At 40.8% G+C, this 288,358-nt stretch overlaps 2 protein-coding genes across 2 annotated transcripts; both read left to right on the top strand.

Annotated features, from left to right (window-relative positions):
• The first annotated feature begins 36,124 nt into the window (after positions 1 to 36,124).
• On the top strand, positions 36,125 to 75,033 carry IPO5 (importin 5). Its single transcript, XM_063425480.1, has 26 exons — positions 36,125 to 36,283; positions 50,088 to 50,168; positions 51,994 to 52,186; positions 53,280 to 53,382; positions 53,669 to 53,765; positions 53,988 to 54,092; positions 54,293 to 54,415; positions 54,493 to 54,613; positions 58,446 to 58,533; positions 61,134 to 61,240; positions 61,647 to 61,771; positions 61,993 to 62,082; positions 62,402 to 62,575; positions 63,976 to 64,194; positions 64,351 to 64,434; positions 64,833 to 64,965; positions 66,354 to 66,475; positions 67,250 to 67,346; positions 67,757 to 67,929; positions 68,633 to 68,744; positions 68,968 to 69,023; positions 69,499 to 69,621; positions 72,355 to 72,574; positions 72,871 to 73,099; positions 73,487 to 73,628; positions 73,988 to 75,033. Exons 1-26 carry the CDS (start codon positions 36,203 to 36,205, stop codon positions 74,072 to 74,074), a joined length of 3,285 nt encoding a protein of 1,094 aa, XP_063281550.1. The 5' UTR covers positions 36,125 to 36,202; the 3' UTR covers positions 74,075 to 75,033.
• Positions 75,034 to 83,992: 8,959 nt separating this feature from the next.
• On the top strand, positions 83,993 to 278,694 carry FARP1 (FERM, ARH/RhoGEF and pleckstrin domain protein 1). The gene is made up of 27 exons (XM_063425621.1): positions 83,993 to 84,323; positions 115,773 to 115,972; positions 208,718 to 208,822; positions 209,484 to 209,526; positions 209,621 to 209,699; positions 217,269 to 217,366; positions 218,040 to 218,154; positions 218,459 to 218,606; positions 228,113 to 228,208; positions 228,645 to 228,808; positions 238,260 to 238,328; positions 239,803 to 239,866; positions 240,025 to 240,259; positions 252,134 to 252,324; positions 253,591 to 253,680; positions 257,160 to 257,293; positions 262,494 to 262,575; positions 267,024 to 267,261; positions 268,109 to 268,239; positions 269,147 to 269,215; positions 269,862 to 269,951; positions 270,494 to 270,576; positions 273,661 to 273,773; positions 274,159 to 274,322; positions 275,186 to 275,293; positions 276,355 to 276,506; positions 278,469 to 278,694. Exons 2-27 carry the CDS (start codon positions 115,802 to 115,804, stop codon positions 278,548 to 278,550), a joined length of 3,114 nt encoding a protein of 1,037 aa, XP_063281691.1. The 5' UTR covers positions 83,993 to 84,323; positions 115,773 to 115,801; the 3' UTR covers positions 278,551 to 278,694.
• The last annotated feature ends 9,664 nt before the right edge of the window (positions 278,695 to 288,358 follow it).

Genomic DNA, 288,358 nt, shown 5'->3' with positions numbered 1-288,358 from the left:
TAAGAATAATGCAAGACAAGGACCAGTAAAGCCACCAGGAGTCCAGTTTATGGGGGGACTCCCCATGTCCGATCTACAAATAGACTTTACAGTAATGCCTAAATCGGGTGGACATCGTTACCTGTTGGTAATTGTGTGCACCTATTCAGGCTGGGTAGAAGCATGTCCTACTCGTACAGAGAAAGCAGGAGAAGTTGTAAGATTCCTGCTACGAGAAATAATACCCCGATATGGACTACCCTGTTCTATAGGATCGGACAATGGTCCAGCTTTTGTTCATCAGTGCCTACAACAACTGACTCATATGCTTGGTATAAAGTGGAGGCTTCATACTGCATATAGACCCCAGAGTTCTGGTAAGGTAGAGAGAATGAATAGAACTATAAAGAACCAGTTGGCTAAAATGTGTCAGGAAACCCAACTTAAGTGGAACGTTCTCTTACCCATGGCTTTATTGCGAATCCGCAGTACCCCTACCAGAAGGATGGGCCTCTCTCCTTTTGAAATCATGTATGGGCGACCACCTCCCGTACTTGGTAACTTAAGGGGGGACTTGAGTCAGTTGGGAGAAGGAATTACCCGGCAGCAGGTTGTAGAGTTGGGTAAGACTATGGAGGAGGTACAGAAATGGGTACAAGATAGATTACCTGTGAATATTTATCCCCCTGTTCATAGTTATCATCCAGGAGACCAAGTGTGGATTAAAGAGTGGAATAATGTACCGTTAGGGCCCAAGTGGAGAGGTCCTTATGTTGTTCTTTTGTCTACCCCTACAGCGATAAAAGTAGCCGAAGTAACTCCGTGGATACATCACTCCAGGGTTAAACCAGCAGCAGTCGATTCTTGGCAAATTACAGCAGATCCAGAGAATCCCTGCAAGATCCGGTTGAAACGCACTACTCAGTCGGAGTAACGAGGAATTATTGTGGATTACAAATTTTATTGTTACAGGTGTGAGTGAGAAGGCCATAATAAAGCCTGTCCGCTTACCAACACATAGTGTATAAGCCAGGAAAGTCTCGAAGGGACACCTGTGAAGACGAGCAGAACTCCATTCCCTGCAGCCCTCACATCCTGGAAGCTGAGGTTCCATCGCACGGACGAAGACTGAGGATGACGGCGAAAGATGTGCTTTTGATTGTGTTTATTTATATGTGTTTTTATATTCAGGAAGGTAGAGGTACCGACACTCCTAGCTGTGAGGTATGCATTAAGACTACGAGAACAGGTAACCATATTTCCCAAACCCTAATTTGGCATTCACAATACGAATGTAAAGGAGAGGTATCAAGATGTAGATACCTAAATATAGACTATAGTGTGTGCCATTTAGGAGTAGGAGAACCTAAGTGCTTCAGTCCAGAGTATCAACCTCGTACAATTTGGTTGACTCTCAGGAATGGAGATCCTCAGGGGACCCTAATTAATAAGACGGTGTTAGAATCCGTACATTCTTCGGGTGTTCTGCTATTTGATGCATGTAAGGCGATATCAAGTGGTAGAAAACCGTGGAATGTATGTGGGGATCTTAGATGGGAGAGGACGTATGGGTCTAATGATAAATATATTTGTCCCAGTAGTAAAAATAAATATGTGAGTCCTAGATGCCCAAATAAAGACTATAACTTTTGTCCATATTGGTCTTGTGTGGGGTGGGCGACTTGGGGACAGACAGTAGATAAAGACATGATAGTGACTAAGTTGCCGACTAGCCCTTATTGTAAGTCTATGGAATGCAACCCAGTCCATATACTTATTAATAACCCCGACAAGTTCCTAGATAAGTATGGAAATTTATTTGGGTTTCAGATATACGGGACGGGTTTAGATCCTGGGACATTATTGTTTATAGGAATAGAGACTGATACGGTATCCTCCCAGACTCATCAAGTATACCATTCCTTTTATGAAGAGATGAGTATAGATAATAAGATCCCCCATAACGCTAAAAACCTGTTCATTGACCTAGCTGAAAGTATTGCCGGTAGTCTTAATGTTACCAACTGCTATGTGTGTGGAGGTACTAACATGGGAGACCAATGGCCTTGGGAAGCAAAGGAGGTAATGTCCGGTTCTGAGGCAGTTGACCAACTAATATCTACACAAGCCGATTATCATTTGAGTGTTAGAGGTAAATCTGAGTGGAGATTAAAGACCTCCATCATAGGTTATGTTTGCATAGCAAGGAAAGGAATAATGTATAATACTTCTGTAGGAGAATTAACTTGTCTAGGGCAAAAAGCTTATGATGATGATACTAAAAATACAACTTGGTGGTCGGCTTCAAATGTCTCAGAACCATCTAACCCGTTTGCTAGATATGCCAGTTTAAAGGATGTGTGGTTTGATTTATCCATCACATCTACCTGGAGAGCCCCAGCAAATTTGTACTGGATCTGTGGTAAGAAAGCCTATTCGGAGTTGCCACAGGACTGGGAAGGGGCATGTGTGTTGGGTATGCTCAAACCATCCTTCTTCTTGTTACCGATTGAAACAGGTGAGACTTTAGGTGTTAAAGTGTATGATGTGAATCATAGGAAGAAAAGGGGACCCTTAGAGATAGGCACCTGGGAAGATAATGAATGGCCTCCCCAGCGTATCATAGATTATTATGGGCCAGCCACGTGGGCGGAAGATGGTACCTTTGGTTATAGAACCCCAATTTATATGCTCAACCGTATTATAAGATTACAGGCGGTGGTTGAGATTATTACTAATGAGACCTCACAAGCACTCAATCTTCTAGCGAGGCATAATACCAGGATGAGGACAGCAGTGTACCAAAATAGATTAGCCTTGGATTACCTTTTGGCAGTAGAGGGAGGTGTATGTGGGAAGTTTAACCTGAGCAATTGCTGTCTTCAAATAGATGACGAAGGGCAAGCAATAGCTGAGCTTACTAGCCATATGGTTAAACTAGTGCATGTGCCTACTCAGGTATGGAAAGGGTACGATCCAAGTGGTTGGTTTGGTAGCTGGTATGAGTGGTTTGGAGGGCTTAAGGCAGTGGTAGGTGGAGTCCTACTGATTTTACTGTTGTGTCTACTCCTACCGTGTCTTATACCCTTAGTAGTTAGGTCTGTGCAAAGCCTGATAGGAAGTATAGCAGAGAGGAAGGCTGCTGCACAGATAATGGCGATATATAAGTATAAGGCTCTAGATCAAGGAGAACCAATGCAGGAAGATGAGTGTTAAAAGATTCACATCATAAGATAAGTCTGGTCTGGTTCATGGTAACCTGAGGTATATGCAAACCAAGGTTAAGTGATGCCTCAAGTAATTGTGAAATATCAGAGGCATCAAAGGGGGGAATGTGATGTAATTCCAGTAAAATACAAGTTTAGCAGGCTAAGATTGCCACAAGGCATATGTATGTATATGTGTTTGTAGTATCAGTTAGTTAATTACACGTAGCTAAGATACTGTTATCACTGTACTGACCAGGTGCAGGAATGTAAGAACTGGAATTACGCGTCCCTCTCCTTTGTATCAGATGAGCCACGTGGTTAGACCGGATGGATGAGTTTAGACTCTATTTATTAAATAGGTTAAGGGTATGTGTGGGTGTAGTTAATTGTGGGAGGAGCTACAGTGCTATATAAGGAATGTACTCTATGTATTCAGTACTCAGACTTTGCTGTATTTTGGTGACGCTAGTCCCTCTGAGTCCCGATCGGTGATCCAATAAAGAATCTCTTCCTTCCTGAAGAAACCTGTGTCCATCTCTCTGTGCTTGGCTTCCGTCAGTTTCTCCGGTATCAATGGGAACCAGTGGCAAGATTGTCTGGGGCCTGATATTTCCCCTGATAAACAAAGGGTACCACTTGTATATAGATAATTTTTATACAAGTGTCCCTTTGTTCAAGCTACTGTATTGTTTTGATACAGTAGCTTGTGGTACAATCAAAAAGAACTGCGCAGGTTTCCCAGGACAACTTGCACGCACCTGGCTACGAAGGGGGGAGACCTCAGCTCTGCGCCAAAAGGAGCTGTTGGCAGTAAGGTACAGATACAAGAAGGATGTGTACCTGCTTACCACCATCCACACTGAGAGGACTGTGTAGATCTCTCTATGTGGCAGAGCTGAGAGCACAAGGAAGCCAGTGTGCATCAAGGCCTATAACCGGCATATGGGTGGGGTTCATCTGGCAGATCAGCTGCTGCAGCCCTACCTAATTATACGGAAGACAAGGGCCTGTTACAAAAAGGTTGCAATTTACTTAATGCAGATTGCAACCCACAACACTTTGTTGTTCAAAAAAGCAAACCCCGGAATGAAACTTACTTTTTTACAGTTTCAGCTACAGATCATTTTGCACCAGAATTAAGAGACTATTTACCAGGACAAGACTGCCGCAAGGCTTCAAATAAATCCCCCAACCTTTCTGGAGAAGTACTCAGTCAAGATCTGTGAGATTTCACACCTGAGTCAGGTCACTGTATGCTACTGCAGTATGGGGATGACCTCCCTATTCCTGCCACCCTTTAAGACAAATGCCTGCAAGCTACTAACCAACTGTTACGACTCTTATGGAAAACAGGATACAAGTTGTCCAGAAGAAAAGCCGAAATATGCTGCACAGCAGTCAAGTACTTAGGATTCCATATCTCAGAGGGAAGCCGCAATCTTGGTCCAGAACACAAAGAAGCCGTGTGCCGCATCCACATACCCACCAGTCACCGGATAATGCTTGAATTTTTGGGTGCCGCCAGATTCTGTCGCAGGTGGATACCTAATCTCCCTATCAATGCAACGGCCCGGAACATGACCAATTTCTATGGGAGCAAAAACGACAGACGGTTTTCAGAAACCTAAAAGAGGTCTCAGTCCAAGCCACAGTACTTGGACTTCCTGATCACCAAAGAGTGTTTTACCTGTATGTCCAGAAGAGGAGATCTGCTGTTGATGTTCTCACTCAGTACTTGGTCTCATGGCAGCGGCCTGTTGCCTACCTGTCCAAACAACAGGTTCCAGTGGACCAAGGCCTATCCCCTTGTCTGAGAACAGTGTCTGTGGCTTCTTTCTTCATTACAGAAGCTGATAAATTGACCCTAGGACAAGAACTCTATGTTCGGGTTCCATATGCCGTCCAACCACAAAGTACCAAGCCATGCTATGTGAGAACCCAAGGAACCACTGTGAAGCTGTCAACTTACTGAACCTAGGCACTTTACTCCCAAAACCTGACCAGGGCCTTGCAACATCTACACTGACAAGTATGCATTCCTTACAACGCATGCCCTGTACTAGGAATGGTGCCAACTATACTCTGGAGAAAAAGACATCAAGCATTCATCTGAAATGTTGGCACTACTCAAAGTGATCTGGGCTCTTGCCCAAGTTAGCATCATCCTTTGCCGAGTCCACCAGAAGCCCACCGAGCCCATGTGATTTTTAGAAACAGGCTGGCTGACGGCACTGCAAAACATGTAGCTATGAAAGACTCTGTATCTCAGTCAACCCTTGTCCTGCTGTTCCTGGTGCCCATCTCTAACTGGTTACCCCTATATAGCCTAGCTGAACAAAATGGCTGGAAAACAGAACCAGGCCATTCCTTGAATAACAAGTGGTATCAATTAGAAGATGGGAATATAGTCATATCCACGTCATTGGCTGCAAACATTGCCGGTCTACAGTAACACAAGCAGTGGCCACAGGATGCATGGAATGTGCCAAAAATAGCCCCGACAAGGACCAAGCCAACTACCAGGGAATGAAACTGTTGGAGCATTACCTATACCTGATTTGCTCATTGACTTTACTGTTATGTGAGAATTTGGTGAATTCCGCTATATACATGTCCTCGTATGCGCTTACTCTGGCTGGGTAGAAGCCTGGCCCACCAGAATAGAAAAGAAGAAACAAAAGGAAAAAAGTGGTCCATTTCCTGCTTACTGAAATAATGCCAAGATGTGGAACCCCGATAACGGTTGGATCCGACAACGGCTTAGCGTTTGTACACAAGCGCCTGCAGGAATTAGCCACCAGCCTCAGTCTTAAATGGGAAGTGCACATTGCCTATAGACCTTAAAGCTCAGGAAAAGTTAAGTGAATGAACCGAATACTGAAGCTACATCTGGCTAAAATTTGCCAAGAAACCAACCTGAAGTGGGATGCCTTGCTCCTTATTGCCTTGTTCCAGATCAGGAGCGCCCCCACAAAACTCATCGGCCTCTCTCCCCTACAAAATCATGTATGATTGACAACCACTGATTGTCCTAAGCCTTAAAGGGGATATCCACCAAATAGGAGGAGAGATCACACGTCAAGTAGTACACCGTGAAAGTTGCCAAGATCACCTGGTGGATCCACCATTCCAGAGTCAAGCCAGCTTCTGCTCCCTGGGAAGTATTGCCTGTCAACCCTGATAACCCTCTGAAACTCCATTTTAAGAAAATAAAGATACCTGTTGGAGAAAATATCAACAAGTAGGTGTTTGGATGGCCATAATAATGTCTGACCACCTGCCATCGATGGAAAGCCAAGGACCCCACAAGGAGACCTCGTGAAGCTAAAAAGAATCAGATGTACTCCTTACCCTGCAGCCCTCACATCCGGATGAGGTGCCAACGCACGGTCAAAGCTTTTTCAGGATCATCTGCTCATCTTGAGTTTGTGGGGATATTAATATTGAATAAATGATCTGAGTCCACCTGTACTGAGGTAGCATGGGACAGGGCTTATACGATAAACAATAAGTAAATGTGCCCTAAGAATAGGGATTGCATAAATGGTGGGTATAACTATTGCTCCTACTGGAGTCATGTGAGTTGGGCAACCTATAGATCAGATACCCTACCTGCAGACAATAATGGCCACATCTAGTTGTGGTCCTGGCCCTTGTAACCCCTTGAACCTGACACTGTTTAATCCCCTGGTATTCCTGTAGAAATGGGACACCTTCCATGGTTTGCAGATATATGGCCCGGGAACTATACTATATGTGAATATTGAAATTGAAGTCTTAAATAATGAGACCCACCAGGTTTTTCAATCTTTTTATGAAGAGATAGGATAGTACCCCGTCCCAAATCTGAAGGGTTGTTAAAGAACCCCCTAATTGAGAATGGGTGGATGAGTGGAACTGGTCCAGAATTTGAGACTTTTTGTATGTACTCTCACGTGTCTGGAGCTTATAATTCTTCTGAAAGGACTACCTCCTGGTGATCCGCAACCAATGCAATTGAACCATCCCCTAGTCCCCTTTGGTAATTACCCACATCTAAAAGATGTATGGACCGATTTGTCTGCTAGGTCCACCTGGATAGCACCCAATAATATGTATTGGATTTGTGGCCTTAAGGCCTACTCTGAACTCCCCAGAGATTGGAAACCTTCTTTTTCTTGCTTCCTCTAAGGGAGGGAGAGATACTTGGATTCTTGGTGTATGAATAGCTCTCAAGGCATCAAAGGACACTGACAATAGGCCAATGGAAGGATAATAAGTGGCCCCCTGAACGAATAATTGATTATTATGATCTTGCTAAATGGGCTGAGGATGGGACTTATGATGTTGAATCGAATAATCAGGTTACAAGCTGTAGTTGAAATTATGGCAAGACAGGAGGCTTCATATTTGCTTTAACCTTCTTTACTGAACCTCCCAGCAGCAAAGAAATAGTTAAACATATAGAGAAAAAAAATCAACCAATCAGGACACATATTAGAACATAACAGTCTGTCAGGCTCCTCCCAAATCCTCTTTCTTTGCTGCTTGCCTCCCAGGTGAGTCTATTCCAATTATAGCTCTCTAATATATATATTATTGACCTGCCTTATTTTATTTTTCCATCTATTTTTTAACTCCTTTAATTAACTTTCCCTGTCTGTTTTATTCCCATGAGGTAATGTGTGTATTTATTTTATCTGTGCCCTTTATCACATAGACCTTTCCCAGGTGAGCCCACTGTTCAGTCCCTTCCCTTGCTTTTATTTATCTCTGACTGTTTTTTTAGTAAGTAAAACCTTAATAACCTTTTCCTTGGCAAAATTATCTTCAGACCGCGCCACTGCGGTGGCTGCGGTCCATTTTAATCACGCCCGCGATCTATTCCTGTACCACCCGTTTTTCGCGTCATTTGATTGACACACAGTTTTCCTGCCTTCCTCCTTCTTGCCGGCGGCCATCTTCTGTTCGGCAGTTAGATTTCCCGTTCGCACGCTTTTCGGTGAACAGCTCTCTGGTACTGGATTGCAGCTCTATTAGACTGCCCCCTGCTGGTACATTTTGTTATTACATCTTAATATTACACAGAACACTTGCTTATCTTAGCCCATTTGTGTTTTTATTTTCAGATTGCCCTCAAACTATACCAAACAGCTCTATGCCCATTAGAGGGTGACCCCCTCTTGCCTCTTTTATTTGAGGGTGATCCCCTTGTGCCTCTTTATTGAGGGTGACCCCCTCGTGCCTTAACTCTCAGGGTGAACCCCTTATATATTGTATTGATTTGTACAGGTTACCCCTGTCATTATTATATTGACAGTTTAATTGTCATAATTGTGGATGAAACCCACTGAGTCCCTTAAAGGTGACTACGTATTATCTGGGTGAACCCCAATAAGACAGCCCCTGCTTTTACTTTGTTTTGTGAAAAGTTTGTTAATATATATAATACAAAAAAATAAAAATAAAAAAATTTACAAGGTTGAGGCTACAGGCCTCAACCAGCAGACTCATGGAATTCGGGCAATACCCGTTTCTACCACAAGCAGTTCTTTCCCTCTAGACGTTCCATCAGAGGATGTGGATATGCTTCCCTACGGGGCCGCACTGCTTCAGGTAATCAACTTTCCTTATTCTCAAGTTCCTATTGCAGGTCGGTTAACCCTTTTTTTCCCAACAGTGGTCTCTATTAACTCAGGATCCATGGATCCTTCAAACTGTATCTGGTTTCCATATAGATTTTGCAAAACGACCCTCTACAGGAGTCTCCCCCTCCACACATGTCTCAAGAGGACAATGCGATTTTAGAGGCCGCGCTAAACGACCTTGTAGCTCCACCACTGGGAAGCAGTTTCATATTAAGTCGGAGATTGGCTGCCGTTCGGACTTTGTGATGTATTTGCTCCAATGTCCGTGCGGCAGCCAGTATGTTGGACGCACGAAGAATTGTTTGAAAGTGAGGTACCTTGAACGCATTAATAATATCAAGAAAAAAACTTGATACCCATTCGGTCCCTCTCCACTGTAATAGTTGCCCACAATTCTTTTTAAAACGACTACGCTGCATAGGGATGGAACAAATTCGATCACATTGGAGAGGGAGAATAGGGAAAAACTTTTGGCTCAAAGAGAGTCATATTGGATTCACAGATTGGGTACCCTCACTCCGACGGGGTTAAATGTAGATATGGATATTGTTTGTTTTTTGGATTAATTAAGTTAAAGAGAGATATAACACTCTCTCTTCCTATTTGGATAATCACTTTTGAGATTAAATTACATCGAGTCATTTGACTAGGCAAGAGTAATAGATTATGCTGGACACAATATGGATGTGAAATTAAGGATATGTCACTTTAATATTATTTTTGTATATTCACATTTATGTTATAAATTTATTAAATATTGGTTTAACATATTATAAGAAACCACAAAAATTATTTAGGAAAATTATTAATGTCATGAGAGATAAAAATCTGTGCTATATAGATTTGTAATTATATTGAGTGCACTCTTGGATAGGAAGTTGTTGCATTCAATTTTAATTTTTGTTGATTTATTAATATTGCTAGATGCAGAGAATATATTAATGATTTCATCATTATTACTGGTACTCTGTGGGCAATATTTAACAGCCCTCTCGTTTAGATTCTCGAGTATCATCAATGTGTGTAAATAAAAGCGGATTCCCTTATTATTACGATGGAACGCACGGGCATGTTTTTTCTCGAGTGTGGAACGCATACGGGTCACGTTGATGTAGAATTATTAAAAACCTTTATTGATCCTGTATTGAATTTTTGTACTCCATTTTAACTACATTACATGACAGTTTTTCCTAACAGCATTTAGAATATTGAATAGAGAATGTATTTTCTAGAAGGACATGACTAACACCGGAATTATCAAGTTCCTGTAATGTGAAAACAAAGTATACTATAGCTAGGCCATGTGAAAACTGCTCTAATGAAATGTTCTTTCATAAAAAAGACCCTGAACCTGACCCCGAGTCTGACATCACTAACTACCCAGAATGACGCCCAAGCCCCCCTTCCCACCGAGTAAGCCTCGTGCTGGGTAAGATGGCGCTTGAGCCATCCGTCCACACCCGTGTCCAGAATGACGCCACCTCCCGGTGGGAGGACACCTAGTCAGCCACTTAGTTCTTGAGCCAATTAATAATATTGATGGGTGGACAGTGACATAACCACTTAACACCTAATCCAATTAATGATGTTTATTTGTTGTTATCTTGATATTCAATGATGATGTAATTTTGCTCTTATAAGGGTCTGCGAGCCCGCTTTTAAACAGATGCCATTAAATTTTCTCGAAGTGCTTTTAACCTGAACTCCATGTGTCAGTGTGAATTTACTTCTGCGTATACGCAATTTAATCATCTCAGATTTGGACAGGAACAGATAGACATTTGAACATATTTGTTTATTTTCAAAATAATCTACATCAATTTGGCACCCATACGTGGGGCATTGGGCTATGGCCTCTGGCCGGTAAGCCGTCCTAAGGAAGACGCTGCTGGACGGAGGAATCCTGGGGGAAGGAAAGGAGACTGATCACCTCCCAGTACACGGTAGAGACTACTGCAGAGCCTAGCCGGTATGTTCCAGCCCCTTTGATTGACCCGTCCCAGTGTCTGTGACTGCTACCGGGAGGACATCAAAGACAGGTAATATCTTGCCCGGTGCCTTATTGTTACCCATCTGTTTACCTGCATTTAGTCTATCTGTTGCCTGGGTGTGTTTGCATTGGTCTGTCTCTAGCTTAAGTGCCCGGGTGGAGTGTTTGTCTGTGTGCCCCTTTGGGATAAAGGGGGGTGGACCTGTGGTGTTTGCCTGGGGGTCCTCTGTTGCCTGTTTACCCCTTTTAGGAGCCACGTGGCTGTGGCTGTAGGGAAAAAGGGGGGTGGACCTGTGGAAGTTTTCCTGGGGGTCTTCTTTGCCTGTTTACCTCTTTTAGGTGCTGGGTAGCTGCAGCAGTAAGGAAAAAGAGGTGGGGGGAGTCTGTGGAAGGGTGTAGACTCACTGCTTCCTGGGGGTTCCCCATGGTGTCACTTTGATAGCCTAGCTAGCCACATTGTGCACATAGCTCTGCTTGCAGAGAGGTGGTACCCTCCAGCTTCGAGCGCTGAGGCTGGTGGCATTCCAATTTTATTTGTGGTGCGTGGATTCGGGCAGGCATTGCTGTCTCCATCACCACGGGGTAGTGAGACTTACGGGTGGGTCCGTAGGGGCGCTACGAGGGTGAGGATAGTGGTGGTCACACTTAATGGACCGCTGTAACGGGGGAGGCATACGGATCTCGGGCCGGTGTTAGCTGTTATCCGTGGCCGCTGGTAGTGAGACTTGAGGAAATCATTCTCCGAGCGGGGACACTACGAGGTTGAGGGAGGTGGCTTTGGTCACATGAGTAAAGGAAAGGGATTACTGTTGAATTTATTTGAACTGTGATGCATGCACTGTATTTCAATTAAATTGTTGTTTTAATTGGGAGTCATTCAAACTCCTGTGTCTGTCTCTACTTTCACTTTACTTTTACTTTTTACTCTACTTCCTGTGTTATTTACACTTTCCACTCCTATTTCTCTTGTGAGAGAAGTGATTGGTCACACACTTCTCACCTCGCTCCAATCCGTGGCTACCTCGGGTAGGCGGAATTAGTGACTAGTCTACGTTTTGGGAAGACGCACTTGGGGGGACCCACCCTTCCAAGTGGCAGTCGAGCATTGTAGACACTCTGTTTCATTTTCCTTCCTCTATATCTGGGACGCCTTTTATAGGGGGAATGGGACAGGAATTAGGAAAGCCCAGTAAGGGCTGGTTAGCGTGTGATCTAGTTGAAGACAGAGAGGGAGAAGAGATGGTTAAGGGAATTGAAAAGATTGCTAAAGTGTGTAAAATTGCTGTGCCTTCATGTGGTAGATTACAGCCAGAAAGCTGGCGTAGATTACTGACAGAGAAGAAAGGCAAGCTTGCAGATAATGATTTACTACGTACTGCAGAAGCCTGGTACAAAGTAGCAAGAGCTATTCAACAGGAAGGTTGGGTTGAGGAAGAAATAGATCACAAAGGTGTAAAATTGTATGTGTATCATAATAATTATGTTGCTGGGGCATTCCCTCAGCCAGTGCCCCAAAATGGCGCCCAGGGGATGTTTATCCCCAAGGTTCAGTCAGCAATGAGTGACAGCCAGCTGACCATGTTCCCCACTCCCAATCCTCCCATAACCCATCCCGTCATTGCCCCTGTTTGTCCGGTCCTGAATTCTGATGGATCTTTATTCTCCCCCCCATCATCCCTAACATTCCCATCATCCTCATCCATCCCTACACTACCTTCTCTGTCTAAACCAAACATTTCATCCGCCATTCCTTCTCTACGCTCTCTCTCCGTCAATAACCCTACCCTCCCACTTGCAACCACCCATTTCCCTAACCTCTCCTCACCCGCTACTGTCAATCCTACTACACCCACTCCGGCTCCTCCTACTACACCCGCCTCTACTAATCTCTCTCTGTCCTCTCTCCTGCCTATTCCTCCCACAGCCCAAGTTCCCACCCCTTCAGCTTCATTCCCATACCCCGGATATTCCTCCTCCTTTCCTAATCCCTGCCCAACTAACCCGCCCTCCCCAGGTTCCACTTCAGCCCCTGCCCAGATGACCTGGCCATACCCCTTCCCTTACCACATGGCCCTGCCCTATTAAAACCAAGCCTACTTCCTTTCCCAAGCCACTCCCCAGACCCCGTTCACGCCCAATCCGGTACAGTCTACCCCGGATGTGCCCACATCCAACATGGCTGCCACTACCTCCCTTAACCCTAACGCAGCTTCCTTTCACGCCTCCAATATGGCGGCCCCCAGTTATCCAGCACCCCTAATGCCGGTACTTCCCGGTGACTACTCACCCCAAGCTCATAATCCACTGGCCACCCCAGCATCCGGGATTCCCGCATTCCCTCCGGTTCTGACACCTCAAGCGGCCCCACTACCCAGAGGGGTCCAGGTCACAGACGAGGATGAATATGAGGAGACCGGCTCTAATGGATACCAGGGATCACAGGATGCCACGGGGCCTCCGCCTCGCCGTTCCCTCGATGATCCTTTCGGACATACGGGCCGGGGGGATCAGGCCCCTCCTAAATATGTTGCTTTTAATCCTACTCAGGCTAGTGCTCTGATGAAATCACTCCCTGACCCAGAAAAGCAACCTATGCCTTTTTACCGAGGAATAGTTAAAATTCAAAAGACTTATTCCGCCGCATGGCGTGATTTACTGAGCATTTGTGCAATCAAAGCCGGAGATGCATACTGGCCCAGCATTGCCCGCCACCTCAGCACAGATTTGCTTATAAGTGACATTGATTACCCCTCCGGAGTAGCATTCTGCAACCAGCTAAAGCAATGGGCTAAGGACAAACTTGCAGATCAGGCTGCTGGCCTTACTGATATTGTACAGGAAAAGGGAGAATCAGTGGAAAAGTTTCATGCAAGACTGTTTCAACTGTTTACAGATTTGGGATTTGATCTCACAGACAAGATCCATTCTCAAATGCTGTCTGGTTCATTTATCCAAGGTGTCAAAGACTCCATACGCAAGGGAATCATTGCTGCACGCCCTGAATATAAAGTAGTTCCTCTGGATACCTTACTCCTAGTTGCTAGGGGTCTGGAATCTGCCCAGACTCCTAGAAGACCCAATTCAGCTCCTCTCATGGTGTCCCGCCCCGGACCTGTCCCAAAAGGCACCAAACCCGAGGATGGATTTTGCTTTAATTGCAAAGCTAAAGGACACTTCAAAAATGATTGCCCAGAACCCAAGAAGGTGTTCAAGCCTGCTCCTGGCCCCAAGGCCTCAAAGACAGTTCCAATTGTAGAGGAACCAGATGATTAGGAAATTGGCAAGCCTGTGTCATTAACCCCTGTCATGGCAGTGTCTGCAGGGGATAAGGGGGGGCCACTTGCCACTGTGACTCAACCCATTGAAGGACAACCTACTACATTTCTTGTTGACACAGGTGCAGCCCGAAGTGTTCTACGAGAACAAGATCTGCCAGACCCATCATTTCTGTCAAATATTGATGTCTCTTGTGTAGGAGTGGATGGCCTTCCAAGACACAGTCCTTTAACAACTCCATTACGAGTTGGCAACTACCCTAGCTTGCTTGCTCGTTTTGTGGTATCCTCCACATGCCCCATTAACCTGTTAGGCGCTGATGTCCTCTCACGCCTGCAGGCATCTATCATCTTCACTCCAGATGGACAGGTAGAGCTATCTACCCCTCTATCTGTGTCAGACACCTCAGCCTTGTGCTCCTTGCCTCTGATGCTCCATTTAGAAAATCCCCATGAGGATGCAAAGGAACTGAGGTCCAATTTCCCGGATTCACTGAAGACACAAGTACCTGCAAAACTGTGGTCCTCAGGCCCAGAGGACATAGGTCACCTAAAAGTTCCACCTGTGGTGGTAAAGCTCATTCCAGGAGCAAAGCTACCAAGGAAACCACAATACCCTTTAAAACCAGCTCAAGCTGCAGCTATCTCAATTCAAATTAAAGCACTCTTGGAGAAGGGTGCTCTTGTCAAGTGTGAATCAAAATGCAACACCCCATTGTTTCCTGTGAAGAAAAAGACTCCAAAAGTGAACCAGAGAAGTATAGAATGGTCCAGGATCTCCGTGCAGTGAATGAAGCAACAGTCCTGGACACCCCTATTGTACCAAACCCACACACTCTGCTCTCTGGGGTCCCACCTTCTGCAAAATACTTCACAGTCATTGATCTGGCCAATGCCTTCTTCAGTGTACCCCTGGATCCAATTTGCCAATACCTGTTTGCCTTCACACATGAAAAGCAACAGTATACATGGACTATCATGCCCCAAGGGGCACAAAACTCTCCAAGCCAATTTGCAAAGGCCATGTGCTCTATCCTTGATCCATGGCAATCAGACCATCCAAAAGTTGTCCTACTCCAGTATGTGGATGATTTGCTACTCTGTGGAGATGACATACCAACAACAGAAGAATGTTCAATTAATCTCCTTTGCTATTTAGCAGACCAAGGATGCAAAGCTTCACTTCTCAAGCTTCAATTCTGTCAACCCACTGTCATCTTCCTTGGCCATTGTCTATCCCAGGGTACTAGACATCTCACTCGTGACCGAGTTAGAGCAGTACTGGAAATTCCACCTCCAAGGACTTCAAAATCTCTACATGCCTTCTTAGGCCTCATTTCCTATTGCCGAGCATGGATCCCAGAAGCCTATCTGCTCATGCAACCAATCTATGGTGCACTCAAGTCAGACCCATTTTGCCTGACTAATGAAGCACAAGACAACTTCTGTACACTAAAACGTGCCATTGCATCTGCTCCTGCTCTAGGCCTACCAGACTATACCAAACCCTTCAAGTTGTTTGTCTCTGAAAGACAAGGCCACGCTACAGGAGTCCTTACTCAAACAAATGAATCAAGAGGCCGTCAAAGGCCTATTGGATTTTTCTCCTGCCAGCTGGATATTGTGGCCAGAGGGACCACCTCTTGCCTACGGGCCGTTTTTGCAGCAAGAGAACTTATTGAAAGAACTGCAGACCTGGTCCATGGCCACCCTCTAGTTGTCTTGGCCCCTCATGACATTTCTGCCATCATCAACGAAGTACAACTCAAGCATGTGTCTCCTGCAAGACACCTACGTCTTCAATGTCATCTCCTGTTACCTGACAACATTACCATACAAAGATGTCAAGTTCTCAATCCGTCCACTCTTCTCCCACTACCTGAGGGAGGTATCCACTATGGGTTTATCATGGATGAAACCTACATCTACCTTCTTACTGGTACCATCAAGAAAATGCATCCTGATTTATCCTTTCATGATGGACAAACACCTCTCTGCGAGGGAGCAGGATATGTCTTCTGTACTATGTGGTACAAGTCAAACATCACTCCTGAACCTTGCTATGAAGATGAGCTCTATCATCTGGTGGAGGTGAAACTCACTGCACAAGACTTCTACTGTGACTCTGAAGGCAACAGCATGGTCCTGATTCTTCTACCTTCAGAACTCAAATACTTGTATCGTCATTGGGACATTGCCGTCCCACATGTCCCTGTCACCAAGCTGAAAACAAGATCATGGAATGATCTTGGACCCATGGCAAAATTATGGGCCCCCATGAATGAATCACAGCTACAGGAAAATGGCATTGTCAGATACCCAACAAGTGACCATCTTGAAGCATGGCCACGCCACTTCCTGGAAAATGAATTTCAAGATCTGGTCATAGTGAATGACTATGACCCAGAGACACCTCATGACTGTTTTGAACAGATGAAAATGGAGACAATACACCTACCAACTGTACATGAGGATCCATTAGCAGATCCTGATCTCACTCTGTTTGTGGACGGTTCAAGATATGCTGATGAAGAAGGAAAATACCGCACAGGATATGCCGTAACCACAACAGATGAAGTTATCAAGTCATCATCTTTACCACCAACAATGTCTGCACAAGAAGCTGAATTACAAGCCCTGACTTCAGCATGCAAGATCTCCGAAGGAAAACGTGCCAACATCTACACAGATTCAAGATACGCTCTGGGTGTGGCACATGACTTCGGACTAATTTGGAAAACAAGAGGATTTCTTACCACTGCCGGTACGCCAGTCAAACACAGTTCTGCAATCAAGGAACTAATGGATGCCCTCCTACTCCCGGAAGAAGTGGCCATTTTAAAAGTAAAGGCACATGGGAAATTGGATACAGATGAAGCAAAGGGCAACCACTTAGCTGATCAGGCTGCTAAGCAAGCAGCAAGAAAATTGCAGGAAGTGGATGAAGAAGTGTCCGGACACGAAGAAACTCCTATTTTTACCTTGCAGACTCTTCCTACTGACCTAAGAATTCTACGGGAACAGCAAGCTACAACTGCCCCTGAAGAAATACAGAAATGGAAGAAGAAAGGAGCAGTCCTAAAGGATGGAGTATATTACAACAACTTTAGATTCTGCCTTCCTAAAAATCTTTATCCAGCAGTTGTCCAATGGGCACATGGACCTGCACATCTGTCAAAAGACTTAATGGCTGCCCTCATACAGAAGTATTATGAGGCACCTGGAATCACAACATTGATCAACAGCTTCTGTAGGGCCTGTGTCATTTGCGCAAAATGCAACCCAGGAAAACCAATCAAAGTGCCCTTGAAACACCTGGCTAAGCCTATCTACCCATTCCAGAGAATTCAGATTGACCACATACAAATGCCCAAGAGTGGGCCTCATGAATATGCGCTAGTAATAGTGGACATGTTTTCAGGCTGGCCTGAAGCCTACCCAGTAACCAATATCACTGCAAAAACAACAGCAAGACGTCTGCTTACAGATATTGTATGTAGATTTGGACTTCCAGAAGTTATTGAAAGTGACCAGGGCCCAGCCTTTACAGCAACAGTGACTAAAGAAATTTGGACTGCTCTGGAAGTGACCCTAGCTTTTCACACCCCTTACCACCCACAAAGTAGCGGTAAAGTGGAACGCATGAATGGCACCCTAAAAGCCAGAATGTTAAAAATGTCACAAGAAACAAAGATGCCTTGGCCAGAAAGCTTGTCAATAGCTTTATTCAGCGTTAGGCACACACCTAGAGGGAAGCACTCACTATCCCCATATGAGATTCTATTTGGGACTGCACCCAGACTAGGTTGTTACTACCCTCAACAGTTACAGCTTCAAACTGATGTTTTAGTAGATTATGTAACTGAACTTGCAAGTGCCTTGAACAAAATACATGCCCAAGTTTTCTCTTCAATTCGAGATCCCGAATCTGATACGGGCACCCACAACCTGCTTCCCGGAGATTGGGTTCTGGTCAAGAAATTTGTGCGGAAACATACCCTGGAACCAAGATTTGACGGACCATTCCAAGTTCTCCTGATCACTTCAACCTCCGTCAAGTTGGCCGGCAGGCCACATTGGATCCACGCTTCCCATTGCAAGAAGACTCCTGCCCCAGAGGAAGCAGATACCGCACAACCATGTACCTCTGGTACATCATCTCCTTAATTAGCCTAATTAAGGCTCAACAAGTAGACATTACTAAAGATGCCAGTGGGTATACCTTCTGGTACAATTCCTCATGTACCCGTGTGGCTACATACACTTTTGATTACTGTGACATTGTAGACTGCCCATTTCCTACGTCACAAATTCAAACTATCTATAGAGATAGCCCACATGTAAAGGACCCCTATGTTTGTGTAGTTGACAAACAATGGGGGCATAACTGTAACCATTGGGGGGCTGCAGGGTGGAATGCTGGGCCTGCCTGGGGTTACAAACCTAAAAGTGCCTTATCTAAGGTAGATGACCATGGTAGATCCCTCCTCCAAAGAATGACCCTAAGGAAGCCTGGAGGAGGTACACCCATGAAATTAATCCGTAGAGCATCCCAGCCCAACGGATGCAGATCAGTATGTAATGGGAATGTATTGGAAGAAAGGTTCCTATAACAAATTGGGGCACTTCTACCTAAAAGATATGTGCCACTCTCCAGAGTGGCAAGGGGCCACCCACATGGTCCCAAATCCATTAAAACCACACATCCAGTCCTTTAAAGACATGATGGCCATCGCTAACCCCACCTTTGAAGATACCATGGCCGCTGAAACAGGTTTTAATGATGTTAATTTATGGTTAGAATGGATGAAATATAATGCCAACAAACATAACAGAACCGCATGCTATGTGTGTGGTGGTGCCCGGCCTCACCTTGGCACCGTACCTTTGACTTTGCCAGTAGATATAGAAGAATGTGTTTTGAGTCTTTATAGGTCCACTATAACTTTAATAGGTCCCTCTGCGAAGCATGGACAGTAGAATACCCTCTCCTAACCAAGGATGTCAAACCCCCAGATGGTGTTACGGTTTACAAAGGAAACTACACCTGTTATGCCAATTATGATGGAATTGGTAAGTTCTTGGGTATTTTCTCCAAAGGGTATTGTGCCACCTACAGAACTGTCCCTATGTACCTGTTACAATTCCATACTAGGTCATTAGGGGATATTTACTGGTTGTGTGGGGATTTACAGTTAAGATCCAGGATGGACAAGGAATGGTGGGGGGAGTGTACTCTGGCTGAAGCCATCATGCCTATACATATTATCTCTGACACACACCCTGACATACATGAGTCCATACACACACCAGCCAAGGTTAAGCGTGAAGCCCAAGTAAGAGGCAGTTTTGACCCCCACATTTACATTTATGCCTTTACGGTGCTTAGGGGTCTGCCTAATAAATGTAAAGCAAGAGATGAAGTTGCTGCGGGGTTTGAATCACTTTTTACCATAGTTACTGCAAACAAGAATTTAAATTGGATTAATTACATTTATTACAACCAACAACGCTTTGTTAACTACACCAGAGATGCCCTCCAAGGTTTAGCCGAACAGCTGCAGGCTACATCTCAAATGTCCTTCCAGAATAGAATGGCCTTCGACATGATTCTAGCTGAAAAAGGGGGTGTATGTAAAATATTGCCCGACACCATGACCTGTTGTACGTACATTCCAGAAAACACAGGTCCTAATGGTAAAGTCACCTTGGCCATAGAAAAATTAAATAAGCTCTCTGAAGAGTTAAAAAGGAATTCTGGGATAAAAGATCCCTGGGAAAGATGGTTTGGTTGGATGACAGGATGGCAAAAAGCTTTAATGCATATTGGTATGGCAATACTAATTTCTCTTTTTATTTTCGCTCTTCTCGTTTGTTGTGTCCTCCCTTGTCTGAGAAAATTCTTACAGAAGACTGTAGACCAAGCGGCACCAACTTTTGCATATCTGACAGTTGATGACCAAGATTTCCAAGATTTCAACTCACCCAGTATACCGCTGCAAACTATCCCTTTTACTGATAAAGTGCAAGAGTTCTAGGTAGGGAACCAGCTTAGGGACAGCGTCCGTCTCTATGGAACTGACTGCCGTGCGGAGATGTGGTGGACAAGCCACCGCGGGTTACCAGCGGAGTGAAGAGATTTCCTGACCGTATTGACGGATGTGCTGCAGCCTGTTAGGGAAAGGAAGGGACAGAGTTGCACTTTGCAATAACATCTAGCTAGCGGTCACTGGGTTTCTGTGCCTTTGGGCTAACACATCTTCTGATATTAACAAATAAAGTTTATCTTTTTTAGAATCTAACATTTCATAGGGGGGACTGATGTAGAATTATTAAAAACCTTTTATTGATTCTGTATTGAATTTTTGTACTAACTCCATTTTAACTACATTACATGACAGTTTTTCCTAACAGCATTTAGAATGTTGAATAGAGAATGTATTTTCTAGAAGTGTTATGGTATTTTTTAGCAATAAACAAAGATGTTTAAATGTCTATCTGTTCCTGTCCAAATTAGAGAAAATTAAATTGCGTATATACGCTGAAGTAATTCAGACTGACACACGGAGTTCAGGTTAAAATAACTTCGAGGAAATTTATTGGCAAGTGGGTCAAGAGCGGGCTCGCAGGCCCTTTTAAGAGGCATTTTGCGTCATCATTGATTATCAAGATATCAGTAAATAAACATCATTAATTGGATTAATTGTTAAGTGTCTGGGTTAGTGTCCACCTATCAATATAATTAATTGGCTCAAAAACTAAGTGGTTAGCTAAGTGTCCACCCACCGATAGGTGGTATTGTTCTGGACACGGGTGGGGACAGAGGGCTCAAGCGCCATCTTCCCTAGCATGAGGTTTACTCGGTGGAAAGGGGGGCTTGAGCGTCATTTTACACAGTCAGTGATGTCAGGTCTTGTGGTCAGGTGCAAGGTTCTCTTATGAATAGAACATTTCATTAGTACAGTGTTCTCATGGCATTGGCTATACTTTGTTGCAAGTTATAGGGAAATTCAGCAGTTCCTGAGTTAGTCATGTCTTTATAGAAAATACAGTCTCTGTTCATTGTATTAAATGTGCTGGGAAATTCTGTCATGTAGTAGTTTTAAAATGGAGAAGTCAGGTTATGTAGACAAAATGGAGGGTTTGTCACAGTGTGAGGTTAAAATGGAGTTAGTACAATAATTCAATACAAGTTCAATAAAGATTTTTAATAATTCTACATCAGTCCCCCCTATGAAATGTTAGATTCTAAGAGATAAAACTTTATTTGTTAATACCAGAAGACGTGTTAGCCCAAAGGCACAGAAACCCCGTGGCCGCTAGCTAGGTGTTAATGCAAAGTGCAATTCTGTCCCTGATTCTGACCCTAATAGGCTAACTCATCGTCAGTATGGCTCTCGAACACTTTACTCCCATGGGTGGCCCATGGTGGCTTGCCCACCACTTCTCCACACGGGGCCTTTACCATTCACTGACAGATGCTGTCCCTAAGCTGGTCCCTTCCTAGAATTCTCGCACTTTATCAACAAAAGGGATAGTTTGCAGCGGTAAACAGGGTGAGTTGAGATCTTGGAAATCTTGGTCATCAACTTCGAGATGTGTGAAAGTGGGTGCCGCTTGGTCAACAGTCTTCATGAGGGATATTCTCAGACAAGGGAGGATACAACAAAAGAGAAGAGCAAAGATAAAAAGAAAAATTAGTATTGCTATACCAATATGCATTAAAGCCTTTTGCCATCCTGTCATCCAACCAAACCATCTTTCCCAGGGATCTTTTATCCCAGAATTCCTTTTTAACTCTTCAGAGAGTTCATTTAATTTTTCTATGGCTAATGTAACTTTACCATTAGGGCCTGTGTTTTCTGGGATGTAGGTACAGCATGTCATGGTGTCGGGCAAAATTTTACATACTCCTCCCTTTTCGGCTAGAATCATATCTAAGGCCATTCTATTTTGAAAGGCCATTTGGGATGTGGCCTGCAACTGTTCGGCTAATCCCTGGAGGGCATCTCTGGTGTAATTTACAAAGCGCTGTTGGTTATAATAAATGTAATTTATCCAATTTAAATTCTTGTTTGCGGTAACTATGGTAAAAAGTGATTCAAATCCTGCAGCAACTTCATCTCTTGCTTTAAATTCATTGGGCACCCCCCTAGGCACCCCAATGGCATCAATATAAACATGAGGATCAAAACTTCCTTTCACTGGGGCTTCGCGCTTAACCTTAGTGTGACTGGACTCATGGGTGTTGAGGTGTGTGTCAGAGATAATGTGTATGGGCATAATGGCTTTAGCCAAAGTACACTCCCCCCACCATTCTTTGTCCATTCTGGATCTTAGCTGTAAATCCCCACACAACCAGTAAATATCCCCCAATGATCTAGTATGAAACTGCAACAAGTTCATGGAGACATTTCTGTAGGTAGCACAATACCCCTTAGAGAAGTTACCCAAGAATCTACCAATTCCATCATAATTAGCATAACAAGTGTAATTACCTTTATATACTGTAATACCATCTGGGGGTTTGACATCCTTAGTTAGAAGAGGATACTCTACTGTCCATGCTTTACATATGGACCTGTTGAAATCATAGTGATAGGCAAAAAGACTCAAAACACATTCTTCTATATCTACTGGCAGGATTAAAGGCACAGTGCCCAGATGAGGCCGGGCACCGCCACACACATAGCATGCGGTCTTGTTATGCTTATTAGCATTATATTTCATCCATTCTAACCATAGGTTAACATCATTAAAACCTGTTTCAGCGGCCATGGTATCTTCAAAGGTGGGGTTAGCAATGGCCATCATGTCTTGAAAGGTCTGGATGTGTGGTTTTAATGGGTTAGGGACCATATGGGTGGCCCCTTGCCACTCAGAAGAGTTGCACATATCTTTGAGGTAGAAATGCCCTAACTTGTGGTAGGAACCCTTTTTCCAATACATTCCCATTACATATTGGTCTGCATCTGTTGGACTTGGATGCTCAATATTAAGGATTAATTTCATTGGTGTCCCCCCCCCAGGCTTTCTTAAAGTCATTCTCTGGAGAAGGGATCTACCATGATTATCTACTTTAGATAAGGCACTTTTTGGTTTATAACCCCAGGCAGGCCCGGCATTCCATCCCGCCGCCCCCCAATGGTCACAATTGTGCCCCCATTGTTTGTCAACTACACAAACATATGGGTCTTTTGCATGAGGGATATCTCTATAGATATTCTGAATTTGTGATGTAGGGAATGGGCATTCTACGATGTCACATTAATCAAAAGTATAAGTAGCCACGTGGGTACATGATGAATTATACCAGAAAGTGTACCCACTAACATCCTTGGTGGTGGCTACTTGCTGGGCCTTAATTGAACTAATTAAGGAGATGATGTACCAGAGGTACATGGTTGTGCGGTATCTGCTTCCTCTGGGGCAGGAGACTTCTTGCAGTGGGAAGCGTGGATCCAATGTGGCCTGCCGGCCAATTTGACGGAGGTTGCGGTAATCAGGAGAACTTGGAATGGACCGTCAAATCTTGGTTCCAGGGTATTTTTCCGCACAAATTTCTTGACCAGAACCCAATCTCCGGGAAGCAGGTTGTGGGTACCTGTATCCAAATCGGGATCTGGAATTGAAGAGAAAACTTGGGCATGTATTTTGTTTAAGGCACTTGCAAGTTCAGTTACATAGTCTACTAAAACATCTGATTGAAGCTGTAACTGTTGCGGATAATAACAACCTAGTCTGGGTGCTGTCCCAAATAGGATCTCATATGGGGATAATGAGTGCTTCCCTCTAGGTGTGTGCCTAACGCTGAATAAAGCTATTGACAGGCTTTCTGGCCAGGGCATCTTTGTTTCTTGTGACATTTTTAACATTCTGGCTTTTAAAGTGCCGTTCATGCGCTCTACTTTTCTACTACTTTGTGGGTGGTAAGGGGTGTGAAAGGCTAGGGTCACCCCCAGAGCAGTCCAAATTTCTTTAGTCACTGTTGCTGTAAAGGCTGGGCCCTGGTCACTTTCAATAACTTCTGGAAGTCCAAATTTACATACAATATCTGTAAGTAGGCGTCTTGCGGTTGTTTTTGCAGTGATATTGGCCACTGGGTAGGCTTCTGGCCAGCCTGAGAACATGTCCACTATTACTAGTGCATATTCATGAGGCCCACTCTTGGGCATTTGGATATGGTCAATTTGAATTCTCTGGAATGGGTACATGGGTTTTGCCAGGTGTTTTGAAGGCACCTTGATTGGTTTTCCTGGGTTGCATTTTGCACAAATGACACAGGCCCTACTGAAGCTGTTGATCAAAGTTGTGATTCCAGGTGCTTCATAATACTTTTGTATGAGGGCGGCCATTAAGTCTTTTGACAGGTGTGCAGGCCCATGTGCCCATTGGACAACTGCTGGATATAAATTCTTGGGAAGGCAGAATTTAAAGTTGTTGTAATATATTCCGTCCTTTAGGACAGCTCCTTTCTTCTTCCATTTCTGGATTTCTTCAGGGGTAATTGCAGCTTGCTGTTCTCGCAAAATTCTTAAATCAGTAGGAAGGGTTTGTAGAGCAAAAATAGGAACTTCTTCTTCTTGTCCGGACACTTCTTCATCCACTTCCTGCAAATCTCTGGCTGCTTGCTTAGCAGCCTGGTCAGCCAAGTGGTTGCCCTTTGCTTCATCTGAATCCAACTTCCCATGTGCCTTGACTTTCAAAACGGCCACTTCTTCAGGGAGTAGGAGGGCATCCATTAGTTCCTTGATTGCAGAGCTGTGTTTGACTGGTGTACCGGCGGTGGTAAGAAATCCTCTTGTCTTCCAAATGAGGCCGAAGTCATGTGCCACACCCAGAGCATATCTTGAATCTGTATAGATGTTGGCACGTTTTCCTTCGGAAATTTTGCATGCTGAAGTCAGGGCTTGTAATTCAGCTTCTTGCGCAGACATTGCTGGCGGTAAAGATGATGATTTGATAACTTCATCTGTTGTGGTTACGGCATATCCTGTATGGTATTTTCCTTCTTCATCAGCATACCTTGAACCGTCCACAAACAGGGTAAAATCCGGATTTGGTAATGGATTCTCATGCACAGTTGGTAAGTGCACTGTTTCCATTTTCATCTGTTCAAAACAGTCATGAGGTGTTTCTGGGTCATAATCATTCACTATGACCAGGTCTTGAAATTCTTTTTCCAGGAAATGGCGTGGCCATGCTTCAAGAAGATCGGTTGTTGGGTATTTGACAATACCATTTTCCTGTAGCTGTGATTCATCCATGGTGGCCCATAATTTTGCCATGGGCCCAAGATCATTCCATGATTTTGTTTTCAACTTGGTAACGGGAATATGTGGAATAGCAGTATCCCAATGACGGTACAGGTAATTGAGTTCTGGGGGTATTTGGATCAGGACCATGCTATTGCCTTCAGAGTCACAGTAGAAGTCTTGAGCAGTGAGCTTTACCTCCATCCAGTGATAAAGCTCATCTTCATAGCAAGGTTCAGGAGTAATGTTTGGCTTGTACCACATGGTACAGAAGGCATAATCCGGGCCTTCACAGAGAGGTGTCTTTTCTTCATAAAATGTTAAATCTGGATGCATTCTCTTGATACACCCACAGAGAAGGTAGATGTAGGTTTCATCCGTGATAAACCCATAGTAGATACCCCCCTCAGGGAGTGGAAGAAGAGTGGACGGATTAAGAACTTGACATCTTTGTATGGAAATGTTGTCAGGCAGAAGAAGATGACATTGTAGACGCAGGTGTCTGGCAGGAGACACGTGCTTGAGCTGGACTTGGTTGATAATGGCAGAGATGTCATGAGGGGCCAAAACAACCAAAGGGTGGCCAAGGACCAGGTCTGCAGTTCTTTCAATGAGTTCTCTTGCAGCAAAAACAGCCCTAAGGCAGGAAGGGGTCCCTCTGGCCACAATGTCCAGTTGACATGAGAAATATCCAATAGGCCTCTGGCGGCCTCTTAAGTCATTAGTTTGGGTAAGAACTCCTGTAGCATGGCCTTGTCTTTAACAGACAAATAATTTGAAAGGTTTGGTATAGTCTGGTAGGCCCAAGGCAGGAGCAGAAGCAATGGCATGTTTAAGAGATTTGAAATTATCCAGAGCTTCATTGGTCAGGCAGAATGGGTCTGACTTGAGTGCATCATAGAGAGTGTCACGTTTAACATTTGTTATGAAGGAACACAACTGCAGATTTCTTAGAGCTTGAATATTTATTAGAACAATTAGAAGATATTGTGACTTAAGTCCAGAATTACAGGCACTGTAGCTTTAAATAATAAACGGTTGCTTAAGTCCAGAATTACAGGCACTGTAGCTTTAAATAATAAACGGTTGCTTAAGTCCAGAATTACAGGCACTGTAGCTTTAAATAATAAACGGTTGCTTAAGTCCAGAATTACAGGCACTGTAGCTTTAAATAATAAACGGTTGCTTAAGTCCAGAATTACAGGCACTGTAGCTTTAAATAATAAACGGTTGCTTAAGTCCAGAATTACAGGCACTGTAGCTTTAAATAATAAACGGTTGCAATTAGCAGGTTCTGAATCATTTAGAGTCTGTTAGTTGAGTTAACAAGTAAGGTGATAAGCAATTACAATAGTTTGTTCCATTAGCAATTATCTGAAGCAAGACAGGTGCAGCTAAACTCGAATAGTGGATAGGTTGAAGATAGCTGTAGCTGGGTTGTTTGATAATAAGACTTTGGTAACAGGCAATAAAGGCTTTAGATATGTAACTCTTATCACAGAGGTTTAATGTTACTTAGCTTCCGGTAAATAGAAAACAGGTACCCAAGTTCTCCTCAGAGGCGGTTATATCCAATGATATGTGTGTAGAGAGTTCAGGCTTTAGTCGAGGATGAGGAGAGGTGAAGGGGACGCGAGTAGTCTTCCAGTCCGGTCCGGTAACAGATGGCTTTCACAGAGAAGTTTGTAGCCGGTTCGTGAGTGCGGTACGTAGTTCAATAATCCAGCGTCTATCAGCTGGTGCGGTCGCATTAAGTAAGGAGACCGTGTCATAAGGGGGTGTGGCTAAGCTCCGTGGAACCCGGAAGTAAGAGGATACAAGAATTAAGGCATGACAGAGAGGTTGCATAAGCAGAGAGGCTTCTGGGATCCATGCTCTGCAGTAGGAAATGAGGCCTAAGAAGGCATGAAGAGATTTTGAAGTCCTTGGAGGTGGGATATCCAGTACTGCTCTTACCCGGTCCCGAGTAAGGTGTCTGGTACCTTGAGATAGGCAATGTCCAAGGAAAATTACTGAAGGTTGACAGAACTGCAGCTTGAGAAGTGAAGCTTTGCATCCTTGTTCTGCTAAATAGCAAAGGAGACTAATTGAACAGTCTTCAGTTGTGGGTATATCATCTCCACAGAGCAGCAAATCATCCACATACTGGAGCAATACAACTTCTGGGTGTTCAGCTTGCCATGGGTCAAGGATGGTGCACATGGCTCTTGCAAATTGACTTGGAGAATTTTGTGCCCCTTTGGGCATGACAGTCCAGGTATACTGTTGCATTTCATGGGTGTATTGACAGGTTGGGTCCAGTGGAACACTGAAAAAGGCATTAGCCAGGTCAATGACTGTGAAATACTTTGCAGATGGTGGGACTCCAGAGAGCAGAGTGTGAGGGTTTGGTACAAGAGGGGTGTCCAGGACAGTTGCTTCATTGACAGCACGGAGATCCTGGACCATCCTGTACTTTTCTGGCTCACCTTTTGGAGTTTTCTTCTTCACAGGAAATAATGGAGTATTACATTCTGATTTACATTTCACTAGAGCACCTATGTCCTCTGGGCCTGAGGACCATAATTTAGCAGGCACCTTTGTTTTTAACACATCTGGAAAGTTGGACCTCTGTTCTGCTGCTTCCCCACATGGTTCTTCTAAATGCAGCATCAGAGGTAGGGAGCATAAGGCTGAGGTGTCTGAATCAGATAGAGGTGTAGACATTTCTACTTGTCCATCTGGAGTGAAGGTGATAGATGCCTGCAGGCGTGAGAGGACATCAGCGCCTAACAGGTTAATTGGGCATGTGGAGGATACCACAAAACGAGCAAGCAGGCTAGTGCCAACTCGTAGTGGAGTTGTTAAAGGACTGTGTCTTGGCTGGCCATCCACTCCAACACAAGAGACATCAATATTTGACAGAAAAGATGGGTCTGGCAGGTCTTGTTCTCGTAGAACACTTCGGGCTGCACCTGTGTCAACAAGAAATGTGGTGGGTTGGCCTTCAATGGGTAAAGTCACTGTAGCAAGTGGCCCCCCCTTGTCCCCTGTAGACACTGCCATGACAGGGGTTAATGACACAGGCTTGCCAATTTCCTAATCATCTGGTTCCTCAACTATTGGAACTGTTTTAGTGGCTTTGGGAGCCGGGGCAGGCTTAGGCAGCCTCTTGGGTTCTTTCTTGAGTTCAGGGCAATCACTTCTAAAGTGTCACTTGGCCCCGCAATTAAAGCAATGTCCATCCTCAGGTTTGGTGCCTTTTGGGACAGGAGTGGAGCGGGACACCATGAGGGGAGCTGAGGTGGGTCTCCTGGGGGTCTGGGCAGATTCCAGACCCCTAGCAACTAAGAGTAAAGTATCCAGAGGAACAACCTTATATTCAGGGCGTGCAGCAATGATTCCCTTACGTATGGAGTCTCTAACACCTTGGACAAACGCACCTGACAGCATTTGTGAGTGAATCTTGTCAGTAAGATCAAACCCCAAATCTGTAAACATTTGATACAGTCTTGCATGAAACCTTTCCACTGATTCTCCTTTATCTTGTATAACATCAGTGAGGCCAGCAGCCTGATCTGCAAGTTTGTCCTTAGCCCAGTCTTTCAATTGGTTGCAAAAAGTTACTCCGGAGGGGTAATCAACATCACTTACAAGCAGATCTGTACTGAGGTGGCGGGCCATGCTGGGCCAATATGCATCCCCGGCTTTAATAGCACAAATGCTTAGTAAATCACGCCATGCTGCGGAATATGTCTTTTGAATTTGAACTATCCCTCGGTAAAAAGGCATAGGCTGCTTTTCTGGGTCAGGGAGTGACTTCATTAAAGCACTAGCTTGAGTGGGGTTAAAGGCAACATATTTAGGAGGGGCCCGTTCTCCCCGACCCTTGTGTCCAAAAGGATCATCGATGGAACGGTGGGCTGAGGCTCCCGCAGCCTCCAATGAGTCCTGGGATACCCTGTCATCCTCTTCCTCCTCTATTTCTACGATCTGGGCCCTTCTACGTGAGGGGGCCGCTTGAGGTGACAGAACCGGGGGATGGGAGGGAGTCCCAGATGCGGGGGTGGCTAGTGGGTCATAGTCTTGGGATAAGTAGTCACCGGGAAGTACCGGCATCAGGGGTGTTGAATGACTGGGGGCCGCCATATTGGAGGCGTGAAAGGAAGCTGCATTGGGGTTAAGGGAAGAAGTGTCGGCCATGTTGGTTGTGGGCACATCCGGGGCAGACTGTGCCGGACTGGGCATGACCGGAACCTGGGGAGTGGCTTGGGGAAGGGGGTATGGATAATTTGGATAGGGCAGGGCCATGGGATATGGGAAAGGGTATGGCCAGGCTGGGGAGGGCAGTTGGGTGGGGATTTGGGAAGGAGGTGGGATATTGGGTCGTGGTAGGGGCGGGTAAGGGAGAGGGCGGAGAGGGATTAGTAGAGGTGGGTGTAGAAGGAGGAGCCGGAGCGGGTGTAGTAGGATTGGTAGCAGCAAGGGAGGAGGGGTTAATTAGTTGGGTGGATGCAGATGGGAGGGTAGGATTATCAACGGAGAGAGAGTGTAGAGAAGAAATGGCAGATGAAATATTAGGATTAGGTACAGAAGGTAGTGTGGGGATGGATGAGGATGATGGGAATGTTAGGGACGGGGAAGGGGAAAAGAAAGATCCATCAGAATTCAGGACTGGGCAGACAGGGGAGGTGACGGGATGGGCATCGGGAGGATTGGGAGTGGGGAACATAGTCAGCTGGCTATCACCTATTGCTGACTGAACCTTGGGGATAGACATCACCTGGGCGCCATTTTGGGGCGCTGGCTGAGGGAATACCCCAGCAACACAGTTATTATGATACACAAACAATTTCACACCTTTGTGATTTATTTCTTCCTCAACCCAACCTTCCTGCTGAATAGCCTTCGCTACTCTGTACCACGCTTCAGCAGTCTTTAATAAATCGTTATCTGTGAGCTTGCCTTTCTTCTCTGTCAGTAATCTACGCCAGCTTTCTGGCTGCAATCTACCACATGGAGGCACAGCAATTTTACACACTTTAGCAATTCTTTCAACACCTTTAACCATCTCCTCTCCCTCTCTGTCTTCAACTAAATCACATGCAAGCCAGCCCTTACCGGGCTTACTCAATTCCTGTCCCATATTCCCCTTTCCCCTACACCAGCGTCCCAGATATAGGGAAAGAAAGGAAAAATGAACCAGAACGTCTACAATGCTCGACTGCCACTCAAGAAGGGTGGGTCCCCCTCAAGTGCGTCTTCCCAAAACGTAGACTAGTCACTGAATCCGCCTACCCGGGGTGGTAGACACGGATTGGAGCGAGGTGAGAAGTGTGTGACCAATCACTTCTCTATCAAGAGAAATAGGAGTGGATAGAGTAATAATACAGGAAGTGTAGGAAAGGTAAAAAGTAAGGAGAAATTTAAAGACAGACACAGGAGTTTGAATGACTCCTAATTAAACAAACAATACAACAATACAATTGAAATACAGTGCATGCATCACAGTTCAAATAAAATCAACAGTATTCCTTTCCTTTACTCGTGTGACCAAAGTAAGTCACCTCCCTCAACCTCGTAGTGTCCCCGCTCGGGGAATGACTTCCTCAAGTCTCACTACCAGCGGCCACAGGAAACAGCAATCCTCTCCGACCCGAATCCTGTCTAGCCTCCCTCGTTACAGCAGTCCACTAAGTGTGGCCACCTCTATCCTCACTCCCGTAGCGCCCCTATGAACCCACTCATAAGTCTCACTACTACGTGGTGCTGGAGACAAGCAATGTCTGCTTGAATCCGCCCGCCACAAATAAAAAAAAATTGGAATTCCACCAGCCTCAGCGCTCGAAGCTGTGGGTTACCACCTCTCTGCAAGCAGAGTTACGTGCACAATGAGGCTAGCTAGGCTATCAAAGTGACACAAGAAGGATCACAGAAAACTATGAGTCTACACAATTTCCACAGTTCCAACACTCCTCTTTTTCCATACAGCCACAGCCACGAGGCTCCTAAAAGAGGTAAACAGGCAAAGAAGACCACCAGGAAAACTTCCACAGGTCCACCCCCCTTTTTCCCTACAGCCACAGCCACGTGGCTCCTAAAAGGAGTAAACAGGCAACAGGACTCCAGGCAAATCCCCCGGGTCCACCTCCCCCCTTTATCCCAAAAGGGGGCAACAGACAAACACAGGACCCCTAGGCAAACTTCCACAGGTCCACCTCCCTTTTATCCCAAAAAGGGGAAACAAATAAACACTCAACCCGGGCACTCACGCTAGGACATGCCAATACAAACACACTCAGGCAACAGATAGACTAAATGCAGGTAAACAAATGAGTAACGAGACACCGGGCAAGATATTACCTGTCTTTGATGTCCTCCCGGGAAGCAGTCACAGACACGTGGACGGGTCAATCAAAGGGGCCGGAACATACCGGTGGCTCTGCAGAAGTCTCTACCGTGTACCTGGAGGTGATCAATCTCCTTTCCTTCCCCCCGGATTCCTCCGTCCAACAGCGTCTTCCTTAGGACGGCTCACCGGCCAGACATAGCCCGGTGCCCCACGTTGGGCGCCAAAGTTGTTATGGTATTTTTTTTAGCAATAAACAAAGATGTTTAAATGTCTATCTGTTCCTGTCCAAATTAGAGAAAATTAAATTGCGTATATACGCTGAAGTAATTCAGACTGACACACGGAGTTCAGGTTAAAATAACTTCGAGGAAATTTATTGGCAAGTGGGTCTAGAGCGGGCTCGCAGGCCCTTTTAAGAGGCATTTTGCGTCATCATTGATTATCAAGATATCAGTAAATAAACATCATTAATTGGATTAATTGTTAAGTGTCTGGGTTAGTGTCCACCTATCAATATAATTAATTGGCTCAAAAACTAAGTGGTTAGCTAAGTGTCCACCCACCGATAGGTGGTATTGTTCTGGACACGGGTGGGGACAGAGGGCTCAAGCGCCATCTTCCCTAGCATGAGGTTTACTCGGTGGAAAGGGGGGCTTGAGCGTCATTTTACACAGTCAGTGATGTCAGGTCTTGTGGTCAGGTGCAAGGTTCTCTTATGAATAGAACATTTCATTAGTACAGTGTTCTCATGGCCTTGGCTATACTTTGTTGCAAGTTATAGGGAAATTCAGCAGTTCCTGAGTTAGTCATGTCTTTATAGAAAATACAGTCTCTGTTCATTGTATTAAATGTGCTGGGAAATTCTTTCATTTAGTAGTTTTAAAATGGAGAAGTCAGGTTATGTAGACAAAATGGAGGGTTTGTCACAGTGTGAGGTTAAAATGGAGTTAGTACAATAATTCAATACAAGTTCAATAAAGATTTTTAATAATTCTACATCAGAAGGACATGACTAACACCGGAATTATCAAGTTCCTGTAATGTGAAACAAAGTATACTATAGCTAGGCCATGTGAAAACTGCTCTAATGAAATGTTCTTTCATAAAAAAGACCCTGAACCTGACCCCGAGTCTGACATCACTAACTACCCAGAATGACGCCCAAGCCCCCCTTCCCACCGAGTAAGCCTCGTGCTGGGTAAGATGGCGCTTGAGCCACCCGTCCACACCCGTGTCCAAAATGACGCCACCTCCCGGTGGGAGGACACATAGTCAGCCACTTAGTACTTGAGCCAATTAATAATATTGATGGGTGGACATTGACATAACCACTTAACACCTAATCCAATTAATGATGTTTATTTGTTGTTATCTTGATATTCAATGATGATGTAATTTTGCTCTTATAAGGGTCTGCGAGCCCGCTTTTAACCAGATGCCATTACATTTTCTCGAAGTGCTTTTAACCTGAACTCCATGTGTCAGTGTGAATTTACTTCTGCGTATACGCAATTTAATCATCTCAGATTTGGACAGGAACAGATAGACATTTGAACATATTTGTTTATTTTCAAAATAATCTACATCAACGTGATAAGAACGTAACGCGTGACGTATGCGGAAATGGTAGAAAATCATACGGGAGGGATCTGAAATCTCCGGCTAAGAAGCTACACCTGGAGAAAGATGCCGGGTAACAAATGGAAACTCAGAAGAGAGAAGACACCCACTATTCCACCAATGACTTGAAGGGATTAGCCCTATATAAGATTTTATGTGTTAGCGTTTTTTAGGATGCCTTGTCAGCCATTGTACATGTCATTGCTGTTTTTTACTAAAGAGGTCCCTGAGGAAGTCCTTTTGCACAAGGACGAAACGCGTAGGACCGGTGACCTGTTTATATTTATATTTGTTTTTATTTATTTTGTACACCTCCTGATTTTATGAGTGAATAAATTGCCTTGGAAGTATTCATTTGGTCGGAGTCTTTTGGATCATCTTGCTGACCCTGATACCACATTGGCTACCACTCTGAGGAGGGACACTGAACAGTACCCCTCATCTACATCGTGGGGAGGCACCTTTAAAACGCTTTACCAATTTGGAACTTGTGAGTGCATATATACCAGTACATTATTTTGAGTACCAAACAATATTTGCACTATGTTTTATCCTCTATTTTAAGTACACCAGCAGAATCCCTAAAACATCCTATCACTTATCAGCTGGGAAATAACCTTGGGAAGCTGTGTACCTATAAGTTACGTTTTTTAATCACTTTGTTTCACGGGTGATTTTTTGTTTTAAAGCAAATATTCGCCTCCTGTCTTTAATAAAATTTTGATTATTCAGTCACTAAAGCTAGAATAATCCCGAATTGTGACCAAGGAAGATTTTGGACAAACAGAATACCAGAATGTGGACTGCTATCTATCAGAACCACCTAGCCTTAGACTATTTGTTAGCCACAGAAGTGGGTGTATGCAGAAAGTTTAACTTGTAGAATTGTTGCCTTAAGATTGATGATGAAAGGAAGGCCATAAGTGACAATGTTGGTAAAATAAAGGCCCACGTTCCAGTACAGACATGGAACGGACTAAAACCTAAGTGGTTGGTTCACAGAATGGTTTGATTCGTTTGGGGGTTTAAAAACTCTAGTGGGATAGTTTCTACTCCGGATGGCACTTTGTATGCTACTCTCATGTTTGATTACGTTGCTGCTCTGTTCCCTCCACAGTATAATTGACGCTACAATAGAAAAGAAAACAGCAGCTCATGTTCTTGCCCTTCGGAGGTATACACCCCTTAATCAAGAAGATCCTGTGTAACCTCATTTGCCTAGAACCCAAGACTAGATTGGTATGGTATTTCCGGTTATGATGCATATCGGCAACCTGTATCCAGGTGTTGAAGCATCAAAAGGGGGAAATGTGGTAGAAGCTACAGGATGTTTAAAGGGAAACTCCAGTGCCAGGAAAACAATCCGTTTTCCTGGCACTGGAGGGTCCCTCTCCCTCCCACCCACCAATCCCCAGTTACTGAAGGGGTGAAAACCCCTTCAGTCACTTACCTGAGGCAGCGGTGATGTCCCTCGTTGCTGCCTCCTCTCCACGCCTCTCCTCCCTGTGATTCCGTCGGCCGGTGGGCGAGACTGATCCCACCCACCGGCCAAGGAGACCTAATGCGCGCGCATTAGCACTCCCCATAGGAAAGCATTAAAAAAGATTTTCAATGCTTTCCTATGGGGAAATGAGCGACGCTGGAGGTCCTCACACAGCGTGAGGACGTCCAGCGACGCTCTAGCAAGGAAAATCCTTGCGACAAATCAGAAAGTGACCTCTAGTGGCTGTCTAGTAGACAGCCACTAGAGGTGGAGTTAACCCTGCAATGTAATTATTGCAGTTTATAAAAAAAACTGCAAAAATTACACTAGCAGGGTTAGGAGTAGTGGGAGTTGGCACCCAGACCACTCCAATGGGCAGAAGTGGTCTGGGTGCCTGGAGTGTCCCTTTAAGTAAAGTTCAGTACTCACATGGTTAAGACTACTGTGCAACTACCTTGGATCAGGGCGCATGTGTGGAATGTCAGGAACGCCCACCATTAGATAACATATGTAGGAGATACGTTTTAGTTTAATAATGTAATGTAACTACAGTAATGTCTGTATTCTCTGTATACGGATGATATACGTCATTTGTGGTATATATTCTTTGTTCTCTTGTAAACTTGTGTATTCCAAGACTATCGTCTTACTGAGAGGGACATTTGCAGCTGCAAATAAATCAATGTTTGCTTCCTGGAATCCGTGTCCATTCTTTTATGTGCTTCTTAGCCTTGAGTTCCTATGACAACAGGTCCCCTTTAAAGTAAACCAGTTGTAGGCAATGTTCTGGGTGGTATAACGGTGTCATTTCCTAATAATGGACAGTTTCCCTTTAAGACCAAACCTAGGATTGGCACCAGCATGGAATGTAGAATGAATCACGAGCGATGAGTCCCAGGATCACATGACTTCACTCGGGGCCCAACTGCCAGTCACTTCCTATTTCGCGCGCTTTCCAGGCTGCCATGCTGTACTGCCTAGAAACAAGCTCCGCCCATCATCTCCGTCACGAGCTGATCGCCCTGTTCTATACGCCAGAGACCAAAACCCCTTTTCAGTCAGTCTCCGTTACTAAAGGACGAAGGCGTTAATGTCCGTTATAGCCCTAGCGAGTGATTGATATTGTCTGTCCCATAGCAATGTGTTGGCCCCGCGCACTCAAACAGTGACAGTAGCGGCCTTAGAAACGCATGCCAACCAGCGAGGCGCTCCTCACATTCCGTCATCGGCCGCGGTCGGTCACTCTCTAAGGTTTCCTCCGAAGCTCGGGCCAATGAACGCCTGGCGAGCGTGTGGCGCGCGGGCAGCGTGAGGTCAGCGCGCGCGTCAGTCAGAAGCCCTCCCCTCTGGCCCCGCCCCCTCCAGCCAGCTCTCCGGCCCGCGCTCAGTCTCGCGCCCTCTCTCTCTCTCTGTCTGTTTGTGGAGCGGCGGCCATGGCGGCGGAGCAGCAGCAGTTCTACCTGCTCCTGGGCAACCTGCTCAGCCCGGACAATGGCAGCAGGAAGCAGGCCGAGGTGAGCGAGCCGGGGTGCGGCAGGGTATGGTGGCCGGGTCCCCCCTGGCTGAGGCGGGAGTATGTGTGTGACTGAGCGCGGCCCACGTGTGAGCCCGGAGCGGCCGGCACCTCCCCGACCGGCACGGTGCGCCCTCACTGCACAGCTTCATCAGCATTAAACATCGCACAACTTTATTATCCCTCACACACCGCGCGCCGCCCGGCCGGTCCCCAGCTCACTCCCTGTCCGACACAGCGCAGCATGCAGCTTGGCAAAGCGTCATGGGAGCTGTAGTTCTGATATTTGGTCCCCTCTGTCAGCCTCATGGCACCAATTGGTTTCAGCAGCAAATATCCATCAGAGAGACACTAATATTACACCCACCGAGTACACCATCCTGTTACTATACTAGAATATATCCACCGAGTGCACCATCCTGTTACCATATGATCACCCTGTTACCATATTATAGTATATTCACAGAGTACATAATCAACCTTCTTCCTTATTAGAGTATCCACAGAGTACACGATCACCCTGTTACTATATGTTCTCAATGGCTTTACAGTCTTGAGTTCAGACTCAGTACATGTCTCTGAACTAATGTTCTAATATTCTTAAGTCAGGGATAGGCAACATTCGGCACTCCAGTTGTTGTGGACTACATCCCCCATAATGCTCTTACATCCATATTGCTGGTAAAGCATCATGGGAGGTGTAGTCCAAAACAGCTAGAGTGCCGAAGGTTGCCCATGCCTGCTCTAAGTATTCCTGTACACATGTGCTTTCACTAGCTACAAGCTCCAGTAACCAGGGGACCGACAGAATGCTCCTTCCTGGACTGCTGTCATAACACCTCCCATCCATTGCATGGCATTAGTCATGTCATTTTCTGCTTAGACTGACCGGGATTAACTTCACTTTTACTTTATTATACATTTCTACTACCTACTTTCTTAAAGAACTTTATTCAAATCTTATAGGTTTTCTCCCTACTCATCTGGTGATATCTTTGTGAGCCATTTCCTGCCTCATGCCAAAATATCTGTTGAACATGCATTCACAGTGAATGGATGTCAGTGACTCATGCTTTTAGTGAAGTTTGCAGTGATTTACCTGAATGATATGAAGCATATTGTTTCTTTTTTTATAAAGTGCCAAATGCAGTACATGTTTTAATTTTTATAAGTCAATGTGGATCGTGGCAGCAAGTTATCATGCTTTAGACATTCCGTATTCTCAGCGAAAAACGTTTCACAGTAAATCCTTATAAAGTGACTTAATCCGTTTCCAGCCGGACATATTGTGTAGTTTGGAAGGGAATCTCTTTTGAATGGCCCTAAATTCCTGTCTCTGCACAATCTCACTGACTGATTCTTTCATGACTATCTCCTCAAACAGCACAGTTCAGCAAATTCTTTTATGTAACAATTGAGCACAATCCCCCTTTAAATCTAGTCTGTACAATTTAGTGACCTCATCGTTGCACTGCGCTATATATACATACATGCACACACACACAATCTTAAATAACTTGATGCATTAGGTTCATAATAATCCACTAAACAACATATTTAAAACTTGTTAACAAGGAATATTTTATTTTTCAATGTTTTATTTATTCCTACTAATAGCATACACATGTGAAATAACACATTCCCCAATAGAAAGTGATGTTGAATTATTTTTTATCCAATTAAAACAATGCATGTATAAACCAGAACACATTGTGAATTTTTGACGGACTTGACGTGAGAAATTATTATTTGAGAGAGATACTTGACACTATATTTTTTCCCTTAGGTGAGTTCAGCCCAGAAATTTTGCTGTGGTTGGCTAAGAAAATGTATAGCAGCCAATTATTTATACAAAATTAGTTTTAATATATTTAATATTTATTTTGTGTTTTTATGGAATCAATCTACCATTGAGCAGTGGTGTATTTTAGATTTGTGCTACCCTAGGCATAACCGAACTCGGGCACCCCCTAATTTGAATTTGCCCCACCCCTTCTCATTGAGGCCACACCTCTTCCTGTTAAAGACTAACACTCACAATTACTCAGACACCCGCATTGACTGACACACACAGATATACTCACTCACGGACATACACACATTGACCAGACTAAAACACACTTTGATGGATACTGACATACTCACTGACAGGCACACACTCAGATACACTGACATGACACAATCTTACCCACACAATCACTCAGCCACTCACTCACAGACAGTGTGTGTGTGTGTGTAACAGACACACATCAATTTAGACACTCAGGCACAGACAGACATACGTTTTCCCCAACACTAACAAATTGTTGTTTTTTTTTTTTTACATTTAATATTAATCCACCCAGACTTTTTACCTAGGGTCCAGTGGGGCTGCTGGGCTGGCTGTTGACCCGGTGTTGGGGCTGCTGGGCAGAAGGCATGCATGCATGCAGGCGGGTGGGTGCACTGACAAACAGACACAAACATTCATGAACAGACACCCTGACAGATATACACACATTCACATACATACACACACACACACATTCAGTGATAGGCAAAGGTGGCTAGCTGGCCAGCTTTAGGGGCCCCATAAAACAAGGCTGAAAAGGCATTTGCCTGGGCATCTGGGGACAGTGTTTTTTGCCCCCTAGAAAGTGCCGTCCAAGGCAAATGCATTGTCAGCCTTGCGGTAAATACATCACTGCCATTGAGCATCTCTAGTTTGTCAGAGATGCTTTGTCAAACTCATTATTTTTACCTTTTGGTCACCATTAAAAAAAAAAAAAAAAAAAAAAAACACTATAAAACTGAGGGGGAAAATTGGTGTTTACTTTAAGATTATGCCCTACCGCCCTAACTAAAAAGTTTATAATAATAATTTTAAAAAAATCACCTGTGATAATGTACAGATCAGTCTCCTTCTGGCAACCTGTCTGCCACTTCTGAGATTATCACTCCAAATTCTATGATCCAGTTAAATGCTGCTCCTAGAGAAGCATATGGGTTTGCACATCAATAGTCATGATGAGCCATTTGTATACTTATGATACAGAACTATTGAAATCTAGATCTTTACCGCATTTAGCAATGACAAACAGCCACTAGGGACAACTCCTCATTGAAAGCCTTCATATTTAACAGCTGCTAGAGCTATGCTTATTGTCAAATGCACCGGTAAACATGGCCACAAAAAAAAGAACCGAGTCAATTAGAATTCTTGACAATTCACACTTTGAATTTATCACCATTTTCTTTCAGATGTCCTATTTTGTTTTGGTGACAGCTCTACAATACTTACATTTTACTTTGTTTCTACATTGAAGGTTAAATGTTGAACTCATCTTGAAATAGATAACTTTTGCTAATGATGCTCCTTTCTAATTATGGTAGAACTATGTGTAAGACAAACAGTTTAAAGGGATTCTGTGATAGTGCATTGTAGGGAAAGCAGAGCTGTTCTAGTTTTTGCCCATGCTAGGAAATTGCTGATGCCTCAGCTAATCCCGACTTTCCGATTGCTTTTAATGAAATATACCTCTCACTGCTAGAGTTACATAATTTACTCCGTATAAATCTGAAAATATGATTTTTACCGCTAATAGCAGCTGCCGTGGATTTTCTGCAATGAGCATAGGTTGCTATAGTGTTTGGTTCCCTTTTTAAATCAGTTTGCAAGACTATTGGGTAAATAGCTCAGTTAACTAACCTTGCTAAGATACTGAATTGACCCTTCTTTGGTTGTAACTATTTTCCCTGTTGAATGTTTTCAGTCACTGGTAGTGTTGAGTAGTATGATAAATCTGAGTCAAATTAAATACCATAACCACAACCAGCTCATTGTCATGGTTATTGTGCAATGAGCTTTTGGGTGCCATCTTCTGCAGTGCTGCTTCCTTTAAATCTGGCCTCTCTCCAGCCCATGGGATATTGGGGGGGTTTCACAGTGAGGGGCTTTATTGTAGTGCAGGGTTGGATATAATTTTATGTAATAGAAATGCAAATATGATCCATGCAAATTTGAGTGCCCCGGAGAGACTGCAAAAAGTTTGCCAGAAAAAGTTACCAAAAGACTTGCTGCACCAAACATTACAGTAGTCTGTATTAATTATGGTGCTTCACGTGCTCTTCTAAATGTTCGTGTTCCTCTGCCTCAGTCTCTAGATTAATAGTCCCCAGTGTATATAACCTCACATTTGTTTTGTGTGCTTCCATACTGTTAGGCAGTGTACAGCTGGAACTTTGTTTTATTGCCTTGATTGGGCAGTAATACATATTAGGGATCGACCGATATTGATTTATTTTTTAGAGCAGATACCGATAATCTGTGAACTTTCAGGCCGATAACCTGTACATTTACCATTTTGAAAAAATGTTCTAAAGGTAAATGCACAAAATATACATGCCACATGTAGTGGATGCAGTGTGTTTAGACATGGGAGCTGTGTGTGTTTGTGAAGTGGATGCAGTGTGTATTTGTGTAGTGTATATATAGTGAAGGCAGTGAGTGTTTGTGTAGTGTGTATATATAGTGAATGCAGTGAGTGTTTGGGTAGTGTGTATATATAGTGAATGCAGTGAGTGTTTGGGTAGTGTGTATATATAGTGAATGCAGTGAGTGTTTGGGTAGTGTGTATATATAGTGAATGCAGTGAGTGTTTGGGTAGTGTGTATATATAGTGAATGCAGTGAGTGTTTGGGTAGTGTGTATATATAGTGAATGCAGTGAGTGTTTGGGTAGTGTGTATATATAGTGAATGCAGTGAGTGTTTGGGTAGTGTGTATATATAGTGAATGCAGTGAGTGTTTGGGTAGTGTGTGTGTATATATAGTGAATGCAGTGAGTGTTTGGGTAGTGTGTGTATATATAGTGAATGCAGTGAGTGTTTGGGTAGTGTGTGTATATATAGTGAATGCAGTGAGTGTTTGGGTAGTGTGTGTATATATAGTGAATGCAGTGAGTGTTTGGGTAGTGTGTATATATAGTGAATGCAGTGAGTGTTTGGGTAGTGTGTATATATAGTGAATGCAGTGAGTGTTTGTGTAGTGTGTGTATATATAGTGAATGCAGTGAGTGTTTGGGTAGTGTGCATATATAGTGAATGCAGTGAGTGTTTGGGTAGTGTGCATATATAGTGAATGCAGTGAGTGTTTGGGTAGTGTGTGTATATATAGTGAATGCAGTGAGTGTTTGGGTAGTGTGTGTATATATAGTGAATGCAGTGAGTGTTTGGGTAGTGTGTATATATAGTGAATGCAGTGAGTGTTTGGGTAGTGTGTATATATAGTGAATGCAGTGAGTGTGTATATATAGTGAATGCAGTGAGTGTGTGTATATATAGTGAATGCAGTGAGTGTGTGTATATATAGTGAATGCAGTGAGTGTGTGTGTATATATAGTGAATGCAGTGAGTGTGTGTATATATAGTGAATGCAGTGAGTGTGTGTATATATAGTGAATGCAGTGAGTGTGTGTATATATCGTGAATGCAGTGAGTGTGTGTGTGTGTATATATCGTGAATGCAGTGAGTGAGTGTGTGTGTATATATATAGTGAATGCAGTGAGTGTGTGTGTGTATATATAGTGAATGCAGTGAGTGTGTGTGTGTAAATATAGTGAATGCAGTGTGTGTGTGTGTGTGTGTAAATATAGTGAATGCAGTGAGTGTGTGTGTGTGTGTGTAAATATAGTGAATGCAGTGAGTGTGTGTGTGTATATATAGTGAATGCAGTGAGTGTGTGTGTGTGTATATATAGTGAATGCAGTGAGTGTGTGTGTGTGTATATAGTGAATGCAGTGAGTGTGTGTGTGTATATAGTGAATGCAGTGAGTGTGTGTGTGTGTATATAGTGAATGCAGTGAGTGTGTGTGTGTGTATATAGTGAATGCAGTGAGTGTGTGTGTATATAGTGAATGCAGTGTGTGTGTATATATAGTGAATGCAGTGTGTGTGTGTATATATAGTGAATGCAGTGAGTGTGTGTGTATATATAGTGAATGCAGTGAGTGTGTGTGTGTATATATAGTGAATGCAGTGAGTGTGTGTGTGTGTATATAGTGAATGCAGTGAGTGTGTGTGTGTGTATATAGTGAATGCAGTGAGTGTGTGTGTGTGTGTGTATAGTGAATGCAGTGAGTGTGTGTGTATATAGTGAATGCAGTGTGTGTGTATATATAGTGAATGCAGTGTGTGTGTGTATATATAGTGAATGCAGTGAGTGTGTGTGTGTATATATAGTGAATGCAGTGAGTGTGTGTGTGTATATATAGTGAATGCAGTGAGTGTGTGTGTGTAAATATAGTGAATGCAGTGAGTGTGTGTGTGTATATATAGTGAATGCAGTGAGTGTGTGTGTGTATATATAGTGAATGCAGTGAGTGTGTGTGTGTGTGTATATATAGTGAATGCAGTGAGTGTGTGTGTGTATATATAGTGAATGCAGTGAGTGTGTGTGTGTGTATATAGTGAATGCAGTGAGTGTGTGTGTGTGTGTATATAGTGAATGCAGTGAGTGTGTGTGTATATAGTGAATGCAGTGTGTGTGTATATATAGTGAATGCAGTGTGTGTGTGTATATATAGTGAATGCAGTGAGTGTGTGTGTATATATATATATATAGTGAATGCAGTGTGTGTGTATATAGTGAATGCAGTGTGTGTGTGTGTGTATATAGTGAATGCAGTGAGTGTGTGTGTGTATATATAGTGAATGCAGTGAGTGTTTGTGTAGTGTGCGTAAAGTGAATGTAGTGTGCGTAAAGTGAATGTAGTGTGCGTAAAGTGAATGCAGTGAGTGTTTGTGTAGTGTGTGTATATAATGCAGAGTGTGTGTGTTTCTGTAGGTCATTTGTGTAAAATGGGGGGGAGGCGAGGCTTCGAGGCATGTTTTTTTTTTTTAAATAAATTATTTTATTTGTTTTAATCCCCCCTCCCTGCTTGTTGCCTGGCCAGGGAGGGGGGATATGAAGAGGCGGCCCAGCAAGTGCTTACTTACCTCCCAGCCGCTCCCCTGTGTACATTTTGCGCGCTGCGCGGAGCGTTGCCATGGTAACCCATGGCAGCGCTCTGACAGCCGCGGGACTAGATTTACACAGAGGAGCTGCTGGGAAGGTAAGTAACAGCTTGCTGCTGGCTCCCCCAGGATCGCCGGGCTTGTAATGGGCCCTTCGGTCCTGTTATGTATTATCGGCAATATCGGTATCTCTATTGGCCAATACCGATATTGCCGAAAATACCGAATATCGGCCAGACCAAAAATCGGTCGATCTCTAATAGATATATCTGTCAAAATAAGATGTTAATCTGTCATTTCACTATGTTTGAGAAGGAGGAAGTTGTGTGGCTTCCTTGTGGTCTGACAAAGTCATGTAACTAGTGTGCAGCTTGCTGAGTGTGAATCTATGCTGTTAAAGGATCACTATAGTGTCAGGAAAATAAATCGGTTTTCCCGACGCTATAGTGCCCTCAGGGTCACCCTCCCACTGGGCTGAAGGGGTTAAGCCCCTTCAGCCACTTACCTTAATCCAGCGCTGGTGACCTCTCCTCCACCGCGTCAGCTCCCGAGTGGAGCGGAATGCGCATGCATGGCAAGTGCCGCACGCATTTAAACAGTCCATAGGAAAGCATTTCTCAGTGCTTTCCTATGGACGTTCTGCATGCTGGATGCGAATTTCTCATCCAGCGTCGCAGATGCGCCTCTAGCAGCTGTCAGCCAGCCACTAGAGGCTGGATTAACCCTGCTATGTTTACATGTGAAGGGTTAAAACCTGAGGGACCTGGCACCCAGACCACTTAATTGAGCTGAAGTGGTCTGGGTGACTATAGTGTCCCTTTAAAGATGCAATCTCAAGAAGTATAATTATGAACTTTTGGGGAAAAGAGTAACCTAATAATGGCTTTGTGGTTCAGGAATTTTGAACCAATTGTGAGTTTTCAAGAGTTTTTTTTTTAAATTTCTTGCAGGTGTTAAAGGAACACTTCAAACACCATAACCACTACAGCGCAGTGTGTGGAGTGGTTTGTAGCTGTAGTATGGCATCCACTATATTAAATGCTTGATACATAAAATGCTTCCTGTGTTTCAAGTGTGCCCTCTCGAATAAGAATTTATTTAATATTTTATTCTTCAAGAGCAAATGTTTTAATTAGAAGAAGAGAAGAAAAGAAGCTTATGAAAATGTATAATCTTTCTTCATATATAGAAGGTTTTTTTGGAAAGGTTTTATAGATGGCGCAGTTAATGGTGTTAAAATAAATAAAAGATTTAAATTGTCCATGACGTGTCTTATTACAAACATTTGTCTGAGGTGCATCTCATGTCAGATGTAGTTAGAAAGTGTGATGCTTGATTTTGCAAAGTGGCTAGCTGTGTGGTTAGTACGTGATTAAAAGGCCAGTAAGACAGGAGAAAGAAGAAAAAGGAGAGATGAAAAGTTCATTCACAAATAAACTTTTTATAGGAACTGTACTTCTCACGAAAGTTTTCATAGTAATCAGTCAGTTTCTATAAGCCCTGTTGGGATGGTAATTTTTGTAAATAGGTGAACAACATTAGACAAATACAGGAGCTTTGTTATAAAAATGAATGCGTCAATTTCTTAAACATAATACATTTGGTAAAACTAGAACTATAGGAAGTTGAATAAATAAAAATAAATATTAAAGATTATGCCACTGAGCGTGACTTCCTCTTGCATACCTGCACTTTGTCTTTTATATTTCTTAAAGGGAAACTCTAGTGCCAGGAAAACAATCTGTTTTCCTGGCACTGCAGGTCCCCTCTCCCTCCCACCCCCCAATCTCCGGTTGCTGAAGCGATTAAAACCCCTTCAGTAACTTACCAGAGGCAGCGACGATGTCCCACGTCGCTGCTCCTAGTGATTTGCGTCGGCCGGTGGGCGAGACTGATCCCGCCCACTAGCCGGGGAGACCTAATGCGCATTTCCTATGGGGAAATGAGCGACGCTGGAGGTCCTCACACAGTAGACAGCCACAAGAGGTGGAGTTAACCCTGCAAGGTAATTATTGCCGTTTATAAAAAAAAACTGCAATAATTACAGTTGCAGGGTTAAGGGTAGTGGGAGTTGACACCCAGACCACTCCAATGGGCAGAAGTGGTCTGTGTGCCTGGAGTGTCCCTTTAATAAAAAGATTTTACACCAGAAACAATACACTTGAGTGACAATGAAAGGGGGTATAGATCCTTATCCCGACGTTTCAGCAATTTCTGCTGACTTTCTCAATGGACACGCTGGTAAACTATTTGCCATATAATTAGTACATTTTTCTATAACATCAAAACCGAGAATATGAATGGGTAACAGCTGAGAAGACTCATAAACTTCCTCTTTGGTTAGTCCCCACTTAAGTCTCCCAAAATGTTTTTGCTCACTTGTGCCATCACAAAGCGAACCTAGATCATTTGCATGTCAGACTGATTGCACCCATAAGGGCGGTCCAGAAACAAAATGCTGGCAAGTTTTCTCTGCATAAGAGATATAGCAACCTCAGACAATCATTTGACCGTCTTAGGACATTGTCAGCAAGGTGTAGCTGACACCACCTTAGGCACAGTGTCCATTTCAAGATTACCCTTTTAGCTTGGGTAGAGCTTGAGCAAATGCATTGCAACAAAAACTGAGAACGGGCAAAAGCTTAGAGACACTCAGTAGCTTACTTCAATTAATCCCTGCTCAGGTCTCGAAATTGTTTTTGCTCACTTGTGCCATTACAGAGAGAATCTATACCATTTCCTTATTAGACTGATACCACAGATTTTTTTCTATAGTTTTATTTTTGGGAATTTGAGTTGATTTTGATAGCAGTTTGCTTTGTACAGGTTTTTATTAAACTGTGTATTGGCACTTTATTTTTTATTTTTACGTTTCTGAAAAATGTGTATCTTTTTCCCTATGCCGTCCTTAGGGACCAGGCTTTAAATGCTGGGGGGGGCGGCATAGCGCGTCCCCGCCATCTTTACCTGTTCGCCGGCGATCGCGGTCTTGGGACTCACCTGGGAGCCCAGGGAGTCCCCTTCTTCCTCTCCGGCCCCCTCGCAATCACATGGACGGCATAGCCGTCCATAGCAGTGCCCCCAGGGGGAGTGCCTAGAATGGCAGGTACTCAACCCTGCTGCCTGAAATAAAAAAAAGCTTAAAACCGTTTAAAATTAACTTGTATATACTTAGATCATATGTATAATAAATATATACGATCTAAGTGTGTGTGTGTATATATATATATATATATATGTGTGTATATATATATATATTCTAAGTGTATTTTAATATTAATATCAAAATACACTTGAATATTGATTAAATATATATAATTATATATATAATATATGTAAATACGTTAAAAAATAAATTAAAAATATATATATAATTTCATTCTAACTATATATTTAAATTGATATATATTGATATCAAAATACACGTAGAACGAAATATATATATATATATATATATATCACTGTATATACCCATACATAAATAAAATAATTTAAACAAAAAAAATACATAAATACTGCCCAAAATTGGCATTCAAATGAGTTTTTTGCATTTTTCACACACAAATATTAACGCTAAATTTGGCCAGTGTTTTTGTCTAAGTGGCTACTAAAAAAGACTGGACATACCCCATTTGCAATACCTTGGGTTGTCTACTATTGCAAATGGTATGCCATCATGGGGTAATTCTCATTCCTAGGCTACCATACGGTCTCAAAGGCAACGTAACCAATCTGGCGAATTTCAATGTTAAAAAACTGAAAAATGTAACATGCTATATTTGACCCTGTAACTTCCCAAAACGCCATAAAACCTGTACATAGGGGGTACAGTTTTATATGCGAGACTTCGCTGAATACAAATGTGTATTTTATTGCAGTAAAAGCAAACAGTATTATGAAATTCACAGTTAGAATATCACGTAGAACTAAAACAAAATTTAAAATACTTTTCTCTAATTTTTAAAAATATTTTATTCATAATAAATTATGTTTCATACCTAAATATTTGATGTTAAATGAAAGCCCTATTTCCCCTGAATAAAATGATATATAATAAGTGTGGGTGCACATAATATGAAAGAGGCGAATTACGCATGAACAGACATATAGCGCGAATTCAAGTTTTTGTTTTGATCACAACCTGTACATTTGGCTCAGTCCTAAGGGGGTTAAAGAGTACCTGCCACGTTACACACTACTATTGCAAATATAATAACAATGTTTTTTTCACCATAAAACGGCTATAAAGCGCTGAAAAACATGGGTGTTTTTTTTTTTACCCTTTCCTCATGTGGTTATGAGGTATTGAATAATCTGTTATATTATTTTCAAATGAGATGCGGTGTCCTTTCAGGATTACTTTTTGTTTTGCACACAGCCAAGCTTCTGAATAAACACAGTTCATATTTAGCACACAGTTTAGTCACCGACAGTCAGGCTACATTCTTATGAATCTTGGCAAGCATAGAATGTGTGAATGACCGTGTTAGCATTGAGAAAGATTTCACTTTATGTCTTTAACTCTATTTGTGTGACAAGTGGAAAAAGTCAGTTTTCTATAAAAGGAATACAAAAAAAAACATATATGAATACTTTTCAAATACCACTGTGCACTAGAAAATGTTTGTGGCCTTCACTGATAATTGCATTAAATAGTATGCAATAAACATTTAAACATTAAAGGAATACTTCAAGCACCATAACCACTACAGTGCACTGTAATGGTTATGGTACTTGGTAGTGTTATTTTGAAGAATCATTCTTTATTGAGTGCCTATTCAAACATTTTGTTTATGGAAGGTATAGATATATAAGGAAAGAATTAAAGGAATACTAGTTCCTTACATTATAGTATCACTCTTCAACCCTCATCCCGTAGTGATGAAAGAGTTAATAAAAAAAAAAAAAAATTGTGCGGTTGCGTTGCATACCTTAGACCTTACCCATAGGAAAGTATATACTCAATGTTTTCCTATGGGGATTTTGAATAAGCTGGACATCCTTATACAAACTGTGACAACGTCCAGCATTGTTTCACGGAGTAGACAGCCACTAAAAGCGTCAATTTAAGTTTAGATGAATGAAGCTATTTTGCTGTATAGATCATGCCTGTGCAGTCTCAATACTAAATTATCCACCATTTAGGAGTCAAATCACTCTTGTTTATGCAGCCAAAGCCACACCTCCTCAGGCTGTGATTTATCTCCTGCTCTGTGAATTGAACTTTAATCACACCTGTAGGGTCTAGAAGGCTATTAACAGAGCTGGAGATACAACATTCGATTTGATGTGTGTTTAGGAAGGCTGCACAATTTACATGCAGGGAGGAGTGACTAGGGCAGGGCTCGCGACAAATCCCACGTCACCATGGTGACTAGATATTTCGCCCAGGCGCCTGGGATTTGTTAGCCATTTACCGGCTGGGCAAACAATGAGGCCGGCTGCCTGACTTGGAGAGCATGGAGGTGGCTGGCTCATGGAGCCTTGTAGCCGGCCGCCCAGGGGATCATGGAGGCGGCTGGCTCATGGAGCGTTGGAGCTGGCCGCCCGCAATGGGGATCATGGAGGCGGCAGGCTGGGGCAGTGATCTTACTGCAGCTCCTCTCTGCTCCCTCGCGCTGTATTGTAATGCAGAGAGCCGGAATATGACATCAGTCTGGCCCGGCATCACTATAGACAGTGTGAGGGAGCTGCAGGTAGATTACTGCTCCCTCGCATGCAGGAAGAGCGAGGAGTTCCACTGGACCCCAGGGAAGGATCCACTCAGCTCTCCAAAGGTTGGGAGGCTGTGTAGATTTAATTTGTGACAGTGTGAGAAAATGTGAGTGTCTCTGTCAGTGTGTCTGTTTTGGTACCTGCTCTCTTCTGATCACATGAGATGTTTTTACTTGCCTTTTTTTCCAACGCTGTGCCGGTTTCGCCGTGGCTTGTCCTGCCTCCATAGTTGAGATCATCAATCTTAATGATCTCCCCAAAGCTCATAGGAAAGCATTACGAGGATATTGCACATGTTCTCTATGGGTAACATTCAGGGCCTCCCATACAGAGCACTGACACAGGACTTTCTAGTGGCCGGCTGAGGGACTTAGTAGGCAGCAATGTAAACACTCTTTTCTCTGAAAATGCTGCGTTTACATTGAAAAGGCTACAGGGACAAGCTATAGACACGAGAAAAACTACATTAATCTGTAGTGGTTCTGGTGACTATAGTGTCCCTTTAAAAAAAAAAAAAAAAGAAGCTGGCTCCTAGGTTCCAAACAAATTTGTCAAGCCCAGGACTAAGGCTGCATAAACCAAGCGATTTTAATCCTAAACGAGAGGATCTTAGTCATTAGGCTAAAGTTGTTTTGTTGTCTAAAGCATCTCTAACACCGCAATGCAATCATTGCAGGTTTAAGGAGACAGTTACTCTTTACCCAGACCACTTCAATGAGATTAAGTGGTCTGGGTGCCTACAGTGTCTCTTTATAGAGTCACTTTTGCAAGTCTGACAGCTAAGTAAAACTTGACTATTGAAAATGTCGGTATTTTTTTAATCTAGAAGGCAAATGTACAATGTAGTAGTAGTTGCAAATTGTTTTTCCTTCATAGGATCACTTAAAATACACAAATGTGTGCTGTAAAACTTTAGTAATAATGTAATCAGGATCTCTCCTATTAAATGTAAATGTTACATTGTATCACTTAAAGGATCAGAGACCTCCTGGCACCATAACTTAATTTATAACATTACGGTGCCCGGAGTGTTCCCCTAAACAGACATTTCCACATTTTCACTCTATCTGTATATAACATAATATTTTCTATTTTAGGAAACCTATGAAAGTATACCAGGACCGTCCAAGATCACGTTCCTACTTCAAGCAGTTAGGAATGCCGGAGCTGCTGAGGAGGTATGTCACAGTACATATGCAGTATATGTTTACATAGAAACTTCTATTTAACAGCGTAATTGGTTTATTTTGTGTGATTTGGTACACGTATAACCTCCTTGGTCATCCTGGCTTTTGTTTTGCTTTTTCATCCTGTGTAAATGTTAATTATACACACTCTTCTGAAGAAATCCTGCAAATGAAAATAGTGTGTATAAGTTTTGTTATACCAGGATTTCAAGCTTTGTAATTTCAGTATCTTGGTTTTATCAGCAGCATACATGATGAGCAGGTTTTCTCTGTTATAGGTGTTGCTTTTGCTCTGTGTGATGGTATGACTGAAAGGTAATTTTTGTGACCGGTATATTATGTGCACGGGACGTTTGGTAGATGCTGTGGATTTCATGTTTGCTTGGAGTGAATTGTGTAACTTATAGTATTGTTACCATGACAGTAATTTAAGTTACCGCTTTTAGCAATGACTGGTGTTCATTGTGATGACTGATGGTATTGTCGCGGAATGTAGCAGCCCTCCAAATGTGTCAAAGTAATGATCTTAATTTTCTATTTTTGTATTAGTCTTCTATTTAAAAATCTAATGCTATGACATTATTTAATGTTTTAACCTATGGAAAAGCAAGTCTTGCAATTGATATACAACATATTCTATTAAGGAGGTTATGGCTGAACAGCCAGGATGTACGTTGTGGTCATCTTTGGTCTGGTAGACCGCTACTAAAGGCAGGCATAACCCTACAATATTTACATTTTAGATTGCTGGATTAATGGGACAGGCGCAGTGCACCCAGATCATTTAAGTGCCCCCATACATATTCTATATAGAATTTTATAACCACTTTTTTCACTTTCGCTTATAATAATTTTTAAATATCCATTAAAAAGGTCTCCAAACAGATTTACTTTCATGTCTTGATTGTTAAATTCCTCATATATCCAGGATCTAAATACATTTTAGGTAGTTAACTCTAACCCTATACCAACGCCCCCTCCCCTAATGCTATCAGAACCCTATCCCTAAACACTAGCTGTATACCTGTCCTACACTTAAAGCTCTTCACTATTCCTAACCCTAAAACATCAGTAATCCTTAGCTTAACCATACTCAAACCCTAACCCTGTCAGTAATGATATCAGGAGGTGGGTTTCCTAGTTAAAACAGTAGAGAGCAGAATGTTTCCGCCATCTACTGGCTGTTTTCAGCTTTACAGGCATATCCCTGTAATGCTGCAACTCCAGCATTACATGCATTCAGCACTATTACAGTCCGCATAGGAGTATGCTGAAAGACCCTTTCTGGGCTGGAGGTCTCCTTTGAGCACCTACCACTGCAAAAACGTATTAGTTTTCTCTGCATTTAAAGGGCTGTATGCAGCTTTCACTTTAAACGCCTAGTGTGACCTGAGTTAAACCTGCTCACACTGCAGCAATAGGCATTTAAAATTGCTGTAGCAGCGCCCACTTTGAGCGCTGTATGCAGCTTATCTGTCAGTCTGGGGCCACTAAATGGGGAGACCCAGGCATCGATTGAAAATATTAGGCCGTTTCATGCTGACCTAACAGTTACACGGAGGATGGCAGGAAACGTCCGAATGTCGTGAAGGGGTTAAGGAATTAATTGCAGACTTTCTCAACTCAGCAAAGTTTGCAAATCATTTTTATCCCCCAAATCAATTTGCATGGGAGCACATAGAAATAGAAACTGTAGACATAAAAATCTTATATGTGTCAACGGACTGTAGATTTCCTTACCATTCTAGTGTTTTGTTTTGTTTTTGTTTGTTTTTTTCTTGAATTTATTTTCTCTCTTCTTCTTTTTAATTTTTAGGCCAGACAAATGGCAGCAGTACTGCTGCGTCGGCTTTTGTCATCCTCCTTTGAAGAAGTTTATCCATCCCTCCCTGCTGACGTCCAGAATGCCATCAGAAGTGAACTTCTACTTGTAATTCAGCTGGAAACTCAGTCCAGTATGAGGAAAAAGATCTGTGACATTGTTGCAGAATTGGCCAGGAATTTAATTGGTATGGGCATAAATCAAATTCATACTTTTTTAAATAGTTTGAACTATGTGACACAAATGGCTAGTGGCAAATAGTTTTCAGACTACTATGTTAACATCTTCACATTCTCTGTTTTTTTTTCATCTTTAATATTAAATCTTCATAATCTCCATGCGTATTCATACATTTATTATATTTACATGGAGTGTCAGATCATGACCTTCTTCTCTCTGATGCCGCATAAGAACAGTGTGGCCAGGGTCTGGGTGGTGTGAATTATACCTGGTGCGAAACCTTGCCCTTTTATTCTTCAACTGTTGTGCATTGTTATTGGCTTGTCTAGAAGAGAACACATGCTTTATTGTACATTGCGGTGGAAGCCAAGCTTCTTCTCTCTTTGGGATTTAACAATTGCTATTATCCACTGACAGCTAGTTATGGCACTAAGACCAGTGGGTTATCATAGCAGATTTATATACAACTGGAACACTGCAACTTCACGTATATTGGATGTTGCCTTTAGAACCATATCTGTGAAAAGCAAAATTGTTTTGCTGAAGCGAGTATTTGTTGACACCAGAAATTTTATCATTTAAAACACATTAATCGGCAGCCTGATTTTTCTTTTGACATTATCGAACTTAAATAAAGGACACACTACTTATAAAACAAAAACATTATATCACATTAGGTTAGTATAACAAGCGTATACATTGCTGTAACGCTGAACTTTTTCTTTTTAGTTATATGTATTGTACTATTCTCATTTGTTTACTCACTAGCCTGTCTAACAGTTTTGTAAAGCAATGTCTAAAAAAAAATCTTTTTAGTCTGGTGGTTAGCTCAGCAAGTGTTTATTGTATGCCAGTGACTATTTTTAAAGGTTATGGTGACAATACGACCTATTTTTATTTTGTTTTTGGAATATCTGTGTAGTTCAGAACTTTGCCTTTATTACCCATGTTCTATTGCAACATTGAATAAAATAAAGGTGATTTCTAATATATTATGTTTTTGGTTAACCCTTATTTGTGTTTTTGGATTGTAAACATGAAATTGATTCCACAGGAGTGTAACGTCCTTGTCTTTATTGCGCATTACTTTGTTTCTCTAGATGATGATGGCAATAACCAGTGGCCTGAAGCATTAAAGTTCCTATTTGACTCTGTGAGCTCTCAGGATGTAGGCCTGCGAGAAGCTGCGCTTCACATATTCTGGTACAGTCCTTTCCAGTACAATGTTCTATAAGGGCACTTTTAAATTTTCAGGGCTTTGGGATGTCTTAAGTAAAACCCTTTCTTACTCAAGTGTTTCTGTTCTGTCACCTAACTAAATCTTCATCAGCAGTAGAATATTTTTGTACTTGTAATTTTCTTACAAAAGTTATTCTAAGAAGGAAAATAATTGTGAGAATACTGAATGTGTTGTGTGTATTTGTTTAGAACAGAACACATGCCCATACTTTCTAAATGCATCTGTTGTGTATTTACATTTTTCTCCCAGGAACTTCCCAGGCATATTTGGAAATCAACAGCAACATTACCTTGATGTCATCAAAAGGATGCTTGTACAATGCATGCAGGACCAGAACATTCCTGTGGTAATTCATATATCTTGTATTGGGAATGTTTTATTTTATAGGATATAGATAGATCATGATTCTCATTGTTTTTTAAATGGCTAGTTATTGAAGTTCATTATAGTATTGACAGGCAACAGGACAGACTTTAATCTCAAACGTGTATTTTAATACAGATCAACAAAAGGCATTGAACAGAGCAATAAAACATTTAAAAAACATTTGATTTTATTTCTTTAACAGATCAGGACTCTGTCTGCTCGGGCAGCTGGTGCATTTGTACTGGCCAATGAGCACAACATTCCTCTGCTGAAGCATTTTGCAGACTTGTTACCTGGCATTTTGCAGGTGAGTGTTAAGGGCGTTAAAGAACTCTCTTGTTTTGGGATTTTTTTTTCTCTTGACACTGAATTCTATTCTCTACAGTTTATTTGTGGATTTCAAAACCATTCCAATGTCATCAAAGTCATTTGAGTGCCATTGAGCATACTTTTTTTTTTTTATCCTTCCTATTAATGATTTTTTTTTTCTTCTCCTTTTTGCATTAGTCTGTTAATGAATCCTGTTATCAGAATGACGACTCTGTTCTGAAATCACTGGTTGAGATTGCAGACACTGTTCCAAAGTTTTTGAGACCACATCTAGAGGCAACATTACAGCTGAGTTTGAAGGTACACCACTTGATTGAAAGAGTAAAAAATGATGATTGCTTTACACTGAAGCTGACAAAATATTCTGTCATGTACAGCTGTGTGCAGACCACTCTTTGAGCAATATGCAGCGGCAACTTGCTTTGGAAGTTATTGTGACCCTTTCTGAGACTGCTGCAGCAATGCTGAGGAAACATACAGCCATTGTTGCCCAAGCCAGTAAGTATGTCATTTTATTGTTTACATTAAGGGGAAACCGTTCTCTAGAATTTACACAGTAAATAAAAAAGATTAAAATCACCTTTAAATGAACATATATTTCATAAGATGTAATTTTCTTTTTAAATTTATACTAAAGAGTTTGCGAACTGCATCCTAACCCAGTTCACAGTAGCTAAACACAAGGCAAACATTGTAGATAAGGAGGAAAAATATAAACATTTAAATTCTCCACTATATGCTTTCTCTATGCTGGCTGCCAAATTCAAAGGACATGGCTTATGGTTTACATGGAACTAAGATGGAGGCATCCGGTTGCAGAATAGATGTGTGGGTTTATACATTGTTTTCTTTTTCACACCTCACCAAAGCATAATTTTTAAATATAAGGAAAAGCATCAATTTAGAAATACTGGAATGTGACCATTCCTCAAAAGTACTGTTTCTGAAATGCAGAATTAAACAAATGTACCGTATATACTCGAGTATAAGCCGAGTTTTTCAGCCCATTTTTTGGGCTGAAAAACCCCAACTCGGCTTATACTCGAGTCAAGGTCTGTATTATGGCAATTTGCATTGCCATAATACAGACCGGGGGAGAGGGGGGCTGGCAGAGCTGTACTTACCTGTTCTGCAGCTCCTGTCAGCTCTCTCCTCCTCCGCGCCGTCCGTTCAGCACCTCGGTCAGCTCCCAGTGTAAGTCTCGCGAGAGCCGCGGCTCTCGCGAGACTTACAGTGTGAGCTGATAGAAGGAGCTGCACGGACGGCGGGGAGGAGGAGAGAGCTGACAGGAGCTGCAGAACAGGTAAGTACAGCTCTGCCAGCCCCCCTCTCCCCCCACTGAACTGCCACTGGACCACCAGGGAAGGAGAGCCCCCCTCCCTGCCATGTATCAAGCAGGGAGGGGGGACGAAAAATAAATAAAATAAGAAATAATAATAAAAAAAAATAATAATAATAATAAAAAAAAAAAAAGGGGGTATAAGGACCACTGTGGGAGGGGGGGGGGGTATAAGGACCACTGTGGGAGGGGGGGGGGGGTATAAGGACCACTATGGGAGGGAGGGGGTGGGATAAGGACCACTATGGGAGGGAGGGGGTGGGATAAGGACCACTATGGGAGGGAGGGGGGGTATAAGGACCGCTATGGGAGGGAGGGGGGGGGATAAGGACCACTATGGGAGGGAGGGGGGTATAAGGACCGCTATGGGAGGGGGGGGGGGATAAGGACCACTATGGGAGGGAGGGGGGATAAGGACCACTATGGGAGGGAGGGGGGGATAAGGACCACTATGGGAGGGAAGGGGGGGATAAGGACCACTATGGGAGGGAAGGGGGGGATAAGGACCACTATGGGAGGGAGGGGGGGGATAAGGACCACTATGGGAGGGAGGGGGGGGATAAGGACCACTATGGGAGGGAGGGGGGGGATAAGGACCACTATGGGAGGGAGGGGGGGGATAAGGACCACTATGGAAGGGAGGGGGGGGATAAGGACCACTATGGAAGGGAGGGGGGGGATAAGGACCACTATGGAAGGGAGGGGGGGGATAAGGACCACTATCGGAGGGAGGGGGGTGGGATAAGGACCACTATCGGAGGGAGGGGGGTGGGATAAGGACCACTATGGGAGGGAGGGGGGGAGAAAAGGAACACTATGGGAGGGAGGGGGTGGGATAAGGACCACTATGGGAGGGAGGGGGGGTATAAGGACCGCTATGGGAGGGAGGGGGGGTATAAGGACCGCTATGGGAGGGAGGGGGGGGGATAAGGACCACTATTGGAGGGAGGGGGTGGGATAAGGACCACTATGGGAGGGAGGGGGGTATAATGACCGCTATGGGAGGGGGGGGATAAGGACCACTATGGGAGGGAGGGGGGGGATAAGGACCACTATGGGAGGGAAGGGGGAGATAAGGACCACTATGGGAGGGAGGGGGGATAAGGACCACTATGGGAGGAAGGGAGGGGGGGGATAAGGACCACTAGGGGAGGGAGGGGGGGGATAAGGACCACTAGGGGAGGGAGGGGGGGGATAAGGACCACTAGGGGAGGGAGGGGGGGATAAGGACCACTAGGGGAGGGGAGGGGGAAGTAAGGACCACTAGGGGAGGGGAGGGGGAAGTAAGGACCACTAGGGGGGGGGTGAGTCAGGACCACTGGGGGAGGGGGGTGAAGGAACACGGGGGTGGGGAGGTAAGGACCACTGAGGGAGGAGGAGGGGAGGTCAGGACATATGGGGGGGGCAAATATCCTTGCACCGGCCCTGCACACACTGCATTCATACACTGCATTCATACACACACTGCATTCATACACACACTGCACTCATACACACACACTGCACTCATACACACACACTGCACTCATACACACACACTGCACTCATACACACACACTGCACTCATACACACACACTGCATTCATACACACACACACTGCACTCATACACACACACACTGCACTCATACACACACTGCACTCATACACACGCTGCACTCATACACACACGCTGCACTCATACACACACGCTGCACTCATACACACACACGCTGCACTCATACACACACACGCTGCACTCATACACACACACGCTGCACTCATACGCACACACTGCATTCATTATACACACACTGTAAATAAATATTCAATTAATATATTTTTTTTAGGATCTAATTTTATTTAGAAATTTACCAGTAGCTGCTGCATTTCCCACCCTAGTCTTATACTCGAGTCAATAAGTTTTCCCAGTTTTTTGGGGAAAAATTAGGGGCCTCGGCTTATATTCGGGTCGGCTTATACTCGAGTATATACGGTAATCCTTTTCATAAGATGTGTTAATATTTAAAGGGACACCCCACTGCCCAAATACATCACCATTTAGTACTTATACCCTGATGCAAACATGCATGCATTTAATGGTGCATTTGTGAATTAGTGGTATATCCAAAAACAGCTTGCAAAAGTTGTTGCCTAAAAGTGGAACTTTAGTTATCTTGAGTGTTACATTGGGACATAGTTCTACGTCTAAGGAATCCAAGTGTGCAAAATGTTTATATATGCACATGTACCATGTAATATGTTCTAGAGATCAGTTTTAGCTAGAACCGTCCTGAAATGAGATTTTTGTAAACATGCATATAAACAAAATTTGTTGTACACCATGATAGATATTTTATGTGTGTGTGTGTATATATATACGCTGAACTTTTTATATATACGCTGAACTTTTTTTTTATATACACACACATCACCCCCCCCCCCCCCCCCTCTCACTCCCCCCCCCCTTCTCCCCCTTCTCCCACTACAGTTTCCATGATCATCATTGTATCAAGGTAACTGTAGCTCAGTAAATAGAAAGTTGCAGGTTAGGCACCCTGTTCAGAAAGAAAAAGTAATGTTTAATGAAATTGTAATGCATATAAATCAGAAGAAAAATCAAAGATTATGTAATTCCCTATTAAAGCTCTGATCTGAAAGGTTTGTAAAGAAATGTGCTATATAAAATAAGCTTACTCGGCTATTCTCACCACTACTGTTTTATTAACACATGTAAAACGCTATGTGCAGTGTATGCTATTGTGTGTGACTTTGTAATACAGTTGCCAGAATATGGCTTCCTTTTTTTTTCTTCAATTCATAGCAACAAGGACCAAAACATCAGAACCACTTGTATTTAATATTTTTTTTTTTTACACTAATGGCATGTCCCATGGGTACTTCCAAATCCATGTTTTAAAGTGTTTCTACAAATAAGGTTTGAATCAAAAGCAACATTTTCTATGTGGTGGGTAAAATAATGAAATTAAAGCTCCTGTTTTTTTTTTTTTAGTCCCTCAGATGTTAGCCATGATGGTTGACTTAGAGGATGATGAAGACTGGTCAAATGCAGATGAACTAGAAGATGATGATTTTGACAGGTACTGTCTTGTAATGAGTTTCTCAGAACCAATAGTTATATACATGGTATTTATAATGCGTACAATTTGAGGGCTTATTTGCAATACTTGGTCCATCCTTCCCCTCCCCAGCCCCCTCCATACGCCACTAAACAAATCTTTAGAATTTAAAGTGTTATTCCAGAGCTGCTGTTTGAGTTCATTACTTGACACAGGGCTAGATTACATTTGATAAGTAAGCTTTACCAATGCTCTGATTATATTTCTAACTCTATATAGACTTTAATGGAGTTGGAAATGTAATCAGACAGCGCAATGGTAAAGCTTACCAATCAGATGTAATTTATCTAGCCCTTACTGTTTTGCATATAATAGTTTTCTAGGGCTATACTTTATTTGGATAATTGGTTTTAAAAAATAATAATTTGTTAAATATGATTGTTACATAGAATTAAAGTAATATCAACAATATATTATTCTACAGTCCTATTTAACAGATTTATATTTATATTGTTTTTTTTAAAAGTTATTTTCTGTCCAATTTTCAATAAAGTTGTGGTTATTTTATTGGCTTGTAGTTTTTCATACTGGATTTATTAAATTCATTAAAAAGTCTAATATTAATAAAATTATAGAAAAAAACTATTTTAAATTAGTTTGGGGGGGAAAAAAGTCCTTTTCGGTTTCTGGCCAAGGGCATCCTGAATTTTCGGTTTCGGCCCAGAATTTTCCTTTCGCTGCATCCCTGATAAATATATATATGTTTTAGAGATATACAAGATGCCAAAACATCTTGTCTACTCGACTAATACGGCTAATCCAATCTACACTATATATAGATATAGATATGAGATATATATATCATATATATATATATATATATATATATATCATATATATATATATATATATATATATATACACATCATAATTTTTTGCATGTTGGGTGTTTTTGAAAAAAAAACTATTACATTCTGTGTGCTTTGAAATAGCTGTTTAATCAGAGTGTGCTGAACCTTTTATTTTTGTAAAAAAAAAAAGAAAAAAATGTAATTCTTTATTTTTGTTTTCAGTGCATATTGTTAAATCATAACATATCCGTAATGCCATACTACATAGTAACATATATGATCAGATATTCAATAGGGTGCAATACATGCATGGCTTTGAGAAAGTGTGCATTTTTTTAAGTGACCTAGGCATTCATAGGGATCTGTCCAGCTCTATGTGCTTTTGAATTTCAAATGGGCTCAGCATTGTTGGGCGGGGGCGTGGTATAGACAAGTCGCGGGTAAGGTACCGCCAGAGAGGGTGACCATTGATAGTTTAGGCCGTCTTATATCCAGAGGCGTATTGGTTAGTCCTCTTGACTTTCAGGAACTATGTGAAGTCATGTCTATGGGTCGATTAGGTGGTTTGATAGTCTCTGCTAGATCAAGTGTAATGCTAGTGGTCTGTTCTGTACTGGCTAGGGTTGTAGGAGAGCGAGAGCGGTGGTCCGCTTCAGTTGGTGACTATAGGTTACCTGTTAGCAGAGGGTACACTTGTAGAGTTACATGGTCGCTCCTGTGCTGGCTTTCCCACACCCCAGAGCTAACTTGTTTTACCCAGCCAGTGTAGGGTTGGGTCTACTGTTGGATGGGCAGTGCTTCGGCTTCCGTGAGGGGAGTACTGTTCGTACTGAGAGATTTTTACTGTAGATTATAAGTGTAAGGAGAAAAGAGCATGAACAGCAATAACAAAAGGATGTTTGGGTGGTCGGTGTAGGCTTCAGGTCGTGGTACTGTTGGGCAGTCCCAGTGTGGCAAGTAAGGCAGGACCCTCTCCCGGATCAGAGACCTTATAGGATTTATCATCCTTGGTTACCCAGAGCGATCTAGGGGTTGCCCACCTGTAAGTGAGTCCTCCTGTTTGTAGGGTGGTGGTTATGGGCTGCATGCTCTTGCGCCATGAAAGTGCATCTGTGCTCAGGTCTTGGAAGGCGATTTGGTGCGTCTCAAAGTTGTATGGCGTGTTTCCATTAATAGCAGCGAAGAGGGCTATTTTATCTGTAAGAGTTTGGCATCGTAAGATGAGGTTGCGGGGTGCTGCCTTTAACACTTGCAGTGATTTGGCGATGCGATATACGCCATCAAACATGAAGTGTTTCGCTTGCCTGGTGGGTAGGAGGCTTCCATTGCAGGTCTGTGCCGGTGGAGGGGACTGTAGCATGATGCCTATGTCCCGTTGTGGCTTGGATGCGCCTAGGGTCGGTTTTTGGGACCTCCGTCCCATTTTTTCCGAAGTTTAGAAATCCAACTCTGCGTGCTGTGAGAGCGTCTTTAGCCATGCTGCTAACTCTCCGACCAGGTCCTGTTGGCAAGCGCTCGCACGGTAGGCCCCAGGGCCTTTAATGCAGAGTTTAGTGCCGGGGTTTGGAAGAAAGGCATCTGCAGATTTAGCAGAGTTCCCAGAGTCGATGTCCGTAGCCAGTTTTGCCTATAGCGCTTGGATTCTGCTTTAGGTTATCCAAGCTATTGGAAATGGCGGCTGCTTCATTGCGCTGCAGGCTGTGCCCACCATGCAGAACCTTTTATGATATAGATATATAGATCTCTTACTGTGTACTTTTTTTCTTGCAGTAATGCAGTCGCAGGTGAAAGTGCTTTAGACAGAATGGCATGTGGCCTGGGTGGGAAAATTGTTCTGCCCATGATTAAGGAGCATATCATGCAAATGCTGCAAAACCGTAAGTGTTGTTTTTTTGTTTTTTTTTTTGTTTAATTTATATGTACATATATATATATTGTGCTGAGTACTTTCCCTTGAACATAGCTTGACTTCTGTTTTCTGTTTGTTGCTTGGCTCAGTGACATTGTAGGGATGTATTTTATGATGGGTAATTTATTAAAAAGTTCAGAGCTCACCGTTTAAGCAAATATTTCTTTGGATTGGAGCACTTTTTAATTTAATTGCTGTTTCACCATCTCAAAAAAGCTCTGGGTTAAATTATAAAAATAGGACCCTTGGGAAATAAAACTTATTGAAAAAATTTAATTGGAATCTGATAAAATATCTCAAAAGAGCCGTGCTGCCCATGCCTAGTATCACATGTCTGTGAGTACTTACATTTATTTATTTGTGTTGATTTACAGCTGACTGGAAGTACAGGCATGCTGGTCTGATGGCATTATCTGCCATTGGTGAAGGTTGTCACCAGCAAATGGAGGGTATTCTTAATGAGATGGTCAACTTCGTTTTACTTTTTTTGCAAGATCCTGTAAGTTATTTGTTTATTTTGTTACCTTATTCTCCACATTAAAATAGTGCGTATTAATATTTTACAGCCGTGCAGCAATCTTGATCCAGTGGTGAAGTTATTTGAGCAGATGTGCTAATATGCTGATCAGTACCACATTATTTTATTCTATAAAACATGGCAATACATTTATAAAATAGGGTTTAATTTAACTGAATATCAATAATTTAATTTTTTTTCAGCATCCCAGAGTTCGTTACGCTGCCTGTAATGCTATTGGACAGATGGCAACTGACTTTGCACCAGCTTTTCAAAAGAAATTTCATGAGAAGGTAAGAAACCACCTTCTTTAAATATATACAGTTACCCAACTGTTGCCAACATTTCCCTCAACATAAAACCCAATGGGGTTTTCTTCTCCTTTGACAGGGCAGGACAGGTGAATCCTACAAACTTAGTTTGTGAAAGATTAGCCACTCTACTTTCTCCTCCAAATGGAGTATGACTAGAACCCCCTGAACCTAATAAAATAAAGTCTAGAATGACTGTACCTTATAGCGTAAACTAATTAGGCACAGTAATATAAATCAGTCTTATTTTTCTAAATTTTCTGTACCTGTGCCAAGTAGATTCTTTATTTGTTCATTACAGGTTATTGCCAGTCTGCTGCAGACAATGGAGGACCAAGGAAATCCCCGTGTTCAGGCTCATGCAGCTGCTGCTCTCATCAACTTTACTGAAGACTGTCCGCAGACCCTTCTTATTCCATATCTGGATAACCTAGTAAAGCATTTACATGCCATTATGGTGGTCAAACTGCAAGAGGTAATATCAACCAAATATTTAACTAAAATTAAAACACAAATTTCCTCTGGCCTCTCCCTTATGTATTTTGTGTTTGGCCACTCTGCATTTAAAATAAGTGATAAGCATAGTATTTGAGACCTACATGACTATATGCCATGTCACCTCTAAATGAGCAGAAAAAATAGCAAATGACCATTGAGCACAAGAGAATTTGGAATTATTCAAATTAAGTTAACCTAACAAGTGTCAGCAAGTGTTACCATGATTATGGCATTTGTTATTTATCTGTTTAATATTGTTAAGATGGGTATTAATCATGAAAACTCCCTTTTCTTTTTCCAGAAGTACATTCATAACAGACATTTGGCTTATATTTTTATTTGCTTTATTATTGTGTTAGTAGTGTCTACTTTTTCATAAACAGACTTCAAGAAAATCTCAATTTTAATCAGATTATGTCCTCCCAAAACAATTGTTTTTGGGATCGTGTTTTTTGCTTAGTTTTTTTTAGTTAGGCATTTGTTGTTTTTAGTCAAGTGAGCCTTAAAACATCACCTGGTGTAATTGGAAAAATAATGCAGTATTTGTCTTCTATTTTCTGTCATCCAATATCATTCCAGTCATTTAAATCATTATGGTCCTTCTGTTTTTGTGGGTTTTTTTTGCATGCAGAAGATATTACAAATACTTGACATACTGTATTATAGATGGCATGATTGTATCGCCATTCTTAAAGGGATATACTATAGGCATCAACCCAACTTTACCTTAATGAAGCCGTTTTGATGTATAGAACATGCCCCTGCAGTCTCGCAATTCTTTATAATTTGAGTTTTCTTTGTTTACACAGCTTCCATAAAAAAAAGTTTTTTTTTTCAATCAGATCTGAACTTGACTCTTAACTCTAAACTGTAATCACGCACCGGAGGATCTAGCAGGCCATTAATAGCGCAGGAGATAAGAAATGACAAATTCTACACACTGTGCAATAAAGGAAGTTTAAAAATTAGATCTCTCTCTTTAAAGGAAGAGCTTAGGAAGGATAAGTTACAAGCATGGATGTGTGGCTGTATAAACAAATTGATTTTATCCCTAAATGGCAGAGAATTGTATTGTAGTGATCTTTATACTAGAACTGCTTCATTAAGCTAGTGTCGTTTTGGTGCCTATAGTATCGCTTTAATTCTTAAATCATGATGTTTGAGTGGTCCTATGGGAGGGATATAGCTGTTGTTGCCACATAAGTATAGTTTTTTTTGTTTTGTTTTTTTGGCTATTTAAAGGACCTGCTACTGCAGTTTAAATTGTCTTGTGTTGGTACTATTTTCTGAAAACTTGTTTACCTATAATATATCAATGTTCTCTTGCAAAATATTTGAAAAACTGAACTCTTCTAACAGAGTATATTTGTTTTGCAGCTTATTCAGAAGGGTACAAAGCTGGTACTGGAACAAGTTGTGACTTCAATAGCATCTGTAGCTGATACCGCTGAAGAAAAATTTGTTCCCTATTATGATTTGTTTATGCCATCCCTGAAGCACATTGTGGAAAATGCTGTGCAGAAAGAACTCCGGCTTCTAAGAGGGAAGACAATTGAGTGCATCAGTCTAATTGGTTTGGCTGTTGGCAAGGAGAAGGTAAGCATTTTGGTTATGGCAAAATACTAAATAACACAACTATAAAAAAATTACTGTAAGTGTTTTGAGCCATTTAGAGAAAAGCACTACATCTCTTAAACCTCATTTGCTCTGTTTCATATTGAAAGATGTTTTATATTTCACTCTCTATTTCAGTTCATGCAAGATGCTTCTGACGTTATGCAGCTGCTGCTGAAGACACAGACTGACTTCAGTGACTTGGAAGATGATGATCCACAGGTCTGTTTCTTGACAGAACTATAAATAGTAGCTATTTTCCCTGTTAAAGGAGTGCATGTTTGATGCACTCTGCAGGGTTTATTTTTAAAATAGTTTTGGGTCGTGAGGAGTAATTTGTCTGGAAAGAAAAACCTGAAATTCTTTGGAGCAATAATGTAATCCGCCTATGTGCCTTTTTTTGCTGAGCGTTGCTTTTTTTCCCCCGGATGTGGCCCTGTAGATATATAAAAAGCTAAATATTTAAAATCCTTCTCCTTAAGTTAAGTTGAGTTGTACAGTTTGAAAAAAAATAAAGAAAAAGGCATATTTCTGTACTTGAGCAGAGTGGGCAATATCTACATTTTAAACATGCATTGTATTTAATAACAGATGTCTTATTTTATTTTAAAAATCTTTAGATTTCATATATGATCTCTGCTTGGGCACGAATGTGCAAAATTCTGGGCAAAGAGTTTCAGCAATACCTTCCTGTGGTCATGGGACCGCTAATGAAAACTGCATCTATTAAGCCTGAGGTGGCTCTTCTGGACAGTAAGTATATTATCCAAATTTTCTCCTTGATCCCCTGTGGTGTTCTCAGCATCCCTATAGCAGCCGGCATTAATTCATCACCACAGTATTGTTTAACCAAGGGCTTGAAATTACAACTCCTATGCCACTAGCCAGACAGAAAAGTGACTGATCAATGCAAGCCTTGGAGGGTCTCTGTCACAATAACGGGGATTTCTACTTGCCAGGCTAAATTTTCACTTGCAAGTAGGGTTGACATTTTAAGCCCTTTCTTCAGAATTTTTTTTTTTTTTTTTTTGGAAATCTAGGTCAGGGTTGGCATTGTTGCTGTTTTTACACAGATTTCAGTTTTTCATTAAGGGCATTTTGTGTGTGTGTGTGTGTGTGTGTGTGTGTGTGTGTGTTTGGTATCACTCATTTTTAATTTTAAAGTGGTGCAGAATGTTTGTCCTATAAGTGTGTGTGTTATAATAAAATCTTTGCTTCTATGCCTGATAGAATACAACTTGGTCTTTGCATATCTCATTAAAGTACCTTGACTCCAATCATCACAAAAACATTCATTTATTTATTTATTTTAAATAAACAATTTGTAAAAATTAAACACATTGGGTGTGATTTATCAATGTGTCATGATATGAAATATTGTGCAAAGATTTAAAAAGAAAGTCACCAGTAGATATGGCTGCTGGTTCACGGACTTCCATGGTGATTGCTGTATTTTTAGTACTTTGCTCCAGTTTTTTTTTTCTGTATTTTTTATTTTTTTTTGTAAATATCTTTTTATTAAACCTTTCGTTTTTGTTGGTTTTGCAACATGTAAGAGAGAACCGTGGACTCGCAGGTCCTTCTGGTCATTCACAGAAGCTTATACATTGGAAGGCATGTTATGACGTACGTGTCTGGGCGACTCGCAGGTCGCTTTCTTGAGTAAATAGTATGTGTATTGTGGACTCGCAGGTCCGGTGTTACATGGTGTTTAGTACGCTTTTTTTTTTTTTTTTTTTCCTGTAAATATCTTCTTATTGAACCTTTCGTTTTTGTTGGTTTTGCAACATGTAAAAGAGAAACGTGGACTCGCAGGTCCCTCTGGTCATTCACAAAAGTTTATACATCGGAAGGCATATGATGACATACGTGTCTGGGCGACTCGCAGGTCGCTTTCTTGAGTAAATAGCATGTGTATTATGGAATCGCAGGTCCGGTGTTACCCAGTGGTGTTTCGTACTCTGTTATATTCAATATGCGTATTTTGTTTTTTTACCTGATACTTTGATAGATCTCAACAAGTGAGTACATTTGCATTAAAATTCAAATACATTTTTAAGGAAAAACTAAAAAGTTGTGAGATTGTGTGTCTTCATGGTATCCATGCTTAATTAAAATTCACTTTTTTTCCCCTCCCTTAGCACAAGATATGGAGAGTATGAGCGATGATGACGGCTGGGAATTTGTTAATCTGGGTGATCAGCAGAGTTTTGGAATCAAGACTGCCGGACTTGAAGAAAAGGCAACTGCATGTCAGATGTTGGTGGGTCTCCCAAGAATTCTAAAATATATAACCTTTAAACAAGTTTTAAGCGTTATTTTTTTTTACTGTTTTTACACATTTAGTCATGTGGGACTATATCTTACAATTTGTTGTTCACTGACTGTTAGAACAACCGCTCAAAATCTGTTTCCTTCTGCTTAACCAAAACTATATATGTAATGAAGCCATTTTAACAGGGAACAATTGAAATGTGTCTAGGAAAGACTCATTTCACTACATTAACGAAGCACTCTAAATACCATACAGTAATCATGGTGATAGGGATTCCCTGCCACCATGCCTTGTTAAAGGGTCGAACCATTTGTGAACAGATTGGCACTTACCTGAGTCCCACAGACACCTGAGCTAATTCCAGCTTTCTCCATACTGTTAAATCCAAAGTGTGGATTAATCTTTAACTATGTTCATTATGTGCGCGTTTTCAGATTGTCTGGGAGCATCTGTTGACACACTCAGCCGATCACAAACTTGATGTAGCTAAAGAGAAGAGAAGCTTCTCCTTCAGCTGTAGGACGGCACCAGATGCTTGCAGAAGGCTGCTGTCTTTATGGTGTTCCTAAATAACATTTTCCTTATTAAGATGACCTTTAAATATTGTATATTTTGGGGGAGTTAATGCTATATAATGCATCAACATTGTTAGTGTCACCAAGAACTTAAATGAGGTTGTGTTCTTGCAATTTTTTTTTTTCCTTTTTTCAAAGTTGCCAATGTTTGCTAAACTTCATAATTTGTTTTTTCTTTTCTTGTTAGGTTTGTTATGCCAAGGAACTAAAAGAAGGGTTTGCTGATTACACAGAACAAGTTGTGAAGCTAATGGTCCCGTTGCTTAAATTTTATTTTCATGATGATATCCTTTGTCTCCTTAAAATTTTAATTCTACTTTAAATGTATTGCTGATGTTTTTGTTTTAAACCTGTTGTTCTCATTTGAAAAGAGGCATATTGACCGTAGTACATGCTCCCATTGCATGAAATAAGCATTTCCACCATATTCAGTATTCACTGCTCCTGCAACAATAAATGAATGTAATGTAAAATAATTCTGGGAGATCTTGTCAGATTAGATTAGACTGAGTTGAAGATAATTTCAGTAGCTGTAGGAACAATTAGAGGCGCACGTTCCTTTTAGAAGGTGAGGAAATATTGCAGACGATACTTGCTTACATGTGTAACACCGCTCTTTTCCACTCTGTGAAACTATATATTAGCAGTAACAATGATTAATGTCTGTAGCGTTTTTCCTTAACCACTATTATACGGGTTCGAGTTGCTGCCGCAGAGTCCATGCCTCTTCTTTTGGAGTGTGCAAGGGTGCGTGGTCCTGAATATTTGACAGAGATGTGGCATTTCATGTGCGATGCTTTGATTAAGGGTATTGGAACAGAGCCGGATTCAGATGTGCTCTCAGAAATTATGCACTCTTTTGCTAAGGTAATGTACTTTACTTTTCTATCTGTCTTGCAATCTATTTTCTAGACTGTTTTCTTAGAACAAATGTAATTTTTTGTAAAGAATTTTTACACTTAGAACAGGCAAAGGTAAAATCCATTACCAATTTGTTTTTTTCTTAATCAGGGAGTTAATCAGGGAATTAAATCTTCTTACAGCTGGGTAGCAAGAGCTTTGACACGGTGTAATTCGCCCTGCATTGGTCAGCTTCTCCATGATTTCTGGGGCTGGCATGCTATTTGTTCTGACAGCTGATGCAAATATTGAAGAATACTGTTCTATCCAGCCGAAAGAGTGTTCCTTCTGGCTAATTAGTGGTTTGGTTTTATTGCTGAAAGAACAGAATCTATGCACCATAACCTCTTCAGTAAGCGTAAGATAAAGTGGTCATGATGCTTAGCATGACCCTTTAATATTTGCAATAGAAAGCCCATAAAAGAAGAATTGGTATACTGATATTTAGACATACACCACCTTTTAAGTAGCTGGATTTTGTGTTATAAGAGGTTATGGCCCATCCAATTTAAGATACACAGCTACACTTGCAATTTTATTAATTGTGTGGAAGTACATTCCAATTCTCGACTACTCTTTACGCTTTGAAAGGAATATGTCTATAACTGGAAAACACTTTTAACCCTTAGTCACTCATTTTACATAAACATACTTATTTTATTTTTGTCAGTGCATTGAGGTAATGGGAGACGGATGCCTTAACAATGAACACTTTGAAGAACTTGGCAGTATCCTGAAAGGCAAGCTAGAGGAGCACTTTAAAAATCAGGAGCTGAGGCAAGGTAGAGTATTCGCTTTCTTGGCTTACTACATGTTGCTGTATAATTTTGACAATTGATGTAATCTACATTTAAAGAACACTGTTAAAAATACTTCTCTATAGTAACGTTTAGCTGTGCTGGGCATTATGACACTAAATGTAAAGGACTTGAAAATTTAAGCTATGGGCATTTTTGAGGAAATTTTTATTAAATAATATACGTGGTGTTTTTTTTGTTTTTTTAGTGAAGAGACAAGATGAAGATTATGATGAGCAAGTAGAGGAATCATTACAAGATGAAGTATGTTTAAGACTGAATAATTGCTTTTTACTTTGTGTAATACTCATAAAGATCCCCAATGAGTCCCCATAGAATTACATATGTTCTGCTCACCAAAAATGTATATAAGGACACCTTTGATTTTACACCGGCATCTCTCTTAAATAATCATATTGTTGGTTGTATTATTATATTTTGTATATTTAAATTACAACTGCGATTATCTTTTGTATCCGCATGTGGCACCTATTGCAATGTTCCTTTCTATGCTGCTAATTTCCCAATTTACCATGTTATCTTGGCTAGATTTATTTTAACTTCCATTACAGGTTTGTGTTAACACTTTTAAATTAAATTAAATGTTCAGATAGCCATTTGTGGGCTTTAAATCTAGTGTGTTATACATGTCGCATTCATAATTTCTCAACGTTATTTACCTTTATATCCTTTTTATTTATTTTTTTAATTATTATTTTTTTGTTTTTATTTACCACAGGACGATAATGATGTTTACATCCTGACAAAAGTATCAGATATTTTGCACTCTATATTCAGTAGCTACAAGGAGAAGGTGTTGCCGTGGTTTGAACAGTTATTGCCTTTAATCGTTAATTTAATTGTGAGTATTCCATATTTAAAAGACAAGTAGATGTAATGATAATTTTGTTTGATTCAGCTACATCGCAAGAACCTCATTGTGTTTTGTTTACTTACTACAAATTTTGGGCCATTACACGCCACTGTCAGAAGTAAATGTGTGATCGTTGTTTCTCCTTTCGTTGCGTTCTAATCCCATTACAAACTGGCAGTGTAAAATTAGGTCTGTTACATTAAGATACCATACAGGCAGCTAAATTAGGAAATGGTGAGCCAGTGAACACTGAAGAGATTCCAGGAATATCAGTGCAATGCTGGCAAAATATGAAGTCCCGTCAAGCAATCTGTATCCTTGGTGGAATTTTGGTCTTTGCAGCTTTCTCCTCAGTCTCCAATACACTGTTACAGCTTGGAATTCTGTATTAAAGCAATCATTGCTGGGTGAGGTGATGGACAATTAAAGGAACTTACACCATAACATCTAAAGTAGGTTGAAGTGATCATGGTATCAGTTGTCCCATAATACACAAACATTTTCCTGCTGAAAACAACTGTTAGTGTTTAGTTTACAGTGAGAATTCAAAGAACATTTCAAATTCGAGGCCAGAGTAGCTGAACTGATCTACAGCAGTACAGCTATTTTGTCATTAAACTTGAAATTCACGTTGAATTCTCACTTTAGTGAATAACCACCTTAGGGTTGTTGTTGCTTTCATGCAATTTCAATTAAAGCCCTACATCTATTCCCTTCAAAATATTATAGCAGAATGTTTTAAAATTATACTGGCCTACCTTGATCTATCTTCCCTTACTCTTTCTTTGTTTTTTGTTTTTTATTTCTCTGTCTTCCAGTATGCCTTGGATTTAATATTTATTGTGGCTTACAATGTTCTGCTATGTAAAATTAACACTTTTTTTTTTTTTTTTTCTTAACACTATTTAAACAAAACCATATTCTTGTGTGGAGTAAATGAGAGCAATGACCTTTGTGTCTTTAATGGACCAGTTTGGGCACCATTACTTCATCAAAATTAAGTTATGGTGCTAGGAAGCAAGGGGTTAAACAGTTCTTGAATAGTTAAACCCCAATGTCTCTCTACCAGTACCTCTGTCCTGCCATTTTCTCAAAATGGGGAAATAGAAGGTTTTTGCAGAATTGGGCAGCGGCGCTGCTCATTATTGTTTATATAGCGCCAGCTTTTTTCGCAGCGCTTTATATTAAAAGTGGATTTTAATGTCAGCTGTCACTCTGGCTTAAAGAGAAACAAACGGTTTAACCCTTATTGTGAGCCAGTGCTAGGGACCTCGTCGCACCATAATTTAATTTTGATGACGTTGCTATGGTGCTGAAGTGTTCCTTTTAATCTAGTACTGTAATGAAATAAATTGTAGAGTGGAATTTAGAGGACCATACGTTTGCGTATTTTTTGCCCCTGCTTAAAATTAATCCTATTTATACAGCATTTTTAGATTATTAAATGTATATAGATTTTGTTAAAGTATAATCTGGAACTATAACTTCTAAATGCGGCATTTAATGTATCAGTGCATAAAAAGAACTAGTGAATTCCAACATGACCATAACGTGCATTTACAAAACTTTTTATAAAATGCATAAACTATGTACATTAACAAAAGGAATTTTGAAGTGCTTATTTCTGTAGCTTGCTTCAACTAGACCAAAATGCAAAATGTGAACTAAGCACTCTTACAGTGACCAAGACAATAAGTCATACACCTTTTGTTTCTTCCAATTGTGTTCCAAGTTTCCCTGTTCTTGGGGTGTAAATTGTGACCTATGTGGCTGCATTCTTCTTCACTCTTGAAGTACATAAGAAAACTGCTTTATTCAATCCACTGAGTAGTAGTCAGAGGCAATAGGCATTGTGATATACTTACTATGTGTCTGCCTGGACATCTTTTAGTTCTAATGCAGGCTCTTTGGCTCTTAGCAAATTAGCTCAGACAAAACTATCCTTGATTTAGTGTGTAGGTAAACTAATAAGTGGCCCAATGAGGCCCAAATCGATCACATACATTAACGTTCTGTTAATACATGTTATTTCCATTGAAGTTATTAAACACCTAAGATTGAAGTCAACGGGATATCTATGCCAACTAACTTTCCTTTCAATTCCATATCCAGCTACCCTGATGCAGGGCAATTTGCTTATAAAGTCTTTTTGTGCACAAAGAAACACAAAAGGTGTTACGTCGCAAAGGTTAAGAGGAGAAAAAAAAGACAAAATGGTCCCCATACCACCTATCTTAGTAGTGTAGGCGGAGTCCTTACAGGGACAGCAACGAAAGTTTTTTCTACTTTTTCATTACTTTTCCAGAGGTTGCCACATTTTTAAACCACTTTGGGTAGGCAGAGTGGCATACGGGTACAATCTGCACCATAAACTCGTGCACTTTAGTTGTGCTTAAAGTAACCATTTCATTCTGGAAAGGAAGAAACATCAGATTGTGATGCAGTGGCCTTGAAGCTAGTATTTTGGAGTCGGGAGCAGAGCACCCTGCTTTAAGAAGTACAGATGAGCTTCCCAATCGTGGGAAGTTGAGTAGCAGGGATTAAGTATAGGGTGCTACAGCTAATTTAATAGAAAATATATATATGAAAACAAACTAGGAGCCCAGGCAGCAGTGATGTAAATGCTATCTTGCAGTTATTTAATGTGGAGTGAAAATAATGTGCAATACTTTATGTAATGTGTTAAATTTGTGTGTATTAACTTTGTGTATTGCTCTACAGTGCCCTCACAGACCATGGCCAGACAGGCAATGGGGTCTCTGCATTTTTGATGATGTGATAGAGCATTGTAGCCCATCGTCCTTCAAATACGTTGAATATTTTCTAAGGCCCCTGTTGGAGTCCATATGCGATAACAGTCCTGAAGTTCGGCAAGCAGCTGCGTATGGTAGTGGAGTAATGGCACAGTTTGGAGGTGATAACTATCGACCTTTTTGCACAGGTATGATTTGGGTTTTGTATTTAACAGCTGTAAATTTAACAGTATGTGCTGAAACGCCTCAAAGCAGCATAATGGAAAACACATGTAAATGGATGAACTTGATAGGTTTAGATAAAAGTGTGACAAGCCGTGAAAAGACATAGATTTGGCTGAAGAGAAAGTAGGGGTAAGAGAAGTAAAATTTGGATGATTGAAAATAGTTGTGTGAGAAGGTCTATGACTTAAATATATAGTCTGAATGCTGGCATTTGGGTACACTTTTCATTAATTTTGTTTTGTTTTTAACATTATTTTAGAGGCTCTTCCCCTACTTGTTGGGGTTATCCAGGCACCTGATTCTAAAACCAAAGAGAATGTTAATGCAACAGAAAATTGCATCTCCGCCGTAGGGAAAATCATGAAGTTCCGTTCTGATTGTGTAAATGTAGAGGAGGTGCTGCCCCACTGGCTGTCATGGCTGCCGCTTCATGAGGACAAAGAAGAAGCCGTTCATACATTTAACTTCCTGTGTGATCTAATTGAAAGGTATATTACTTACCATAGTTTTTGCTCTATTCTGAATATCTTAATCTTCATCATTACAATGATCAGAAATATTGAGATCAACTCTAGCTTGGACATTTTGTTGATGTAACCCCTTAAGAACCAAAGTTCTGGAATAAAAGGGAATCATGACATGTCATGTGTCCTTAAGGGGTTAAACGTAACTTAGTGTCGTTTTAGGAAGGAAGTGTTGGTATTTATTGGATTACCTTGGCCAATTTTTTTAATATTTTTTTACTAAATGATATGTTGAAATTGCAGCTCTCCAAACTGTTTTGCATTAGTTTTGTGTGTAAATGGACAATTTTATACAAATGATAGTCAGAAGTTAGAAAAATATACATATATATCTATTTCTTATCTTCACAGTAACAATCCCATTGTGCTAGGACCCAACAATTCAAATTTACCCAGAATATTTAGTATTATAGCAGATGGAGGCATCCATGAATCTATTAAAAAAGACGACATATGTGGTAAACGGCTTGCTAATGTAGTTCGACAAGTACAGGTGAGTGATACATTTGGGGGGGAATAAAATCTTGAGATACTTTCAGGAACACTGAAATTACGTTGTGTATTTGAGGGTGTTTACAAATTAATATTGACACTGGGATCTGAACTGTTTTGGGGGCCATCACAAAGAGGGGGCTATAAGATCAGATGACAGACACAAGGAAGAGTAAAAGGCATGCTGTGACATACAAAAGTGATGCACAACACAGACAGGCGTGATGACAGACACAGATATATGGCGTGTAGCTTACTTTACTAATCTTTCACACACTATAAAATACAATCATTCAGATTTTGTGGGAGAAAATTGAAGTCTGGAAAAAAATACTGATAAACACATTTCTTTTTTTTTAGGCCTCAGGAGGATTGTTTGCAGAATGTGTATCACAACTGAATGCAGCCCAGCAGAAAGCTTTACAGGATCTGCTTAGTACTGTGTGAAAGATTCTACCATCTTATATCAGGAAAACTAACATCGAATAAACTTACCTCTTCTGTTTAGGCTTCTTTTGTTTGTTTTGTTTTTGAGGGGGGGAAAAAAAACGGTAGTGCTTATAGGCCATTTTTTCTGCAGGCCATATGATATGGTTGGGAGAAAAACCCTGTATCCCAGACTGAAATAATTTAAATGGATACCTTCCAACAAGAAAAGACGCTTCCTGCAGATCTACAATTAACTCTAGAAGGATTTATTTTTCTATTCTTAAATGTGTATGATCCTTCCACATCTGTGGCTAGGAAGAACAGCTTTACATTGTCTTGAGTTTCAATAAATTTAAGTCTGGGTGCTGGATTTGGGTCTTTAGGTAAATGGACCTTCAATCCCATGTGCAGAGGGGCCTACAATTCTTCTGAAAGGGTGCTTTCCCACCCTGTTCAGGAGACAGTGGTTTGATAAGTTTATCATTAGTTAATTAGCACGATGTTATAATCGTCAAGACAGATTTGTCTGTCCTTAGTATTACCACAACTCTGCATTGAGTGTGGAATAGAAAAAAAATCCTTATACCCTGTGAAGTCAAATATAAAACTGAAGGTTTGAAGACTTGTGAGATTTGCATGACGATTCATTTGAAATCCATACCTTTGGGGGCTGATTAATTTATGCTCCCCCTTTTGCCCAGAAGAATTGTGGATTGATGCAGGAAAATATTTAGCTTCAGGTCCTTTGAATGTGAAATGTCTTTTTGGCATGTCTGGCAATATCTCCTTCACTCTTCAATAAACACTATTGAAATACATCTTAGTCTTTGAACAAATTCCATGCTGTCTGCTTTGTTGTATACCGTTACTCTAATAAACTCTTGTTAGGAGCTCATCAGTCAGTACCTTGCTTAAAATGCAAAAAATGGTTTAGTCGATGAATTTATTCACTCGTTCTAATAAACATTTCTTATCTATTTTTGCTCGTTTTTCTTAGTGTGTCTGCCACACATGTTTCCACATATGTAGCATTTAGAATATCTAATACTTAATTTCAGTCTTGCTTTAATAAACTTCGTTTTTTAAATCTCCATTAATTATAACTGTTAAAGTTTGTACTAATCAATAGATATCGTAACACATAAAAGCTTAAAAGACTATTTTTATTATGACTTGTTTCCTTAGGCTCTCACTAAACTATTGCATATTTAGGTGTTACATTTGATGTACATAGTAATGAATTTACCTTTAAGTGGTATAGAGGCATTGCTAGGAGGAACGTTTTTTTTTTTTGTTGGAAGGACAATAAAATGCTTACTTACAATAGAGTTAAAATATTAGTAATAAAACCGCCTTTTGTCTTTAGAGCTTTTCAATGGTGCATGCAGCAAGCAAATGAATGTGGCTTAGAGAGTAATTAACAAAATAGTACATATATTTTTGAAACTGACATTTTTAGACCAGTCAATTTGCTTTATGAGGTGTTTACATATCTTGTTAAGCTTTTCCATGCAGGGAACTTGTTTGAAACCGTCTATTCAATATTTTAAAGTAATTGTAAAATGTTAGACCAAAATACCTGAATTGGAAATATTCTCCAGGTAAAACCATTTTTTTAGTTTGGCCATTTTGGCATAAAATGGGAAATTCACTTTGAGTTCCCTACAATTGACTCTTACGTGTATAACTCATGACAGTCATGATGTGGGTGGGGGGCTTTTGTAATTCAGTACGAATGCATTCACTCAGAGGATCTTACGGGTGACGTAAAACCGCATTGTGTGCTGTCCTGTGGGTATAGGTTCGATACATAATTTCTCTCTGCATCAGCAATTCTCTGGAGATCCTAAAATGAGACATAATGCTGATAGTCTACATTTGGAATAAGGTATTGATTGCAAACAAACTTTCTGTTTAAAGCACTCTTCTAGCTTCTAAAATGTTTTTCGAGTCTCTTCACACTCATGTTTGTCTTTCGTGCACTCGATACATGCTGTCAAACATTATCATTTTTTTCAATTTTTTTTTTTTTTTATAAACCTTTCACCTTTTACACAAAATAAACATTTCAAATTTGTTTTACGTTAGGTGTGTTGGGGACACTTTTTGAACTGCTGCAACTGTATATTTGATTGGGTATTCTCTGCTTTTATAAAGTGCCAACATATATCTCCTTCCCCTTCTTTTTGCCATTCTTTCGGATGGCGAAAAGTACAACTTTGCCAATAGACTCTATGCCGTACCTAAGGGAACCAAGAAAAGTAATCCTGGAGAAATAAAAGATAGACATCCTTTTAAGAAAGCATAAGCTACTGACTACTGGGAGTACTCTAGAAATGCAGACATCCTTGGGGGAAAAAAAGTGTGGAGGACTTCGTCTATTCTACCCTGTGTTGGCCAGAAATATCAGACTCCTGGGTCTTGTCCATTATCAGAGAGGGTTACAGGATAGAATTTGCATCCTTTCCAAAAAACAATCAAGAGGTTTAAAAGGGATAAAAGAAAAGGCCATGAGTGTGGTTTTTAAGCTTCTAAAACAAGAGGTGATACAGGAAGAAATATTCCAAGGCTACTTTTCATCTTTACAGTCGGTTCATCTCGTGAGAAGTTCTTCATATTCAAGTGGCAATGAAAAATCTTCAGGAACACAGATGTGATAAATCAAGAAAAGAACACACTGAATCCTTCACAGACAATTGTCTTTGTAGGTGCAGTAATTTACACCACTGTTGCACAAGTATTTGTCTCCAGAGGGAGAGAACACAGAATTCAGGAGAAAATTCAGAGGAACAACTCTATCTCTGCAAGAGAATTCACGAGTCTCCTGGGATCATGGACTACAATACAGCCTAGTGATAACTTCACTGGCCACTCCTCAGATGGCTGTTTGAGATTCTTCCTGGGTCATGGCTGCCTAAAATGCATCCTAACATTCAGTGTCTCCTCCCTCTGCATGCTTTCCTCATAGAGATGCATTGATTCAATTCATCTGTATGAGGAGATGCTGATTGGCCAGGGCTGTGTTTGAATCATGCTGGCTCTGCCTCTTTGTCAGTCAGCCAATCCTATGGATAAGCATTGTGATTGGATCAGGCCACCACTTCTGATGACCATGCTACGCATGCACGTTAGGTCTCCCCCACCGGATGACAGTGGGGGATGAGCGTGGGCGGAGCCTGACCCAGTGTCGAGGGGTATCGGCGCTGGATTCAGGGGGTGGGAGGGAGAGGGGCACTGCAGGGTCCTGTAGTGCCAGGTAAACGGCTATGTTTTCCTGCCACTGGAGAATTTCTTAAAGCAGAGCCCCAGGCAGAGGGAACAAGACCTGCCTGGAAGGAAAGCTGCAGAGGAATAGGCATAGGGGAAAACACCTGCCTGGAAGAAGGGTTGCAGCAAAATAGGCAGAGGGGACGATACCTGCCTGAAAGGAGAGCTGCAGTCTTGGGTGGAAAGCTCCAGAGAGACCACTGTCAGACCTCGGCGACTGGGGTTGAAGCGCCTCGGGCTCCCTCTCCAATGGCTAGGAAGCAGATTGGCGGAGGTACTCAGTCGGAGTACAGGAGTAAAAATGAGGCCACAATCAAAAAGATAGCAAGCTTGCAAGGACAGGCTGATGCGGGTACACACCTTGCATGGAGGGTGAAAGAGGAGGAGCAGTATTATGAGAAGCAAAAATAAGTAACATTTTTGGGAGATTGTGTTTCAGAAAGTGGGAGGACTTCCAATCAGATGGAAGAAAGTCAAGCAGTGATGTGTAATGTCATTGACATACAGATGGTAATGTAAGCCAAAGCAAAGCTTGCCAAGGGAGGCAGTGTTAAGAGAAATAAGGGGACAAAGAACAGACAGAGGCTTAGGGGACTTCAACCAAGTCATGACAAGGGGAGGTGGTGTTATTAGAAAAGAAGACAATGAACGCTGGGAGAGAAGAGATGAGAACCATGAGAGGGCAGTGTCACAGAGATTGACATTTTAAAGAAGGACTACATGTAAAGCCTTCTCTAATGCAGCAGAGAGTTCAAGAAGAATTAGTATAGAGTGGTGGCCTTTGGATTTAGCCGCAATTGGATCAATAGTTACTTTAATCAGAGTGGTCCCAGTAGAGTGGAGGTGGTGGAAGACAGATTGAAGAGGGTCGAGGAGAGAGTTGGAACTGAGAACGTAAGACAGATGGGTAAAGTCATTTCAGAAGTTTTGAGGAGAAAAAGAGCAGGGATATTGGACAATAGTTGGAAAGGGAAGACTGGTCAAGAGATGGCTTTCTAAGGACAGGTAGGACACTAGCATGTTTAAGGGGGTGGGGACAAGGCCAGGAGAATTGAGAGCCATTGAAGATATCGGTAAGGATGGCACAAGACGGGAGAGAGAGACCTGATAAGGTGAGATGGGGCAGGCTTAAGCGGATAAGTGGTGGGACAAGAGGAAAGGAGAAGAACCTTCTGTTCACTATCCGGGGAGAAGCCCTAAAAGGGCGGAAAGGTTGAGAGAGGGAGAGGATTGAATTAATAGTGTCAGTAAAATAGTACGCAAATCTATTGGCTGAAAGTTTTTTTTGTGGGCTGGCCACAGCTGGTTGAGGAAGAGAGTTGAAGGTATCAAATACCTGATATGGTAGAAGCATGAATTAATGAGAGAGGAAAAGTATGATTGTTCAGCAAGAGGGAGAGCTGCGATGTACGAACGCAAGATATCTAAGGTGTGAAACTTCCTCCAGTAGCGTTCAGCTGAACAGGAGCATCTCTGCAGGTAACAGGTCAACGTAGTGTGCCACGGCTGGAGTGTCCTCCTTGAGGTGTTATACAGGCTGTACACTTACTACATTGTAGCAGAGTGTCATTTCTTCAGTGTTGTCACATGAAAATATATAATAAAATATTTACAAAAATGTGAGGGTTGTACTCTCTTTTGTGAGATACTGTATATGTTTGTATTAGTTATAAATATAATTATGCCAATAATATTTACACATATATATGAATATACATGTAGATACACACAGAAGTTTCATTAATATATATGTAATGAGCATGTATTGGCCCAGTCTTGCTGTTAGTCAAACACCCTATTTCAATAACATATTCAAATTAAAGAGCACACTCATAGCACTTACAGAATACACATTAAGTGGCTTTGTCAGAGTAAACTTACCTTACCTCAATTGATTCTTTTCTATTTTCCCTAAAATACATCAAGCAAAGTAGAGATTAATTTGTTTTATGTCAGATCATTAGTTACTTTAATCTCCTATGCTTCACGAAGGGCGAACTTAAGGCACGCTCCATTTCCTTAGACAAGTATAATTTTCCAAGCATTCTTATCTGCACGTTGTAGCCAATCTCCAATACTGCAAGGCTCGAGTGTCTTACAGTGTAGGTTGTGCACATCTAGCACAATCTCCTTGATTGTTGGCCATGTGTGGCAGAAGATGACAACACATAACTGCCAGGCTACTGAAATGGTGCTGGATAGGAAGAACGTCTTGCACCATAAACAGACGATTTTCAAAGTAAAAGGAGGAACAGGTGGGGAAAAAAATAAAGTAAAAATACAATGGGGTGAACTTGGAGGACAAATAGGGGAAGATAATAAAAAAAAAAACATAATCCTGTAACAGACACTTTATGAAAATTTTTATTGATTTGGAGTGGTGTAATATCCATACACACCATCCAGCATTTTTGACGTGGAGCTTTAGAGAAAAGCCAGGGAGATGTAACAAGGTTCATTTATAAAAGGGCTTTAAGGGTGCAGAGTATCCCTTTAAATCACACACTACACTTATTTATTTCTTTGTTGTTTCTGTTCAGTTTTTACCCCATTATGGAACTGTAAAATGCTGCACATAAATGTTTTATGACTGTATAGCTCTGAAAATACTCATACACATATTACCTTCTATTGTGATATTGATTGCTGTGAAGCAAATCCCTGCACATTACTGAAAGATGTATTCCTTTAGAGCAGGGGTTCCCAACCAAGTCATCAAGTACACCTTACCAGTCCTGGAGTTAGGGATTACCTAGGGGTGGTGTGGTTGAGGTTGAGGACTGGATTGGGAGCCACTGCTCTACAGGAATAAATCTCTCAGTAATCTGCTGTAGAGGAGTAGGATACACTTATAGTGTATCAATATAGCTGTTTAAGTTTTTTAGTGGGACATTTTTTTTATTGATTTTGGTAGCCCCTCTGTGGAATCCTGTGTGTTCCTTCCCCCCTGCCCCCCATTTCTTTCCTTGAGCCATTGTTACTATTTTAATAGAATATTACAAATGATTTAACAAGTTACATTACCTCAACAGTAGATTTTGTGTGTGGATTTATATTGTGTTCTGCCAATTCATAGCTGCAGCACAAAGGTGCGGTATTGGTATGTAACATCAGAAGCCAGGCCAGTCCATCCACCTATAATGAATGATACTGCCTCCATGAAATCCTGAAGAGTGGACTGAGCCTTGCTGTCCATTCATCCAGGGGTGAGCTAAGGGGGGTACACAGGGTGCAGTGCACCCCATTGCTTCATTTTTAAAATTTTAAGATTTTGTCTCAATCCACTAGGGTATGAGATACCTACAGCGACATAATATTCAGAGGATTACACAAAATAACATGGAAGTACATTGCACACAATAGCTAGTAGGCTGAAGGTTTGTTTGGTTGTTTTTTTGTATATGGGAGATCAATACACCTAAGCACGACATAGTAAAGCAGACTGCTGATTGTCGGGGGTACCTTGTCTGAATATAGCAGTTCATTTTCACCCTTTACGCGACTAGTGTTTGGGTGGACGAGCTATACTCTCTGCAGGAGAGCATAATCACTTGGAGCTGTACCCAGGACGGGACCCCAGCTGAGGCAGCTAGGGGTTAGAGCACTACTGGTGTCCCGGTGATGACTAGGAAGTGTGCTTGGCGGAGGTACCCAGCCGTGGTACAGGGAGCTCCGTCACAAGATATGCCCAGGACAGTCCTAGTCTATGGTTTGTAACTGAAAATGCTGGGATAACCCTCACCAGCAAGGGGGAAGGAGAGGTGCAGGGGAGTCATTCCACTAAAATTTCTGCTGGTAGATCATGGGCAGCAGGATCCCCACCTCCCTCATGCCAGAGTCACCAAGTAGGCCACAGATGGCCGCAGGGCTGCCCCAGCAGGAATGCAGACAAAAGGAAGCAGTGCTAACACCCACAAGTGCTCCACGTTTGCAGTATGTCAGCTGAGTTGTCAGGATTAAGGTGCACTCACCACAGTGCTAGAATGTAGAAAATGTACAGAAGTTCATGAAATGTGTGACCGTTCACCATGCCAGTCAAACCCCCCCTCCCCCACTCCCCAATTGCTTCAGTATTTACTCTGTGAAAACACTTCACAGTTCCCACTAACTAACTTGTCATACTGTGGCAGGGCTCCTCTGGGCGCCCCCACCTTCAGGCAACTGGAGGAGCGGCCAAGACAGGGGGAGCCCACCAGCAAATATCCTGCTCAGACCCCTTGACTATATACCCTAATAAGCCCTCTACCCACTACAGCACCTATTAGCCCATGAACCCACCACAGCCCTTATCCCTCCCCTGCATTCACCACAGCACCTATTCCCTCTGCACCCACTAAAGCCCCTATTATTACCTGCATTCACTACAGCCCCTTCCTTCTGCATCTATTACCTGTAAACCCCTGCATCCACAACAGCCCTTATCCCCCCCTGCACTCACTAACCCCAATCCTAACCTACAACCACTACCGTCCCTATTACCCCCAGCAACCACTAAAGCACCAAATATATTTGTCTTAGAGCAGTAAAACATACAATGACGATGAGATCATCAGTGAAAGTGTAGTTTTTGTTTAGAAAATGCTAATAAATATGAACACTAACTTTGGCCAGACATTGTGACTAAGTGGCTACTAAAAAAGACTGGACATTTTGAATACCATGGGAAAATAACTTAATTGTGAGTGAGTGTGTGTCTGTCAGTGTGTGTCAAATGAGTGAGTGTGTCGTTCTCTTAGTGAATGTGTGTCAAATCAGTGAGAGCGTGTGTATCTCAATGTTTCTGTCAGTGTGTTGGTTAAACAGTGTGTGCCAATAACTGGGTGTTTGACATACCTTCACTTGCACACACTCACTGACAGTGTATGTGTATTAGTAGTGAGAGCGAGGGGGACCTTTCTTTCCCTGTGATTCCTAGTCATGCCCCATGCAGCTCTCAACCAGGCCAGCTTGCCCATAAACTGCACCGCACTGCTCCTAAGATGTACTTTTGAGTGCAGAGCAGGTATAGTTAAGATTGGCTGAAGTTCACAGGAGACGGCATGAAGCTAATTGGGCGAGGTGAGTGTGAAAGGGAATCATAACCCTTAAGTTTCCATGTCAGCTGTCAATCACATTCACTTTGCTCAGTGTGCTTGACCATTCTGTCCATTGTGACCCTTTTTGGCATGGAGACCTGCTGGGAGACAGATCAGGGTCTTTTTAGATCACTTGGGTCTCCGTCTCTCCAAGGGAATTTCAAAATAACTTGTAGTCCAAGAGAATTATCATGCCTGAACATGGCGTTTCAATCATGGCAAATTATATCTAAATATTTATAAAAGCATAATGCAGTCACATCCATTTATAAAAAATATGCACCTCTAGGTTGATATAGGATTTTGGGAGCGGGAAGTGTGTTATGGTTAAAGGACCACTATAGGCACCCAGACCACTTCAGCTCAATGAAGTAGTCTGGGTGCCAGGTCCATCTAGGGTTAACCCTGCCTGCTGTAAACATATCAGTTTCAGAGAAACTGCTATGTTTACATATGGGTTAATCAGCCTCTAGTGGCAGTCTCATTGACAGCCGCTAGAGACGCTTCCGTGCTTCTCACTGTGATTTTTACAGTGAGAGGACGCTGCCGTCCATAGGAGAGCATTGAGAAATGCTTTCCTATGGAGTGACTGAATGTGCGCGCCTTTAACCCCTTCCTCCCCCTAGAGCCCGGCGGGAGGGGGGCCATGAGGGTGTGGGGGACCTATTAAAGGAACACTATAGTCACCTAAATCACTTTAGCTAAATAAAGCAGTTTTAGATCATTCCCCTGCAATTTCACTGCTCAATTCACTGTCATTTAGGAATTAAATCACTTTGTTTCTGTTTATGCAGCCCTAGCCACACCTCCCCTGGCTATGATTGACAGATCCTGCATGAAAAAAAAACTGGTTTCACTTTCAAACATATGTAATTTACCTTAAATAATTGTATCTCAATCTCTAAATTGAACTTTAATCACATACAGGAGGCTCTTGCAGGGTCTAGCAAGCTATTAATATAGCAGGGGATAAGAAAATCTTAATTAAACAGAACTTGCAATAAAGAAAGCCTAAATAGGGCTCTCTTTACAGGAAGTGTTTATGGAAGGCTGTGCAAGTCACATGCAGGGAGGTGTGACTAGGGTTCATAAACAAAGGGATTTAACTCCTGAATGGCATAGGATTGAGCAGTGAGGCTGCAGGGGCATGTTCTATACACCAACACTGCTTCATTAAGCTAAAGTTGTTCAGGTGACTATAGTGTCCCTTTAAACACTACCAAATGAAAAAACAAAACAAAGTAAAAATATAAAAGGAATTTCGTTATATCAAAAAACGTGTGTGCGTGTGTGGCTTCAGACCTGAAGAAGAGAGGTAAAACTGTTGAAAGCTTGTCTTTTAAGTATTATGTTATTCCAGTAAAAAAAAAATATATATACATAAATATATATATATATATATAAAAGCACAAAACCAACCCTTCCTCAGTAATGTACCAGTAAAAGCTGTTTAGGTGCTTCCATATCCACAGCAGCCCCCCTTGCTCTGAGTGTATGGATGCTGTGTGGACGCTAGAGGGCGCTATGTCCACCCCTGATTCCCGTCCAGTGCGCTGTCTCTCCTCCCTCGGGGTCTGGAGGGAGGGGTAGTCGGCCAGCTTGGGCGCTTGGAGAAGGCAGGAGGAGGGGAAAGCGGCTGCTGCTTGGCTCATCTTCCCGCTCACAAGGAGGCAGCAGTGCACGTCTCCAGCCCTCCTCCTCCTCCTCCATTCCCTCTCATGCAGGGCTCCCAGGCTCCCTGAAATCCTGTTTGGTAGAAGGCAGTGCTGGCTGCACAATGGCCGCCTGGCTGCAGACCCCCCTTACCTCCTGCTGCCCCCCTGCTCTCTAACTCCAGCCACCTCGAGCAGCTACACAGCCTAGCCGGAGACAGACAGACAGACAGACAGGGAGGGAGGCAGACAGCCGGGATCCTGCACTCACAGGTAAGGGAGGGGGGGGCAGCACAAAGGGCACTGGGGAGGGAGGCTGTGCAGGGGGGAGGGGGCAGATCCGGGAAGGAGGGGGGGTGTAAGTCAGATGAATGAGAGCAGAGCAGGAACAACCAACGGGGTAGGTGAGTCCCAGCCAGCCTTGCACACAATGAAAGTTATTGGTCACTGAGAGCCTGTCTGATTTCCATTGAGCCAGGGATAGCACTGTCTGCTGTGGTAAAAGATGAGTAACCTTGAAAGTGATTGTTACCAGGAACAAAGCAGACCTCTCACAGCCATACCTGGCCAAACCGAGCCTGCAAGCCTCTGGGAGAATGAAGTATTGATGGGAAGTTTTCTTTGTAATAAATATTCCACTCACTGTATGTCCAAATTGTATTTAAAAAAAAATAAAAAATCTATAGAAGAATTGTTAATAAATAGTGTCTATATTTTTATGGCTTATTATGTTACAATGTATCAAGAATGCATTTTTTTTTAACCAGCTGAGTGCCAGAGGGCTGCGCTTTGTTTCCTAAAAGACAATCAGTACCCAAGTGGTTAAAGGGTTTCTGATCTCTGCTCTTCTGTGCGAAGATAACCGAGAAAACCCTTGTTAGAGATTCAACTCTTTTGTAATCTGATTTATTTCCAATCTCAGTGAGCTGGAACTGTTAAGGAAGGAAGGCTGTCTGGGTAGCTATTAAACTGGCAAATTAAAAGGCACAGTGTTCACTCAAGGCAGCTCTTTGTAAGGTTTTTTTTTCGTTTTCTGAACGTGGCCTGGTCTGTAGTTCCAAGGGCCCCACCAAATGTATTTATATCCCCCTTTTATGATAAATGATCAGTATAAGTATTACATCTCTGTATGTATGGCAATATATAGGTCATATCTCAAGATAGTGTCACTGAAGTGATTAAGGGACCTCCAGGATAGTGTGCTCTTTCAATACATACATACATACATACTCTGTAATGCTTTGTGTTCCTTTATCAGTGAACATGGCACTGTATATTATGTCCTGTAACATTTTTATTTTTCCATGGAGCTGTTTTGTTTGGTGAGTTGGATGCACCTGTGGTATTGTCACTGTATTTTTTTTTTTTTTCTTTGTGATAGGTTGCTGAGTGATCCTCCCAGTAGGTGGGGATTTTGGCATTGATACTTGTGTTGTCACTCTACATGTGACTGCATCCACATCAGCTTTACACTAACTGCTTCCTTGTTGTTGTTCAAGTTATTTGTAGTCTTAAGCAACGTGTTTTTTTTTTCTTTTTTTTTCTTTTGGTACCTTGGGAAAAAGCCAATCCTTTTTTATTTTTTATTGTACAAAATGTTAAAAATACCAATTGATCAATTACATTCAATCAGGAGGTCATATCCCATAGCTCATTACAACTGTACCCCTAACTTGCTATTAGAACACCATTTGAGCAGGGCCTTTATCGCTTACTCCAATTAGACGTAGGCCAGAGGGATCTGAAAAGTGGACCCCCAGCTGTTGCAGAACTACAAGTCCTTAGGTCTAAACCTGTTTACTTTGCACAGTCTGCTGGTCAAAATCTGGCCTCCGCATTGCTCAAACCTAGTTACATTAAGTATAGATCAGTATATTTGACATAATAACTGTGGTTTTATTTACATCTTGGCAGTTCCTGAAACATTATTAAATTATCCTATACTGAAAAAAAACTGAAAGCCATCCTTTATCTCAAAGGCTTTAACTATCCAACTGGAAAAATGGGGACTTACCATAGATAAGTATTGGCTTTCAAAGGAACTTGTGTTGGTTCCAAGCTTTGCTTGTTTATCTAGATAAGTTTTACTGATACTTTGATTGTTCACAGCAAATTGAAGCTGTACATGTTAAAAGTAGATTTTCTAAGTAAATGTTTTCTAACTAAATTGCAGTTTTTTGTTAGAAAATGACACCACTCTTAGTATAGCCCCTTCAGTATCATAAGATGCGGTATTAGTCTGTGTCTGTTAGTTTAGTAAACTTTATGGCTGCATAGTTTGTTCTGTGCTATGTAAATAATTGATAACAATAATAATGGTTTGTCTGAAGGTGTGTGTACAAAGGGCTGAGTTGGCAATGTGCACCTAGGTAATTATAATCATACTGATAATTTTATCATAAAGGGAAAACATAAATTTGTTGGGGTCCTTGGTACAACAGACCAGGCCATGCTCAGTAGAACATGTCTGAATTCAGATAAATTGATTGCCTTGCTTGCTTGTAGCAATATTTCCTTGATTTCAGCTCCATCTTTTATCATGGCAGCATGTTATAAAATCTCTCAGCTCACCGGCAGAGGTTTAACTTGAGAACTCCTGACTCCAGCTCAGTTTTGTTAATTTATTTTCATAGTTTATTTAAACTGTTTTCATTTTATTTTAAACGTCACGGTCAGAGTTATTTGCTGAAATGCGTCTTGTCGTGAATTCACTAGTGTATTGCAAATATTAGACCAAAAGAACTGCTATAAATCACAACACTCCAAATCCTTATATAAAAAGGTTGAAGGACTGTATTCATAAGGCTCACAATCTCATCCCTAGACCAGGTGCTAATATGCATTACCCAACCTTTTTACACTTGCAGCTTTATAATGCCCTGTAATTTTAAATGAGTATTACATTAGTTTGTGATACTGGATGTTTTATTGCTGTCTTGTTATGACAGAATTGCACTATCTCTAGTTTTAAAGGGTGTAAGATTCGTGAAATGACAATTGGTTTGAAAACTCGAAGGAAAATCCAGTTTTTGATAGAAAACAACTGCACAGCATATTAAAGTGGCCCAGGACGTGCTAGAACAAGCAAGGCAACCTCTTAATTAAGGTTATCCTAAGGGAAGCATTCCTAACTCTAATTTCAATAGAATGGGGTCACAGCAGGGACCATGACCCCTTGCGATGCCATCTTAATGATAGCAATAAGTACTGGGTTTGTGTTCCAACTGTGAAATGCCAGCAATATAACATGTTATATGCCAGTCCTAGGCAGTCTTTAATCCGCCCTTGTAAATAAACCCCCCTCTTATATCAAGCTAGGTTAAATACTGGTGCTGGACATTTTTTTTATTTTTTTTTTAACTGGTATAATATTGCTCATTTAGTAATGTAAGCATTGCAATATTCTGGAGTGTATGTGGTCTTTGTCTTCTGCTAGCTGGTAATTTTTACAAAGTAGCCATTTTTTAAGGAAAGTAAAGGAATTTCACAGTCTGTCATCTGGAAAGATTTAGTAAGCTGCAGGCAGTTTAATGGCCCATTGATGGAAATGGTGTAAAAAGATCTACTTATTGCTTCTTTTTGAATTAGTTGATTTTATTTTCATGCTTATTTTGCCATTACGGCAGAGTGTGTCAGGCAACGGTTTAACATTTATGGTAAACTGGTGAATTCTCTTTGAGCAGCTGTATATTTCTTGTTAAAGGACCACTATAGTGCCAGGAAAACATACTTGTTTTCCTGGCACTATAGTGCCCTGAGGGTACCCTCACCCTCAGGGACCCCCTCCCGCCCGGCTCTGGGGAGAGAAAAGGGTTAAAACTTACTTTTATTCCAGCGCCGGGCGGGGAGCTCTCCTCCTCCTCTCCGCCTCCGATCCTCCCTTTCGGCTGAATGCGCGGCAAGAGCTGCGCGCGCATTCAGCCGGTCGCATTTACAATGCTTTCCTATGGACGCTTGCGTGCTCTCACTGTGATTTTCACAGTGAGAATCACGCAAGCGCCTCTAGCGGCTGTCAATGAGACAGCCACTAGAGGATTTAGAGGCTGGCTTAACCCTTATATAAACATAGCAGTTTCTCTGAAACTGCTATGTTTATATAAAAAAGGGTTAACCCTAGCTGGACCAGGCACCCAGACCACTTCATTAAGCTGAAGTGGTCTGGGTGCCTAGAGTGGTCCTTTAATAAAGTGCCCATAGCTATAATACAGGGGTGAAAAAAGTTGATTCTTCCATAACATCGAGGCATCTACCTTTTGCGCACCCCTTCTATAATACACATATTTCACCACATCCATGTAGCTTTATGTATATATTTTTCCAAAGAGTGCCTTTTCCCAACAACCCCATTAGTTTTAAAAAAAAAAATGCAGTGTATTCAGTTTTAAAATTTCAGTACGCTTTTAGGAAAGATTTTGTTTAAACACAGATTTTTTTTTTTTTTTTAAAACACCCACAATCCTATCGTTTTGTAATATAGGGAAAGAACGCAGATCTTGACAAATACACTTATGATATATTTTGTCAATAAAGGTCTACAGTAGAGCATATATTCCTTGTATGAAAAGAAAAAAAATCTGGGAATGTTATTAATGCAAATAAACCAAGTGGTAAATACAGAGGCTCCGTTTTAATCTATGGGATGTTGAGACAACACTCTCCTTGTGTTCTTCTGGTGTTAAATTCCACAAAATGTAAAGGAGAGATGGACAAAATAGTGCTGACAAGTCTCCAAGTGGATCAACCTTCATCAAAACAAATGGTTGTTTTCTGCACTTTGAGAACTTTGCTCCAGACTTGGTGTCATTAAAGGGACACTATAGTCACCTGAACAACTTCAGCTTAACCCCTTAAGGACACATGACATGTCATGATTCCCTTTTATTCCAGAAGTTTGGTCCTTAAGGGGTTAATGAGGTTGTTCAGGTGAGAACTATAGCTCCCTGCAGCCTTTCTCATTTTCTGAGAAAATACAGTGTTTACATTGAAAGCTAGGAACACCTCCAGTTGCAGTCACTCAGAGTGAACCAGAGGGACTTCTAAGTTGATGGAGGCATAATATGCCTCCATCCACTCAGATCTGCTGTGCACTAGCATCCTGTGATTCAGTATCTCCTCCCACTGCATGCAGACACTGAACTTTCCTCATAGAGATTCATTGATTCAATTCATCTCTATGAGGAGATGCTGATTGGCCAGGGCTGTGTTTGAATCATGCTGGCTCTGCCCCTGATCTGCCTCCTTGTCAGTCTCAGCCAATCCTATGGGGAAGCACTGTGATTGGATCAGGCTATCACATGTCAGCAGACTGCTTGTTTTTCCTGAGTCTAACAGCATGCAGAGTTAGAGCTTCTCGCTTGAATACAGTAAGATTTTTACTATATTTATTGAGGCATTAGGGGCCCAGGGGGGCTAGATGGTGATGTTAACACTATAGGGCCCGGAATACATGTAGTTGCACAGGTGACTAGTGTCCCTTTAAGTAAAGACCAAAAATGGTACCAGGTTACAATCCACTGCTGTGAACACATCAAATGAAATTTTGAGCTCTGGTACTATTATTGTCATGTATATAACGCCAACTTATTCCGCAGCGCTTTACAATATTATAGTAAGGGGAAATTTAACACTAAATCAGACAATTACAAAATGTTATAGGAGCAATAAGTAAATGAGGACCCTGCTCAAACAAACCTATAATCCGCAACCCAACACAGAGTTAATAGACGATAGGTAACCTAACTCTCTTAATTTGCTACTCACAAAAAGTATTATCAGAAGACGTAAAAGCGTGTAATTACAATGTGTTCCAGCTACAAAAACAATAGGGAGTAGAAAACAAGGGTTTTCTGGAGTTGTGCATGTATTTTAAAGGGGACCTAGCACAGAAATCTAAAATATCAAATACCAGTATTTTATTTTTAGTTAAAGGGGTCAGTTACTTGTTTGGAAATTACACACTTCAATAAAACATAGAAAACCACCCATAACGTGTGTTAGACTTTTTTAAAATCATATTTTAAATATTTAGTAAATGACATCACATTCTAGTTTGGTACAGGCTCACACTCTCTATACATATTAATAGCGGAAATCGGGGGCGGAAATCAGGGTTATCCACTAAAGTGAACATTAAAAGTGAATTCTAAATGCCAGTTCAAAATATCAGAACTGGAAAAGTCCGCTGTTTTCAGTTTGACGACTCTAGCATTAAATCTGAATTTCAGTTTAAATTGTTCCTTAGTAAATATACCTGGATGTCTTATTTCTCTATTCTAACTGCCATGCGACAGAGAATATAGCAATGAATGACAGGGAGCTAAGATGCAGCTGCCCGGTTGCAGGATAAAGCAGTGTGCCTTTCTACATTAAATATTATTTTCACACCTCACAATTTATATTTACGTAAATAGAGGGAATAAGCAAATGTAAAAAAAAACCTTTGAAATTGACTGATCCACTTTAGTATTAGCCATGAGAATGCATTTCTTAAAGGATAAGTTATTAAAACATTTTAATATTTTTTTTTAAAATGTATTTTTAAAAAATCTGTTGTACCATTTTTTTTAACACTAAAATAAATTTGGGTATATTAAAAGCGTTAAAGAAGTCGCCAGCTTTCCTAGTCTCAAAATTCCAGTGACCTAAAATGCTGGTGGCAGAGAGAGCTCACAATTTTGAAAAGCAATGGACAGTAGTAATATAGAGCGCATTGTCTGGGACCCACAGTGTAATAAGGTGGCTGTCAGAAACTGGGAGCGAGAAAGGTAGACAAGTTATCTCTTCCGAAATTTCAATAATTATACAAAATGTAGGAGACGGCATATTCTAACACAAATATTTTTTTATGATGGTTATCATCTTTACGTTGAAGATGAGAGAGAAACACGATATGTAAGTACAGGTAGCTCATGGCGATGATTTGTGGCTTACGCTAAACCCTCAGGAAAAAAATGTTACACTTTGCACAGATAACAATCTGATCCATAAAGATCTGCCTATTTAGATAGTTCCACACAGCCAGTTATTTTTGTCAACTGTTACCTTGTCAACTTTTTTTGATATAATAATTCTAACTTTTTAGAAACGAATTTTTTTTTTAATGAGTATATGTAAAAATTAGAAACCCATGCTTGCATTTAGTATACAACTGCATCTTTCAGCCGTATACATAAACCTTGGGTCGGACAGTGTTTGAAAGCCAGGTTAGAAGCATAGAAGCAGGTTAAACTATAAAGACAGACGATTTTTAGACACGGTCTGACCCAAGGTGCATGGATATGGCTGAAGGATCTTGCCATATATACTTCATGTTAAAAAAAAAAAAAAAAAAAGGAAAAAAAATCTATTTCATTTTGAAAATTTGCTGAAAGGCTTATTGTATTAAAAAAAAAAAAAAAAAAAAAGTTTTGAGGTGACAGCTGTCCTTTAAGTGGGTTATGCCAGTTTGGAAATGGATCCTTAAAGATTAGTTTTTTTTTTATGACTGAATAGACAATCCTTTTTAATGGGGTTATGAAGAAAGACCACAGAAACCAGGTTGATTGAAAATCATGTGCTAACTGATTGAGCAACAAAGGTGAAGCATATACACATAGCCTTCTGGCAGACAGGTTACTACTAGAACATATGAGATAACAGAGATGTGAGCGTGTCTGTGAGAAATCACTAGGGGCCATTTGCGAGATGGGAGGTTTGCTATTTCAATGCGACTGCTCACAAGTATCTTTCCTACCCTGCAGTCATTCTTTTCTAGGAACACTAGAATGTGTGGTGTATGAGTGTAACACAGTTACATAGATCTTGGAAGGCTTTTGTAGTTTTTTCCCCCCTACCCTAACAGAGTTATTCATTAAAGTGAGAACTGTAAGGAATTAAAAATACGTCAAAGCAAATTTTAAGGCCAAAGTAGTGCAAAAATTATTCGTCTGTTCAACTTACAGTTCAACTACTCTGGTCTTAAATGTGAAATGTATTTTGATTTCGCTTTGAATTCCTAACAATTCTCACTTTAGTCTATAGCCCCATCCGTTTCCAATTGTAGTGAATTGAACTCGGAATGACAAAATTAAGGCTGAACACCCCTTGCTGTGACTATAATTAGTAAATAAAATATAATACATGGTGTATTCAATGTAAATTTATATTGATTGACTCGCTTTTCCTCGGTTCCAGTGCCGCTTTGTGGGTGTAACACCCACCTCTGGGCTCTCCTCCGCTCCTTTCGCTTTACCTAGTCTCTGCTTTGATTTGCCCTACTTGGCATCTCCAAGCAGGGCACATTTTGTCAGTGATTTTGGCATGCTACTTACTTGCTGGCGTCTGAAAGGAGTGACGTCATGGCACTCTGTTCCTATACTCCCTGGCCAGAGCTAGAAAAACTGACTAGGGAGTTTCCATAGCAACTACTGCATAGATGATGTATGTATAGATAAAATCTTTTGCTTAGTCCAATGAGCATAAGTTGTTTTAATTCAATTTAAGTCCACCCAGCTTCCCATCCTTTCCCTGGGGTCCAGTGGGGCTGCAGTCATCTTCAAAGCACTTCTTGCCCTGCTCCCTAACGCACTGTTTGAGGCCAGGCCCTGAGTGATGTCATATTCCAGCTTCGGCATCACCAAGTGTCGTGCAAGGCAGCAGAGCAAGAAGATCACAACTCCTCGCCATGGCGACTAGCAATTTTGTCTTGGTGCCTGAGATTTGTTTGTATTAAAGGGACACTGTAGGCACTGTAACTGTTTTATCTTATTGATGTGTATTGAGTCCCCTGTGCCATCCTTTCATTCAGTGTTCGTGTTTTTAATGTACTAATGCTGTACAAGGGTACCCAGCAATGTGTGCTGCTCAAACTAGGAAGCATTAGCATGAGCAGCAATGGGCAGCTGTGATTGACTGAGAATGTCAGCTGATGGCTTTTAGGCTATCACGGTGCCCATTCAGGTATGAATCCGCATGACTAGAAGGAAGTGTGTAATCTCTGCCTTAGCGTCTGCCCCTCCCCCTCCAATGTAGATGTAGCTATGGGAAGCCAGGGTTTCACACTGAATGAAATGAAATGGGTATAGTGCCTACAGTGTCCCTTTAAGGATGAAATACAGATTATGGAACAGTGCACCCACAAACATAGTGTATTTAATCTGTTGTAAGAGCATAGTGAATATATAATGAAAAATTAATGTGATAAAAATCACAGATTAATATAATACACTTTTTTTTGTTCATTTTGCATTACCACTTATTTTATTTGTTTGGTGAGAGGTGATTTTAAGTAGCCTTGTAAATTGTAAAAACTGCATTTTTGTGCACATGCTGTTCCTCAATCAGAATTTGTATACATTTTGGGCTTTATGGCAGCACTATTGCTGAGAAATGCATTTTCTGGGTGTGCCCCCAATTCCCTTTTTCTCATTTTCCTGGCATTTTCCTGGCACTATAGTTTCCTCCCCTGTCAAGGCTTTCTCCCCGTCACTTACCGGGGTCCAGTGCCGATGTGTCTCTGCTCCACCCACGCTCTAACGCTGGCGGGGGAGATCTAATGCGCATGCGCGGTAGTGGCCGCTCTCTCTTTAGGATTTTCCCATAGGAAAGCATTATTCAATGCTTTCCTGTGGGGATTCCGGTGATGCTGGAAGTCCTTATGCATACCGTGAGTGCATCCAGAATCATTTATGCGATCAGAAGTCCCTCTAGTGGCGGTCTGGTAGACAGCCACTAGAGGAGTTAACCCTAGCAGGTAATTATTGCAGTTTATAAAAACTGTGATAATTACATGCTCAGGGTTAAGGATGATGGGACATTGCACACAGACCACTTCAATGAGCTGAAGTGGTCTGGGTGCCTATAGTGTCCCTTTTAAGTATTACACATGCTATTTTTCTACCTAGGACATATTTGACTTAAAATATCACATTCTGGGAACATGTTCACTGCCAGGAAACCTATCCTGAAAGCTAGGCACTTAATTTGCATTGAATAATTACTATTTAGATTATGCTGTTAACATAGATGTGACCTGATTCTAAACAACATATTTAAAATGACAGCTTAAGCACACCCCATTACAAAGCCTTGCACTGAGCCCTTAGTAATTTGTTTTAAGGTGTTGCCTTTACAAGGATAGTTTACATTTGGGACTGAAAGAAGATTGCCAAATTGGCCATTCTGTATTTAACAGCCTGTCCAATTTAAACAGATTATTTCCAGAGACACTCAAGAATCCATAAATCTGTGCAACAAGCGGGTTTGCAACTGTCGTATACATTACAACTACCTGTCCGAAGTGAAGTAATCTCTGCTCTAGTGTAATAACACACAGCGTAGATTATTCATTTAAAATTAGATCTTTATAGTCAATTTAGCTTTAATGATCCATAAAAAAAAATCTCAGTGGCTTTCACTGTGAGAGGCATAAAATGCTTAAAGTAAACCCTAAAACACTTCAGTTTCATACCCTCAATGCTATTGGAGTGAAAATTGCAGAAGATGCAAATATAAAAAAAGTCTCCTTAGTATTTTTGTGTTCAGGGAAGTGTCAATGCTCCATGGCCCATTCATACGCATTCTCTACTGTAAACATGTATAGTACTGTGGTGGTTGATTTAGTTTGCATGTTATGGTCTGTCTTTTTGATGGTGCTGTAGTGGTTATAGTGCCCTTGGCACACCTCTTTCCCCATGAAAGTAGTCAAACCATTATAGAGCAGTTTTACTTCTTACCTAGGGTCCACCGGCACTGCTCTCCACCCCCACCACTTCAAGCAGGAAGACAGAAGCTCACTGTTCTCAGCTAATTCCAGTGCAGGGCTTAGCTCATTGGCTGAGAGTGATCAGCTGATGCGCTCAGCCAGTGAGCTAGCATTGGACAGCAAGACTTGATGTGCTTGAAGTAGTAGAGGCGGGAAGCAGTACCTTACCGACCCTAGGTAGGATGTTAAACTCCTCTTCCTTTCACTAGCCATCTGAGCATCACTTAGAAACTTGCTGTAATAATGCATTGAAGAAAGCATCAGTTCTTTTGTGCAGATATATTTATTGTAGCTGACATTGTTACAATGCATCTATTACAGTAGCCAAATTTGATTGTAGCAACAAAAAAACTCAAAATATACAACTTATAATAATACTATAAAACCTATTTTTAACTCCTACAATAGACTAAACAAAGTTTAAATTGTATAACAGCAGGACTGAAGCACGACTGAATGCAATAGGAAGGCCTGCTCAATATTAGCTTCTTGATCATTTTTGAAAATGTATTTAACTTTATTTTGTCCATCCCTTCTGTTTTATTGTTTCAAGCATTAATGTAATAAGTGAAATTGAGCCAAATCCAAAAGTACTATAAATCCCCTTTGCAGACCTGGAGTTTATGATATCATTATTTCAGGAGGAACTCATTTTCAGAGCTTTTCCCTCCTTACATAGTAATATAACATATAGGTGGGAAACAGATGGTCTTAGACGTAGACAAAGGTTAGTGCCACGTAGGAGAAGAATGTTTAGGGAAATGTGTTACCGATTAAAGCTGCTAGAGTTAATTGCTTTGGGATGTTTATGTTGGTTTTTGTCACAGTAGGAAATTAATTGGAACACTGTTACAAATGACATAACATTTTTAGGGAAATTGTGCTTGACTTTACTTTTGATTATTCCCTTGGAATCATGTGTGAGATCATGACCATGTTTCTAGGCACTTAGTTTACATGTATTGGACTTGATAAGGATGGTATGTTTAAGAGTACTCTGAAAGTTAAGGAAAAATGCACTTCTTTAAAATACTGGAATGTTTAATAAGATGCAGGGGGAAAACCCAACAAAGTTTCTTACCTCTAATCCAGCAGTGAAGAGGTTCTTGCAGTAGCTCCTCTGTACAATAGTGAGGATCTCCTGAGCCAATTCAGGCCTTCTCGTTGAGAAGCATTCAGGTTTTCCGGTGTGTGTGTGTGTATATATATATATATATTATACACGTAATTTGCCATACTGCGCTAATAGAAAGCTTCTCAAAGAGAACAACTGAAACTCTTTCAATGTGATTACTCAAAGTAAGATCATCACCCTCCGAGCTGTCTGAGTGCTGTGAGGTTGCAACTTAGGACATATATATATATATATATATATAGTGAAAATTTATTTTGAAATTGCACTTTTATAAAAATAAGTCACTGGGGCACACTGTTCAGTTTATTTAATAATAACAAAGTATTTAACCAGGAAAGGTACATTCAGATTACTCTACCTCAGAAGGATGAAGGGCTGAGTCAACCCTGCCGGGATGAACCTGCGACCCAAGGGTTAAGAATTGATTCTGCTGATGCATTAGCCCACTGAGCTATTTCACCAGCCTATAGTCACCAAAACAACCACAGCTTAATGTAGTTGTTCTGGTGAGTATAATAGCTCCCTTCAGGTATTTTCATGTAAACACTGCCTTTTCAGAGAAATGCAGTGTTTACATTGCCTGTAGGGACACCTCCAAGTGGCCACTCCTTAAGACTTGCTCCCTCTGCAAGTCTCGCGAGAGCCGCGAGACTTACTGACAGGGGAGCCGACCGGAGGAGAGAGAAGGGAGCTGACAGGAGCTGCTGTGAAGGTAAGTTACAGCTTCCTGCCAGCCCCCTCCTACAGCCCATCCACTGGACCACCAGGGAAGGAGAGCCCCCCTTCCCTGGCCAGCTAACAAGCAGGGAGGGGGGACGAAAAAATATAAATAAATACAAATTTAAATAAAATAAAAATAAAATATAATAATATTAAAAATAATAATAATTTTAAAATAAAATATAATATATAAAAAAATAATAATATTAAAATAATAATTAAAAAAAATAATAAAAATGCCCACCCTCCACCAAGGCTCTGCATCCAGACACACAAACACGCTCTGCATCCAGACACACAAACACGCTCTGCATCCAGACACACAAACATGCTCTGCATCCAGACACACAAACACGCTCTGCATCCAGACACACAAACACGCTCTGCATCCAGACACACAAACACACTCTGCATCCAGACACACAAACACACTCTGCACTCCTACACTTCATTCATTATATACCGACACTGTAAATAAATATTCAATTAATATAATTTTTGGGGGATATAGTTTTATTTAGAAATTTACCAGTAGCTGCTGCATTTCCCACCCTAGTCTTATACTCGAGTCAATACGTTTTCCCATTTTTGGGGGGTAAAATTAGGGGTCTCGACTTATATTCGGGTCCACTTATACTAGAGTATATACGGTATGTGGAAAGTGTGCGTGTGCCCAGAGTATTATAAATGAAGGATCAGTAGTCTAAGTGCAAGCAATCTACTGGCAATGTCATAAGATAGTAACTTTGTTCTAATATAAAGATGATAAAGTAGCCACTGTGGCTCTGTAGTGCATGTCATTTTCTAATTTGCTGTGCATGATAAAGAATTTGAAACACATAATAGGAAACACCAATTTGCATGTTGCCTAGCTTATCTTACTATTTGTGTTGGAATAAGGAAATAGTGTTGTGGGTTTTGTTTTTTATTTAAATTTTATTTATTTTTTTGTTTCTTTTTAGAAATTGGTATCTGGTATTTTAAGAGAAAAATAGAATGTTTTGATCACTTGAGACTTGTTGCTGGTGTCTTCCTACAAGTTATTTAATATTTATATTCTAAATTCACTTTACAAAAAAAAATTTCTCCCCAAAGTCTGTTGTCATGGTGACTTGGCTTTGCCTCTTGCAGTGCACCAACAGTGTCAGTGATATAATGGGCTGATCAGTGACGCTACCTGATAGTTCATGACTTGTTTTTTCTGTCTATGCATACTAATGCTGTCCATTTCTTTTATTCTTTTTTTTTAATCATTTTTTTAAAGTAAACTTTCCCACAACAGAGAGGGTTAGGTCACAGGATACAACTTCCTTTTACAAGGATTTACTGCAAGCTTTTTTGGGAAATTAATATGTTGGTTTATTTTTATTTTTTTATCTTCATGATTGTGTATGCATGTTAAATCACAATTTATAATTTTATTTATATATATATATATATATATATATATATATATATATATATATATAATCTCAAACGGTATGAAGTCTAGTTTTTTTTTCAGTTAGCCTGACTTATACTTGGTTGTGCTGTACATTGCATCAGATCTGACCAAGTACCACATCATTTAAAATGGGAAAACTGAAAATATGTTTAGCTTCCACTTGTGAACAGTAAATAGTATATTTAACTGTAAAGCAAATATTTTTACTTTACAGTATGCCAAAGAACGACGTAGAGTTTCTGTGAGAGAGTAGAGTAATAGAGTGATTCCTGGTGAAATAATGGATTAATGAGTGGACCAATTGAGTTAGGAAATACATTCTTTTTGACTCTGCATGTATGGGCTTCTGCAAGTATAAGTGCTTTTGTGTTTGGTACAGTATACATCAAAAGGTCACTATAGTATATTATTCCTTTATTGCTGACTTAATTAGAACAGATTAAGTTAATTTTATGTATTATTATTATTATTATGATATTTATATAGCACCATCAAATTCCGCAGCGCTTTACAGTGGGTGGACGAACAAACATGTAGTTGTAACCAGACACGTTGGACACACAGGAACAGAGGGGTTGAGGGCCCTGCTCAATGAGCTTACATGCTAGAGGGAGTGGGGTAAAATGACACACAAAGGTAAGGATCGTATTAGACTAATGACAGTTGCAAGAGAGGAATCAGTCAGGAGCTCTTAACATTTTAATTGATAAGCTTTTATGAAGAAGCGGGTTTTTAACAATTTTTTTTCAAGGAGTGGAAACTGGGTGAGCATCTAACGGAGGAGGGAAGCGAGTTCCACAGGAACGGTGCAGCCCTCGAGAAATCTGGAAGGCGAGCATCAGAGGTGGGAGTACGGACAGAAGATAGACGCAAGTCTTCAGCAGATCGTAAGGGCCTAGACGGGACATACTTGTGTATAAGGGAGGATTGATAGGTAGGAGCAGCATTATGTAGAGATTTGAAAGCAAGGACCAGAATTTTAAATCGAGCTCTATATTTTATAGGAAGCCAATGTAGGGACTGACAGAAGGGTGAGGCATGGGAGGTGCAGGCGGACAGGAAGAAGAGCCTCGCCGCCGCATTCATTATGGACTGTAACAGCGCAAGTTGGGAGCACGTAAGACCACTGAGAAGCGGATTACAGTAGTCAAGGCGAGAAAGGACAGTGGAATGGACCAACACCTTAGTCGCATCTGGCGTTAAGTAGGGTATTAAATAAATTTAATTTAAATAAATGAAGTAGGGTATTAAATAGGGGTATTAAAGCAGTATTTCATGACGTTAACTGTCCTTATGGATGTTGAACATCTCCTGGACGATTTTTGATTGTTAAAGTGTAAGTGTCTGTAGTGGTTGCCTGTATGACAGTCATTAGAGGTGTGTTTAAATCTTCAAGGTTAACATTGCCATTTGTACAAAATGGCAGTGTTTTTACATTGCAGGGTTAAATCTACAGGGCCACTGCACTCAGACCACTTCATTGACCAAATACAATATAAATAAAAAATACTGTTTAGTTGATATAGACCAAATAAAAACATGCATGCATTTTTACATTGGGTGTATATCAAAAAACAGTTTGTAAAGCTGCAGTTCTCTTGTCTGCAGCCTTTGCAACTCTCACCTTCTAACCTCGCCCAGACATTTTTGTGGCTGGCCAATCAGACTTCCCAATGCAGCTCAATGAAAAGTCTTTGCAAGGCAGGTGCACTGTACAATTGCTCTCTTTTGAGTTTAGTTCCACTGTGCTAACCAAACCAGGAAGTAACAGGAGCGGTTGTCTGCTTGAAAGACAAAGTGGTGTGAGCAATATAATTTTAGAAAAGTGTAAATTTCTATTGAAATCTACACTTTTTGCAGAATGGAAAAAAAGAGGACAAACTCTTAACACATAAAGCCTTTTGGTAAGATAAAGTGCTTTAGGGGTCTGGGGTGTTCCTTTAAGTGATTTTGGTGTTTTGAATGTTCCTAACTTCTAAATAGTAACAGTTTCACTTGGCCAACTGCTTCCTGAGCAGGGGTGCCCACAAAATAGCTCTCCAGAGGTTTTAAGTAATTCAGCTTATTTGACTCTTTCTGATAACAGTTGGCATGGCATCATGGGAATTGAAGTTCTAAAAACATCTGTGGACCTACAATTTGGGCACTCTTGGTTATTTTTCTTCTGTATAGCTGTGGCCTGCAGCTGAACAAAAACGATTGGTGGCAGGGGACACAATACATTTATGAAACTAATTATGTTTTGCTGCACTTTGGTAGAATTCACACTTAAAACCCAACCTGGGAAATTATCCTTAATTATATTGTTATAGGTCAGTCCTTGTTAATTTTTAATGCTAATGCATTCAGGTAACATATTCCTGTTTTTATTATTTCCTATGTCTACGCTGTGCATTTGAAAATTGTGTACATCTACCCCAGGCTAATGCCAACAATATGTAACATATGAGAATGTTACTTACTACTAATGATATCTGGTCTTTTCTTGTTGCATAAAATGAGATTTACTAGAATATTGTTCCAGTCTCATTTGTCTTGTATATTTCTGGTCTGCCTAATTATGCCAAGGGAACAAATAGTTTATTTTTGTTTCTAAGGGGCTTGAATTGTTCAGTGCTTTATAGGTATGGGTTAGCACTTTGAATTGACTCCTATAGGATACAGCAGCAGTTCCCAAACTGTGTGCTGGGGTGCCGCAGAATATTTCATAGCACCGGGGAAACATTACTGCTCAACAGGGACCCGGTTGAGTGCCGCGGTCCTTTAAGACCGGAACCGGGCCCCTGTACCGTTGGCCGGCTGGGAGAAAGTGACAGGCTGTTACTTCCTCCCAGCATCCTGCAGGGAGACCACATGAGAGGGAGAGGAGCATGACTACAGCAGCAGGACTCCAAGCCACCCTCCTAGCACATAAGGTAAGCTAACAGGAGGGTGGCTGGAGATAAAAAAATAAATAAAAAAAATTGTGTGTCAGGGTGTGCATCTGTGTGTGTGTGTGTGTGTGTGTATATATGACAGTGTGCTTCTGTGTCTGCGTGCACGCACACGTCAGGCTGTGTGGTTTTATGTCCGTATGTGTCAGTGTCTATGAATTTGTGTGTATGTGTCGTTTTATTTATATGCATCTGTGTGTTACTGTGCATGAATATCTGTGTAAGTATGTATGTGCATACATCCAAGCAGTCAAACACCAGCACAACATACAAGCACGCTCCTACAATCTAACACAAATATTACATACAAACAGACCCCTACATATAAAATAAAAATATACAATCATACCCCTTCACTCAAACACAAATGTACATCCACATTTAAAAGTGAACATTACATTCAGACACACCCCTGCAAGCAAACATCACATACAAACACACCCCTGTATTAAAACACAAATGTAAACAAGCACCCCTCAAATACTGTACAATACACTATAGCGCCAATAAATGTGGCAGCGCTGTACAGATATACAACCTAGAAATTTTGACTTTGGGTGCTTTGGGAAAAATACAGAAATATTAAGGGCTCCTTGAAGGAGAGAGTTGGAATTGGAAGTGAGACATAGTAAAGACAAGTCTTTACAGAAGCTTCAAGGAAAACGGGAGCAGGGATATGGGATGATAGTTAGAGGGGGAGTATGGGTCAAGAGAGAGATTTTTTTTTTTAGGATTGGTACTACAGTGGCATGTTAAGGTCCGCAAGGACAGCACCAGAAGAGAGAGAGCAGTTGAGGATGTGTGTTAAGGAAGACACAAGACAGGGGGAGAGAGATCTGATAAGGTGAGATGGGACAGGATCGAGGGGGCACGTGGTGGGGTGAGAAGAAAGGAGAAGCGCAGCCACCTCTTGTTCAGTAGTTGGGGCGAAAGTCTGAAGGGTAGGAAAGGCATGATCTACGTGTGGTTGAGAAAGAGAACGGAAAGGTGGGGAGAACTCTTTCCTTAGCTGTTCAATCTTGTCAAAGCAGCATGCAAAGCTATCGGCTGTAAGGTTAGTTTGGGAGGTGGCCACAGCAGATCGAAGAAGAGAATTAAAGGTGTCAAAGAGACGCCTGGGATTGAGGGAGCATGAACTGAGAGAGAAAAAAGTATGACTGTGTGGCGAGGGCAAAGGCTGCGCTGTATGAACACAATATGAATCTATAATGGAGATGGTCTGCCTGGGTGCGAGACTTCCTCCAGGAGCCTTCAGCACAGCGGGAGCATCTTTGCAGGTTGCGTGTTGATTTAATATGCCACGGTTGGGGCGTGTCCTTGAGGTGCATGTTTGGAGCGAGGTACAGCGTTCAAGGCAGAGGTGAGGGTGGTGTTATATGTGGAGATGGCCAGTGAGGAACAGGAGAGGGAAGGGATGGATAGCAGTTGTGAATCAATATCAGCTGACCGCTGCTGGAGGTCAATAGAATTAAGGTTCCTCCTGAGTTGAGGGGGGGTTAGGCTGAGGTTGTTTGGTGAGGGGGTACTTGAGAGCAAATGATATGAGGTGGTGATCAGAGAGAGGAAATGGAGTGTTGTAGATATTAGATACTGTACATGCATAAGAGAAAATGAGGTCAAGGGTATTGCCAGCTACATGGGTGGGAGTAATTGAAAGTAGTTTAGAGGCTGCTGAGGTCAAAGGTGGGTTAATGGGAATATTGAAGTCCCCGAGAATTAGGGATTGAATATTAGAATAGAGGAAGTAGGATAGCCAGGCAGCAAAGTGGTCAAGGAAGAGGAGAGGGGAACCAGGGGGGGTGATAAGTAACGGCAATGTTAGTAGAGAAGGGTTTGAAAAGGCGAATCAAATTAATTTCAAATGATGAGAAAGAGAGGGAATTGAGGATGGGTAGAGGTTTAAAGGAGCAGTGAGGTAGAGAGGAGAAACCCTACACCACCACCTTTACATTCAGAGTGTCTTGGGTTGTGGGTAAATTGAAGACCACCAGAGGATAAAAGTGCAGGGGTAGCAGTGTCAGACGGGGAGAGACATGTTTCTGTAAAGGCTAGTAAATCTAGGGAACAAGAAATGAAGAGGTTGTGGAGGCGTGTATTCCAAAGGGCAGTATTGAAGGAGGATTTAGAGGAAGAGTAACATGAAATTGGTGTGGTTCCTTGAGTTAGTACGTGGTGGGTTTGCTGAGATGGGACCGGGTTTTGGAGAGACCTCACCAGCTGCTAGGAGCAGGAGGTTAGAAAGGAAGTAAAGGTGGGAGTAGGATTTGAAAGTTTTGTAGGAGGGTATGTATATAGAGGATGTAGGAGGAGTTGGAGGAGATAGGCTGGAAAGGTATGTGTAGAGTGCATGGGATGAATTGGGAGGGGAGTAAAGTTGAAGTTATGAAGATGGTGTTGCCAGGGACAGGTGAGCAGAAGGATAGAGATATGTTTAGCAATGAGAGAAGTTAGTGTGAAAGTGAAAAATAGAAGGGAGAACATTATTTAGAGAAAATGTGTTTTGTTATATAGATATGAAGATTATACATAAGCACATATATAATCATAGTACAACACTTCTTTCTTTAGAATTGTTTGACTTCTTAATTGGATCCCTCAGCTTTTTCTGAGGAACTCCAGTTATATCTCCTGGGCAGTGCATCACTCTAAGCCAATGAGCCAAGCCTGCACAGCTAGGCTTCGCTAATACAGAGAGCTTCCAACAAGAGAAAAATCTGTAGTAGAGGCAGTCTCCAGCTAAGAAATCATTTTGGGTGGGGACACTCCTACCACCATAACCAGCTATAGAGCTCTATAGTGGTTATGGTGCTTCTTAGACATGTGCATTTGCTGCATTTGTCTTTAAATAAGTCAACTTGTTTGACCACCAATCAAAGGCATGTACTGGTGTATGGCAGCAGTAACCTCTGTAACCGCAGAATGCGCCAGTCAAAAAAAAAGTTTCATCTTGCCTCGTTTATTCATCCATATCCATGGCTTCTTATAAAACAAGAAGCACTGGTCACACCATCATAATACATTCAGAGAGTGGCAGTTGACATTACCAGGTGTTCCTTATCTTAAAACATGTGTGTGTGTAGATTGCATTGTTATCATTGTCAGGACTAGATGAGTAAACCTTCCCACTACTACATTTATTTATTTTTTTCCTGATAAAGCATAAAGTAGGGGACTGCTTTGTTTCAGTATATTTCCTCCATCTAACAAAAGGCAGAGCTACATTTTTTTCAGTCTTGTCATTTCCCCCAGCTGTCAGTGACAGCTGTAGGGAAAGAAGCTCTTTCTATGAAGGATTCTGGTCCTCAATAGACCTCAATGCAGTACTGTCACGCATGTAAGAAAGTACAGCACTGACGTCGGATCCTGGCAGCTTAAGAATACTGGACGGAATAGGATGGCCGTGACCGTGAGGGACAGGTTCAAGCAAGTATAACCTGCCTTCCCGTGCCTGCCATGTCCACCAGAACACCAGCCAAGATATCACTGTCGGGGGTCTTTGCAAATTATTATAGACCCAAACGCCATTTCGACTTATGTAACTGTGATCCCAGACAGTGACATAACAGTTTTAAGTTTGGTCTGTGGTGAAGTATTAGATATGACCTGCCCACCCCGTCTCCTGCTTTTATACATACCAAAGTTAGGAGGTGTAGGAAAGTGACTTATGAAGAAGGAAGAAGTAATGCAGGGTTCTATATGCCCCCGTTTTCCAACATAGTTGAACCCAATGGCACTTCACACAGAAATACCGAACTCCCAACTCCAGTGTCCGAAGAATCGGAATGCCAGTGGGAGGGGAGGTAAAGGGAACGGACCACTAATACAATTGCATCGCTATCTCTGCCCCAAAGAGACGGACCTGCTCTGAAACTAATAAACATTCTTATGCATCACATACACACGCTGGCATACATAGACACACTGTCCCTAAAACCAACACCACCCCTCCCCCCCCCCCCCCAAAATAAACACCTTGGTCCTTGGTATTTACACTCATTAACTTCCCATTCAAATGTACAAAGAGAAAAAAAACAATCTGGTATAAGGTGGTAAGAAAACTATAGACGATAGGCCTTGTGGTTGTGTACTCAAAATTCTTTTTTTTCCCTAAATGTGTTTCTATTTTCTTTTTCCATTCTCTGATTTCTCTTCCTTTTTTTCTGCTTGTCATGTGTTCATTTACAATTACATACTCTGTCACGAATAAGTTCATGAATTGGCACCATTACAGAACTGTCTCTCCACACAGGCGTCTGGATAATATTGATCATTTTAAAACTCATAAAAAAAATATTTATGGGGTTTACCAACACAGAAACAAAACAAAAAAATCATGCAACCTATTTTGTCCCCTTAGTACAACAGTGCTACTCTAGGCACTATAACCTCTACAGCGTGAACCCTGGAACACTGCCAGTTCCGCTAATTTTCGATTTATTTTATACCTGGCATTGTTTAGCAAATTTCTTTGAAAAATATCCATTTGCTGAGAATCCAAATGAAACCAACTTGAAAAAATTTTTTATATATGTTATTTTTGTTGCTATACTATTTTGAATTATGTGGGAACATTTCAATACTCTTTTTTTTTTTTTTTTTTTTTTTTTTTTTTCCTGAGTAATAAATAATGATGTAATCTTTCACTATATTTTTTTAGGAAATGCAAAGAAAGAAACCCTCTTCATGTTCACTTTTTCTTTTTTTGTGCATTTTACCCTCTATGAAAGAGCACTGAGTTGCTTAGCGACACTTGGATTCTGATACTGTCTTTATGAAAAAGGGAAAAGGGGGAGTTGGATTTTACTCCATGAAACATTAAAATGCTTCCACGTTTAGTCAGACTCACATTTGATTTGTTAGACATTTCAGATGCAATTTAAATGGACCAATTTAGTGAGAACAAAGAATGAATAGCTCATCACCACATATTGTTTCAATTCATTATTTCTCTTCTCACAACTGTTTCATGTACGTTTTTCATGTGTAATAAAAGAGCAAATGTCATGTTATAATTGTAATGCTAGTTTTGCTCTATTTGTTTCCCTCCCTCCAAATATATATATATATATATATATATATATATATATATATATATATATATATTTTTTTTTTTTTTTTTATTTATTTATTTATTTTCTTTATAAGCACGGAAAGAGGAAAAATGAAATGGAAGCTTAATACGAGGCATACTGATAGCTGCATTGATCCTGTGTGTCAAATGTCTTATCCTAATTAGGATTTATCACTGTATCACAATATAAATATACATGTATATGTTCATATATACATATTGCCTCTGCAACATCCAAGATGGCTTCTGGAATTTGATACAAGACCTCCCCACTACCACTGAAATGATAAACTCTGATAATATTCCCGTAAGGTTCTAATCAACTAGGAAATGGAGTTGTCAGTCTGGGTCAACTATGCAGAGATTTGTGGGGGGAAATTATTCTAGTATGTACCTGAGAGTGCCGGTTGGGGTTGTTCCAGTCTTTGAGAGGAAAAAAAAAAAAAAGTACACATGAATCTAATTTGGCATCCATTCATTTAGGCAAGAGACTGAAATAGTTTGCTTTTTATTTCTCCCACAGAATAAATGAGCAGTGATGCTTTTCTGAGGAGTACTGTATGAGATGTACTTTGTGCTTTGTTTCCCGGTGAAGAACCTATTTAAAAATAAATCAATGCATTTAAAAAAAAAAATATGGTAGCTAGTATCAATACCATGTTCAATATCATCCAACTGTCTTCACTTTACTAGATAAAGGGTATAGCATCTATGCACCAAACCACTACTTGATATAATTGGTTGTTTTTTGGTTTTTATTTATATAATTCTAGTAAGTGCAGCAGTGTGGTTTAATAGATTTGTTTCTGTTATTTACTAGAGTGAGTATGAGAAGTGGCCACCAGCAATAGCGGAGATAGTTTCTATTTATCAAACAGCTGGCTTATTACTTTCTAACTAACTACTTTTTGCTTTTCTGTCTTTTTTTTTTTTTTCTTGTGGTATTGTATTTCAGTTAATTGTATTGAGCTGGCAATTTGCTTTAATTTACATAGATGTGTCAATGCAGCCAGCTAAGAAAATGTATATGAGTTTTGGGGTTATTGGCAGATGTCCAGAAAGAGAACATACAAATGATTGTTTACTGTTCTGCGGATTGCCATGCCTAGGGACGTGGAAAGTTCTGTGAAGGTGTTTTCCAAACAGAGGTGCTTTCTTATATGTATTGCAGATGATGCAGAGAATGGTGTGTCTGAACATTATAATGGAAATGTACACATCATTCAAAGATCCCCATCATACAGATATCAGTGTCCAGCCTTAAAGGAGCACTGTAGCTTTAGGAACACAAACATGTATTCCTAATTCTATAAAGGTCTATAAAGGTCTAAATGTTTGATTGCCTGCCACTCCCCCTCCCTTTAAGCGCCCGCTGTGCTGCCACCCATCTTAACTGGCTGAGATCATAAAGATAGGTTATCTCAGCCAATCTAATGTCTCGCAATCCATTGATAGAGAGAACATTACTCTGCCAATCCAGTACCTTCTTTGAGCAGCATTTGATTGATAACCAAGCCTGACTCTCTTCTCACAGGGGAGGTGCCTCTAGTGGCTGTTAAAACGACAAGGGCACTGCACCCAGACCACTTTTGAGATGAAATGGTCTTGGATGTCTTTAGTGTCCCTTTTAATTTAACCTGCACATTGTTCTACACAGATAACCAGCATATGTATAGATAGTGGCTTTAATGATGTATTATTTAACAGACATGCTTGTATTAACAATTCAGATGAATATATATCACAATGATAACATGAAAAGTCACTACACTTGGGACGGGGGGGGGGGACACTATATGGGACGGCACACACACAGACACACACTGTGGGACCGGGGGGGACAGACACACACTATGGGATGGGGGAGGAGGGGAGAGAACACTATGGGACAGGGGAGAGGACCATTAAGTGGGGGGGGGGGGGGGGGGAGGACCACTAAAAGAGAAGGGAGAAGGGAATTTTTTCATATTAGATTAATTTAAATTCCTAAAGTCTAATTAATAAAGTTATCGGAAAAAAAAACTAAAAAATCTTTTTCGGCCAAGGGCATTCTGAATTTTTTGGTTTCGGCCCAGAATTTTCATTTCTGTGCATCCTTACCATTCAGCATACCACGAGCACAGAGGCCTAACTAGAAACCTTTGCCATGGGGCCCCCCCATACGTCTATCCCCAACCCCATACGTCTCTACCCCCCACCCCATACGTCTCTACCCCCTACCCCATACATCCCCGCCACACTACACACACGCACATACATTCTCTATCACGCACACACTGTTAAAAACGATTTAGTGACTTACCCTGGGTCCAGTGGCTGCTTCATGCTGATGGGAGTCAGAGCTACCACTCTGGCTCCTTCCTCTGCACGGTGCTCTGCTGGCTGGGAGTAAGTGACTGCTTCCTCCCAGCTCTGACATAAATCACTGGGGCTCGGTCACGCCTTTTAAGTGCCACAGCGCTGACCATGCCCCAGAAAATCCATTGCCATCAGATGGCCCTAAGAGCATGGGTCACCCGATGGGCTCCTTCAACGCGGCCCCGGCATTTTTTTTCGGCGCGGTCGGGGCCGCACCAAAATGCTGGCAGGTTCCCCAGACCCATGGGTCAACAGGGCGGCCGGCGCCCCTGTAATGACGGACCTGGTCGCAGCTGTGACCGCGGTAATTCCGCCAGTGCACGAGCATATCTTGCTAGGGACAGTCCCCTGTCTCAGAGAGCGGGGCATGAAGCCAGAATTGAGATGGTCCTGTATTCGAGTCTGTATCATTTAGCTTTGGAAGGTGTGGCTCTTCATTAAGTTGACTCCCTTTGTAATGGTCTAGTTGTAAATACGCTGAATAAAGATTTTTTCATTTTTAAAATGTATTTAAAAGGATCATTCCAAACACCATAACTACAGCCTGTTCTAATTATTATGGTACCGGGGTGCCCTGGCACTGTCCCACAGCAAGATGTCAAAACATATGATTTCACAGTTTGCTTAGGCGCTGCTTGGTGCCTGCGCGGCATCCAGACTTGTCCAATAAGATAAGCTGGGTGCTTTGCAGAGTAAATCACAGCCCTATACAGCAAAAGGGGATATGGACATGGGTGCCTGGCAGGACACTAGTAAGTTGGCAACCGACTTTAAATTTTTAACATGGTACCGTGAATCAGCATCAGGGCACTCCTGACTCCATAAGTTTTACCGATGGCGGTAGTGGCTATGGTGTTTGGAATTTTCCTTCACTACCATCCCCTAAAATTACTGCAGCGTTTTATAGAAGTATTTTGTTAACTTAAAAAAAAATAGAAGGAGAGAGAGAGAACCCCCCTTCCCGACATTGACGTCAGTTTTATCAATGCTCCTACACAGAATTAATTACTTAGGAACTGTAAATGTATCCTGTGTATATACTTGAGGTGCTAAAGTGCTGCTGGGAAAAAAATATATTAAAAACCAGTAAACATGTTATGTTAATTCTATTTCTGTTTTTCTACTATGACCAGATATCCAAAAAGATATTAACACTTTGAAATATTAAAATGTCACAACCACCTCTGATATGGTCTTACTGAAAATAGGCTCAAGATCCTGACTGCATGTTTTAAAATACACACTTGAATACATTAGTGTAGAGGCCACTTACATAACCAATGTAAAGTAACCTGTAGTATCAATTGTCAGTGGAAAATATATTGAATAATACAAACTCCTTTAAAACAAAATAAACACCTGGGCACTAGAGATGTCCCGAACAGTTCGCCGGGAACTGTTCTCCGGCGAACATAGCTTGTTCGCGGTCGCCGCGGCGGGCGAACATATGCGATGTTCGGTCCGCCCCCTATTCGTCATCATTGAGTAAACTTTGACCCTGTACCTCACAGTCAGCAGACACATTCCAGCCATTCAGCAGCAGACCCTCCCTCCCACCTCCATGACGAATAGGGGGCGGACCGAACATCGCATATGTTCGCCCGCCGCGGCAACCGCAAACAAGCTATGTTCGCCGGCGAACAGTTCCTGGCGATCTGTTCGGGACATCTCTACTGGGCACCAAAACACACAGTTGTGAAGGAGGAGCCTGTCAGCTCTTCATTCTGGCTTCTTCAATGAGGACACTCTGCCTATCACTAGCTTCCCATTCTCAAAACTGGTCGACAGCATTGATCCAGGTTTTATGGATTTTTTGGGGACTGCTCATTCTCTTTTTCATAAATTTCAATAATGGGAGTTCTAGATATTTTGCTAAAGCTTCTCTACCCATTTGGATGTAGGAGGAAAGAACTACAGCTAATTTACAAAGAGGGTTTCTCTTTTACGCAAAATAATAAAAAATAATAGCACATATAGCAACATTAACACAACTTGATGATCTTCTACATTATGATGACTTTGCACCACCTTTTTGTGTGTGTCTTGTCCTTTTATAAAATAATAAATATATTATATATAATAAACATCTGTCCTCATCCTTAGGTTTTAGTTGTAGTCTTCTAGAATCTAGGGCAGGGGTAGACAACCTTCTGCGTCTCTGCATTTATGCTACTAACTGGGCTTTGCTTTTTAGATATGTTTCAGAAGAGCTACATTCTATCCTGTTCACTGATTCAGTGCCAAGTTGAACTTAAAAGCTGTGATTAGTAAGTTTTCTGGACAGAAACAAGATCCCCAGGATCAAGAAGTAGCTTACATGCCTGCTCTGTCATGGTTTTATGTGACCTTTTGTACTTTACCTAGTCTATCTAGCGAAGCCTAGAAGAAAATAAGATAATGGTACTCTGTTGCTTTTATGTGCTAAATCTAGTGGGCTGTTATAAATGGTAGTGGTTCAACTAAAAGGAAAAAAAAAACATCTGGCGATTGTAAAGCTTGTCTGTTCTTATTATATAACCGGGTTCTCTGTATATGTATTTGTCAGAAACTCTGGTAATTTTTACAAGGGCATCCTAATATCCTGTAATGCAACTGTGAAACTACATCTGGATCACATATGGAATTTTGCATCGACTTTCGTTCCTTTGTACTAAATACAGGCGCCTACTTTTCTGTTCCTGACAAAATTTAAAAAGCAAAGAAAATTGAAACCATTCATTTTTCTATTGGACAGGGGTGACCCAAATGTATACACTCTTAAAGGACCACTATAGTGCCAGGAAAACATACTCGTTTTCCTGGCACTATAGTGCCCTGAGGGTTCCCCCACCCTCAGGGCCCCCCTCCCGCCGGGCTCTAGAGGTTGGAAGGGGTTAACTTCACCTCTTTTTCCAGCGCCGGGCGGGGGACTCTCCCCTCCTCCTCCTCATCATCAGCTGAATGCGCATGCGCGGCAATGCGCGCGCGTATTCAGCTAGTCCATAGGAAAGCATTCTCAATGCTTTCCTATGGACGCTGGCGTCTTCTCACTGTGAAAATCACAGTGAGAAGCGCGGAAGCGCCTCTAGCGGCTGTCAATGAGACAGCCGCTAGAGACTGGATTAACCCTATTATAAACATAGCAGTTTCTCTGAAACTGCTATGTTTATAGAAGAATGGGTTAATCCTAGCTGGACCTGGCACCCAGACCACTTCATTAAGCTGAAGTGGTCTGTGTGCCTATAGTGGTCCTTTAACCCCTTAAGGACCAAACTTCTGGAATAAAAGGGAATCATGACGTGTCTCACATGTCATGTGTCCTTAAGGGGTTAAGGCTGGCAAAGCATCATAGGAGCTAATAGTTAGGGGAGCAATATATAGGGGTCTACGTTCTGGCCACCTCTGTGGCTTATAGTGGTTTTTTTTTTTTTTTTTTTTATATGTTCACCTGTGTTATATTTGGTTATTCATGTTTGATCATAGAGAACTAAACATTGGTCATACTCAGAATATTGAATATGGAAAATCTCAGCTCTAGCATGTAATCTGTCTACAAAAAACAACCATGTGAAAACCACATGTGTGCAGCAATACATTCCTTAACGCCAAGATAATCCACAGTTGACTGATTGTTTGGCCAATGGTGTATTTATACAGAGTGAAAAGGGATATAACATTTTTATTACTGACTAAGGCCTGAGTGCATGTAATATGAAGCATACTACTTTGAATACAAATAACAACCAAGCCTTCTCTTGTAATCATAACTTACGCCTACCAGGACTTGAGACGCGCACACACACATTTAGCTATACTCTTACACACTCTGTTGCTCACATGCACGAATAACTAATTAAGAACATCTTAACTTCTCAGCCACTCTTGCACATCTAATTAGCTGATCATTCTGTCTTACACATGCATACTTAAACATACACTCATACACGGCAGCAGTTGAATTGTTCTCTTCTCCCTCTGCTGCTTACCTCTGTCAGGTAGCCGAGAGGTGGTCAGAAAAGCTGCATCACTGGTTTTAAAACTAATTTTACGTTAAATTTTCAACGAGAAAAATGCAATTCTTAAGAGACACTATAGACATCAGAACCACTACAGCTTAATGCAGTTGTTCTGGTGTCTATAGCCTGTTCCTGCAGACCTTTCAATGTAAACACTGCCTTTACAGAGAAAAGACAGTGTTTACATTTGCGCCTAGTAATAGTCACTCAGATGGCCACTAGAGTCATTGGTCAGTGCTGCACAGTCAGTATGTAGCACTTGCGTTCAGCGTCTCCACGATCTGTATGGAGGTGCTGAATGTTTCCCATAGAGATGCATTGATTCAATGCATCTCTAGGAGGAGATGCTGATTGGCACATTGTTTTGCTGCGCATGCGTAATATCCTCCCTTAGCTTAGATCATAAAGACTGATCATTTCAGCCTTGGTGAAATAAGCACAGCGTGGGAAGAAAGGTGAGTAAATTCACCTTTCAAGTGCTATTGGAGGGGAACAGGTACACACACACACTTTGTCTGACACACACAGAAAGAGGTGTACACACACACACGCTGCCGCTTTTAAAGGCAGACATCCCAGGTGCCAGTCGAAAATTTCTAGTGGCCACGGCGACCTGGTTTAGAGACCTGACCCATGTCCCACTCTACATAGAATAATCTTCAATAACTGGCGTATTTTGTATGTATGTGGGGAACGAGTGACTTGATTAACCTCACATGGAATTACAGCTGCACTGTAGCAATACAGTAGTCTTGGCTGCAATCAGCACTGTGGCATTGTGAAATCAGAGGTGGTCAGATGGGCCGACCACTTGTGTTTTGCATCTCTAGGCAGCAAGTAAGGTAATCCATGTCTCCTTTACAGTATCCAAACCAGCAGTAACCCTGAGGAAATAGTAGCCAGAGCTCCCAAATACAGGACTGCTAGGGATGTTACCAATTTTCCTCCTAATTCACTTTTTGTTTTTCCTTTGGCATACAAAAATGTTACATCCACTGATTTCGATAAAGGCACAGCCAACAAAATACCCTTTTGTTCTACAATATTAGTAATACATTTGTGTGTACAAAATAGCATAACACAATTTCTAGGGGGTATAAAGATGCCATCATATAGTGAAGAGTGAAAAGAGAGGTTAAATCTGGTCTATTCGATTAGGCAGAAAGAGGCAAAGCAAGTTACAAGAGCCTCCAAAGCGCACACAGAAGAGAGAATAGCACAGACCGTAAAAAAGGGGATACAACATTTTTTAGATACATAAATGAGAAAAGGAAAGTTAAAACAAGGATTCGTTACATTAAAAACACACGAAATGAGGTATGTAGAAGAGGATAAAGGTCTAGCTGACTACCTTAATGAATATTTTTGTTCAGTATTTACAAATGAAAATGAAGGAGGGGGACTTCAGTTAAGAAAAAAGACAAATGGGTCATTTGGTACATGTGAGTTTACAGAGGAAGAGGTTCTAGTTCAACTGTCAAGATTAAAGACAAATAAGTTGATGGGGCCTGATGGGATCCACCCAAAGTTATTAAAAGAACTGAGTGGTGTACTAGCAAAACCATTTACAGATTTATTTAACCAATCCTTAACAGGAGTAGTCCCAGAAGATTGGAAATTAGCGAATGTTGTACCCATTCACAAGAAAGGTAGTAGGGAGGAGTTGGGCAACTACAGTCCAGTAAGCCTTACTTCAGTAGTGGGGAAAGTGATGGAAACCATGTTAAAGAACAGAATTGTTGAACATCTAAAATCACATGGATTTCAAGATCAGAGACAACATGGGTTTACGTCAGGGAGATTATGCCAAACTAATCTTATTGATTTTTTTAATTGGGTAGCTAAAATAATAGATCAGGGTGGTGCAGTAGGCATTGCTTACCTAGATATCAGTAAGGCTTTTTACACTTCCACATAGAAGGCTCATCAATAAAATGCAATCTTTAAGTTTGGATTCCAATATTGTTGAATGGGTAAGGCAGTGGCTGAGTGACAGGCAACAGAGGGTTGTTGTCAATGGAGTATATTCGAAGCAAGGTCTAGTTACCAGTGGGGTACCTCAGGGATCTGTACTTGGACCCATTCTCTTTAATATTTGTATTAGTTATCTTGCAGAAGGTCTTGATGGTAAGGTATGTATTTTTGCTGATGATACTAAGATATGTAACAGGGTTGATGTTCCAGGAGGGATAAGCCAAATGGCAAATGATTTAGGTAAATTAGAAAAATGGTCAGAGCTGTGGCAACTGACCTTTAAGGTGGATAAATGCAAGATAATGCATCTTGGGTTTAAAAACCCAAGGGCAGAGTATAGAATATTTGATACCCTACTAACCTCAACATCTGAGGAAAGGGATTCAGGGGTGATTATTTCTGATGACTTAAAGGTAGGCAGACAATGTAATAGAGCAGCAGGAAATGCTAGCAGAATGCTTGGTTGTATAGGGAGAGGTATTAGCAGTAGAAAGAGGGAAGTGCTCATGCCATTGTACAGAACACTGGTGAGACCTCACTTGGAGTATTGTACGCAGTACTGGAGACCGTATCTTCAGAAGGATATTGATACCTTAGAGAGAGTTCAGAGAAGGGCTACTAAACTGGTTCATGGATTGCAGGATAAAACTTACCAGGAAAGGTTAAAGGATCTTAACATGTATAGCTTGGAGAAAAGACATAAAGGGAATCAGCACAGTAAAGGAGGAGACCATATTTAAAAGAAGAAAAACTACCACAACAAGAGGGCATAGTCTTAAATTAGAGGGGCAAATGTTTTTTAAAATAATTTCAGGAAGTATTACTTTACAGAGAGGGTAGTGGACACATGGAAAGGCCATCCAGCTGAAGTGGTAGAGGTTAACACAGTGAGTGAGTTTAAGCATGTGTGGGATAAGCATAAGGCTATCCTAAACTTAAGATAAGGCCAGGGACTAATTAAAAAAAAAAAGTATTTAGAAAATTGGGCAGGTTATATGGGCCAAATGGTTCTTATCTGCCATCTCATTCTATGTTTCTATGGTCATATTGGGGTCAGCTGTGAGAAAGAAAGGACATCTTTTTACCAATGTATCAATGAACCAACTTTAGTATATTTATTGATGACAAATGAGATTTTCTTGATTAAGTTACTGATGCAATGTTTAAAGCATTATCTATTTTATTGTGCTGGATTGTTTATTAAGGTTGTTGACATTCTTTATCTTGGGTTTTTGTTTGGGCCTTGAGGTAAATGAGGAACTCTGGTTTATTAAACAGTTGCCTTTAGGATCTTGTTTGCACCTGTCTAATGTATTTTTATTTTTAATTTTTCATTCTCTTATTCCCACAGCAAACAAGGCAGCACTGGGTTTCTTTAATATGGGGGAGTCAGAGCAGCAGCAGACTGCGGGCTCGAGGCTTGGTGCTCCAGAGAGTGGCGGAATTAGTACGTTAGAACATGGAGCTAAGCCACCTACATCGCCTCAAGGGAAGTGTTTTCCATTTAAAGTACAGATGTTGGATGACACACAGGAAACTATTGAAGTTCCAGTAAGTCTATTCATATAAATAATTTAAAAATTCTGGTTTGACTAAGCAGTTTCTAGATATGTTTAGAGATGTAAAATTTCAATTAAAAAGAAATTTGAAATTTTCCAAAAGAATTGGGGGAAAAAAATGCAGGAAAAGTAGGAAGGCTTTTTGTTATACTGGAAGCAAAATGCATTGTGTATAAAAGTATTATGCCTGAAAAAAACCCCACAACTTATTTAGAAAATATCTAAATTTGCTTTTTGTTTATTCATTTGTTTTTGTTATGTTAAGAACACATTAACTGTACATGAGAACAAGCAACCTACCATAAATAAATAAAATGAAAAGCTGAAGAAACCATATACATAAAAAAATAACAAAACTAAGAACATTTATTTTGTCTCCTCTAAACCTCCTTCTGATTTATAGTGCCAAACAGAAAGAGCATTTGTTTCCATTAAATGGACACTCCAGATCCCTGAAGCACTTGCTTGCTGAAGTGCTTTAGAGATGTTTAGGAGGTCCTCTGTAGCCATATTTCAAGAGAAGGCACTTTAATAAACTGAAAGGAAACTCCCTTTAGATGTGAAGCTGACAGTTAGGAAGGCTGGTAGGGAGTTTTCTAATAGTCATGCATTGGCCAGTGGTACAGTATGAGAATAATTCCTCATCTAATTACAATAAAGGGACACTATAGTCACCAGGACAACTGCAGCTTAATGTATTTGTTCTGGTGACTATAGTCAGTCCCTGCTGGGTTTTTGCAGTAAACACTGACTTTTCAGACAAAATGCAGTGTTTACAATACAGCCTAGGAAACCTCCAGTGGCCACTCCACAGATGGCTACTTGGAGGTGTTTCCTGGTGCAGTGCTGCACAGTGTGCACCACTGACATTCAGTGTCTCCACCCTTTGCATGGAGACACTGGACTTTCCTCATAGAGATGCAGTGATTTAATGCATCTGTGAGGAGATGTTAATAGGACAGGGTGGCATTTGACTCTGCCCCCGCTCGTCTCCTTGGCTAAGATCATCAGAATTGACAATCTCAGAAGAAATTGCACTGTGGAATTGTTTCAAAATGATGAATGTTGGTCTCAACTTTTTACTGAAAAGACTGGGAAAAACAAAGCAGTTTAGTGGCCAGATTATAGGTAAACACTAATGGCGTTATTTACTAAAGTTAGAATTCAAAGTGAGTTTCAAATTTAATGTCAAAATAACTAGAATTTCAATTTGGCTACTCTGGCCTTAAGGTTTTGGGAGGACAGAAACAACTCAATCGACTAAACAAACAAGATGGAGCACACAATAAAAATAAACGGAAATGTTTTTCCTTGCAGTTCCCCTAGATACTGAAATGCATATTTTTTTTTTTAGAATTGCAATGCAAACCAGCAGTATTTATCTTAGTGTTTGAGTTGTATTCCATTATTTGCATGTCTTCAGGGTACATGAATGCAATGATTTGAGACTGTACATAAAAACGTTCTTAAGTCTTCATGTTATCGGTTTTACAACATTCATGTTTAAATATATAAACACGGTGTCATAAAGCTATTGTTTTTCAATGCAAAATAATATATTGAATATGCCATTTTAAAAAACATTGCTGAAAAAAAAAAAGCAAACAGACCTTTTTGAGGGGGAAGAGAGGCTTCCCATCTCTAGCTAAGTGCAAAATACACAAATGACAAAATATTTGTCTGTTTGATGTTGATGAGCCCAATAAAAAATAACTAGTTTCTGCTGTTTGGAAATCTTTAACATTTATTATTAGTTATGCACTTTATTTAAACGAGTATACTGTAGTTACATTTCATACATGTTGTGTGTAGTTGTCAAAATAACTTTTATCGGAGATAATTATCTACTAAAAGCTTGTATCATTTGATTTGGAAGTAATTCTTTAATTATATAAATCCATTCATGCACGGCTCTGACAGCCTTTTGCGCATTGCTTGGAAATCTTTTAGACGTCATATGATAATCACGAGAAGGGAATAGTTTTTCTTTTCTTTTTTTCTTTCTTAAAGAGAAATGTACCAATTAATTCAGCAGTTTGGCAAAAAGTACATGGCTAACAAATGACCCCTTTAAAATAAAAGTTACAGTGAAAATAAGCAAAAGTTGACAATTTGTAAGAGTTATGATTTATTGCTTAAAAGACCTTACTTCAATGATCTCTTCAGGTTTCACTATTTTGTGTTTGTTTTAGTGTCATTTTCCTGTACTAGGTAATATTGTCCTTTTGGGGTTTAGGAGGCAGTGTTCTCTCCCCCCTCCCCCGATGGGAATAATGTGAGGGGTAGTCTTAGATTTGTGTTTCTTTGGTAATTTAAGCCTCTAAAAAGTTTTCTTCTCATGGGCCGAGGTATTAATTGATTCTTTAGGCTCATACAACTTTTAGAACATATGTTTGTCTTCTTCTGGCCTGTTTGGTATTATTCGCTTAGATTCAGTTGTGCTGGAGGTTGAGGTATTTGCTCCTGTTCTGTTTAGGAATGAGAGAATAAATAGTTGTGGCGCACTCAGACTACAAAAAAACAAAGAAGGCTACTAAAATGCCAACTAAGCATAAATATGGGGATTTGGTTCCACCATATGGCCATATGTTGTTAAGCCCACCACTACTTTCAAAGTACCCCATTATTGGTGGGTCCTACACTAAAATGTGGGGGGCAAATAAATAGTAATAGTGTTAAATTAAATACTAGTAAGAGCATAGTGAGTATACAAACATAAGTGATGAAAGCAATTAAAAACCGTGTTAAGACTAAATAGTTAATGTGTTGGTGCTAAAATGGGTATACTCACTATTGCTGATGACTGTGCTAGCTGGAAAAAATAATAAAAGTGACCACTATTGATAAACTCCTCCTATATATACACACCTGTGGCCACCTCTAAAGGAGACTCTGAAGCTGGGGGGGAGGGGGGGGGGGGCTGTTCTGTTTAAGCACCTAAATGGCTTCTGTTACTAATAGTCCTCTTAGGGGGATAATTTTAAGCCTGCTTTTCACAGGGCTAAACCATGTCTTGAAAATCCCCATAGCAGAGCATTTATGCAATTCATTTATGTAAATTCTCACATCATGCTTATATAGTGGCCGTGTGAATGTAAATCAGGTGATAGGTGAGTAACTGCAACGTAGGTCAAATTAGAGGTCCCTCACACTCTGCTTGTTAGTTCTTTATCTCGAAAAAGATATTTTAAACCTCGTGTTTCTTTATGTAGGAAATTAGTGAAGTATAGTGAGGTGGTAGACAGAGTGGAACAATAACTTCATTTCATGACTACATGTTACTAAAGAAAGTTACAATAATACATTTAAAATTCTGCAGGCATTCTGTTTGGAATCTGAGAAAGTGCTAGTCTTACTAGAACCATTTGCGGCTCTGCCTCTGCTAGAACTTATGCTAACTTAAAATGCCAAGGTTTGAGGATGTTGAAGTCAACTAATTGGCTTTCTACAGTACAAAGCTGTGAATGTCCACTGTCCCTGTGTATAGATATACATGGAATAAGCTTAGCACTACATTAAAATTTTGTGGAACATTACAGTTGGCTATGTTCCTTCCTTCCACATTGCAAAGTTTGACAATTTACAGCACGCATAGGAACTTCACTTGCTTTATTATGATCACTGATTGTTTTATATTCTGATATCATTCATATTTATATAAAGACATTTCAAATGGATTCGCTAAAGCCCAAAGAATTCCATTAATATTAAGTGTAAATATTGGATTGCATAGTTGAAATTCAGTGAAAGATCTCTTTGTCTTAGCTGCAGCCTATGCCAAAGTGATAGGCATGCCATTTGGTTGTATTCTCACTATTATGCATTTATTAATTTAATTGAAAGCACTCATGCATAAATCATACTGATAAACTAGATAATAAATGACAAATTCTAGACCAAAACTAGTTATTTTGAAAAGTTTGCCATTGCTGCTTTAGTCGCAACTTTAGTCATTAGAAATGTATAGTGACTTAGGATTGGGAACGGGGATTCGGTTTCCTATATATTTTTTTCAAACTAAATTACAATGCATATACGTTTATAAATGATCTACATAATACATACATTATAAGAAAAATAAAAACATTTATGTCTGGTGCTTGATCAGTATTTTTGAACACAGCCATTAGATCAGTTAGAGCTAACCCCCCATGTAATAATGCTTTCATTTTCCTATGAGCCTTAAAGGGACACTATAGTCACCAGAACAACTACAGCTTATTGAATTTGTTCTGGTGAGTAGAATCATTACCTTCAGGCTTTTTGCTGTAAACACTGTCTTTTCAGAGAAAATGCAGTGTTTACATTACAGCCTAGTGATAACTTCACTGGCCACTCCTCAGATGGCTGTTAGAGATCCTTCCTGGGTCATGGCTGCCTAAAATGCATCCAAACATTCAATGTCTCCTCCCTCTGCATGCAGACACTGAACTTTCCTCTTAGAGATTCATTGATTTAATTCATCTCTTTGAGGAGATGCCGATTGGCCAGGGCTGTGTTTGAATCATGCTGGCTCTGCCCCTGATCTGCCTCTTTGTCAGTCTCAGCCAATCCTATGAGGAAGCACTGTGATTGGATCAGGCCACCACTTCTGATTATGTCACAATAAAATAACTGTAAAATAAATGTTTCTAATACACAGAACACAGCTGAGTGAACATGCACTCCACTCTATACAATCCAGTAAATAGGCAATCGTTGCCTGGATGGTCATCAGCTTCTATGATGTTTTCTCAACATGACTAATTTTATTTTTGTATTTCTCTGCAATAAGCAGTATTTTTCAAAGTACCCCTTCCCCAGTGCTGTTTTGGACAGAAGTACCATGCACGTACCCTAACAATTAGCAAAAGTTACAAACTGGTATAACATTTGCAATTTGATATGATTTTTAGCTTGCGATTTTTCCCTCGTGAAACTCGATTTCTATTGTCAGGCTGCCTCTGATTGCAGTGCAGATTGCTGCACTCACTCCTTTTACTGCTGTATTACTGTGACTGTGCTCTGTGATGATAGGAGGCAGAGATTGTGCTTCCTGTGTAAATCTGCTGAGCCCACTACTACAACAGAGCAGTGACAGAGACATGTGCAGAATGGCCTGCAAACTGCGTGCGCCTTGTGTTCCCTCTTAGCTGCATGATCATCGGGGATCCTGCCACCAAATGAGAAACAGGTGGAGGAAGGGAGATGGGGTGCACAAAAGATTTATTCCCCTGGGCCCTGTAAAGGTTAGGGTTGTTCTGTTCTAGAGTCTTTGCAAATACTGCTCCAGTGTCTTTTCTTCTAAATAAGTGTATTATCAATGTACTCATTAATGAGTGTATTACTAAGTTGAGTAAAATTAAATCATGCTTAAAAGCAGTGACTTATGTACTGGTTGTGTGAGTGTAAATGAGGCTTTGGTACAATGTGTTTTGTCAGACTGATGAGTGTACCTGTTGATTTTTCCATTCTTGGGCAGTGATATGACATAAAGCATGTAATGTCAGCCTTCTCACTCATCCTGTGGCTGTTGACACTAGGGCTTAAATGATTTCCATGTTAACAAATAAAACATTGGTTGTGTTTTCTTTCTGGACTCTGCTTAAGAATCTTTCTTTGACACCTCTTATTTCTTGTTTTGCATCATGAAATCTTTTTATTCCTTTTTATGTTTAATGTAAAAAACATAAAAAAATTATAATATAAAACATCAACATTGAAACAAACCTTGGTTAAAGGTCCCCATTGTCTGACCCATTATGACATAGTTTGTTAAAGGTTTGCAATAGATATATAAATTTAGGACTTTATAGGTATATCATTGTTGGGAGCTAAAGCGGTTCTGTCAAACTCACTTTTCTCCAATGCTTTCCTCTTTTAATAGTCTGTTCTTTTTTCATTTTTGATCTATTTCTATTTAAAAACCCAAGATAAAATAGGGATTTCTTTGTCTTGTGTATTTTTCTCCGCTTGACAGTCTTGACTTGCATTGGAGCTTAAGTAAAGCTTCACTTCCTTTTCGAGTATGATAATTGTTCCCGGAATACTCTTTCCAAAAGGTTCTTCCATGTAGCATCTCGAGAACTTTCATTTTTTTTCCAAGCATCGTGTGTATGCCCAGTACAATTTTCTTTGCTTCATTGCAGGCTGTTCGGGTAGAAAGGGGCAGAGGGCGACTTTTAGTTTAACTGTTTGGTGGAGGGGACACAGTGTGACACTTGCTGGACACTGACCAACACCGAGCGTAGCTGGGTACCCACTGTGGTGAGTCTGCGCGATCTATGTGGGTCACAGACTACAGTGGATAGCTGCCCGACTAGGAAATGAAGTCCTACTCTGAATTCATAAAGAAATAAGGGGAAAAAAGCACATCAGGTAATTTTTCTTGCTTTTCAGTCACTATTTCACACCCACTGTGATAAACATGTATATGTGACAGATTGTGAAACTCCACAATAATATCTTACACATTTTTAATTTTGTATTTACTTTACGCAAATGTTCTACAGCAGGCATCTCTAGCTTTGCTCCTCTATTTGCTGTCCCTTGATCCGTTGCTGGTTGTTGACCAACAAATAATTGTTGGAGTTATAGTCTGAAAACGGAAGTAGAGGAAGACAGTCCACATCATTGAGCTAGACTGCTAAAGTGTGTCAGAAGATTGAGAGTAATGACTCCTAACAAATTATTATTTCCCTGACCCTTCAAAATGTCAGTGTACAATATATTCATCTTAGCATTTAACATTTAACATTTGTTAATACCAGCAATATCATTTGTTAGAAATCTGTATTTTGTCCTGTCTCTGGTTTTTCCACCAGCACAAAACCATTCCTGATGCCTATAGAGTTGTGGGTCTGTTGTAGGCGTATTTTAAATTTCCCCCTTTTATATGCATTGCAGTACATTAATCTCCTCTCTCTGGTTGTCTGTATAAAGTAGTGCATTAATCACTGGTCTTGAATATCTGCTCTTTTTCATTGTGAGCGTGTTGTATACAAGTCCGTTTATGTGAAGCCTTGAAACAATATGTGCAGGCAGTCTGTTTACAGCTTACGGCTTGTTATAACACTGCAAGGGAGACCCATCCTACCAGACGTTTTATTCCTCATCCGACCCTGAGTGAAAGCAGAGAGGGCTGCTTTGTGGTTTTGTTTAGAACAGTTTGTTCTCAGTTTGTTTGTATTTGCACGTTCTGTTTTTCTGCTGCCCATTGATGTTTTCTGGTGGGTTTTTGTGCTACCACTCAGCACATTTTCTGATGTTGCATTATGTGTGAACTTATTAACCACTCAGACTTTTCAGCAAGCTATTGAATTATCTGCCATCTTAATTATTCTTTTTCATATGGCTACTTTTCATTAAGTAAGTGTAGAGTTGTATAATGAGTGTGAAATGGCTTGTGAGACATGAGTTGTTAAGTGCACCTCCTTGACCACCTGTTCTCAAATTTTACTGCTAGTACAACTTTTATGAATGTCTTTCTTGGACACAGGTGGATTTTCCATTAATATATCAGGATCTTTCACATTGACTGAGCCTCCGATTTATTCCTGTACGTGATGCTTAATATCTCTACAAAATGCCATAATCAGACTATTTCTAGTTTCATGGTATTTTTTATTACTTTGGAGAAGACACAGTTAATAAAAAATATAATAAAAAATGCCAAAAAATCACCAAATTTCCCTTTGAAATCTGATCATTACTGCAAGTTTCAATTTACTATACATTATTTGTGTATTGCTGTAATTGGCTAGTACTAATAACTTGTTCAGCCTGCTGCTTGTCACCCTCAGGACCACACAGAATGAGTGTGCAGTATTTTGAAGGACGGTATGTAACCCATATCGGTGCTTGATAAACCCCAGGAGCCAGGAAGTTATGTCGACAATAAAGATTAGTGCGGCACCTGACATGGAGTGCTTCGCATTTTTTATGATTTCCAAACAAGGCAAAAGGCTCAAATATATCCGTTTCTTAATACTTAAAAAGTAAATCCAGAAAAAAAACAAAAAAAAAAAAAACACAAAAAAGTGTGTTGGTTATATATCTCTTGAGAAAAGTCTCCTGTGTGATTTATCTGATTTTGGAGTTAATAAATCGGTAAAAAAAAAAAGATTCCCAGCAGTGCGTTTTTCTTAGTTTCATATAACTACAGCTGGTTGCTGCACCAGGTTAAGCATGAATACAAACTGTGTATTCCTGACATTATAGTTCTAACATTGCCGTTTGGGTCCGTGGCACCCCTTTTCCCTGTTTAAAAAAGGTGATTGGTCCAACCCCCATTCTGCCTCCTTGGCTGAGATCATCAAATTTGATGATCTCAGCCAATTGAATGCTTTCCCATAGTCTAGCATTGGGAGGCTAATGCGCATAAGCGGCAAAACGTCACACTTTGCCAATCAGCATCTTCTCATCGAGATGCTTTGAATCAATACATCTCTAAAAGGAGTGTTTAGTGCCTCCATGCAGAGGGTCGAGATGTTGGTGCAGCACTGACTCAGGAAGCACCTCCAGTGACTGTCTAAATGACTGCCACTAGAGGTGTTCCTAGGGCCTAGGCTGTAATGTCAATACTGCCTTTTCTCCGAAGAGGCAGTGTTTACATTAAAAGGCCTGCAGAGAGTGACTATACTCACCAGAACAACTACAATAAACTGTAGTTGTTCTGGTGACTATTGTGTCCCTTTATTGTAACTGTGTGCTCGGTTCTTGGGACTCCACATATGTATACATGTTTCCTAAAATTGTTATTCAGATTATTTGCATAATTTAAATGTTCTGTTGGTAAAGTGCATTCACATTGAAATGATGATGAAATCAATTTTCACCTAGATTTCAATTAACAACAGACATTGATTACTTTTTCCACCTTTATGGAAAAGGAAGAATCCTTGCAGGGCTCTCTCCTTCCAGCCAGTACAAATAAACTCTCTGGTAGTCGGAATGAATGTGCTCTTTGCTAAGAATTTCCTATAGCAGCTGTAATTTGCAGTGAAATCACATCTTGTAGCATTACAGAGCTGCTTTTACAAAATCTCATGCTGTGGTAGGAATACATATAAACATTTTCTTTTTTTACTTGGGCAGGGTTTGATTTCCTTCTCTCCATTTTTATTTATTTATTTATTTTTCCTGCAGAGGCCTCTGATCATGAATTAATCTCTTTTCGGTTCAGGGAATCCAACTATATGGCCTGTGGTTCCTGCAAGGCTTGTTTTTTTTCAATTCTTTATTTATTGTCAAACAGACATTTTATCAGGACATTGACATATCAATTATGGGCTTCGCAGAAGCCTGAGGTGCAAGCTTATATATTTTCGTTTGTCTGTTTTTTTGTTTTGTTTTTTTTTTTAACTTCAAAGGTATAACATAACGTACATAAGTGATTGGATTTTGTCACAATTGTAACAGTATGTGTACAGTGATGGGTAAAAGTGAGGTTTTTGGAAGTTGTGACTCATTTGCCTGCAAGGCTTTTTGAATGGTGATCCTTTGCATGCCACTCATTTCGTAGTCCGTAGCCGTGGCAAATCCTGTATGGGAGGTGGGAATCTGTACAGTATGAGGATGTGTACTAATATTGATTGATGATTAGTAGTATATGTGTCTTTTGCCTGTTATCAGAAATTTGTGTATAAGTATCATTTCCCAAATATGTTTCAAGAAACAAATTGTGTAGGTTTTTTTTTGTTTTTTTTTTGTCGGCATTTTTAGTTTTTATGTTTTAGCAGAAATAAACAAACAGTAATTTACATATCCTTTTTTTTTCATGATAATTTGGTGGTATAGCAACTGGCAGATCATGCTTTTAGAATACTGTACTTCATTGATGATGACATCTTCCATGCAATTGTTTGTAATGGTCGAGGAATGATCTACTCCAAAAGTAATATCTACAGCTCCCCGTTCTAGCCTAGAAACACACAAGTTTAACTCCTGAGAAGCAGCTGCTGCTAATGATTTAACTATTACTTTCCTGTAAACTGCAATTGCTGCTTCCCAGGACTGTAGCTCCTACTAATCTCAGGCATCCCTGTGCTCACCGTAAACACCTTCCCTCAACGCCTATGCATTCACTACTCTTACTTTTATCCTCTGCTCTAACATACTAACTCCCACCTAAAATATCTTTTGATATAAAAGATACATAAAGGCAAAGGGTGTGTGTGAGGGAAAATGACATGCCCACTTTGTATGCTTTTTCAGGCCAGCTTTTTATTGAGCAAATTTACATAGGTGTTTGAATACATGACTCTTTAATTCCCTGCTTTGTTCCCACGCTAGCATTCTCTACTGTGTACTAATCATCAACCTTTGAGATCTGGCTAACACTAGTCCTTGAAAGGGTTAATGAGCAATCCATTTTTAATGCTTGGAATAATAGCCTGGAGTTTAGAGAAGATTAGGGAGACAAATTCATTGCATGTTACCAAGAGATTCAGTCAGCAGTGGGAATGGCTGTATGCTCCCAGAGTTTGTAACAACCCTCCCCACAGACAAGACAAACAAGACTAATCTTAATTGAAATGCTAAGCATTTCCACAGTCTGCAACCCCAAATACATTCTGCTGCTTTTTATTACTTTGTTATTTTTGTTGATATACATTGTTATTGCAGTACATTCCAATAAATTCATTACATCCCTATGAAAAATGTATGTCAGAATTTTTTTTTAAACAGAAAACTGACCTAGAGGTATAAACAGATGCGTGGAATGGCTTCACTATCAGAGTGGGCTGCATGTACCTCGTTGACATACCTTGTTTTGTTGTCAATGTGCCACGAGCACCTAGACCAGGGGTAAGCAATGTTTGGCACTCCAAATGTTGTGGACTACATCTCCCCTGATGCTTTGCCAGCATTATGGCTGTTAAAGCATTATGGGCGATGTAGTTAAGAACACAGAGTGCCAAAGGTTGATTACCCTTGTCCTAGACTGTGGTGGTGACGGTGGCTACGAAGGCACACCCAAACCTTATGTAAAAACACCAGACAATGCAGACTATTTATCAGTATATAAAAACTCCCTTTTCCTACTGCATTTATTTATTTTTATAGTTTGTGTAACTTTTGGTTCCTACCTCTCCAGACCCACCAACCTATGGGAATAAACTCCTTTTTGTTTATTCATGGCTAAAGAGTGAATGTTTAATTAAAGCTGTAAATATGCCAATACCAGTTCACATTGATGGGATCGTGATAGGGCCACATGAGAATGAACTTGGGAGCTTACAGGCTTAATTTTCCTAGTGTTAGTTTAAATAGGAACGCGAGTGACATTTTAAGAAAAGATTTGATTCAGTAGGAAACCATGGCTCTTTCTTTCGTAAAATCCTGGAGAGATTAAAACCAATACTGTAAAATTAGTAATACAAACCTGTATTCCTAATGCTATAGTGCCCTGGTCTCTGGTTATAAACAGCCTTGCCCCACATTTGCAATAAAAATCACTTATATTTTGCTCATCTCTCTGCTTTCTGCAACATCATCAAGGAGGCATGGGTACCTGATGTGCTGCTTGCATCGGACTTTCCCCATAAAGCACTGTATTCAGTGCTTCCAGTGAGCTTCACATTACCAAGTTTTACTCTGTCAGTGCATCAGAAGTGCCACTAGTGGCTCTCAGGAAGACATAATGCTCGTATAGCCATCATGCTGGCAAAGCATCAGAAAATGTGCAGTCCACAACATCTAAAGTGCGGAAAGTTGCCCACCCATGTTATGTGCCTACCTACTATTGCGCTTTCGACGGGACAGTTCAGGGTACTGTACCACCGACTTTGGATGTGATACACAAGGAACTGTCCTTAGACACACTCACTCTATGCAGTGGGCACTAGGACCCTGCAGAGAGTGCTTTCTGCGTGGTTCACTAAGCAGGGGGCCGGTGGAGAGACTAGGTGAGCCTGGCATGCTTGTCCCCTGGCTCACATGCCCGTGTTTTCTATTGTATATTGGTCCTATGGAACATGGACTTTATTTGCAGTACAGGCATCCAAGGTTGGTGTGTACATCACTTGCTCCACACAAATTCTCTTGGTTTCTCTCCATTTTTGTTACTTTATCAGTACCTCTATCTCCATATATTCCCCTAAAACAGATGCCATCTCTAAGAATTCCTTCAGATGGATTATGCCTAATCTGACCAAAGAAAGAACAGAGCAGGCTACAGAAGCAAGCATGCTCATGTTTCATGACAGAGCCCCCCCCCACGTGCAGTCAATATATAACAAAGCTGCTCGCTTTGCTTGCATTTTAGACAGATTTGTCTTGCAGACATCTCACTTACAGATATTATCTGCAGAGGAAATTATGAGAACAGAACTTGAGGCCTGTGTTATTACGGCTGAAACAGCAGGTGTGGACTAATTTCATAGAGCCATTTCACGCAGTTTAATTTATTGGAAGTGTTCCTCAATTACAATATAGGTCAAATTATTTTAAACTGGCTGCCCTTTCATAGCCACTATTTGACCTTCATTGTCTGCATTATAGCATATTACTTTTGTCGTAACCAACCTGTTTGTTATGCAAACTTCCACTTAAGTTGGCACTGTAGGCACCATCACCACTACAGCTCACTTTTGTAGCTATGGTGCCAGGAGTCTGCTGGTGTTATTTCCTGGGTAAGAGTCATGCCATTTTTTGAATAGTGTGCAACACTTACTTGGGTCCCCAGGGTCCGACTTCCAGATCAGCAATACCAATTTCGCCTGTATTTGGGTGTAATTCATTTGCTGAGAGAATCCGCTGATGCCCTTTGACCAATGCATTCCATCCAACTAGCAGAGTTATTCACTAGTGAGTGAGAATTTGAAGTGAATTTCACCTTTGAGGCCAAGGTATCTGAACTTTAAGCATAGCTTGTTTGGAAAATGTTTCCAGTTCGTCCAATTTTAAATAACATTTGAAATTCACTTCAAACTTTGGAGGGCACACCCAGAACTTCTAAACTATTTCTAAATAGTGGTGCTAAAGATAGAAGCATATGTTAAATGTATATCAAGGGAGCTGTGTATACCAAATAAAAAAGCAAATGGTTTAAAATTGTATAGGGCTGCTTTAAATCACCTGCCTCTCCATAATGGCTTAATCATAATCAAGTTATAGTGCCAGAAAGTACCTGGAAACGGTTCACCTTTAGGGGTTAAACTGTTCACCAACAAAGGTTAGTCTGTGCCAGACACCTTAATGGACCACTATAGGTACCCAGACCACTTCAGCTCAATGGAGTGGTCTGGGTGCCAGGTCCATCTAGGGTTAACCCTGCCTGCTGTAAACATAGTAGTTTCAGAGAAACTGCTATGTTTACATATGGGTTAATCCAGCCGCTAGTGGCAGTCTCATTGACAGCCGCTAGAGGCGCATCCGCGCTTCTCACTGTGATTTTCACAGTGAGAAGATGCTGCCGTCCATTGGAAAGCATTGTGAATGCTTTCCTATGGACTGACTGTGCGCAGCTCTTGCCGTGCATTCGGTCGAAATGAGGGAGGAGAGTCCCCAGCGCCGAGGGAGCCCGGCGCTGGAGAAAGGTAAGGGATTAACCCCTTCCTCCCCCTAGAGCCCGGTGGGAGTGGGACCCTGAGGGTGGGGGAGGGGGGACCTAAAGACCATTTAGTGCCAGGAAAACGAGTTTGTTTTCCTGGCACTATAGTGGTCCTTTAACAACTGAATATTGATTAAGTTGTTATGATTCCCAGAGTGTTCTTTAAACAAATAAATACAGGGATTTGGTTAGCTCGTACCCTGTTTTTAACCCACCTCTACCTACTAAGTATCCCACTGTCTGCGAATCTTACACATGGGCAATAAAATGCTCACTGCATAGCTTTTGGGCTTTGTTTTGTTTGACCTCTCAAAATAATGTACCTCACAATATATGATTGTGTTTCGTGCCAATTATAATCTGTGTATTGTGTAAACCCTAGCTCAGCGCTATCAATTAATTTTATACACTTTCCTGACCAGTGCACTGCCTTGATAAAGCATGTTCCTCTACTTATTGGTGGGGACAACGGGGTGTGCTATGAAACAAATGTTTTTCAGTTTCTAAAGGTAAAAGAAAACAAAAATATGCATTTGGCATATTACAAAATAAAAAAGAAGTAAATTCTGTTTTGATTGTTGCAACATATGCCATTAAATTAACAAACATTTCAAATTAAAGAGCTACCTGTGCACATCGTGTTACCCTAACTAATTACAATGACAATAATTTGACTTTTGATTTTATCATGTTAATGGGATTGATAGTCACATGGCGACCCATATGTGTGAACTTCAGACCTCTTGGACATCTGTTAATCAGGTGCGCATGCAGCCTGAGTGATACAGGACCAATCGTGGAGGTGGCCTTCTTAGCCATCTGGTTTGTTAATCTTTCAGCTCTGCTCAATGTTGTTTGCTTATGTCCATTGAGTCTCCGTTTTCACATTGGCAAAAGCATGGCTTGACAAAAATAGTGTTCACCTGTCACATAAAACTAGTTTATCAAACTTATGGCAGGCTGTTTAATGAGTTTGACAGACTAGGAGACACATTTTACAATTAGAGTAAACATTGCTTTAGTCTTATTGATTGAACAGTGGGAGACAGATGATCTCACAAATACAGTAAAATGGGGTCATAATTTATGATACATGTTAGATGCGCTGCATAAGCGTGAAAACATTCTATATTCTGTGGTGTATCCCTATTCTAAAACTATGGTTACGAATAAATAACAAAAGGAAACAAGTGCTGCTATCACAAACTGATACAGTATGTGTATTAATTGCATTACTCCAGCAATATCTGCTAAGCAAGTCACTCCAGCTTTGTGTGTTCCTTTGTTCCATAGTTTGTGCAGCAACCAACATAAATCAAATCCCAGCCTTGCTCATCTGACGCCCAACAAATTCAGATGGACATTCTATCAAAGGTATTGATTAGAACAATAATCACCTTTCATGTAATGAGCACCTGGTTTTATCAGTCTCCAAGTGTAGTGCGAATTTGATTTTGTTTTGTTTCTATGTCTGAATACACAACACTCATATACCATAATTCACTTTTGCCTTGCATATGTCATAGGTTTTGGTTCTGAAAATTTAAAGGGGACTCAATTTGGGGGGGGGGGATAGGGGGGGGGGGTCAGGGAGGGGTAACTGAAGTTGCTTTGTTGATGGTGAATTTATCAAGTTTGCTGTTGTTACCCTGGAACTGTCTCCCGTTTTGTGGAACTCTGCTGTCTCGGTGGTTAGGAACATTACTGAAAGTAGTCTGTGTGCATGCACAGATTGCACGATCAAAAAAAAGTCCAACCACCCTGTTTTCTCAACTGGAAAGATGGCAGTCATGCATTGTATTCAACTATCTTCCTAAAACTCACCAATTTTCTCTCAAGGTTTCACGTATCAGACAATGAACAAACAAACCTACCTGGCAATTCTTTTTATCCTCCTTACATCATGGAGTTACTCAGTGCCTTTTTATTTACTTCACACACACGCTTATAGCTCCTTTGTAAGATTTAAATAACAGTGCACACCAGTGACTTAGTTGAAAGGCAATGGGTCATCAAGAAATACAGATTCCTATTTATAATATATGTACAATAATATTGCCTGTTGGGAGCTACCATGATTCATTGGAAAGCTTGCAGGCCTTTTTAATTTTTAACTCGCTCTCCAACTGTACCCACACCTGCAATAGATAGTAAGTGAAAATTACAGCTCTTACGATATACCTGCCAGTTCTGATGGGCCGTGTCCCACAAATGACTTTAATAACTCATCTGTCAGGAGATATTTTGAGAACTTATACCTTGACAGTGTGCACCTACCTTGACAGTGTGCACCTACCTACTGTCTACTGACCATGTCTAATACTACTACATGTACGTGATGTCTGGATGTAAGTTCTACAGCAGAGTTTTTACACAAAACACATATAAAAACTTGGATATAAAGAATATTATGGTTTTCCTTGTAGACTCCTGAGGATCTAAATACAAATAGATCTTGTTTCACTGATCATTTTTAATGCATTTTACATGCCTCACCCTTTGTCCATGTGCATATTTTGAAAAAAAATTTTTTTTACTTAGCCATGTTACATGGTTAACATTATTCCTTTGCTTGTCAATAATTTACAGTCTTTAGTTCCTGAAGAATGGTGGATCATTTATTTTCACTAGCTCACTTAATTTTGATTACTATCCTACTCTGTAACTAAAGTAAAAACAACATTTTAATAAACAATTCTGTGTATTCTTTTTTTTTTTTTTTTTTTTTAGACCACAGGGGTTAACATAAAAAAATCGAAAGACAAATATGGCTTCTCCAATTTTCTGTCTACATCATCATTAAAAATATTACTTGTGCGTTTTCCAAGGAATTCGATGGGCAGCAGTGTTTGATCCTGCTCAGAAAAAAAAGTTACATTGTAGAGAACATCATATTTCATGTCTCTTTCCAGGTATCCATGGTAACACAGATTATTCAATTGAAAACATCCTCCGGCGTGATATGAAAGAAATGCATGAATTAACTTAAATTGAGTCCTAAAGCATTTCATAGATTACCTGATTATTTCAAGAGAATTTTAAGTACTTCTTCATAATTTTACATACTATTAAGGTATCCAATGCCTTTGGAAAATTGACAAGGGACATGTGGATTTCATATGAAATTAGTAAAGTTGAACCAATTTGTATGCCTGTCAGTGACAAAGGTTCAGGTTGAATAATCTTCTGTTTTAAGAATCTTTGATACCTCCTGCTAAGATTTTGCAAGCCATTTACCCACATTGATGTGGTGTCACATCTCTGTTCTCTAAAATTGTCATTGGGCAGTATTACAATGTTTAATCATGCAGGTAGATAAGAGTGGTATTGAGGAAACCGACATCAATGGATCACAAAACTGACTGTTTTGGAATGCTGTACATTTAAAGTGCTCCTTAAAGGAAGTTTCAAAGCTTCAAACTTTTATTTTTCACCGGAAGCAGATGTTATTTAATACATAGGTTTATTATAGTACTGATGTATTTACATGGGTCCCTGGTTGAGATATTTATTTTTGCATTTAGCACTACATTTAGTTTTTGTTTTTCTATAATTCTGCAAGAATGACAGTTACTTCTTTTCCAGGTAAATATGCCTTTTGTCAGTCACTAGAGGTGCCTCCGCAATATAAAGACCATCTGATTGATACAGTGTGGCCTTTTGCTGCGCATGTGCACTAGCCTCCCAATGCTTCCTATGTCATCCAAGGATGCTGGGCGATCCACGGACAGAGCACTACAGTGCGGGATGCAGGTTAAGTTTAACTTTTGAGGGTATAACTTTTAAACCTAAGTGGTGACTATGGGACTGTAGCGTTAGGAATACATATTTGTATTCCTAACGTGATGGTGCTCCCTTAAACATGTCTTTTTCTCTAAACCTTTATATTTTCTTGTGATGCTGTATGCATGACGATAATTAGTGTAAATGTTTAGGTGACTGTAACCCTTAATCTGCTGGAGAACTGGGCAAGACTTTCTTTGTGAAGGCCGGCATATCACTTGACACTCCAAGGATTCATTCTCTTTCAGCATATTGCACTGGTGATTGTGGATGTAATGGAACATTTCCGCTACGAGTTCCCAGTAGCTGGCCTAAACTAAGCCTTTTTATAGTAAACCTCGTCTTTTCCCCTAGTTTTTCTAAATGCGAGCTCAGCACGTAGTTTGAATCCCACCATTTGAATTGAGACATCTGCTTGGAGCCTCAGACTGCACAGCCCAAATCTGACATCATTCTCTATCTCCATTTCTTTTTTTATTCAATGCACACAGGATCTATCAAAGCACATCTGTGCTGTCAGCTATGTTAACATGCTTCAATGAGGTCTTTGAACGCGTATATAATGTTTAACTGTTTCTGATGAGCTGGTAACATCACTCTCACGGTTTTAATTTAATTTTTATAGCAAATAACATTTTTTTCACCTTGAATCACTAATTGATCTGTTTTTATAAACCTTGGAGTTTAAATATTATTGTAGTAGAAATCTAACACTGCATCAAATGTGTAAAGAAAAGAAAATAAGCAGTTTCCAATGTGATAATCTCCAATGCAGTTAAGGTGTAGAAGAAAAACCATAAAATAACTAGTGGAATATTAAAGGAAAACTATATACATACTCTCTGGTCTTAAAGGGACACTATAGGCACCCAAACACCAACGCCTCATTAAAGTGACCTGGGTGCAGTGCCCCGGTCAGTTTAACCCTGCAATTGTAGTTATTGATAAAACTGCAATAATTACCTTGCAGGGTTAACTCCACCTCTAGTGGCTGTCAGGTTGTTGGGCGACAACCCTATGGGGTTGCTCTAATGTGATTGAGCCTCTCCCCGAGCATGCGCAATATGTCCCCGATGACGGTGAGAAGATGGAGTAGAGGCGAAGACAGACACTAAAGTTACTTCCGGATCATTAGACCTGAAGACATCCAGTGTCATGTAAAACCCCATTGGAAAACGCTATACATTCTTTCCTGTGGGGGAAATACTTATAAGAGCGTGGCGATGCATGCGCATTCCGTCTGGAGCGAAAGCAGATCCTGAACCAGAGCTGAAGGAACATTGGAGCTGGACTGTGCTAACTCCTTCTTCCCTGGAGGGGTGATAACTATGGGGAGCTATAGTGCCAGGGAAATGGCTTTGGTCAGATAAGCTATTCTTGAAGGGAATCTATAGTGCCAGGAAAACAAAGACACTTGAGGTAATCAAGAGCACGTGTGCATTCAGACATCAGAATCATAATAATGCATTCTGGGACTCTTTGACTTTTAAAATTCTGCGTGGTCTTAGGATATATATGTTACTTCTGACCTAAAAGTCCTTAAAAGCGGACTTAAAGATGGAACAAGGCTAACCAAGATACGCACTAAAATAAAATACACCATTAGTCTTTATTAATGTATTTTCAGCAATAAGTAACAAGGTTGACTGTTTTCCAATGCCCCACAGTTTTTCTGTAGGAATGGAAAATAAATCAAGGCAAGGATAATCAAAGCCTTTGTAAATGGTTCTTCTTTTTAGAGGTGGATCATGTTTTTTTTTTTTTTTCTTCTTGTTCATCTCTTGAGGGAAAACTTGTTATGTTTGTATAATTTAATGCATGAATAAATTCATTTAGTTAATGAATTTTGACTTCTCTGTCTAGACTGTTATGCTTTGATTGCAACAGTTTGTGGCCTATTTTTTTCACCCCACCCGGCAGTTTAGTAACAAGTCCTTCTCTTCTGAGAATATTCATTATTTCACAACATTATCTTGGTACAATTATTTGCTTCAGGGTACCAAGCCATTCCACTTTGTAAAAAGGCTGAAATACAACATTTTCTTTTTTTTTGTCCCCTTTGCTTTCTAGTAAAATAAAATTTATGACAGTGGAGTACTGTTGGCATTGGCTACTTTCACTCTATAATAAATTATAATGTGAATGGTGAGAGTAGAATTATAGACTTGAACACTAGCCAGCTGATATTTCACAAACAAGCATTCCAATTGATTGGAAGATTGCATTTGTTTGAATTAACATGCTGGTAGTAAGTTCATAATAAAATTGTGCAGAATAGCTTTTTTTGTTTTTTTTTAAATAAAAAATACATTTTTTTTTTTTAAAGTATGAAATAAAATGTCTGTATATTTCAATTCAGAACTGAAGTGGGCAAAGATTGGCTGATTGTCCACATTGTGCAGTTTGCCTTTGAGTCTATTTCCTTTGATAAATATAGGTTTGCCTTTTTAGATTTTAAATCTATTTGAAATGTAAAGATATCTTAACACATTCTGGTTGTAATAGTTTTTTGTTGTTGTTTTTTTAATGCTTTTTTTGCTATGTATCTCTTCTGATAATGACCATATTCATGTTGTAAGTATAATGCTGGATTCAAGGTTCACTATTATGCCATTGGCGGATCCAGGGGGGGGGGGGCAACTGCCCCCCCCGAGAAAGTATTGCTGCCTGAGGCTCTCCCCTGCCGGTCCATGCAGGGCTGGTGCCCTGCTGATTGCCTTCACGGACCGGAGGGGAGATCAGTGATCTCCCTCCCCGGTCCACAGGCAGATTGCTGGGTGGCCGGCAGGGGAGGGAGTGAGAGAGAGAACCCGGGGGAGCTCTTACCTGCAGCTCCGCCGGGTTCTCCTCTCGCGAGCACGGAGCGTTACCATGGCAACGCTCCGTTCTCACGAGAGTGAACTCTAGCCTGAGCTGCAGGTTAGAGTTCACTCCCCCACTAGAACCACAAGGGAATGGAAGAGAAAGCAGTGTCTCCCCCTCCCTCAGCAAAGGTAGGAAGGGAGGGGGGACATTAGCTTTATTTATTTAATAATTAAAACCAAAAAAATATATCTTTAACCTGCCTCCCCATCCCCTCACACACTGCACCACACACAGCCCCCCCTTACATACACAGCACCTCTTCCACACACAGCTCCCCCTTCCACACACAGCCCCCCTTCCACACACAGCCCCCCCTTACCTACACAGCCCCCTTCCACACACAGCCCCCCTTACCTAAACAGCCCCCCTTACCTAAACAGCCCCCCTTCCACACACAGCCCCCCTTACCTACACAGCCCCCTTCCACACACAGCCCCCCCTTACCTACACAGCCCCCTTCCACACACAGCCCCCCTTACCTAAACAGCCCCCCTTCCACACACAGCCCCCCTTACCTACACAGCCCCCCTTACCTACACAGCCCTCCTTACATTCACAGCCCCTCTTACATACACAGCCCCCCTTCCACACACAGCCCCCCCTTACCTACACAGCCCCCTTTACCTACACAGCCCCCCTTACCTACACAGCCCCCCTTACCTACACAGCCCCCCTTACCTACACAGCCCCCCTTACCTACACAGCCCCCCTTACCTACACAGCCCCCCTTCCATACACAGCCCCCCTTCCACACACAGCCCCCCCTTACATACACAGCCCCTCTTCCACACACAGCCCCCCTTACCTACACAGCCCCCCTTACCTACACAGCCCCCCTTACATACACAGCCCCCTTCCACACACAGCCCCCTTCCACACACAGCCCCCTTCCACACACAGCCCCCCTTACATACACAGCCCCCCTTACATACACAGCCCCCCTTACATACACAGTCCCCCTTACACACACAGCCCCCCACCCTTACCTACACAGCCCCCCTTACATACACAGCCCCCTTCCACACACAGCCCCCCCTTACATACACAGCCCCTCTTCCACACACAGCCCCCCCTTACATACACAGCCCCCTTCCACACACAGCCCCCCTTCCACACACAGCCCCCCTTACCTACACAGCCCCCCCTTCCACACACAGCCCCCCCTTATATACACAACCCCCCTTATATACACAGCCCCCCCTTACATACACAGCCCCTCTTCCACACACAGCCCCCCCTTACATACACAGCCCCCCTTACCTACACAGCCCCCCTTACCTACACAGCCCCCCTTACCTACACAGCCCCCCCTTACCTACACAGCCCCCCCTTACCTTCACAGCCCCCCCTTACCTACACAGCCCCCCTTACCTACACAGCCCCCCTTACCTACACAGCCCCCCTTACCTACACAGCCCCCCTTACCTACACAGCCCCCCCTTCCACACACAGCCCCCCTTATATACACAGCCCCCCCTTACATACACAGCCCCCCCTTACATACACAGCCCCCCCTTACATACACAGCCCCTCTTGCACACACAGCCCCCCCTTACACACAGCCCCCTTCCACACACAGCCCCCCCTTATATACACAACCCCCCTTATATACACAGCCCCCCTTACATACACAGCCTCTCTTACACACACAGCCCCCCCTTACACACACAGCCCCCCCTCACACACACAGCCCCCCTCACACACACAGCCCCCCTTACACACACACACACTTACATACACAGCCCCCCCCCCTACCACACACAGGGCCCCCTTACACACACAGCCCTCCTCTTACACACACTGCCCCAATACACACACAGCGCCCCATACATACACACACAAACACACTGCACCCTTAACACACAAACACACCGCTCCCAATATACAAATTGCTACCCCATACATACACTGCACCCCTCTCACACACGCACTACCCCTCCATACACATACTGCGACCCTCACATACACTGCACCACTCACACACACACACTACAGCCACTATCCCAGCAGACCCTGGGTAAGTTATCAAACGTTTTTTTTAAACGGTTTGACTACTTACACTAGGAGGACACCACAGCAAATCCTGGCACCAAAACCACTACAGAGAGCTGTAGTGGTTATTGTGCCTGGATTGTTTCTTAAAATGATCTGCCAGTGCCCCTCCCGAGATTAGCTTCTGGATCCGCCACTGTATTATGCACAATCTAAAGCGTTTCTTTGCATAGCGTGAATTGCTTCCTGTAAATTGTATTCATTTGTTGTATTCTGCTGTGCTGTATGTAGACACAGCTTTTATATAACTTGTGACATTGCTAAATCTGTCACCCTGCAACAAATGTTAAGGACAGACCCTTTGCATTTGCTTACATTCCTGACATACATTTATTTTAACACATACATATGGGCACTTTATGTATTCCATTACAGCTAAACTATGTTTCTGTGTGTATTCAGTGCTGTTTTTAGGTCTGTACTCTGTTTCTGTTTAGCTGTAAGCATTTACAGGTCCTTGTAAGAACTTTAGCAACTTTGGGATTGTTGCGTACTTTGTATTACACAGACTACCCCTGATTTTACAAAAATCACTGCAGCTATAATTTTGCCCCTTCGTTAAGTGATGTCATGGGATACAACGTATGCATACCTCATGCAGAATTTGGATGGGCATCACCCTTCTCCCACTGTCTGGCTCTGGAGGTCCCTATACACCGTGAAACCTGTGAAACTATTTGTGAATGGGCTGATAGCAGCTGCATTATGCCTGCTATCAGCATATTCAGTGGTTCCACCCATCCTTTGTGAAAAGTGGTAAAATTGTAGCTAGTGATATTATTATAATAGTACATATTACATAAACATCTGCTGGACAGGGCTTATTAAATAATAATACAATATAGACGGATCAGAATGACAGGCCCATGATTGGTATAGCATTATCCTTTTGCAGTTGCAGCACTTGCCAATAGTGATTTATATATTTGTTTAAATCCATTGCATGAAGTTCTAGTTTTGAAGACATTTGACATTTTCTTACCTTCACATAAACCTGTCACTCTTGCCTTTTTGTATTATCACCAATTATTGGTTGTCTGCCTGTCATGTGAGGACCCCGGCTGACATTTTGCCAGATTTTTGTTAAAAGGTAGTGGGTGATGTGTTTTCGTGTAATGACAGACAGACATAATGGAAAAAATGCATGCATTACAGAATATTCAATAAGGGTCTGGGGAAAAATATATCTTCTGTAAATTTTAGCATCTGAAAAATATGACCAGATTTTTTTTTAAAAAAAAGAAGCTTTTTCTCAAATATAAATTATTTTAATATATTTCTGTGCCCTTATTCCAGTTGTTACAGTTTGAACAATGGAAGCATTTTTCTTTCCCTAAGATACCAGGCTTGTACAAGTTTTCTCTAAGTGGATCGTCTCACAGAATTTGTGCAGAGCTCTGTCTACTAATTGTGTGTGTGCACATGCTATGGCACATACTTTAGAGAATCCCTGTGTTCCCTTTTGTTAGTCTGTAAAATATCTGTCTGAATATTTCTCTCTACCCTTAGGAATTTCACATCAAGTGTCAATAAGTTAGAACTATTTATGCGTAAACATGAGGTTTTCCAACATTTTTTTCTTTTAAAATAACTAACCACCACCAAATGCGTGTGTTAATAATATCTTTAATGTAATAAATACTCTGTTTTCTTTAAATGTTTGTTAAAGATTTAGAAATTGACATCACAGTCAGGTCTTTTATTGATGTGAATTAGAAGCATTATTCTTCCTCTGTTCTGACTTCCAGAGTTTACAACTGTGATTGACAGGAAGCCAGAATTCGGGCTTTGGTTCCAGCATATATGTAAATGCAGTCATGTTGATGTTTACATTTAATTTTCTTTATACCTGACACAAATACATATTAGTTAATAGGAATAAGCAAACACATCTTTAAAACGCAGCCAAAAAAATTCCATAACATAAATAGCCGCCAACTTCACAGCAGATATCCGATCTTGGGAATAAGTTGTATACTGAAACAGCTGTGCATTCTTGATATTTGCTCTTTCTAGTTTGCACAAAGCTTACATGAATTGTTATAGGTTACTGCCCGGTCACCAGTTCATCTTTGTTCTTTTAAATGGAAGTGTTTGGTTTTTTTTTTTTTTTTTCTTTGTGGGTGGATGTTTATACAAGGTATGAGTTGTCCAATACCCTGCTGTAACCAAGTCTTCAAGGTAAACCAACAGCCAGCCAAGGACTGAAAGAAATGTACCAGTTTAATTGGATATTCTGACACATCCTTGACCCACTGGAAGGGGAGATCCTCTGATCTGAAAATTGCTCAAACAAGAGTCATTAGGTCATTGGGTTTATCATGAATTGTATCTCCTTCAGTTATATTGCTGCAAATCTCAGCCAGCTTAGCCAAATGCAAACTAATGTTTTTGACCACACTTGCTTTATACCACAGACACACATTATTTCTGTGCTGTTTTCAAGCAGAATTTACTGCTTGGAAATGTGTTTGATGTGTTGACCTATGAGGTTTTGTGTCTCCTTTTGATGTTCTATGAGAGGGTTAGTGTGGGAATTCGGCATGGGGACTGTATCCAGAATGAATCCTTAAATACCCTTCTCTCATCTCTGCTGGGTTTCTGCCAGTAACTTATTAACTCCAGTACTATATATATATTTTTTTAGAATGCTGTGTGCACAATTTAAAAAAAAGTTTTTTTTAGTTTTTTTTTTTTTTTTGCAAATATACAATTACGTGTGTATAAAAAAGGTAAACAAACATAATGATCCACACTGAAGAAAACGTTTAGAAAAAGAACCAGTCACAATATATATATATATATATGTATATGTATATGTATATGTATATGTGTGTGTGTGTGTGTGTGTGTGTGTGTATGTATATACAATATATTCCTCATGATATCATAATGTGGTATCATGTGCAAATAAGTGTCCACCAGGATGCATTTGTTTGCATATTAAAGGGTGCTTACGGAAAAAATTAAATCTACTGGTTGATTTCATATCTTGTATAGAATCAGTAATTCGGCTTACTTAAAATGTAAGCTTAACTTTTGCTTAATTTTTTTATTTTGCTATATGCAGATTTGCATGTTTTTATTTGGTTCTAAAAGAACTACAGGTTACGTGAGGACAAAGATGCGTTATGGGAACTAAGTGTGTTGGACACAAAGCAGACGAGGCTCTGTTACAGTTTAACTTGTAGAATTCTAGTTTGTCTCTCTAGATGAGATTTGATTGCTTGAAACTGCTGCAGCTATTTCTGAGCTGGTGTGACTTTCATGAATAGTTACCAATCCCTTGTTTGTTGTTTTTTTTTTTTTCTCTTCTATTTTCTCCCTTTAAAGTTCAAAAGTAACAGTAACTGGACTTAAATTCACAGTGATGCTTCAACTCAAGTATGTCTGCATTTTATGAAGGCTGCAATTAGGTTGTCATCTGAGCATACCTTGATTTTAAATTGGTGCAGGTGGGTCCTGAAATGCGATATGCTAACTCTTGAGGACCATGGCTGAAAAGAGCATGTTTGCAGACATGTGCCCTGTTCCACATATATGCCAACTTCACAAGTAGCTCTTTCAAATAAACCGACCAGGGCTACCATGTGCAAGCAGCTGTTGAAGCTGATTTTAAAAAGCCTATTGCAACTGTCAACATTTTCATGGATGCATTTGTACATTTCTTCTGAACTGTACACCAGAAAGCAATCAAATGTACAACAATGGTCTGAGGATCCGGCACAGTTGGAAGGCAGTCAGTGAGCATCTTCTGACCAGTGGTCCTAACATGAACTGTGTCTACCTGGTACTTCCAACAAAGTATTGGTTATAAATGTTTCAGATGTGATGTAGATCAGTACAGATCATTACATTATACAGGGCTACTAAGTTTCTGAAGAGCATTTCTACACTCTTGATATCACTTTAATTTTATTAACATTTAGTATTTTTGCAGGGTGAGACATGAGAACACAAGTCAAATTGCATATTTCGTGACATAAAATTAAGAAAAGGAGTTGTCATATGCAACATTCATACCCACTTTTCAGAAAAATAATACATGAGGAATGACTATAGATGCTGTGAGCCATTATGTGAAAAACCATAAAGAGACTGGTGCCACAGTTCACAGTTTAAAAGAAGAAAAACTACCACAACAAGAGGACATAGTCTTAAATTAGAGGGACAAAGGTTTAAAAATATCAGGAAGTATTACTTTACTGAGAGGGTATTGGATGCATGGAATAGCCTTCCAGCTGAAGTGGTAGAGGTTAACACAGTAAAGGAGTTTAAGCATGCGTGGGATAGGCATAAGGCTATCCTAACTATAAGATAAGGCCAGGGACTAATGAAAGTATTTAGAAAATTGGGCAGACTAGATGGGCCGATTGGTTCTTATCTGCCGTCACATTCTATGTTTCTATGAGTTACTAGTGGTTTCTATTGCATTTGTCCTAAGGACTCTGCATTTACATGTTCTATAGGTTCAACCAGAATAAGGACCCCTAATCAAAGGGGTAGTGACAGCAGACCTAACCACTATTATGAAGCGTGGAAAAAAAGGCAAAACATAAGAGAAAACACGCAGTGCTAGCATGTCTCATGTCTTGGGATCGGTTTCTTTTTTTTCTCTTGGGATAAACAAGACTAGGTTGGGAAGGTCCTATGTATGTGGTGAGATAGCCATAAGGCTGGGAGAAATGCCTGGGCCTCCTTTGTGGACGGTCAGAGAGTGAGTCAAATCAGTGAGTCAAAAACATTTTTATTTTGTGACTTTTATATTTCAGATTAATAGTTAATACACAATGTTTACATGAGGTCATATTTATATTCTTTACTACCTTAAATTAGAATTGTTATCCAGTATGGGATTAATTTATATATCCTCGTCTACACGTTTCATTTGGAGTTTCAATCAATAGAAATTACATTCTTGAAGGAAGGAGTACTTGGGAATTTATTTTCGACTTGTAGGGGATACTTCTTCATAATATGTTGAAAAACACTGGCCTACATGCCTGGGGAATGCACTAAGTACATTTTAAGAAAAAGCAAAGTTAAAACACACACAGTGGATAGACTTATAGATGTATACAACACGAAAAAAACAAGATGTTAAGCGCTAAGTGAATAAACCCCTTATATGGCAAGCAGGTTTTATAGATGTATGTTAATGTTTTCTGCTGTAAGTTTAAATACAAACCCTTCTCACTTAACACATTTAAATCACAACAATGTTTTAAAGGGAAAACTAGGTACTTTCCTCTTTCTGTGGCTTGTTTGAGTAAATACAGGTTTCTTCTGTAGAGCAATCGAACCATTTCTCCCTGTTGATTTACTCTATGTATGAGATAATCTAAAGATAGGGGCGCTCACAGTATATTGCCCTGAGGTGGCTCAATACAGGACCCGTAAACACAGTGCACTGCAGAGCTGGCCTGCATAAGATTATTTTGAGTTAGCCACTTTCTCATTTGTGATATCCCAGTGATACCGGAGAAACTGACGGAAGCCAAGCACAGAGAGATGGACACAGGTTTCTTCAGGAAGGAAGAGATTCTTTATTGGATCACCGATCGGGACTCAGAGGGACTAGCGTCACCAAAATACAGCAAAGTCTGAGCCCCGGACAATAGTGCAGGCTCCTTATATAGGCATATAACTCCTCCCATATTAAGCTCCACCCGCACATTCTCTTAACCAATCAACACAAATAAGAATTAACTTCCTGTTTGACCGCATGGCTTGTCCAGCACAATGGAGGAGGGGGAATACTATATCCTGTATTCTTGCACATGCTCCGTACACTACTGATCGTATCTTGCCTCGTGCAACCAACTGATCGATACGTCAGCATATGCACGTACACATGCCACGTGGTAATCTCGGCCTACTAAATTTATTTTTACCGAGATTCCACCACATTCCCCCCTTTGATGCCTCTTGATATTTTACAATTACTTGAGGCATCACATAACCTTAGTTTTGCTTACACCGCAAGTTACCTTGAACCAGACCAGACTTATCTTGTGATGTGAATCTTCAACATTCATCTTCTTGCATTGGTTCTCCCTGATCTAGAGCCTTATATTTATATATCGCCATTATCTGTGCAGCAGCCTTCCTCTCTGCTATACTTCCTATCAGGCTTTGCACAGACCTAACTACTAAGGGTATAAGACACGGTAGGAGTAGACACAACAGTAAAATCAGTAGGACTCCACCTACCACTGCCTTAAGCCCTCCAAACCACTCATACCAGCTACCAAACCAACTACTTGGATTGTACCCTTTCCATACTTGAGTAGGCACATGCGCTAGTTTAACCATATGGCTAGTAAGCTCAGCTATTGCTTGCCCTTCGTCGTCTATTTGAAGACAGCAATTGCTTAGGTTAAACTTCCCACATACACCTCCCTCTACTGCCAAAAGGTAATCCAAGGCTAATCTATTTTGGTAGACTGCTGTCCTCATCCTGGTGTTATGCTTCGCTAGAAGATTGAGCGCTTGTGATGTTTCGTTAGTGATAATCTCAACCACCGCCTGTAATCTTATAATACGGTTGAGCATATAAATAGGGGTTCTATAACCAAAGGTACCATCCTCAGCCCACGTGGCTGGCCCATAATAATCTATAATACGCTGGGGAGGCCATTCATTATCTTCCCAGGTGCCTATCTCTATGGGTCCCCTTTTCTTCCTATGATTCACATCATACACTTTAACACCTAAAGTCTCACCTGTTTCAATCGGTAACAAGAAGAAGGATGGTTTGAGCATACCCAACACACATGCCCCTTCCCAGTCCTGTGGCAGCTCCGAATAGGCTTTCTTACCACAGATCCAGTACAAATTTGCTGGGGCTCTCCAGGTAGATGTGATAGATAGATCAAACCACACATCCTTTAAATTGGCATATCTAGCAAACGGGTTAGATGGTTCTGAGACATTTGAAGCCGACCACCAAGTTGTATTCTTTGTATCATCATCATAAGCTTTTTGCCCTAGACAAGTTAATTCTCCTACAGAAGTATTATACATTATTCCTTTCCTTGCTATGCAAACATAACCTATGATGGAGGTCTTTAATCTCCACTCAGATTTACCTCTAACACTCAAATGATAATCGGCTGGTGCAGATATTAGTTGGTCAACTGCCTCAGAACCGGACATTACCTCCTTTGCTTCCCAAGGCCATTGGTCTCCCATGTTAGTACCTCCACACACATAGCAGTTGGTAACATTAAGACTACCGGCAATACTTTCAGCTAAATCGATGAACAGGTTTTTAGCGTTATGGGGGATCTTATTATCTATACTCATCTCTTCGTAAAAGGAATGGTATACTTGATGAGTCTGGGAGGATACCGTATCAGTCTCTATCCCTATAAACAATAATGTCCCAGGATCTAAACCCGTCCCGTATATCTGAAACCCAAATAAATTGCCATACTTATCTAAGAACTTGTCGGGGTTATTAATAAGTATATGGACTGGGTTGCATTCCATAGAATTACAATATGGGCTAGTCGGCAACTTAGTCACTATCATGTCTTTATCTACTGTCTGTCCCCAAGTCGCCCACCCCACACAAGACCAATATGGGCAGAAGTTATAGTCTTTATTTGGGCATCTAGGACTCACATATTTATTTTTGCTACTGGGACAAATGTATTTATCGTTAGACCCATACGTCCTCTCCCATCTAAGATCCCCACATACATTCCACGGCTTTCTACCACTCGATATCGCTTTACACGCATCAAATAGCAGAACACCCGAAGAATGTACGGATTCTAACACCGTCTTATTAATTAGGGTCCCCTGAGGATCTCCATTCCTGAGAGTCAACCAAATTGTACGAGGCTGATACTCCGGACTGAAGCACTTAGGTTCTCCTACTCCTAAATGGCACACACTATAATCTATATTTAAGTATCTACATCTCGATACATCTCCTTTACACTCGTATTGTGAATGCCAAATTAGGGTTTGGGAAATATGGTTACCTGTTCTCGTAGTCTTAATGCATACCTCACAGCTAGGAGTGTCGGTACCTCTACCTTCCTGAATATAAAAACACATGTAAATAAACACAATCAAAAGCACATCTTTCGCCGTCATCCTCAGTCTTCGTCCGTGCGATGGAACCTCAGCTTCCAGGATGTGAGGGCTGCAGGGAATGGAGTCCTGCTCGTCTTCACAGGTGTCCCTTCGAGACTTTCCTGGCTTATACACTATGTGTTGGTAAGAGGACAGGCTTTATTATGGCCTTCTCACTCACACCTGTAACAATAAAATTTGTAATCCACAATAATTCCTCGTTACTCCGACTGAGTAGTGCGTTTCAACCGGATCTTGCAGGGATTCTCTGGATCTGCTGTAACTTGCCAAGAATCGACTGCTGCTGGTTTAACCCTGGAGTGATGTATCCACGGAGTCACTTCTGCTACTTTTATCGCTGTAGGGGTAGACAAAAGAACAACATAAGGACCTCTCCACTTGGGCCCTAACGGTACATTATTCCACTCTTTAATCCACACTTGGTCTCCTGGATGATAATTATGAACAGGGGGATAAATATTCACAGGTAATCTATCTTGTACCCATTTCTGTACCTCCTCCATAGTCTTACCCAACTCTACAACCTGCTGCCGGGTAATTCCTTCTCCCAACTGACTCAAGTCCCCCCTTAAGTTACCAAGTACGGGAGGTGGTCGCCCATACATAATTTCAAAAGGAGAGAGGCCCATCCTTCTGGTAGGGGTACTGCGGATTCGCAATAGAGCTATAGGTAAGAGAACGTTCCACTTAAGTTGGGTTTCCTGACACATTTTAGCCAACTGGTTCTTTATAGTTCTATTCATTCTCTCTACCTTACCAGAACTCTGGGGTCTATATGCAGTATGAAGCCTCCACTTTATACCAAGCATATGAGTCAGTTGTTATAGGCACTGGTGAACAAAAGCTGGACCATTGTCCGATCCTATAGAACAGGGTAGTCCATATCGGGGTATTATTTCTCGTAGCAGGAATCTTACAACTTCTCCTGCTTTCTCTGTACGAGTAGGACATGCTTCTACCCAGCCTGAATAGGTGCACACAATTACCAGCAGGTAACGATGTCCACCCGATTTAGGCATCACTGTAAAGTCTATTTGTAGATCGGACATGGGGAGTCCCCCCATAAACTGGACTCCTGGTGGCTTTACTGGTCCTTGTCTTGCATTATTCTTAGCACACGTTACACATCTGCGTACAATGGCCTGAGTCAAGTTGGACAATCTTGGTATGTAGAAATGTTTCCTGAGGGATTCTTCAGTACTGTCTCTCCCAGAATGTGTCCCGTTATGATAATTTTGGACAATTTCTACCGCTAGTGATGCTGGTATGACTATTCTTCCATCTTCTAGCTGATACCACTTGTTCTCCAGATACTTTCCCGGTTCAGTCTTTAACCACTCCTCTTCTTGAGCTGTATAAACTGGAGTCCATTGGGACAGTGGAGTTGGTATTAGAGCAGCTATATGCCCCACATACTCCTGTCTTCCTGATTCAGCAGCACGCTTAGCTGCACTATCTGCCATCCGATTTCCCTTGGTTACATCACCATCTCCTCTCAGATGCGCTCGACAATGTATAATACCGACTTCTTTCGGCTCCCACACTGCTTCCAATAGTTGTAGGATTTCAGCTGCGTACTTGATTTCTTTGCCTTCTGAATTCAGTAGTCCTCTTTCTTTATACAAAGCTCCGTGGGCATGAGTGGTTAAAAACGCATACTTAGAGTCCGTATAGATATTTACTCTTAAACCTTCAGCCAATTGTAACGCTCGTGTTAGTGCTATTAATTCTGCCTTTTGTGCTGATGTTCCTTTCGCCAGTGGCCGAGCTTCTATCACCTTGTCTATTGTTGTTACTGCATATCCTGCATAGCGGATCCCTTCTTTCACATAACTACTGCCGTCGGTGTAATATTGAACATCGGGGTTCTGGATGGGAAAATCACGAAGATCTGGTCTACTTGAGAATACTTCATCCATTACTTCCAAACAATCATGTTGACTTTCAGTAGGTTGTGGCAAAAGGGTAGCTGGATTTAAGGTGTTTACAGTCTCTAAATGCACTCTTGGGTTTTCACACAACATTGCTTGATACTTGGTCATACGGCTGTTACTAAACCAATGATTTCCTTTGTAATCCAACAACGTCTGTACTGCATGTGGGACTCGTACATAAAGTTCTTGACCCAGAGTGAGTTTATCGGCTTCAGCTACTAGCAGGGCGGCTGCAGCTACGGCTCTTAGACAAGGTGGAAGTCCGCTGGCCACTGCATCCAGTTGCTTAGACATGTAGGCAACAGGTCTTTGCCATGATCCCAAGTACTGTGTCAATACTCCCACAGCCATTCTTCTTTGCTCGTGTACATATAAGTAGAATGGTCGTGTGTGATCAGGTAGACCTAATGCTGGGGCACTCATCAAAGCCTTCTTCACATCTTCAAATGCCGTTTGCTGTTCTTGGGTCCATAAGAAGGGGTCGTGCTCTGTACCTTTGATAGCTGCGTACAGAGGTTTTGCTAGTATCGCATAGCTGGGAATCCATATCCTACAGAAGCCTGCTGCCCCCAAGAATTCTCGCACTTGTCTTCTATTCTTGGGTATTGGTATTTGGCAGACAGCTTCTTTTCTCTCTGGCCCCATAATCCTTTGACCTTCAGAGATATGGAATCCCAGATACTTGACAGTTGGCAAACACAACTGAGCCTTCTTTCTGGACACCTTGTATCCTGCCTTCCAGAGAATGTGTAGTAGATCGTGCGTTGCTTGCTGACAGATTTCTTTTGTAACTGCTGCTATCAACAAGTCATCTACATATTGTAACAAGACACACTCTCCTGGGATGGACTCGAAATCCAATAGATCTTGACTTAGGGCTGAACCAAATAGGGTAGGTGAATTTTTAAACCCTTGGGGCAGTCTTGTCCAAGTCATTTGGCGTTTTGAGCCCGTTACAGCGTTCTCCCATTGGAAAGCGAAAATACATTGACTTTCTGCGGCAATTCGGAGGCAAAAGAAGGCATCTTTGAGATCTAAGACTGTGAAGTAAGTAGCCCCGCCCGGAATTAAAGCAAGCAGGTTATATGGATTGGGTACAACTGGATGTATGCTAACAACCGCATCATTGACTGCTCTTAAGTCCTGCACAGGTCGATACTCATCTGTACCGGGCTTTTGAACAGGCAGCAATGGGGTGTTCCAGGGGGAAGTACAGAATTTTAGGATACCATACCGTATGAACTTATCCAGATAGGATTGGATGTTCTTCTTAGCCTTCTGCGGAATGTGATATTGTCTTAGGCTCACTGGATAAACCCCATGTTTCAGTTCAATTTTTATTGGTGGAATATTGCGGGCCAGTCCTGGTGGGTTGTTCTCTGCCCAAACTCCTGGTATGTTAAACAATGTCTCATCACTCCTAGGGTTTTGGCTAGTCAACACTGTATAAAGTCGCCACTCTTCTTCCTTTGGTACGGATAAAGTCATAATACCTGAAGGTCCATTAAACTTTAAGGATGTTGTTCCATTTGGTAGGAACGTAATCTGCGCTTGTAATTTGGATAGCATATCACGTCCCAGCAATTGGACTGGACATTCAGGCATATAAAGGAATTGGTGTTTTACTACGTGGCCTCCCAATGTACAGAGTCGACTTTTAAGAACCGGTCTTTCAGCACTTCTTCCAGTTGCTCCTATCACAGTAATAGTCCTTCCAGATGGAGGAGCAACTAGGTTAGTCACCACTGAATGTTCGGCACCAGTGTCGATCATGAACGCACTCCTTTTCCCCCCTATTGATACATCGACCATAGGCTCCGCTCGACCAAGGGGGATGGAGCCCGGTCGGTATCAATAGTCCTCCATGACCGTGTCAGCCAATCCTACGAAGTCCCTACCTTCTCTATCGCGGGACCTTTGCGCTGCTGGAATATATCTATCTTCCCTAACACTTCCTCTGTTCCCATTACTCCCTCTATAACCATTACTCCCTCCGGGACCTCCTCTACCTCTCGCTCTGCCTCTAAAGTTTCCGTAGCCTGCCCTGGGTTGGTCTCTCTCGTACTGCTCTCTTTGCGGACATTCGTTCCTCCAATGCCCTTCTTCCTTGCAATACGCGCACTGATCCCTACTCAAAGGCTCCCTACTCCATCTATTATTGCCTCTATCTGGGCCACGTTTATCTACGCCTGCGATCGCTACCGCTAGCATATCAGCCTTTTTACGCATCTTGCGCTCCTCCTCTTTCTTACTTTCTGTATCCCTGTTCATATAGACCTTATTTGCTACCTCCATTAGTTGGGTGATGGACATACCTGCAAACCCTTCTAACTTTTGTAGCTTGCGCTTAATATCTCCGTATGCTTGGCTGACAAAGGCGGAGTTAACCATTCGGGAATTGTCTGCGTCTTCCGGATTAAAGGGGGTGTACAAGCGGTACGCCTCCAATAATCGGTCATAAAAGACACTGGGCGCTTCATCGCTTTTCTGAATCACCTCAACTGTCTTCGACATGTTAATGGCTTTCTTTCCTCCGGCTTTCATGCCAGCAATTATAGCGTCTCTATAGGCTCTAAGTTGAACCATATCAGCACCATTTACGTTCCAATCGGGATCAGTGTTGGGATAGTGTGTTGCGGCCCATGCTGCTGGATTAGCTTGGTTCAAAGCACGGGCTCTATCTTCTAATGCTTTAATGGCTGCTTGATTTATTCTTGTCCTTTCCTCATTGTTAAATAAAGTCATTAGTAACTGCTGGCAATCAGCCCATGTCGGATTATGCGTCTGTACTATTGAGGTGAACAGATCAGTCATGGCTTGTGGTTTCTCAGTATACGAGGAATTATGGGTCTTCCAGTTTAAAAGGTCGGTAGTGGTAAATGGGACATATACGAAGACTGGGTCAGCGTGTGCCATTTGACCTGCGGCATCGATATAAGCTGACCCGGGATTTAGGCGAAGAGGCATCTGATAGTGCTTTAATTGTTGGGCACCAGTCAACTGTCGGGTTTGGATGGGGCTACGTAGGGAAGCGTCAGTCATGGGTTCCGGTCGGGGAGAGATAGGGTATGGGGATGTGGGAGGTTGGTTTTGGGAAAAGGTAGTGAATAGAACACTTCGGGCCGAGCTAGATGAAGCTTGACCGGAAGTCTGAAGTGGCGCCAAATCAGGATATTCGTTTTTAATGGGGGTGGGTTCTGGTTCCGGAAGGGGAGATTTAGTACGAGGGGGGGTGGATCCTGTACTGGAGGAGGAAGCGGAAGTGGATGAGGGTAATGAGGGGAGGGGTGCAGGGCTTCCTGCGTTTGCGTCACTTCTTCTTAACGGAAAGTAAGGGGGCGGCAAAGGGATCTCGGACTCAGGGGGCGTGTCCAAAATGGGCCTAACACCAGTCCTAGTGGACGAACAAGTCCTAGCTACCATGAGGCGACACTGCTCCTCGTGGCATGTCTGGAGCCATTTTGGCGAGTCATTTACGGCCTGTCTCCAACAGTCAATATAAGGAAACTGGCCGTAAAGTTCAGGCCTACCTGATACAGCCACGTGTAAGCGCTGTACCAGAGTTGGATCCAAACTGCCACGTGGCGGCCATGCCGCAACCAAAGTAGGCCACTCCCTAGTACACAAAGTGACCAAACGTACAGGAGACATCTTTACCCCAAAATCACAAACTTTGAATCCCTTTTTAAAATTCTTAACCATACATCCTAAGGGATCCGGAATCGTTGACTGCGACGCACCCATATTTAACAATGGAACGTCGTCGACAACGAATACTATACACGCGTACTTATTCAACAGTCACACCCGTTTCCTCTGGCAACAGCACCACGTGGTACGGTTACCAAGTGAAACGTACACAATAACAATAAACACTCAGGGAATTCCCGTACACACACAGCTGCTACACCAGTCACTATATAATCAATATTATGCCCTTTGGCGTAACTATACAGTCACCCACGCTATAATTCTCTATATACGAATTACCCGTCTATAACACACCCCAGTAACATCGTCTTTTACAAATAGCGGTTACAGTACGGTTAGCATAGGTCAAAGTACAAGTTAAGGTCACAATACAATTATTAGTGGTTATGGTGTTAAAACATGCAATTGACGACAATGATTAGTACTTATTATACAATGTCAGTAAATATACAGGGTTATGGTACCGTGCACTATAATACAGCAACACACTATTAACACTCTCGCTAGACGGCTGAGCTCGCGCTATCTAACAAGATATACACTTTACTAAACAATCATTAACACATTTACAATTCCCAACTAAACTATTGGCCAGTACCTTGAATGGACTACCTAAAACTATATACACCCGTTTTGGTTAGCCACACTGCCCAATCACCACATATATAGCGAGCTAGAGAACCGAATTTACACAGGCGCCTCTTAGTCGCACTATACAACGAGCTAGAGAACCGAATTTACACAGGCGCCTCTTAGTCGTACTATCAAAAGTCTAGTGGGTTCCAAATTTACACGCCTTCCCACTTAGCCCAGATAGGATGAGAACTAGCGAACCGAATTTACACAGGCGCCGCTTAGTCTCCCGGTCCCTCTGACCTAGCGAACGTAATATACACCCTAGAACGCTAGTCTAGACAAGACACCGGTGTCCGGCTAGGGCTTATTTTACACCAGAGCGCCCTGCCTGACTAACCAAATCAAACGGTCTGACTAAAGAGCGTTCGATCGAGCGGTGCGCCTTCGCTCCTTCCCTCCGACAGAGGGGGCAGATACAGATTCAAAAACCCCTTTGGGCCTACCGCACAATCGGTATACCCCTAGCGGGTCCTGCCGTCTAAAACAGCAGTTATCTTACCTCCTCGTTCCTGAACCTGAGTTCACACTCATCGACGGGGACACCCCAGCACTTCTCACGTAGAGGCCGATGATCTCCTGGACAACAGACCAGTGGCGCCGAGACGAAGGGAGGTCCACGCAGAAGTTCAGGGGTGCAGCCGTAGAGAACGTGGGCAAAGATAGACCGTCTCACGCCTCTGCCTCTCAGCTACCGTTGAACGATGAGCTTCCCGGCCAATGCACCAAATGATACCGGAGAAACTGACGGAAGCCAAGCACAGAGAGATGGACACAGGTTTCTTCAGGAAGGAAGAGATTCTTTATTGGATCACCGATCGGGACTCAGAGGGACTAGCGTCACCAAAATACAGCAAAGTCTGAGCCCCGGACAATAGTGCAGGCTCCTTATATAGGCATATAACTCCTCCCATATTAAGCTCCACCCGCACATTCTCTTAACCAATCAACACAAATAAGAATTAACTTCCTGTTTGACCGCATGGCTTGTCCAGCACAATGGAGGAGGGGGAATACTATATCCTGTATTCTTGCACATGCTCCGTACACTACTGATCGTATCTTGCCTCGTGCAACCAACTGATCGATACGTCAGCATATGCACGTACACATGCCACGTGGTAATCTCGGCCTACTAAATTTATTTTTACCGAGATTCCACCACACCAGCATATCCGTATTGAGAGCAATATAGCATGTTGGTAATGGGAGAGGGGCTGCATTGAAGAAAGCAGCTGCCAATAACAGCTGGTAACAAAAATGTATGTGTGTGTGTGTATGCAAGTGTGTGTGTCACACATGTCTGTCCAAAAAAAGTAGGAAGTTACATTAAATACAATTCATTGATACACATGGATGGTAAAAGAAATCAATACTATACAACTGAAGAAAGATTTGGCTGAGGTAATATAAACCCATAACAAGATAAATGACTAAAAGCCACAACAGTAACAAAGGCAATATGTCAAAAGCATACAGATAACCATAAAAGAAAAGGAAGGAGTAAGGAATAATAGGAAAAAGAGAGAGCATATTTCTTTTTTAATTGAACCTACATAATGCTGAATAATGCCTTCTCGGTCTTATGCTTTAGTATGATGTATCCACAATGCCTCCATGAAATTCCAAATATAGCTTGTATTCTAGAACTATGCATGCCATATATTACTATGATTTACTGTTGGTAGTATTTAAATGATGAGGCACTGTATCTGTGCAGCGAGCACAATCATCTCTTTTAATCTGTAATGTAGAATAGAAGTATGTCCTTTTTATATTTCTAAAGGTCTCTTGGTCAACTCTTTTTGATTTTTCCCACAATGAAGGGGTGGGAGTCAACTTTAAGCACAGAGTAGGAGGGCGATGCAATCATTTTTCTTAAAACAAAACCTCCTCTTTTTGAGAGAGGGGAGATCCAGAAACATTGTAAGAAACGCAATTGCCAAATAATTGCTGCTTTCTCATTAAACTAGATGCAGCAGCAGAGTAATATGTAATGAATTGCAGAAGAGGCACACACTGGAAAACTGGATGCAAATGGGAGTCTGCAGTCCTCTATAAGGAGATTAGGAGCACTGTGCATTAGGTTTCATCAGGTTTTGTTTAGTGTTTTTTATCATTATGCATTGAAAATGTATTTTCAGAAGTAGGATTAAAACTGCAGGACCATTACACCCAGGCCCCTTGGTTGAGATGAAGTGGCCTAGGTGACTTTTAGTGGTACCTTAAATTGGCAAAAATACATATTCGAAATCTGCAGAATATATTCTTGCCTCTCCGTCACTTCCCAGTAATATCAATAATCACGGTAACTCATTCTTATATTTATCAAATGTATTTTGTGAGGTCTAAAATCCACACTATATGTATCTCTTTAATGGGACGGAGTGCCTCCATTTAGCGCTCTGTCAATTATTGATATAAGTTCTGCTTATTTCTATGAGGGGAAAAAAAACTAAAAGAAAACTGCCTTTGCATCTCCGTTACTATAGAGGAAGGAGGAGAAACCGAAACCGGAACAGTACTATGTATTCCCTGGCTGTGCTTGAACTAAACCAAATTGTGATGTCAGTGACTAAATATTTATTAAAAGAAAGTAGAGCATTACATAAAAAAAGGTTAAATTATAGGTAATAGACTTCTTTATGGGTTTACAATCTAAGAATTGGAAATATGAAAATAGGGAAGCCTCTCAGCCAATCATTGGATACAAGGCTAGATGGATTCATTCTTATAGTGCAGAAGTAGAATGAATGCATTGTTTGTGCAGAGGCACTTTCACTGGTGAAAGATTTTAATATTCACATCAAAACAGGTCTAGAGTACTGGTAGTCTTAGGGCATCATAACCTCTGCAGTGAGTTATAGCGGTTATGATGCATAGACTTTCCTTTAAATCTTTGTTTAAAGGACAAACTCGTTTTCCTGGCACTATAGTGTTAATAGGTCCCCCACACCCTCATGGCTCCCCTCCAGCCGGGCTCTAGGGGAGGAAGGGGTTAAAGGCGTGCGCATTCAGTCACTCCATAGGAAAGCATTTCTCAATGCTTTCCTATGGACGGCAGCGTCCTCTCACTGTAAAAATCACAGTTAGAAGCATGGAAGCGTCTCTAGCGGCTGTCAATGAGACAGCCACTAGAGGCTGGATTAACCCATAAGTAAACATAGCAGTCTCTCTGAAACTGCTATGTTTACAGCTACAGGGTTAACCCTAGATGGACCTGGCACCCAGACCACTTCATTGAGCTGAAGTGGTCTGGGTGCCTATAGTGGTCCTTTAACATATGTTGCATTGTTAAATTATGCTGCAATACCAATATAATAATAATTATTATTATTAAAGGACAATGAGCCTTATCATTTTTGCAATAATTTATTACTAGTAAAAGGTTATTCATGCAGATCTGTCTCTTTAAGTTGGAAGTGGGTGCATGCCTATGACTGTTTTCACTTTTGCTATATTGATCTTTCATGTGGATAGATAAGTGTTGGTGTCCTGGAATGCTAGATAAAAAAAAAAAAAAAAAAACTTTCATAGGAAGTGCAGTACAAAGATCATCTCTTTATTTCAATCAGTTAGTCATGCAGCCAAGATGATGTAATGGTCTGCATACTTCTTTTAATAATGAAGAAATGGTAGCTTTAAAATCTGCTTTACCCAGACATTCATTATTATGTATGTACATGGTATGTTTGGTAACCCATTAATAGACCGTAAACGGGGCTAGCCCAAGGCATTGTGCTGCCTGTATCAAAGGATGAAATTCTGCCACTCACATCCATTATGTTGTGTAGTGGCTGCAGTGCCTGTGGATTGCATGCAGTGTGAGTAGTGAATGCATTGTGAGTCTGTATAGTGGATGCCGCGTGTGTATTTTGTAGTGGATGCAGCGTGTGGATAGTGGATGCAGACTGTGTGTGTGTGTGTGTGTGTGTGTATATATACTGCCTGGTGTGAGCTGCAGACTGTGCAGTGTCTTGCAATATCCAGAAGTCAGAGCATTGCCGTGGAGATCGCGAGACACTGCACAGTCTGCAGCTCACACCCGGCGGAGCTGCAGACTGTGCTGGCTCTTTGCCTCTCAGGTCAGACTGGAGGGGCCTCCCACCCGACGGCATACTGGGCAAGCCGCCGGGCCCCCTCCTGGTGTCGGGTCCTACCTTACACTTGGACAAGTCAACACCCAGTGGCGTACACACAATCCATGGGGCCCGGTGCACACATACATACAGACACACACATACAGACACACACACATATACATACATACACACACACATACAGACACACCCTGTTCCAAATTATTATGCAAATTCCATTTAAGTGTCACAAAGATTAAATATTTTGTTTTTCAGTTTAACTCATGGATGGCATTGTGTCTCATGACTCTTTTGATCACTGAAAACACTCTCGGACACCTGTGATAATTAGATTGCCAGGTGAGCCCAATTTAAGGAAAAACTACTAAAGGAGGGTGTTCCACATTATTAAGCAGAGCACCATTTTCATGCAATATGGGGAAGAAAAGGATCTTTCTGCTGCCGAAAAGAGTGAAATAGTTCAATGCCTTGGACGAGGTATGAAAACATTAGATATTTCACAAAAACTGAAGCATGATCATCGCACTATTAAGAGATTTGTGTCTGATTCAGAGCACAGACGGGTTCGTGCAGATAAAGGCACATTGAGGAAGATTTCTGCCAGATCCATGCATCGGATCAAGAGAGCAGCTACTAAAATACCATTACATAGCAGCAAACAGATATTTGAAGCGGCTGGTGCCTCTGGAGTCCCACGGACATCAAGGTGTAGAGTCCTCCAGAGTCTTGCAACTGTGCATAAACCTTCTATTCGGCCACCGCTAACCAATGCTCACAAGCAGAAACGGCTGCATTGGGCAGAAAAATACATGAAGACTAATTTTCAAACAGTCCTGTTCACTGTTGAGTGCCGTGCAACCCTGGATGGAGTAGTGGATGGTTGATGGACGGCCACCCTGTTCCAACAAGGCTGCGACGTCAGCAAGGCGGTGGTGGAGTCATGTTTTGGTCCGGAATCATGGGAAGAGAGATGGTCGGGCCCTTTAGGGTCCCCGAAGGTGTAAAGATGACCTCTGCAAAGTATGTGGAGTTTCTGACTGACCACTTTCTTCCCTGGTACAGAAGGAAGAACTATGCTTTCCGTAATAAATTCATATTCATGCATGACAATGCACTATCTCATGCTGCAAAGTATACCTCTGCATTAATGGCTGCTATGGGGATAAAAGGAGAGAAAGTCATGGTGTGGCCTCCATCCTCCCCTGAGCTCATTCCTATTGAGAACCTTTGGAGCATCCTCAAGCAAAAGATCTATGAGGATGGGAGGCAGTTTACATCCAAACAGCAGCTCTGGGAGGCTGTTCTGACATCTTGCAAACAAATTCAAGCAGAAACTGTCCAAAAACTCACACGTTCAATGGATGCAAGACTTGTGAAGCTGCTATCAAATAAGGGGTCCTATGTTAAAATGTAACGTGACCTGTTAAAATGTTATAAGTTTGATTGAAATAGCTTTTGATTTCAGTAAATATGCTGAAAACACAACAAATGACAATTTTCAGTTCTTTACAACCTATAAAGTTTTTTTAAACTTACTGTGCGTAATAATTTGGAACAGTGCATTGTAAGTTTATGTTTAAAAAAAAAATACTGTTATCATTAGGAGGTTTGTTCAATAAAATTGAATTGTACTCTTAATAGTTGATCACATGAGAATTATGCTGACTGTTATTTACATCAATTATTTAGGTAAATGAGAAAAATATAATTTGCATAATAATTTGGAACAGGGTATACATACAAACAGAGACATACAAGACGCATACATACAAACAGACACAGACACATACAGACAGGCACACACATACATATACAAAATGTTTGTCACCCTCCTGTTTCCCACCTTTTAGGTGCAGGAGGGTGACTCCCTAGGGTCCAGTGGTGGCTCAGGTTGACCGGAGTCGGAGTTCCCACTCTGACTCCCTCTTCTGCTTCCTCCCGCGCGGGCTCTGTGTATGCTGGGAGGAGTGATCGGGGCAGTCACTTCCTCCCAGCATGTGACATGGGGCCCGGTCGCGCTGTAAAAGCTCTGACCGGGCCCCCTAAAAATCCATACCCATCGGGTGGCCCTAACTGCATGAGCCACCTCATGGTACCTTTGAACGGCGCCCTCATCAGCTTGCCGCACGGGTCAGTGCTGCAAAACATGTCCGCTGGGCCCCCTGGAGTGACGGGTCCGGTCACAGCTGCGACCCCCTATATATACGCCACTGTCATCACCTTAGCGAATCTCTCCTCTTTTGCCATTCTTCTGTTTTTTTTTGGTTCAATAGAAGCCCATTAATCTAAGGTCGATCCAGACCAGATATCCTGATGGCTCATTTGAAAATGGACCAATATAATATCGGTTTGTAATTGAGAGACTTTATTGACGGATATGAGTGTTACTGGGTAATACATTTTATGCAAATAAATATAGCCTGTTGGTTTACCTATTAGATATATAGTCATCCTACTATCACTATATGGTATCTACTATAGTATCTCTTCCTCATTAATTGTTATGTTGTATTTTTGTCACAGCCTATTTACCATTTTGTACCCCATTGGGGATCTCTCCTCAGGAAATTTTCCCCATATTTTCTTATTTTCTAACGTTATTAGGGTTCATGTCCAGAGTGGGTGGGTACCACTCACACTGACCACCCCTGACTGGGATATTTCCCATAAAGGGGTTATTAGATATTTCTCTGTGTTTTGTGGGTTTTTTGTTTTTTTTTTGCATGTATCCTTACATTATGGTTGCTGTTAAGTTGGGTGCAGCAGAGATGCATACATTAATTTTAAAACTTGTGGAGCATATATATACGATACCCTTGACGGTTAGTCGTAGGCTTGTGTCTTCTCTCCATCTTGACAACAAATTCGTGTAGTAGTCTCTATGTTTGTGAAGAGGCAGTCCTTGATACTCCAGCCTTCATAAAGGGTTTCTAGACTTGCGCCCGTCCACGGCGGTGCTAGTCGGTCCGTTCGGGCTGCGGCGCCGGTCTTGCTCAGTTAGCCCCCATCGTTGCAGCAAACAGGTGCCCTCTTCTGGCGAACTGATGGTTGTTACTTTTCCTCCACTGGTTATCAGTACCTTCACCGGGTACCCCCAGCGGTATGGAATTTTGTGGTTCCGCAGCAATTCTGTTACTTCTTTGAATTCTCTTCTTCTTTTTAATGTGTACGTCGATATATCTGCAAACACCAGCACGCCACCATACGGCTCTGGAAGCGTTTTTTTTGTGCGGCTTGTCTGAAGCACAACCTCTTTCACATGGTAATAATGCATTTTTATAAGCACGTCCCGAGGGGTGTCTTGTGGTAGAAATCTAGGCCTTGCCGTTCTATGGTAGCGGTCCATCAGCAGTTTAAGCACCAGCACTTTAAGTAGGCCGTATAGGTGTGCAGCCAGCTCCGCCTGTCCTATTTCTTCCCCCACACCACGGATGCGCAAACTGTTGCGGCGGGCCCTGTCTTCCATGTCCGCAATTTTTATTTCCTGCTCATGCAGTCTGCCATGTAGCTCTGCAATCTCCTCCTCCATACCTCTTTGGGCCCCCGCCAGTTCAGTCATTTTCGTTTCATTCCCCTACGTCCTCACCTCTAGATCTCTAACTTCTTTGTGTAATGCGCCGATAGCAGCCTTGAGGCTGTTCTCAATGCGTGCTGACATGTCCTCCAGCATTGTTTGTAGCAGTTCTTTCGTGAGGGGGGCTTCACTGTCTGGGCGCTGGCGGTGCCTTTCCTCCGTGACCTCGGCGCTATCTTGTGCCTCCTCTTGCATTGCTGCGTGTTTCCCCTGTGGCGTCCGGGAAGCAAAAAAGGAGCTCTTTTCAGCTTTGTCCGCTTGTCTCTTGCTCTTTGCTTGGGACATGCTGATTAAGGTGGTAAGTTGCACCCTTATTTTCGAGGCTTATATGCCAAATTACTCCTCTGTGGGTTCTGTCGGAGCGGAGCGCTCAGCACATGCGACCGCTCAGTCTCGCCGCCAGGCCACGTCCCCCCCAGATATTTGATGTTAAAGAGTAACCATGCCATCGTTGTTTTATCTTCATAAGGTCAAAATTAGATGAACTCTTTCTGCACTAAGGATAGGCAAATCCATTCCAGTGAGGGTCCTGACATGTTTTCTGAGATTAAATGTCTTTTTATGTAAGTAACCAGTATATAAAGTTACTTCGCTTAATGGGACTCCAGTGCATTATCTGTGCTGTGGATCCCACACTCCTTGGCGCAGGACAACTTTTCAAAGATAGCTGCTGGAAGTAGATGTAATTTGTCCACATATGACTTTATAGTTTTAACTACCATATGTATCTATACCAAGCTGAAGCTGATTCTGTCTTCCATGCTGTTTTACAGGTTTATTTTTAAGGATGAACTCAAAACTTTGACAATATGTTTGAAACCACTATATTATGTAAAATAATGCCTTTTTATTTCACCTTTTACAGCCTGAAATACCAGCATTTCAGGACATTTAGGGATAATCCAATTATATTCACAATGCCGCGTAGCAATAAAACCTGAAACCTCGCCGTATCTGAAAAATACTGATATACTAGACACTAGGATTATGATTTACTATAAAACTGTTCCTGTGTGTGCTCACATTGCCAGTTTCGGTAAAATATATATATATATTTTTTTCAGTTTTTACATTGCCCTTTTTGTTTCAACAGCTATATGCCACGTAATAAATGTCTGCTTATGAAGACGTGTGATGAGAAACATACTTGGTAACTGGGTTATAGTGGCAGGTAGGGTTTGCCACACTTCCTGAAATGTAAGAGAATAAAATAGATGGAAAACTTCACAACATACCATCAAATATAAGCTGTGATTATGTGGTCAGTTCATGGTTGCCTACGGAGTCTTTATAAGCCTGTGTGTGGAACATGGTGCTTCTTTCCAAAATTGGATGTATCTGACAAATATAAAAGAATGTATCCAGTTTCTAGGGTAGTGTCCCTTTAATTTAAATCACTTAAAATTTACATTTTCTTCCACTATATTTTTCCCCTTAATCTGTTTGGAAATTCAATTCTCCAGACATTTGCTTTGCCCTGCAGTGAAAATCAGATGGAAGATATTTGCATCTGTTTTCAGCTACATCATTATTCTTAAACTCCATGTGAAATTGTTTTCCTGTGAAAGGAATCACTACAAGGGCTACGAAGTTTCATCACGGCAAATGCTACAAGATTTTAACAACTAAATCACTGTAAAATTGTTATTCTTGTTCTGTTTGATAATAGTTAGAGCAGTTTAAGTAATTTTGTTAGGTAAATAGCATTTCCTTCTCAGTGGACTACTTGTATGAAGACATATTATTCATATACAAAATGCTTGACTTATAGGCTTTTCCCGCGCAAGTCACATGCCTGGTAAAGCACTTTGACTGGCTTACAAGCTAACCAGTTAGCTCTGTGAATGAACGTTCAACAAGGGAAAATTCCTTTATAAAATATTTTCCTTGAATGCTCATTGCCCAAATCGGTTTTTATATTTTATTAGTAGCGTGTGGTTAATATGAATTTTTATTTCCCCTTTTTGGGGCTAAGCTCAGAAAGTGTGGCAGAATAAAAAACTTCTAAAGTTAAGTATGATTTAAAAAAAAAATTTTTTACGGGCACTAGGTTTATTAGGCCTCCCTCACTATTTTATCAACGTATCAGAGCCCCTTCTGCTCGATACTGGGTTTAGTCCGCTTAGTAGTGAGAGGAGTTAATAACCCAACCTGGCTCTGCATTGAAATGAGCACACTGGACTGTAGTGGTTATGATGTTTGAAGTAACCATTTAACTGCTACACTGTGGTTATGATGCCAGTAGTACCCTGGCCCAGTTCCCCAGCTTAGCAATGGATTGCCCTGTTACTTGTGTCCCCGCTGGGCTCTAATGCTCCCTTGTAGTCCTGTAATGGGCATCCAGCTTCTGCAGATCTTCAGAAACCAGGAGCTGCAGAGTCGCCATTCATTGGTTGAGCGTGTCAGCTGATCACCTCCAGTGATGACCTCTGTGACACATTTCGCCAAATCACATGGGCTTCATCTGATACGCCTGCTCCAAGTACATAATTTTAAATAGAAGGTGTTATCAGATGAAGCCTGTGGGTTTGATCTAAATGCTTCACAGCAGATATTATTTGTGGTGGACTTTGGTGCACAGTGTCTGTAAAGAAAGGGGAATATTTCTCTTCACTCAGTATGTGTATGCCATACAAATATTTGTTTTGCCAGAGGAGTTTTATGTTTAATCCTGCCAGAGCTTTTAACATGTAAATGATTAATTTCTTTTAACACCACAAATATCTCTTACTGGTGTCTTCTGTTGATAGTTCTATGTGCCCTTTTAGTGTAATGATGACACAAGTGCATATGAAGGCGATAGACCTGCCTCTCTGTGTTTGTGTTTAGTTGGAGACATTTGCCTTCAGTGGGTAATTCAATATACTCTAGTCAGCCAGTAGGTTAGAGAGAATTCAAAGATTTTGGCTGATAGCGGAGTGGTTGCTGCTGTTAAGTGTATTGACTTTACCCAGTTAATGTTCTTGGCTTACTGATTTGCAGAATCAATGACCTTTAGGGTCCAGTGTTCCTGCACCGTCAGGGACACATTCCAGTCTCGGCTTGTACAAGAATTTTCTTGAAATCTTGTTGTTTTCCATTTGGCCTAACTCCAGCTGATCACGCATTGCAGCGACTATTTAACAATAGTACTCCTACTAATTCCCTTTTTCTTTTTTTTTGACAGTCGTGTAAAAATAAATGTAAAATAAATAATGCAATTAAAGTATTTTGAACACTTCTGCTAAAGTTTATTATTACTGTTACTTTTCATCACTTTTGTTTCCACTGTTTATATATTTCTAAAATGTGTTATAATAAAATGATTATTTCTATATTTGTTTTTAAATTAAAAATTCAACTCCTCCATGCCCCACTTTCAATCAACACATAATCAAATATTAAAATGAATTACCATTTACATCAATAAACTGGTTCTAACACTACCCTGGCCTCCAGAAGTAGTGACTATAAACTGCACAAGCTATAGAGAAACTATAGCACCGTTAAACCAATAATGGCATGTCTAATGAAAGGAATGTTTCATTTCCGATTATGGAAACCAAAATAAGTTTGCCAGGGGCTCTTGAATATCTTGCACTAGCAAAGGCATTTAGCTTTAATTATTGATCTACCATTGCTGATGTGTATTCGCAAAATGCACAACATTCATAGTACTTTGATCAGGACAACTGGGGGAAACTATAGGTTAAACGTTTTGATTTTTAGAAAGAAAAAAAAAAAGCAGCAATTGTGACTGCATCTGGTGTTTTCAGTAAAATTATCCTGCTTTACGGATATGTATTTGACACCCAGTCAAGAAAAACAGCTGCATCATAACAGGTGCACACTTTGTAACCAAGAGCGAATGTTAATGACATCACCTGCCAACACACACCCACTTAGGTTAAAGGTATAGTAAACCATGTTTAGTTTTTGTTTTTTCTTCTTCAATGTTATGTTTTTGTAAGTTTGGTGTAGCATTTTCACTATAATAATAACCTGACTGGTCTCTCCTGATATGACTGGTTCTTTGGATCATCAGAAATCGAAATCATACTAGTGTGTCTGAAAGCACCAAGGAAGTGTTCCCTCTAGAAATCTATGATGTTTTAGACCATCTAGCAGCAGGCTTGATTTCACACATATGGGAAAATTGATTGCACTGTGCATGTGCATGTGGTATCAAAAAGAATACAAAAAAACTCCAGAGTCCAATTGAGAAAGAACTAGATAAATACTCTAAGTAAAAAGATTTGATCAGTCTTATTTAAAAAAAAAACTATTTTCCCATCCAATTTCCATGAATTTAACCAAGGCCTGATATGGTAGAATAAAATCAGCATGTTTTTTTTTTTTTTTTAAATGATTATAAACAAAAAAAGCGTATACAGTTAGGTCCAGAAATATTTGGACACCGACACAATTTTCATCATTTTGGCTCTGTATGCCACCACAATGGATTTGAAATGAAACAACCAAGATGCAATTGAAGTGCAGATGTTCCATTTTAATTCAAGGGGTTGAAAAAAATATGGTATGCAACGTTTAGGAATTGCAATGACTGCTTGAAGTCGGGAACCCATGGACATCTTCAATTCCTGGGTGTCCTGCTTTGTGATGCTTTGCCAGATCAGTTGTTTGTTCGTGGGTCTTTCTGCTTTAAGTTTTGTCTTCAGCAAGTGAAATGCATTTTCGATCAGTTTGTTTGAGATCAGGTTATTGACTCTCCTGGGATACTTTCGCAGTATGTTTCGGGTTATTGTCCATCTGTAAAATGAAGCGCCATCCAATCAGCGTCACTGAATTTGGCTGAATCTGAGCAGACAATATATCCCTATACACTTCAGAATTAATCTGGCTGCTTCTGTCTTCTGTGACATCATCAATAAACACCTGTGACCCAGTGCTATTGGAAGCCATCCATGCCCATGTCATCACACCGCCTACACCATGTTTTACAGATGATGTGGAATGTTTCAGATCATGAGCCGTTCAAAGCCTTCTCCATACTTTTTTCTTCCCATCATTCTGGTACAGCTTGATCTTGGTTAGATGTGTACAAAGAATGCTGTTCCAGAACTAGGTTGGCTTTTTTAAGATGTTTTTTTTGGCAAAGTTTAATCTGGCCTTTCTATTCTTGAGACTTACGAGTGTTTTGTGGGGAACCCCTCTGTATTTTCTCTCGTGAAGCCTAATCTGTATGGTAGACATGGATACTGATATGCCTACCTTCTGGAAAGAGGTTTTTCTTTACCATGGAAAGAGTCCTATAATCCATGACTGTTGTTTTCCATGGATGTCCAGGCCTTTTGGTGTTGCAGAGCTCACCAGAGCTTTTTTTTCTCAGAATGTGCCAAACTGTTGTTTTGGCCACTCCTGGTGTTCCTGCTATGTCTCTGATGGATTTTTTTATTTTTTATTTGCAGCCTAAGGATGGCCTGTTTCACTTGCATTGAGTGCTCCTTTGATTGCATTATGTGTGTTCATTGCAGCAGCTTCCAAATGTGAATGCCACACCTCGAATCAACTCCAGATCTTTTATCCCCTTAATAAATTAAGAATTAACGAAGGAATAGCCCACACCGATCTATGAAACCGTTTTTGACCTTGGAAAAGAGTGGGCTACATATTAAAGAGCTGTCATTTCTAAATCCTTCTTCCAATTTGAATGTGAATGCCCTCAAATTAAAGCTGAGACTGCACTTTAAGCCCATATTCATTATATAAGTGTAACTTTAATTCACTCTGGTAAACAGATGAAATGGCAAAACTTGTAGGCGTCTAAATATGTCCAGACCTTACTGTATCTACTTCTGACCTTTTTTAATTTTATTATTTATATATGCTTACAGAAGTTTAAAATGTGTATTCTAGTTTGCTCTCTGGCTTGGGTTATGCTGTTATGGAAAGAAACTTTGGTAACTTTTGCTTGACATCTGTGAATTCAGTATCTCATTCAAGCAGGATGAGAATTTTAGGACAAATAGCCCAGCGTATTTGGTACATACCAAATATTTAAATGTGACCTAATTATTACTATTTAGGTCAGCTGGCAATAATGGTATATATATATATGTGTGTGTGTATATTTATATATATATATATATATATATATATATATATATATATATATTTTTTTTTTTTGCAAACGGAATAGTTCAAAACAGGGTTAAGGTGCCATATTTTCCAATGCAAAGATAATGCAGTCAGTAGTAACACACAGAAAATGCTATGTACCAACAGTAATAAACATTGTGTATATATGGATTTAAAACAAATAGAAATATAATAAGTAATGTTCAAGTCACTTGACTTAGGTTGCCAACTCAGCTACCCAGAGAACATGCATGGTAATTGTACCGGTCAGTGTCTTGTGTCTGTGTATAGTGTCGGCTGGCGTCTTCACGTATTTGCTCTCATGAAGGTAAGCTAGGGGTTCTCAAATTAAAGTAAAGAAACTATATTTGTGTGTCAAAGAAAATTTCTTTCATCTGTCTCACCGCCTCAACGTTTTGGACCCACTCCCTAACGGACAGGGCCGAGGATAGTTTCCAACAGAGGGATGAGCAAGTTGGCGGCAGTGAGAAGATGGCTCAGTAGGATGCGTTGAGGTTTCCTCAGAGGTGTCCGGTAAAAAAGGAACAGCGTAGTTTCAGAGGCTTTATGTACTGGTATGCCTGTGATCGCGTAGAGAAGGGTTACTATTCTTTCCCAGTATTCTTGTATTACGCACAGTGCCACCAAAGAGGTTGGAAAAGATTTGCTTCCATTCCTCACCAGTTAGCGAGAAGTTAAGCTCCTCTTCCCATTGTCTAGTGTAAGGCGGGAGGTTGGGGGCATTCTCCTGCTTTGGATAGGTGTTTCATCCTAACCTTTTGGTCAGAACAAATCTCTTCAAATAGCCCTTGCGTCCAATCCGGTGTTGAAGTTATAAAGTGCATCAGTTGTTTAAACCTAAATTGTTGCATAGTGGTCAGTTGGGTGGGCCCGGGTTACGTCAGGTAGAGGTCTAATACCGTTGTTGTCGTGGATAGTCCCCAGTTGAAGGTATGGAGGAATTGGAAAATCTTGGTTTGCCAGCCAGGGGGAAAGATCGGGTTTTGTGTCAATGGATACAGCGGGGATGGGTGCGGGGCGGTATTTGGTCCCCTTCGAATCGGAGTCCAGCTTCTCAGGGTGGGTTGTATAGTGGGATGGTGTGCGTTGTTCAGGCCTAGGAAGGCGGAACCAGATTTATGCCATGGAATCGTGTAGAGGGGGGTGTTAGATGATTGTTCCACGTGAACCCACTGTTTCGTAGGGTGAGGGGACGACCATTCATAGATTCTCGTAAGCATCAAGGCTTTATGATGGATTTCTATATCAGGAAGATTTAGTCCACCCTGGGTAACGTCTCGTCATAAGCTTATAAGGCATTCTGGGGCGTTTGTTGGCCCATACGTATGAGGTAAATATTATTTCCGTTCGCGCGAAGGAGGCTGGAAGGGCTATCGGGAGCGTTTGCATGAGACATAGGGGAGTACATTCATTTTTAATATGTGCACCCTACACAACCAGCCAAAGTGGGGCTTTTTAGTATCACTAATCATGGTCTCAATTAGGCGTGGAAAATTCAATTCATAGAGTCGAGTTAGGCTTTGTGACAGGTGTATGCCCAGGTACTTAACTGAGGTGTGTGTCCATTGGAAGGGGTAGTTGGCTTCTAGTTCTGTTTGCAGCAGGGGACCTATCCGGATAGGGAGTATTTCACTCTTGGAAAAATTCACCTTGAAATTGGAAATGCAATTGTAGAGCGAGATCTCCTCAATCAAATTGGGCAAAGACATTTGTGGGTTGGAGATGGTGAAGTGCAGATAGTCCGCAAAAGCAGACACCTTCTACTCTTGGTCCCCCACTGTAAGCTCTTGATGTTTGGTTGGTCCCTGATACCCTGCAAAAAGGGTTCTATGATCAGTAGGAATAAGAGTGAGGATAGGGGGCACCCTTGTCTCGTGAAATTCGATATGTGTACCTGGTCTGAGAGTTGGCCGTTGATTCGGATTCTGGCAAATGGTCTGGAGTGTATAGCCGAAATCCACTTTGGCCAATTGGGAGCATCCTCATCGTTTCCAACAAAAGCGTCCACTTCACCCTACCAGCTTTTTCAGTGTATATAGTGAGAATCAGGCTCTGGGCAGTGGAGGAGTGTGCCAGGTGTATTCAATTGACTACTTTGGTATTGTGTTTAGCCTCTCGTATTGACCCAAAGCCTGCTTGGTCTGGGTGAATCTATTTTTCACCTTAACACTAACTTCTCTCATTGCTAAAATATCCCTATCCTTTCGCTCACCTGTCCCTGGCAACACCGTCATCATTACTTCCACCTTACTCCCCTCCCCTCTCTATTCATCCCATGCACTCTACACATACCTTTCCAGCCTATCTCCACCAACTCCTCCCAAATCCTCTACATACATACCCTCCTACAAAACTTTCAAATCCTACTCCCACCTTCACTTCCTTTCTATCCTTCTGCTCCTACCAGCTGGTGATGTCTCTCCAAACCCCGGTCCCCTCTCAACAAACTCACCACATACTAACCCAAGGATCCATACTTATCTCATACCCATCTCATGTTCCTCTAAATCCTCCTTCTATACTGCCCTCTGGAACGCACGCTCTGTTTGCAATATAACTAAATCCACTGCTGTCCATGACTTCTTCATCTCTCGTTCAATAGATTTACTAGCCTTAACAGAAACCTGGCTCTCCCCCTCTGACACTGCCACCCCTGCATCTTTGTCCTTCGGTGGTCTCCAACTTACCCACAACCCAAGAAACTCTGAATGTAAAGGTGGTGGTGTTGGGTTTCTCCTTTCCCCTCACTGCTGCTTTAAACCTCTACCCGCCCCCCTTCCCTCTTTTTCCCATGATTTGAAATACATTCAATTCGCCTTTTCAAACCCTTCTTTGCTAACATTGCTGTTATTTATCGTCCCCCTGGTTCCCCTCTTCTCTTCCTTGACTACTTTGCTGCCTGGCAACCCTATTTCCTCTCTTCTAACATTCCATCCCTAATTCTCGGGGACTTCAATATTCCTATAAACCCACCGTTGACCTCTGCAGCCACTAAACTACTTTCAATTACTTCCTCCCTCGGGCTATCGTCGTTGGCAAATTCTCCCACCCATGTAGCTGGCAATACCCTTGACCTAATCTTCACTTATGCATGTACAGTATCTAATATCTGCAACACTCCATTTCCACTCTCTGATCACCACCTCTTATCATTTGCTCTCACGTACACCCCCTCACCCAACAACCTCAGCCTAACCCCCCTCAACTCAGGAGGGACCTTAATTCTCTTAATCTCCAGCAGTTGTCAGCTGACATTGATTCCCTCTCCTGTCCTTCACTGGCCATCTCCACATATAACTCTACTCTTACATCTGCCTTGAATGCTGCAGCGCCACGCCAAACAAGCACCTCGAGGAGGACCCGCCCCCAACCATGGCATACTAAATCAACGCGCTACCTGCAAAGATGCTCCTGTTGTGCTGAACGCTCCTGGAGGAAGTCTCGCACCCAGTCAGACTTTCTCCATTATAGATTCATATTGTGTTCATACAGTGCAGCCCTTGCCCTTGCCAAACAGTCCTATTTTTCCTCTCTCATTAGTTCATGTTCCCACAACCCCAGGCGTCTCTTTGACACCTTTAATTCTCTTCTTTGCCCTGCTGTGGCCACCCCCCAAACTAACCTTGCTGCTGATAACTTTGCATGTTACTTCACTGACAAGATTGAACAACTGAGGAAAGAATTCTCCCCTCCTTGCCTTTGTTTCTCAACCACACATAGATCATGCCTTTCCTACCCTTCAGACATTCTCCCAAGCCACTGACCAAGAGGTGGCTGCTCTTCTTTGCTCCTCTCGCCCCACCACTTGCCCACTCGATCCTGTCTCATTTCACCTTATCAGATCCCTCTCCACTTGTCTCGTGCCTTCTTTAACACACATCTTCAACTGCTCTCTCTCTCCTGGCATCATCCCTGCTGACATGCCACTGTAGTACCTATACTAAAAAAACCATCCCTCGATCCGTCCACCCCCTCTTACTACCGTCCCATATCCCTGCTCCCTTTTTCCTCAAAGCTTCTGTAAAGACTTGTCTTTACCCGTGTGTCTCATTTCCTCAATTCCAACTCTCTCCTTGACCCCCTTCAATCTGGCTTCCGCCCTCTCCACTCTACAGAGACTGCCCTTATCAAAGTTACTAACGACCTAATTGCAGCTAAATCCAAAGGCCACTACTCCATACTAATTCTTCTTGACCTCTCAGCAGCTTTTGACACCGTTGATCATTTTCTCCTTCTCCTTCTTCAAACTCTTCAATCGCTTGGTCTCTGTGACTCTGTCCTCTCGTGGTTTTCCTCTTATCTCTCCCAACGCTCATTCAGTGTCTCTTTTTCTAATGATACCTCCTCCCCTCGTCCTGTCTCTGTTGGAGTCCCCCAAGGCTCTGTCCTTGGTCCCCTTCTATTTTCTCTTTATACTGCTTTTCTTGGCAAACTAATTACCTCTTTTGGATTCCGCTACCACTTGTACGCTGATGACACCCAGCTATATCTCTCCTCCCTGGACCTCTCCCCTGCCATCCTGCAACGTGTCACTGCTTGCCTTTCTTCCATCTCTGACTGGATGTCCTCCCGCTTTCTGAAACTCAATCTCTCTAAAACTGAGATCCTTGTCTTTCCTCCTCCTAATACTGATCCTCCTCTTTCGCTCTCCCTTCAAGTTTGTGATACCAACATCAGTCCATCCTTGCAAGCGCGCTGTCTTGGCGTCATACTTGACTCTGGTCTCACCTTTGAGCCTCACATCCAGCATGTTGACAAATCCTGTAGATTCCATCTTAAAAACATAGCCCTTTCCGCCCCTTTTTTGCACCAGATACTACCAAGGAGCTTGTCCATGCTCTAGTAATTGGCCTCCAAGACTAACCCCTACCTCACATACCTGTCTCTTGCCCTCTCCTAAAGGGCAGCCCACCCTATTTGACTGCAAATTCCTGTCCTAATGTGTTTTACACCCCACCTCCTATAGAATATAAGCTCGATTGAGCAGGGTCCTCTTCAACCTATTGTTCCCGTAAGTTTATTTGTAATTGTCCTATTTATAGTTAAATCTCCTCTCATAATATTGTAAAGCGCTACGGAATCTGTTGGCGCTATATAAATGGCGATAATAATAATAATAATAATAATAATTTGCCTGTGTGGAATTTTGTTAAACACGTACCAAAGTCTTGTTAACGTAACCAAGTTATTCATTATCTAGAATAAATGATTTATGAATAGATTTTGACTGTAATTTAGTGTATCTAAAGATTGCTGGGTATAAAGTCTTGGTGGTGGCGAATACTAATTGTCTAGGTGGTTGTAGGCAGAATTTGGTGGTTAGTCTGCTTTTTTTTTTTTTTGTCCAACTGGGAAGGTAAATTTAGCAAGAAGTACTGGAACGCCAAATGATAAGTATGAGGGTACTCAAAGCTTGTATCATCATTGCAAAAACAGTCAAGTCACATGGTGAAGCAGTAAGACACTTTATTTTCCTTTAGTCATCTTGATTGCCCAACAGAGCGGCTGTGTCACCTGGTGTCCAGAGGAACAAGGGAAAGTGTAGCTTGAATGGATGATTAAGCTCATGCTACACTTTTAATGCAATTCAGGGCAATTAAGCTGATACAGCAGTGCATGACATAGTGGCAGCCTGTAGTTATTGTGTGTATGCATGACAGGGTGAATGTGTACCTTTATGGGAAGGTGCTAGCCAGCTGATCCTGCCCCAAACGTCCCTTCCGTCTCCCGGTATCCGTCCTGCCAAAACAGGCAGCTCTGCAAATTAAGTAAATATAAGAAAAAGAATATTATTTGTGTTTACTTCATGTACTCAGGCATGGGACTCTAGTTAGTTATGTACCCTCCTGTATGGGCACACCCTCGATTAGTGGTCTTTGGAAGCAGGACCCGCGCTCTCCCTTCCATCTACCCTAATACTTGGGATTCTTTTTTCTCTCAGCTCTGCAAATTAAATACGTTTTTTTAATTTTTATATGTTTGTAGCGTTCAAGGATGGCTGAACAATTATTGAACATACAGACTTTTTTCACCTCCAGAACTTTGATGTAATTGGAATGCTAAACGAATACCTGGATAACTGTTTGTAAACGAAAATCAGGGAACTAAAAGAGTTACAGATCATTTTATGATAAATACTGAAATACTGAAAATTTAGAAAGGGGAGTGGGATTTTATTGCTAAAATATGGCTATGGACGATTAATCATGTCTAATAAACACATATAATACTAGTATATCCTAGTGGTTTCTGTTATCTGTGTGATCAGTCTGTGCTCAAACTTGAAAATACATTTTCCTGATGAGAAACACCCTGGAGATGTTGTTGGGCTTTCCAAACTGTTTGTTCGTAAAAAGGGCCTGACCATGACAGGTTCACGTTTACATAAATCCTCTACATAGCCAGTGAATGTCATTTATCATCGAGACAAAGTATATATTCAATTAAAAACTTTGAGATATTAAAGGGACACTGTAGTCACCAAAGAAATGTTGGCTTAATGAAGCAGTGTGAGTGTATAGATCATGCCTCTGAAGTCTCACTGCTCAATTCTCTGCCATTTAGGAGTTAAATCCCTTTTGTTTCTGTTTATGCAGCCCTGGTCACACTTCCCATGGATATGGTTCACACAGCCTGCTTGAAAATAAAATGGTTCCACTTTCAATCACATACAGGAGACACCTGCAAGGTCTTGCAAACTATTAACAGAGCAGGAGATAATTCTAAACTAAACATAATTTGCAAGAAAGGAAGTATAAACATTAGATTACTCTGCACAGGAAGTGTTTAGGAGGACTGTGTCACAAGGAGATGTGAAGAGGGCTGCATAAACAAAGCAATTTAACTCCTAAATGGCAGAGAATTAAGCAGTGAGACAAGAAGGGCAAGATCTATACGCCAAAACTGCTTAATTAAGTCCCTTTAACTTACCTCCTCTCTAGTCCAGCATTGCCATGCCTGCAGCTTTGTGGGTGTTACTTTGTAGCACCCTCCTCTGGTGTACTACACTTGGAGAGCATGAGGGCCTACTGCTCTCCATGTCAGTCATTTTTTTGCCATAGAAATCGAAGCCAAAGTGTTGATTGACAGATGGGTGAAAGACATCTTTGAATAGATTTTTTTTTCTAAAATGTTTTACATATGCTAGCAAATCTGATGGTGCAATTCATGGATTCAATTATATGCTCTGTAAAATGAGCATAAGTAGTGTGTACCAGGCACACTGTAATCACACTCAGAATATAGTTGCTGCTGGACTTTCCAGAATAATGGAACATTAAGAAAAGAAAATGGCAAAGTGACCTACATTGCTCTACAGCTAATCATATTACTATAAATACTAACTCATTTTGCTGTGTGTCAGCAAAAATGGAATTTTAATTCCAGCCTGTCGGAAATAATTGTTTAAAATCTCTACTTCTCCATAGCGTCTCTTTTTCACTTTAGAAGAATCTCTCTTTGTTGAACTATTAATAATAGTTAATAATGGGACCACTTGTGTCTTGTAAATCTGATAAGATCTAGTGCCCCAAATTCAGCTTTTAAAGCGGCACAGTCATGGCCTAATCCATTTTTTGGGGGGTTTTTTAACCCCCCTCCCGACTCCACTACATCTAATTGACCCCCAAATTCCCCCAAGCCTATTACCTATTTTTTAAAATTTATTACCTATGTTCTGGGCGCCGCCTACCTATGTGTGGGTAGATGAAGGCCCTGTGGGAAACGTCATCTGCCCACATTAGATAACGCTGTGAGATTCCCACGCATGCCCAGTTAAACACTTGGGCATGCAAATGGGAATTTCATCCATTCATTCATCAGAAAGACGAATGAATGAATAGAAATGTCAGACGAACAAACAAACACCGAATATCGGTGTTCCTTTGTTCGTTCAGTTTATTACAAGGAGGGAGCTACCGGAGCGCAGCTCCCTCCTTGTAATATGGAAAGATAGAAGCGGCAGGAAGCAGTGCTCCCCGCCACTTTCAAAGCCCCCAGGTCCCTCCTCACTGGGAGTCAGTATGACATAATAGCATAAGGGAGATTAAAATCTCCAGAATGCCCCTACTAGCTATACTGCGAGTAGGGGCATGTCTACTAAACAGTAGACATGTGGCTGCTCACTGTTAAAAAAACACACAAAAAATCCCAAGGGACCGATCGTCCTCCCCACCCCTGAGCGGTGGGTGGGGGCCATAAATAACAATGAGGGGGGCCTATTGTCCACCCCCCCACCCCTGAGCGGTGGGTGGGGGGCTATAAATAACAATGAGGGGGAGGGGACCTCTTGTACTCCCCACCCCTGAGCGGTGGGTGGGGGCCATAAATAACAATGAGGGGGGGACCACAGCCCCTATGGGTCGGATGCGCTCAATGTTTTTGAGATGGAAGCGGCAGGATTTGGCGATAGACTGAACATGAGGCGTGTAGTAGAGGTCGGAGTCAAAGAGAGCACCTAGGCAGCGAGCCTGCGTGGTGGAGCTGATGGTAGCACCGTTGACTTGGAGGGAGACAGACACAGGAGTAGCAACACTTGAGGGAGGAAAGACAAGAATTTAAGTTTTGGTCAAGTTGAGTGTACAGAAGTGGGCACCCATCCAGTTAGAAATAGCAGAGAGAGACCTGGTCCTGAACACTCCGCACGCCTGGCTACTCCGCTTCAAATACCATCAACTGACGAGGTTCCTGAAGACCATTCCTGGGCTGGACTCAGCAGCTCGGGCGCTCTCTACCTTCGAGACTGTGTGCACGAACCCCCCAACCCCACCGCACGCAATTTTGTTTATCTATCGCTTGCAAATTACGCCTCAAACCGATGCGCCCCTCCCCTACTTCACTAGATACTGGGAAAGGGACCCGGGACACACATTATCTGCAGAGCAATGGACCACAGTGTTTACACTCATACACAAAGCCTCAATAGCCACCAAATTCCAGGAAACTGGGTATAAAATGCTCTCGCACTGGTACAGGACACCTGAGAAACTATCCGTAATGACAGCCACCTGCGAACCAGAATGCTGGAGGTGCAGGAGGGAACTGGGATCCCTCTTCCACATCTGGTGGACATGCCCACTCATCAAACCCTTCTGGGAGGCGATCCACGCAGTTTTAGTGACCATAACAGATGTGAACCTACAACTCACACCTGAAATCTACCTGCTCCAACTAACCTCAATCCCCATAACCGGATTCAAAAGATCAGTGATACCGCATCTTCTAAACGCGGCACGTAGTCTTATTCCGGCACACTGGAAAAAACCCACGGCCCCAACGCTGAGAGAATGGCTGACCAGAGTGGAAGACATTAGACGCATTGAGGAGCTAATCCTCTCGGCGGCGGGGCGCATACAGCACTATCATGACAACTGGTACCACTGGCTCCAGTGGCTCGCCTCCCCCGCTGCGAACGGAGAAAACACACAACCCTCGGGAGCAGTCGGGGGGCTCCTGCCCCTGGAGGGACCAAACAATGACAACGAAGCGCTGATGGAGGGATCATCGGACCAGATGGCCGAGGACGAACACGCAGACACCGGACCTGGGGTCGGGGGGAGCTGGGATGCGAACCCGGGCACGAGCCCCCAGAGCCCACACCTCACCTCTCACACCCCACCCCGCCTACCCTAAGTCTCTGCCATCCCCCACCAGCACCACGCCCCCACCTGATAATCCCTATCGCACATAATCCTCTGCCAACGCAACAACACCAAGAAAGGAAGCCACATAGAACAACCAACACATACAACCCCCTCCCCCGACATAGTGAGACCACCACAAGTCGCAACCCCCACTGTCCCCATGGGACCTGACCGAGACACACGGCAAACACACACATACGACAGACCTACAGTGACAGATCCCCCGCCACACACCATAGACCGACTTCCGAACCGAGGACTTTCGAACCCACCCGTCACGCGCCAGACTAACACGGCTGTAGCAATATCCCGACCCACATCTCTCTGCTGCCCACGAGTCCCCCCCACCCCCTCCTTTAAGGATTAGGCCTTGAGTTTCAGATTCGGAACCCCAGGGTGATAAATACCCTACTAAATACAGGCATCGCTCATCAAAGCATACTCCTACCACAAACAGTAACCACACTAGCACCTGCTTAAATGTATTGTATATTTTAAGCACACACAGTTAATTGAGAGACCTGCTTTACATGTACTGTGTCGTAGCATACTGTGATAAGCCTAAAATGTGCAATGTTCTCTACTGTCACATACATGTTTATACCTACTGTTCAAAGTATGATATGCTTCCCATTTCTGTTTTCTTACAATGGACACACTACGCCTGAGTAACCTATTGAAAAATGTGCAGGTCTAAACTATGCCATACTGATACCCTTGTTGAAACACTGATACTTATATGCACTGTTATGGCTTTGAATGCATAATTGTTAATCCTTTGCACAAACAAAATAAAGAATAATAAAAAAAAAAAAAAAATTGCAGAGAGGCAGTCAGACACTAATCAAGAGGGACAGGGAGAGATCAGGAGAGGACAGATAGATTTGCGTGTCATCCGCATAGAAATGATATTGGAAGCCAAAGTAGCTAATGAGTTTACCAAGGGATGCAGTATAGATGGAGAACAGTAGGGGACCAAGGACTGAACCTTGATGGACACCAACAGAGAGGAGTTGGGGAGAAGAAGCAGAGCCAGAGAAAGAAACACTGAAAGAGTGCTTGGAGATGTAGAAGGAGCACCAGGAGAGAGCAATATCTTGTAGACCGATATTGCGGAGGATGAGAAGAAGCTGTTTATGATCAACAGTGTCAAAAGCCGCAGAAAGGTCAAGGAGAATTAGGATAGAGAAGTGACCACAAGATTTTACAGCAAGTAGATCATTGGATACTTTGGTCAGTGCCGTCTCTACAGAGTCTTTAGCGCGGAAACCAGACTGGTCTGTCAATCTCGCATACACAACTCTTTCAAGGATCTTGGATGAAAAAGGCAGTAGTGAGTTGGGCTTCTTTAGAATTGGGGTTACAGTTGCATGTTTGAAGGGCGATGGAAATATGCCAGAAGAGAGAGAGAGATTGCGAATTTTAGTGAGAGGTAGAGAAAGAGAAGGAGAGTACGGATGAGATGCGAGGGAATTGGATCTAGGGAGAAGGTGGTGGGGCGGGAGGACTGGAGCAGAAACCTCTTCCGCTGTAGCGGGTGTGAATGAACATAGAACAGCAGAGGGAGCAAGGTTAGGGGAAGTATTGTAAGGGGAAGAAGAAAGATGAGATCTGAGGCGGTCAATTTAGTAGGTGGTGGACGATCAATAGGGCGAAGAAGAGAGTTAAATGTGTGAAATAGTTGTTTGGGTTCGCGGGAGAGTGTGGTTATGAGGGTAGTGAAATAATTTACTTTTGCAGAGGAAAGAGACAAGCTGACATTATCTTGTTTATTTTGAAGTTCTATGAGTGTGTTCTTCACTTTGGCTGAGATCATCAAACTTGATCTCAGCCAATCCAATGCTTTCCCATACTAAAGCATCGGGCGGCTATTGTACATGTGCGGCAAAAAGCTGTGCGACCAATCAGCATCTCCATGGGGAGCATTCAGCGTCTACATGCAGACCCAATCTAATACACTGCCCCTAAATTCAATACACTGCCCCCCTTCCTCCACTCTAATACACTGCCCCCTCCACCTAATCTCATACACTGCCCCTCCTCCCTCCACTCTAATTGAATCCACTGCCCCCACTCTAATTTAATACACTACCCACCACTCTAATACTCTAATTTAATACACTGCCCTTCCCCAATTTAATACACTGCCCCTTCCTTCCCCAATTTAATACACTCTGCACCTTCCTTCCCCAATTTAATACACTGCCCCCTTCCTTCCCCAATTTAATACACTCTGCCCCTTCCTTCCCCAATTTAATACACTGCCCCCCTTCCTTCCCCAATGTAATACACTTCCCCCCTATTACCACTCTAATAGACTGCCCCCTCCCCAATTTAATACATTGGCACCCTCTTCCCCCACCCCCAAATTAATACAGTGCCCCCTCCCTCCCTCACCCCCAAATTAATACAGTGCCCCCTCCCTCCCTCAAATTAGTACACTGCCCTCTCCCTCCCTCCCTCAAATTAGTACACTGCCCTCTCCCTCAAATTAATACACTGGCCCCCCTGCCACCCTCAAATTAATACTGTCCCCCCTCTCCAATTTAACACACTACACAGGAAGGTCTCCCAGGCCCCACTTCTCCTGCCGTGAGATGAGCTGCCCGTCCTCCAGTTCAAGCAGTGCTATTCTCTGCAAGCAGGCCAGACTCTACTCTGGCACTGCAAGCACGATTGGAAGGGGGAGTGGCTGGCCTGCTCTGCAGACATACAGCCACTCTATCTTGTGGCCGTGGGAGGGAAGGAAAGAATCAGACAGGAAATATCTCTCGCAGCCACAGCACAAAGTGGCCCCAGGGCAGGCGGGCCGCACATATACTCATTGTGGGCCACAAGTTTGACATGCTTGGTGTACATGAATTAAGAACGCAGTCTAATTCTTCATCAGCGTTGCCGATAGGTATCACTCCAAATATTATAAACTACAACCCCCACAAAGAATCATGAAAGTTGTGGCTGCTGAGTTTGTTTGCTGCTTGTTGCTCCCTGCTGTAATCCAGGTGGCATTTTCCTTCTAACCATCCATTTAATGTATCATTAGTGTTTTTGTACTTCAACAAGAATTTTAATTCATACTGTCAACTCAGATTAAATCCTTTAATCTTCATAACGGTTTTATAATAGAATGTATAATTAAGTTGGAAAATAAATAGTAGTTTTCTGTGCTTGGAAGGATATGTTTACAATGTGTGTTGCCTGACCTTTTAATACATGCCTATGTTGTTGAAGTTCCAATGTACTATGAATGAAGTTCTCTTTACCTTGTGAATGCAATGCTGCAATAAATGCAAATAGTTCATATTTTTTTGTAAAACATTCTTATATTATTAAAAAGACCCCTGTTATTTAGAAGACAGAAGTTACCGTATTTATCGGCGTATAACACGCACTTTTTCTCCCTGAAAATAGGGCGAAAATGATGTGTGCGTGTTATACGCCGATATACCATATTTACTTACCTGTCTTGAAGCGTGGGCCGGTGTTCAGCGCGCACCGCGGTACTGGAACTTCAATTTCAGGTTCCGGTTTCCGGCGGGACTGAAAGGAAGTGTGCACACTTCCTTTCAGTCCCGCCGGAAACCGGAACCTGAAATTGAAGTTCCAGTACCGCAGTGCGCGCTGTGAAGCCGGCCCACGCTTCAAGACAGGTAAGTAATTATGGGACAAGGGGAGGGAAAGTGCACTAGGGGACACTATGGGAGGGGGGGAAGGGAGAAACACTATGGGAGGGGGTGGAGAATACTATGGAAAGGGGGGGGGAACACTATGGGAGGGGGGGAAATTTCCTGGAATTTCCTTCTGAAAATTAGGTGCGTGTTATACGCCGGTGCGTGTAATATGCCGATAAATACGGTAATTTGTAAACGGTATTGTGTTGCTCAAAAGTTACTGCTCTTTACTTTTTTCTTCCTTATCTGCTGTAGATTTTTCTGTGGAAGGATAAAAGGAGTTATCTAAGCAGCAGAACCGCTACATATTAAATGGATACTCCAGTTCGCAGCCCGCTGTAGTGGTCATGATGTAAGGAGTACCCTGGCCCTATTACTCATAGAGGAGCATTGGGGACAAATTCAACGTTTCTGTAGGAAAACATTGAATCGATGCTTTATGGGGCTACTGCATCACGTAATAGTTTTATTCGTAATGTGGCCGTCACACTGACATTGCAGTTTCTCAAAAACAACAATGTTAACTTTGCAGGGTTAAGAGGACAGGAAACACTGCACCCAGACCACTTCAATGAGATAAAGCGGTCTGGGTGCATATAGTGATCCCTTTAAAAGTATTTCAACCATAATAATTTGCCGGCATGATCTTTATCACATTTGACTTCTTGTCTTAGTTGAAGGAAGTACAGTTGTTCTGAAATAATGCAGTCTTTATGCAATAATGTTCACTATTCTGTGAGTGCCTGTACCTTTTCTAAACTCAATATGTAAATTATGTTGCTATCCATATATATTTTTCCCTAAAAGGACAGCCTGGATAGTATTTACTGTTTCCATAGTTGCTGTAGGGCTCAGCAGTGAGAGAGGTGGATTTTCAATACTGAAGGTTAAGTAGTTTAAGATAATCCTGCCTAAACTAATAGACTCTCTTGCCTTGGAACTAGCATCTGGAGCTTGTCAGTATGTATTATTACAAGGATTAGTGGGGGACTGATACATGTGTCCATCATTGGCTTGCTAGAAGAATTGTGTTACTTAAGTCAGATAGTATATGATAAGATCAGCTTTGTTCGTCCTCAGTGTCTTTATGACCATAGCATCGCAGCATTTAATCTTTTGTCACTTTACAATTCTATGCTTTGTGTGAATGACTGGGCATTTATGTTAGTTGTCAGTGTTGCAAAACATTACTATTTTATTTATTTTTATAATAATTATTCTGAAAGTTCATATATATGCAGTCTTTGTGCACAGTGAAATATGCACATTTGTAAAATTACACTGATCATTAATGCAGCGGCCTGCCAGATGTGGATGTACATGGATATGTTTTGATGGAACGTAAAAATCAGTGTAAATGCTCAATCTACCTAGTGGATACAACATTACCCACTGAATTGAAGTCTCCAAGTGCTAGATCACCAGTAATTTAAAGGGACACTATAGTCACCAAAATAATTACAGCTTAATGTAGTTGTTCTGGTGAATATGGTATGTCAAAGAAAAGGCTTTTTTATTATTATTTTATTATTTATATAGCGCCATCAGACTCCGTTGTCCTGTACAATTGGTGGAGTAGCAGATATGTAATTGTAACCAGACAACTGGACGTACAGGAACAGAGAGATGGAGGGCCCTGCTCCATGAGCTCACATTCTAGAGGATTGTTTCCATTACTGCCTAGGACACCTCCAGTGGCAGTCACTCACATGGCTACTAGAGGTGCTTCCTGGGTAAATGTTGCACAATGTGCAGCACTGATGTTCAGCTTCTCCATGCTCAGCATGGTGGTGCTGAACTTTCCCCATAGAGATGCATTGATTCAATAAATCACAATGAGGAGATGTTGATTGGCTAGCGTGGAATTTTGTTGCCACCCCCTCTCCCATGTACTTACTGATCGCTGCGTTCCCCTGCCGGCGATCGGTTATCTTCTTTGAGGAGACTCTCTGGACTGAGCACAGAGAGTCGCCCCTCTACAATTTAGGACCCCTAGGGGCCATATGACCACAGTGCTGCCAGCAGGGGGACTGCCTGAACTGACAGGCAGTCCCCCTGCTGGGGAAAAAGCACAAATAAACTTAAAAAAATGTAAAGTAAATAAATAAAAGGTAATACAAAAATATATATAAACGTCATACTAAGTAAATGTTTTATTAATATATATTAATATATTAAATTTTTTTAAATAATTTAAAAAATTACATATATGTAATATTCTAACTGATATATATATAGTTATATCAAAATACACTTGGAATGAAATTTAATATTAGATATATATATATATATATATATATATATATATATATATATAATATATCCCCTTAACAATCGTGGACGCACTACTTACGTCCGACAAAAAAAACTGTTACGGACCGCGGACGTACCTAGTATGACAGCGGCAAATATGAGCCCTGGACTTACCTGGACCGGTGATCACTGTCGGGAGGAGAATGCCGGAGACCCCAGCAGTCCCCCTGCAGCAGCTCCGGCCACCCCGACCGTCCAGGGCCATGTGATCACCATGATCACATCTCCACAAATAGGAGTCTAGGAGCTGCCAGCAGGGAAACTGTCAGAGCTATCAGGCAGTCCCCCAGGCTGCTAAAAAGTTAATTAAAAAGTATATATATTAAAACATTTTATTATATATTAATATATATATACCGTATATACTAAAGTATCGGTCGACCCGAATATAAGCCGAGACACCTAATTTTACCACAAAAAACTGGGAAAACTTATTGACTTGAGTATAAGCTTAGCGTGGGAAATGCAGCAGCTACTGGTAAATTTCAAAATAAAATTAGATCCCAATAAAATTACATTAATTGAATATTTATTTACAGTGTGTGTATATAATGAATGCAGTGTGTGTATATAATGCAGAGTATGTGTTTGTATGAATGCAGTGTGTGTATATAATGCAGAGTGTTTGTGTAGTGTGTGTAAACTGGGTGGGGGGAGGGCATTTTTTATCATTAATTTTTTTTTTAATACTTTTTTATTTTATTGTAATAATTTTATTTTTATATTCTTATTTTAATATTTCGTGGCCGCAGGTCTCGCGAGACTTGCACTGTGAGCTGAACGGAGGTGACTGGAGCTGCTGTAAAGGTAAGTAACAGCTTGCTGCCGGCCCCCAACAGGACCGCCGGGCTTGTAATGAGCCCGGCGGTCCTGGTCTGTATTATGGCAATGTAAGTTGCCATAATACAGACGGTGACTCTAGTATAAGCAGAGGGGGGCTTTTTCAGCACAAAAAAGTGCAGAAAAACTCTGCTTATACTCTAGTACATACGCTATATGATTTCATTCTAAGTGTACTTTGAGATATATACACATAATATAAAATAAAATGCTTTAATAGCCACCATCACGTATCAGTCCGTGTCATCCCACAAATACTGCAGTAGGGTTAACTGTGGTGAATTAAGAGGCAGTCACTAACCATACCCTTTCCATTTTGTCTTTAATAGATTTCTTAAGTAGACTATTGACCCTGACAGATTAGAACTTAAATGACCAATTAGAAACTTTTAATGGAAGGGAAGGTATTGCAACAAAAGTACTTTGAATTGTATAACTTTAGATACACAGCATGATCCAATTTCACAGGTTTATCCCACGCAACGCTTTCAGAACAACTTCAGGCTAATTGCAGCCCTGGTAGGGTGGGTAATTGAATACATGTATGAGTGGGTTTTGGAACATTGTGAATTGTTTAGAAATGGGAAAAATATTAATGGCATATGAAGCCAAATTATATGTCAGAATGCATCCGCATCCACAAAGGAAGGCCTGCGAGTATAAATGGTAAGTACATTATACAAAAGTAACCTAGGGAATCTTTAACGGATCACTAAATGCACCCAGAACACATCATCTCAATGAGAAGTAGTCTAGATGCAGTCACCCTGTAGTTTTATCCAGGGCTGGACTGGGAATGAAAACTAGCCCTGGAAATAATTGCATACCAACCCAACAGCATACAATTTAATACACTGCCCTCCCTCCTCCCTTTTCAATACACTGCCCACCCTCCTCACAATATAATACACTGCCCCCTCCACCCTATTAAATACACTGCCCTCCCTTCCCACAATTTAATACACTGCCCCCTCACCACTATTGAATACACTGACCCCCCCTCCCCACAATTTAATACACTGCCCCCACCCCACAATTGAATACACTGCCCCTCCTCCCCACAATTTAATACACTGCCCCCACCCCACAATTTAATACACTGCTCCCACCCCACAATTTAATACACTGCCCCCTCCCCACAATTTAATACACTGCCCCTCCTCCCCACAATTTAATACACTGCCCCTCCTCCCCACAATTTAATACACTGCCCCTCCTCCCCACAATTTAATACACTGCCCCTCCTCCCCACAATTTAATACACTGCCCCCTTCCCCACAATGTAATACACTGCCCCCACCCCACAAATTAATACACTGCCCCTGCTCCCCACAAAGTAATACACTGCCCCTGCTCCCCACAAAGTAATACACTGCCCCTGCTCCCCACAATGGAATACACTGCCCTCTTCCCCACAAATTAATACTGCCCCCCTCCGCACAATTTAATATACTATACTACAGTTAATCTTCCCCTACCTCCACATGAGGTGTCCAGCAGTTCTAGCCTGGCCTGCACAATCTCTTCTTTGCTCAAGCAGGTACTGCGAGCAGGAGGGAAGGAGGAGCGTGTGGCTGGCCTGGTCTGCAGATAGCCAGCCACTCTGCGCACTAAAGCGCCGCTGGGTATGACATCATACACTGTTCATATCCGGTGGCCGGCGTGGACAAATACTTTATGCTCTTGCGGCCGTGGCTGGTCACAAAAGCACGCAATTGCTGCGGCCCATGGGAGCGCAGGCTGATCGCAGCACACAGCGGCCCCCTGGACTGTAGTCCGGCCCTGGTTTTATCCCTGCAATGTAAAACATTTCCGTTTAGTAGAGGTTGATGGCTTTGAAGTTCAAGTAAACTGAAATTTCTGTTCCAGAATTCAACAATTACAGTGCGATAATATATGTTTATACTTTAAATTTGATAGCGACCGGTTTTGATTGTAAATATTTAATTTTGATTAGATGTACATTGATGTGTAAATATTGGCATTAGTGAAGTTAAGGGACCACTAAAGGCACCCAGACTATTGAATTTCAATTAAATGGCCTAGGTGCAGTCACCCTGTAGTTTTAACACTGCACTGTAAAGCAAGGCAGTTTTGTCCTTTGGAAGACATCCACTAGCAGTGTGTTAACTCTGCAGTCTGCCACTAGAGGCACTTTCACATTACGAACAGAGTCAAACTCTTATCAGTCAAATAATGTGCCTAGAGCACATGTGCGCTGGTCTCTGAATGCCCTCCTACATTGGGAGGCATTGGATTGGCTGAGATCATCAAGATTGAGGATCTCAGCCAATAATGCAGGGTTGCTGCAGAGAGATTAGCATGTCAAGGGAACAAAGGATGTTCAATTTACCCTTTTCAAGTAGTTGGGGGGCACCTAAAAAGCTGCAGGGGCACTAAAGTGTTAGTAATACATGTTTGTTTCTAATGCTGTAGTATTCCTTTAAGAGTTAATCACCTATTTTTTTTTCACCTATTTCTTAATTTTTTTTATTTGATATGAACATCTTATTAAATTAACTGGTAATTTATGTAGGTTGTGGTCACAAGAGAATAGAAATTAGCACAGATTTTAGAGTTACAAGTGAGCAGCTAATTGTTTTTCTTTTTTTTTTTTCCCTTCTCTGTTCTTATGTGTTTTAATACCTTGCCATAGTGTTTAACACATAATTGTCCAAGCCAGAGAGCTTTCACAACACGTCTCTCCCAGGAGAACTGTGCAATCTCATACCTGTGCTCTTTGCCCCTGCCTGCTTCCCCATCTCCTTTATTTTCCTTTTTTTCTTTTTCTTCTTCTTCCTTTTTTTTCTTCTTTCTTTCTCCAAATCTTCTTCTCTATAAATGTTTCTGGCCTGAGTTCAGGATGGGCAATGTGTACATATATTCTCTACATGATTCACTCATTTGTTCATAAGTGAGTGAATGGTGACTCCAGTAGCAATGGTTTCATATTCGGTCTGTGATTAATCTGTTCCTAATATGTCCACCTTTTCTAATTTCTGTATAAAAATTAAAAGTTTAAGATTGTACAAAAACCAGGACTGGCATCCACAAAATGTGCATAGCATTGATGATGTTTAACTTCTATATTGTGCTAGATGGGCTGACAGCATATGTAAATATTAGAAGATATACATCTTTCACCTCTAACTTGATAAAGGCTTGTATATTACCAGCCAGTTATTTGGCTTTAGTACCCAGATACAATAATTGCTTAAACCTTTAATTTAACAGCACACAGTTGTAGTCACATAAGAGGAAAAATAGATTAAATATTTGATATATATATATATTGTAATTGTTTGGAATAGTGCAATTAACTTATTTAAGATACAGGCATCTTTAAATAGTTCATCTTTTTGTGTGCTTCTTCCCATACACTACAATGACAATCATTAAGAATCGGTGTAGTGATTCTCCACGTAAAAACTCGTTTTTAGCTTTCTTGAACTTCATCGATCGATGAACTACTATTAAGAAAGAATCAGTGTAGTGACTTTGCCCCTTTTTTAGATTTTACAGTAATTCCTTCTTATGTACTGTAGTGGATCTAACAGCATGCTGTAATGAGATTTGTGCACCAGTTGTTCCCATGCTCTCTCATGTGACTAGTAGTTGATTATGTCAAAGTATGCTGTCACAGCTTACTTAATCATGGATCACTATTGGCACTGTTTCTTTCCATGGACAGCCAGTGATATCTTCCTCATATGGTGCACTTCTAAGCCAGGGCTTAGTCTCTCTTTAACAGTTTAACCCTTGAAGGTGAAGTTGTCACAGGTGGGTTAGCTCTCTTTGGTGTATTAGTAGGAAGAATAATAAAGAGAATACCATTCTTAGCACCATAACCATTGTAGTTTATTGTAGTGGCTAGGATCAAAGAAGTCTCTGTGCTGCCCTATAGTTTGTCAAGCAATTAAAAAAATAAAAAATCTTTTACTTTATGGATTGTTCTAATACAGGGGATCAGCAAAAAAAGGCAGAATGTCATATTGCAGTGACATAACGTTATTGAAGTGTGAAGTAATATATAGCCAAGTTTAAACAATGCTGTATTTGAGCTAAAGGGTGTTTCGAGGAAAGCAAGTAAAATAATTACATAGCAGTATGTGAGATACAAACAGGAGTCCCATACAGGCAGCAGCAGAAGATGATAATGGGACACACAATCGACTCCCAATTTCAAGGCTTGCAGCAAAATAGGGGTAAGTTGCAGCCAGTCTCCCAGAGAAGCAGAAGACATTGCAGTGTGTGGGCCTGGGTTCAGTTTCAGTACGTATATTTCTGCACCCTTTGTTGTGCATTACTGAAAGAGCTGAAGGCCAGGCCGGAACTGAATCCTGCACATGTGTCTGACTCCACACAGCACACTACCCACTACCGAGGCAGAAGCCTGCTGTGGGGAATGACCAGACAACGTTTCCTATATTCTTCAACTGGATGGAGTCGTCTCTGAGCTCTCTCCTCACCTACTCACTATACGACAGATGAAATTCAGTTGAATCCTCCTTCTCAACATGAATTAGAGTACTCTACTATGGCCCTTTGCTTCTACTCTATTTAGAATCTATGGCCTTTGCTTCTACTCTACATGGCAGCCGAGCCCTGTCCCTTTGCCAAGCAATTTATTATTATTTTTTTTAATTATTTATTTTTGCCGTGGAGGTGGTTACAGGGTTTCAATAGACGCCACAACAGCGTATTGCAAGATTAACACACGTTAGGCAGTGGCATGAAAATTAGCACATTTTTTTACATTTTTATCCCGCTTAGCTAAACGGTTATATCGTCATAGTAAAAGTAAATGAAGCAGGTGAAAACAATTAATGTTTAACAGTGCAAGGTTAGCTATGTTAATGTAATTATAATGAAATGACATGCTTTCGTGTTTCAGAATTAGAATATATGTGGAACAGGTTTGTTACAGACTATGAGGTATTTTCCTGTTTGGCTGTCCCATGGCGTAGGTGTAAACCTATTATGTAAAGTTAAGGTAGGTAACGCCAGTGAGATTGCGCAGTGCCAGTCTCTGGTGAAGCGCTTACAAACATAGTTGCCTAAAGCAAGAGAGTAAATAATAAAATAAATAGCTGGTCACAGGCTAAACATGCTGAGTGTAACTACTAAATGCTGGCCTAAGCAATGCAAGATAAGTTATATTGGTCACAGTTCAATACACATGCTGTGAGGTGAGTATCTAAGCTGTAGGTTGTTGCCAGCGGTGACAATGTCCCATAAGGTGCAAAATGTAGAGGCTGGAGCCCAACACCACGTGCCTTTTGAATTAACCCTTTCAGCCTATGCCCACCGGGTGTACAGACCTGTCCATCGTGGTGGTGACCTGCCCGGGGGCGACACGCTTGCTTGGTAAGATAGCGGTGACTTTGCTTGTGCGGCAGGGCTGGTGTACCCCCAGGGCCCCTGCCACAGTTAGCAGTGGGTGGGTTTTCTGCCGGTTTCGTCCATCCGTCGACGACCCTGCTGCATGGGTAGCGTCGTGGTGAGCGGTGTGGTTACCTCTTTTCTGGGTTGCACTGTGTTGGTCGGCTGCTGCTGGGACCGCTGGATGATAAACAAGTCGGGAACGTCGGCTGGTCCCGTTCTGATGCGTGGTATCGTGAGTGCCGCCGGCCAGGGAACATGGCACCTTCTCCTGCCACATGGAGCCCCTTCTTTGTTTCCACCAGGAGGCTGCTTTGAAGCCTCGAGGAGGATTCCCCTGCAGGCCCTGCCGGGCAGCCGGGCGGATCCACGCCGCCACCCTTCTCACAGCTACTTTATAAATCCGACTCTGGGCATTAATCTTCTTCCAGAGGTAAGCGCAAAGCCGGTCAAAAAACTCCCACGTGTGCTTGGGTGGCTGAGTGAGTGCATGCTTTGTTCTGGGCTGCGCCTGTGCTGCCATCTTGGCTGGGCCCTGGTAGTTCTGTTTGGCCAAGTTTTTTAACACTTGGGCATGCATTATTATGGGGGAATTCACCCTCAGCGAGGACCGGGTTGTCCCCCACCAGTCCGGGGGGGGGGGGGGCGGGGGGGAGGGGGAGGGGTAGCAGGGCTGTTTTGTGTTCTAGTTGGTGAACTCGTCCTGTGCCGGGAGATCGGCCGCCTCCCCCGGGCCCCAGGCTTCGCTCTGATTTAGGCCGCATGACTGGTGCAGGGTTATCCGCAGCGCTCCGGTGTCGGGCAGATGTCATTTTATTGCTCTTGTCGTCGCGTGTTTGTTTCCGTACACCGTTTGCCGCTGACGCTTGTAGGTCGCTCAGTAGCAGCGTCCTTTTGTCCGTTCTTGCAGGAGCTCTTAGAACATGCGACTGACCATCTTGGCTGTCAGGCCCCGCCCCCCGCCAAGCAATTTTTTAGTGGTTTGGTGAAAACTGAGACTCTTCTGCCAATCAAAACCTGGCTCCTCTCTTGCTGAGATAATGATGTGCTGCTGGAAAAGCTTGGGTGGAAACTGTAGGCTGAATGGCTTCTTGATTCTGGTTATCTGTAAAAGAAGCAGTAATCACTAGTTCAGACATCAATATATTGATAAGAAAGCTTTACCTGGTAGCTATGCACTGACCCATGCATTGCTTTGTGCAGTGATCTTATTTCTTTTTACAGTTAATGATCTACTTTCTTTATGATTTCATTGCATATCTGTAGTATGTCAATTGATCGGGTGGATATATTGTTAATTACATCTAATACCCTGTATAATTACACTGCTGCTCTGTAATTTGTGGATAAAATAAGCAGTTTTTTTTTATTGTAAAAATGTAATGAGGCAGAAAATGCTCCTTAAGTTTGGGGAACAATTGTTTATGATGACATTTTCACATTGTTACATGTAGTGAAACTGAAAGTTAAAATCTAAGCTTCAGATAGAATCTGTCTGGCTGTATCACTGTCCATTTTGTTGTCTTGTAGTTGGCAACATTTTGTGGGAGATTCATGAAAGTTTATTTTAGTTATTTTTCAGCAAACATTTGGAGCAATTTAATAACTGTCTGTATTGTTTTCCTCTGTTGAGTCTCTTGGGCCCCAACATTGTTTTTGAATATACACATTTTTTTAGGTGATGTTTTTTTCACTCTTACACTTTCTCTTCTATCAGAAAAATGTTGTGTATATTCTACGTGGATACCGACTGTAAAGCTCCAAAATACCATTACTCAGTTTACAGAGTATAGTACTGTAACTTTTTGCAAGGTTCACAATACTGGGACTGGCGCTCTAGAAGGCTTCCTATACTGGGTATAACACTCTACCTTCTCATTCTAGAAGTTATATGGCTTGTTGTACTGAGTGCAGCACTCTTTTTTTTTTTTTTTTTTTGTGTGTGGCTACAAACCTCTGCTCCAGCCCACTGACTGTTCTTCTTTGTACCTGCTGGCTCTGGTTGCCTCCTCCCTCTCTTGCTTTCTTGTTCCACAGCCCCTTTGGTTTCAGATATGCGGGACATGTCATGGGGCCTGCTTTTGTTGGTACATTAGCACAAAACATGGGATAGTTGGTAACAGTGCGGTCTCTGTCATGCCCTCATTGAGAGAGCACACAGTTTATAGCTAACCTGAGGCCAAAAAATATATACATATTGTAGTATGTTTACTAGAATTTAGTTTTTCCGTTGTACAAAAAAAAAATGCATATATACATATATTTATGAATATATCAATTTCCATTTGTAGTCCATTCTTATATTGACTTAAGTTGCAGACTACTTAGAAGATGTGTGTGCCAATTGGGATGCCAAAAAAGTCTAACCAGTAAATCCATCAGATCGGCTATCTCTCCATCAAGGTGTGGCAGTCCCCATGCCCTCATCCCTTGCACGTGGTAGGGGATAAAAATGTTGCAGTGTTAATTACCCATAAAACTATTGGTTTATTGTAAACTTTAACAGAGAGGGTCACATGGTATAAACGTGTGACCTTTTTTGATTCAGTTCGGTTTGAAAGTTTTGTTACATCCAGACACACACTTTATATTGACAATTCCTCATTAGCAAGTCAGCCACCCAGGCACCACTGACCTCAAATTGGAACTGTCCTGTTCAAAGTGGACAGAAGATACTGTGTGCTAAAACTAGCCTGCCCTCCTTCACAATTGCAAACTGCTACTGGGTATACCTTTAGGAATATTGGTAGACTGGACTTGTGTATTGAACACATCCTGCATATCCTTGGTGCTTCCCATGAAAACACAATGGAAAGGTATTAGAAGTACAAGAACATTGTGTGGAAAAAAAAAAGATTTATCAGAACGTTGGTTTTGTCACATAGGGGATACCACTCCTTGTAAATGTTTTTAAAAAAATAATTTTGCTACGGTTAAACTTGTAATTCCACCTCTAGTATTCTTTAAAATGTGCAGCTTCGCTTGGATTGTAGCTCTTGCATGTCGGTGAATAAGATTGTGTGGACTAGCATGGCGGATTTATAATGGAATTGAATATGTGGTTAAGAAGTGTTTGTAAAAGGACTTTGAGCCTCGTTGCTTTCACAATCAGTGAAAAATAAACATGTGTCCTTGCATGTCTAAACCAGACTTCATCATTTTTACAGTGTTTTTTTTTCTTGAGATACTGAAGAAAAAGGGAAGGAAATGTTGAATAAATATTTGCAGGTATTTACAGGTCATGTTAAAACTTGAATGCGGATTGTTATATTGACTGTCAGACATCCTTGTAAATGTTTTACTGCTAATCACGGTTTATCCACTTAGAAATCCTCCAGTATTTAACTTATTTTACAGGTGTGATCTGGAGATTTCTTGTTTTAATCAGTGTCTCTTGGGGTGTAACATCAGAGCCCAGGGCAACCTCTCTCAAACTGGATACATTTTAAAGATTATTCCAAGCACCCTGACCACTTAACCCCTTAAGGACACATGACATGTGTGACCTGTTATGATTCCCTTTTATTCCAGAAGTTTGGTCCTCAAGGGGTTAAATGATTTAAAGTGGCCATGGTGCTTGACATCTGTATGTGCAGCATTTCAGTAGCAAAGTATTATTTTGGTTTTCTTCTGGAGATGTAAGTCCATCTCTGGCAGCGTCATAAGCAGGGTTCATAAATCAGACCTTGGACCAACAGCCAGTTACTGATGTCCAGGTGTGCTTCTCATAGAAACTACATCTGTTCTGTGGATGTTTGGGTAATGAGGTATAGTCCTTGCAAAGCTTAGTGGTTTTAGTTCTCTCATAATAACCATTTGGCTTGATACATTATTAAAGCAGCATTGTCATTGCCCTGAAAAATTAGTATTTCATAAAGATAGAATCGATTTGTCTTATTATATATTTCCTACATTTATTTTCTTCTGTGTTGAGCAGGTTACCTGTTTTATAATTTAAAAGTGTAAATGATGATTACCAGATATTCTTTAAATATATGCAATATTTACAATGTAAGCTTATATATTTACTATAGATCCATTCTAGTGAATGTATCGTTGTTATATGGCTTCTTTCTGATAATATTGGTGAACACACTGACCTTTTGAGTGTTAAAGTTTTGGGCTGGAATTACCGGCCATTCCTGTTTTTAAACAGGTTGATGGAATATTAAAAGCAAATTACTTAAATGTTTTTAATCCACTGCAGATCTTAATGGTTAAGTTAAACCTCTGCTGGCTGATTACATGTAATGTTTCCCTTGTGACAATTATCACAAACTGCAAGACAATATCAAAGTGATAGCCTGTTGTAATCCGGAGGCAAAGTGTCTGTATAAATAATGATTTTACACATTATGCATTGGTGCACACACAACCGGGGGAAAGAAAAAAATATCTGCTGGGATTTTAGACAATCTTAATCTATTAAATGTAACCTGTATTTTATGACTTCGTAAATTAAGGCTTGGATACTTCTTTTGTTTTTATTTTAATGGGCGTACTCCTGCTTATCTGGCTTGGAACCAGAATATTGGACATAAACAGAGTTATTAACTAAAGTGAATTTAGCATTTTAGGCCAAGGTAGGTAATTGTAAGGATAGCTGACTTAGAGATGTTTTCCTAGTTCAGCAATTTTTTGTCCTTAAACTTGAAATTCACTTTTTTAGGGTTATTCACTAAAGTAAATATTCAATGTCTGGGTCTGGAAGGAGACAGCTGCTATAGTGGTTATGGTGCTCGGAGTGCTCATTTTAAGGAAGAAAGTGTTTTTTCAGACTTAAATGATGAGCGCTTTTTAAAGGCAAAACATGCTATTCTGGGTGCAAAGAGCTAAATGTTGAGAAACATTCTATTGGATTCCATGGTCTTATTTAGCACTCTGCCAACAGCTTTTACCTTGATATATCTCCATGACCATGGATTGAATAAAAACAAGTGTTTATTTGTTCATCTTCGTCAATTATCTGCAAATGTAGTCAGCATTTTGTATTTCGTCCAAAGTCCGATTTATTTGAACCGTTTGTCATTTTCAGTATATTACGAGCAATATAATATAACAGAGGAAAAATGTATTCTGTATGAATAACTTTATAACTTACCGTATATACTAGAGTATAAGTCGACCCGAATATAAGTCGAGACCCCTAATTTTACCTAAAAAAACTGGGAAAACGTATTGACTCGAGTATAAGACTAGGGTGGGAAATGCAGCAGCTACTGGTAAATTTCTAAAAAAAAATTATTATTATTTTTTAATATTATTAATATTTTATTATTATTTTAATATATTTTTTTATTATTTTTATTTTATTTTGCATTATTTAAATTTTTATTTATTTTTTTCGTCCCCCCTCCCTGCTTGATACATGGCCAGAGAGGGGGGGCTCTCATTCCCTGGTGGTCCAGGAGCATTGGCTGTGTAGGAGGGGGCTGGCAGCGAGCTGTAACTTACCTTTCCTGCAGCTCCTGTCAGCTCCCTTCTTTCATCTCCTGTCCAGTCAGCTCCCACTGTAAGTCTCGCTGCCGCGCGGAGCGTTGCCATGGGTCACCGTGGCAGCGCTCTGACCCCGCGGCTCTTGCGAGACTTGCAGTGGGAGCTGACCGGACCGGAGGAGAGAGAAGGGAGCTGACAGGAGCTGCAGGAAAGGTAAGTTACAGCTCGCTACCAGCAATGATAGCAATTGCCATAATACAGACCTTAACTCGAGTATAAGTCGAGTGGGGTTTTTTCAGCACAAAAAACGTGCTGAAAAACTCGACTTATACTCGAGTGTATATACAGTAGCTTTCTTTATAGCTTTCTTTTTCTGTTTTTTTACCGGTTGAGATCATTTGTTTGTATAACAATCAGAGATTGTCCTTGCGTAACTTGTAACATTTCAGATGGTGAAATAGGAACTCGTGTTTATCTGGTGAGTGTGTAGGTTTGAATAATAAAGGATGTTTTATAACCTACTGGTAGACATTTGTGTTATTCAAAGTAAATTTAATACACCTGCTTTATCCACTGTGCCTACTTGCTTTGCATTTTAGCGTTTATATCCAAATTCCTAAATGGCTTTCCATCAGACACTTATTGGTTTGTTTATGATCGCAGCAAACATGTGGCTTAGTGAATAGCAGAAGAAGAAATGGACTTTGAGTGGGCAACAATGTTTAATTTGTAGCAAATAATGTAGATTGTGCTCTACATGCCTAAACCTGAATTACAAAAAAGTTAATGCTTTTAAAAATTGTGAATCACCCAGATCAACACAGGTCACAGTACATATAAAGAGGAAACAATATCACAAAATAATAGTGCAATATATTGGCACACTTCCAAAGGATGTATAAGCATGAGGAAACAGACAAAATCTGTTTAGAATTTGTGTTGCTCTCAATGTAAAAAGCACAAATCAGTACTCCAGTGATTAGTTGTACAGCGCTACGGAATTTGCTGGTGCTATATAAATAATATAATAATTGGTTACCAACCCAGTCCTCAAGTATCCCCTACCAGTCCAGGATTTAGGGATTACCCTGTTGTGTCTAAAGCGCGTTTTTTTTTTCTTCTTCTTTCTAGAAGCACCTTAGACACAACTGGGTAATCCCTAAATCCTGTACTGGTAGAGGGTACTTGAGGATTGGGTTGGGAACCACAGGTTTACAGGATCGGAAATGCAAGGACTGAAAAGCAAACTATGTAAGTTTGTGGAAAACACAGCAATTTATTAAAACAAATGACTAATACTTCACAAATAGACAAATCACCATCCCATTTCCTGGTTCCTAGAGTCCAATTATGGCAGGTCGGCAAGACCGCTGCGCCAATTTAAGGGACACTGCATTCACTTCTATGTATTGTGGCAATAGAGTGACTGATTCCTCGAGCAACATTAATCACTCCCCTTCATTCCCATAGTTAGAAAGACAGGCCAAAGTGACTGGTCAGCACAAGTCAGAATATATATATAAAAAAAAAAGAACCATCCTCTACGCTATCAGTTGACAGTTAAAACAGTCCTGTTATGTTTTTCTTTCTTCTCCCCCCGCCCCCAAGCCAGGTGTCATTTTTTTTTTTCAAATTGACAATTTTTATTTTCAGAAATCAAATGGGGTACAGAAAGAAAAAGCGGTTGGGGGGATCACATTTTCATATAACATGCACTTTCGTCTCAGTAATTAGTAGGTTATGTCTCGGGCAGTTTTACTTCAGTATCCTAAGGGTAGGGATTAGGAGTGTGATGTTGGGAACCTTTCAAGTCGCTATATTTGTAGGCTTTTGTATAGATTACATACATCATTGTAAGGTTCTATGTATCTCAATAAAGCTCCCGTTCTGCTTCCTACAACCTACTGGTTGATCACTAAACCCTCATTTTCATGTGGGTTATGTTGCAAGTTCAGATACTGAGATCCTCCAACTGGGAGATAACAAGGGAGAAGGCGTAGGGGAAAAAGGGGGGGGGAGGTGTGTATCGTATTGTGTTGTAGCGCTTGGCTTCGTGTTGCAATGGTGAGTGGCAATAATTGTGCAGTAGCGGTACGGCTTTCCGGGGTCTATGCCTTTGCCGCGTGTGTATCCGCCTCGTAATCTCCTCGGTTCATTGTATTAGTGCGGGAGTGTGGGTTCTAGAGCTCGTCGTGTATGACGGAAGAGCTCGGGCCAGGTGTCATTTTTATATGCCACTTGTATCTTAATGATTATACTTGCTGCTTGCCTTTATTTATATTTATTGCCTTTGCTTCTTTGTACCTGATCACCATATCTTTGTGCCTCCATTTTGTTTTCTTCTGCCCATAATGTCTGTAGTTCTCTCTTTCATGGGATTATTTTGATGGTTTGTAGATCAATTTGATTGGCTTCTGAAACAGAACATTAAGTTTTGTCTACTGCTATACATCAGAAAGAGTAACAACTCCTTTCCATATGTAATTAATGAAAACAACATCCCGACACATGAAGCTATGTAGAAGCAGACTAGATAAAATGTATAATTTTAAAACGCTAAAGGAGAACAAAGAAAATTTGTAGTGCTAGCATGCCCAAGTATAAAATAATTCGAAGTCTTATGAAAATACAAAAATGAAATGTACTTCCCAAAACGTCTCCAAAACCCAGCCAAATTTGTTCTATCCAAATAATCTGCAAACATCACCTAAAAACAAAAATATAGAGCAAAAAAAAAGAGAAATTTAACTGTTTAGATACATGAATTAAGTATTCTGTCAATTCATATGGATCTTTGAAATAAATCATATTAAAGTAACACTATTGGCGCTGTTCCCTTAACCCTGCAATCTAAAACATTGCAGTTTCAGAGTAGGAGCAGTCTCCCACACAATTACTATAGGCTCTTTTTAAACTGAGTTTACCTCTGTGAAACGACATTGGACATGAGAACACCCAGCATCTTCAAATCCCACATAGGGAAAGCATTGATTCAATGGTTTCCTTTGGGGAAGGCCTAATGCACCTGCGCCAGTTGTTGCACATGCGCATTTGTATTCCTAGTTTAGTGTTCTTTTAAAACTTGGCATTTGTACTTCGAGATTTAAAGCAATAGAACACACTTGGTAAATAGCTGCACTTCCCATTTAGGTTACCATATTTGCACAATGCGTAAAATTATACCACTTTCTATCTGAGCAATATTCACACATTTGTTTTAAAATACAATTTAATTATGATCCCAGTATGTACTTTGGATCAAAGTCCAATATTTTATATTTATATGCCTTGAGGGTTAAGAAGAGAGCTTGTATCTATCTCAAGTCGTTTGCTTAAAATGACACAGCTCCAATTGTTCTCCTGGAAAGATTAGCTTTTGAAAACTGAAAACAGCTTGAAGGTATATATTCATATCTGCGCTGTTACAGAGACGTTTCAAAAGTAATACACAATGGTATTGCTTAAGGGATGACGGGAGACTCAGTCAGGAAATTGTAATGAACTTTTTTTTTTTTTCTCTCTTTTGTCCTTGTAATGACAATTCAGGGACGACACTTTCGTAACTGAATTGTAAATGTGTTTTATGTAATAAGTTCAATAGCTTTAACTTTGCGCATTTGTGTTTTAAATGGTGTAAAATTTACTAGTAGGCATTGTTGCCTGGTATACTTTGAGTAATTTTGCTTTTCTTCTATTCCACAGTACGTTTTTTTTTTTAATGTGCACTTCTGAGAGTTGAGATATATATGTATGTATGCATGTATGTATGTATGTATGTATATGTATGTATGTATGTATGTATATATATATATATATATATATACATATATTTTTTTTAATTAAAGTCATTATCAGCTACCATCTATCATATAACTATTGCAGTTAATATTTTTACTTTTTGTATTTTTTTTTTTATTGCTTGAGGTTTGACAGCATGCACATTTTAATGAAACACTATGATGTTAGAAATACAAAATTATACAGTAAAAAAACTTTACCAAACTCTACACTGTCCCCTCTGCCTCTACGCCTTCCCCCCAAATTCTTTTTACACTTACCTTATTCCAGCACCGAGGTCACGTCCTCCAGTCCGGTAGCCTAATGCACATGCATGGCTAGCTCCACGTGCGCATTAGGCCTTAGCATTGACTCTGGTTTCCTATAGGGTATTGCAAGGCGCTAGTCATGCACAGAGTAAGTAGGTCCAGAGTCATGTCATGGAGTTAAACTCTGTGAAACTGCATGATGTGCCTCTAGTGGCTGTCTGGGAGACAATAACTCAAGGCAGTCTTAACCCTGCAATGTAAACATTGCAATTTATCTAAAAATAGTGTTTTACAATGCATGGTTCCAGGAACACTGCACCCAGACCACTTCATTCAGATGAAGTGTTTTGGATGCCTATAGTGACCCTTTAAGTATGTAAAAGCTAAATATTAAAGTACAGCTAGTTAATTATATCTTGGGCTGATCATTAGTCTTAATTGTGAGCAGTCTGTTCTGCCAGTAAAATGTTATTTAAGTGACTTCTTTTTACTAGTAGCCAATCCGAGAGCTGTCCATTGATCCAAATATAGAAGACTTTTCATCTTTTTTTTCTCCACTGAGACTTTGTTAGTCTAAATAATGTTGTTTCACTGCTAATGTCTGTAAATAAAATATATAATGTAAAAAGAGCAAAGTATCTCATTAAGTAGAGTATATGTTTAATAGCTTATTTATTTGTGAATTATTTACCAGTTTGAAACAAAAGGGACCCCTCCTGGATTTTTACACATCTCATTATAACTAACTTTCGTTTGTGCTTAAAAACAAAGCAAACAAAAAAATGGATATCCTTATATGCTTGGTTACCCTACTGCACTACGTACCCCAGTAACTGGTTCAGTAGTGTTTATTAGGGTGAGGTAATGACGAACTGTTGCTTACAGAGAATGGGTAGTTATGTTAAATATTTTTTACTTTCTTTTAGGCCACAGTAGCCAAGCTTGAAGTATACCTGAATTAGAGAATGTTCCCAATTCAGCTATTTTGGTTTTGAGAGGACAGTTTAGGCACCATAACAACTTCATCTAAATGACTCTTACCTCAAGGGGTTAAACCGTTCTCAAATGGCTTAACCCCAAAGTTGCCGCCCCTCCCTTCCTGGGCGGCATCCAGCTACTGAAATTAAGTTCAGTTTCTGAATGCGTGGAATGTCGCCGGGATGGATCACTGCTGATTGGCTGAGTGACCCTGGGGGCCTCCTGGCACCATAACGTCATTTAGATAAAGTTGTTATGGTGCACAGAGTGCGCTATAAATGTAGAATTTGCTTTGAATTCTCACATTAGTGAATAACCTTAATAGTTTCACTTCAACTCCCATCAATGGCAGCCATCCCCTGCCTAACTGGTAATCACACAAATTATGGTCCAACATATGAAAGCTCAAGTTGCTCTGTCACAATTCAACAAATTATATATATTTTCAAGAAAGAAGAAAAAAAAAAAAACCCTACCCTTTCCAATCAGGTAGGATAGGATGCAATTTACTCTCCATTTTTCTTTGTGTGAAAAAGCATTTAGTCTGCAGGCTCCGAACAAATGACTGTGCTTTTGTACGGCTGGAACAGCCACAGGCAAGCTGCAGAGAAAACAAAGGCGGTTTTATGATGCTGCTATATGATTTCCCCAGAACAAATGACCTCATGGAGTGAAAACATATTTAAAATGCTTTTAAGATCTTTTTTTTTTTTTTCCCCTCCTTTTCTTTTTTTAATGTTCTCAAGGATTTTACAATATCCCTTCAGGCTGAAATGGAAACTAAAATGTATGTAATAAAGAATTTAATTTACGTTTTGAATCGGTGAACTGCATGTTTTACTGCTGGGTGCTGGTACCTGGTGATTGCACGTATTAGGGAAATATGTTCTTTAAAAGTATCTTGCTTTTGGTTTGAGAACAAGCATGTTTTTATTATTTATTTTCCTTATATATTGATCGTTTTTTGACGTTAATGTAAGCTATCATACCTATTCTCAATACTATGCACCCAGTCGCCTGCCATTGCTGGTTCCATCTCTTTCACTGTATAAGACACAGGTTTGAAAGATGAGACAAATATTTATACAAGAAGATGTGTGAAGATAAATAGATTGATTTGTCTTGTGATATTTGAGATATTACTTTGAAGCCGGTCTTTGTGAACTTTGTTTCAGCAAGTTTTATCAAAAAAAAGAAGAAAAAATATAAATCACAGTTAGATGTAACCAGTACTGCTAGGTATAATGATGAATATAATAGATTTTATTGATGTGCATTTTTCTTTTCAAAACCACTTGATATCAATTTCTTTTCAACGTGCAGAAACCTGCAATTACTATTGAAACTGACAGTTTTTATGTAATCTTCTATTTTTAATGTTGGGTATTCTATTAAATAAAGATCTTTATATATTGTATTTTGGTTGCTATTTCTTGTAATGAGCTTATCGTACTCTCTGAGCCTAACTCCAGGGTCTAACTCCAGGCATTGGTATGAGAAAGCTGACTGGGTTGTGCTTGGCTTATTGCTCCAAATATGCTAAAAGGGGTTGGGTCCAAAATCTCATTTGCCAACACAAACAAAAAGAACTGCCAGGGAAGAACTAAACTTGGTGTAGGGTTCATGTAGCTGACATATTACTGTAGCTGCTACTTTACATGCTGATATCAGCTTCATGGCAAACTTCATAATCAGTGTTGAGGGGTGCTTTAATGGGTAAAATAGATCATAGGAATACATTTTTGTTACCAGTTGTGACTTTCCCAAGGCACACCAAGCTCCCTCAGTTGTCCATATGACAGCGGCACAATCCCTGATTTCTGCTCCTATTCCACCACTGTAGAAGAATCCCTCTAAAGCGTAGTACAAAGTGCTTCATGCTGCCAAATAAAATCAGGTCCTTCTGCCCATATGAGAGTGCTCCAGAAGTGCCAGACTGATGCATACTGTTTTTGGTAGGGCCTCACACTGCAAATAACCCATCTAACCCCTGTCCCACTTTATTGCCTCACATTGCTGGCAGGTATGCGAACAAATGCTTCATTTAATTTATCATGAGTATTTTTGCATACAAATCGTTTGTGTATTGCATAGTTATTGTTGCATTTTCTGTGTAAAATTTATATCCATGGAGACACTATATGTTACAAATAGAGTACAGGATATACATTTAAAATAATCATAAAATAATTAACTAAAAAAGTGAATGATAATGTCGCCAGACTACCTTTAAATTGGTAGCAATATGTAGACTCTAAGAAAGCCTGACAAATGGCAAAGTTCTAAATGTTCATCAGTTATCAGGAATATTTCATTGTTTCCATGGTGATTGCATCACTCGTTTATTGTTTATGGAAATGCTTTTTTATTATTGTCATCCGTGATTCTGGGTTTGTATTTTTTTTTTTTTTTTAAACTTGAGTAAAATAGTTTTACTCTATAAATGAAAGATTAATTCATCCCTACAGTTTTACGTGTTAAATAAATAAATGAAGGTCCAGTCAGCGCCCTATCCATCTGGAAATAAACTGTATTGTTTTTCTCTTTTTACAACTCCCATCTTTTTCCAGCTGTTGAACTAAATCCTCATCTTAAGACGGAGGTGTCTTGGAGAGTCATGGGAGTTGTGTTTAGTCAGTCCCTTTGTTGTTTACCCTGTTAGTGATTTTCTGCTCCTGAAAGCTCAGGTTAATATCAAGTGTTCATAAAGCTTAGCGAACCATTCTACCTTGAAACCAGTTAAACCAGTTTTATTTCGTATTGATTTCTTTTTCCACTCACAAAGCATTTTCTGTGTTGAACATTTTGAACATCTGACCAATAATGGCAGCAAATACTTAAACAGAAACTGTGAACTCACACTTAAGACCCATGGGAAATGTTTGCCTCCTCTTCCAGCAAATGGCTGTAATACTAAGTGAATGGTATTATTATTACCTGCTTTGCAAGCCACAGGTCACGAAATATAAAGACTGGTTTCTTAAAGGGTTGTGTTTTTTGGGGGTTTTTTTGTGTGCAAGTTTGTTTTACAGAAACATTATGCATTTAGACTAGCAATTTATTAATATGTTGGGTGATAAAAATTATATGCCCTCACTGCAGATTAAAAGTACACAGAGTTAAAAGATTACCCGAACATTAAATTCTAGCAAATTGATAAGAGACTTGCAATAATTAGAGGATTTGAAAAAAAATTAAAATTCTTCATCTTCGCTATACCCACATCTTGTGATTTCATTTACATCTGCTTTTCTTTTGGGAATAAAAGCCTTTGAGTGGGGTCTGATTTGAGTATTGCAGAATTACTGTTTTTATTTGATATATTAAAGGCAAACAGACTCAAGCAGGACCAACCGGTTTAATTTATTATATCTATATACCCACTGCACTCTGTGCTTTCCATTACCCACGATGTCAACTGCAGAGTTGGATCTATATACACATGTATGCACACAAACCCAAATTTGAGTGAGATGGTTAATGATTGTGTGTTAACCTGCAAAACCTGCAAATCGGCCATCATTCTATTCCAGCACTTTTAAAATACATTGCACCATAACCACTACACTTCATAAGAGTAACGGTTACGATGCCGTCCCCAACACTGTCCACTGGTTCAATGTAGAATGATTTTCATCCCTGGCCACCTGTACCTTTAACTCTGAAGGTGTGGCTAATATAAAGTGCAACTCCACATTACAGTGATGGGCAGCAGTGCCAACCGACACTCTCACACCGCATTCTGCTTACTGGGCTAATGCAGAAGTATTTATTTTAGCAACAGAGAAGGGCAAGGGTTAGGGCAGCCGGGGGAGCTTATGCAGTATCAGACCAGTCACACAAAGTTAACCACTAAATAGTGAAATTGTGCCTGTGGACTCCAGGCGCCATAACCATGTCAATGAGATTAAGTTGTTATGGTGGTCAGAGTGTCCCTTTAATGACTGCCACTCTATTGTTACATTTTTACTAGACAAAGCAAAACCAGCAGTGAGTAGGAATCTAAACAAACCTCTGGGGTTTTTAACCCTGAAACGAGTGACCTCCTGTTAACACCAGAGTTTGCTAGTCACTGTCATAAACAATTGATTAGAGAGGAAAAGGCCTCCAAAACATTGCTTTGAAATTTATTTTCTTTTCTTTTTGTAAAAATAGCAATATGCCCTAAGCAAGGAAGCAAAAAAATAAATTCGGAAATCTTGAGTAATGTCACTGTGAATTGTTTATTTTGTGATAAGTGCAGTGATCGCAGTTTAAAATGCCCCTTTCTCAGGAGAACAACGAAATGTATTTAAGTTTGAGAGATCAAGACATTGTTTTATTTTCAAATGCAAGCTAAATCTAAAAATAATGCGTACCCAGCATGCTGAATGCATTTTCTAAACTTCACTTAACTAGACACCTCTAAAACCTTTTCTAAATATGAGGGTTGTTGAGTTTGGTGAGAGACATTTTTTTATATATTTGAAACATTTCATTATTTTGTCTTTTCGCCTGGTTTTGGGTTATGTAAACATGGTACCATATTATTTTATCTAAAAATGTTTTCATTCTCTGCCTATCACTTAAAACAAGTCAACCTCTAATTTTGATATTTTAATATAGAACTAAGAACCCTTGTCTGGTTTTTACGTCTTTTAGAAGAAAATTGTTGGTTTCTTCCTCAACAAATGAGTACCAAAGTACTAAGCGATGTATTTTGGAAAAATGTTAAAATGTAGCTAGTAAATGCTCAAATTCTGAAGCAACTTGTTAGTATATTACAGTTAATTGGTGGTTGGTAGAATAAGAATTTAAAAAACTCTAAATTGCTATGTATACATTTGTGTTAAACTGTGTATTTGTATGTATGTGTACAGTATGTAAAATAGTTAATATTGTAATAATAAAATGTGTTAAAACTACGTTACTTCCCATGCTTAAAAGGTACTCACTACTGCAAACCTTCTCTTGCATGGCAATAGAACATGCATATGCCATTTCCCCAAATTACTTCCACATCATTCCTAACTTTGGAGTTGTAGGATATACAGAGCCTTGCAAAAGTATTCACCCCTCTTGGCATTTTTCATGTTTTGTTGCCTCACAACCTTGAATTAACATGGATTGTTTGGGGATTTGCATCATTTAATTTACAGAACATGCCCACAACTTTGAAGATTTTTTTAATGTGAAGCAAACAACAAATAGGACAAAATAACAGAAATGGTCAATGTGCATAACTATTCACCACCCTAAAGTCAATATTTTGTAGAGCCACCGTTTGCGGCAATCACAGCTCCAAGTTGCTTTGGATAAGTCTCTATGAGCTTGCCATATCTTACCACTGGGATTTTTGCCCATTCCTCCTGGCAAAACTGCTCCAGCTCCTTCAAGTTGGATGGTTTGCGCTTGTGAACAGCAATCTTTAAGTCTGACCACAGATTTTCTATTGGATTGAGGTCTGGGCTTTGACTAGGCCATTCCAACACATTTACATGTTTCCCCTTAACCCACTTAAGTGTTGCATTAGCAGTGTGTTTGGGGTCATTGTCCTGCTGTAAGGTGAACCTCCGTCCTAGCCTCAAATCACGCACAGAGTGGTACAGATTTTGCTCAAGAATATCTCTGTATTTAGCACCATCCATCTTTCCCTCAACTCTGACCAGTTTCCCAGTCCCGGCTGCTGAAAAACATGGTGTTCTTTGGGTGATGTGATGTGTTTAGTTTGCGCCAGACATAGTGTTTTCTTTGATGGCCAAAAAGTTTAATTTTAGTCTCATCAGACCAGAACACCTTCCTCAATACATTTTGGGAGTTTCCCACAGGCCTTTTCGCAAACTCAAAATGTGCCATTTTGGTTTTTTTTGCTGAAAGTAATGGCTTTCTTCTGGCCACTCTGCCATAAAGCCCAACTCTATGGAGCGTACAGCTTATTGTTGTCCTATGTACAGATACTCCAGTCTCTGCTGTGGAACTCTGCAGCTCCTCCAGGGTTACCTTAGGTCTCTGTGCTGCCTCTCTAATTAATGCCCTCCTTTCCCGGTCCGTGAGTTTTGGTGGGCGGCCGTCTCTTGGCAGGTTTGCTGTTGTGCCATTTGGTTATGATAGATTTGATGGTGCTCCTGGGGATCATCAAAGATTTGGATATTTTTTTATAACCTAACCCTGACTTGTACTTCTCAACAACATTGTCTCTTACTGGTTTGGAGAGTTACTTGGTCTTCATGGCAGTGCTTGGTTAGTGGTGCCTTTTGCTTAGGTGTTGCAGCCTCTGGGGCCTTTCAAAAAAAGTGTATATGTAATGACAGATCATGCGACACTTAGATCACATGATCACTAATTATGTGACTTCTGAAGGTAATTGGTTGCACCAGAGCTTTTTATGGGCTTCATAACAAGGGGGGTGAATACATACGCACATGCCAATTTTCTGTTTTCTATTTCTAAAAGATAGTTTTATGTATATATTATTCTCAGTTCACTTCACCAACCATTGTGTGCTAATCCATCACATAAAATGTAGATTAATAAAACATTGAATTTAAGGCTGTAATGTAACAAAATAGGTAAAAAAAGTCAAGGGGGTAAATACTTTTGCAAGGCACTGTACATCCATCCATCCATCCATACAGATAGGTAGAGAGAGATGTATACATATATTGTGTGTGTATATACTAAATATATTTTAAACATGATTATTCTTTAAATGTTCCAGCAAATCTACATGTATGTGGAAGAGGAGAGAGGAACTTACTTGTGATCTCCTTTTCTTATAAATATTTTACGGTCAGGTGAGGACTGGTGTCTTCCAGTCGGAGGACTAAACTTTCTGCAGGACTTTTTTTTAATCCATGCCACCATTTATGCAGTTTAAAGACAAACATCCGGTCCTGCCCTCTACTGCAGAATCTGCTGAACCCTGGCAAACAGCAGCCACAGTACCCCTTCGGTCAATGCTTAAAAAGAACAGACTGTGGTCGGAGCGCATCCAAGATGGCCGCCAGCCAGCAGCCACAGAGAGGGACCACGAACAGCAGACAGAAGCCTACCTCCATAGAGACCCTTGATCGTCTCTGCTCGGCCTTCCACGAGTTGCTATGCAAGCGGGGCATGCCCTGCCATCAAGCGGCCCGGAAAGTGGCCTCGTGGATCCGCCCGACGACCCGCCGAAGCTACTACAGTGTCCCACAGCAGATATTTCAGGCGGGCGTCCGACAGAACGAACGCAGGCAAACACGCAGGCGGGAAACAGACCGCGCAAAACCGGGCACAGGTACCTTCACAAGAGGTGACCAAACTAACGGACAATCCCAGGGCCCCAGCAGTATATTAAAACGCAGCACCTCAAACACGGGTCCACTATGGAGACTCCAGAGCCGGAGCGCACAGATGGCACTACCCAGCGGCAGTCAGACACTGATGGCGGACAAGCGCGTCCAAAGCCCTGCAGGACCACCAGCCCACCACCAGACAAGCCAAGCGGCACCCAAGACCGCCACGGTCATGTCGGATGACCACCCCAGAAAAGCACCTCCAACGTCCAGACAGGGCGTCGGTTGATCTATACAAACAGAGACTCACAGAGACCGTAAGGCTACACCGAGCTGAGACTTTGGCTGACAGTGCTAAGTTATCCTGAGCAAGGTCACAGTGCCTTATCCCACCCAGAACTTGCAGCTATGTAAAAGCGTGGCCGCAGCCAGTTAATTTTGAATCAGCTCAATTTACATGCTCTATTGTTCTCTGGTGTCGCCACATAGTCCTGTGTTTTTCTGTCTTTGTTTTATTTTTAAGTTTTGCAACCTTTTATTGCGCACTCTCTCCTCCTGCAATAATTACCAAATACATGTCTGCCAATACTTTCTAGAGTTAACCCGAATGCCCAGCGATATCACTCATATAGCATAACACAAGCAATTTGTATAGCTGCAGTCAAGTATATGCTTGTTTTGTCTGTGTGTTCCCTTTACTGCTTAATGATTTTTCCACTACGCAACAATGGCACCCATCTTCACAACTAGCCCATCTCGCTTCATAGTCAAGCAACCTATTCTCTTTTTGCCGCCTCATAGCTGAGACAGCGTACATCCACATACCTGATGGGGCGCATTTGTCTACCGACACAAGCCTGCAACCCTATCATGTCTCACCGCCTTAGTCATAACTATTTCGAGGGTTTCACGTTTCAAACTACATGTTGACCACGCTTTATGTTCCTATGAAACTGCTTACATCTTGTTATTTCCATGTTCTCAAATGTACCGACCATAGTGACTTAATCCTATATATATAAAACTGTGCACTGTTTATTATGCCACATTATTGTCACCGCATGTTTCTCATATGTTTGCACTAGCTGTTGTGGCAGTGCAAAGCTGAATGTTAATTATATGCACAAATAAAATAAAGAATTAAAAAAAAAAAATAAAGACAAACATCCACCAAGATTAACCTTTTAATGCCTTGCTCTGTGGTTTCAACCTTTGCAGTGCTCCTGAGTTAAACAGCTCCAGTAAAAAAAGGAGTTCTTATCAGGCACCTTCCATGTGGGTGCCTGCCCGGTGGATTGATGTAGGTTTGTCACTATCGGTGGTCTTACTTATTTTGCCCCAAAGTGACAGATCTATTGTGGCCACTGGATGCAGGGGAAGGTGGTGCAAGCTGTCCCTTGCAATCACTGCCATCTTCATCCTGCTGATCATCTTCAACTTCAAGAGTCACGTCAGTGCTGTACTCTCAAGCATGAGTGAGAGTACAGCACTGAGGTCTATGTAGGATCCTTCAAGACTATGGGAATCTCCATAGATTGATCCGGGAATCCCACACTTGTCACTTATTACTGCTGGGATTGGACAAAGGTTGACAGTGGAGCTCTGCCTTTTGTCAACATTTGACATCCTCAGACTTGCTCATAAAACAAAGTAGTCACTCCTTTGTCTTATAGTATTGCTCGATTGCTTTAAATTTTTAGAGAAATTCCAAGTCTTGATCAGTATTTCATAAAGAAAATAACTTGGGAAATACTGAAAACTGACATCTGATTTAATAGACAATAAGGGTCTGACTTTACAATCTGAAATTTTTTCCTTACCCTGAAAGCATACACCAGAAGATGCAATGCTGTAGTCTTTCTGATATACTTGTGGTGACTGATACAGTAAGCAACTTATTTCAAACACTTAGGACAAAGTAGATGTCCATGGCACAGTAATCAGGGTTTTCACTTGCCAATGTCTAGTGAGTCGAAATGTTGAGCCATAACCACTTAAACTCATAAAAGTAGTGGTTATGGTTGTGTCCTCCACATTGCCCAGTGGTTCAATGTGGATGGTTTCTTTCATTTCGACAGTTACTGTTTTTTATGTGCATTATTGTGAAGGTATAACTTCACTAAACTAGAGTGTTTCTCTTCTCAATCTGTTTGAGTGCTTGAATGTCATTGATACCTATTTAAGAGTGGTGGCCGATACAGAGGTAGCAAATGTCATTCTTTATTGTTGTGCACAGAAGAACACACCATGCTCCCAGTGCAACAAAAATGAATGCTTTCTTAGTGATTAGTGAAATTAGTGCATAATGTTTCTTTTACTATTCACTAAGAGTATCTATTATGTGAGTGAATAACATATACACTTTAAAATTATTTATTTATGTATACATCGCTATAATGTTTACAAAATAATTTTATTTTCTTTGTGGATTTTTTTATTCTGCACTAGCTCTGTTTGTTTTGAATAATAGATAAAACAAAGTAATTACTGGCTCTCCTACTGCATTGACTAATCTTTAAATCTTTTTTGTTTTTCCTACATTTGCATGGCATTATCTTTGTGTGTGAGCACTGCACAGGTCATTGCAAGCATTCTGATTGTAGTATTTGACTGTATTATTTAAAAAAAAAAAAAAAAAAATGTAATTTCATTCTTCGTTCACAAATTTTGGGTTTTCGTACATAAGCAGAATGGCCTTTCATAAATTATTTTCATGTGCAGTTTTTTATGTTTATCTTGTTAATTGTCGAATCAAACTTACATTTGCCTTAATTTTCTTTTAGATTAGAGCGCCGGGCAAAGCACTCCTGGATGCAGTCTGCAGTCACTTAAACTTGGTAGAAGGGGATTATTTTGGACTGGAGTTCCAGGATCATCGAAAGATTATGGTATGAGATCTCGTATTCACAGAATGGATGGTGAAATGGCTCAGTACGTAATGTTCCAGCTGGTGTATGTCTAGTACCTGGAGGCTCACTTCTCTCTGTGTGGTTGGCCAGTGTACAAAAAGTTCACAAGGAGCATGTTAAGTAGACACTGGGTCACCAGTTTTCAATATTCCATGTAAGTCGGCATGAAAATAAAATAGAGAGGCAGGGTGGGTAGAAAAGGTGGGATGACTACTTTGTGTTGAGACACACGCACTGATATGATCAGAATTATCGCTGGATTTGAGAAGTCCGTGGTACTCCCCAACTTGACAAGAGCCTTCCTGGTGGGCAGCATGTTGACGAGCACAATGTGCAGGCAAATGCAGCCTATGCAAATAATCCTACAGCTAATAAGAGACTGGTGGAAGTAGCTGCACCTGTAAGGGCTTTAGAGACCAACACAATTCACTAAACTGGGAATTATGTACAACTGACCAACTCCAAATAGTAGGTCAACATTGTTGAAGTGCAAATTTCTCCAAATGGGAAATTATTTTTTCAGTACTTCAGAAGAAATAGAAGATGGTTTGTGGTTTAAAACTCTGATCACATCATATGCTCTATAGATCCCCAAGTGGTTTTGGCAAATAATTATATCAAACTTATTTATTTGTTTTAGGTATGGCTGGATCTAATAAAACCCATCATAAAGCAAGTACGAAGTGAGTATACTAAACTAAACAGCTTGATGTGACTTTCTTGCTCTTATTAATATTGTTTATAATTTAATGGTATTTATTTTTATTTTTTTTGCAGGGCCTAAGACTGCAGTCTTAAAGTTTGTGGTGAAGTTTTTTCCCCCTGACCACACTCAGCTGCAAGAAGAATTAACAAGGTAAGTGATATTCTCAATATTTTTTTTAAAGAAAAATTATTCAGAGATGAATTGGAGTTTTGCTAAGAGTCAGCCATGGCTTAGTAAACTGTGCCACAAAACGACCATTCCTTTTCATCCTAAACTAACATCACAAAAGGTGAGTGGGATTTTTTTTTTTTTCAACAACGTGGAACTCTCCATTTTCAAATATCTGCTTTTTTTTTTTTTTTATCCAACAAAGCATAAATTGGGCATATGTTGGCTTAAAATACAGTTAATACAAATACAAAAAACAAGTCCTGGGCTCACTCCCATCACTCCTGGGCGGCAGCAACGACCACAGTACACATCAGCCCCAATACATACAGTAAAAACCAAAGAAGAAGTTACCTGCACTCTCTCCTAAATGCCAACAACAAGGCTATATACTTATTGTATATACCTATTGTATATATACTTATTGTATATACCTATTGTATATATACTATATACTTATTGTATCACACAGCTATATTAAAATGCTGCCGCCCATCCCATGTGTTCCTTATTAAGGGTTAATAAGTATATAGTGGTGTATATAAAAAATATCCCTCTCTGTCTCAGAGATATCTTTGCCAGAAGCTCAAGGAAGCAAACTGAAAGGTCAGTGTAGGACCCACCTGAGGGAGTTTGCCTTAACGTTGGCAGGCGGCATTCCCTCCAATGGCCACTGGAGGAACTAAATAACCTCCATTTGATTAAAATACACTAAACTGTTTTAATTCTGTACCAATCTCAACATTAAAACTTTATATATATATATATATATATATATATATATATATATATTAAAATTCTCTGTTTATTCCCAGCCATCGGTATGAGAGGGACAAATCGTAGCGTAGACAAACATTTTCAGACATAAAATAACATTCATAGAATAGCATTTAAACTTAACGCAAGTTAATAGGCTGACCGGTGAGCTGAGGGTTTTGTGGGTTTGAATAATCGCTATAATCTAGTATAGGTGGACGAGCATGTGTATGGTCTGTGACCTGGGTGTTTCTCGCAGGTGAGATAACGGTCCCCGTTGAGGGTGTTCATGGCCGTCTGTATGTAATCGCTTGGACAGGGGGGCCCCCAGACATGAGGTCATAAGACCATTTAATAATTAAAAATGTAGTGGAGATTTAAATTCGTAGGTACGTGGGATGCCAGCACTGAGCACCACACATGTAGGAATTAAATAGTAGGTACGATCATAGATTTAAATTATGTGCTATAGGCTAGACTTGATAGAAGGTGCTTGAGCTATAGCCTGTTCTCTCTTATCCTTGGCCGTGCGGATTCATAAGATGTCAGGCCGATAGCCTTAAGGGTGTATTACGCCTCTGTATTTCTCTGTGGGTTTTGGTACGTTAGGTTGCAGAGGCGGGAGTTTGGAACAGCCATGGCTGCGGACTAGCTCCGCTAACATTGTAGTATAACTATCTAACCAAAACTTTACATGCTTGCAAGAAGAATAATGGTTGCTAAACTCCAATGAACTAGTAACCGTTCAGGAAACTAAGCTGGTTAAGGATAACATTCTGGTATTCAGAGAGTGTGCCCAGTGGTTCAGGTAGGGGCTAGTGTTGGGGCATCGCATCGTGCCTTTGGTGGTTTAGACGGGGCAACCCGTGTCAGGTCCCGCATGTGCTGCGCTGTAGAGGTCCCTCTCGGTGTGGGCAATGACAGAGAGTCCCTTGGGAGGCCCAGGGTTTTCAGTATGTTAGCCGCTGGTTGTAGGTTTTGTACCGAGTAGGTAGCATCTCCTCGCTGTATTTGAAGTATCTGCGGTGACCGCCACCGGTAGCAGATGTCATTGGCTCTGAGCTGGGTTGTGAAGGGCTGCAGGGATTTTCTCCACTGCATGGTGTCTCCTGTGAGATCAGCATAGAATGAGAGTCTCATGTTTTCGATGGTTTGGGACAAGGCCCCCTTCAATGCTGCCTGCACCAACATTTTGTCCCTGAGAGTGTGGAAACGTACCACTACGTCTCTTGAGGCCGATTCTTGAGGCCGATTCTAGGGGTCCCCTTGGCTTCGGAACCTGAAACACGCCTTCAAAGGTGATACTCTTCCCCTGTTTGGGCGACAGGAGGGACCCCACCAGCCTTCTCATGAGGTGCGGAAGCTCCACGTTTGGAATCTCCTCTGATAGCCCGCGCACTTTAAGATTAGTGCGCCGTCTGGCATCTTCTGTCTGCGCAAATCATTGCTCTAATGCAGCATGTTGCTTTTTTAGAGCTTGTACCTCTGTTTCCAAGGTCTCGATTTTCGCCATGCGGCTTTCTGATGCTGTCTCCAGTGTTGTCAGACGCCCGACCATGCCTGAGAGGTCGGCCCGGAGCAAAGCTACATCCGCCTGTATTGTCTTCTGGCGATCTTTCAGTGTGGCTGCCATTACAGTTGTCGAGCCCGAGCCCCTGAAATTGCTCATATATTATTATTATTATTTATATAGCACCAACAAATTTCACAACGCTGTACAACAAGGTATACATTGAATACACCATAAATCACATAGATAAATAGTGGATTTAATATAAAATATAGAGATTTGCTCACCTTTCCTCCATTCCAGTACCACCATCTTCAAGCTTCGAGGGTGTCACTCTCTGTGTAACAACCACCTCCACCTGCTCCTCCTGTGCTCATCCTGCCCTGCGTCCCCAAGCAGGGCAAATCTCATCAGTGACATCAGCAAAATGCCTTTGGACCGGTGTCAGAACGGAATGACGTAATTCCCTCGGTTCCTGTACTCCCTAGCCAACGCTAGTATCACCAGCTAGGGAATTTTCATAGCAAACACAGAGCATGTGCAGTGGTTGCTTTGAGTGGAGAGCAGAGGGTCCTCCTGTGGGAGGTCTTTACTGCTCTCCCTTGTCAGTCAATGCCTCAGCACACGGAGACATTGACAGCTAGGAGAAAACCTATTTAAATGGGGTTTTCTCTTAATTTATATATTTGCTAACAAAACTGCTAGTACAATGTGTTGGTAGAATCTTATGCTCAATCTCATGAGCATAAGTTGTTTGGGGCATGACAGGTGCCCTATAAGTTTTAGCTGAACAATATCTAGGGGCAAGCGTTTTGTAGGTTATTTGTTCTTTGGCTACCGGCTTCCATGGAGTGTCTAGTATATCTCTTGCTCCTTCCTTACGTATGTTGTTTGCCTAATAAATTATTTTAAATCCTTTAGAGTGGTAGTTATTTATTTATTTGTTTATTCTCTGTTTTGTATGGTTGTGAAATAAAGTTCAAATTAAAAACTAAAACATACCATTCCAAACTATCTAGATTAGAAAAAGAGGTAGGTTTTACATTAACACGATTGAATAAATTACTCCAAAGTGGTAAAAATCAAGCTACGCTACTGAATGTTTTCAAAGGATTTCATGTGCTTCACGTTATTAGTCAATATGAAGTGAACGTTTAGCTGAATTGCTAATGTGAAACATAAAATTGAAATGGGTGTGAGTTCCCAATTGACAAAGCATACAGTTAAGCTACACAAGCAGAGGTGTGTTTTACTTATGAAATATGATCGTAATGGTTGGAACAGTTACAAGCTGTGCCTAAAAAACGAATTAATGCTTTAGATGTGTTTATTGGCAGAAATATAAGACTCCAATGGTACAGGCTTCAGTGACAAAGTAGAGGAAAGATCCTTTTGGCCAAAACATATACACTTGAGAAAGTACTGCGGCAACACCCAGTGTACAGTGTTTTCCGTGCCAGACAGCTGTTACAGCATAGCTACAAACAGTTCACTTAACTTTCTGATCAGCTGAATTGAAAGAATTGAAAATCAGTCTGCAGAGAAATTTCCACAATCATGTAACCCCTGTCGTTAAATCGGGGATGGCTTATGATAGAGAAATATCAGGTATATTGATATATTAAGATATAAATTACCAGCTGCTGTAGAACTACACTCCCCTGGATCTACCTCTTTGCTGTCCCTGCTGTAAATATTCAGTGCATTCAGAAAAAGATCCCTAAAGTAATGGTTAAAAACACAGCTCTTGGAAAATGAAGATTTAATAGCTCCGTATTTTAACATTAGCACTTGGCTTGCAAGAATGACAGATTATGAAATGTTAGAACAGGGCCAGCTGGCAGGGAACCTCACTGCTCTAAAACAGTGTTTGGTGGGGATCAGTGTTTGAACATAATTTGTGATCAGCCCTTTGTATGCTTTTTTTTATGTCTGTCTGTGTGTGTGCGTGTTTTGGCGTTTTGATGAGCACCAGAATTAACTGGAGAGATGGAGGCCAACCATTTTACGGAGCTTTTTAAATGAGCTTGGAGTTAAACATCACTTCTTGATAGTGTATGTATGTATGTATGTATGTATGTATGTACGTGTGTGTGTATTTGTATGTGTATATATATATATATATATATATATATATATATATATATATATATATATATATATATATACACATACGCGTCCGCAGGAATTTTTCCAGGGGGGGCATAATTGTAATGACATCTATGCTTGGCCCCTTTTTGACAGTGTCATGAAGGGGAGGAGCATAGTGATTATCACATAAAGCCAGGGTGAATAGCGTTTTCACAACTATGGTGTCAGGAATACATGTTTGTATTCCTGACACTATAGTGTTCCTTTAAGCAAATTAAAGGAACATTCTGGTCACCATAACAACTTCGTCTAAATGAAAATGCTATGATGCCAGGAAGCCCCTGGGTGCTCTTTCCTTTAAGGGGTTAAACCGCTCTCAAATGGTTTAACCCCAAAGGCTTCCTCCAGTTTCAGGTCCCTCAGTGGTATTCGGCATCTGAAACGGAGTGTCAGGAAGTGCCGATTGACGTCAGGCATGGGTGCCGCTGATTGGCTAGAGTTGACCGTTGACGCTCTAAGCCAATCGCTAGTTCCCGGTTCATAATTTTTTAAAACTTTTTTTATGAATGGGGAGCTACTGATTGGCTTAGAGTGCCAGCTGACCGCTCTAGCCAATCAACAACACCCCTACCCAGCGGCACTCTGTGCTTCCTGACACTCAGTAAATAAAAGTGAACATATTAACACTGATATTTTTTTTTTACCTGGGGAGATGAGAAAGTCCAGAGTTTCCCTGCCAGGCCCAGGTACCAAAGCCTTATGATGTGGTGTCCAGAATAAAGTGGAGGGTTCAGTTAATTTGTCCTTCCTGCTCCAATCTCCTTTTCTTCTCCTTCATTTGACAGTCTTCTTTTTCTTCTGACACTGTCTTCTAGATTTGGCTCCTTCTGCTCCTTTACCTTTCTGCTCCTTTCTGCTTATTTTGCGCCCTTCTGCTCCTTTCTCATTCAGAATCCTTTCTGCTCCTTGCAGACCCTTTCTGCTCCTTCTCCTACTTTAGCTTTGTGCTCCTTGCTGTCCCTTTCTGCTCCTTCTTCAACTTTAGCTTTGTGCTCCTTCTGATTCTTTCTGCTCCTTTACCTTTGTGCTCCTTCTGTCCCTTTCTGCTTCTTGCATACCCTTCCTGCCCCTGCTCCTTGCATACCCTTCCTGCTCCTTGCTACCCCTGCTCCTTGCTGACTCTTCATTTAGCCCCTCCATGCCTCATTTGCCTAATCTATAGGCTGCCCCTCCATGCCTAACTTGCCTAATCTATAGGCTTGCCCCCCCATGCCTCACTTGCCTAATCTTTAGGCTGCCCCCCCCATGCCTCACTTGCCTAATCTATAGGCTGCCCCCCCCCCATGCCTCACTCCCCTAATATATAGGCTGCCCCCCCCATGCCTCACTCCCCTAATCTATAGGCTGCCCCCCCCATGCCTCACTCCCCTAATCTATAGGCTGCCCCCCATGCCTCACTCCCCTAATCTATAGGCTGCCCCCCCATATGCCTCACTCCCCTAATATATAGGCTGCACCCCCATCCCTCACTCCCCTAATATATAGGCTGCACCCCCATCCCTCACTCCCCTAATATATAGGCTGCCCCCCCATCCCTCACTCCCCTAATATATAGGCTCCCCTCCCCTCCCCCCCTCCCATCCCTCACTCCCCTAATCTATAGGCTATTTTAACCCCCCACCCCATCCCTCACTTACCTGATCTGTAGGCTGTCTCTGGCTGCATGTGTTGCTCCCCTGCTCAGCAGAGAGAAGCAGGGATAGATGCAGCTTCCTTTCCCTGTCTCTCTCCATACACAGCGCCACCTACTGGTTGGGGGGGGGGGGGCGCGCGCGCCGCCCATGTGTATATATATATATATGTTTAACATTTTATATATGTAGGTAGATGTGTGTTGTCGGTGACATTGCTCCGACCTTTTCTGATATTTTTGTGTGTGTAGATATATATATCAAAAATTATCAGACAAGGCAGAAGCAATGTCACTGACTACATATATATTTATAAATCGACACATATACATAAATATATATATATATATATATAGTACTGTACATTTCCATATTTTATCAAGATTACTGACACTACTGGAAAGTAGGGCTTCTCAAAGCAATCCAGTTCCACCAATGAGTTTGGTATAATTCGTAAACCCTGCACTCCTTAAGGGAATGATTTAGAGGAGCACCTCTATAAAGTAACATTCTGTATCATGCCTTGAAAACCCCGTCAGAAGCCGTGTTTGTCCATTAATGTGAAGTAGATTATGGATTATGTAAACTAGCCATTGTAACCAGATATGCAATTCAGTCATAGTAGTGATGGACACCTTACAGGAAACGGCTCCAGGGAAAATTTACATACGTTTTACTATGTGACACTTGTGCTTTTGAATTAATGGTATTTGACATTTGCTGTGCCGGAAAAGACTTGATGGGCAATATATCATTTCAGCTCTTTGTTTGGCTTATGTCTCTAATACACCCTTTTATATTGCTATTGAGATTTGAGTGGGAGCTCCAATAAATGAATGAGCCTTTGTCACGAAGAAAGCTGTGCGGCGCTCAGTGCTGGCATCCTACATACTTGTTACATTTTTTTTTTATGCGCTGATAAATGCTGTTTACGTCTGACTGCCAGAAGTTACCAGTTTATTGGCTGCTGAGATATCTGTGGCAGACTTTGAAAGAGCACTAACAATGTCTACACAGGCTCTCTCTCTCTCTCTCTCTCTCTCTCTCTCTCTCTCAAAGCCAAAAAAAAAAGTTTCATGCGGTTCTTTACTATTTTATTTTGTTTGCAAATCATTAAATAATGACTCTTAGCACTTCATCAAGCTTAAAGTGTGCCCACCCAAATCTCTAATTTTATCCACTAAATAAACATTTATGTAGTCCAAAAAAGGGGGAATCTATAAAAAGTGGGTTTTATATAAGTAAATTTAGTGTAAAGTAGATTCGAAAAATGCAGTTCCTCAGTGTGGAAAATACAGCTTCACCAATCATGCTTTCAAAGGGAATCTGAGCAGCCCAGCACTGCCTGCACTGGGTACTTGTAGTTGTAAGTACTTGTACAAGTACTGGGTACTTGTAAGTTTTCCCAGCCATCAGTTTCTTTGACATCACGTCTTGTAATGCATGCAGTAAGGCTGGCTGTGCATGAGAACATTGCTAATTGTAACATATCTTGTTTTCCAGGTACCTCTTTGCTCTGCAAGTAAAGCAGGATTTGGTACAAGGCAAGCTGATCTGTAACGACAGCAGCGCAGCGCTCCTAATCTCACATATTGTGCAATGTAAGTTACCAGTGTAATGTATGTTTTACATTCCTCGCATTCCCCTGCATAATGCGTTCACGAGCTTCTGGCATAGATAATGTGTGTCTTAATACAGATCCATGATTGCTTTTGCAGACACTACAATGTTTAATTTTTACCTTGTAAACCTTGTTTCCTGCTTTTGTTCTGTCCTCCTATTTCTGAGGACCTGTTTTAAAACTGCCATTTACAACCGGATTTTTGCTGCACTATTCAGCGTCCCCCCACTGTGCAGTAGAGGATTTGCAAACATGTTCTGCCTCTTATAAATTACATAATCTGTCTGTTATTTCAGCAGGCAAATCATGTCTTAATAATTCAAACTTTATGTTGAATTTTTCAAATACCATTGTTAAAGACATTTTGAAATATGTTCACAGATCCATTTGACTTTAGACAAGTTACAACGCTGAATGGAAGCTCCTTGCTATATTACAAAAGTAGCAAAAATACCTTAAATTGACAAGCTGTAAGCACTTCTGATGTAACTATATCAGGATGATGAAGTATGCTCTGCGTCTTAAAATACATTCAGTATGGATTGGTGAACAGAATGTACAAAAAATACAGAATTAATTGTACAAAGGACTGGTCCATTACTATAAATTGTTTTGTTTTTTTAATATTTTTTTTGTTATTTTTATTATTTTAGCCGAGATAGGAGATTTCGATGAAGCGGTTGACCGTGAGCATTTGTCAAAGAATACATATATGCCCCAGCAAGAGAGTCTAGAAGAGAAAATCATGGAACTTCACCGCAATCATTTGTAAGTTTTGAAAACCACTAATTTGACCTACCAAAGCTATTATTTAATACTTGCTGTGAATGTTCTCATGATTCATTTCAAGGTGTACTATTGAATTGCACTTTTAATTTCGTATCATTTCACATATTCTTTTAACCCCTTAAGGACACATGACGTGTGTGACACGTCATGATTCCATTTTATTCCAGAAGTTTGGTCCTTAAGGGGTTAAAGTGAATTTTTGGGCTTTTTAATAAAAAATAAAAAAGTTGTTCTATTTTTGGTCGTCTATCATGTCTTTTTTTTTTTTCATTCTTTCTACTAGTGGGCAGACACCTGCAGAGTCCGATTTTCAGCTTCTTGAGATTGCCCGCCGCTTAGAACTTTACGGTATAAGACTGCATCCGGCCAAAGACAGGGAGGGAACCAAGATAAACCTTGCAGTGGCCAACACAGGAATCCTTGTTTTTCAGGTGTGTAATGTATAATTGGTAGATAACATCATTGACCTTTCTGGCTAGTTTTTCTTCTAGATTTGCAGCAGAGTTGTGTAAATGTATGCACATTCTTCTATTGTCTTTTTATTTTATTTTTTATTGCGTTCAGATATTTCTGATTCTGTATAACAGAATTATTGTATATAGGTTAATGATTTGATAGCTCGTTAAGGCTGTAGCTGCAAGTGGAGATCAGAAGAAATATGACTTTTACAAGTTTTAATAGAATTTGTAATGCTTGTCATTATCGAGGAGTTTACGGGTCTACAGGTGTTATGCAAAGAGTAGCCTGTTTAAAATTCTTGTGATCTGCTTCTTAACATTTTTCTTATTATTCTATGAACCTATACAGCTCTAGCTCTCACTTCCATCACATTTAAATTGACAATTTACCCAGCAGAAAACTCTGCAGATCTATTACAGACTGTTTAATGTTGCTTATAAGGGAATATGTAGCTGCACGTTTCTTTCCATGCAGTGCACACTATAGGAGGGAATCGATCTCATGTGAGAATTTGCATTCGGCACTGCAGCCATTGAAGACAGCATTTCCATTACGCGCTCCTAGTAATGCCATGCAAAATATGCAGATCAGTGTAGACAACATTCCCATATTTCTGTAGTCTTCCTTAGCAACGACAGCACTCTATGCCAGCACACAGTTACCAGTCTGATTGAAACAACGCACAAGCAAAGACTGTTTAATAAAATCAACAAGCTTGGCAAGTGAGGCCAGTTTTAAATTAAAAGGAATAGAACGAGTACACATTAGCTCAATTAACAGTGAGGCCCTTAATGCATCTTATAGGGGAAATAAGAGCAGAATAGAGAGAAGAAATGCACTATTTATACAGTGGCTGAAAGCCAGTTCACCTGAATTAATAAAACTCGTTAACATCAGTAATTTATTTTGTTGAATTGGTTTTGTTAATCAGTTCTATCTTAAAGGAGCACTATAGAGTCAGGAACACAAACCTATATTTCTGACTCTATAGTGTTAAAACCACCATCTAGCCCCCCTCTTGCCTCCCTAAATATAGTAAAATCTTACTTGTATTCAAGCCTGAAGCTTCTGGCTCTTCCCCTGTCTGCCTCAGAATAGCAAGCTGTCTGCTGACATCATCAGAAGTGTTATTCTGAGCCAATCACAATGCTTCCCCATATGATTGGCTGAGGCTGTGAAGGAAGCAGATCAGGGGCAGAGCCAGCATGATTAAAACACAGCCCTGGCCATTCAGCATCTCCTCACAGAGATAAATTGAATCAATGAATCTCTATGAGGAAAGTTCAGTGTATGCATGCAGAGGGAGGAGATACTGAATGTTGTGATGCACACTAGGCAAGACTGAGATAGGAAGCACCTCTTGTAGCCATCTAAGGAGTGGCCAGTGAATATATCCCTAGGCAGTAATGTAAACACTGCATTTTCTCTAACAGCAAAAGGCCTGAAGGGTATGATTCAACTCGCCAGAACAAATGCAATAAGCTGTAGTTGTTCTGGTGACTATAGTGTCCCTTTAATTATTATTATTATTATTATGATATTTATATAGCGCCATCAAATTCCGCAAGCTTTACAATGGGTGGACGTACAGACATGTAGTTGGTTGAGGGCCCTGCTCAATGAGCTTACATGCTAGAGGGAGTGGGGTAAAATGACACAAAAAGGTAAGGATAGTATTAGACTAGTGACAGTTGCAGAAGAGGAATCAGTCAGGAGCTCTTAACATTTTAATTGATACGCTTTTATGAAGAAGTGGGTTTTTAACGATTTTTTTGAAGGAGTGGAGACTGGGTGAGCGTCTAATGGAGGAGGGAAGCGAGTTCTACAGGAACGGTGCAGCCCTAGAGAAATCTTGAAGGTGAGCATCAGAGGTGGGAGTACGGACAGAAGATAGACATAAGTCTTCAGCAGATCGTAAGGGCCTAGACGGGTCATACTTGTGCATAAGGGAGGATAGATAGGTGGGAGCAGCATTATGTAGAGATTTGAAAGCAAGGACCAGAATTTTAAATTTTATTTATTTATTTATTTATTATTGCCATTTATATAGCGCCAACAGATTCCGTAGCGCTTTACAATATTATGAGAGGGGGATTTAACTATAAATAGGACAATTACAAATAAACTTACAGGAACAATAGGTTGAAGAGGACCCTGCTCAAACGAGCTTACATTCTATAGGAGGTGGGGTGTAAAACACATTAGGACAGGAATTTACAATCAAATAAGGTGGGCTGCCCTTTAGGAGAGGGCAAGAGACAGGTATGTGAGGTAAGGGTTAGTCTTGGAGGCCATATGCTTTCCTAAAGAGATGGGTTTTAAGGCACTTCTTAAAAGATGCAAGACTAGGGGAGAGTCTGATGGCGGTAGGCAGGCTATTCCATAGGAAGGGAGCCGCCCGTGAGAAGTCCTGCAAGCGCGAGTTGGCTGTACGAGTGCGGACAACGGACAGGAGGTGGTCACGGGCAGAACGGAGAGACCGAGAAGGGACATACCTATGGATCTGTGAGGAGATATAAGAGGGGCTAGAGTTGTTCAGTGCTTTATAGGTGTGAGTTAGTACCTTGAATTGACTCCTATAGCATACAGGAAGCCAATGTAAGGACTGGCAGAGGGGTGAGGTGTGAGAGAAACGACTAGAGAGGAAAATCAATCTAGCAGCAGCATTCATTACGGACTGTAAGGGTGCAGTACGGCTATTGGGGAGACCAATCAGGAGAGGGTTACAATAATCCATGCGGGAAATTACTAGAGCATGGACAAGCTCCTTGGTAGTATCTGGTGCAAGAAAGGGGCGGATGCGGGCTATGTTTTTAAGATGGAATCTACAGGATTTGGCAACATGCTGGATGTGAGGCTCAAAGGTGAGACCAGAGTAAAGTATGACGCCAAGACAGCGCGCTTGCAAGGATGGACTGATGTTGGTACCACAAACTTGAAGGGAGAGCGAAAGAGGAGGATCAGTATTAGGAGGAGGAAAGACAAGGAGCTCAGTTTTTGAGAGATTGAGTTTCAGAAAGCGGGAGGACATCCAGTCAGAGATGGAAGAAAGGCAAGCAGTGACACGTTGCAGGACGGCAGGGGAGAGGTCCGGGGAGGAGAGATATAGCTGGGTGTCATCAGCGTACAGGTGGTAGTGAAATCCAAAAGAGGTAATAAGTTTGCCAAGAGAGGCAGTATAAAGAGAAAATAGAAGGGGACCAAGGACGGAGCCTTGGGGAACTCCAACTGAGACAGGGCAAGGGGAGGAGGTATCATTAGAAAAGGAGACACTGAATGAGCGTTGGGAGAGATAAGAGGAAAACCACGAGAGGACAGAGTCACAGAGACCAAGCGATTGAAGAGTTTGAAGAAGGAGAGCATGATCAACGGTGTCAAAGGCCGCTGAGAGGTCAAGAAGAATTAGTATGGAGTAGTGGCCTTTGGATTTAGCTGCGATTAGGTCGTTAGTAACTTTGATAAGGGCAGTCTCTGTAGAGTGGAGAGGGCGGAAGCCAGATTGAAGAGGGTCAAGGAGAGAGTTGGAATTGAGGAAATGAGACACACGGGTAAAGAGCTCTATATTTTATAGGAAGCCAATGTAGGGACTGACAGAAGGGTGAGGCATGGGAGGTGCGGGCGGACAGGAAGATGAGCTTCGCCGCCGCATTCATTATGGACTGTAATGGCGCAAGTTGGGAGCACGTAAGACCACTGAGAAGCAGATTAAGTAGTCAAGGCGAGAAATGACAGTGAAATGGACCAACACCTTAGTCGCATTTGGTGTTAAGTAGGGGCGGATGCGCACAATGTTTTTTGAGATGGAAATGACAGAATTTGGCGATAGATTGAAGGAGAGGCTTGAAGGAGAGGTCGGAGTCAAAGAGAGCACCTAGGCAGCGAGCCTGCGTGGTGGAGCTGATGGTAGCACCATTGACTTGGAGGGAGACAGACACAGGAGTAGCAACATTTGAGGGAGGAAAGACCAGAATTTCAGTTTTGGTCAAGTTTAGTTTAAGGAAGTGGGCAGCCATCCAGTTAGAAATAGCAGAGCGGCAGTCAGAGACAATAGTCAAGAGGGACGGGGAGAGATCTTTTTCTCCCAAAGTATTGAAAAAACACGTTGATTTTCTATTTTTCAAGGATGTTTTCTTTAGGGTATATGAAAAAACAGTTTACAAAAGCTGCAGACCTGCAGTGCATTTTAATAGCTTCAACAGTTAGGTGCTGAAAGCTCATTTTTTTATTGTAGGTCTGTTAAATACCTAAACCAGAATAACAGGTGACAGTAGTGAAATGAATATAAACATAATCAATATCACTTGGGCTTTAAGGGAACACTATAGGATGAGGAACACAAATATATATTCCTGACCCTAAAGTGTTAAACATTTGGAAACCCAAATACTGTGTTATAACACTGCTTGAGCAACAGTAAATCTAATGTTTTGTGAAGTTTTTCCCACCTAAAGGGAGAATAGTGGGGAGAAATACAGCATAATTCGAGGCTTCAAAATTGATTTAAAGCACAATGATCGTTTAATATTCATGGTGTACTGCAGATGAATGTGACGTATGCTGATTACCAGCTGAAGCTGAGGGCTGCATGATAAATGCATTATAATCTGCCCAAAAGTCTTGTAGATGTTGGTACCCATCAGATTCAAGGAAGATAAATTGGCTTTCATATACACTGGTGTTTGTTACTTCTCTGTAAACTTCCAGTGTAGGATGGCCCCTTAATTGTTTCCAGTTGCTTGCTGTCATCTGAACGGCAGAATTTATAAAGTAATACTTTTTTATTAAAGGGGAAGGGCCTGGGGTGAAAATACAAGTAGGAAGTGAGTAGGAGTCAGTAACTTCCTCAATCATACCTCAAATTGTTGTTCACTGTTTGATTTCTAGACCTCTTACACAACAATAGAGCTGTTGGAGAAATATGGAGTTCTAGTTGTCTATACAGTTAAGAGGTTTGTATTGGATGACTTAAAGGATCACTATAGGGTCAGAAACACAAACATGTATTCCTGACCCTGTAGGGTTAAAACCACCATCTAGCTCCCCTGGGCCCCTCATGCCTCCATAAATATAGTAAAAATCTTACTGTATTCAAGCCTGCAGCTGCATAGTTTGTCACCGTTTCCTTTTGACCTGCCTCTGAAGTGGTAGCCTGATCCAATCACAGTGCCTCCCCATAGGATTGGCTGAGACTGACAAAGAGGCAGATCAGGGGCAGAGCCAGCATGATTCAAACACAGCCCTGGCCAATCAGCATCTCCTCATAGAGATGAATTGAATCAATGAATCTCTATGAGGAAAGTTCAGTGTCTGCATGCAGAGGGAGGACTTACTGAATGGAAGCATTTTAGGCAGCCATGACCCAGGATCTCGAACAGACATCTGAGGAGTTGCCAGTGAAGTTATCACTAGGCTGTAATGTAAACACTGCATTTTCTCTGAAAAGACAGTGTTTACAGCAAAAATCCTGAAGGTTATGATCCTTCTCACCAGAACAAATTCAATTATCTGTAGTTGTTCTGATGACTATAGTGTCTCTTTAAACATATTTTCTTATTACTTAACTACTGCATGAGATCTCAGAATGAAGGTAATGTAGAAATATAAAAAGTAAGCTTTATTAGGAATGTCATATAGTGACTGGATCCAGATAAATGTGAGCAAAGGATGTTGGTTGAAAACTGTCAAGTTCTAAAAACAATCAGATTTTTGGAAGAGTAATAACACGAGTACATGAAGTAGTTTCCTGGTGTTACTCCTTTGTTATCGTCCTGTAGCAAACCTCAACTGATTTGAATGTATAAGAAAGGTGATACAAAGAAAAAAACGGTTAGCATAGATTTTTAGCATTTATGCAGATACATTTAGGAGAGAGATTGGTCTAAAATTACAGACTGCGGTATATATTATCATATGAAATTTCATTATGAGTTGAAATAATATGGGCCGGAAGTATTAGAAAACTGTCAGTAGTATTTATTGGTAAATTATCTGGGCTATGGTGATTTGTTTTTGGCAACAGAGCCCTTAAAAGGTACTAATCACTGCAAGCCTGGAGGACCCATGCACACGTGCCAGGGATACATTTTCATTCTCCAATGACTAGTGACAATTGGAAATTTTTAGCCGCGTTTGGACAGAGAGTCTGCTGTGCCTGAAACAGAAGCAAGCATTGGAGGCACCAATTATTCTTTGTGAATTCTTCAAGTGAGTTGTGGCAGAGATACAGTATGTAAAAAGGCTATCTATAATATCATGGGAAGGTGAAGGGGTGGAAGAGTTTCATACTATGAAGCAAAGAGTTTTCTAATGCTGTCTGAGTTATAAGTGGTTTGTTTGTTACCAGTCTGTGTGAATACGTGTAGGAGCTGAACTTCCTTTGATTTTATTTATTTTCACATTTTGTGCCAACAGTTGCTCTCCTCCCTTGCTGTGCATAATGCATAGCATTCAGTCTCTCAAGTTGATTAGGGATTTGGATATTTGGAGGCAATCAAGCAGTTTGTTCAAATTGAAACTCTTATCAGCGAATATTTTCATGGGTTTCTTTGTTTTGTTTGTGTAGTAGTCCAATAGAGTTCTTCATATAATTGCAGAAAAGTACCGGTGGGACTTTTTCAAAGCGGCACTGTGTTTATTCAAGAGGATTTAAGGACTTGTCCAAAGTGAGAGAATGGAATCTTTGCGAGTATTGGTTTCTGCAAAGTACAACATTCTTTGTGAATATGAAGAACAAACTAGCCATCCTCTACGATTGACTCATTTAGATTTCAGGTTCCCATACCTTTGAATTTGTAAGAATCCGTGAGCTGAAATGCAACCAATGCATGGTCTAACCAGACCATATGCATCCATGTCTAACAGCAGAAAACCTGGACCAGACCATATGCATCCATGAGAAATCTAAAATTGTAAGGATCCCACGCAAAAAATATTTAAAGGAACATCAACTGGAAACCTGTTTTACCTTCCTTAATTTCAACTCTGAGACTGCCATTAAAATGTAATGGCAATGATTAAAGTGACAGCACTGCCATTGCACTTAAAAAGAAAACTCTAGGGGGGCGGAGTTAACAGCCGAACAGAGCAGGCTCGTGTGAGGCGAGCTCCGTTGCATTAAGCCTGAAAAAGCACTTTCAAGCTACTAATTTTAACTTATAACAAACCAGAACAAGCTGTCCCATAATGGGAAAGAAGTCCAAATATCAAGGACCCGTCAAACCATAGGGGACCTTTTCCTCCATCCAGCTAAGGCCGCGGGAGACTCCGCACCAAAAGAAAATGGCGAAACAAACTCGGCCTTCTCGGAAGAACAAGCCCTAGACGAGCTGGACGAGTTCCCAGACACTGGGGGTCTACACCATCCCTACTCAGATGAGGACAATGAGATGCCCTTCCCAAAAGGAGACATTAAGGCGTTGCTCCACAATATCCGCGCAATGTTTGCGGCAGACCTCGCAACAGCACGGGAGGAGATACACCACGTGGAAGGCAGAGTAAGGAAAGTGGAAGAGGACACGCAGGGCCTAAACACGAGATATCTATCGATGGAAACGCAAACCCAAGAACTCCAACAAGCAACAAACCTTACCCACCAACCGCACCAACCGCAACTGTGAATGATGATGCTGGATGCAATGTTAAAGGATTATGGTCACCCAGACCCTTCCATCTCAGTAAAGTGGTCTGGTTGCAGTGGCCCTGTCATTTTAACACTGCACTGTAAGAAACTGAAATGTTACATAGCAGAGCTAAATCCAACTCTAGTGGCTGTCATGTGACGTGGAACTTCATAGTGAAGCCTTGAATTCATGCACATCAGCTCCCCAGTACTACTGTATAAGGAGCATTGGATTGGTCAAGTATCCACAATTATATTGCTAGAGCTAAAGTGAGCAGCGCCAAAAGGGTACCGGCTATGGAAAAAGGTGATTAAAAAACAGTTTTAGTTAATTACTGTTCATTTTGGTCGGAAAAAGGGGGATCTATATATTACTAGGAACAGGGGCATTATAGCAGTACAAATGCAGGGCTGGAACAGGGGGGCCAGTTCACAGTCCCTCAGACACTGTTGGGAGCCAGACTATAAAAAATATGAACGAATTCCTATGCACAGTGCACACACATGCATAAGGACATAAATACACACATACATACGGACATACATACATATATATGGACATACATATACATACATATATATGTAAAAAACAGATAAAATTCGTATCTTGTAATACCTTTTTTATTGGACTAACAGACATATATATGGATATACATACATACTGAAATACATACACATACATACACATACTGACATACATATACATACACACACACTGACATACATATACATGCACATACACACACATGCTGACATACACATACATACATACATATACACACATACATATACACACATACATACAGACTGACTGACATACACACATACAGACTGAAATACATACATACATACATACACAGACTGACATATACACACACACACTGAAATACATATACATATACATACAGATACATGCAGATACATACACACACACACACACACACATACTGACATACAGACATACACACATATACTGAAAAACACACATACACACATACTGACATAGACATGCATACGTCTACATACATACAGACTGACTTGCATACACACATACACACATACATACAGACTGACTGACTTACATACACACATACATACAGACTGACTTACATACACACATACATACAGACTGACTGACATACACACATACATACAGACTGACTGACATACACACATACATAGCTAATTTTGCTTACCTTTTTTTGCAGGAGGGTGGCTGTGGCTGATGGCAGTCGGCGTGGCTCCCGCGGCTGGCTCTCTTCCCAACCGGGCGGAGGGAGCTGGGAGGAAGTGACCACCGGCCATCACTTCCTCCCAGCAGTACTTGCGGCTGCGATTTTTTTTTTTTAATGTTTTTTATAAAGGGTCCCGGTCGTGCTATTGCACGGCTGCAGTGCTGACCAGGCCCCTAAAGATTTTAGGGCCCATTGGGTGGTCCTGAGTGCTTGGGCTGGGTTCAGGACACTGGCGGGCCGTAGTTTGAGGACCCTTGGTCTAAAACTTGGTTTGGGGAATATATAAACATTATTTGTCATAAGCAGTAATGTTTTTTTTACATTATGGGGTCTATGGACCATTTCATTACGATGAAGTTGTTCTGGTTCTTAGATTGTCCCTTTAAAACCCTCATTCAAAGTGCATTTCTGATTATACTTTGTTTGCTGACTGGTGTGACTAGCAGAAAAGATGAACTCAAGCTTTCAAAACCAATCTCAATTTTAAGAGGTGTAACTCATATTATATGAATTTTATTTTTGTAACCTGAAAATACCCTTTGTTGTTTGATTCTACTTAGTTTGTGTAAGTTTTTTTTATATACATATATATATATATATTGACGTGTTTTGTTTGTTTTTTCAGGGGCACACAAAGATAAATGCATTTAATTGGGCAAAAGTTCGTAAGCTGAGTTTCAAGAGGAAGCGATTTCTTATAAAACTGCGCCCAGATGCAAATGTAAGTGATTGAAATATTCTTGGTGAAATTGAATAGCCTCTGAGCACAGTGATTCTGACATAATCTTATGCTGTGCTGGATGGATATGACTGGGATTTCTTAGCTAGCAGAGAACACAGTCTGAATCCAGGCTTTTTCCAGGCTTTCTGTTCAATATTTGCTAAAATTACTTGCAATATAAATTGAAAATTGCTCCCTCCTCTCAACCCCCACAGTGCTTTTTTTTGGTAATTTGAAAATTTATGCCCAGAAATGTGAAAGTAGTGTAATTATATTCAGTAAACACCATTGTTTTATAGATAGTGTTCCCACCAAAATCTCTGGATATTTTACAGGCAAATAGCATAGAGAAAGTTAGTAAAGTGAAACTCTGTACTCACTACGTGTTTATACAATGAGCATATGTGTTCTTCCCCATGAATGTCCTCTTCTGTAGAGTTCTTACCAGGACACTCTGGAATTTATGATGGCCAGTCGGGATTTTTGCAAATCGTTTTGGAAAATATGTGTAGAGTACCACGCCTTCTTCAGGCTCTTTGAGGAACCCAAGCCAAAACCAAAACCAGTTATCTTTAGCAGAGGTTCGTCTTTCAGATTCAGGTGAGAACATTTGCATTTTATTTCATTTTTATTCTCATGTCTCAGATCAATTAATTTGAACATTTGTAGAAATGGCAAAACATATTGTGTGATAACATCATAGTTGGTGGTGATTACATTAGCATGTTAACTGTAGCCAAATCTATTAGAATTGCTATTTTTTTTCCCAAGAGGCTCATATGTAATGCTAATATGACTCTGCAAAAACACCTCCATTGATAATGTAATAACCAAGTTGTGTGATGATTAGATTTTTAGGGTAGTGAATTATGTACCTGGTTATTTTTATGGAATATAACATTATGGCATTTTTATTCACTAGGCAGAGGATTACAATTTTTTTTATGCTAAAATAGCCAAACTGGAAAATTAAGCACATTTTTCCAATTTGACTTTTTTTAAACCTAAATTTTGCATGTAAAAGGGACCCTCCGAGCACCAATACAGTTTAGCTTAATGAAGTGGACTTGGTGCATAGATCTCTTCCACGCAGACTCTGCTCAATTCTCTACCATTTAAGGTTGGGGTCATTTTGTTTTGCAGCCGTAGTTACACCTCCCCTGGCTGTTGCTGACACATTTACAAAGGCTCTTTACACACAGAAAATGTTGCCTAATGTTTAAACTTTCGTTCTTGCACTAGCAGATTTATACCATGAAAAATGTAATTGTCTCAAGATTATTTCTGCTACCTATAATGGCCATCACATGTCAGTATGGCTTCCCACAATCAAAAGCTTGCACTGTACGTTTCAATAGGATGTATACCCAGGGTGGCGTTTTATCTGAATAAAACAACTATTTATTGGTTATGTGATCAGTTTCTTTTAACCAAAATAGTTGAATAAAATCTTAAATTCTTACATTGCCATCTAAATTTTACTTGACTAAAAAAAAAAAAAACTAAATCTTAACCAAGTGTTAACCAAGTGCATGCAATAATTCAGTATTCATGTTCATCATGAGCAAAAAAAATACAGTGTATAACACAAATGACACATGAGCCCCTGGCATATCCTTGTTCTGAACTGTACTTACATGCTTAGCAATTTGCACATTCTGAGTGTATCACCGTTAAGTGATTCAGTCCCATGCTTTATTATCTTTTTGTTTTCCTGCTTTTACTCTCTGAAAGCAGTATTGTATTGTAGGAGAGTATGTCGAAGCTTTTAATAAAAGAACTCTTAAAATTGAAAAATAGCCTCCAACAAATAGCTGACAACCAGCGCGGATCAAGATTTTAGGATAAAGTTACCTTAAAACATGACACATGTCTTTGTTTTACATCCTCTGCTTTAGGCCCTGTGTTTAACTTGCTTGTACTCGCAACTGATTCAGCATTGTGTAATTCAACAGCTATTTATACTATTCATACTATTCTTACAGTTAAAGAGAAGGTCTATCTTGTGTGTGTATTGCATTGCATATATGAGAGAGGGGGGAATGCAATATTTATGTATAAAGCTACAACAAAATGTCATAAAAAAGACATAGATGACAAACGTGCATGCATCTCATAGCAAATAAACAACCAATATATATATATATATATATATATATATATATATATATATATAAATGCAGACAGCTCTTGCACTCTTCACTATTTGTAAAGTACCTGGTGCTCTGGTAGCTCATGCACAGCAATAGAAAAAATATACCAGCACTCCTAGGATTTTCAAATGAAGTTTTCCTTTTATTCCAAAGTACAATATCGACGTTTCAGCTCTCCCTCAGAGCTTTCATCAGGACATATACAAAATTCTAAAACATAAACAGACTTATATAGGGAGCTAAAATCAAGGTAAGTACTCACTTTTACAGCTGATTGTCATTTCCCATTCCCGCCCGATTGCTCAGGTTGCCTGTGCATGTACTTCCGGGTATGGTCATGTGACCACCATAAGGAGTTCCGATTCGCCGAGCACATCACGTTTCCTGGGCAACCATGGGCATATTACCTCATTGGTTAATCCCCCGTGTACTGGTGCTGTCAAGGCTCAAAATACATCATTGCCACGGACTTCCTATTTACACGTCACCATGGTAACCTGATCGCAGCCGGGCTGATTTTCTGGGAAGGGAAATGTACAAAGAAACATAAACAAAGGGGGAACACACTTATTTATATGTTAATATACTAGGGCTGTGTGAAATCTATTCCTAGAATGTGCATATTAGTAAGGATTATCTACTTAACTGTGCACAGTAGTGTGTCTTATACATAAAGTGCAAATTTTAATCTGCTCATACAAATAAATGAGAAACAATCAAAGTATGTAAATATATTATAATAAATTAGTGAAAATATGCTAAATCACTTAGCAAGTGATATGTGAAAAAAACGTGTTTAACAAATGTTGCATGAGTTGTTGATAAATGTGATTATATTAAATATGAGGAATTACTATGTGAAAAAATTGCAAGTGCCACAAACTATTTTACAATCCCCATATTAACAATTAAGTGTCTGATGTTACCTCTATGAATGAGTCATTATTATATTCCAAGAAATCCTGCTTTTGCGAGCCCACCTTGAATCATTATCTAAAAACATTATTAATATGGAATTCTTAGTTAGCAGTAGTAGTAGTATACAAATAAGTCTAAATCACGTCACATATTAAATCACCCCAAAAAAACTGTTAAGGAGTATTTTTCGTTCAGGCCCTTGGGTTCAGTTGTGTTATCCAATATATTTCACGTTGCATCAGGAATCTGCCTCTGTCCCCTCCTCGGGCCGATATAGGTATATGTTCAATTGCCACACATCTTAGGGAAGATAGTTGATGTTGGTGTTCCAAAAAAACGATCATCCCACATGAGGAAGGTGTGCAGGCCATGCGGGACCTCCTCACTCACTCTCCAAGCTACAAAGGTCCATCAATTGAGTTTGCTTTGGAATTGCTTATGATTGCTTTACAGAACAATTATTTTTGTTTTGAATCACAATGGTACCTCCAGATAGCGGGAACATCCATGGGGGCAGCGATGGCCCCCATGTATGCTAACGCGTATATGTATGAATACGAGATGAAACACATCTTTCAACAATATGGCCATTCAATTGTTAAATATTTTAGATTCATCGACGATATTTTGATTCTGTGGCGAGGCTCTAAAAATGAAGCAATACAGTTTGTACAAAACCTCAACGAGCTACCTACACCGGTAAGACTGACCGCCAACATTGATGAGAGGAGTGTCCAATTTTTGGATGTGGAAATTATGAACATCAATAAGAAGTTGGAATTTAAACTGTTTACTAAATCCACGGATCGCAACACTTTGCTGCGATTTGAAAGTGCTCATCCAAAGCATCTTAAAGAGTCTTTGCCCTATACACAATTTCTAAGGGTATTACGTAACAACTCTCAAAGCTTCCAAGGTGACCTACAATTGGGGGACATGTATAAGAAATTCCAGGCACGCGGGTACCCTAGGAGTATCCTTGATAAGGCTGTATTGAAGGCTAAAACGACGTTGTCCTCACCAACATCTTCTAATAAAAAAATGGTTAACACCAGACCCATTTTTCCTATGAATTTTAACACTGCATCTAAGGAACTGACATCATCCATACGTCGAAATTGGAATATAATTGAAGTTGATCCCACTCTCCCAGATGAGTTACGTCAAAAACCGTTATTCTGTTATAGACGGAACAAAAACCTGCGCGATCTGTTGGTGCGAACTGATCCGCAACATTGCTATAATCCTGCAGCTAAAGAGAGTAAGAATGTTGGGTGCGTTAGGTGCTTGGGATGTGTCACTTGTGGGCACATCATTCCTTGCAAAACCTTCAGTCACCCATACACTGGTAAAATCTATAAAAGCAGACAACGAATTCATTGCAGGACGGATCATGTTATCTATAAGTTGACATGCCCTTGTGGCCTCAACTATATAGGTAAAACAGAGACGGCACTCTGCGAGAGAATTAGGGGCCACAGATCTAGTATCCGGCTTGCCTATCGTGATGGCAAGTCGGACAAACCTGTGGCCCGACATTTTTTGGAACACCAACATCAACTATCTTCCCTAAGATGTGTGGCAATTGAACATATACCTATATCGGCCCGAGGAGGGGACAGAGGCAGATTCCTGATGCAACGCGAAATATATTGGATAACACAACTGAACACCTTGGCACCCAAGGGCCTGAACGAAAAATACTCCTTAACAGTTTTTTTGGGGTGATTTAATATGTGACGTGATTTAGACTTATTTGTATACTACTACTACTGCTAACTAAGAATTCCATATTAATAATGTTTTTAGATAATGATTCAAGGTGGGCTCGCAAAAGCAGGATTTCTTGGAATATAATAATGACTCATTCATAGAGGTAACATCAGACACTTAATTGTTAATATGGGGATTGTAAAATAGTTTGTGGCACTTGCAATTTTTTCACATAGTAATTCCTCATATTTAATATAATCACATTTATCAACAACTCATGCAACATTTGTTAAACACGTTTTTTTCACATATTTACATTTGCTAAGTGATTTAGCATATTTTCACTAATTTATTATAATATATTTACATACTTTGATTGTTTCTCATTTATTTGTATGAGCAGATTAAAATTTGCACTTTATGTATAAGACACACTACTGTGCACAGTTAAGTAGATAATCCTTACTAATATGCACATTCTAGGAATAGATTTCACACAGCCCTAGTATATTAACATATAAATAAGTGTGTTCCCCCTTTGTTTATGTTTCTTTGTACATTTCCCTTCCCAGAAAATCAGCCCGGCTGCGATCAGGTTACCATGGTGACGTGTAAATAGGAAGTCCGTGGCAATGATGTATTTTGAGCCTTGACAGCACCAGTACACGGGGGATTAACCAATGAGATAATATGCCCATGGTTGCCCAGGAAACGTGATGTGCTCGGCGAATCGGAACTCCTTATGGTGGTCACATGACCATACCCGGAAGTACATGCACAGGCAACCTGAGCAATCGGGCGGGAATGGGAAATGACAATCAGCTGTAAAAGTGAGTACTTACCTTGATTTTAGCTCCCTATATAAGTCTGTTTATGTTTTAGAATTTTGTATATGTCCTGATGAAAGCTCTGAGGGAGAGCTGAAACGTCGATATTGTACTTTGGAATAAAAGGAAAACTTCATTTGAAAATCCTAGGAGTGCTGGTATATTTTTTCTATTGCTATATATATATATATATATATATATATATATATATACACACACACACAGGGAGTGCAGAATTATTAGGCAAGTTGTATTTTTGAGGATTAATTTTATTATTGAACAACAACCATGTTCTCAATGAACCCAAAAAACTCATTAATATCAAAGCTGAATATTTTTGGAAGTAGTTTTTAGTTTGTTTTTAGTTATAGCTATTTTAGGGGGATATCTGTGTGTGCAGGTGACTATTACTGTGCATAATTATTAGGCAACTTAACAAAAAACAAATATATACCCATTTCAATTATTTATTTTTACCAGTGAAACCAATATAACATATCAACATTCACAAATATACATTTCTGACATTCAAAAACATAACAAAAACAAATCAGTGACCAATATAGCCACCTTTCTTTGCAAGGACACTCAAAAGCCTGCCATCCATAGATTCTGTCAGTGTTTTGATCTGTTCACCATCAACATTGCGTGCAGCAGCAACCACAGCCTCCCAGACACTGTTCAGAGAGGTGTACTGTTTTCCCTCCTTGTAAATCTCACATTTGATGATGGACCACAGGTTCTCAATGGGGTTCAGATCAGGTGAACAAGGAGGCCATGTCATTAGATTTTCTTCTTTTATACCCTTTCTTGCCAGCCACGCTGTGGAGTACTTGGACGCGTGTGATGGAGCATTGTCCTGCATGAAAATCATGTTTTTCTTGAAGGATGCAGACTTCTTCCTGTACCACTGCTTGAAGAAGGTGTCTTCCAGAAACTGGCAGTAGGACTGGGAGTTGAGCTTGACTCCATCCTCAACCCGAAAAGGCCCCACAAGCTCATCTTTGATGATACCAGCCCAAACCAGTACTCCACCTCCACCTTGCTGGCGTCTGAGTCGGACTGGAGCTCTCTGCCCTTTACCAATCCAGCCACGGGCCCATCCATCTGGCCCATCAAGACTCACTCTCATTTCATCAGTCCATAAAACCTTAGAAAAATCAGTCTTGAGATATTTCTTGGCCCAGTCTTGACGTTTCAGCTTGTGTGTCTTGTTCAGTGGTGGTCGTCTTTCAGCCTTTCTTACCTTGGCCATGTCTCTGAGTATTGCACACCTTGTGCTTTTGGGCACTCCAGTGATGTTGCAGCTCTGAAATATGGCCAAACTGGTGGCAAGTGGCATCTTGGCAGCTGCACGCTTGACTTTTCTCAGTTCATGGGCAGTTATTTTGCGTCTTGGTTTCTCCACACGCTTCTTGCGACCCTGTTGACTATTTTGAATGAAACGCTTGATTGTTCGATGATCACGCTTCAGAAGCTTTGCAATTTTAAGAGTGCTGCATCCCTCTGCAAGATATCTCACTATTTTTGACTTTTCTGAGCCTGTCAAGTCCTTCTTTTGACCCATTTTGCCAAAGGAAAGGAAGTTGCCTAATAATTATGCACACCTGATATAGGGTGTTGATGTCATTAGACCACACCCCTTCTCATTACAGAGATGCACATCACCTAATATGCTTAATTGGTAGTAGGCTTTCGAGCCTATACAGCTTGGAGTAAGACAACATGCATAAAGAGGATGATGTGGTCAAAATACTAATTTGCCTAATAATTCTGCACTCCCTGTATATATATATATATATATATATATATATATATATATATATAATGGTTGTTTATTTGTTCGTTGGAATTGCCACTAATTATCAATTAACCCAATATCAGTAACCCAAACAGCGCCTGCTACCTGTAGTGAACGCCACTGAGAATTCCTGGATTATAAACATTGATAATCACCTGTACAAGCCTGATAAAGGAAACATTTTAGCTTAATGAAGCAGTTTCTGTGTATAGATCATGTCCCTGTAGTCTTGCTATGGCAAGTCTAAATGGCTGAGAATTGAGCAGTGAGACTGCAGGGGCTTGATCTATAGACAAAAACTGATTCATTAAACTAAAAGTTGTTTTGGTGACTGTAGTGTCCTTTTAATATTAATTAGTTCCAGATCTAAATATGGTGCCCCTTTAATGTTTTAGCCAGGCTGTCGAATACTGTAGGATCTTCTGTGATATTCAAGACTTGAGTAAACCTCTCAATACACTTATGACTCATTCAAACAGAATGGCTAGAAAACAAAAAGCATTTTTTTTCTTTATATCTAAAATGCTACATTACAGAGAGAAGGAAGCAATATCTGGGTCTTCCCTAGTAGCGATGTATAAATTTAACCTAGAGAGAATATGAAAAATTATAAAAGATTTACAACCACATTTAAAGAAAATATTTTCATAAACCCTCTTAGTCACATTTAAACTACTACCCAACCTAAGGCAAGAGAAGTGTCTGCAGTAAACGGACATGAGGACAGGACAGCACAAAGAATGACACAGAGTGCAAACTGTGACCCCTAATATGTAACAGCCACAGCGAGAATCATACCACATGAAATGTTCATATACATGCACATCTGCAAATATGGTATAAATAATAGAATACAGTGTGACTCTGAAGATGCAACATAGGGAGCACGTTACTAAAGCTGCACAGAATGAACCTACATAAACACTCAATCAAAATCGCAAGTTTGATACAGTTTCACCCATGCTGAACACACCATCCAAAACCTCAAAATACTGAAAAGGATCTTTAAAAGCACCCCAGAACAAAAAGCATTTTTAATGAAAGTAGTATCATATTTTCATACCATAAACACAGAACTAAAATCAAATTCTGGATTATTTTCACAATGCCCAAATTTCATATAGCAAATACTTCTATCTACCATTTTAACCCACGTGTGTATATATAGAGGTATGCTGAGATATGTGGGCCTTTAAAGCTTTTACTCCTTGCTGGACGTTTTATACACGGTTCTCTGATTTTATTCTTACTTGTCTATCTTAATCTGACTATTTGAATATCCCTCTGCATCTCTCACTCTCAGAAAATATCTAATGCTATTTAAAAGCTCAATAAAAAAAAGTTTCTCTGTATACTGTAATATATTAACGTGTTAAATATCAATTCTAAATAAATATAATTGAGGACCGGCCGAAGCTGATGCTTGCCTGTAGATCTCTTAATACTGTTCAGTCATCTCTAACTGCACCTAGTTGTAACCGTGAAATCTACATGACGTACAAATGTACTAATTGACCTACAATGACAAAAATTGAACATTAAGCTTCTGTACCTATATGGATAACTGTTGTATCTATCTATTGGAACTGTATCAATCTGCTTGAAGTGTATGGATCCTTGATAAGTTTGTAACTATATTCCCAGACGTTTGAATTTTATTTTTCATATTAAATTAAACAAATACAATTATAGTTGTTATTTTTTATTTGTTCCAGTCATTTTGCCTTTGAATGTGAAGTTCACTAAATGGGTGACATTTATTCAATGCAATATATATATATATATATATATATATATATATATATATTCTTTATTTTATTAGTGCATAAGATAAACAATCATGACTGCATTGCCACGACAGCAGATACAGTCAGGCATTCGAACATAGTGTAACATATGCGTTAGCATGAAAATAAAACATTACATTTTGTATGGTGCTGGTTTAAAGTGATTAAAGCAAGCTTTCCTTGTACAGTGCGATGCGAGCTTTGCATCTGCTATGCGTGTTGGACAAGTAGCACTTTTTTTCCATTTTTGTACATCAGGGTTGTTAATCACCTAGAGCTACCAATTGACCTGGAGTTTAAGGTGTAGCGTTAGCAAGCATAGTTTTGTCACTGGTGCGGTGGCCCTATAGTGGGTGTTTGCGGATGGTCATTGAGGGTAGTATGTATGGTCATATGGGTAGGTATGTCAAGCGGTCATTGATACATGCCGGTGTGTGAGTCATGGTAGTCATAGATCCATGCCGGTGTGTGAGTCATGTTCGTTTCCGGAGTTCAAACGCATCGTGTGAGAGGTCTGTCAGGTGAGCGGTACGGGTCGTCGGGGCAATAGGGGCTGTGATTATTCAATGCAATTTTTGTGTCTATTTGAAACTGATATGTTCCTCGTGCATTTCTTAAAAAGCACTTCCATTTATATATGTAAGTAATAGTATAGTTTATCATAATGGTAATATATCCTTTTTTTGTGGAAATACCCAGATCTAAAACAAGTCAGAAAATATACTTCACATTGAGTTTGTGTAGAATGGGAAAAAGGTTTCTCAATTCTTTAAAAATGAAAAACTATAGTATGTCTGATGAAAAGACATAAAAAGTCATTTCCATACTAACCCCTCTCATTTCTGTTTTCAGTGGGCGCACTCAGAAGCAGGTTTTGGACTACGTTAAAGAAGGAGGTCACAAAAAAGTACAGTTTGAAAGGTGAGCAGTAATTGTGTGTAGGGTATTGACTTTATATTATAAATATCGAATATTCTCCTCATATAAAAATATGTAAAACATACTTCTTATATTGGTTTTGTGAGCTTATTTAGATTGATCTTCATAAATTTACCATGTAAAGCTATTTTTTGTAGAGCCTCACTGCTCAATTCTCTGCCATTCTGGAGTTAAATCACTTTGTTTATGCAGTGACTTACACAACCTTCCCAAACACTTCCTGCAAAGAGTCATCTAATGTTTACACTTCCTTCTTTGCAAATTATGTTTAAAGGACCACTATATGCACCCAGACCACTTCAGCTCAATTAAGTGGTCTGGGGGCCAGGTCCCTCAGGTTTTAACCCTGCAGCTGAAAACATAGTTTAAGAGAAACTGCTATGTTTCACTGAGGGTTAATCCATCCTCTAGTGGCTGTCTTACTGATCCTAATGACCCTATAGTGCCAGGAAAAGGAGTTTGTTTTCCTGGCACTATAGTGGTCCTTTCATTTACAATTTCTTATCTCCTGCTCTGCTAATAGCTTGCTATACCTTGCAGAAGGGCCCCCCTGTGTGTTATTAAAGTTCAATATACAGAGCAAGAGAGAAAAACATTTAAAGTATGTTACATGTGATTAAAAAGGAAACCATTTTGTTTTCATGCAGGCTGTGTCTTTAACAGCAGGGGAGGTGTGGTCAGGGCTGTATAAACAAAACCAAACTGATTTAACTTGTAAAAGGCTGTGAATTGAGCAGTGAAACTTCAGAGGCATGAAATATACATCGAAACCGCTTCATTAAGCTCAAGTTGTTTTGGTGACTATAGTGTCCCTTTAATCCTATGCCCTGTGAGCTCCATCTACTGTATTAATTCAGCATGAAAGGGAGATTTCCCTGCTGCAGCTTCCGCATGCTGACCCTGTTGATCACAGTGATCAGTGCAGTACAACGAACAAAGCCCAATGACAATCAAAATCAGCAAGGGGGCACTCAGGAAGACCATACGAATGAGAGCTCTGCATACTGCTCACCTTTGAGCTCTGCATACTGCTAATGAGCTCTGCATACGGCTCACCTTTCAGTGTAGGGCTACTAATTATGCCCCAGGTATCAATTTAACCCTACTCACGCCAAAACCCTAAGGGGTTAAAACAGGCTGACATTTGTTGATTATCCATGACCATAGAATAACATCCAACAAAAATCATGTTTTTGTTGTGTGTCTTTGAGATCTGTCTGTAGAACTACGCACCACATGCAATTGCATTCTCCTTCAGAATAATTTATTAATGAAGACCCTCTAACTACACTGAAATACATAACATTGTATTCTACACCTACATGGTTTTGAAAGAGAATTCTTTAATCAGCCCATGTTTGATGGATTGTTGCTTTGTGAAAACATGCATTCTTATTGGTGTGATTCATAAGTACAGTAGATGAACACAATGAGACACATGTTTTTTCACTTTCAGGAAACACAGCAAAATTTGCTCAATCAGAAGTCTGACAACACACCCACAAGACCAAATCTTGGAGGTACCTAAACAAGTTAGTAATTTGTTTGAGAGCCATTATTTCCCTTTCATATGTTTACAATGCTTATAGCAATTAATGAAATCTAGTACATCTCTTGTCATCCATTCTGTGTTCTGAGACCTTCAACATAATTTGTTATGCTGTTTGTCTTTCTCTAGAGCGCTAACATAACATTTACTCAGTATTCTCAACCTGATGAGATCCAGTCTCTAAACCAAGAGAAGGAAGAGAACACCCTGACAGATGTTCTAGTACAACGTAAAAGCCCATCTCCCAAGAAAAAACCTGTAGACAAAACCACAAAGGAGGGATCGACTTTGAAAATTGATGGTGAAGATGCAGCCAAAGACCATACACAGCACAACCTAAAGAATGCACACCAGCCAAGCACAGGTCCAGCATCCAGGGCTGCTCATGGCAGTAGCACCTCAATACCTTACATTGACTGCAGTGATGTAGATAGCGAGTATGATATTCACAGAGCGCTGTTAATCCGCTCGCAGTCGCAAACAAATGACAACTATGAGGGTGGCACTTCCAGTAGTAATGGTTCCTATCGAACAGATGAACCTCAGAAACACACCAAATTGAGGCAGAAAATATCCTCAGTTAGGTCATCATCTAATATTATTGAGGAATATATTGATGATGATCCAGTTGGTATGTCTTTTTATGCTGGTGTTAGTCCCAGAATGCCACGACACAGTTCTTTGATAGATGAACTGTTTGATGGCTCACATAGTCGCTGTCCATTGGCTACTCATTTTCCACCTGGTAGCAAAGGATCAAGTCCAAACATGAGTTTTAATAGAGTTAGATACCGAACTCCAGACAATGGATATGATAACAATAATGAGGCTACAAATCTAGAAGAAGATAGCGAAAGGGATACTTATGGCTATACCCGATCCAACCCACCATTAGAAAGGCCATATATTCACAAACTGCGAAATGCATACCGCAACCACTCTGAAACAGATCCCTTCTTTTTAAGTCAAATAGCCTCAACTCCAGGGCCAGATCAAAGGGCAGAAGAACATAGATTAGATCATCTCTCCAAAATGGCTGAGTTAGAGAATAAAATGTTGTCAAATGGGATCTTTGATGCTAGGCACTCTAAATATAGCCCGGTCTTGTGTTCTAGTGGTGCAATGGAAGACCGCATGGGAGCACATCCCATGGTTAATGGTTCTTCTAGCAGTGACAGTGAGACTAGTGACACTGATTCAGATATAGTTGACACCTTTAGTCACCCTCTTGTATATGGTAATCCAATAGTCTTGCATTCTTCACCAATGCCTAGAAACAATCTGTCTTTTGGTAGCCTTCAGTTGGAAGAGTATGCTGAAGAGATAAATGATGAGGATGATACAGTCCTCAGCTTCAGTGATGAAGATGGTGCACATGTTTTTAGCTGCTAAGCAGTCCTTTTTGTAGTACAGACAGTACCTCATTTGGCCATTAAGCATTTCTGTGTAAAGCAGTACAACGTACAGTGGTACTAGATAGTAAGCGAATGATGAAAGCTTAGCATCGTAGAAGTAGTTTGCACTTTTTGCTAGTGATGTTTAACTTTAAGAATAATGCATCTTTTTCTAGTTTGAAATGGTAATTTTATATAATTTCATTTCGGTGAATTTTTGTAACGTTTTTGTAATGTTGTGTTAGCACTTAAAATGTTTACTCTTTTAGTGACAGCTGTCACATTGGGTCACTGTTAGTTGATCTGGGTAACTTAGTATTCTTCAATATTCGCTCTGAAAGTTGAGCCAATTTTTGCACTAATTAATTGTAAATATATAGCCTTATTGCAGAACAACACTCCAAATTTTGAATAAACATTTTGAGTGCCAAACAGATGTCCAATTGTGGAACTCAATAGGGTTAACATTTTAAGATGTTGAGTGTTTGTTTTGATGGTGAATGAAGACAAACCTATAGTGCCAGAAACTTAAAATGAGCAATGTTCCAAGAAGGAGGGTGAATGCTGCGACTTGTTCTGCGCCTTTACAGTGCCTGTAGCTCATTTATGACCTACACATACTTCACAGTGCTAGAACAGTGTGTTGCTTTTGCAACAATACTTACTGAACATACAATACATTTACTACTTGTGTATGTCTTTATGTTCTATTAACAAACATTTTTGCCAACAATCAACCCTTAAAAATGGAAAGTTCTACCTGTAGTATGAGGCAGAGAAACATTTTGTTTTCTGTTTCACAATAGATTGTAGTGTTGCATGTGATGTATAGCATGGTATATTTTTTAGAAGAATAATTAATTGTGTAATAATGATGATAATAATAGGCATTTACCATTCCTTCCTTTGTTCCTTTACTGCTTTCCTGGGGACTCCCTAAGCATCTTATGTTCAAAACTTAATGTGATAGATGATAAACACAGGTTATGTGTGTGTGTGTATATGTGTATATATATATATATATATATACACACACACACAGTTATTGATCTTGCACTGAAAGCAACGAGAGGACCTGGATTAGATTAAATATACCATGCATTCTCTCTACAAACTATCAGTTCACAAGCAGTAGGTCCCTGGGGGTTCGCTTCCAATGAAGGACATTCATGTATGTATTGCTAATGAAATTGTCTATAATGATTTAAAATGGCTAGTAAATCCGCCCTGGGCTGTCATCATGTCATCCCCTCATTATAGGAAAATAAGTCTTAGGATTTTGTTAAAGCTTTCTATAGATAAACTTGAGTCTATTGAATTAAGAAGCTACCTTTAGACCTTTCACAGTGCACAGCAAATCTTAGTTACTTCATATCCTTGCATTCATAATATTATAATCCGGGTATAGGGTGATCAGTAGGTGGTTGTTGGTGGTACAGTATCAGCAACACAAGTGCAGGAGGCATAATCCAGCAATTTCTTGTTCTAGCCAGTGTTGTAGGATTTTGGTTGTAAGGTTACCATTTTAAGGTCCCATTAAAAAAAAATATATATATATATATATATATTTGTAATTTGCAATCACTAGAATGACTGTCTGTGTCTATAGCCAACATTTAAAAGTTGCAATTCAAAGGGACCATGTAATCCACAAGATATTTGGATTAGGAAGTCAGCTTCAGGTAGGTAAACCCATAATCTACACATTGCACTGGTTATAGTTCCAGTCATTACATTCAAAGATATACTTACCTGTAGAACCCACCTACATACACGGTGTGTGGCGAGCACTTCATGTAGACATGGGTGACAGCAAGTGCAACCACTTGCATCTTTTTGCAGTGCCAGTTTTTGTAGATTATCCTGTGCCTAACCGTATGTACAAAAGTACACTGCATTAAATAATAGATCCAAAACCAACTTATAGGTGCAGTGTAAGTTTGTGTTTAAGCAAGTTATATTATAATAGTTATAAGAGTTATATTTTTCATCAAGACGTTTTTTCCTAGTATACAGCAAGAATGGAGTCACCTGGTTAAATGCTTAAAATGGAAATATGATCTTCAGGGCGTTTGTGACTTCCTATTCGTGTATGGCTAAATTCTGCATTATTATATATAATTTTGTAAGAAAATTTTATTTTTTGCTCCCGTACATGATATAGAAGGGGGTAGTGTTGCTTCTGTTTTTTTCAATATATTCACTTCTGTTTCGCTTTTGCACGTTTTGAGGGAAATATCTTCTTAATTGAATCCCCCTGTCCTGTTGGATACTTACTCTGGTTGCTGGCATACTAAAACTTACTTTCCTTACTGTTACTAAGAAAATCACAGGTGTGACTAACCCCCAGAGCCCTGACCTAACCGAGCGTAACACACCACCTATCCAACCTGCATTTGCTTTTCTTCACAGTATCTTAAAAGATCCTTCAACTATGTTTCCTATTGTGTATTACTCTGGAGACCTCATTCTCATTTTTGTCATTTGTTAAGAGACATTGAAGAAAGACATTATTTTTTTCTGGATTTTAAGCACTGCTTTTGTTGGCATGTTTCTCTTGGGGGGGGAGGGGAAGGGAAAGGGGGGTGTGCGATTGGGAAGACCTTTCTATTTTCTGTCTTTATTCTTGAGCATGTTTTATCCTCTGTTACTCACATTGTTCCGGGTCCTGTTTTGATGTTCCTTTGCTTTTGAGTTCCTTTATTGTATGTTAACCTGTTTCAGTTCCAGTGAGAATGGGCTATATTTCTGTGCAATATATTGCATTCCCCACTGGCATTGAATGAGAGAACAGATGCCTGCCAGTAATGCAACAGTGATCTGAAAATGACATATGCCCCTCAATGGCTACTTTTTATTATGCTGATTAATGTAATCACGAAATGTATTTATAAAACTGAATTTGAGAGATTAGCACTATACCGGAAACTTTAAGAGTTTAAAAAGACATTAAATATGGTTCAGGTGTAAACTCCCAGACTGTGTTTGTATAAACTTTTTCTTTGATGTAGAAAGCTCCACGTGTGGCTTGAAGCACATGATTTTTTTTTAAAAAATCGCTTAATACTCAATAGCGGTGTATACAACACTCAGCTGGTTACTTATTGATGCTATATCCGTGTTCTACGCCAGTAAATGTTCTGGATAGTAACAGATGGGCCACACTAGAGATTCTTTAAAAGATCTGCAGTCATCATGACACCTGAAACTTAAAGGGACTCTATAGTCACCATATAAAAGCAAGAAAGACAGGTCCCCCAGCCTTCCTTCTTGCTTTTATATGAACTTTCATTAATTAAAAAAAAAAATTCGGTGGTTTTATATTAAAAACTTACCTCCGTTCCAGCGCCGAGCTCCCCGCTAGGCCGCGCCCCCTTTTTCGTCAAAATGACGAAATCGCGGGGCCCAATGGGACGGCTTCGCGCTGGACCAATCGCGTTCTTCATAGAGCGGCATTGAATGCCGCCCTATGAAGAACCTGAGCGCTTTACCGCGCATGTGCGCGGAATGCGCGTTCGCGAGCTGAGCTGTCTGACTGACAGCTCAGCTCGCTTTCTAAAATTATCAATAAGGGGGGGGACCTACTGTCCCCCCCCCCCGGCCCCCACCCCTGTGCGGCGGGTGGGGGCCCTAAAATTATCAATAAGGGGGGGACCTACTGTCCCCCCCCGGCCCCCACCCCTGTGCGGCGGGTGGGGGCCCTAAAATTATCAATGAGGGGGGGGACCTACTGTCCCCCCCCCCCCCCCGGCCCCCACCCCTGAGCGGCGGGTGGGGGCCCTACAATTATCAATAAGGGGGGGACCTACTGTCCCCCCCCCGGCCCCCACCCCTGTGCGGCGGGTGGGGGCCCTAAAATTATCAATAAGGGGGGGGACCTACTGTCCCCCCCCGGCCCCCACCCCTGTGCGGCGGGTGGGGGCCCTAAAAGAACTTTCCCACACTTGTAAAATGACACAGAGCACTGTGATTGGATGGCTTGAAATTCATCCAATCACAGTGCTCTGTGTCATTTTACAAGCGTGGGAAAATTCCAAAGAACTTTCCCACGCTTGTAAAATGACACAGAGCACTGTGATTGGATGGCTTGAAATTCATCCAATCACAGTGCTCTGTGTCATTTTACAAGCGTGGGAAAATTCCAAAGAACTTTCCCACGCTTGTAAAATGACAAAGAGCACTCTGATTGGTTTAAACCCACCAATCAGAGTGTTCTTAGCCTAATTGCAGGGCGGGGCAAGGCTTTATAAGCCTTCCCCACCCTGCGGAGCTCAGTCTGCGCGGAGCCCTCCATGGGTGAAGATGGATTATTTTTTTTGCGCTCGGTTTTTTTTTTTTTTTTTTTTAATTGCATCGGTTATTATGGATTTTTATTTGGCCTTTTTTGGGCTGAAGAAAGAAGATTTTAGAAGAAAGAAAACATCGAATGGTAAGTTTTTTTTATCTCTTTTTATTTATTTATTTTTTTACAGGTTTTTAGTTAATGTTCCCCCCCTCATTATTTTTAGGGTGAGGGGGGTAGGTAGGGAGATAATTTTTTTTGGGGGGGGGGAGGGTTAACTAGGGTCCCCCCCCTTTGTATTTAGGGCCCCCACCCACCGCTCAGGGGTGGGGGCCGGGGGGGACAGTAGGTCCCCCCCTTATTGATCATTTTAGGGCCCCCACCCGCCGCACAGGGGTGGGGGCCGGGGGGGGGACAGTAGGTCCCCCCCTTATTGATAATTTTAGGGCCCCCACCCGCCGCTCAGGGGTGGGGGCCGGGGGGGACAGTAGGTCCCCCCCTTATTGATCATTTTAGGGCCCCCACCCGCCGCACAGGGGTGGGGGCCGGGGGGGGACAGTAGGTCCCCCCCTTATTGATAATTTTAGGGCCCCCACCCGCCGCACAGGGGTGGGGGCCGGGGGGGGACAGTAGGTCCCCCCCCTTATCGATAATTTTAGGGCCCCCACCCGCCGCACAGGGGTGGGGGCCAGGGGGGGACAGTAGGTCCCCCCCTTATCGATAATTTTAGGGCCCCCACCCGCCGCACAGGGGTGGGGGCCGGGGGGGGACAGTAGGTCCCCCCCTTATTGATAATTTTAGGGCCCCCACCCGCCGCACAGCGGTGGGGGCCGGGGGGGGGAAGGAGAGTAGGTCCCCCCCCCTTCAACCACTATTGTGGACAGTAATCGTCCCTGTGGGTTCGGGCTTCAGCTGTCAGCTGAAGCTGAAGCTGTCAGCTGAAGCCACGCCCACAGCAGTGCTGACAGGCTGTCAGCACACAAAGCGCGTTCACAGTGCTTTGTGTGCTGATAGCCCGTCTGATGCATTCACCCAGAATGCATCGGACGGGAGGCCTTTTTAGGGCCTCTGAACTCGGAAGTCCCTCTGGTGGCCGTCTGATTGACTGCAACAAGAGGTGTTCCAAGCTTCCAATGTAAACACTGCATTTTCTCAGAAAATACAGTGCTTACAAGAAAAAGGCTCCGGGTAGCTGTAGCACTCACCTGAACAACCTCATTAAGCTGAAGTTGTTCAGGTGACTATAGTGTCCCTTTAACAAATTGCTCCCTTTTGTACATTTTATGTGACCAGTGCGTCGTATATAATGAAAGATATTAGTTGGTGTTCTTAGTTTTGCTTCCTGGGTGATCACATTAAGCCAGATAGCATTTTTTACAACATATATAAATTATTTCTATATTTTTTTTTTTTATATCCTGGGGTATATTTTTTTGTTTGAGAATATATGAGCTAACACAATATGCTAGCATTCAATATTCTCACGGCATAAATTATAAAATATAATTTTTGGAAAATAAATTCTAGTACACACTACGCACCATACTTGCTTATTACAAAAGGCATAGGTTATGTTTTATTACTGAAATCTTTGATACATCACATACATTTTAAGTGTTAACATTTTTAGCTTTGTTGGATTGTTAAGAAACGTAAGATTGAGCTGGTTCAACAAAAATATTTCTGATATTTTAATTAAACCAGCCAAAATCCATTGTATGAATGTCCTTTTCTGGATTTAAGCACAAATTCCACATAAGATTGCTATTAGACTGATCTAAATTGTATGCAGTTTTTGTTTAGTAAAATATATCATAATATATAGTGTTTCATAGTTCCCATGTGGGTATCTTCATGTTTAGGGTCACTGTTGTTGACTGGAGGCAATTCTTTTTAAAATGGACATCATCTGTTGCAATAGTTTAACATTGCTTAACAGTAGGGCAATGCAAGTGAAAACAAATTATTGTAATCTTCTAAAATGTTGGTGGTGTTAACACGTTCTTTTAATTTCCATATTAAGGCATTCAATGTCTTATCTGAATGAAGCAAAATGTTTGAGTCAAGCATGTGTTACAACTTAGACAATAGTCTCCATTTTAAAGACACAAAGACATCATTTCCAATAGACTGCTGAGTGGGTTATAAAATAATTGTATTTAATTAACATTGCATAGCTTTTTGACATCATTATCTGAACAGTTGTAGTACCCTTCCCTATTCTCAATCTATCATGTAACAGCCAGATTACGCAATTTTTTTTTTACTTGACTGTTGCTCAAAATATTATGAATAATTGCATTTTCGAATATTTAATTGGAATTAATTATAGTTTTAATTTAACTTCTAGTACTTTGTAAAAAATAATACATATACTTGACTCAAATGGCTTACTTCGATTTGGTGATGGACATTCAGTGTGCTAGACCCATTAGATTATCATCAATGTTTATGGCTTCAAAGAAAAGGGGGAGAGAGTAAATAAAGAGATTTTCAGGGGCAAAGTTCAAAAAGGGGAGCAAGTAGAGGTACATTCTAATAGTTTCCATGATGATTGCTACCTTGTTAAAACCTGACCTCATAAGTTTTTCAATAACCCCTCCTCCCCCGCCCCCCTTTAATCTCTTGTAATAAGTAATTCCAATGTTAAGCTTTAAGAAGCAGTTGTTGTCCATTATGTTCATGGTTTGGTATAATATTCTGCATTATAAAGCATGGGATTACTGGCTAGTAATATCACTGGCTGCTGTTTGTGTCACCAAGCTTCATGAAATGATATGCATGTGATGGTCCCTGCGTATATTAACATATTGTCCAACTTGCTGTACAACTGTCATTTGTTTATCTGTTTTATCAACCTGCCGCCCATACGTGGTGATAACATAGTCACCGGGTAAGATGTAATGTACACCTGAATCACTGCCTATTGTATTTTTTACTTCTTTGTATTCAAGCTCAATATTCATTTGGAACTAACATGAGATATATTCACTATCCGTATAGTACCTAGTAAAAGTCGGTTCAAGCTGCTATGGTTTCTCTAACTGTAAAGTCTACCAATAAAATGATGCTGTAAACTAAATTGGAAATCTTTGTGCAATTTAGATGGCATGTGAAGCCAGGGTCGCCATCTCTGAATGATACAGGCAATTAGAAATTAGTAATATATTACATGTTGCACAGAACCACATTTAATCTAGCAGTTGGATTATAGATTGTTTTCTAAACCTTACCACTAACATACATGACTTTTCAGACAAAAGGCAGTGCTTACATTACTGGCTAGTAACACCTCTAGTGGCCATCACTCAGATGGCCACTAGAAGTGCTTCTTAGTCCAGTGCTACAGACACATTTTATGGAGTCGCTGAACATTCCTGTAGAAATGCATTGATTCAATGCATCTCTACGAGGAGCTGCTGAGTTTTTCCGTGCATGCGCTATAGTCTCCCAATAAATTCCTATGGGAAATAGAAATAAGAAGTCATCAAGACTACTGATCTTAGCCATGGAGGCAGGGCCAAACGCTGCAAGACCAGCGGGGCGATGATGAAAAGATACATTTTAAAAATCTTTTCACTCCACTGAGAAGGGGGCCCAGGACCTAAATAGACACTCCAGCACTGTTTGTAATCCTGACACTATAGAGTTCCTTTAAGACAGATCACCCAACATTAGAAAACGGGCCACAATTTCCTCTTTAGTACAATGTAATGGTGTCACATTTTTTATTTATTTAAAATGAATCTGAGAGCTTATTTCACATACTTTTTGAAATACTTTATACAGTATGGAATGTTTTCTTCCTATCGGAAAATACTCAATACATAATAATTACTGAATACCTTGTATCTTTATATATGGGGGAATACCCTCTACCACAGGGCTGTCCAACCTGCGGACCCCCTGATGTTGTTGAACTACAACTCCCCTGGCTATCTGTTTCATTGAAAGAATCATGGGAGTTGTATTTCAGCAACATCTGGGGGGCCGCAGGTTGGACAGCCCTGCTCTACCATGTCTATACATCTAGACCATAATGTACACAGGGATTTTTACTAGTCACAGGTCAGTATAAAAAAACAAACAAACAATTTTTGTAATCGTCCCAGAAACATCCACAAAACATTGTCTTGCAGCCTGTCTGAGCAGGGATGGTATGTCTTACTGCCTAGTAACCTCATCTTACTGGTAGACTTTACTGATATTCATATAGTTCTGGTAATTTCTGTACGTGCCAGAACCATCCTGTATTCCGTTACTGTGATTGTAATCCATGATTAGCTCCATAGTTGTAAACAAGGATTTTACTAAACGATAGAGGTGAATATTAATAGTTTTATGTTAAAGGAGGATTTATTCCTAGAACAGAAGGTTAATTTACTCCGTGAGCATTATGTATTTCCAATCAGCATTTTTTGTATTTGTATTTGTATTTTATAGTATACCCTTTCCCTGTTGGGGAATTCTTTGTGGACTGGGCCTGTTGCTGATTTATTAATTTTTTTTATCAATCATGTTAAACCTTCAAAAATACAGCAGGTTAATGCTATGACATTGTAAAGTTCTCCATTTCTAAATCTCACATTTTAACCATTGTATATAATGGCTAATTTTGAGTTAGAAATACCATGTGTGGTATATAACAATCATTCAAACACATGCCGAATAGTCCAATATTGTCACATGTAGATCAAGTGTAATGCAAGACTGCTGACTGGGAACACATTATGTTTTAAATTGGGCGCTGTTAGTGCTCTATGTTGAGTGCAAATACAGTGTCAAAAAAAATAAGTATCTTGTGTGATTATAATAATTTTTCTACTGCTAACAAAGTAAATATCTGTGTGAAATGAATTTTGTACATTTGATTATTTGAAGAATAACCAGAACACTAATTTGGATTAGTGAGATTTACTTAGGGGCATGTGCATTTAAAGTGAGACATAAGGAGACCTTCCCAATGACTTATTTTCTTGTTAGAGAGGTTAACTGTCACATTATTGGTACACAGTGCCGAAAATTCTGACTTATTTTTCTCTTCGCTGTTTGTATGGGGCATCTCAATGAGAACCGAATAGTTTAAAAATTGGCTCTTTAGAATAGTAGAGTAGTTTTGTTTTAATAGTATTGTGATTTACTATTTCACTTTTTTTCCAAAGCATTTTGATTGTAATTCTGTACTCTAGAGTTAATAAAATGATAATTTCATTCAGTGGTTCCTTGGTGAAACTTGAGTTCAATATTTTTTTTTTTTTTTACAGTTTTAGGGTTTTACCGTATTTATTAAACCATTGCCTCATGTGAGACATATCAGGACTGCCACCCCGATGTAATGTAAGGTCTATTTGCCCAATGCCACATACAACAATACCCTCTGAAGGCACACTTTGTACAATACTGCCTGAAGAGACACCAGTAGTGCATAGTTTTTGGCATATCTTAACATACTTGAAGTGGGCACAATTACGGATTTTATGAACTACACAGTCTACTTGTTTCAATGATATTAAATTGTACTCATGAGACGAGTCTAAACACATGTTCCTTATACTTCAAGAGCCAATTTGTAATCTCTGATCTTGAACAGTCGATTTACACAAACAATTGTGTATATATCCATGCTGTGAAATAGTTGTGACGGGGAATGACAATTGTTCAAGCAGCGGTAATCTTCAAAATTACCGCACTGTAGCACTAACATTTTTATTAAAGTGCATTTAATGTGTACTATGAGTAGACTGATTTGAAAAGATGACCATCCATAATTCCTGACCTTAATGTCCCTCCATATAAACAAGAAAATAATTGGATGATTAGAAAATCATGGCTAATGCGCATTTAAGTGACACCACAGGCTTTTATTATTATTATAATCCATTCTTTATTTTTTTTATTTTTTTTATCACATACTTTTCATAATGTTGCGTGTTTCCAAATACCTTAATGTCGCTAACTCTCAGAGCTAATATGTTGTATGTGTTCAAATGGTTTGGGTGGGTTTCTTATTTGAGGTTCTTTTCCCTAGTTGTCAGAACAGGTTTCTTCTTATGTTTATCGGCTAATATTTGCCCTCTGAAAACATCCATAAAATGCATTTTGTTTACTATGCATCACTTATTATTTGTGTACTTCTTTTGCAAAACTTGTAGTCTAGCTTTGCTAGGATTTCTGTCCCAAGCATTCATGGAACACGGAATTCCATCAACAGGTATACTTCTTGTGTTGTGTGTAGTACTGGCACTGTAGTTGTCCGCCTCTCGTATGTGTGAAATGCTATGACTTATGGAATAGTAGGCTTATGTGTAGATGCTTTTTAGCAGACGTACAGTGAGTAGATGTCCCAAAAATCTGTTGCTTTCTCTGACACTGTGTACCCTGATTTGTGAAAGAGACCATTCTACTTGCCCCAATACTGATCAAGAGTTCCACCAAGTACTACATACTAGTATTTGTAGGCAAAAGTGGCACAATAAGTGCTTTGAGTGAGGCATGTGCATTAGTATATGTTGAGCAATATGAATATAGATTCTCTAAAACTTCCTTTCTGTTCTTTAAATAGGTTCTTTAACAGGAAGTCCACATCTTTCAGAATTATCTATTAATTCTCAAGGAGGAATGGTGACCGGTTTAAACTCCTCATTATCCCCAAATCTGAGTCCAGATGGAAAGTCATCATCACCGCTGATTAGCCCACTGCTGACTGAGCCTGCCTGCATCAGAACTGATGATGAGGAAGAGAATAGAAAAAAGGTATCGCGTTCCTCCCCCACACACATTTTCTTTAGGTTCTTTGTTGGTAGTTTTGTGTAAATAGACCATGAAGCGTCACATTCAGGCTAATCACATATTATTAAAGCTGAAATGTGTGTAAAATACCAGCTTTGTATACTGTGTTTCTTAGCTGTCCCTGCCTTACAGTAGTTCTGCTTTGTTTCTAGCAATACAACTTTGTGTGCAGGGCTTTCTCAAGCCAGCACAATGTGCCTTAGCTGTAAAGTTTTTCTGATCTCTTAAAGGGAAACTATAGGCACTGACATTCAGCGTCTCCACACTCTGCATGGGGGCGCTGAACATACCCCATTCAATGCATCTCTATGAAGAATTGCGGATTGGCGCAGTGCTGCATGCCGCACATGCGCCATAACCCCTTAGGAAAGCACTGGATTGGCTGAGACCATCAATTTTTATGATCTCAGCCAAGGAGGCAGAGCCAGTCACGGCAGACCCACACGGTGCTGGAAAAAGATACGTTGTTTTTTTTAAAAATAGTTTTAATGAGAGCAAGGCAGTGCCTGCCACCTACATAGTGTTTTAACACTATAGTGTCAGTAATACACCTTTTCTGGAGCGGTATCTCACACACATGAATGCATGACAACAGACAGAAGATTCTGAGCTATTTAAATCAGACTATGTGAAGTATTGCATTGTAATGGCCCATGACAAGCTCTCCCCTACGAAGCTTGGTATCATATTTTGCTTAGCGTGGCCCTATAGATATCCATTCAAACGGAGTGAGTGAAAGCTCAATTTGCAAGTGACCAAATATTGATTGCTGTCCAAAGGACTATATTTTAGGATAGTGATCAATCATCTGAATAATTCAAGAAACAAGTGCACTTGTCCGTAGCCATTAATGATAAGAACAAATGAATGTCATTTTTTTCTGTTATTGTTTTTAGACGAGGCCACTGTATAATAAAATCTAATCTCCGTCAACCATTGTTATAAGTGTTGTCCTTTGCTCCTAACAGTTGACATAGAGAAAACATACAGAGAATAATGAATGTGTGAGACATGTTAGTTACCCTGTTTAAAAAAAAAAAAAAGAAGAATTTTTAAAAACATACGTTAGTATATATTTTCAGGATAATTATACTCAACAATATTTTGAGTATTTTAATTTCTCTTTATCATTGTTTTTGTAATTTTTATTGACGGAACATGTATGGCATTTGTTATAGAAAATTGGATGTCTTTCAATCTCCTAATACTTCTTTGATTTTTTTTTTTCAGAGGTTTCCTACAGACAAAGCTTATTTTATTGCAAAGGAAGTTTCTGCTACAGAATGCACCTACTTGAAAGACCTTGAAGTTATTACAGTGGTACTGTATAGACGCTTTCTTATAATCTTCAGAAATTTTCTTTTTACTTAATAATTATTTTCTTACAGCTGGAATTGTACTTCAGGCGTACCTTTGTAGCCCCAAAAATATTACTTATACTGGCAGGGGGAAAGATGGAAGGAAAGACATGGCAAGATAGCTCTTGCACTGTATCCTACCCAAAGAGCATTGGTGGATGTAATGTTTGAATTACCCATTAGCATGAAATATTTGAGTTTATTTACAAAGGAAACACATTACAGAGTCAATTACTAAGGTATTAGATGCCATGAATTCACAATGGATTTCACGTTATAAGCCAAAGTAGCTGACTTGTAAACATTCTTGTCCGTTTTGTTTTCATTTTGGCTACTTGTCATAGGTCATTGGCCACATAACCAGCCCCATTGACAGTACATGATCTAGCAAACCAGATTCACCTACGTAGTGACACCTATAACTTCTCCTACTGGATATCCTCATTAGTCCTTCATCACACTATGACCAAAGTCTGTAAAAACGTTATAAGCATGCCGTCCAGAAAATAATTTGCTGTAGAACCTTCTACTGTCCAGGTAATGCGTGCTTTTTTTCCTTCTCTGCCTGGACCTTTTTAATTCTTTTTAGTCATTTTTGCATATTAATAGTTTTGCCATGGCTTTTTTTTTTTCCAGTTTCTCTCAGAAATTAAGGTTAACTATCGCCAAACACCTATCAGTGATAGGCGTTTGGCGACCTCTAGCCAGAAAGTAGGGTTCTGTTATATGGAGGTTTGCTGACCCTCTTGCTTAGAATGGATCTTTTAACATCCATGGCAGATTGAAAGGAGGAAGCTCGGTTGAACTTTCAAACTCCTTGTGAGAAGAAGGAACACTGCATTCTTTGCTTGAATACTAGAAGGATCCTGTGGCTATGCTAATTTTTGTATTTTTTTTTTCTTCTTTTTTTCTCCCTTTTGTCCTGTACTTTTACACACTTTAGAACATGTTTTGATTTGCTTAAGCTGTTTTTGGTAGGGAGCGGTGGTCTTTTTGCCCATTGATAAAGTTAAAAGGTCACAATTCCACTAGAACATAATTATATACCGTATATACTCGAGTATAAGCCGAGTTTTTCAGCCCATTTTTTGGGCTGAAAAACCCCAACTCGGCTTATACTCGAGTCAGAGTCTGTATTATGGCAATTTGCATTGCCATAATACAGACTGGGGGGAGAGGGGGGCTGGCAGAGCTGTACTTACCTTTCCTGCAGCTCCTGTCAGCTCTCTCCTCCTCCGCGCCGTCCGTTCAGCACCTCGGTCAGCTCCCAGTGTAAGTCTCGCGAGAGCCGCGGCTCTCGCGAGACTTACACTGGGAGCTGACAGAGGGAGCTGCACAGACCGCGCGGAGGAGGAGAGAGCTGACAGGAGCTGCAGGAAAGGTAAGTACAGCTCTGCCAGCCCCCCTCTCCCCCCCACTGAACTACCAATGCTGGACCACCAGGGAAGGAGAGCCCCCCTCCCTGCCATATATCAAGCAGGGAGGGGGGACGAAAAAAAAAAATATAAATAAAATAAGAAATAAAATAATAAAAAAAAATTAATAATAAAAAAAAAAGGGGTATAAGGACCACTATGGGAGGGAGGGGGTGGGTTAAGGACCACTATGGGAGGGAGGGGGTGGGTTAAGGACCACTATGGGAGGGAGGGGGGTATAAGGACCGCTATGGGAGGGAGGGGGGGGTATAAGGACCACTATGGGAGGGAGGGGGGGGTAAGGACCACTATGGGAGGGAGGGGGGGATAAGGACCACTATGGGAGGGAGGGGGGGGATAAGGACCACTATGGGAGGGAGGGGGGTATAAGGACCACTATGGGAGGGAGGGGGGGATAAGGACCACTATGGGAGGGAGGGGGATAAGGACCACTATTGGAGGGAGGGGGGTATAAGGACCACTATGGGAGGGAGGGGGGGTATAAGGACCACTATGGGAGGGGGTGGGATAAGGACCACTATGGGAGGGAGGGGGGGTATAAGGACCATTATGGGAGGGAGGGGGGGGGGTATATGGATCACTATGGGAGGGAGAAGGGGGATAAGGACCACTATGAGAGGTAGGGGGTGGGATAAGGACCACTATGGGAGGGGAGGGGGAAGTAAGGACCACTAGGGGAGGGGAGGGTAAGGACCACTAGGGGAGGGGAGGGTAAGGACCACTAGGGGAGGGGTGAGTCAGGACCACTGGGGGGGGAGTGAAGGAACACGGGGGTGGGGAGGTAAGGACCACTGAGGGAGGAGGAGGGGAAGTCAGGACATATGGGGGGGGGAGGGGGCGGCAAAAAATGTTTTGCCTACGGCGGCAAATATCCTTGCACCGGCCCTGCACACACTGCATTCATGCACACACACTCTGCATTCATGCACACACACTCTGCATTCATGCACACACACTCTGCATTCATGCACACACACTCTGCATTCATGCACACACACTCTGCATTCATGCACACACACTCTGCATTCATGCACACACACACTGCATTCATGCACACACTGCACTCATACACACACGCTGCACTCATACACACACACATACGCACACACTGCATTCATTATGCATCAATTAATATATTTTTTTTTAGGATCTAATTTTATTTAGAAATTTACCAGTAGCTGCTGCATTTCCCACCCTAGTCTTATACTCGAGTCAATAAGTTTTCCCAGTTTTTTGGGATAAAATTAGGGGCCTCGGCTTATATTCGGGTCGGCTTATACTCGAGTATATACGGTACCTGTTATTATATAGTGATTGCTGTCTGGCATTTTGATGTGTTCTCCAGGGTTCCCTGAAAGCACAATATAGGTCAGAATGTTCTTTTTGTAGAATGCATACCACTATCATCCTCGGAAGTGTCCTCTGGACATAGCATTTTGATTTGGATGTCTCTACACATTGAAATACCCAGTTTTTGTTGGCGTTCTAATGAGTAGCACTACATATAACATGTTACTCCGTTTCCTAAATTGTATGTGGTTAAGTGCAACTTTACTGGTACTTTCTTAGCCGTGCTCTGTTTCCTGAGTACTCTATTTTTAATATAACATTAACAAAGAGTGAACGCTTAATGGATTTTAAAGTTAAATTGTTTCCTTTGTTGAAGCTTGTTGGAATAATATCCTAGCAAATTGCTATTAATCCTGTGTTGAAATGCCTGTTTATCTGGTGTACACTGAGGTGCTCCAGGCTTCTTATCTGTCATTCTGCACCATGACTCACCTAATCCTTTGGGTGGAAATTAAGAGATGAAATGCCAGGATTAGCATGGGAGAATGGTTGAATTATTTAGTTACTATATAACCAAGTATCACAGACTACACTATTTTACCGCTTCATTAGAAACATTTTTGTGGTAGTCTATCCAATAACATTTTTTGCTGTATCGTCATCACCATGCTGTCATGTTTGCTTTCAATCTCCAAGGTTTCATTTTCTTTTGCAGTGGTTTCAGAATGCCGTAAACAAAGATGACGCCATGCCAGAATCCTTAAAAAACCTCATGTTCTCAAATTTTGACCCCCTACATAAATTCCACACTTCTTTCTTGAAGGAAGTTGATCAGAGACTTGCTCTTTGGTAAGACAGATGTTGCTGTTATTAGACTTGAATCAGTACATAATTTGTGGCAAAAAAGTAAAATCATTTTAAAATAACTTAGATATAATATAGCAGGAATGTGGAACTGCACTCAATCCCATTTGAAATGTATCCGGGTGCACCAGACCAGTCCCAGTACCAGGAACCAAATACTTGATGAGGAAAAATAGAAGAGAAGTCCAAGCACCAGGATACAAAAAGGCAAATTTATTGAATCCACTGCCACTCACAACGTTTCAACCTAGAGCTTCACAAAGACCATGTAGGTCGAAACGTGAGTGAGTGACAGTGGGTTCAATAAATTTGCCTTTTTGTATCCTGGAGTGCCTGGACATCTCTTCTATTTTAAAATGTTTGTTTGTTTTGCTTTTTTTAAAAATGTTTTTATTGTTAATTGTGCAAATTGTAAACAAGGGAAATGAGAGAAATAAACTGCTAAATCTTACCAATGCTTAAAACACTGTCTCACTACTGGCAAAATACTTTAGACTCTCACTGAACTTTCATTTACATACTGGAGCCAGCCAAACAATCTACTTTTTTTTTGTCTGATATGTAAGCTGACAATTCCAAAATTGATGAAGGTGAGGGATAAAGTAGTGTAGATTTCTACAATAAAGTTTTTCACACCTCACAAATACATATTTCAACTTTTTTTAAAATTCTTTATTTTCATTGACAGAAAGTACATTGTATCAACAGTAGTACGACTTTTGCAAAAGCCAAAGCATGGATCAGGCAGATTTGGCTGACCTCGCTGTTAGGTCATCCATTATGTAGTTGTCATCTATTTGTGTAACCACATCTCTCAAGGATGGGGCTTCCATTCTCAACCATGCTGCCGGCAACACTCTTTTGGCTGCCAGTGCTAGTATGTTCAGCAGTTTTGGGGATTTGTTCGGAGGCCCTCTATGGGGCGCCACAACAGGAATGTCCAAGGGATAGCTCAATTGGCCTTTGGAGGACTTCGGCCGCCAGATCTTGGACTCTCTTCAAGTAACCGTGTCGTTTAGGGCAGTCCCTCCAAATATGGAGGTATGTGCCTCTGTGTCCACAGAGTCTCCAAAGGAACACTGGGGTGACGTGACGTGACGTTGGAATATGTTTTTTTACATTTGTTCCAGAGAGAGCACACACATGGAGATTTTAGATGTTGCTTCTTAAATGTCTTGCCACTCCTCTCCCTCCAGGGTCTCCACAAGGTCTGATTCCCAGTGTTTGATATATTTTAGCTCCCCCATACTGAGGGTTCCCTGCTGAGGTCGGCATAGAGGAATGATATTAAACCTTTTTTGTATTTCCCTTCATTAAATAAATGTTCGAATGTGGTAGGTGTAGCTACTGCCGCTTCCCTAATGCCTGGCTGAAGTGTGAAATTGTGTATTTGTAGCCATCTGAAGAAGTCACAGGGTGTTAGTAGGGTCCCCTCTTGTAGTCTGTCAAATGTGATCACCTAGTCCCCCTGCCATAGATTGTATAGTCTTTGTAGTCCTGCGGTTTCAAAGTTTTTGAAGGCTTGCGGTCCTATGCCCGGGGGGAATTGTCTGCTGCGTAGGATCAACGTCATTGGGGACTGAACTCTAGCCAGAAAGTATTTGGTGCGTAGGCGGTCCCAGATGTCTAGACAGTTTAGGATTGATGGGCATAGTGTGCGGATAAGGGCCTTACTGGGTCTGTCTAGCCACATGTACATTTCAGGGATATCATATTCCAGCAAACCTGCTTCGATTTCTGCCCATTTGTGTTCCCCTGGTGGGCCATGCCAAAGTACTATTTGAGCCATTCAAAGCGGAAGTCCCAGCCCCTCTGTTTTTGGGTCTGTATAGTACATTCCTAGCCAGTCTGTCTTTTTTTGTGCCATATGAGTCGACCACTTTCTGGAGGCCTGTGAGGTTTTTCCTAGTTACGATAGGTAATGCTTGAAAAAGGAATAAGATTCTGTGTGGGACTTTCATTTTAATGCTGTGCACTCTAGCTATCCTAGATATTGGTCTATCCTGCCATTCTTCTATTTCCGTCTGTAAGGTTTGTATTAGTGGTCGGCAGTTGTTCGACTATATCTGCATGTGAGACTGGCTAAGTGTGATCCCCAGGTATTTGAAGGATGTGGTGAGTTTTATGTTGTACCCTGATTGTAGCGCTGTGTGATCCGAATGGAACGTGTGGAACAGAATGGCTGAGGATATATTGTAGTTAAGCTTGTAGCCAGTAAGCTTTATCCGTAAGTGGAGAGGATCTCCATTAGGGGTGGTAGTAATCGAGAGGGGTTCTGTATTGTAACCAGGACATCGGCGTATGCGACCACTTTATAGCTCTCCACTCCTATTCTTATGCATTGTATTGCTTTGTTTTAGGTGGAGCATAGGCTCCAGGGAGAGGGCGAACAGAACCGACGACAGTGGGCACCCCTGCCTAGTGCCATTGTATATATTGAAAGGTGGTCCATGCGCCCCCGGGAGAGCCAGGTGCGCCCTTAGGTTTGAATATAGGGCTGTGATTGTCATGACAAAGGGTGTGGGGAATCCCCAGTAGCCCAAAAGTCCGAAAAGGTAGTGCCACCGGACCCTGTCAAACGCCTTCTCCGCGTACAATGATAAGATAAGAGAAGGTGTCCGACCCTCCTCTGCATGCCATGTGAGATCAACTGCTGTTTTCATATAGTTGTCAACAGGGCATAATGCCCACCTGGTCCGCATGGATTAAATGGGGGAGCATGGTCATCAGCCTCTCCACGAGAATCTTTGCGAGGATTTTCGTGTCAGTGTTAATGAGGGAAATTCGGTCTGTCGTTTCCCACCACTGTTGGGTCCATATCGCCTTTGAGGAGTAGCGCTATATTGGCCATGGTCATGTCTGGGATCAGCGATCCCATCTCCCGGGGCTCTTTGAACCCCTGCGAGAGGTGAGGTATGAGTAAGTTACCAAAGGTTTTGTAGTAACTCTCACTGAACCCGTCTGGCCACGGAGCCCTGACTCCTTTAAAATTTGCTATAGCTGACGTCATCTGTGATATCAGCGGTCAGGGAGTCCTTCATCTCCGGAGTTAAGTTCGGTGGTTTAGCATGCTAAAGAAGTCATCTAAATGCTGTTCGAGGGGTTAGGGTCATGTGGTGTTCTGTAGGGGAGTGGTTATAGAGTTTGGAGTAGTAGTCGCGGAATGCGATGTTAGATTACCGGAGTATGTTCTGAGCTGTGTGATATGCTTTCGGGGTTGCCTCGGGCGGAGGCATCTGCCCTGGGGGGCTGTCTATTCTCTTCGCCCTCTTACAGAAGTACCTCCTAGAGGACTTCATCTGCCACACCACATCCTCCAGCAGAAGTTGCTTTAGCTGCTTGCACGTTTCCCTGAGGATCTGCAGGAGCACTGCCGAGGTGTTGGTCGCTTTGTGTTGTTTTTCCAACTTCCTGAGTGATTTTTGCAGAGTAAATAGCTTTTCGGTCTTTTGTTTCTTTCTATGTGATGCTGTTTTGATCAGCGTGCCCCGAAGTACTGTTTTATGGGCCGCCCAGATTGTGGTTTTGTTTACGTTGCGGGTGTTGTTTTCTAGGAAATATGTGGTGATCCCTGTCGACACTTCCTCCCTCACTGCCTCGTCTCGCAATAGAGGTGAGTTTAATCTCCAGGACCATGGTGGGGGGTAGCAGTCCTCTAACATACACTGTTATATCAGTGTGATTTGACTGACCAGGTGATATTGTTAATCTTGGATCTGACCACACTAGACAGAAGTTTGGTGTTAGTAAGGAACATGTCTATTCTCGAATATGTGTCGTGTGGGGCAGAGTGAAAGGTGTAATCCCTGTCTCCGATTATTTTGGTTCTCATGGTGCTAAGATAGGGTATTGCTTGAACAGGCCCATTCGACCCCTCTGGGCATGTGTACTGGACCCCCCAAGGGTAGCGAAACTCCTCGCTGCAAAGGAATATAGAAGTGGAGAAGAAGAGAAAGAGGATAGGGAATAGAACAAAGAAACATATTTACAAAAACTAGAGCCTGGTCTGATTCATGGCCAGGACAAGCATGGGGCATCCAGTCCTCTAGGGTCTATTCTGACCATAGTCGGGAGTGGTCTCGCTTCCCCTCCAGACACTCCTCATCAACAACCTCCTTCCTAGTAGCCTTATAACATGCTTACATCTACGCTAACATGGGGGACACAGAACCATACACTTTGTAATAACCCACGTACTTGAGTTTGTTGGGGAGATCTATCTCACCCCCTCCCATTTCCCCGCCCCTAGATTACCCCTTTGTCTGAACTGGAGTGGATGTGGTGGACTCTCGTGCCGTGTGTTTGAACGGATGGCAAAGAGAGCGGCCAACTTGACCGGAGCGGTTGTGGTGTTTTGGTTGTTTTTTCTGTTTGTTTCCGCTTGTTTTTTTCCGCATACATTAGTGTCCAGTCAGAGCATCCTCCTCACGTGTTATCGTTGTTGAGCCAGGATAGGCCGCAAGGCCAAGTGTATTCTTCCGTGGTAGTCGCCGGCCTGTGGACTAGGCCTCACAGACCATGAGCCATTCTCTTGGCAGCAGGGTCGGTGTGCTCTCCCTTCTGAAGAGGTCTGCAACCTCCTCCGGGGTGTCCAGTCCCAGGGATCAGAAGAAACGTTCGCCCAGGGGGAGCAATATGTGGGTGCGTCCCCCTCTGAATGCCAATAGGCGAAATGGGTGGCTCCAGGCGAACTTAACGTTGTGGGCCCGGAGAGCTTCTGTGATGGGCCTCCATTCCTTTTGTTTCGCCAGAGTGACTGGGGATTGGTCCTGCAAGATCTGTATCTGTCGGCCTTCAAAGGTTACTTCTTCCATTCTGCTTTTTTTGATAACCGTTTCTTTGGTGGCATAAAAGTGAAACCAGGCCTTTCCCACTGTTACAAAAACACAGATTTTTCACATGTAACCTTTATAATACAGTTTGAATGCTCAGGCACAATGTTCCCCCACACATTTATATGCCTCTGCTTCTAAGTAAAAAGTGATATTGTCCTAATATAAAGGTACATTTTCAACAAATTAGTTGACTCCTAATTCCATATAATGCAACAGTTGTACTGTATGTTAAGATACAATTTTAGTATGAAGTGTGATTCACATATATTTACAGATTTAAACAGTATGCATTTTGAGGAAAACTTTAGTACTCTATAGTAAACATCTCTTTACCCTTTTTGCTTTGACAGGGAAGGGAGATCAAATTCTCACATGAAATCTGAAAATCAAAAAATCGGGGATGTAATGCTGAAAAACATTCAGGGAATGAAGGTAATGGTGATTTCTCAAAACAAAACAAAACAAAAAATAAATTACAAAAAAAAAAAAAATCTCCGAAATTGTTTTCTAGACCATGAAGATATATTGCGTTGGGTGAATTTTTTTAATTTTTTTTTTATTGGTAGGTAGAAAAGGGAATGTTTTCAAACATGAAAGCACTAATTATAGGGAAGTTGAAGGAAAATGGGCCCAATGTTCTTACATGATTTAGTATTGCTATTGACCGTTTTGTTTCAGTTTCCAAGGTGTCTAAAATCAGAAGCTCTAAGCACTCTATATACCTACAAAAAATACTCTCAGGGCTCTTCAATAAATATGGATTTTGTTTGACAAAAACCAATAAAAAAAAAAAAGGCCAAATGCCAATCGGAATAGCAAATCTCATATTTACTAAAGCTTATTCCAGTCTGAATTCAGCTAACCTGACCAGATGCATTTAGTGCCATCAATCAAAATCCATGCTGATCTCATGGAATATTTGCAAATTACAGATTTAAAAAAACAATCAGGTCCAAATGCATTCTGCAGTATGTGCACTTGCAAATTATTGTTCACTTGCCATTTGCAAGTGAATGATAACTTGAAGTACTATATGACTGCTAGCAAATAACAGTCAGAAACACAAAGGGTAAGCATGTAGTGTCTGGCCGTCGCTTGCTAGCAAGCCATAACTTTAAAAAAAATGAACTCATATTGAGAGGTTGTAGTGATGTGGCAGGTGGGGGAATATCCACTATGCGGATGGACCCTGCGCAAGACATGCAAGGCTTATCTCTAACAAGACTTGCCATGGGAATTCCCAGGCAACTTTCAAGAGGAGTGTCACTTGCCTGCAAAAGCACTCTGGTTGGGTGGGGGCATTAGCCACTTACCCATAGTAGATATGCCTTCACATGACTACAACTTACCTCCCTTTATAGTAATGAGGTCAACCAATGAGAACACTTTACTGAGATTTCAGAGTGTGGGAAAGCCTTTATAAAGGTTTTCCCCACGTTGAAACCTCAGTCTGCACAAAGCAGTTGTGGATCTGTTTTTTTGTTGTGTTTTACTTATGTTATAATCTTTTGTCCTATTTTGTTCTTTTTTTATTCTTTCTTTTCATTAGGAGCATCAGGACTTATGGCTTTTATTTGGCCTTTTTTGGGGCTGAAGAAAAAGGATTTAAGAAAAAAAGGAGACTTCTGATGGGAAGTATATATTTTTATGACAGGCACTAGTGTTATTGGCACCCCCTTACTATTATTAGGTTATGCGGGTAGTAGGTAGAGTATCTTTATTACTATGTGTGGGGACTGAAGTGGACATTGGGTGATCTGCCCAGTCTCTCTACTTAGTGGATATACTCACACCTGCTGCAGGATGAGGACATTAAGGAGGTCTACAATCTCCATTATAGTAATATCGGGAATTGTACTGACATTCCATAGACTTATTTTTTCATTAACTTTATTAATGTAATGGCTGGCTAGTAAGTATCTACACTATGGCTGTTAGCGCTGTCAGTGGGCAAATAGTTCAGATTTTTCAAATTCGGGTGTAGATTTCAGATGTCCAGCTCAACTTCGGACAATACTTGGGCTCATTCTGAGCCTTCTCTGTAAAATCCAGACATCGTTAAATAGTGTGAACAAAGTTTGGATTCTTCATTCCGAATGGATCCGTAAAGCTCCTGATGGTTTTTCCCAATTTAGCACGGGGCCATCAGGGGTTTAGAGAATTACTTTGACACTGATCTTAACTCAGAATACTGACTCTTCCTAGCATAAAGTGTACTTTGCATTTTCTACCACTTACAATTCCATATTGTGCCTTGTATACAATCACCAGTGTTTAATTAAAATCTATATATATAAATATGTATAATATATTTTTGTACCTGGGGTCAGGGATGACAGGACCATAAACATTGACTAAATTAAATGGTGCATGAAGTTCATTATTTGTATTTCTCACCGCTTTAATTGCAAAAAACTAAAATTAATATTTTGATCTCTCTTAATTGCTGTTGTGAGATAGAAACATAGAATGTGACGGCAGATAAGAACCATTCGGCCCATCTAGTCTGCCCAGTTTTCTAAATACTTGCATTAGTCCCTGGCCTTATCTTATAGTTAGGATAGCCTTATGCCTATCCCACGCATGCTTAAACTCCTTTACTGTGTTAACCTCTACCACTTCAGCTGGAAGGCTATTCCATGCATCCACTACCCTCTCAGTAAAGTAATACTTCCTGATATTATTTTTAAACCTTTGTCCCTCTAATTTAAGACTATGTCCTCTTGTTGTGGTAGTTTTTCTTCTTTTAAATATAGTCTCCTCCTTTACTGTGTTGATTCCCTTTATGCATTTAAATGTTTCTATCATATCCCCCCTGTCTCGTCTTTCCTCCAAGCTATACATGTTAAGATCCTTTAACCTTTCCTGGTAAGTTTTATCCTGCAATCCATGAACCAGTTTAGTAGCCCTTCTTTGAACTCTCTCTAAGGTATCAATATCCTTCTGAAGATAGGGTCTCCAGTACTGTGTACAGTACTCCAAGTGAGGTCTCACCAGTGTTCTGTACAATGGCATGAGCACTTCCCTCTTTCTACTGCTAATACCTCTCCCTATACAACCAAGCATTCTGCTAGCATTTCCTGCTGCTCTTTTACATTGTCTGCCTACCTTTAAGTCATCAGAAATAATCACCCCTAAATCCCTTTCCTCAGATGTTGAGGTTAGGACTCTATCAAATATTTTGTACTCTACCCTTGGGTTTTTACGTCCAAGATGCATTATCTTGCACTTATCCACATTAAATGTCAGTTGCCACAACTCTGACCATTTTTCTAGTTTACCTAAATCATTTTCCATTTGGCTTATCCCTCCTGGAACATCAACCCTGTTACATATCTTAGTATCATCCGCAAAAAGACACACCTTACCATCAAGACCTTCTGCAATATCACTAATAAAAATATTAAAGAGAATGGGTCCAAGTACAGATCCCTGAGGTACCCCACTGGTGACAAGCCCAAGCTTCGAATATACTCCATTGACTACAACCCTCTGTTGCCTGTCACTCAGCCACTGCCTTACCCATTCAACAATATTCGAATCCAAACTCAAAGATTGTAGTTTATTGATAAGCCTTCTATGTGCAACAGTGTCAAAAGCCTTACTGAAATCTAGGTAAGCAATGTCTACTGCACCACCCTGATCTATAATTTTAGTTACCCAATCAAAAAAATCAATAAGATTAGTTTGGCATGATCTCCCTGAAGTAAACCCATGTTGTCTCTGGTCTTGAAATCCATGTGTTTTTAGATGTTCAACAATCCTATCCTTTAACATGGTTTCCATCACTTTCCCCACTACTGAAGTAAGGCTTACTGGCCTATAGTTGCCCGACTCCTCCCTATTACCTTTCTTGTGAATGGGCACAACATTCGCTAACTTCCAATCTTCTGGGACTACTCCTGTTATCAATGATTGGTTAAATAAATCTGTTAATGGTTTTGCTAGTACACCACTAAGCTCTTTTAATAGCTTTGGGTGTATTCCATCAGGTCCCATTGACTTATTTGTCTTTACTTTTGACAGTTGAAATAGAACCTCTTCCTCTGTAAACTCACGTGTAATAAATGACTCATTTATCCTTTTTCTTAACTGAGGTCCCTTTCCTTCATTTTCATCTGTAAATACCGAACAAAAATATTCATTGAGGCAGTCAGCTAGACCTTTATCCTCATCTACATACCTTCCTTCTTTTGTTTTTAATCTAACTAATCCTTGTTTTACTTTTCTTTTCTCATTTATGTATCTAAAAAAAGTTTTGTCCCCCTTTTTTACTGACTGTGCTATTTTCTCTTCTGTGTGGGATTTGGAAGCTCTTATAACTTGCTTAGCCTCTTTCTGCCTAATCTTATAGGTCATTCTGTCTTCCTCACTCTGGGTTTTTTTATAATTACTAAATGCTACTGAGTCCGTAGTGGTTTCTATATCCATAGCAAAGTCTCTGCGTTTCAGATAGTTGTGATTTTAACATGTGTGAGGTAGATATCAGAGTAAGTAATGCTTTGAAATGTGTAACCTACCTGTGTGGAAACTATTTCTCAAACACAGCGCTTGAAATTTTTGTTTTGATTTTGAAGTTTGAGTTATTCAAGTTCTTTGGATCATGTTTCTTACAAACTGAGTTACACACTCCTGCAGACAGATGAGATTGAATGGCCTCATGACATTACTTCACTTTTCTGCAAAGTCAACCCAGCCTTTCATATTTCTTAGGTCAATAAAATCAACACCATTAAGTTGGGTAATAATACCTGGAACCTGGTGTACTTGAAAACGAGTGAAAAGCCACAAATATTAAAGCATCTACCAAGATAGATACATTGCCGTTTAAATAGTGGAAATATATATATATAATAAAATCTTCCATATTGCCTTTTCAGCAACTCACAAGTAATCTCCAAAAACACTTTGAAGTGCTGATGGAGTTTGAGAAAGCAATTAAGGCATCTCGCAAGTTGGAAGTCTTGTGCAGAGATTTTGAGCAGGAAAAGGTCTGCTATTTGTCCCTGAACACTTTTCTCATCCAGCCTTTGCACCGGCTCATGCACTACAAACAGATCATGGAGAGGCTGTGCAAACACTACTCCCCGAATCACGCAGACTTCAGGGATTCTCGAGGTGAGATGAGGTGAATTTCTGAGAAGAAATTGACCATTAAAATAATCAAACCATTCTCCTCTAGTTGTTCTGGTGTCTGTAATACTTTTCTGTCTAATTAAATGTTATTGCCATTTTAAGAAATCTAGTATCCAATTGTCGTTTAATGAAATGGCATGTTTAACAGCTTTTAATATGGATGAAGGAACTGATGGCGTGTCTGTAGGTGGGAAATGATTTGTTCTTGTGTGCAGAAATGAAAATTGCTGCTGCTGCGTACAGAAAGGTTACTGGAAGTGTGTCTGCGGGTGGAACAGGGAATGAAAGGGTGCTAGCTGTCTATGTTTCAGGGTTCCTTAATTTTATTCATCTTTGTGTTGGGGCGTATAAGACTGAATGTGTGAATGGTGGTGTTACATTCAGATGGCTGCTGTGTTTGTGGAATAGTCTTCCATTGCGTCTTTCACAAGTCCGTGCAGTGGTGTACATCTGATGGCACAGATTTCTCTTCTTACCGGTATACTTGGCTATTAGCCATGGAGGCAACAAAGGGCATGGTAACGTGATAATATACGCTGCTGTTTTTAACAGAGACTGCAGAGCAAGATAAATCTGTGACATCAAACTGATAAACATCACAACTGTTCTAGACTCATTACATCTAGGGGTTGTTGGGCAACATAAGAGCGATTTGTTGTAGGGAAGAGGAGTAGCAAAACCTTTAGAGCATGAATCTGTCTTCTATCAAATGTTCCCCTCTGTGTTTAAACTAGCATGTGAGCCCTATGTAAATATAATTTTATGTTATGCATGGCCTGTCAAAGTTATTAGAGAAATCTTTAAATGTCTGCATTTTTTTTCTATTTAGCTGCTCTTGCCGAGATCTCCGAAATGGTAGCACAACTTCATGGTACAATGATAAAGATGGAAAATTTCCAAAAGCTACATGAGCTCAGGAAAGATTTAACAGGCATTGACAATCTGGTAAATCCTGGCAGGGTAAGTAGTGTCTGACTACCCATTTAACTCAATTGCGCTTCCCATCTTCCGGATAACAACGCAATGATTTTTTGTTTTGTTTTTCTGATGCTGCATTTTTAAAATTTATTTTTATTGGAAAAAGTCGATTGAATTAAAATGATGCTAACATTGTGCATGCCTTATTTTCATAGTTAGTCATTTGCAGAGTAAAGCCATATGAAATTGATAGAATACCAATGTTTATAAAAAAACAATGCCCGATGTTTTGAGATTCTGATTACTCCGCCTAAGATACTAAACAAATATTGCCCATTTTCATCTCAACATGGAAAAAAAGTGATAAAATATATATAAAATGATAAAAATTACAAATAGTTGGTTAATTTGCCAGCTGCAGTAACTGTCCAAACCTCATGGATGCAGGTTATATTCCTTGCAGCTTAGCTATAACCTTTCATCATACCAATAAAGGGAATACGGTTTATGTAAATGCCTATTTTCCCGGACACAATTCATCATCATGGTAAAATAATGTTATATAATCTTTTCTTTCTTTTTTTTTTTTCTTTCTTTCTTTCTTTCTTAAACCTTGTTCTATTTTTCGTAATAGTACCAAGTCACCAACAGTCTGTTAATCAACTGATAATCTGATAAATTGCTCCGAAATATTTCTGACAATCCTTCTAAAACAAGTCTTTAGGGGTGTCTTCCCTCTTTTCTTCCTAGTTTATTATATAGATACTTTACGTGGTTTAAGTTGCATTTGGCAAAGGCAAATAATATTTTGAAGCTAACATTTTGACAAATTGGTATAAGACCAGTAAATAAAATATGGTTGACAAATAACTAGAATGTTTTTTTTGTTTTGTTTTGTTTTTAACCTTTTCTTTTTTTTTTCTTTTTTCTTTGTGGATTTTAATTCCAGGAATTCATTAGGCTCGGTAGTTTAAGCAAGTTGTCTGGGAAAGGATTGCAGCAGCGCATGTTCTTCTTGGTAAGTTAGACTAATATGTATTTTCAAAGAACAAATATAATAGACTAGTTAGGAGTATGTTCAGGCAATCAACGAGCAGAGAGAAATTAGACGATAAAATAAAAGTGTCATTGGAATTTTCGGAGAACCGTTTGTTGAAGACTTTTGCAGACTTATCACAACTGAATTGAAAAAAATGTGACCTATTTTGCATTGCATCATATCTGGTTCTGATAAAAAGAAAATGTGGTATAATTGAGAAACTGTCACGCAAAGGCAGAATAAGATAGTGTTTGTGTTGATGGCAAAATAGGTTTCCCATAATCTATGAATTGAGAAAGATTATTACAATGTAGCTGTCTGTACATATGAACGGAGCTAGACTTTTAGCCATAGGTACTTTAGGATGGTTTAAATTAATTTTAAGGGATTATAGAGGTCAGGTAGATGAAGTGGAGAATTAGAGATGTTTATGGAAAATCTGTGGGAGAAAATGAAATTTATACTGGTTTTCTATTTGTTTATATGGGGTAAACTATAAAAACTATGGCTAAAACATTAGTATATTGCTTAGGTTTTAGCCATATTTTTATATATAAAAATAGGAAAATATTTGATAATGATCTAAAAGGAAAAATTGAAATACAAAAAATGTTTTGTCTTCCAGTTTAATGATGTTGTGCTGTACACAAGCCGAGGACTGACATCTTCTAATCAGTTTAAAGTCCACGGGCAACTCCCGCTGTACAATATGACCGTAAGTTATCATTTCTCATAGTGCTAACTGTTTAGTTCATGATAGATATTATGTTGTGTTTTTTTTGGTGGTTTACTTTTCAAGACAAAGCATACTTGCTTCCTGCAGGGAAACAATAGAAAAGGATGATTATTTAATGTAAGATGCTTATCCATAGCAGTGCCTAACTTTAAAGAAGAATGCCTAAGCATCATGGGACATGAACTTGACAAATATATGGGGCACTAAGAATTACCATTTCTGATTGGGGAAAATAATGGTCTAGAATACTAAAAGTGGGACAGCCACAATGGAAACTAGTGGACCCAGCAAGCACATAAAATTTTACATGTTTGCGCCACTTTTCAGAACAGACATGTATGCTAAATCTCCATAGTGTTAATATATTTCTAACACACAAGGGTTGTTAATAGCTGGAGAAATGTTACATTTGTTAAATATAATCGGTCTAAGCATGTATAGGACCCAAAGAAGTGCACATTGTTCCATCCATTGAAATTGCTAGTAATCACATACTATTTTTATTTTTTTTTATCTTCCAGATTGAGGAAAGTGAGGAGGAATGGGGGGTTCCTCATTGCCTCACTTTACGAAGTCAGAACCAAGCTATAGTGGTTGCAGCAAGGTAAGTAGTTTTGCTACAATAGCATACCATACAACATTTCAAATGGTCAAAGAGGGACACTTTATTTTTGGGGTTTAAGTGGAGGCAGAGCTTGTTTGAGAAATTGTAGGTGACTAAGAACAATTTATTGAACTAATATGTAATTTAGAACAAGAACGATTTATCTTATTTACACAGGGTGATTTGTAGACACATGTGTTGCAGTTTAAAGACACATTATTACTCTGAGTAATATTGCTGTGGAGCTCTCACAGATCAACAATATGGTGCTCGTAGAAAAAAAGGGACATACATATACAAAAGAGGGACAGAGGGATTTCTATCCAAAATAGGGACTGTCCCTCCTAAATAGGGACACTTGGGAGGTTTGCAACAGATCTGTCACCTTATGATTTTTTTTTTTTTTTTACATTCTCTATTTTTGAAAGTGCAGCAGTACTGACATTTAGTGATAAAGACAGTTGGTTTATAGCATATCGTAAAACTGCACAGTTTTATAACATGAGAAACATAGGTAGGTGCATGCCATCATGCCAACTTAAAACATAGCATAAACGAGTAGTGAGGATGCAGTATACTGACTCCGGCTTACATTGCTGTCTAGGGCGTAGAAAGGATTAATTGTGCACTAGCCTAAAGTGTGGTCTGGGCGAAGACTCATTATGTTAAGGGTAATTGCTATATGGGGTGAGTTTTATATCTGGACTGGACTGGAATCTGGACAGTAAATCCCAACTCCAGGCCCATCCTGCCTCTGACCTTATGCTATAATCACAGGCCATGGGCATAGGCTAGGCTCGTAGCTAATAAACAGGAAGACCCTAAATTACAAATAACAATAAAACTCGGCTAGTTGGACATAATTGGTGTCATAGTAGTTTTGTGCTGCTATGGATTAACCGCCAACTGTGGTTCCATTGTGTCCATTCGTGGACCATTCTTCCCAAAGGCCACTGCCCGTTGTAGAAGGCAAAAGTGGCAAGTGCTGCAATCGTCAGGAGATAGAACACTTGGGCATGGGGAGAGTGCCAACTAGCACATTGGATCTGGTCTCTGCCTCGCTCCTCACTCTCCTGCTTTTCTCATTGTCGGCTGTGGTAGTGTGAGCCCCAGCTCCTTGAGGAACACCTCTGACTCGGCTGTGTGTATCTATCTTCAGGACCACTCCATTGTGCTCCACTATCAGGGATCTGGGGTTGCCCCATCAATACGGTATCTCCTTATCTTAGAGCAATCTGGTTACTTGGCTCAGCGAAGCCCTCCATCTCAGGGTAGCCCTGGAGAGGTAGTGGTAAAAGGACAGGCTATGGCCCCTTAAACAGATATGATGGTGTGCTTCTGGCTGTTTTCATAAGAGCCATCTTATCTCCCATGCAGGAGAGTTGTGTGATCACATCACAGGACCCCTTGTATGATGCTCCAGGCAGGTTAGAAATACTGAAGATCCCATCCACTGGAACGGTGGAGTTTGATTTTCGTTTGAGCAGGGCCTGAAAGAGTTGGCATATGTATGCAGGTAGTTCGTCAGCAAGACCGTGTCAGGGATGCTCCTAACCTCTGTGTTTCCAGCGACTGTCGTCTTTCAGAGCTGCCATTCTGGCCTACATGGACTCAAAAGTCCTCCCGAGGCTGGAGAGAGTTTCTGCAGTAGCCGTGTGAAATACAGCGAGCTCCACCACCTCCCCCTCAACTGCCTTTACTCATCCTCCGAGTGTTTGTACCTCTTTACTGACCTTCCCCACGTCAGTTGCCAGTATGTGTTTCAGCTCCTTCAGGAGCGCTTTGATGTCCCGTTTGGTGGATGGAATTTCATTCTCCTCATCTGAGGAAGTGTTGTATAGACCCCCCGTGGGAAAGCTATCTGGGGTGTCCAGCTCCCGTTCCTCCGCTGGTACGGGCACCATCTTAGGCGCAGACCTCCGCGGGCCAGATAACCAATATCTTGGGATCCGCTTGCCTGGGCCGCTCGTAATGTTTTTGAGCACTTCCCCATAACTGTGGGACTCGGGAAGCTTGACTGGGGCAGGTATCAACCCCGATTTTCGTGCCCGAAAGCAGGATTCTAGCAGTCGCAGCTCGGAGCGTACAAATAGCGTGTCCAGTCAGTTTGAGTGTTTGCTCCGCCCCTCACTATATGAATTTTTAATAAAGATAGAATATTCCCGAAAAATGCCTCTGTATTGTGAAAAGTCATTAAAATTTCTTCTTAATCAAAAATTACAAAAGATTGTAGTATAAGTGCAGTTCATTATTGGAGGTAGAATGTCTACTTAATCACGGAGCTACCTGAAGACACAGATGCTTTGTGCGTGGGGTGATGACTCACACTGTAGGGTACGCAGGAAATTGTAAAAAAGTAAAGCTCCACTAGGTGGCACTAACTTTTTTTCTCTTTGTATATTTTCCTGTGTGTTGTTGCTTTTTTAATTTATTTATTTTATTTGTTTTATTATTGTAGTGACCAAATGTACTTTATTTTAATTGTCTAAGTGATGTGTATTCTCACGTTATAACAATGGCTGCATACCACTGATCAGTAGTTCCCAAGCAAAAAATCAAAGCACACAAACTCTCCAAGTTTTGTCAGTATCGCAGTTGGAATAGATCCACATTGCAGCACACATTTCTTTGATATCTTAAACTGTTCAGCTACCATAGAGCGAGAGCCCTGGACTTCTTTGTTTATCTCATCCCCTATTCAAAGACACTTGTAGGGTTATTCACTAAAGTCGGAATTCAAAGTGAATTATAAACACTAAATCTCACAATATACACATACATATGTGTGTGTGTGTAGCGAGAGAGAGGGGGAAGGAAGATAGTCCAGTGATGTAAATGTAAAATAACAGATGCAATTAGTACTGTTTTATTGTACTAATATAATTTTGGAATGATATATCTCAAACACTTTTGATTTCTACATATGAGCACAAACTTGTGCAAACATTATATCTCTAAGAAGTATGAGTGTCTGCTCTAAACCCATTTGTGAAGTCCATTGTCTCACATTGCACACATGTAATGACTATATATATTAATTGTCCTCTTCTCTATAATGTTAGTTTATTTATACTATTTTTTTAGTTCAAGGAGTGAAATGGAAAAGTGGAGTGAGGATATTCAGATGGCCATTGACCTGGCAGATAAAAATGGTGGTCCTGTCCCTGAGCTCTTGGCCAGCAGCCCTCCTGATGGCAGTAAGTAAACAGATTGTTGGCCAAACTGAAAACCTTTTTGGTTGCTGAGGAATATCTAAGCAGCTGTAGTGTAAAAGGAATTAAAACGTTCAGTTCTTAACAGAATGTCTCTACTACGGTAAATGAAACAAAAGTTAGCCTGGCCGATTTGGAATAAATCACTGAAATCCTTAACACAATGTTCTGAGTCTGTACACAAAGCTTGTCAAGTCCTATGTCAAGATTCTACTGTGTGTGTTTGAATACTGCATCCCCAAGACATTCATTTGTTCCCTTTGATAACCTATCTGCGAGTATTTTCTTTGAATGCACTACATATATTTTCAAAATTATTTAGAATTCCACATTGTAGTTCTTGTTAACAACTAGCCATGTTGATTTTCAGAGACTCCTGATGAAGGTCCAGGAGACCAGGAATCTGAGGATGATTTGAGTGCATCTCGTTCATCTTTAGAACGGCAGTCACCCCATCGAGGAAACACTACAGTGCATGTTTGCTGGCATCGAAATACTAGCGTATCAATGCTTGACTTCAGCTTTGCTGTAGAGGTATGTTACTTATCTAGAAACTGAAAGAAAAACAGTTGTGTGTGTGTGTGTGTGTGTGTATATATATATATATGTCAATGGTTCGGACTCCTTATTCTTACTAGGGTGCAAGGGCAGTAATTCTCAAACTGGCAGGGAGCAGAACCACCATTGGGATTTGTAGCACCTGGATATGTATTGGCACATCTAGAATAGCTGGGTCTCGCCAGTTGCCCACTGCTGACCTGTTGTCAGAAGCTCCTGCCACTTCATTAGCTGGCAGTGCTCAGCTGATGCTCTCAAACAATGAGCCAGCCCTGCACAGCGGGACTTGCCTCTTACGGAGTCCTTTCTAAGTTTCATATGTCCATTTTATGAAAGCAAATTGCAAATACAACTTGTATCACTAGGTGGCAGCAGATCCCCTGAGAGTGGGAACCAGTGTAATAACTACATTCCAAGGGGAGTTAGGAATGAATGTTTTCAGTGTTGTCCATCTTAATTTATATTTTTGTGCTACCTGATTGGAGACAGATGCACACAGTTTCCCAAACCCACCTCCCTGTTAGCTTTGCATATGTTGGTAAAGAGTTGGGAAAAGCATGATATAACCAAATTCCCATTTTTTAAATCTGAAGTTTGTATGATAAGTATGCATATAATGTGGCGGTACACTAATTCCACTGTGTAAATGTCTGATTATTGAGCAGCACTTCAGTTCATATACGCAGATTTTTATTTTTTAACAGATTTTCTTTTTTAATTTCCAAAATCACAAAATGACATGTATATGAGTTTCCAAAGCTCTCTGGTGTATGGGAACTTGTAGCACATAGTGTGCTTTAATAACCACTATCTAAATATTTATTTCTATTCTATGGCAGAATCAGTTATCAGGAAACTTACTGAGGAAGTTCAAGAACAGCAATGGATGGCAGAAACTCTGGGTGGTCTTTACAAACTTCTGCCTGTTTTTCTACAAATCGCACCAGGTAAAATAAAAGGAGATTTTGTGGCTAAAAAGACAGCAGTAATCTTTGTAGATGTGTAATGTTTTCTCGCCCTTCCCTGTGCTTTATGACATTCCTACATGCCACTTATTTTTTTGAGATGTAGTGGAGACATCCTCCGTCCATCCTTGGTAGATGTGGGGGCGGGGAGAGGGGGGAGAGAGAGAGAATGTTTTTGGGTTTTTTCTGCTCCCGCTCAGCATTAGTTATGCTTCATTGATGACAGAATCAGCACTGGATATTGAGCCTATACCAGGTAACTTAAAGGACCACTATAGGCACCTAGACCACTTCAGCTTAATGAAGTGGTCTGGGTGCCTGGTCCAGCTAGGATTAACCCTTTTTTTATATAAACATAGCAGTTTCAGAGAAACTGCTATGTTTGTATTGGGGTTAATCCAGCCTCTAGTGGCTGTCTCATTGACAGCCGCTAGAGGCGCTTGCGTGTTTCTCACTGTGAAACTCACAGTGACAAGACGCCAGCCTCCATAGGAAAGCATTATAAATTATAATTATAAATTATAAATGCTTTCCTATGAGACTGGCTGAATGCGCGCGCGGCTCCTGCCGCGCAGGCACATTCAGCCGAGGAGGAGAGCTCCCCGCCCGGCGCTGGAAAAAGAGGTAAGTTTAACCCCTTCCACTCCATCCAGCCCGGCGGGAGGGGGACCCTGAGGGTGGGGGCACCCTCAGGGCACTATAGTGATTTTCCTGGCACTATAGTGGTTCTTTAAATAGGATGAATGTGATAAAAGCACTCCAAACCATACACGGGTAATTGCACAGCACTCCTTTGAAGTGATTAGCAATCTGTTTAGTGCCCTTCCATCATATGACATGTTTTGAAAAGACCCACTTTTCTTATATCTATCTATATATGTATATATATATATGTGTATATATATATATATGTATATATATGTATATATATATATATATATATGTATGTATATATATGTATATATATATATATATGATAAGTGGGTCATAGCCATGTCACATAGCCACATGTGATCTAATTTCAGATTTTTCTTTTCCTTCAGGACAATCATCCATTAGCCAGCCTACCGCTGCTAGGCTATTCCCTCACCATTCCCTCTGAATCAGAGAATATACACAAGGATTATGTCTTCAAACTTCACTTCAAGTCACATGTCTACTACTTCCGGGCTGAGAATGAATACACATTTGAAAGGTAAGACACTTACTAACTGTAGATTGCTAGACTGACATTTTCTTTCCCAGAACACTAAGGAGATTATTCGTTATTCTAACTTTTATGGCGAATTATCATGGAAACTGCAAAATTTTGGCTAAAATAGTTGCATTGGAAAAATTCTCAAACTATGCAGTTTTTCCTGTGCCGCTAATTTGTGAAAGGTGAACAATTAAAGCAGGAACTGGAAATTTTAGGCCAAATTATTTTACCTTATCAGAAAAATAGTAATGTTTGAGCATTATTAAGATTCAGCTCTGTGGCCTAGAATCTGTGATTCCTGTGTAAAAATCCACATTTTACCAACCTATAAAAGATTAATTCATGAAACATTGACTTGAAAACAAATTGCTAAATTTTTGTTTAAATAACCAAGCTCGAACCATGGCTGTGTTGAAGAATTTTTCCTTGTGAGCGGGTTTGGTCTGAAATTCAATATTTTGTTAATAAAACTCATGGTTTAGTAAAAACTGTTTGTCAGAAGACCTTCCAAGAGAAAAAGCATCCAAACTTTCCTTCTGTAAAGGACTTCCTATAGAAAACTAATATCTGGTTTGTCTTTGATTTATGGGAGCATTCTTCTAGTAAATCTAGGAGGGAAGGCCTCGCTGCTTTTAATCATTAGTCTAGCTTTATTTATTTATTTATTTATAAAATATTTTACCAGGAAAGATACATTGAGATTTCTCTCGTTTTCAAGTATGTCCTGGGTCCACAAAACATTGCATTGATACAATAGGGTACAATAACATACAAAATCAATATTAATACACAATAAATACAAATTTTAACATAGAATAGGTAGGAAATATATAATCAACCATGACACGTGCATTCTGTTTTGAGGTATGTAGAGAGGGATCTCTTAAAGGACTTAAAGCTTAGGGAAGATTTTAAATTGTGCGGGAGGTCGTTCCACAATTGCGGTGCTCTTTAGGAGAAGGAAGATCGGGCCGCTTTCTTTTTGTATTGAGGTAGACTAAATATCGTGCTAGTACTGGATCGGAGGTTATAGGAAGTGGGAACAGCCGAGGAGAGCATTCTGCACAGGTCGGCTGGGAGCTTCCTAGAAAAGCTCTTAAACACAAGGCTGGAAAGATGAAGGGTACGTCTGGATTCCAGCGACAGACAGTTTAGTTCTTTTAGCATGTCACAATGGTGGGTCCTGTAATTACATTGTAGCACAAATCGGCAGAACGAGTTATACAATGTGTTGAGTTTATTAATGTGGGATTGCGATGCAGATGCATATACTACATACCCATAATTAATGATTGGCATCAGCATTTGCTGTACAATCTTTTCCTTTACTGAAGGGCTTAGGCAGGATTTGTTTCTGTACAGGGCACCTAGTTTTGGATAGTTTAGATGCAAGCTTTTCTATGTGGAGGCCAAAAGATAGATTGGGGTCTAACATGGCTCAGGGCCATCCCTGCTCTAAATTAACCCATTGCTGACAGCAGGTAGATGGTCACATATTGTACAAAAACATTTTGACATTCTGCTTGAATTTTGTGTGCCAACATTGCAATATGGTGTCCTTAGTATAGTTACAAATGATTAAACTTGTATTCTTATTCCGTGTTTGTGAACTCCAGTCTTGGATGCACATGTTAAAAAAATAAAAAAAATAAGAGGTGAATAACGTTTTCTCTAGAATTATTTTAAACAATTTGTTATATTCATGCTATTTTTGCGATTTGTATACTGGCTTGCATACATAGAAAGCACTTTAATCACTTCAGTTTGGTTAGTCGAGCACCGAAGAAAAATTATAGTAGGCCATCATTCCACCCTATGAAGTAAAACATATTAACACAAACAGTTATTAACAATGCGCAGTGTGTTGCTTCACATTCACCAATTCCCTTATGATTACTGAGGACTGCTGATTTCACTGAGATCATTTCATTCACAAGGAACCTTTCTTCTTGTTTGCAGATGGATGGAAGTAATTCGAAGTGCCACAGATTCAGCCTCCCGATCCCGCCTTTTGAGTCACAGAGAGTCCCACATGTACTGAACTTGGAACATTCCCCTGCTCTAAAGCTACCAGCTGCTATTTAAGCAGGAATTTGATACCCACCCTGATTTGTGTTGATTTTTTTTTTTTTTTTTGTAAGGCCAGCAGATGTTTCAAACAGGAAGAAAAGCTGGTTTCAAGTGACTTTTTTTCAGCATTGTCTGAGAAAATAAATTTTTAAAACTTTTTTTTTTTTTAATATATATTTTTTTTTTTATATTTTGACCCATCGCTGCTCTAAATTAACCCATTGCTGACAGCAGGTAGATGGTCAAATATTGTACAAAACATTTTGACATTCTGTTTGAATTTTGTGTGCCAACATTGCAATATGGTGTCCTTAGTATAGTTACAAATGATTAAACTTGTATTCTTATTCCGTGTTTGTGAACTCCAGTCTTGTGTGCACACGTTTAAAAAAAAAAAAATAAGAGGTGAACAACGTTCTCTCTAGAATAATTTTAAACAATTTGTTATATTCATGCTATTTGGCGATTTGTATACTGGCTTGCATACATAGAAAGCACTTTAATCACTTCAGTTTGGCTAGTCGAGCACCGAAGAAAAATTACATTAGGCCATCATTCCACCCTATGAAGTAAAACACAGGTATTACACACATTTATTTTAAAAAATGTTTACAGAGTTGGTGACAATTTCTCGACACTTTAAACTCTGTCATTATAAAGGAAGGAATGAGAAAGTGCTAAAGTATTGAATAAACATTTCAAAGGACAAACTAGACATTTCAGGTCCAAGCCCTTCATTTTGTGTCAAAAGTAAACTACCGCTTTTTACTTAGCCTAGATATAACAATATCAAGGCGTCTTGTTATTTTTCAACGAACACTCTGCTTGAATTGGACCCTCCATGTTTTAATGAGAAGAGGTTCTCCAGAGAAGTGGACATTCAGTGGACGATATTCACTAGCAATTAGTACCTAGCTGTAGAAATAAAAAAAATGGGGGGGGGGGAGGGGAGGGGAGAATGTACAAAAAACTCCCACTGCATTTTTGCTGTTACCTGAAAAACACTGCCAAATGTAAAAAAACGCAAGCAATAAATAAGGTTTTATAATGTGCTTTACTGTTTCTAATGAAAACTTGGTATGACATTAATACATGGATTGTAATTGATATTGCCATGGATTTTAAAATTGTAAACGTTGTAGTTTTTTTATTTTGTTTGTTTGGGTTTTTATTGTAACAAATTTTCATGATCCTATGCATCAGTGATTCCTTATAAAAACATCCGTTCGTTAACAAACCACGTATATTTAGTTACATACCCTCTTGGACCAGAGGTTGTCAGCCTGCTTACTGTAAATCATCTGAATGTGTGCCACAAATATATTGGGGGAGATTTCTAAAAGTGCCTCAGACATTTTTACGTCAACTTTTTGGCAGAATTTACTAAATTTGGTATGTTTGTTTTTTTTTAGCTGTTGCTTCTATTGTGCCCAAACATTTTTGAAAACGCGCTATTTTTCAGTGACATAATGAATTTAGCCATCGTTTTGCTACTTCTTCGGAAATTTACCTGTTTCACTTTTCTCTTCTTCTGCCACTCTAAATTTGTCCTTCTTGTGAAAAATTGAAATTTCTGCAAATCTGGCAGGATTAAATCATTTGATTAAATATGATTAAAATAATGATGGAATAGAACTGTCACTTTTCCGAACACTTTGATAAATCTCCCCCATTAGCTTCAAGTCTGTAATTGGTTAAATGCAGTCCTTAGATATGTGTTTTTTATCATAATAAGAGTCTGCATTAGAACGGTGATTTTCATCTGGCAATTAATTAGAACTTATACATTCATAAGCACTAGAGATGTTGCATAACCCTCTAGTATAAGTGCAAGTAAGTGTGATTCTTATAATAAATAAGACTTTTTTTTTATCCATTGAAGTTTACGTTGGTCCAAAAAAAATGTTTGGGAACCAATTATAGACACCTCACCAAGCCAATGGGGATTTTATTTGTACAAGCTCAAAATGTTGGTCATTAATTGGAGATTTTTGTTTTTCCTCAGGCAGTTGAAATTTCCTGCTGGGATTTATATATGTGGTTATATTTTAAGGGGGTTAAAAACTATGTTGTAGAGTGTTTTTTTGTTTTTTGAAATGCGGTTTTACCCAGCCTTAAAGTCCATCAACAGTTCAGCTCAAAACTGGATATTCTTTTACTATTTACTATTAAATCCCTTATGTGTGATTCCCAGTCCTGTTTTACATGTTGGCCACAGTTGTATCAGCCAGTATCTTGGTATTTTATTACAGATCCATTTAAAAAAATCTGAAATCTTGGGTGTCTTTTTATAAAACGAACCATGCATCATCTCTACATTATAAGAAATAATTCTGTTGTAAGCCATTAAAAACAACCTGCATTGTACATGGAATACTTACCGTATATACTCGAGTATAAGCCGAGTTTTTCAGCCCATTTTTTGGGCTGAAAAACCCCAACTCGGCTTATACTCGAGTCAGAGTCTGTATTATGGCAATTTGCATTGCCATAATACAGACTGGGGGGAGAGGGGGGCTGGCAGAGCTGTACTTACCTGTTCTGCAGCTCCTGTCAGCTCTCTCCTCCTCCGCGCCGTCCGTTCAGCACCTCGGTCAGCTCCCAGTGTAAGTCTCGCGAGAGCCGCGGCTCTCGCGAGACTTACACTGTGAGCTGACAGAAGGAGCTGCACGGACGGCGCAGAGGAGGAGAGAGCTGACAGGAGCTGCAGAACAGGTAAGTACAGCTCTGCCAGGGGGGAGGGGGGGGGGTATAAGGACCACTATGGGAGGGAGGGGGTGGGTTAAGGACCACTATGGGAGGGAGGGGGGTATAAGGACCGCTATGGGAGGGAGGGGGGGTATAAGGACCACTATGGGAGGGAGGGGGGGGGGTAAGGACCACTATGGGAGGGAGGGGGGGGATAAGGACCACTATGGGAGGGAGGGGGGGTATAAGGACCACTATGGGGTGGAGGGGGGTATAAGGACCACTATGGGAGGGAGGGGGGTATAAGGACCATTATGGGAGGGAGGGGGGGGTATATTGACCACTATGGGAGGGATGGGGGGGGATAAGGAACACTATGGGAGGGAGAAGGGGGATAAGGACCACTATGAGAGGGAGGGGGTGGGATAAGGACCACTATGGGAGGGGAGGGGGAAGTAAGGACCACTAGGGGAGGGGAGGGTAAGGACCACTGGGGGAGGGGTGAGTCAGGACCACTGGGGGGGGGAGTGAAGGAACACGGGGGTGGGGAGGTAAGGACCACTGAGGGAGGAGGAGGGGAAGTCAGGACATATGGGGGGGGAGGGGGCGGCAAAAATTTTTTTGCCTACGGCGGCAAATATCCTTGCACCGGCCCTGCACACACTGCATTCACACACTGCATTCATGCACACACACACTGCATTCATGCACACACACACTGCATTCATGCACACACACACTGCATTCATGCACACACACACTGCACTCATACACACACACATACGCACACACTGCATTCATTATACACACACTGTAAATAAATATTCAATTAATAAAATTTTTTTAGGATCTAATTTTATTTAGAAATTTACCAGTAGCTGCTGCATTTCCCACCCTAGTCTTATACTCGAGTCAATAAGTTTTCCCAGTTTTTTGGGATAAAATTAGGGGCCTCGGCTTATATTCGGGTCGGCTTATACTCGAGTATATACGGTATTTAATATATTTAAATGGCTGGAAATGTTCTCTGTACATTTTACCTTTTCTTGACACAGTAATAAACTCATGATTTCATATTCCTTTAGGATCCTGTATTGAAGACATACAGTGTACACCTTTCATAATCATAAACTCTTGCTAATACCGAGCACCTATTTTGACTCAGTTTGCATAGTTATGCTTCTCCATTTGATTCTACTTCAAAAACATACAGAATTATTTACTAAAGTGAGAACTGTTGGCAATTCAAAATGCCAAATTTAAGGTCAAAATAGCTGATTTGGAAAAGCAAATCTCCCAAGCCGGCTATGCCCTTAGTTTAGCTATGTTGGTCTAAAATTTGTGATTCCCTTTGGATTCACTTTTTTTTTACCCTCAATCCAAAATCAGGGCATAGAGAAATATAAACAATAATAATCAAAGATTGTAATGTAGTCACTGGATTGTGAACGGTATAAATAAAAACCAAAAGAAAACTCTGCATCCTTCTTCTACAAAGGATGTTACTTATTACAAAATCTAACAGACAGGTACATGAGCAGAAGATATAAACAATAAGAAAAAGCAGAAAGTAATGATCCCAGTTGTAAGATGCAGGGGCAAAACACCCACTTTACATTGGTACATTGAAGTAGACCGGTAGGTATCCATAAAGTGTGTGTGGGAGGGGGGGTGATGAGCTGACAAGTGAAATGACGAGAAGCACAGAATGGTTTGGGAAATGTAGTTTAGACAAAATTTCAGAAATAATAAAACTTCCAGAAAACCCTATGTGGAGGAAATTATTGGATAAAGTCAGCACTTACAAATACACTAGAGCATCCCGATTGGCTGATCACTTTGTTTTACAGAGGCCTTATATGTAAAGAATGGGATTGGCACAACCTGTTGGTTCCATATAAAGCCATTTGGATGATTCAGAAATGCGCCTGGATTTCAGAAAGCTGCAGGGTGGATGAAATCTTGAACCAGATGGTTATAATGTGGGTCTGGATTTTAAAAATTCTAATTTATTTAAAAGCAAAAAAAAAAAAAAAAAAAAACCTGAGCAAGGGTCAAACAAGTGGCAGCCGGCTAACACTTTCTAGTTCCTTGTTAACTGCCTGACAAAATAAATGGCCTATAGGGAGTTTCAAAACTTTCCACCACCATGCTGTGAGCAGCCAGTGACATGCTAGTCCTGTCAGTTACTCAAAGTGGAATTAGGAGTTGCATAAAACTGCCACTTAGTGTAGTAATATGTGTTATCAATAAATCCACCACATGCATTTTAATGGATTCATGAAATCCCCATTGAACTTTACAACCGCAGCTTGCACACACATGTGCAGTGTCAGTATATATCTTCAAAACATACAATATTACGGTTGGGAGTTTCAAAATCTCCCTGCTGCAGGTGGGGACATATCTCCTAAAAAGTTGTCAGGGTACCTGTGGTCTCTACCTCCGAAAGAGGTAGAGACTTAGCCGTTCCTCCATCCAGACGGTCTGATGGCTTCCTTCCTCGCGGTCTATCCGGTCATGTTAAGCCGGCCGCGAGGGAGTGACTGCCTTTTACAGCATCACGACCGGAAGTCGACGGCAGGACACTACCCGGAACGACCTGTCAGTCAATTGCTGCAGGACCAATCAGGACGCCTCGGAGGCGTGGTTACTTTCCTGAACAGGGTATTTAACGGAGCTTCTTTCTTTAGCTCATTGCCCTGTCGTGGTTCTAGCTTGTTCTAGTCACTCAGTGCTTGTATTCTGCTTATTCCTTTTGGTTTTGACCCGGCTTGTTTATCCTACTCTGCTTACCTCTGTACCCTTGTTTCGGCTTGTCTCTCGCTCACCTGTCTTCTGTTACCCTCGACCTCGGCTTGTCTTTGACCATTCTCTACAGTACTACTTACGTTAGTCCGGCCATTCTAAGGTCCGGTATACGTATCTGGCTACTGTTTGTACGCTGCGTGTTGGATCCCTGTCCCGATCCTGACAAAAGTGAGCAGACAGCGACTTTGGATCAGACCCAGGGCCGGTGCTTCCTATAGGCAACTTAGCCACGTTGCGCCAGACCAGTGGAGCCAGACCGCAGCCTGAACCCATCATCATCCTCTTGTCCTTATCTGGTGGTAAGTAGGCAATACAGTATTTTATTAGTGGCGCTATTCTCTAATTTACCTCACATAAAGGACACTTTAGTCACCAGAACCACTACAGCTTAATGTAGTGGTTCTGGTGTCTAAAAAGCCTGCAGGGACAGGCTATAATGTAAACACACTTTTCAGAGAAAAAGCACTGTGTGCAGCACTGGCATTGGCCCATATGGCAGATCATATGGGTGGGGCATTGTGATGTCACATGGTGGGCAGAGCATATGGGGGAGGCGGCAAATTTTTGTTTGCCTAGAGCAGCAAAAATCCTTGCACCGCCCCTGATTAGACCATCATCGTAGAAATGACACCTCCAGGATGACGTTGCGGGAGGAGGAGCAGGTAGCAGCACATAGTGAGTCTCTGGGCTGGAAAGAAGATGTAAGTTCCAAAAAAAAGTTTTTTTTTCCTTCTTTCTTTTCCTCCCCTCGGTGAAAAGGGGAACCCTGAATCTAAAAATGCACTAAGATGCCATAGCGTTAGGAATACATGTTAGAACACGTGGTTAGAAGTTATATTTTGGGATGGGAAGGATTTTTATATATATATATATATATATATATATATATATAATTATGATATTTATAGAGCGCCGTCAAATTCCGCAGTGCTTTACAGTGGGTGGACGAACAGACATGTAGTTGTAACCAGACAAGTTGGACACACGGGAACAGAGGGGTTGAGGGCCCTGCTCAATGAGCTTACATGCTAGAGGGAGTGGGGTAAAATGACACACAAAGGTAAGGATAGTATTAGACTAGTGACAGTTGCAGAAGAGGAATCAGTTGGGAGCTATTAACAGTTTAATTGATACGCTTTTATGAAGGAGTGGAGACTGGGTGAGCATCTAACGGAGGAGGGAAGAGAGTTCCACAGGAACGGTGCAGCCCTCGAGAAATCTTAAAGGCGAGCATCAGAGGTGGGAGTACGGACAGAAGATAGACGAAAGTCTTCAGCAGATCGTAAGGGCCTAGACAGTAGATAGGTGGGAGCAGCATTATGTAGAGATTTGAAAGCAAGAACCAGAATTTTAAATTGAGCTCTATATTTTATAGGAAGCCAATGTAGGGACTGACAGAAGGGTGAGGCATGGGAGGTGCAGGCGGACAGGAAGAAGAGCCTCGCCGCCGCATTTATTATGGACTGTAACGGCATAAGTTGGGAGCACGTAAGACCACTGAGAAGCGGATTACAGTAGTCAAGGCGAGAAAGGACAGTGGAATGGACCAACACCTTAGTCGCATCTGGCGTTAAGTAGGGGCGGATGCGCGCAATGTTTTTGAGATGGAAATGACAGGATTTGGCGATAGATTGAAGGAGAAGCTTGAAGGAGAGGTCGGAGTCAAAGAGAACACCTAGGCAGCGAGCCTGCATGGTGGAGCTGGTGGTAGCACCGTTGACTTGGAGGGAGACAGACACAGGAGTAACAACGCTTGAGGGAGGAAAGACCAGAATTTCAGTTTTGGTCAAGTTTAGTTTAAGGAAGTGGGCAGCCATCCAGTTATAAACAGCAGAGAGGCAGTCAGAGACACTTGTCAAGAGGGACGGGGAGAGATCAGGAGAGGACAGATAGATTTGTGTGTCATCTGCATATAAATGATATTGGAAGCCAAAGGAGCTAATGAGTTTACCAAGGGAGGCAGTATAGATGGAGAACAGTAGGGGACCAAGGACTGAACCTTGGGGGACACCAACAGAGAGGAGTTGGGGAGAAGATATATATATTATTTTATTTTTAAACTATTTGTTGGCTGAAATATTCGAGATCCTATCATTTCTGTAGTGCATCCTGGATGACAGAATTCAGATTGGATTTGCCCTCTGTAAATATGAGAATTGCCATTTAATTATTTATTTTTACCAACTTTGTATCCCTTTGGATACAATTTGTCATTTAGACTACTGATAATATAGTTGGGAAGTAGGTTGTAGTATTTTCAGTCTGTCATTGCCTCCCATTGTCGGATGGACAGAGCAACTATGCTACTTAACTGTTTTGGTTCTAATATATTTAGCAATTTGTTTTAGAATCCTTAACTCATCCCTCTAGACTAGGGCTGACTTTTTCTTAATGCAATATGTAGATCAGTGGTTCCTAACCCTTTGATTGTGGACATTAAATTGGGTCCTCATCAGTTACTCAAAAGAAAAAATATGTCTACGAATAGGACTAATCCAAACACTCCGTAGACTATACACCTTTATTGACACTCCAGGGGTGTCATTCGGGGCTTAGCCCCTATAGCTAAAGTAACAAAAAGTATGCACACCACTGTGGAGCTAGTCCAGGTGTGTGGGTACTAACTGGAAATCTAATCAAATAATATAGAGTATAATAAAGTAAGAAATATCAATATGTGATCATATTCATCAGTAAAGGGTCAGAAACAATCAATTTATCTCCACAGCCAAATGTCTAAACTGGTTCGGACTCCTGACTTTAATCATATATGTGCGGTCAATGTCTGAAAAGTAAAATTATAAATATCTTAGACTGCAAGCCTGGTCTGAGGAGAATATGTCCAGCATGGGTAAATTAGGGACCTAGGCAGTCTGGAAGCAATCTGTAAGGAGAAATTACTGCCTAATAGGTCAAAATGCTGCAAAGTTATCCGTACAAAAAAGTGGGGTGGAAATAACCTGTTAAGGATTATAACAAACACAAATATTAATAATAAATAGCGCTAACCTAACAAACATACTATAAGACCTGGGCAGCAACAATGATTGTATTAACCCCTTAAGACCGGAGGGCGTACTATTACGTCCTTTTTAAAGTGGCTCTAAACGCCACAGGACGTAATAGTATGCCCTCCGTTTTTTTTTAACTTACCCGGTCGCCGGCGATCCCACAACGGCGATCGCGGTTGGGGGGACTCCCAGGGAGCCCCCCGCGGCACCTCCGTCCTCTTCAGCCCCCCCGGGCCATGTGAGAGTGAGGTCCTTGCGAGGACCTCACAATCACATGGCCGGGATAGCTGGCTGCAGCAATGCCAGCAGGGGGATTAACTGTAATGACAGTTAGTCCCCCTGCTGGCTGGAAATTAAATAAAAATAAGTTAAATCAGTGTAAAAAAATATATATTTTTATTTATATATATATATATATATACACACACACACACACACACACACACACACACACACACACACACATACATATACACTGTCTAGGTGTATTTTAATATTTATATTTATATATATATAATTATATTTATTAATATCAAATTACACGTAGACTGATACTGATTAAATATATATATATATATATATAAAAAAATATGTAAATACGTAAAAAAATAAAATAAAAATAATTACAAATAAAATATTAAAAAATATATAGATGTGTTTTATTTCGTTCTAACTGTATTGTGATATTAATATATATATATATATATATATCAAAATACACGTAGAACGAAATAATATATATATATCTATATACATAAATATATACGTATATATCACTATATATATACCTATATATAAATAAACATATTTAAAAAAATTATATATATATATATGTATATATACACACACATATGTATATATATATATACATATATTAATTCTAAACATATATTTATGTAATAATTTTACATAATTAGGTATCCTAATTAATTACAATTAGCGGGACCTGCCTGACAACCCATGCCGAAAGTATAGGGAATTTAATTTGCTAGCACTATATTTAACCCTATAACTTTCCAAGACACCATAAAACCTGTACATGGGGGGTACTGTTTTACTCGGGAGACTTCGCTGAACACAAATATTAGTGTTTCAAAACAGTAAAATGTATTACAACGATGATATCGCCAGTAAAAGTGAAGTTTTTTGCATTTTTCACGCACAAACAGCACTTACACGGACGATATTATTGCTGTGATACTTTTTACTGTTTTGAAACACAAATATTTGTGTTCAGCGAAGTCTCCCGAGTACAACAGTATCCCTCAT

The sequence above is a fragment of the Pelobates fuscus genome, chromosome 1, assembly GCF_036172605.1.
Source record: "Pelobates fuscus isolate aPelFus1 chromosome 1, aPelFus1.pri, whole genome shotgun sequence".
Classification (NCBI taxonomy): Eukaryota; Metazoa; Chordata; class Amphibia; order Anura; family Pelobatidae; genus Pelobates; species Pelobates fuscus.
The sequence above is the reverse complement of the archived record's forward strand: the minus strand, read 5'-3'. Positions and strand labels throughout refer to the sequence as shown.

Excerpts from the sequence above, each read along its gene's own strand:
- IPO5 (XM_063425480.1), top strand. The coding sequence starts at position 36,203 with ATGGCGGCGGAGCAGCAGCAGTTCTACCTGCTCCTGGGCAACCTGCTC. Across the intron at positions 62,083-62,401 it reads AAAAGAAATTTCATGAGAAG|GTTATTGCCAGTCTGCTGCA; the intron begins GTAAGAAACCAC and ends TGTTCATTACAG. Across the intron at positions 69,024-69,498 it reads AGGAATCATTACAAGATGAA|GACGATAATGATGTTTACAT; the intron begins GTATGTTTAAGA and ends TATTTACCACAG.
- FARP1 (XM_063425621.1), top strand. The coding sequence starts at position 115,802 with ATGGGGGAGTCAGAGCAGCAGCAGACTGCGGGCTCGAGGCTTGGTGCT. Across the intron at positions 253,681-257,159 it reads ACCTTGAAGTTATTACAGTG|TGGTTTCAGAATGCCGTAAA; the intron begins GTACTGTATAGA and ends TTTCTTTTGCAG. Across the intron at positions 267,262-268,108 it reads AGACTTCAGGGATTCTCGAG|CTGCTCTTGCCGAGATCTCC; the intron begins GTGAGATGAGGT and ends TTTTCTATTTAG.